This window comes from Trachinotus anak, unplaced genomic scaffold (genome assembly GCF_046630095.1).
Source record: "Trachinotus anak isolate AG129_WGS33_773 ecotype Australia unplaced genomic scaffold, CSIRO_AGI_Tana_v1 ptg000014l, whole genome shotgun sequence".
NCBI lineage: Eukaryota > Metazoa > Chordata > Actinopteri > Carangiformes > Carangidae > Trachinotus > Trachinotus anak.
In genome coordinates this window covers 11,957,454-12,179,956 of record NW_027273865.1, presented here as the reverse complement: position 1 = coordinate 12,179,956, position 222,503 = coordinate 11,957,454, and the positions used below count along the sequence as shown (strand labels likewise).

Genomic DNA, 222,503 nt, shown 5'->3' with positions numbered 1-222,503 from the left:
GTTCATGACTAGCGTGAGCGACATAACAGACAGAGTGGGGAGAAGATGTTCAACTGGTCTGGAAAATTTCAGTTTGACTCATCCTCACAGCCACAAATGTCACTCTACACACATCATTTTCTCCCAGATTGTAGGTAAATTTGTGTTCTTTCACACAATATGATTACCAAAGCACAGGAACTCGCTAAATTATAACTATAAGCTTGAAAGTGGCAGGAGTACCATCTAACTGCCTCATTCAGTCCAGTGACGACAGCAGAAAATACAGAGTGAAACAGGAAGTGGGCCATTTTTTTAATCGCTGTACAATTGATCACACCACAGACAAATATTTGGTATGACTGTGTTCTTTAACTGACAAAGAAGAGTTTACAGGTGTGTCTCACTGTAATCCTTAATTTTAACCAGGTCCAGGTACACACACACACATACTTGTACTTCCATCTTTGTGAGGACACTCATTGACATAATGCATTCCCTAGCCCCTTACCCTAACCTTAACCATCACAACTGAGTGCCTAACCCCAACCCTGACCCTGACCTTAACCTAAACCTAATTCTAACCATAACTCTAAAACCAAGTCTTAACCCTCAAAATGTGATTTGAAGGTGTCTCAAAAAGTGAGGACCGGCCAAAATGTCCTCACTTTCCCAAAATGTCCTCACTCTGTTAGTAAAATACTTTTTTTGGTCCTTACTGTGTAACAAGTACACACACACACACACCCAGAAGCACATACGTAAAAACAACCTGGTACCAGCATACCTATAGCCTAGAGCACCAGTCATCCATTAATCATTGTAGCTTAGCTCCAGCTGTTCCTGAAACAATGTAGTTTAGCTATGAGAGAAGTTACTAAGACAGAAACTTTCACTCACAGTCTATTGAGCCTCCCTCTACACATTCTTACTATCCTGTTAAAAATCTCATTCAAACTTTAAACAGGTCACGAAAGCAATCATTTTTACAAATTAATTCAGCCTTTTCACAATCTTCATAAAGCAAGGCAGAAATAACATTGATCTCTATGTGCAGCCGTGTAAGTGCTTGATATCTGCCTTGGTCTTTATCCTGCTGCAGCTGCACACAACACACATTTCTTTTTTTGTCTTCTCTTAAAACCAAAATTTTTGTTACAATACAACTCAAATATTTAATATTAAAATGGCATATATTGTTAAGCTCAACTGACAGCATAGGAAGTTAATGTTTAATGCACACAAGTTTGGTAAAAGAAAAAAGTTTAAACAACTTAAAATATATAGTTCATATATACAATTACAAATGTGTCACTATATTAAAGATTTTTGTTAAATGCACTAAAAATAATGGTTGGATAGTTAATATACAGTATATTCACAACAAGGAGTATAGTGCTGTTTGTTTAAGTACCGGAGCGCACCTATGACATGTAAGTTTCAGATTTTTCAAGGTTATGTAACAACTGCTTAATCAGTGATATGCATCATTCTATTTTTAGTGAACCAGAAATTTAAAAATTAATTTGCAAAAACCAAAACTGGACTGGAAAATCTGGTTGTCTCGCAATGAGTTTGGAAACTAAAAATGAATAGATCAAGTGATTTCTTTTTTTGTTTTTGTTTTAGAATCAAAAATCACATGAAACCTTGTGAATCCCGTTTTTGGTTTCAAACAAAATTATGGTAACAGGAATTGCCAAAAACCAAAAATGGACCATTTTTGTTTTTTGTTCTTTGATTCTGACACAAAAACGTTTTTTCTATTTTTGGTTTTGAAACAAATAACACATTTCAGGCTTTTTTATTTTTAAATTACAAATGAATTATGGATTACCCGATGATACTCAGACCAGACAGATAAAGAGACAAGTGACAAAGAAATAAATTTTACTTTGCTTTATTTTGTATTGCAAATCTACAAAACATTTATGTGAAATGGCAAACATGAATGCACCTTGGTATATGTATGTACACAATATTCATTGGCGTGTGTCTGTGTGCATGCATGTTCATCCACAAAGCAGCTGACATAGATGTGAATAAGCTCCTAACTTTCTCTCTGAGTGATCATTTACAAGTAGTGAGTCACTTCACCCAGCAGCTAGCTTGCTGGCTGGATGCGTGGCCCTCTGGGGACTAGCTGCCTCCCCTGGCAGCTGCTAGCCACTAACTAGCCCCTTTTTGTTTTTTGTTTTTGTTTTTTACCTGTAACCCAAATTTTTATATTTTTGAGGTGAGATCCTGTATTGTACATGGCTCTTCAAAGTCCTATTATGTATAAGTATTGATGCTAAAAAGGCTCCATCATTTGAATTTGAAAGTAAGTCTGGTCGAGTGGATGAGTGTGGCACATTGAATTATTGTTTTGCTATTTTCTGTTACACCACTCATCCGCTCCATCAAACTTTCCAGACTTTCCAGTTCACAGTAGAGGTGTGTCTCACCATAATCCCTGTTTTAACCAGGTGTAACTACACAGTCACCATCACCATGGCAACCATTTACTGCAACTGGCCACACACAGTTGATTCAGATCAGCTGATTGGACTTGCACACACACACATATAAGCACACAGATATAGTTTGATATTTTCATCCCTTTTTTTTCCCAACTCTTGATACTGCCTCAACTGTTTCTTTGGACATTTTCAAGCCAGCAACGCAGTTTGGCTTCACCTTGTATGGAAGCAGCAATCCCACTGCAATTTTTCAGGAATTGCAGTTAACTCCTAATATTCCTTAAGGAAACCTGTTCAGTTCATTCACAACTGCTTAATCTAAGACTACTCTGATTTTTGTTGATGTTGTTGAAAGGGACATTTTCGTCAACTGTAGAACACGTCTTAATTCCTGATCTAACCCAACATATTTCCAAAAAAAGTTACATCAAATCATGAAATTACATTAAGAAACAATACTGTAACCATTGATTCCCTACATTTTTTTCCGAAAATTGTTGTGACATGATCAAAAAAATAATCATTTAGAGAATAGTGTGTTCCACGATCATGAAATATTGCAGTTTTGATGGAATTAAAAAATGTGTGGAGTGAGTGGAAAATATATTGTGACCATTTGAGCGTAAACAAGACTGTCGAGATTCAAATCCTCTATCAAGAAACAAAAATAAAAATGTAATAGCCACAACAAATGTGTATGAAATCATTTAAGCTTTTCTTTCTATGTCACTTAAACAAATGGCAAATGGGACAGGAGAGATATCAGAGGGCATGCAGGATTGAGCAGTAACATCAGATAATCATTTTAATCTATCTATTGGATCTTTCTTTATGTTGTGAGTGTTACGATGATCAGGTTGATGTCCCAGCTGGTTCTAATCTACGTGTGGATCAGTTTAGGAATGTGTCATCTACAACTTCCCCATTTGTTTCGCACGCCAGTGACTTCACACCAGCCATATGTTTAAAACGTGATCATAGTGTTATCACAAACCTGTTAACAAGATCGTAGATAGTAGGCTACTGTGTGGGGATGTTCATTTGACAGGTTTCAATGGTGGTGAATGTCAACAGACAACATTTGTGGTGCTGTTAAACAGTATTTTATGAGTTGTTTCTGTTTCCTGTTGTTCAGCCTACCCTCATTGATGAAAATGGGATGAAAAAAGTAATAGACACACCTATCCAAATCATGCAATACTATTCAACAGCACCACAAACTACAGCCTCCAAAAATTAGCGCAAATTTGAAAATTCTAACTAATACCTCAGTAAAACAGTTTCAACACGACCTGAACATTGTAAGCATCATGACAGATGAATTTCAGCTGCATTAGACTGCACTGGTTTTGTCAAGGTGCATCCAATAAACTTCCAGCTGAGTATATGTCTGCAACATTAAGCAGTGACTAGAGAACTGAATAGGCTTAATATCCTATTATTAACTCTTTTCTAGGCAAAAAGCAGTAAATACAGAAACGAAGAAGTTGATAAAAAAGCAACTTAACTACACTGAGACATATAAATTCTATTATAGTCAAAAGCTAAGATGGCAGTTTCTGCTATACTCTGCTAGGCTAGTTAACTTTTACATTAACTGTTTTTTTTTATGTCATTATAAGATACTGTTCCATTAATTATGTGCCAACAAACTAATTACTAAGATGTCTATTCACCAAATGTGTTCATTTTCAATTAGAAAGAGAGCTCAGGGAGAATTTCATTTCAGCTTTTGCTTTGGTTTCTTGCTTAAGCATTCTTTCTATGGCAGAGCTGTGGTTTATCTCACAGTACTGTATGCTGTTTTCACAGAAATTGTACATTTCCAATTATTTTATTCTGGCAAACAGAATTGTCCTCATTCAGTTTGACCAAATATGTATTTACTGTATTTTGGTTTTGTTGGTTGTGACACTGGTGATGTTTTTAAACGGAAAAACAGAAATAAATAAAATTATAAAGGTATTCTACATTTTTTTTCAAGCTAAACAAAGTTCTGGGTTTAAATTAAATATATCCTCACATCTTCCAAGTTATAATCAAAGCCTATTGTGTAGCTAGTTCCACCTTATGTTGAGTAAAGAAAAAAAAAAACATCTAATAGATTTTTCCCAGATTCTTTGGCCACAGGATGGCAGCAGATGCTCATTTTGGTTGGGATGCAGCCCATATGCCAATGCTGAGAGTTCTTATTGAACACTTTAATTTAGAGATTGGCCATACTGACACAGCTACCAACCAGCTAATTAGAAGTCGTTGAAGAAAATGGCTACTCATATGCACTGACGATCATTGCCACAAGGTCAAGGGATTGAACATACTAGTGACCTGTAAATGACCTTGCATTTCCTATAATTATCAAACAAATAATGTATTTAAGATTGTGTAAAAAAAAGTAAATTCATGCTTCCAGTTGAGACAGAAAATGTTTTTTAATTAAATATTCAGGATATCTTTAAGTAACTGGCCTGGGCCATGTCCTTCGGCCTTCATGGCTCAAAATGCAGAACCAGTCAGATCCGACATTCTGTCCATGTATATGCTCACAGGGCATTTCTGCTCCAGTGTTTTCATCATGTTGTTGATGTTGATGACATAATGTTAAAGAAGGAGATGCATCATATGTTATGTGTTGATCGCATATTTTTGTGTTTGAAAACTAAAGCTGTGAAATGAATGTAGTGGAGCACAACATTTTCCTCTTCAGTGTAGTGGAATTGAAGGATATAGTAGCAGAAAATGGAAAGTAAAGCATAAGTACCTAATGTACCGACCTCTCCACTACTGGTTAATGGTAAACAGATTTAAACAGTTTGAAATATGTTATTATCACAAGCAGCTTATGGACATCTCTCTCTGTTTTTTAGTTGTTTGTGGTCATTCTGGCAGCAGAACCAAGACTATTTATGTTGCTATTTCCTGACACAACAACTCCCTTAAAATGTGACATCTAACCTAATAGTTTAATGCAGTCAGGCTTGTAGGTTTCATGTCTAAGAACCAATTTGTACAGACAAAAGCATGTGTTGAAGCTATAATGTCTTTTTAGGTTCTGCCTTTGGCATAATCTCAGATCAACTCTGATATGAATTTAGGATTAAATTAGTTTTGTGCCCAGAGATAATAACTTTGACATAATCTTCATAATAAGGATATATAGTATGTTTAAGTAGGTGGCAAGAATTGAATATATTCACAACATATTTTATGTACTGGAAAGATTTTTGACTATTTGACTTTTTCTGCTCTGCTGTGGTTTATTCTCTACAATATTCATTGTTTTGCAAAATATGTACAATGTTACAACAAGTTCTCAGCACATATAAAAGTGGGGAAAAAAAAATTCTGGACCGTGTTGCTCTTTATTTCAAAAGATTCTCAGATGGAAGATGAAAGGCATGAAAACTGTAACAACATAATTAATATTCAGTGGACATAACTTTTCCAAATGTACACTTTATTTTAAACAAAAGTACAAAAACAAACATCAGATATTTACAATACTTGCATGGCAACGTTCACTTTCTTTGGTCATTCTTCCAATTTGATGGTTTTACATAAGGTAGACAGCAGCTTGGAGGTCTGAGATTACAACATGCTGAATCTATTATTCAACCAGATGCTGAACAACCCACTGATGACTCAGAACTTAATTACATTTTTGTTAAGTCTGCAAGCAATTTATCAATGGTTTAAATCCAAGATGTAAATTATGTGTCAATTATTGAATTTACCTATCAGGACATTAATTCTTGTTCAGTATAAATAGCAAAAAGAAAATTAAAACCACATACATTACATCCTGGTCTTGATGCATTTTCAGATTCAGTAAATGCTCTTAAAAGACCAAAATTGTGACTTATAGCTGCGCATATACCGTCGTATTCTACACAAATTTGACATGAAAAAAATGAACCCTAGTGCACATCACAAACTGAAGCAATTACAGGTAGATTTGCAATAGAAGGCAAACATATCATAACAGCTACTTTGAAACGAATGTCCTGTCCACTCTGTGTCCTCGATTACAAAATTCTGCCATAGCTACATGATAAACAAGCATACCTCAACACTGATGGAGCACAAATTCAGAATTCAATTACAACCCTGACTGGTAAACTAAAGTATCCTTTCATTACTACAGGCTCAATGACATTTTCTTGGGAAAAGCATGAAAACAAACAACGGCTTTACGTAGAACAATCTGTGCAGCCAAACTAAAGCCAGTAAAATGAGTTGAATTATGCTCATACATTCTCTCAATAATGTACCTGCTTGTGTAATACAGTGGTTATGTCAAATGTACAGTACATAAAAAAAAAAATAAAAAAAAAACGCAAAAACGTTTTTGTCTTCAGGAGGTACACACAATCAAAGAACAAGAAAAGCATGTAACACCAAAGAACTCACAGCACCTACTTCCTGCAATGCAACATGTAAATCATATTTCCATCTACAACTAATGCCGAGTATAACAATATACCCTTAGCCCTTTTAGGAATTTCATCTCAATTTCAAATATTTTATCCACAGCTCAACGAACAAACTAAAACAAATGCACAAATAAACAGATTTAGAACATCGATGTTGAAGGCAGAGGTTGTTTGACTGTGATGACGTGAAACTAAGAAGCGTTGGTGATGATGTCCCTCGGCTCCTGCTCCGTCTCTGAGGGACAACGACTCAAAGATATACTAATGCAGGCCTACACATCCTTAACAGCAAAGGCAAACTGGTCTAGTAGTAATTTTACTTGCATCAACTAACAAAACCAAAAACATTTGAATTCTCTCAGTTTCCCACAATCCATTCTAATGAACATGAATCCTAATAGTAGACAAGTTTACACATGTATCAGTAGTGCAGACAAGTTATGTATATCACATACAGTATCCATTCTTTTTTTTTTTTTTTTTTTTTTTCTTTTTAGGACTGGCAGGGTGAGAGGTTGAGGGGCTCGGGGGGTGTTTGGATATGCTTTTTAGTAAAATTCTCCCTGAAACCAAATCCAAACCATCTTCATCCCAATGTACACGCATTTGTTTTTCCCAAAGACAGAGGTGAAGAGAAATGTGCAAAAGTTCCATGTTCTCACTGGAAAGAAAAGAAGAAATTTAAACAATGCCATTTGAAAGACAATGACTTTGGTGATGTTGATTTAAGCACATGGTGGGAATTTTTTCTTGTCTACCTTTCACATTCCCAAAGGATGTTTGCCGTTTCTTTACACCTCAGCTTTTTGGCTGTTCTCCTCAACTTTCTCCTCCAGTTTTTTCTCCTCCTCAGAAGACCCGTTCTCCTTTTCACCGGTCTTCCAGCTGCCTTGCCTGTGTAGAAATAACAGCTCATTTTAGCTCACAGGGCCACATTGCAGGGCCCCTTGCAAAAGCGAATTTGTGAATTCAATAATTTTATGAAGATGAGCATCATTATCATATAACAGAATTAACATTTGCAGAAAGGTTCACTGTTAACGTCTTACTTGGACTTCTTCATGTACACCCAGTATGCCAGGCCTATAATCATAGTGGCGATGAGGAGACCGACCACAACTCCAACCACCAACTTGGTTTGGTCACTATCCTCTGACTGGTCTGTAACAAAGGTAAAACAGAAACATCAAACCGGGAAGACACATCTCAGCATGAAACTCCAGCTTGGCTGCATATGAATACAGGGAAGAAAAAAGTCATGATGCGCAATAAGTGCGTTGATGAATGGACACATCGGCATGGTACATGGTTATGACTCACTGAGTTAAATGTTAATGACACATATTCTTAGTTTATGACTCATTTCATCATCAGCCAGTGGGATTATGGACAATGTTGACAGTTTGTCAGGATGCTGGTAGCTCCATTCCTCTTACTCCTTCATAACTGTATTTTATCTACAGAATCACACTGTCCAAACATTGTTTTTTTCCGTAGCACACTCCAAGGTGATGTTGAAGGTAAATATTTGATAAAAATCCTTCTTTCAGTGAGCAACATTCGATTCCCCCCTAGTCTTTACTCACCCCACCCCTCCCACCGTTTCTTACAAGCAAGAAGACTGCTACAACTTACCTTGTTTATCCATTCTCACCTCCACAAATACTGAAATCAGATATAAAATAAAATTAACGTCCAACCAAAAGAAAAAAAAAAACAAAATCAAGATTGTTGTCCAGGAAAATTACTACTCTACTTCTATTCTACTTTTGCATGCAAGTAGTCCAAAGAGGGAACAGATTAAACCCAGCATCCCAACATACACACACCGAGCGAGGTGTGTGAGTGTCCCAAACACGCAGGAATGAGTAAGCAAGAGAGCAGAGGATGATTTTAACACTGCATGCTTTTGGACAACAGTGCATGCATCAGTTACATTTTGACAGTGACACATGTGATAATAAAAAGGCAGATGTTCACTCAGTGATCACCAAAAGGCAAACCACCACCAATATACTATACGCAAGGCAAAAATAAGTTCATACCCCAGAGGCAGCATTTATTTTTGCTTCTAATTTATCCATCATGTATTTAATTATGTTTTTCATCTCATCTTTTCTAATTTATAATAACCTAATTTGTTGATTATTCAAAGTGTATGTCAGAAGGACCTACATGGTGTTTAAAGTCTCAGTCCACAGATAAGAAATCCTTTATTAGGTGGGTTTACCCGTAAGTACATTGTAGTAGTTTTATTATTATTGTAGCTTTATTAAAGCATTTCAACATTATGTCAAGTCAGCATGCAGACAGAAAGAGTTGTGAACAGAGTAGGAAAAACATTTACAAAGACAGATTACAGAGTTAGGCTTTAGTGGAGACAGATCACAGGACCATATTACCACTGTGTACTTACAGGATGACACATTTATAGCTCTGGTATCCATGCCAAACTCATTGGTCACTGTGCAAGAGACAGTTAGATTTGCAGAAGGCACAACTGTTATCTTGTGTGTAATCCTTCCATTGACGAAGGGACTCTCATCAGGCTGAATAATAAGAGAGAAAAAAACAAAACAAAAACACAAATGTTAGGACTGTATATACCACCAGGAGGCGATGTTGGTCTGATCAATGACTCAGGCTTTTCTTGACAAAGACACAGCATGTGTGCCTCTGGGATATAGACACTTCAGTCTCAGAGGAAAACCCCAGACACAAAGACAAAGTGCCAACACCCTTTTCACATCCTCTACATATACAAAGGGATGAGGCAATTTTGTAAATGCCCATTCATTACTGAGTCTGTATTCAAATCTTAAATTATTCTCTCACTAAAAAGGCTTTAAAGGATACGCTGAAAGTAGAGAAAATAAACTTGGACTGAAATGTAGAAATGTGTGTTATCTACTAAATGCATTGTCCCTCAGTGAAAGAGCCCTGTTCACCTTTGGAACTGATTAATTATTACACACAGGTTCAGGTTTTTCAGGTCATTTCTGAAGTGAGACAGCGACTGAATGGGCTGAAAAGAATTCTAACCATCCCACACAAGCCCACAAGGGTTCATACGTAATTCACACTGTGTCTGTGAGGGGCTCTGCTATCAGTGTGCAAGCAGGTATACCACAGAAACAAAGGAGAAAAAAAAAGGTCCATTTAAGATATAGACAATTTTTGTCTTCATGACAGTCTGGTGCAAAATACTGTGCTTGAACCTGAGTGAAAATGAAGAAATTTACTCTTCCATAACACTGAGCACAACCACCTAGAAATGTTTGGACCAGATAAGTTCAAAATTGTGACAACTGGGGAAAAAAATACGAACAGCGCAAACCGCCATGCTCATAACAGAGGGTATTCAGTCACTCTGCAGTACAGGGAGAGCGACAAAAGCAAAGCACAAACTATCTCAGGACCAAGACTGGCAAACCTTGAATTATTTTTGCACCCCCACAGCATCCAGAGGGAGGAGGCTTAAAGAGACTGTCTGTGTTGAGTCACATCACATCTGTGCGCATGTTATTCATAGGTTTGTTCTGAGGAAAAGAATACCATTACGTTTAAACAACCACATGATCATGTCGGTGGTTTGTCTTCGCTGCCTCTGGAACTGTTTATAGTGTCTGCACATTCAGTGAGGGAACAAGTGTATTTTAAGAAGATGCTTGATGAACCAGACACCTAAATAGCTCAAAATATAACCACAATCTGTATCGCATTGTTCCAGATGAAGGCGAAACCATTCACCTGCTGCTGATAGATATCATCTTCAATATGTCTGGGCTACTTCAGATGCTATTGTTCAAAGATGAGATGTCACAGCAGTTGTTAAAACAGGACAAACCTGCTGACAGTTTACATTTGAATTTGAATCACCCAACCCAACCGGTTGAGGCACACACTATGAGTTGTGTTCTGTTCAAGGTTTCAACCTGTTAAAAAGGAGTTTTTCTTTTCACCATTTCCAAGTGCTTGCTCATGTTGGGTCTCTTTAAATAATATTATGAAGAGTACAGTCTAGACTTGTTCAATATAAACCTCTGTTATGATTCAGCGCTATACATATAAAATTGTATTTAATTTTGATGACAACCGGTATTGATTCATCAGAAAAACAGTGGCAACCTTAAAATGAAAAAGGACAGAAACATTTTCAGTAATGTGATAATTTGAAAACTTGTTCCAGCTTTAAGTGTATTCCTGGGTGGTCAGATAATAGCCAGGACGTGCAGCCACTTGTTAAAGCTGATATCCATCTTGTTTGTTTTTAATCAATAAATTGTTGCATTCAACTTTTAACAAGCTCATGGGGGAAACCCTTTCTCTGCAATCTGCGATTTAAAAAATCAACTTGTCATGGCTTGTTGTGTTGCAATTGTCTTAGATGACAGCAACGGTAAATTCTGCGGCTTAGTTATTTAGCGGTGTCAAACTTCACATTTTCCAGGTTTTGCAGCAGCTGGTTCAAACAAAGGGCAGGCTTCTACAGCCAAGACAATATTTCACAGCAGCTCTTCCACACTTGCTGCAGTGGGTGTCAGCAAGTGAAAAGATACAGCTGATTTCAGCTTTAAAGTTATAATCCTTGACATTTTGATTAAATTGAACCCTGTTTTTTAAACGATTTATCGTCGAGATTTTTTCTACGGTAGCCCTTCATTGTAATTACATTAATTCATTCATTACTTCTCTATACAGTATTCTTCATTGTTAGTGGAGTCTGCCATTCAAACAGCCTAACTGTGCACAAGGGATTCAGCAGAAACGGTGCTGGATGTTAATTCAGCTTTGCTGTTGGTAATATTACTTGAAAACTGCTCCTCATTATCAAAACAACACGAGTTCGCTTGGCTGAGCTGTAAACAGATGCACCAGTTGTTCTTCTGTTGTATGTCTGATAAAGCAGCAGCTCAACAACTGTTCACTATAGTATTAAACCATAATTACTGTTACTATGGTAACTGTGGCTGTTGCCAAATGAACCAGGAATGACATTTTAAGGATTACAACTTTTAACTGTGCTTGTAAACAATATGTCGTTGAAAAAGTAGGGATGATATGGCAGTCCACACCAAAAACACTCAAACTTGGCAAAATTTGAAAACAAGCATTACATCTGCAATACAAAGCGCTCTGTCTATACATAAGCGCTGTATGAGTGTGTGTCTGAACGGGTGAATGTGGCTTCCATTGTAAAGCGTTTTGAGTGGTCAATAAGACTAGAAAAGCACTATATAAGTGCAGTCCATTTACTATACTTGAAGTGTTCTTTTTGTGTACTTTTTTACAGTTATAGTTACAGAATCTCTCCACTTCCTTCAACTCTTCTGAGTCCATTTCATTTGCCAAAAAAGAGGCAAAAAAACACTAAACAAAGTTAAAGATTAATTTGATTGATAACATTATTATTATTGTTGTTATTATTGTTATTATTGTCACATTTTCCATTGATATCGTGATAATATCATTTTCATGGGTTGTTTTCGCCACGATAATTGTGTAGTGAAAATCTCATATCGTTACAGCCCTTGCTTGGACACCATACATAAACTTGCCTTGAACAGAAGCAAAAATACTGGGGTTTTGCATTAATCATTATGGTACATTTGATTTTTTTTTTTTTTAACTGTGTCTATCTCTTCAAAATCCTGCACATAACTGTGCTGGGAATCTCACAGAGTTTTTTGAAGCCCCAACGTGTGAGATAAATGTGTGTGGAGTTTTATTAAACTGACGGATATGACCTTCTGAAATTGTAACAGTTATCAGTGCAAGAATTTCATGTAGTTATGATTAAGGGGTAATGCTGTAGGAGTGTGAGTGTGCGTACCGAGGTGCCATTGATGCTCCAGGAAACAGCTGGTTTTGGGGAACCTTCAGCTTCACAAATCAAGACTTTATGTTGGCCATCTTCACCGCGCTGTTTGGACAGCTGTCTGATGACTGGTGCACCTGCAATAGGACGTAACTCTTCAGATTCATCTGAATGAGAAAACGATTGGCCATTCATGGACACAACCAGAATGATGGAGGAAAGTCTTTAATTAAATGAGTTATTTGATATTTTAGGAAATGTGCTTATTTGCTTTCTTGCCTAGAGTTTTGATGAGGAGATGATGACTGAGTGCAACTTCGTATTTGCTGTACCGATACGTGAGTGGTATCAATATTCTCATCTAGCTCTTAGCAACAAAGAAGCAAACAAATAAGCCTATTTACCAAAATCTCTAAGTTTCCTTTAAACCCTTACCTTCAACAAGCAGCTCAAAAGAAGCTTTTCGGCTGAGGAGCTCTGTTGTCACCTTGCAGTCATACCGACCAGAGTCCGAGTAAGTCAGCTTTCTGAACTTGGGCTCTTTATCCAGTTTGACATTATCCTGAATTGAATGAAAATAATATCAGCACTGACAATAAAAAGCACAAACCTTTCTTCAGTCATTTACTTACTCTGCTGTTGAAACAATTGCTTTTTTACCTTTGTCCAGGAGACCTTTGACTCGCCAGAAGCATCAATCTGGAGAGTTAGATTTAAGGCCTCGCCAGCAGTCTTCACAATGTTCCCAGAGGGGCTTAAATTGATGTCTAGGTCTAAAAAGAGAGAGAAGGGTGGTGAAAACATGGTTCAGAGGCCTGATAAGGGTTGAAACATTCCTGCTGCTAACCATATAGCCCTGCACTTGGCTCACAGCCCTGCAGAATCAGCTTATTAGAGGGAGCGCGATTGACACAACACTTTTCTCTCCAAAGCACAGGAAGTCAGGTAGGCTGGCAAAGAGCTATATGACGACTTTCTTTTCTCTGACAAAACACTTCCTGCATTCAAAGTAATAGGTATAGGTAGAAAATAAATCATACTGACAATAATGCTGGTGGGTGGCACGAATGCAGTAATTTTAATTTCTCAGTTATACAACATACAAATGTCTTGGTTTCTTACAGTTGACTTTGATGTCCTGAGAAGCTTCCAACATGGGGTTGTCAATGAGGGAGCACTTGTATTGACCAGTTGTGTCACGTGAGACATTCACGATGGTGTAAGTATTTGCGTTTTCCACTTTCACCATTTCTTCCTTCAAAGACACACAATCAAACAAGTGGTAATTAGTTTAGGATGCCTTATCAAAGAAAAGGAGGCAGCATCATAAATTTATAGATGCTAAGCCGTACTAGCAGGAAAAAGAACAGGAATTTCTGTTTTTGATGAGATCTTGATGAGTATGTGTACCTTAAGGTAGAAGTTAAAGCTGGTAGGAGCAGGGTTACCATCTGCAACGCACTTCAGAGTCACATTGTCTCCTTCTACGAGTGGGCCCTGAGCAATGACCTGAAGGACGATGTTTTCTGTGGAGTCTGTGCAGAAAATAGAAAGTCAGAGAGGGGATGTACGTGAGTGTGGCAGGAGTAACAAGTGGATCGTGCAGCCCCAATGGCTGGGACTGCAGGTAGCAACTGTGGAAGAACACTACAGAGAGAAGAGTAACTTTGTGCATCAGTATTGGTCATGACCAACTTCAAAATCCAGCTGAGGAGATGGTTGAGCTGAAGTCATATTCTGAGGCACTAGACCAAACAATCTTTTCAAAGCTCAATGTTTCAGCTCCATCTGAGACAAACTCTTCACATTCTTTCTAAGAAAGTGTTCCAGCATTGATAAGTTCTACTTTATAGGCCAGGTTTTCCAGGTAACTTCAATATTTAATGCTTGCGTTTGGTATAAATCCAACTACAGAGTTACAGAATCCACACCTCATTTCAAAAGTGCCAGCATTAACTGTGCTGTCAGAGATGCTTGTCTTAGCTACAATCAAAAGAATTACAAAAATGTTATTGTAAACTGAAAAATAACGCAGGTGGCAGTCTTAGTCAGTTTTTCTTGGACTTTTTTGAGAGCTTGTGGGTCAGGAGCCACTGCTGAAAACAATCCTGAAACGACCGGCGAGTAACTGCATGTGATGTTGAAAAAATGTGACTTTAATTAAATTATCATGCTGGTGTTACTTTTGACTGTATTTCTAAATATATTTCATGTCATATTAAATAAAATTTAGCATTTGCCAAAAATATAACAAAATCTTATTACAGTCACACGAAACACTTTTATAACTGAAGCTCAGACTTGAAAACAGCACCACTGTTTAACAGTGGTGCTGTTTTCAAGTTTTCAATACTTAAAGACACATTATAAAGTGTTAAAGGCCCAGTGTTTTATTTGAGGTTTTGATATCCATAATAGGATATACTTGTGGTTTTAAGAACCAAAAACCATCTCAATGTAGTGTCTGGAGCTCTAGCAACAACAGGTTGGTAAACCAATCAGATGAGAGGCTAAGGCTATAGGAGATTTCAGGTAAACACTCAGAAAAACCAAATCCTGCAAGGCTGAGCAGTGGATCCTGGTGGGCCAGGCTTCTGGCATGGCTGAAGGTGGTGAATGCTTTGTTGTGACATCACAAATTTATGGAAGTCCTGATGGCTCGTTTTAAAACACAGTTTTTGAATACAGGCTGTGTGCATTTCCCTGTGGACTGAGGGATTTGATGCTTTCATTGTATTAATAAAGAACCTGTATCTGTTTGAAAATAAAAAATAAAAATAAAAAACACAAGGAAATTTCACTTTACACCATATGGAACCTTTAAGAATTCTCACAGGGAAAAAAGTCACAGATACTTGTAACATATTCTTAATTAGATCAACCTGGTATAAAACTATATGGTCAGGGTGATTTCTAAAAGAAGAAAACCCCACTGCTGCGGTGTTGGTTTTGAACTTTTCATATTTTCAACAAAACTGGAACATACTCAAAGAGAATCTACTCTCTTCAATTCTGCACGACTGTCTGTTTTTTCCTAGAAATTTCTGAGTCTGCAGCTGAATTTGGATCCGTACCAAAATACCCAAGGTGATGGACAATCTTGAGATACATGTGCCAAGTTTTTGTTGTTTTCATTTATGGATATAGCAAGTTGGAACAGTTTGATATTTTTAGTTCAAATATTTTCCACTTCCTTGGTAAAAGTTAGATGAGAAGCAAATGAAGCAAATAAGTGATGATAGAACTGGAAAAAAAAGCCATTATCAATCAACATTTTAGTCTCTGAATCTGTGCTGGAGTTACTTGTCTGCAAAAAGAAAGTGTGTTCAGTTAATGTTGTTGACAGAGTTTTGTGACTCACAGGTGATAGTGAAGGTCACTGGAGAGGACACCAACTCTGCGCCCCCAGTCTGCTGAGTGCTGCAGGTGAACTGAGCGTCCGTGTCTTCCTTCTCGGCCGAGTACTCCAGTACAGAGGAAGTGGTCGAGAGGCCAGTAGCAGGGTCTACTTGCACTGAGGCTTGGATGGAAATCCCTGGACAGAAAACAAACAACTATGTCTGAAAACCCCAACAAGAAAACAGTGATGTAATGACCACAATGCTGCACAAGACACTGTCGACGAGTGCAGCAAAATTCATCACTGAAGAAAGATTTAGAGTGACTCTCCCAGTCAGAGAGAATAAAATCATCTGTCTATGTGCTATTTATAAATGTCAAACCTACCCAAACCAGCCCAAAGAGCTGTTTTGATATGTCGGACATGCAACAGGATGAGGAATACACACCTTTCCCATCAGCCACCAGAGGTTTATTGTTCTTTAACCACGTGATGTTTGCAGCTGGATTGGCATCTTGTGCAACACATGTTCCTAGCTGTGGGAGAAAAAAAAAAAGATGACAACTTAAGAAAAAAACCTACACTCAAAGACAAAAAAAAATCATAATTTCATGAATCTTTATAAATGACCAAACATCTGAGTAAATTAGCTTTTTAGTGCCTTGCCACCATTTGAAGACTTAGGAGTTTTCTGCGCAATAGACCATGAAATGCCCGAAGCATTTCTAAAGCCCCTCAGATCCTTTGGGTATTTTAATTGCAGTAGGGGGATTCTGCTCTTTACTAATTCATGAGAATCACTTCAAAGAACTCATTACTGTAGTAACGTGGTCTCTGCTATGCCTCAAGATGCCTTCGCTCAAGCGAGGGATTTCCCTTGATTATTTACTGCTTAAAATAATGTAGGTATAAGCAATGTTTATCATTAAAAACCCCACCTTAGTAAGTTTGCCAATCTCTAGTTCCTGCACTTTGTCAGAAATCTCCAGGCCTGCTGGCGTCTCTGAAACACATTAAAAAACAAAGTGTTGAAGAGCAGGATGTTATTGTAAGTGATTTGTGTGCTGCACGTTGCTCTTGTCAGTCACAGAAGCACATTGACTAAAGCAAACCAAAAAGAAAAGGTTATTTTGGCCTTGTGCCAGGTTGTACTCACTGTAGATCACCACATTAACTGGGTGTTCTTTGATGTCTGAACTAGCCACCACCATGCAGGTGAAAGTCCGCTGGTCAGTCAGCCTGGCTGCAGAAAGCAGCAGGCTGGAGTTTTCAGCCAAGCTCACTCGGCCCTTGTATTCATCAGTGGCGCTGATTGAGACACTCTGGTTTTTCTGCTTGACCAGCAGGTCTCCTGAAAGGCCTTCTCCTTTGTCCTGGAAAGCAGAGCAGAGTTCATTTGTGACATGTCTGTGACATATGGCATTGGCTTCCAGTTCAAATAAAAGCACAGTGTTTTGTTCCCCACCCACAAGCTCATGCAGTGTCATATGGAGGGACAGATGCATGGTCTAATGCACTTCATATGCACTCAGACTGGGTGTGGCTCAGACATGATAAGTGGGTGTCAGACAACCTTCACCATTTTGAATCCATTGACCTCTGCTGTGACTTACATATTTCCATTTAGTGATGAGGATGTCTTCTGCTTTCACGCTTCCACTGTTGCACGGGATCTCGAGTGTTTCCCCATACAGGCCGATGACGGTCTCCAAACCGCTGACTGCGAGAGAGAAAAGCAAAGCCACATTCACCAGATACTTTTTCAAAGGGGCTAATCTGGTCAGCTCCAACACAGCATGAAAGTTTTTGACTGAAAATTGAAATCCGTTATTATTCTGAATGATTGAAAAGTCCCACCTTTCTGTGTATAATTGACTGTCATTTATCAATACCACTTATTCTTCACTTAAACACACCATGAACAGCAGTTTTTAGAGAGTTGTGCTAATTTTACAGCTCCATTGGTAAAGAAAACAACCTTTCCTGCCTGAAATTTCATTGAAAACATCGCCATGGAGACAAAGTGCTTGAGAGGGGGATGGGAGGAGGGTGCCAGCAGAAGCCTCTCAATGGGCTGCCATGAGGGGTTAGAGGGCTGCAGGGAAGAAGAGACCGCCACGGCCGGACTGAAAATGAGGTGTTGCTCAGTTTTTTTGTATTCACATTCACATTTCAGACCTCTCAGGGTTCAGGCTGAGGTAAACGCACAAGTGGTTGTGTGCAAACGAACATCTGACAGCTAAAATCCAAAACAGCTCATCAAGCGGCTCAGTAAAGTGCATGAGAACAAAGCAGTGGCCGGAGCAGTTTCTATCGGCTGAATCACTGACAAATAATGTTTGTGTCTTTACAGGAAAAGTGCCAAACAATTAAGATGCTCCAATATTCTGTGTGCATTCAACCCTGAAATTGTCTGATTATATTCATGCACAAAGAACCAGCTGCAAACTATAATGCCATTTCTGCACGGAAACAAAAGTTTTACTCTCTCTTTCCCTCATCAGACTTTTAAAGATTTCCTCAGAGCAGTGCGAAGATGGCACAGTCAATTCATTTGCTTTGTGCGTGATGCTCATTTGAATCCTGTTTGAATGAAGGTAAATACTTTTACTATGGTTACCATTGTCTACATTAGGACAGAGTAACAACTGGGACCCTGAGGCATATTTACTCAGTGGAATGTAAGCAGGCAAGTTCTGAGGCGCACAAAGGTCTGCTTCCTACTCTGTCTGTTTTGTATCCCTCATGTTAAACCCCCTGTGGTCGAGTGCCATTTTCACGTGAAGACAATTAAAGAAGTTCATAAAATAATCATGTAATGTATCACATTACTAAAGTTACAAACATAACAAACAGTTTGCCTCAAGTCAACAAACAGTCTGCTGTTGCTGCCATCCTCCTGACTCTCAGCTGAGCGACTTCACGCTTTTCATCTTGACGAGATCTCAGCTCTGAAACAACATCGACTCTGATGCTGAACTAACCACCATCTGTAAAGCCTCTACAGCAAGGAGACGACAAACAACAGACAAAATGATTAGAAACAGGGCGGGACTGCCTCATGCTCCAAGATGTTTTCAGCCATTACTATTACAGATATGACTTCCCTGCCCTGAGGCCACTATTCTCACTCTGACATTCTGGAAAATACACTTATTTCTCTTGCAGAGAGTAAGACAAGAAGATTGAAATATGAGGCTACAGCCCAGCATAAAAACTGACCCTGGCTCTGTCCAAATTTGCCTGCCTCTAAAGCACCTCTAAAGCCTACGAATCAACGCTCGTTATGTTGTGTGTTTGTTGTCTGTACAAAAACTGTGAGTGTTAAAACAACAGGTTGTGATTTTCTGTCGGCCTGAACCAAGTTGGCAGTTTCTCTGTTTTCAGTCTTTGTGCTGCAGCAATAGATACGAGAGTGGTATTGATTGTTTCATCTAACTCTCTGGAAAATAAAAAAAGTGAAAAGCTACATTTCTCAAACTTTCAATACCTCAACATAGCACTGGCTTATCTATGTGACAAACACATTTTAGCCAAATAACAACCTACATGCAACTGAAATGCCAATGTGGATAGACTGATAGTATGATTCCTCTTTTTTTTCTCTCCAATATATTGCTGACTTTGAAAGATCTGTATTTCTGCCTCATGGTAGTGTATGCACGTTATCTTATCTTATCTTTCATTCACTCAGCACTCATTCACCCCCCCCATTCACGACCTTTCCATGTACACTCTGAATCAAAACATGATAATACACTGGAGGAAGGATTGCTTTCGGCTTTTTACTAGCAAAGCTGGCAGTCAGTATCGACTGCTAGTGCAAGTGGATAGTGATAATGTTAATTCTTTAACCCTGACCAGTCTGGACCAAAGGTATTAGCAAAACAGTGCACCTGGAAACCTAAGAACACACATGTGGGAAATCTGAGCGGTTCAACCACTGTGATTAACTATCCATTTAATTGGTTTAGTATATTTCCAGGCTACAACCAGAGCTGCTGCGGCAGCTGTGGCAGCGAGAGAGGGTTAGGAAGGGGTAGCTGTAGCTAATGAAGAGAGAGATGTAGGAGAGGAGGAGGAGGAGGAGGAGGAGGAGGTGGAGGACAGAAGCCAACATGCTGCTATGGGAGAGGGCAGAGGCAACAAGTGCGAGCAAACACACACACGCAGAGCTGTATATCCTGTTATTTCTTATTCGTGACAAAATATCTGGCAATTAAATGTTGGCAGTGGCCCACCTTATACCTTACATACAGTATTATTCAATAATACTGTATGTAAGGTATTATACAGTATTATACATGATATAATACCCAACCAAAAAATCATATTCTGTGGGAAGCACTCTTATAACTGTAACTCAGTAAATCACGTGCCTTTGGGAGCATCGATTCAGTGTGCAGGGTTTCTTTGTTCTGTGGAGTCTTTTTTTATTTACAAAAAAATAAAAATTAAATGAAAAACATTGGCTGTTGCTGGGTAGACTGGGGTCTATAATTCATTATGACATCTGTATCAAATGAGCTAGCTTGCTGGGTGTTTTTACAGGTACAGAGACAGGCAGCTAAATATACAGAGGGGAGAACAAAGGGGATTTAAAAAAGCTGTGAGTTATATCTGTGTTGATGACTATTATCAGCTCCATCCCTGACGCAGGAACTACTTATGTGAGCATCAAAGTAGTGAAACCCACCTCATAAAAGCTGGCGGTGGTGCTATGAGAAACCCATAGACACTACCACAGCATTTCACCCACATAGATATACCGACCCTGCATTTAAAATAAGGCTCGGTGACATTTAACACTGACAGCACGGGATAAAACAAACGTCACTACATTTCAGCTGCTGACAGTTTTAACAGGAATTCTTCAAAAAACACAGGGATTAGCTCTGTCACTAGTCAACTGAAGTGCAATTATAACTATTTCCTGTAGTGATCCCTCTCATTGTCCATGATTTGCCACACCCAAAATCAGTTGCTCTAGTATTATAAAGTGAATTAAAAGGCTTAAAAGCTCAGTAAGTTATTTCTTCTTTGTCAAAATGTCAGCCCTGGTGTCTCTCGCACAACGGCTATTCGCACTTTTTCTGATGTATTCATGAATAATTATTTTCTCAAGCATATGATGACGTTAGATTTGATTGTCATGCAGCTGAAACGCAGGCATACTGTACGCTCCAACAAAGACTACGAGTGGCAAATGGGCAGTTTGTTGGACCGTAAATTCGTGCCTGCACTTCACAGTCTTGCTCACATACAGATTTTGGCGAACCGGTGTACATCAGCCCGATCCACCTGAAACTGTAATGCAGATTGCTGGTGCGCACACAGCAGTCTGATGTAGCCACGGCACGCTGCCTTGTTTTGCCTTCCTAATGTAAATCTAATGAAACTGACTCTCATGCTTGAATGGGCTTCATTTGGATGTGGAGGTCTACGGTCCGGGCAGGAAAGGACTGAACACGCCGGGCAGAAAAAGGAAAATGGAGACATTGTGAATCTATTAAGAGGAGGCAGTTTAAGAGTTCTCTGTGCAAGACATGGGCATATGGTTTTGCATATGTGTCACATCTGATGTTATACTCCCACACTTCATTTTAGGAGTTATTTAGGGTGTCAAAAATAATCTGTCCGTACCTTGATTATGTGCTACACCTGGGTGCACCTGTTGGTGCCAGAGAATTCGGAAACATCCAAGTGATTTTCAGAGCCTAGCTGCCAACCAGGTCCACATATGTTGTGTCTTAGTGTTGAGACTTCTCAGGAGAGAGTGCTGCACAACCTGCTCTGGTGAATCTTGCAGTGGTTAAATAATAAGAGTCAGTTATATTCAGGTTACACTGCATGCACTGCAGTGTTGGAAAGGTTATCGCTCTTCCTGTATAATGGACTCCTTACATTTCAAATTCAAACAGGCATTTTTGAATATTCAAATAAAGCTGTGTTCTGTCTCTCTGAGAACTTTAAAAGAGTGTGTATTAAGGAGAAGGCTTTATCTGCACAGATTACACTGCTACACAATGAGAACTAAGCACACATGTTGAGTTACAGAAGACAAAGCTCCTGCTGCTTACTGAGATAAGGTAATCCTTTGCAACTAAAGTAGGTGAACAGTGTGACTTCAACATTGACAAACACATGCACGCACACAAAGTGTTCAAAAAATGACTTCTTCTAACAGCTGTCTATATGATGGCAATGAAAAGTGGTAACTGACAGTTTAAACCTTGTGTTTTGCTGTGATGGGATAATTTCTCATTGTTTGGGTTCCCCCCTGCTGTGTGTGTACAAAGCTTTGTCATTACACACATTAAGGAAAACTTGACACAGACACATACTTCTTCTGCTGGCCAGCGAGTCATTCATGGGCAAAGTAATGTAGTGTATATCATCATATTTAGGGAAGTCACTCATGTTTTGGGTCAGTTTAACCACTGAGATGAAAACTTTTAAAAACTCCAAAAACAGAAATCCAAATAGACTTGTTTGGCATTTGGGAGGTACAGTATAGTGCTGTGAAAAAACTACTGTCAACACCAATTACGGATATAACACATCTGAAAAACCATCGCATTTATCCATATTTTAAAGCTGTGGTTTCTTAGACTCCAAAGAGAAGTAATGTGCCACTTTTTAAAAAAATCGGACTTCTAAAACATGTCATCACTTCCAAACCTTGTTTATAAGCAATTTTCATTAAATTAGTTATAGCCAGGAAATATCAAGCTGATAAAACCATATTAAATATGTTTTTTAAGCTGGTAAATACAGCTCAGAGTGTCCAGGACCTCAAGCTGAAGATTTGGGTCTGTGTCATTTAGAAATCATTCATTGGCACTTCAGTCCCCTAAGCGCAAAATAACTTGACGGGCCAGGTTTTCTGTGAATTCCCCTGCATTTATAAAAGCATAGTGCTCATACTGGACACAAAAAATTAGCAAATACTCTGGCGATGGTAAATCAAGTAATAGACAGGCGAGAGACAGTGACAGGAGGCAGCACCACAGGAGATACTTTCATGTTCCTGATTAAGGCGCCTCTATCCCCGAGAAGAGACAGGTGACGACAGCTCCGATATAAGCTCACCAGGGAAATCAGCCACCTCCCCACACTAGTCTCTATATCCCTGTTTTGCTACCTTATGCCCTCCCATTTCTATTTGTGTGTGTGTGTGTCTTGTGGGTGTGTGCACGTCTTACAGCTGCAACATCCAGAGGAAAACGAAGGCCCAAACTTATTAACCGCTGAAAATGAGGATTGTGCAGTGAATGGAGATCCCATGGCGCATGTCCACAAAGACTTGATGGCAAATAGCCTTGCTTCAGAAGCGGTTCAGCAGTGAGGGGGCAGACAGAGCCACTTCAGCTAGATCAATAACACTTGAAGAAAGGCTAGATTCTTACAGTGAATGGTGCTTGCCTAAGAAGCGAGAAATCAAAGACAACCTAACCTTCCGTGACATTCTGCCTCTCGTCCTTGTCTTTCCTTTAATAATTGAACAAGTGCTGAATTTTGATTAGCCATATCAAGTAAGTGTAACGAGAAGAGCGATTTAATAAGCTAAATCTCTCATTACTTGCTGTCAAGAAAAATAGAGGGACTTCTGTCATTTGGAGAGGTGTGGGAGGGTTTCGCAAAATTACCCAGTTTCCTACCAGGGGCCCCAAAACATCCTTGTAGCTATTCAGTAATATATGAGCTCTATAGGCTGCTGTTTTGTCATCTCTTTCACTCCATGCTACTGACTATGACAAGCATACGACTATATTTAAATTCTGTTACAGTATCAGTTCATGCCGAGGAAGTGTTCCAGACCAGCTAGCTGGAGAGGGATTTTTTTTTTTCCTAAATACACAGCTACATCCCCACTATCTGCATCTGTCTCTCTCAAGGGAAGGGAGGTAATCATGTCAATGACGGATAAGTGACAGCGAGCTTGCACAACATCCCTTTCACACAGTTTCTCTTTTTGTTGCAGGCTGAACCACAGAAGCACCATTCCAAACGTCGACATTGTTGGCTCTATAATTTAGCTTTTTCCTGCCTACTGTAATTGCCTGTCAGTGTCTTTATAGCATAAAACTACGGGCATCGGCTTGGATAGTTTTTCCGGACTGTCAACAGCTGGCTACAAATAAATGCTAAATTCCACGACTGAGTGTCTGACTCTGACTGACGGACGCACGACAAATTATCCTGAATGCGCTGTTGTGTATGTCACAGTGAAAGGAGGGTGGTGTAACTATTTCTCCAATACCTCAAGTCTCTCTCAATACAAACTTTTCTTTTGCCCATGTGCTTATGTTGGTAAGTTAGTTTGTTCACCTCTTTGGCACAGACTAAAGTATTTTAACAGCTATTGAATTGATTTCTCTGACATTCATGGTTTCCAGATGTATCCTAAAAACTTCGGCGAGTCTCTGACTTTCCTCTCGTGCTTCCATGAGGTAAACATTTGTGATCATGGTGAGTTGGCTTATAAGCAGGGTTGTCCTTTATTTGGGCCAATACAATATTTTCATTATTCATCATTCAAATCGTTATTTACCAGTTTCGTGTTTACCAGTATCTTCTGTCTCTGTATTTTATGGAATCAATTATCTTTACTATCAAATGTGACAAAGAAAGGCAACAAATCATATCTGAAGCTACAACCACAGTATGTTTGACATTTTTGCTTGATAAATGAGTGAAATGATTCAGTTATCAAAATAATTGCTGAATAATTGCTGAAAATCAGTTCAAGCTGCCTTAATTAATCTATTTTGCAGAAGTGAGCAGCAGGTATGATCTTGTTCAAGTACTTCAGCATTGACAAAAGCCATATTATGTGAAAGGAACTGCACAGAGCCTGTGACGTGTAGAGTTAGAGCCATTTTCCAAGCCTCATTTTATGCCACACCATCTGTTTCGAGGCACAAAAAGCTACCCAACACCCTAAAGAGGTTGCCCTGGGTCTGTTTGACCTTCAGATGGGAGTGAGAGTCTTTTGGAGGGAACCAATGTGAAAAGAAGGTCCATTTATGGACAGACTTGGGACAAAGGTTTCATTTTCTGACAATGTTGCCCATAGGCTTCATCTATGGTACAGCTGGACTAGGCCCGCAGGTCTGTTTTTGCTTTTAAGAAGTGATTTACTCTCTACAGATTCTTTCATAAGAGTGGAGGTTCAAAGTCTAATATATTTATTACTTTTAAGATGGAAAAGAGCATATGATATTGTGTGATATTAATAAAACACTGAAATGATTCTCAGCCATGCAAAGAAAAAATACTGGTGTCAAGACCAGCAGCCCAATTTATTTTCGAACTTATGAGACATTTTCTTGTGCAACACTTTATGAAGGAATTTATCCACTCCTAACATTCAGATAAATGAAAATCTCTTTAGTCATAGCCCTCCATAAAATATCACAAGATCATTTTTGGATCTACTCAAGACTGAAACAATTATTGTTGTTGTCAGAAAATGAATCTGCAATTATTTGATAATCATTCTATTCATTCATTTTTGTGGCAACAATGCCAAACACTCAAATGCGATGATTTCACTCTTTGTTTTATGTCACCATAAAGTGAATGTTTTGGTGTTTTCAACTGTTGCTAGTCCAAAAATCATCTTGGGCTCCATGTTATGACAAGCCTTTTTTTTCTAACATTTTATCAACACACAAGGACAAATTGATTAAGTGAGAAAAAACATGTAACTGCATATGTTGTTTCAAACACAGTTCCCAAAGATTTAACCCTAAACTAATCAATAAAACTATGATTGTACAAAGTTTTGGTCCAAAACTAGTCCAGCCTGATGCTCTACACATCTCTGCGGCATGACTGCACCACCTAAAAGCATGCAGCTTTGTTACTGACGAGGGCTACAACCACTGATCTCATTCTGAAATGACTCATCTGTGGATCATATTCTTGAGTCATCATTTATTCAAAAAAACAATTCACAAATATTTCCCATTCACAGTTTCATCCAACAACAGTCCAAAACCCAAATATCTTCAGTTTATAATGATATAAGACCCAGTATATGGCTGGACCTAGACGTTGCGTCTAGTGTCTGGTTTCAGCTCTTTATCTGTTTGCTTCTCTACTACTCTCTGTGCTCAAATATACAATATTTTAATACAGAATTGTTGCTAAGTGCTTGTTTGAAAAACAGTCGCTAAAGAGGCCTAAAAGGTTTATGTAGCAACAAAGGTGCTAAGTTGCAACACCGCTTGTAAGTAACAATGTAACAATTGCCCTATTATTAAAACAGTTGCAATTTATTTTGTTGAATGACTGATCAAAACATGACAACCTTAGAAGTGAAGCAAAGGGAATGAAAAACCCTCACATTTTCACAGCCTGAGTCATGTTTGTCACCTCAGGAAAAAAAACAAAAACACAAGCCACTAAGGATGAGGGTGGACAGCAACTGGAGAATTGTGTGGTGGATACAATACACAGTATTATAAGTCTTTGTCTATTAAGCATAATGACTCACCTCCTTCACCCTATGGTGAAGGAGAGGAGTCATTATGCTTAATAGACTATAGCAGCATGGACACATTTTTAGACCACCGTGCTTCCAAACCAACAATAGCTTTCATGCTTGGCAAACAAAATACCCAATCACAGAACCATTTTAATCTTGCATGTTCATGACAAACAGGCAAAAAGTGGTCTATGTATCTAAGAGGCTTTACAAAATATAAGAACGCAAAGGCACAGAGGAGTAAAGCTCTAGGAAATAATGCATCTTTACACTTCGGTGTACCTGAACACTGAATAGCCCAACCTGCCTTACACTTCCCTCTCCCTAGATATAAAATGCAGTTTCCTGTATGAAATAAATAACTTATCTTCTAGAGAGACATATAGACATGTTCTCTCCCCCTCAGGCAAGGAAAACAATGTTCATTTGCTGCATCATGTGTGGTCACCACACACCTACAGACAACAGCAGGTGGGAACAGGGCTAATGCATTGCCTGTAGTCCCACCTGTCGGGATCCCATTGTTGCCTTGTGACTGAAAATGCTGGCTCCATTTTCTCTGATTTCAGACGCGTCCTGAGGAGCCCTCAGTACATGTGCAGACCTGCTGCTGAGGGATCATGTTGCTGATTCCGCCTCTCGTCAGGGATTGAGATGAGAGGACAAAGAAATAGAGGAGGGACCAAGACGGAAAAGATTTTTTTTTTTTTTTTTTTTTTGCCTTCAGGTCTTTTAAGCCACGTGGGTAATTAAAAGCTGATTCCTTAAAGAAACATAATGGTGTGATGTTAAATGCAAGTTTTAAAGGCTCCTAAAATATATTTTTGAATTACTTACTGTGACCCAATGGGGTCTTTCATTTGCTGCCAGAGATGGAACAGTTTCATTTTACCAGAAATATCTCTCCATTTATGTTTCTTTTCTCTTCACTGATTTGAAGTGGGTGGGACTTAGTTGGAGGAAACAGAGTTTAACAACATTTACAGAACCAGTCAAAGGTTTGGACACACTTTCCCATTCACTTGAATGAGACGGTGGTGGTTGGGTTGTTGTTTATGTTCACAACCACACACTCCTGGTGAAGCAAATAAGCTGAGTTATGAGGAAAGTGTGTGATTCTGAAGGAATTGATATGTCCTGTTAGTTTATTAGATAGTGAAGTTTTTTAATAAATTTCACTGAGGCTGAAGTGGAACTATCTCCACATGATGCCACATTGTGTCTGAACTATTGCTGAAAAACACAGCACCAGACAACAAAATAGACCTCAGACTGCAAGGTAGATTGCCAAAACCTTCCCCCATTAGAGTTAATTTCTCATACATCTGAATTTCTGCATCATTACTAATTGACTATCATTCAAGCTTTGAAGCTGGATAATAAGAGACGTAATCTAAAGATTTACAGAATACAAAAAAAAAAAAAAAACTGCAACAGAATCAAAAACCTCTTGCATTTTTCCCTTTGATTAGCAAGCAAGTTTAAAATGAGCTTTTGAAAGAGAACCATTGTCAAGCGTTTTTAATAAATGATGTTCAAGTTTCTTCAAATGACTGTCTCGCTCTAAAGATGCTGACAGTGCAATCAAAGCAGACAATTCCGCTTTGATTTTGCTCAAATTGTTCAGCTGAGCTTCAGCAAAGCACTTTTAGAAAACTAATATCTTCTGGAGGGGATTTTTGTTGGTTTTGAAGTTAAGGGAAGAATAAATACATGTTATCATAAGGCTTAAGAACACATGTCTACACTATTAGTAAGGAAAATATGTGGAAATGTACTCGCCACATCACTGGCAGTATCACAGAGGCATTTTGTCATGGTTTTTTTTTTTTAAACAGATGGGAAGGATAATGGCTCATTGTAAGAAGGGTGATTATCACTCTAAATGACTTGCCATAAGGTTTCCTAGAAATTGATCTTATGGCATGATCATTAATCTTTGAAATGCTCTCCTGTATACACTTGACCACACAAGTGTCCATAAAAACCTCTTAAAGATGTCATAAATTGCATCAGCAGATGAGCTCCATGGGCGCAGGGGCTGCTTTTAAGACAGCAGCCTGCCGGAGTGATCGGGTGGTAAGTGCACTCAGACATCATGTCCATTATGTTGTGAATTATGTATTTGAGGGGCACAGGACAGGCGACCTGAGGGGAGACGTGGTTGTGAGATGCCTGTGGGTAGACTTGGGGCAGATCATCGGAAACCTCACAGTCCTGACTCAAAACATCCACCAACAACTTCCATTAACGATGTGCCATTAAAGGCAACATTATGCCATTAACAAAGCACAGCCACACCGCTTCCTACTTATCCATTAACCTATCCTAATGCAACTAATTGCCTAACGTTTAGGCAGTCACTTCCTTCTTCTCTTTCCAGAAGGGCTGACATTACCTCACTCAAGTCTCTGGGTTATGAATGAACAAGACAGACTTTTTAAATTCCCAGTCAGTAGCAGACACTATTGGAAGCTAATGGATCTGCACGTCTCCCCTGTGTCATGATAATCATGTTTATCAGGTAAGAATTTGAAAACCTCCATCACTACAAAGGTATAAAAGCCCCCCCCTCCCTCCGTTCAAAGTAATTTCCTAAAAACAGACACGGCCTGCGTGCAAATCACTTGTTTACGTGGAAATGGGATTATCAAATAGTTTCTAGCTATTAAAAGGGAAAAACTGGGCATTACCAAATTGAATACCTCTTCTCCACAGATAAAGCTAATTTTAATTAGGGATGAGACATGTGCAAGTAGCTGTACAACGTCATTCTGAGTGGCTTCTCTCTCAAAGGGCTTCTATAGGCTTTAAACCTTTTCAGCATTTTAAAGAAACCCACAGAAATGGACAAATTTTGTACAAAGACAAGTAACCTTCAATCCTAACAGAATAAGTACACACCGTATCTTTAATTTAATATAAATAAACCATAACAAATAAAGTCTGCACCCTTTTACTTATACACCTAAAAGCACCAAAGAAAGGATTCCTATTAAATTTGCTTCTTCTCCTCTGCTTAAATGTTGCTTTTGTGTCAAGGACAGCAAGGCTGAGGCCTATTAACTCTCAATGTGATTAGAAACCATTCATTCATTCTTAATTATTTCAGAGTAATTTAAATGTGATAATTTTCTCCATATGCCAAGGAGCCCACAAACTTTATTAATCTGGAGGATCCTACGAGCATTATTGAATTTGTGCGGCTTGCTCGTGCCTAATGATGAGCCTGCATCCACATGCAACAACCCTGCCTCTAATCACACAAGCTTTAAATTTAAGGCAGTCAATCTTTCAGTCGCTGAAAGATTTCCAAGAGTAATATTTGGAGGCTAAAGTTGAGCTGAATCTCAAATCCAAAAGATCTTTACCTCTGGTCGGTCTTCGCTTGTCGTCTCAGGAGCACGGATAAAGCCCATTTTTACATGAGAGAAAGACACATGATAAAGAACAAAGAACATCACATGAAGAACCACAGCTTGGGTGAGTGTGATAGAAAAGCAGAAGCAATGCATGTGCTGAAATCACCATCTACAGCTCTATGTTTGTGATTTCAGCGTAAGGCTCACAACATTTCAGCTGCATGCATCCCAGTTCAGCAGAGACCCAATAACAGGTGTATCTGCTCAAATGGTTCCCTGGTGTTTCTACTGGGTTTAAGATTATGAGGCACAGATAAAAGCTCACAGTTCCTCAGAGGGTAGGGCTTGCTTTTTGAAAACTCTTTTTTTTTCGGCCTATGTAATTAAAATTACAGACCCTTTACCTTGCAGCAATCACTGAGAAGTATAATTAACCCAATTTAGGCTTGAGAATGCAATCAAACTGATCATAAAATAAATGTTTACGGTCTAACACAATAAATGAAAGGGTTAAAGAGGTGCAGCAGATGGTGCAATACTCCAGATTGAGCCTGTCTCGCTGTGATGTGTCTAATGAATATAGTGCCCTTTGAATGACTGAGGAGTTTGAAGTGATATCTATAAATCTGAAGGCAAGAGATAAATCCTCAACTTCTTAAAACCTTCTTTTTTCTCACCCTGTTCTGCCAGATGTGTTAATAGGCCGCTTTAAAATATTCCTGACACATTCAAAACAACCTCCTTGACATCAAAGTGCTCCTCGTTTCACCAGGTCTCTTCAAGAGGTATCACATCAGACAGGGGGTATCAGTTTTTTGCATACAGGCCATAAACCTGCCAGCTTCGCTTGCCTGGAGCAGCCAAGCCAACTAGAGCAGGACTGACTTCCAGTGTAAGTGTCTGCTCTCCGGATTAGATATTGAACATCATTTGTAATCAATTTTACTATTAGCCTAAAGGGTCCTCAGCAGTATTGTCATGCAGCAAAAGAAATCGGATGAGAGACAGTCTGGTACTGGAACAATTAGTCGATTAACCAGTGAACTGATCAAGCATTTGTTGCTTTTTTCTCTGTTTTATATAAATGTAAATGAAGATTTTTAACTTTTTCTGACACTTTACGGATGACAACATTAATCACTTCACTGAAAAAGGGAACAGATGTGGACAGATAATTTTATAATGAAATGAAATGTTATTGCTGCAGCCCTTGCCAAGACCCATTACAAACCCTCATACACAACATCCCATCAGTGCTGCACCTAATGAACTGATCAAATTATTCTTTTGTTTTGGTTCAATTTTTTTTTATTTCGAATAATAGCAAAACAATGCCCATCGGAATTTCCCTGTGGCCGCACTGATGTCTTCAAATCTCTGCTCAGCAGTCATAACGATATTTATTTTACTGGGATATAAAAGAGAGAAAATCCCCATGAGAAGCTTGAACTAGAGACTGGTTGGCATTTTTGCTTGAAATACTGAAATTCAGTATCAATTATCAATGCAGTGACTCATTTTCTGTTGATCTGTTAATCAGCTAATCTTTTCAGCTCTCAATTGATTACTGAAGTCATACATCAAGTACAAATGTCAAACTCCTTTTTCCTGTTTTATATCATTGCAAATTAAATATCTGTGGGGGGTTTGGACTGTTTGCCAGATAAAAAAAGCAATTGGCACATCACTTTAGGCTCCGGGGGACATGTGATGGGCATTTCCCCCTTATTTTCTGACAGAAATGTGACAGTAGAATTGGTAATGAAAATAATTGTTAGTTGCAGCCTTGGCCAAGATGCATGACAAACATTCATGCTCAGTGTATTATGTGTACAAACAGACAGAGCCCTACAGGAGGATCAAGATGGAAATATGCAGCACACCATCAGACTAAAAGCATCTTCCTACCGGTGGAAAACTCAGTGAATTCGATTATTTTTTTATTTTGAAATATTAGCCCAGCTGGCAGCTACAGATTCCACTATTTACTCAACTGAAGCCAGCTTTTTGTACAAGTCCCTGCCTGTCTGTCTGTGTGTGTGTACCTCAAGAGCTCTCTCCTGTAAAAAATGGCCCCGCCCTGTCCCTGCCCCCACCCCAAACTCCCTCAAAAAAAAAAAAAAAAAAATTCCTTTGAACATCTGTTGCCCATTGGTCCTGAGGGAGCAGTTGTGTTTACTATTATACTATCTGTATAACCATATTATAGTTGCAGGTGGTGCCTGAGGATACCAATCAAACCTGCTGCCACAACACACCCCTGTTCAAGGTAAACGGATCCTTGTCTGCACAGCAGAGCTGGCAGCAAACCCACACACAGCTAACCCTGACCAGAGCAGTGAAGAAAAGAGGGAGATGAATCAACCCAGGGCCCATCACTTTTCTACATGGGTAAACAAGAAAGCATCCACTTATCGATCTTAAAGTGCTTCATTAGACACTGCATGAGGCATGATTAATGGAAATATGTGGAACAGCTTTATTATTGTCTGGATGTAATGCACAGTGGCTACATACCTTCCCATATCAATAATGTATGCCTTGTTAGGCTGTAAACAACAGAAAATATTAACAGGTAGATACTTTCATTTGTTCAGCAGACGTCTTATGTAGCTGTCATCTCTGGTAATTGCCATGGCGAGGCTGATACTTTCACATTAGTTGACCAAAGAGTCGTGTATGCTGTTATGCACTCATAATGACAGACCTGACCTTCTAACCCTTCACTGTGAAACAGAGCAGGCAATGCTTCCCATTCCAATAAGCCAAACAGCCTGGTTGGTATTAAGAGGGCATGACGGTTTCAAATTCTGTCCTGCCTCAGCTTCTGGCTCTGGGGGGGTCCTAAAGCCTCGGCTGGCTAAACAGAGCAGAGAGCAGTGGGAGGAATACATGGAATGCAGATAATACATACAAAGGATTATGTACCTGCTTGCACATCAGATCTGTGTGGTTTCACATTTAATACGCATGGACCAATGTCTGCTTTGATGGCGTAGTTTGAAAGGTTGGAGATTAACATGCACTGTCACACCACAGAGTCTTCCTACAACTTCAGGACTTTCAGACATACGTGGCAGGATAACTGCTAACATCATTTGGCTGGAAGGGTTTACAATGGCGCCAAGCTGGTATTTTGTGTACGATGAAGGTATTCTTTAAAGTGATAAGTGTTTATTTATGTGAAATAAATTCACTAACATCCAAAAGCCAATTTATCTTTTGTTGAAGTACGGTCACAAATAGTGTTATCCTGCTTTTTCTGAAAGACACAACAGATAAAACTGTCACAACAAACCCAATCTTACTCTTTTATTTGTGTCTTTTGTTTCCGCAAGATGAGACAACCACTCTCAGTTTATGTAATTCAGCATATGTCACCGTCATCCCGGGTGCATGAGCCCTCTAAGGCATAATAAATTCATTAGTAGTGGCTATTACATTTTCTTCTTCCATCATGACATGGGGAGAAGCCATACATCAAGGTAAGTGCTTTTAACCATCCGCCCTTGCATTGCACATCTTTAACTGCTCCTCCCCCTCTGCTTCTTGTCCTGTGTGGTACATCCAGAACAAGAGCAGAAGAAGCCCTGAAGATCTAAAAGGCAGTGAGCAGCAGACGAACAACCCACTTTACACAAAAACTGTCAATAAGGAAAATTTGCCAACACCTCTTCTACCACTGAAAAATATCTACAAAATATAAAAATATCTACAATGTGGACCAAAGAGCTCAAGGGTAAAAGTCTCCATGGGAATGTTTCACACCGACTTCCCCCCTTCAAGCAAACTGAGTCAACACATTGTTCAGAAAGTCTTCTGGAGCTATGAGCTGCTTCTACTGCAGGGTCAGACGAAAAAACACAGGGGCTTGAGGGCAAAAGCTATAAATTGTTACAGAACAAAAACATCCCTGATAATTAGCAGTGCCTTCACTGTGATATACAAAAAACGAAAAAGCTAAGTCTTGTGGTTGATACACCACTTTGGTTCAGAGTGAAATATCTCAACAACTACTGGATGGATTGACATGAATTTTTCTACAGACATGAATCCTGCTTGTGTTAGTTATCCCCTGATGTTTCCTCCAGCGCCACCATATTGTCACAAGCGAATTTGTCTTCAGGCAGTAGCTAAAGAAATTGAAAGCTATCATTGGTTTCAGCCCTAGCACAGACATTCATGTTCCCCTTGAGATGAATTTTAAAATCTAATTTCCATTTAGCTCTATTATCAGGTTGAAATTTTACTTGCATAGTATTTTTACATTTATGACCAAAGTCTGCAAAATTTTTATCAGCCAAACTTTTTTTTTGTAATGAAATACTGATTGGCAAATGTTAGCATGCTAACACACTAATATGGTGACATGAAGATGGTTAACATGGAAAACATACCTGCTAAACATCAGTATGTTAGCATTATCACTGTGAGCACGTTTGTATGCTATAACATTTTACCTCAAGGTACTTCTTGCCTAGGTAGGGCATCACAGAATAAACTCTTAGTCTTTCATAAAAAATGTAAAAAAAGAACTTCTCAGCAACATGTCGAACGGATGTTGACTATAAATAGAGCGAGAAAGGAAAAACATTACATTTGAAACACCTGTCTCCACTGTCCTCAGTTTTTAATATGAAGGCCATGCATATTTGCAGATGTAATGACCTGAGATGTGAAAATGCAGTAAACACAAAACTATAATGAGGAGAATAAGAAATATATTTACTCAAGCATGATATCTGAAGAAACACCGCCCTGAGCAGGAAGGTAACAAAGCTGTCCAATTACACAAACCCACTGGGAGACATTATTATCTAAACAAATATTCTCATAATGACAAAGTGTGGCAGTGATATTGTCTTGGTTTGGTGTATTGGTTTGTGTTGGCTCTGTTTATAGATGAGCATGCTGTGGCAAGCCCTTCAATTTAAGCCATTTAATCCTGAGATTTCCTCAGAAAAAGAGTTAAAAATCCGGGTTGCTTTACCCTAAATGTCCCGACCTTACACTCACTAAAAAAAAAAAAAGAAATGGCGTTCATTTTTCACTGTCAAATTTTTTGCTGTGTGACCCTGTGCATTCAAATGAAATCACTTCCATTATATGAGGAAATGATGTGTCATCTCCTCTGCAGCTACTACTTGTGTGGGGGGGGGAAATGAATGGTAGCATAATGGGTTATGGCATCTTCATTACTCAAAATTAAACACTGCAAAGTTCATTTAACAACGTCCTCACTCTATAGACTTGCCAGGCATCGTAATAATGCAAGTTTTATGTGACAAGGGCATCAGGTAGACAGCCTGCTTGTGAGTTTACTATTTAACAGTTCTGCTTTTTTATTTGCCGACCACCTTGTAGTCGAGCCAGAGTAAAATTAAGACTCCTACGTGTTGAATTTCTTTGTACTAAGAGCATAAGTCAGAACAAAAGTCGGTATTTAAATTGCACCAGTGGGATGTGTAATGCTTAGAATTCTCCCCAGGAACACAAGGCTGCTTGACCTCTTAAGATGTCCCATTAGAAAATTAAGTATTGCATCCAATTACCAGACAAGCATCTCTTCACCTTCCGCGTAAGGTCTGGCAGAGAAACAGCTTAATACTTAACAGCAACGCAGAGCATCTTATCATGAAACATCTACCACATCCACAAGTCGTGCATCACACAAAGCATCGCAAGTGGGGTAATTGCCATGCGAAAAGCCACCACTTGACTTCTTTGATAAAGACTGAGGTTAAATCGAAGGAAACAGTTCTGGTATTGCTGATGCGTTTAGCTTGTAAGACAGTTTTGAGTTTCTGCTGCAGGATTACATTTCTTCTCAATTAATCATGTGTTTGCACATTTGGAAGTACATGCCCCGAGGTTAGAAATTGGATGGAAATCCTGACTGCCAATGCTGGAATGGTAATATACAGTATGCTGCCTTCAAAGAGGAAGGGGACATAAAGATTTAAGTACATATCAAGAAGTATTTACATGTATAGCAACGAACATTGACAGAAGAGTGAAATAATAACTGAGATCTCATTGGTAAATACAGTTAACATGCTCTCTGAATCATCAAGTTATAAATAACAAATAAGTAAGTAAACATTATTTATAGAGCACCTGTTGAAACCTCAATAGGAGTCTGACATATCCCCACATCCCCACCAGCCATACCATAAGCTCAAGTACTTGTAACACTAATGTTTTGTATACAACTGAATTGTCAGTGTTTAGGTTGGTTTTGTCAAATATGCATTCGTGCTACCAAAAACTAATAATAACCAATATTAATTTATCTATTTTAAATATTTACTTTTAGCCAAATATTTCAGTCTACTTTTATCACAATATTTCAACAGTATGCATTGCTTTTAGCTAATTATTTCAGCTGTCTGTCGATTTTAAGTTCATTATTTCAGCTGTTTATTTATGACTTTAAAGGTAAATATTTCAACAGCTTATCCATTACTTTTGGCTTTATCCCCTGTGCAGTAAATTTAGGTTAATATTTCACATGTTTATCTTCTCTTGGCTAACTATATAAACCATATATCCATTAGTACTTTTATTATTTTTAACACGTCACTTGGGTGTTAATAAGAGACCCTTTTACACAGTGATCCTGCTACATTTCTGTTAAGAAAACCCCTCATTATGCCGGAACCAAACAAAGCAGACATAATGCTGCCCCCCTGTATGATATTAGATCACATCCCAGTGTTTGGGAATCAGAGGCGTGACGTGTGACACAGCAGCCTCTGCGTTTGCCCCACCAAGCCATCGATCCGGCTCTGCGACTACCTCCACTGCTGTCTTACAGGCAGAACAACAATGCCGCCCTATTCCATGTTCATACCTTTCATACAGCAGGGTAAGGTGGAATAAAGGCACAGCAATCCTGCTGTGCACAGACTGCACAGCTGCTGACTCAGGTTCATGTGTACTGTGCCATTAACTTGTTGTTGTAGCTGGTAGCTCGCTGTTTATTGTGACAATGAATTTACTCTGAGCTACATCAAACTAATTTGTAATCCTATTTGAATGGTTATTTTCCTCCTAACCACAAATATGTGAATATTTATATTGAATTAAATTGTAATTGCTTCCTTTTTCAAATGAGCTGGGCCACAGTCTCTCCACGTACTCCCTGGAAACTTTAGAAGTTATTCCAGGCCGGGATCTCATATTTACAGTGGCAAGTAAAAGTAAGTGAACCCTTAGGAATGATCTTAATTTACGTATGAATTTGAAGGTGTGGTTTAGAACTACTTTAATTACTAAGTTTATCGAGGTGTCTTATAGGATGATGTCAGGCTGGCTGTCCACCTGCTGAAGCTCAGTAGAAGTTGGGTGATACAGCAGGACAATGATGAATTCATGTAAATCTATTACAGGACCTTAACCCAGTAGAGATACTGTGGATTGGCCTGAAGAGTGCTGCTCACACTAGACATCCTAAGAACATGACTGAGCTGAAGCAGTTCTGTAGGAAGAATGGTCCAAAGTTCCTCCTGAACATTTTGCAGGTCTGATCAGCAGCTACAGAAAACACTTGTTTGAGGTTCTTGGTGCCAAAGGAGGTTCAGCCAGTTCTTTTCCACCAGCACTGTGAAATTTTTAATGGTTGTGTTCCATAAAGACACGAAAACTTTAATTGTTTATGTGATATTTGGTTAAGGACAAAGATCAGACCACATTTTATCGCTATTCAATTTGCAGACTTAGTTCACATACTTTTCCTTGCCACTGTGGAGCACCTTGAAATCTTGTAAATGAAAAGATAACAGAATTATATGAAAGGCCATTTGAAAATCTATCATGATTTGAAATTTAAAGACTCCATCCAGGAGATTGAGACATCTGTAAGAGTTCAAGGGTAGTCTCGAGTGTATTGATACATTGATAATCCAGAGAGATGGGCCATCCATTTAATCTTCTATCTTGTTTCATACACAAGCACTAACTGAATGACAGGCTTTTAATTCCAATCAGAGATACACTCTTGCTATTCCCTGTGAAAGAGTGTCTCCCTGAATGAAAACTCCTGTCTCCTGCAAGTTCAACTGAAGCAGCATGTAATCAAAGATAGCTTCAGGCACTGCAGGCTGCTGCTGCACTCCATGAAGGAAAGATGGTGGACATTGGCACAGCACAAAGAAACAGCTTTTAAAATGGCAAGAATGTGAATACTGAGGTCAAATGCAGACACAAGACCATTCTGTTGGGTCCCAAAGGCAGGACGTAACAGGGAGCAGTGTGATGTTTCATGAATGATAAAAAACTGTCAAACGGCAACTGAATGAATAGAGCGACTCCTCAGTACTGCAAAAGAGCTTTGGACCCAACAGAGGCTGATTCAGAAATGAATGGAAAGAAATAACTCCATGTCATGTTGTTAGTTAGCCGCAGGCTTGAAATTAATGTTTCACCTTTTGCACAAAAGCTGTGTCAACCTGACTGACTTCCATGAGCGTCAGACAAAGTCAAAACAAAGGTTTAATACAATAGCCACCTCCTGTCTTGCCACTTGACGATCGTAAATAGGCAGAAATAATGACTTAATGGGAGTGCAGGCAGAAATATCAGAGGTTCACCACTGACCCTCCTCTTGGGTCAGTGGAGCCCCTGCTGCTGGTACTCATGTGGTGACACTCTGCTGTCAGTGGTGGGAACAGTGTTGCTCCTTTGTCTTTGTTTTATCTTTAAGATAAATTTTAATGAGAAAAAAAACTTCATTAAATGTAATTTACATGAACAAAGGCCACATAAGCACCCCTGGATTTCCATACACATGTGCCCCTTTATGGTATTCCTTAAATATTCTCCGGGGTTGAACGATTACCATCACAGTTAATGGAGGCCTCTCAAAGAATTCATTAAAATAGAGCAACGACTCTAATGGAGAATTCGAACAAAGATCCAGGCCTTGTTAAAGATGGGTGTGGCCACAGGCTTTTCATACGAAGGAGCGATGCCCTCCCTACCACCACCCCCACCGCCCCAGTCAGGTTGCACATGTGAAGCGCGGGGACAGGCAGCATCTACTCTGTGCCCTCTCCGAGGGGTGTGTGCTGTTCCATCTTAATGACAAAGAGAGGAGCGGGAGCAAGAAGTCGCTATCATACACTCATTTGTTTAAAAAGAGCCGGCCTCACAATACAGTCGGCGGGAGTCCACAGGAATCCAGTGAAAGCTGGGGGCTCCGTCAATGACAAAAGACAGAAACAACCTCACTTTTTGTCCCTGAAACAAGGGCTGCCCAATTTCAGAGTGCCGTTGCTCTTTCACCAAAACCAAGGATACCTTCATGCATTTCAATGGGGGTATTCCTGCATAAAGAAAGAAGCGCTACTGCATAGCACAGTCATCACCCTCCTGTTGTTAAGCCTTTCTTTATAGCTGAAACAATAGCACTTTGGTCCCTCCCCTTGGATAACAAATAAACCATTATTTTGCACGGCAGAGCGGGGAACCTGTGTGCAAAATGAGGAAAGTGTTGAACGCAGATGTGACGTCTGTTTGGTTAAATATTACAAGCGATCTCTCTCTTTTAAATGATCTCACCTCAGCCTAAACATGTGAGCTGTAAAGCAGCATGTGTACACAGTCAATAAAGTGCTAAATTCAAACTTCCTTTCTCAACCTGGCCAAATTAAAGCAAAAGCTACAAACAAAATTAAGAAAATGGACAGCTGTAGAAGCCATTTTAGCTGAGATTATAAAAATTGAATATACCTCACACTCAGGCTGTAAAAGTGGGACAAGCCAATCACCAAACTGTAATTAAGATTCACTTGCTGCTATTTTACTGATAATTCTGTGTGTAAAACTGTCAGGGGCGAACAAAAGACCTTTTCCTTATTGAGTCATTGCCTGAGAGTGATTACTTTTGCCACACAAGTCCTTTCATTTGCTCAAGGCAAAGCCACTCGTACATCTTCTTGCTGAGTGAGTCCAGCAGAGAAAGAATTGCATACAGGAAACTCAGCATGGTCATGAGGCCCCTTATATTTCTTTGCTGCTGCCTAACTACATCTCATCTAGAGGTGAAGTTTGGCTTAGTGCTGACAAATGGAAAGGAATCCAAAACTATATACAATATATACACAAGCACAGGAGTTAAAGTAACCATTTTGATCAACGTGAGTGATGGCGACACACTGCTACTTCTTTCAACAACTGCACACGCAAACAGGAATCATAAAGAGACACTCGCCCCCCTTCACGGCCCTCAAAACCAACACGCCTCCACCTGTTCAGTGTCCTGCTGGGGGTGGAGAGTGGTGAGAAACTAGAGTGTGTGTGAGTGTGTGTGTGTGTGTGTCTGTGTGTGTGTGTGGGTGTGCACCACTCTAGCCGACAGTGTGATGAGTGCAGGGCGGACAAAGAGCAGAAAAAAATAATGTAATGCATGTCTACATTGAACTGTTACATCAGAATAACAGTTTTACACAACAGTGCTGCTGCACTCTTATTCGCACGGTCTCGTACTATTGATTGATCTACATTTCATTTGAGCTCTACTGTATGTGAGTCACTGTAGCATAGAGCAAGCTGCTGCACTGCCCTTTTCTCCCCTCACAGAAGCAAAGCAGGTTAATGATAATCTGAAATTTCCCAATTTTATATCTGCACTAAAACCTCTTTTTGTGCTGCAAAGATAATGTAACAGTCACGTTTTAATTTCATCACAACTTCAAGCATATTTTTAGCCTTTCTGTGGCTTTACATCAGCCAAATTTTCATCTTTATTTTTAGTTACTTGTAATTCAAAGCTAAAGTTTCCATGTCAGTAGTTAATTAAGCTTGACGCTCTCATCCAGGCTGTAAAGTGCTGCTGCCAGGGGCGCTGGTAGGAATTCTGCACTCCCCGATGGGGGGTGACACTTGGCCCCTCTTCCTAATGCAGCTGTAAATTAACAGTACGACCTGGCCTGTCTGAATGGCCCCTCTCTTGTCTGAGGAGCCCATGAAAGTGTCCACCTTTTCTCGCTTACAGCAGCACCTCTGCCTTCTGCTCACATTTCCACAAATTTCTTATTCTGATCAAGGCCTGAGGAGCACATAATGCATACAAACGAGCGCACACAAACTTGATTCTCCTCGCTGAACATCTGTTTCTCTCTCACATCTCACTAGTTTTGTGATACTTGGGTGACTGATGGCATCTGTCTCACTTTCTACTCAGTACTGAGGTTATTTCTCAATCAAAAAGAGGAGTATGCAAACTGTGTAATTCGAGAAAGAATCCACTTCACAGCTTCACTCCAAACACAGGACTGAGAGTCCTACAGAGCCTTTTGAGAGACATAATGAGCTGCCAAATTTGGGTTAAGCACTCCAGCAGGAAAATGACTTGTATAGCTATCACATTTGAGGCCATTTTAACTATTTCTGTTGTAATAAGCGAGAGGAACTATGGATTAATAGGGGGGTTGTTCCATTTGTGAGTCTAAGACCTTGTTGGTCAGATTACATATGTTTTGCTGCTGAATTCAATTCTGCAGATTCTAGCATTTCCTCATGGTTTTTATTCAGTTACTCATAAATTGATTGTGTTGCGTCGCTCACCAGCTAGCCATTTGCCAAATTTGATCAACGAAAAAATAAAGTACTCTAAGAGAGAAAGTATTAAAGTGGAGAACAGATGCAGCATTTTTATTCAAAGCCATCATTCGGTTGAGTTGCCATACTTCTCATGAATGCATCTGAATTTTGCATGAAGGGATACAATACTTTGCAAGTCACAAAGAAATCTCTTTTCAAAGAAGAAACAACCACAAGCAGTATTCAAACATCAAGAAGAAACCAGCTATAAGCAAGACGGGACGTGCACAAGCACGCAAATACACACTTGTACAAAATCTTAGATGTAACCCAAACATACAATTAAAGCCGTCCCTTCCTTCTCCAGTACATTAATAACACAACAGTCATGAGACACGCACGCATATAACCTAGTTAAAGATGATAGAAAGGATGGTGAATTTAGCTCAGGTGAAATTGGGTGACCCCTGTGAGAGATTAGTCCATTAGCAAAAGGGAGAGCCCCACTTGCTTGACAAGTAATACCAGCTGTGACACAGAGCGCTGCCTGTCTGTTCAGGAGAGGAGGTGGGGTGGTGAGGGTGGTGGTGGGGGAAGGGTGGAGACAAGGGAGTGAACAAAAAAACAGATGCATCTTTCTAGACTGTTTGTTCTGGGACTAATTCAGGGCTCTGTTTTTCTGTTCTATCTGGTTGTGGCTGTGGCTCTCCCTTTAGCGAAGTCCCTGGAGCTGTTGGTTTTCATCTGTTCAAATATAATAAACACAGGCCTGTTTTTTTATTACAAGTATCGATGCAGTTTTTATTGCAAAAATCCTTTGCAATTATCCCCTTCAGTCAGATTTTGCCCATATTGAGCACACTGGCAAAGAAGGTGAAGAATATTTCTGCTTTTTTTTTATTTTTTATAACTCTACAGAAACCTTCCAAGGTTCACCTCTTGCACTTTTCTGACCATCTGTAGTCAGCAAACACTCACACATGTTTAGGCAATCACCTAGGGCGGCATGTCTGCTGAACACACAGCAGTGTGGACAACCATAAAGTCAAACCTCATTACCAACTCAGTGCACTCTCCTCCAGTCTCAAGCACACGGCACTGCAGCGTCAAGACACCTTAAAAAGGGCCATTCGTTTCCCCTCAAATAAACCACCTGAGCCTGACTGATAGGTGCTGCATGGTGTTAATTTACAACAACAGGCGCCACCGAAGTGTGATGAGGTGGAAGGGAATACAGCGAGATCAACCTCTCCGCCCCTCTGCTATCCAAGGGAGTGCTCTGAGCTCCTGTGCAGCTTTGCCTAATGGCCTGGCTGAGTGATCTGAGCACATGGTGCTGCTACCTGTTGGCCTGAGGGAGCAGACAACAAGGAAACCTGCAGAACAGCTTTGACGTCCTCTGCACATTAAATCCCGGGCACAAAATTCAGACTAAGAGGTGTATTCTCAAAATCATGCCTTGTCCGTGTTTTGTCTTCTTTTCAGAGAACCACCGTGGGCAACATAATCTATTTTTCAAAGCATATTTCCAAATCACCGCTTAATGCCAAGTTGTTGCATTGCCACCAAAGCACAAAGCATATACCACCACAAGTCTTTGCTAAAACTGGGAAGCATTCACTTGCACAAACCATTACAACTGCCCACATCCAAAATGAGCCCTATCCTATGTGTAATTACTAGAAGGAGCCTGTGAGGAGCGCTTTTCCCCACGCAACAGGCAGCCCATAATTATAATAAACCAGACAGGATGTGCACGCAGCATCATTCTGCTCAACAGCCTGAGTTAACAAGGGAGAAAACACTTTAAAAAATGAGGAGCATCATGATGACATCATGGCATGAGCACATGTGAAGACTGGGTGATGCTGACTACCTCACTGCCTCTCCCATGATGTGGGGGGGTTAAAAAAAAAAAAAGGGTGGGGAGGGGGGAGTACAATGGGCATGATTTCATGTCACATAAGCAGTTTATACACAGAAAAGTCACTTTTTTACAGGTATGAGCAGGAATTTATAACAGCAGATGGACTGATAAACCTTTTATTGACAAGAGGGGAGTTATAAGAAACTATCTCATCACAGGTGATCTTTAAAGAATAAATGATAGATTTCGATTTTTTTTTTTTTTTTTTTTCATAATTTAACACAAGAAAAAGTAACCGCTGCCAAACATGTGGTTTTATAGGGTGCCAAAAATAACAAAGGACGAATTTTGCACGATTTTGTAATTTCAGGAAGAGAGGGACATTTCTGTGCAATGAAAATAACCACATAAAAAGAGCAGCCCAGACTAAATACTGACTCAAACTATACTGCAGCTCACTAACTTTGAGCTAAAAAACCCCTGCTTCACTTCTCCCCAGTCATGTAGTCGATAACGCGGGATCAAGTTTTCACGCCACCTGCGTGCGACAGCCGGGACTCTCCGCTCATACCTGCGGCTGTAGGTGCAGGGGCGCACTCCGCACCACCACCTCCTCCACCTCCACCTCCACCTCCTCCACCACCACCGGCCGGTCAGTGAGACAATGACTTACCTCGACTGAGCAGCGCCGTGAAGAGGAGGGCGCACACGCAGCTGGCGGACAACAAGTGCATCCTTGCGAGTCTCTCGGGTCCTCAGTCGGCTCTGTTTGTTAAAAAAAAAAACCCACCTGGTTGAGTTTTTTCCTTCTTTTTTTTTTTTTTTTTTTTTTTTTTTTTGGAGGTGGATTAAATGAAAACGGTCCTGGGGAACCCGGAAAGGTAGTTCAGCTCAGTTGTGGCTCTTCTCCCAACGTGGCATGTGTTCGCTAACCAGCGCTCACATCAGTTCTGGTGGAACAGGTAATTGCGAGGGGCGCAGACGAGCGGGAGGGCGGGGGACACTGTCTGCAGCTCCGCCCCTGACCCCCTCCCTCCTCCCCCACCATCCTTACACACACACACACACACACACACACACACACACACACACGTAACCCCCCCCCCCACCCCCCACCCCATCCCGCCCATTTTCTTAAGACTCGACTCAACCCACCCCCCCCATGTCTCCCCACCTTCTCCTCTGTCTCAACCCCTTCACTCTCACCCCCCAACCCTCCACAGACACACACCCACACTCTCAGCAGCCTCCAGCCATTTCATACAACCTGCATGCACACACACGTAGACACAAAGTCGAGCACACACACAGACACACACACACACACCGGGGGAAACCTTGAATGAGGCAGCGCCTCAGTCTTGTTTCATTCAGGATACCCAGAGGTGGAGCAAGCACCCAAAATCCTTAACCGGCATTTAAAACTCAGCTCCACATTAGCAAGTATTAGCAGTAAACTGTACTCAAATAGTAATCTGGCAATGGCACTCACTTGGTCGATGAAACATCATATGAAAAATAGTGGAAAATGAAAATTACAATTTCAAGGCTTTTCACTCCAAATCCAAAACCTGAAGGTATTTGGGTTGATTCGGGGGGGGAGCAAAGCCTCATATCTGAGAAGCTGGGGCCAGAGAATATTCTGTCAATTCTACACAACCAATCCAACATCAAAATATTTCCATCAAATATTCTGTCCATCATCTAATCGATCAATCGACTAATTGTTTCAGCTGTCAAGTATCAACAGATGGTCTGCCTGCCAGAGGGTTTAATGCATGAGTAATGAAAACCTCCCATGACAGGAAATGTATTCTGAATTTTTGCAATTTGGGGGGATTTTCATTTTTCCGTATTAGCTGATCTATTGCTCTGAAAAGCTGACATTTAGATTTTTTAATTTATTTTTAACTGACAACAGTGACATTTCATGAGCTTTTCGCAGTGGGAAATCTGTATCTGCAAAGGAACTTATAAATACAGCCGCCATCTAAACTGCAGCGAAGGAGAAAGTACTATACTGTAAGAAGCAGACGTCTCCTACGACGGAAGGAGCCAGAACCTCAAAATATTACTTAAGCATGGTGCTTGAGAAACTTGCACTTTCTACCTCTGCTCCCTCCATCATGTCCTCTCAAACACACACGTACAGATACATGCACTCACACAAACACACATGCATACACACTCATACTTTCAATCAGCCCCTGCCTTAGACTTGTTTCATGCAGTCTCGCACTGTGTTGTGCCTCGCAGGCGGAGGACAGAAGATTCATGGTGAAACAGGCAGCTATAGGATGTAGGTCCAAGGTTAATTATAATGAAGAAATTTCCACATAAATAATTTAAGCTTATTTAATTATTAAAATCCTTGCACATATCGCCTTACTTTTCACTTATTTCACTAAGCACATTCAAGAGACAATATTAATATCCATATAATGACTATGCTAATAATGAGAATTAATGTGAGTGCTTTGGCACCGAGACAGCTTTTACTTCTCTTCACTTGTACCCATTTTTGACTCCACGTAATGTCAGTGAATGAGTACTTGTGTAGCATGTTGTGGTTTTAAGTCAGGTTTCCTTGTGATGACAAATAGATTGTGACTATAGATGAGGCTGTTTCCTGTAGAAGCACCAGGGTCCAAAACAGGCATAGCAGTGACAGTTTCAGTGAGTCCATTTCTGAAGTTGGTAAAAAAAAAAAAAACAACATCAGAGCATGTAAAATGTTATTAAAACCGCACTTGCTGCAAATAAAATGGTTTACCACTGTGCTGTAACTGCATGATCATGCTTGTCTGATCACAAAATGTGTGTCTGCATGTGCGCACAGTGTGTGTTGGGCTGGGGGAGAAATCTATTGGGGTGAAGAAGTAAGTATTCCTCACCCTGGGTGTGAAATTCATGTAGGTCTGTGATGGTTTGTGCAAATGGAGTGAGGGCACAGGCTGTGAAAACCTAATGCAATTTGATTAGAAGTTAACCGCAAAGCAATATTTTTCCTGCCTCAGTGCGCAGAGAGAAAAAAAAAAAAAGAACTATTTGCTTTTTTTCCGTGTGGGTGAAAGTGAATGAGACTGACTGATGACCAAGCCTGGAGCGTGGTGTTCAATTACCAAACAATAACATCTTGGTCATAATTGGGATTTCAGGTGGGACTGGTCAAGGACGAAATATTGAACAAACAACAAAAACAGAACAACTTTAAATTTATGTAACTGGAAAATCTACAATAATCCTGTGAGTTTAGTTGTCCTAAAACTTCATGTCATGCTGTTGTTTTACACTGGAATGAATGCAGCTGAAGCTCAGGCTGATTTTATATTCACATGAGAGCATTTTCAGTCAGTCCCCATGACTGGAGAAAGAGATTACACACAGAATAATGAATCACAATATACGGTGTCATAGTGAGGAACTGTACCAGATTCGGCTGTCTTTTATTTGATGAAAGAATGAGCACTCCTATTTTGACATCTTGTGAGACATCTTGTGACACTGCTCCCGCTATGAGCATGGAAACAAACAACCTTGTGTTGCCATGGACTCAGGCAATAAAAGTACATATTTTTGACATTCAGGGATACTGCAGACAGGAAATGTTTTTTTTCTCTCTCTCTTCCCTCACTGGGTTGTGTTGTAGACCTACACTAATTATCATATGTGTATTTCATTTATAAAAATAATTCAGCTTCGTCAGAATGAATGCAACAACAGCAGTAACCACCACTGGCAGTGCAGCATGGCATGCTCATTTGCACTCCTGCAGTCATCTGTTCTCTTTTGCGCTCCTTCATTTTCGCCCGATTGAAGCAGCAAATATGGCACAGGTTAATTTGGCTCACTACCAGGTTTTGTGAAAATCAGATTTCTCCCCAATTCTGTGGAGGTGTTGGCCCCTTCAGTACTGCTCCAGGGAGGCAGACGAGTGATTAGTCCTCTACAGATTGAGCTTCGGTAAACTGTGTCAAGCAGCGAGCAGAGTGACCCTGACATTTTCAGCAAGGCCGAGGGAGGGGAAGATCCACTTAATGGCAATTCCTGTGCCGGCCAGCAGCCCCACTTTGGATCAATAATTGCTTCATTAGTTAATCTGATTGAGTGTGTGAGCAGCCTGTAGTCGATGTGGAGTTACCTCTCTTTCTGTGAGGAGTCTGTGTTTTATTGATTTTATTGTTCTCTGTGGAGCCTAACTTTTCCCCCAAACTAATCCTCACATTTACACAAAGAAAAGGAGAATAGATCTCTTTGTTTGAACTCCTCATGCCATCTATAGGCCTACCTCACTTATATTAAGGCCGACCAATTAAAACCGCTTCTTGATTGCAACAGATATCTAATGAGGAGACTAAATGGCATGTCTAATGCTGTGAGGTAGTGATGTGTCTGACAGTTTGAAAGGGCAACTGTGCAAAACATATTTAGCATGTCCACGATTGTACATGTTCTGTAGGTCTTTTGTCCATATGCTGTATGTAAACAGTTGTGTTCAGCACAATAGCTACTAACAGACGCTGTGTGTGAGTTTCTTTACAAACTGATGCCACTCAGATTACTCATCACGAGCCAAAGAGAAAAATCGATCGATTTCTGACATCGAGTCACTGTAGCATCCAGTCTGCCCTGAAGAGGTGGTGCTGCTCAGAGGGTGTATTATAACCTCTTGTGTTGTAAACGTAACAATGGCTGAAGCTCTTTTTGAGACTGGTAGGCTACATGAACAGATGTTAATGCTAACACTGGCTATATAGCAATAGCTAATCTTACAAATAGCTCCGTTAAACTTGAATGAATTGATATTTTTGGACACTTTGGGAGAACAAGCTATAATCAGGCTGTAATTACAACACTGACATATTATGACCTATTAAGTTGATGTGGCGAACTTGTTAGCAAACTATTGCTTATGTACACATTGAGCTGTTATGGAGTGATGTTATCATTAATTTAAATAAAGTCAACTTTATTTGTAAAATGTATTTGTATCGTGAATTTATCTCAAGGCACAAATAGAGGAGCTTTAGACCTACTATGTACTGTATTATTTAAAAAGATCCAACAATTCCCACCAAGATCAAGCCCTTGGCGACAGCAGCAAGGAAAAAACTTCCTTTTCAGAGGCAGAATCTCAAGAAACTTTGAGCAGAACCAGAATTTACAGTCTCCTTTAGCTGCTACATGCTGTATTATGTTCCCCAGCTAGTCGCTAACTTTGTCTGATTTAGAGTTTTTGCTATAAAATGGTTTTGGGCTGGAAATACAAAACACCCTGAGGGGAAACTGCAGTCAGGTGATTCATAGTTAATATCTAAATATTGACTATAGCAGCTTTAACTTTTCCCACACCAAATTGTGCCTCTAAACAGGTTAAAATCTGCTGTCCTAAGAAGTTGAAAGCATGTAGATACATTGAGCTTTGATGTGTCATCACAACAATATTGACTGATGCTTCACTGTCACCGTCTGGCAGCGGCTTTTATATCATGTATTCTTTCTCTCTCATGGTTCTTTATTATTCTGTTTTCAAATCTATGAATAGTAGAACAGTGGCAGTGTGAATAGAGAAAGAAAGAGTGGTTGGCAGTAATGAAGTGCTATGATATTTCATGAAAATACTATCATTAAAAAAATAACTGCTTTTGCCGTACTTGTCTCCTCCTAATTTAAAGGAAAAGTGTTTCTGAACTCATTATGGTGAAAATGAATGTGTGAACAGACTTTTAACATTTTTAAAATGCCAGAATTTGACCTGTTAATTAAATAAAAAAAAATGTGTACAAATATGTAAAAATGTTTAATTAACACATGTGAGAATCAACAGTATTTTGGCCGCCTGTTTTGCAATACTTCTTCAATAAATGGTCTAAAGCATTGTATTGTATTTGCCCTCCTTTCATTGGTGCACCTTTTACCTCCGTTTTGAACATCTAATTGCACTTTCTATGGTCTAATGTCATAACGTATGTCCTGTCATCACATGTGAGGTTTTTTTCTTGCTTGTAGTCAGTTAATCCTATATTGTGGAACTGTTTTTTGCATGTCGGCGCAAAATTACCGAGACAAATTCCTTGTGAAACCATTGTGCTTGGTGAAAGGAAGCGAGTCCTATTGGCCTGTGACATGCTGGAAGGATGCTACAGGGAAGCTACTGCAGTTTTCATAAGTATTAGCAGGGTGAAGGGTGAATTCCTCAAAAAGAGAGATGAATCTATTTAATAATCATAAAACATATTATATAGGAGGAAATAACACACATTATGCTTACATAATGGGTTAAACAAGGCACTTTTCTAGCATGAAAAGTGCCTTGTAAGTAAGAGACATTTGCTTTATCCTGACATTTAGATGAAGGCACACAGGCTGTTTTAATATTTATATCGAGGCTTCAAAGAAAGTCTTGATCAACAGTGATGATTTTGATAAAAGCATATTTGTCATGCTGTGAACAGATACTTTCCTACCGAAAAGGGAGACCGAGTTTTAAAACTGAGAACATTAAATGAAGAAACAAAAATTGTTTGTGGAATTCATATAAAAATGAAGGAAACAAACCCAGTTGATTGTGGATAAAAACCTGTGAGGGAGAATCAATTACACCAGGGGCTGATGATGGAAAAAATGGAGTTCAGATGTATCACAAGTAAAATGTTCACAGTCTTTCTCTGCCTGGGCTCTGAGTTGGATGCAGCTGTTGGTGTGTGATGTATTTGACCCAGTCTGGCAAGCTTGGCTGCTGGTTGTGTCTGTTTTTCCCAAATTACCTGGTTGTGAATGCATACATGTAATTCACTGGCAACATCAAAGGCAGAGAAATTATTCAGGAAGATGTAGACCGGTCTGCTACAACTCTGGCATCTGTCAGCTGTCAGTATTGTTTATTTCTCACCTACGCCTCAAACTATTTGTTGGTTTGTCAGTTAATGGCGGCTCGTTGTCAGTGGAATCGGCAGTACTTAAACGCAGCCTGCTGCAGGCTGATGCTTTGAACAACAAGCCAGAGTAAACACACATGGCAGATTCTTGTTATTTCTCTTTAATGTAGCAGTGAATATTTCAGGAATTCGTCTTTAGCCCCTCTCTCATATAGTGACGCAAAATGCCCAAATGTTCCATGAAATTAACTCTTAAACAAAAGATAAGTCATGTTATGGCAATTCTGTTATTAGAATTCAAAAGTTTTAACTACTCGGCGTATAGGGATTTCAAAGCCAAAGTTGTAGGAATAATTTGTCTGTGCTGTGCTATCACATGCTACAGATTTATATTTTCTCTCTCTCTCTCTCTCTCTTTCTCTCTCTTATTTTTTTATTTTATTTTTATTTTTTTACAAAGCAGTGGTGAAAGCAGGTTGACATTCTGCTTTCCAGTTAATCTTTAAAGCAGGAGAAGTGGATACCAGCTGAAGTGAGATACAATCTCTTGATATATTGGAGTGAAAAGGGTATGTCAAGAATATCAAACAGACGACAAAGTAATCAAATATAAAAGATGAACATTTTTTTTCCTCTCACAAAAACTGAATCAGCTGGTGCCATTTATGGTCCAGGACTAAAGACTGACTGAGATTTCATCAAAAATGTGGCTTTGCACTGTGTTGAAGAGGAAAAAATGTCGTTTTTCAGTCACTGAGGCCTTTATGTTCTGTTTCTGAGCTTTACATACATTACAATAATCCTGCTCTCATTTGGCTGTTTGAAAATGTGTGTTTGAGGTTGAGGTTTTGAGAGTTTGGGAGGTGATTTGTCAATGTAATAAAAGTAGCTAAATTAATTATTTCTGTTAGAAATATATTTAAAGGAAAGCTCTATGTCTTGTCTGTCTTGTCTATGACAACATTTGATCCAGATACACTGGTTCAACTGAAGTTTTAACATTCATAAGAGGTACGGAGATCCACATATCGATCCCATGAACAGAGAAAAACATTTTGCAAGGTGGCACCTTACAATTCCCCACAGATGCCCCCAAGTGACATGCAGGAAACCCTGAGAGGTTTCCTGCATGTCACTGAGTGCCTGAGGAGCCTGGTTATGTTGGTTTTGACAGAGGAGTTTAATGTTCTTGTGGCTGAAATGATAATGTAAAAGTTTTAAATACACAATTAGCCTTAACCTTAAGAAGCTTCATGTGCAAGTTGCGTAATAGCTTATTATTCCCTGGCTCTGGAGCTTTTTTTTACTAAGAACAGTTACTAAGAGCAGTTGCACAAAATCAGACCAGTAAAAAAAAAATTGTGATGAACAGTTTAAAAAATTGCTAGTGGTAGATAGCAGTAGAAATTTTTATGTGTCTTGACCACTGACCAGACATATTGTACCTTGACGGAGCCATTACAACCTTCTGGGTGCTTGTTCTTGTTAGTTCACTTTGTTGGTTTAAATGCCTACCTGAAAGCAGAGGGTTCATGCTTTGATCTTTTTATGGCTTCTGATGACCGAGCCCCCTCTTGATTTATTTCAGTTTAGTATGAAATAAAAATAAGTATCCGAACTAGTCTGCATTTATCCCCAATTATGCTAGTTTGCAGCGAAGGAAATAAACATCTGAAGCTCTCTGACCTTCTCTGAATTTAGATGAGCATAAATTCTGAGCTGTCTTTTGTTCTGAGACAGTGTCAGATTTCTGAATGCACTGCTGCTCACGAGCCTTGAACAGATCCCAGTTGGTGACAGTCGCTCACAAATAAACATGCTGCATGCATTGGTGAAACTCTTGCATTTATTTGCTGAATTCACTGATTACATCACGTTGCTCAGAGGTCAAACTGTCTCACTGCTCATTGTTTTTGCCTTTAATTTTAGGTTGCAGTCAGCTACTTAATCAGATTTCTGTGATTCCAAAACATTTCCACCATCAGACACTGGTTGATTTCTCCTCAGACTTTTTCTGATTACTACAAGTTTGCTGGATGTCTTCAGTCAGTCCCCAGATGAAACATCTTCCACATCCTGCAGTGATCAAATCAGTCACTTTGAAATACCACTAACAGAAACCAAACAACCAGCCAATCATGTTGCAGACAGAGCTGAATTACAGCATTTTGCATTTCCTGAGGATTGAAACAACAAATTAAACAAATTAAACTTAATGAGAGATTACTTAGAGCTAAACGATTTCAAATTAAAAACAGCATTTTATTGTAATCACTTTAGCTTTATACTGTGATAATACCTTAGCTTTCTCTGGCATTAATGCTTCTACTTTTTGGCATATTGTCAATCTTCATGTCCTTTATTTGGCCTCTGTCTGGAGAGTTCTTTTTTGCTCCTGTTTTGAAAAGCGTCACATAAATAAAGTTTGCTTACTTACTGACTTCCTAAACCCTTGTTTGCATTGTGTCAAAGGGGCACCTTACAGGTGTCACCCCACACCGCAGCCATAAAGCCGGTCATTGTTTAAGGCAACAATGCGGATCCAGCCCTGCCCTCAACAGTCCAGCACATAGATCTGATTAAGACTGTTTAAACACAGGCGGTTGCACTGCAGAGGTGGGTCAACTAAAGCCCCCTGACTCTGGAATGCGGAGGGATTGGAGCATCTTTGCCCTGAAGGTTTATTCTGGTCTGGGGCAGGAGCAGTTGTCTGATCGTTGGCCAAAGCCGGGCTGACATTATCTCTTCAGTGCCTTCAGGCTCTGAATAACAAGCTCTAGAGTTTATGCTCGCTGCTGGTGACCTAAACAGTACATAGCACAATTAGCCACACCTACATTTACACCACACCTCCAAACAAACAGATGTTACCATAACAATCAGCTCCGTTTCTAACCAGTTTTCCCTCCACCTCATGCTGTGTCCATGACAATGCAACTTCAGCTGCAGAGCGAGGCAGCTGAGTTCTGCAGAGCTGGCTGCTGTCGTAGCTCGCTGAAGGAGGAGGGCATTGTGGTTGGCATTTTATCGCAGTAGGACTGTTTGAAAGGATGCAAATGACCCTGAAACCTGCCTGAGGCCATGTCACGGATTACAAAAAAGCACATATCTAAAATCTATCCTTGTATACATTGGCTCTGTTTAGTCTACATGTTTTATTCTGTTGTTCATGTTTACACTTAAATAACCGTGACATGCCTCAGGTAACCGTCTTGCGTTGGCTTTCGGGTGTATTTATAATGATATTGTGCTGTTTTGGTTAATCTCGTCATGAATTTTTGTGAATTTATTTATTGCCATGTGATGAAAATATTAAGATCAAATGATTCCCATAGCAAAGGACTGCTTATGGCATTAAGTGGTAAAAAAAAAAAAAAAAAAAAAAAAAAAAAAAGATAGATGAGAACAGCTTAAATCAGATTTTTCATTAAAAATTCTCCAGGCTTCAGGTTTGTTTCTGCATGTTCAATGCCTCATTCTGATCCTATTTAGGAAATCAACATGGAATTTATCTTGCAGGCACTGACTGTTTTTTCTATATTGCTATGGGCAAAAACAGCTTGGGTGTGTGAACTCCTGGGACGTTTACAGGGTAGTTCATTACTAAGGCTGGCATGTCCCTGCTCTGCTGCCTTCATTCTCCTGTGCTTGCTTTCTCCATGCCTCATTCTAAACAATTACCCTTTGCAGCTAATTTTCCCCTTTGTTGTATGCATTTCATATGGAGATTAGCTAGCTGCGCCATTCAACCCAAACCTGCTCTGGCGAGACAGCTCTGAATTTCATGACCTCTTATTACTGAGGCTGATTGGCTCTAAATAACCTTTTAAAAAGTAAAGCAAGAGGCAGCAAAACCTCGTAATTCTAGACACAGGTGATGTGTATTAGAAATACTTTGATGGCTTTTATGAATGCCCGTAATTTCTAAACAGTTTATTTAGACAGTTGTCACGTCTTAAATGTCAAAATATTATATTTGATCAACAGGCAGTGATTTGATTCTCTTTCACACTGAATTAAATAAGTCACAAATGTGTTTGTGGGTGAACTTTTTGATGAATGTACTGTCACCACCTAAAACTGACATCCAGAACCCTTAATTTTAATTGAAATGGTTATGGTTAGAGTTTGACGAATTTGTGTTTCTGTTGTATGAATGGCAAATCCATTTCTTTTAATCAAAAAGTTCAACTCATACTGGAAAAATATACCATGCATTAGACAGAGTTATTCTCTATCTCTGTCTTCAAAGGATGGTAAAATGTTTCTAAGCAGCATTGGCTGATTTTTGTTGTTGATATGAGTGAACATGTTACTAAACAGTTACCTCTTTACACCTCAAGCAGACACAGAGGAATATTAGTATTTGTTAGGAGTCGTTTTTCTGGCCTCCTGACCAATGAAAGGCCAATAATCCGTCTCTGCTTTCGGCTAACTTTGCCTGCTGTTTTGTGGTGGGCAGGCGTACAGTAGGTTCTTAGAGCTTCTTTACTGAAAACAACTACCTGCTGCGGCTGGAACAGGATTGAAGAGACTAAACAAAAAATGTGTGGGTTGGAAAACCAAAATAATTACCTGTTGTGGTTGCTAAAACACTGTGGAACTGAGGGGAACTGAGGGTGATAAATCTTTGTGGACTGGTCACTTGGGTGACACCTTTCACAGTCAACATAATTTTCTGATCCATTATTGATATAAAAATATCGATTAGTGCAGCTTCAAGTCTAACTAAAAGTATTTTGATATATTCGTGCGAGGTCCATGGTGAAAAAACAATATCATATGAACATTTCAGTCAACCTGATGCGTTCTGCCGTTCAAAAACAAGCCTTATGTTACTGAAATGGAAAACATTTAGAGAAACGTGAATGCCTGTGTGAACCATTATTAGCTTGTCAGGCTGCTGTCAGGCTGAATCAGGAGGTGCAGCTTTTCATGCACTGCAGAGAAAGTTTCTGCAGCGTCTGGGTCAACAATGCAAATATCAGCAATTGTAAGCAAATCATTTGGTCTTAAAAAAAAAAAACACCCAACAGTCCAATTTTTAAAAATCCTTCGTGTGAAGGATAATATTTTGAGACATCCATCAAAAAGGTCTGCATGCCTTTGCTCTGCCCGGAACAGCTCTTAAATGAAAACCATCTTCTGCTTTGTCCCTGACTTGCATCAGTGGTGTTTCTGTGATAACCAAATTTTCATAATTGAATTTATTTGGCAGTAATTTAACCAGATTAACCCCAACATTCATGAAGGGTCAAAAGAAACCGAAACAATCGCTCAAATTTGTATTTCCATCCACTCAGAGACAGCTCGCTGCTGCAATTAAGCGCAAGCAAATGCATTTGCAAAGTAAAATAAGATTAGCTGTCGCGAGGCTGGGCTTCTCTTATGGTTAATGGGTTGTGTACACCTCCTGTGAAACTGCCACACCTCCAAGCATGCATACTGCAAAGTATTTAACATCTGGGCTAATATTACTGATGCTGAATGAGTTTCCACTGCATTTTCCATATTACAATAGAGGCCTTTAAAGGATCATAATGGCAGTTTTGCATCTTCCATTCCACTAGCTGCAGATCGTGCATACTTTGCATTACTGGCTATTTTCCAGGGCAAACCATAAGATTATAGACTGATTTCCTATCTTCTTGACAGCCATTACATTCATTCATTTCAGTGCACTATTAAAAAAGATAGCAGACATTTGAAACTTTGATAGGATTGGTAATCCGTCGCTGTGAACGCTTTTGTGAAAGATACATTAGCATCAGTTGCTGACTGTCCATTGGTGCATTCAAGGACCCTCTGATATCACTTCACTAGCACTATCATGTCTCTTGGTGAACAACAACCTAAACAGAGGTTGATTAATTGATTAGTAGATCAACAGAAAATCAGTCAGTCACTATTGAGTCATTTTTCAAGCAGAGAAGCCAAAGACTCACCGGTTCCGGCTTTCTCAGTGTGAGGATTTGATGCTTTTAGCCGTGTTGTGTGAAATCATTTAACAACTACTAGATGAATTTTGATGAAATTTTGTACAGACACTCATCATCACCAGAGCAGACATCCTACTGACTCTGATGATCCTCTGATTCATGAAAATGATATTTATGGTTATGAAAAAAAAGTCTTCACAACTGCTGGGTGAATTGCAATTAAAATGTGATATTATTATATGTATATTCAGATATTCATGCCCCCCGCAAGTTGAACTGTAATGAACCTGAATTAATTGTTTAATGGCCAAATACCTGCAAAACATTAGCCTCAAGTGTATTTTTTGTTTAGAGCTAATTAGCAAATGTTAGCATGCTAACATGCTAAACTGAAACTGTGACATGGGTAAATATTATATCAGCATTTTAGCATTATCATTGTGAAAACAGCATTTGGCTCGAACCACCATTTTGCCTAAGCACATACAGTACACCGCTGTTAGCATGGCTGTAGCATATGGTCATGTTATTTGAGAGTAAATGGCATCGAAAGGGCTGAAAAATATTAGTCTTATTCTGATTTTATTTTATATGGATTCACCTTTCAGAAATATAGCCAAACTTAGATCTGTGGTGTCACAAAAGGAAATGGAGATGTTAATCCATGCTTTTATCTCATCACAACTGGATTATTGTAACTCCCTTTTTACCTGTCTGAACAAATCTTCCCTACAGCATCTACAAACTATCCAAAATGCTGCTGCCAGGCTTTTAACCAAATCAAACAGATGGTCACATATAACACCTATTTTAACTTTTCTGCATTGGCTTCCCATTTCTTTTAGAATCCATTTAAAAATTTTAGTTCTCACTTTTAGAGCAAGGCCTCAAAATACATTGCACTCCTCCTTCAAGCTCCTTGGTCCTCCACCCTGGGTCTTCTAAGCATACCACGAACACGCTTAAAGACCCAGGGTGATTGTGTCTTCCAGTTAACAGCTCCTAAGCTCTGGAACAGTCTTCCGCTAAGTTTGAGATCCCTGGACTCTGTGGACTCTTTTAAAAAGAAGCTGAAAACCCACCTCTCCAGACAGAATTTTAGGTAGCATGTGGTATTTTATGCTTTAACCAGTGTCTTGTATCTGTTTTCCTCTTGTATATTCATCTGGTGTTTTTACTTTTGCTTTTGATTCATTTGATTTTTATTATTTTGTGACTAGTGTCTCTGAAAATTGCAATATGAATAAACTTTGCTTTGCTTGCTTGTTTTGATTTTATACTATTTCATACAGCAGACATCAAATATCAAACCATCAGTTCCTATTAGGTAATAAATGGAGATCAAACATTGCCTAAAAATGTATAAAAACACTTTCAAATATTCAGAAATTTGACGGCTAAACTATATGTTACTCTAAGTGGTCTATAATATCAAAAACAACCAAAAAAAAAAAAAAAAAAACACCAGTATTTTCGTTTAAATAAGTGCTTGTCACATTGTAATAGTCTTTCTTACCTTCTGCTCGTGTAGTGAAATGACACTCCTACTGCATACTGCGTAGGAGAGATAGAGGTGAGGAGTAATGCAATTACTCACTAACGTCAAACCCTGTTTTCACATTGGGAGTCTGTATGGATTGATAATAAGAAGGACTGCCTATTGCTATCTCTAATTAGACAATCTCTTTAAGTCTCCTTCTTTGTGTATCTTGGTGTCCATTTTCTGCAGAAACAAGTCACATTTCATTCATCTTCCAGCAGCCTTGGCAACTGCCACGAAGACAACAAACCATTAATCTGGTCTAATACGTGGACAGCATAATGGTCTGTTCACACCTGCCAGTGCCTCTGCTCTCAGTAATGTCTAATGTGTGATATTAACCAGAATAACAAAGGTCTGTATTTGTCATGGAATACGGGGGGAATAGAGTGTGAGGTGTTTGATATATTTATGTATACTACAATTCCTCTGTATGCAGCACCTGTCACAGGCTTAAACATCTTTAAAAAGATTCTGCTGACAGGAAAAATCTGCTTTGAACTTTCTTGCTCAGTATCTTATATGAGTGTAATAAAAAATTTAAAGGTACAGTTTGACATTTTGGGAAATTTGCTTATTTATCTCTTGAGTGTTAGATGAGAAGATCTCATGGTATGTCTGTAAAGGACAACATGAAAATGGATAGACACAAATCAGTCTTCTCCTCTATAGAGAACAAATAAATGCATTTCCCAAAATGTCAAACTATTGCCTTAAAACACTGAGTCCTCTTTTGGCCGTGATTAATGTTGGTTATGAAACATTTCACTCTTCGGCTTCATTGCTGATCTGAGGGATCTGGGGGAATGACATGCAGGAAGAAATCTGGCCGGCCAGGAGTCAAACTGGAGACTCACTGCTCAGAAAATAGCATGAATCCTACCCACTCAGCTATGATGTTATTGCTAGATAACTGATTAATGCCGCCATGTGATTGTCACAATGAGCAATGTTTTTCAGTGTATTTATATTTTCATATTTATGTACTTTTGTCATATGTTTTCATTTTCATATGTATTGTTATACGAACAGTATTGATAGACCACTGCTCACTTCCGTTGTGGCTTAACTTGTGTTGTGGCTTAAATTTGCATTCGTGCTGTTGCTTTTGTTTTTGTGTTGTGGCTTCTGCATTGTGTTGACCTGTCTGGGCCACCATAGACATTTCACCAATTTAACGCCTCAGGATCAGTTTATTTTACATGGGAGTCCTTGGTGGTATTGGATGGCTGATAAAAGATGTTAACGTTTCATCATGACAGGTGATCCACTGTTTCTGGAGCCTGACCAAATAGACTGTGTATAAAAATGGATGTAGACTCCGGGTCTGAAAAGTGAAGCCGATGTGGAAGTGCCTTAAACCTGCATTCTATCTAATGACCATCAGGGGCAACTCCACTGGTCGCAAAAAGAAGTCAGATTGTATTGAAGTCTAGGGGAAAATGGCCCTACTTCTCACTTGATTTATTACCTCAGTAAATCTTTCCCTAATGAGTTTATAGTCTCCATCACTAGTTTCAATGGTTTTTCAATACAACATGATGTTTATTCTTTAAATTATCGTCCCATTTAGAGGAAATTAGATGATAAAGTAGGCCATGCATTAGGGCAGGGCTACTGTGTGATCCACACAGGCCTGCCTGACAATCAGGAGAGTGTACAGAGCAGGTCAGATCCAGCCTTCTCTCCTCCTCAGCTCCACCTTCGTGTGCAAATATGGTTTCTTGTGGTTTCAAAAACCAAGATGCAGTCAAATTACAAACTCGAGGCCTCAGAACAGCAAATCACAAACCAGTGGGTGACGTCATGGTGGGTTGCCACTTGAGATGAACCCTGATCTTCAGCAACAACCATCCATCCCAACGATAACTCTACTATACACTTCTTTGCCTGGAAAAAACATGTTGCATGTGAAAAACATCCAAATATTTTTATCCTCAAAACATATCAGGCAAAGCTAAATAGAAGCATGTAAATGTAGTCTCCCTCCACTCAAACCTATTTTGCTTATTGTTACATTACTTGGATGTTTTACTTTCATCATTTGTGGAATTATGTATGTGCAGAGTTTGACACTCGAAAGGTCTTTTTGAATTCGTCAGCTGAAGGGGGAAAGTTTCTCTGTGCTCACCTTAAATCTCAATTTTGGATGCCCTTTTCTGTTATAATAGACTGTAATATTACTTTAGTTAACTGTGTGAAACTGGGGGTTTGTCTAGTAAGTAAAATGTTGTAATAACCCTGTATAAATCTTGGCCAAAACTACAAAAATAAGACAGGTTGTAACCAAACACAATCTCCTTGAATGTCACATTATATTATCTCCAGTAAACGATCCCCAGGGTGACATCTCTGCTATTAACTACTGACGCTCCCACATGGCCTTCTGGCACGTTTTCTCCCTACAAACAAGTCACCCTCACCGACACCGGCCACATTCCTCTTACAGGGATCAGAGGTCGACTCCCCAGCCGTCCCCTGAATCCTGACAGCCAGCACCCTCTCTAATTCAAAGAGGAGACCTCTATTTCCAGAGGCCTCCGAGCAACAATGATGTGCCTGTGAGCCAGTCCATCAAGTTTCCTGAGTAATGAATCACCATCCACCACTTCCACATTCATCGCTCACTTACTCACTTTGTGATGAGTCAACTGCAGACAATACATCTTCCAAAAAATGAAGTACTCTAAACCGCAGGTTAATCCTGGAGCCTGCTGAAACAACTGCATTTAATATTTCATCGCATATTTCTTTATATCACACTTTGTGGAGATGATCTTATGGCTCTGTGTTGCTCGTTGAGGAAATATTGATGAACAAGAGCTTATTCATTCAACCTGATCCCTGACATTGCTCAACATAACATCAGCAAAACCAATTTTACATCTAATAAGGAAATGTTGGCATGACATACACATCCTGTGCTTGCTCATTTACATCTTATGACTTTATAAGAAAGTGGAACTTCTTAAAGCTTTTACTCCTGCAAACCAGTGGAGAATTAAAGGGCTGAGAGCAGGCTTTGCATTTTGATTCTCTGACAGAGAGACCAATTAAAAGTCACTGGTGTTGTCCAAGGCTGCAGGGCATAGACAGACTGACACCCTCAGTAGAAAACAACCCACTCAGGTGCATACGAACCAACAGCCTTTAAAGCAAAATTACTCCTCTCATATATCATTAGTCTGTGGTGTTTAATGCTTTCTAATAGGTGTTTTGTGATCCACAGCTGTGATTTATGCTTACTGTTATCTCTCAACTCAACCTGCGTCTGTTTCTTTTACCTCAGTTAATGTTTAGTCACAGAATTTCGCCCTGACTTGTTTCATGTGTTCTTATACGTAAATTTAGAGCGGGAACAATAGGGACAGCTGTAGAGAAATCAACAACAAGAGAGCTAGTATTTCCATTTGAGAGATGTCAGCCCCCTGTTTTCAAAACAAATCATGGCTTGTGCCTGCCTTGTATCCAGTAACACAGTATTACAGCCAGTAAATGACGGCGTAATTATGGAGACCTTTTCCAGGACATACCTGTGTATGTAAGTACAAGAGAAGATGGTAGGTTAGGGAATAAAGGGATAATAATTGTGTGTTTAAGAGGAACATAATAAATTAATAATACACATAAAGTATTTAAAATATTATATTTATATTATAAAGCTCTATAATTACAGTGCACAGCAATTTTACTTGAGGACAGAAACAAGACTACAGGGTATACATGGTTATTTGGCAATTTTCTGCTGCATTTTTTTTCATTTATTTCATACACACCATATTTACAACATATTTACAGTGTAAATCACAGGCTCTAATTTCAAGTGTTAATGTGTATCCTAGTTTCTTGAAGCAATTTCTCTTAAACTGTGCAGGACACACTAAAACATTTGACATTTACCATGTTGTGTCATTAAACTGTATCACAGAATTACCTGGATTACCGTCAGCCAGCCTTTCTTTGGTCTGTTATTTAAGGTAATCAGAGGAATGAACAGCAGAAAGCAGCGAGGAATGCAAGGTGCATCCTCAAATGTTTCTGTTTTGGATTTCGCTTGTTAAGGGTCATATTATTCACATTTCATCAATTTGTTTTCAAATGCACTGCCATCTCCCAAAATGTAATATTGTGCTTTGGGGTGTTTTTTCCACATAAATATGGCTGGATTAAAAGTGTATGTTTATTAAATGAATTTGAGGGGGAAAAATCCACAAGTACAACAACCACAATAGTGGACTATAATTTACAGACTGTGCACAGCCATCCCCGATTCAAATGCAAATCTGCTGAATGGAGGCGTTCAAACATTTGTTTAGAGTAGAGGGTGAATGAAGTTCAACTCCGGTCCAGTCATGCATTAACTGGAGATAATCCAATACCGAAAATCAATAGAATTTTAAAAATGTAATGATTTTTGCTCTGTTTCAATATGAGAAAATGTCAATACCTCCAATATCACCCCATTACATCTGTTATTATTGCATATTTAACTCAAACTGAATAAGTTTATTAAAAATCCACACCTCTGTTGTTTGGGATTCTAGATGCTGAAAAACTGTAGCAAAACAATTGAGACAGGAGCCACTCCCTCACCTTAAACAGCTCTCAGCAAAATGCAGAAGATAAGGTTTGCTAAAAATGAGAGAAAACATGTCTGAAAGGGTATAAATCTTTAATCAAATGGTGGTGATGTGCCTTGCCTCCAGCACTCACAGTGCCAAGCTGGAGAGCAGATGCTGAGATCTCAGATCTTGCTTCCCCCAAAACAGGATAAATCCCCTTCTCCAGTACAAATGTGTCATGGGAGCAGCTCTCTGTGAACTGAAGCTGCCGTGTTTTGGGTTCCCTCCTCAGAAACTCCCACAGGGACACTGCACTATTTCAGCATTTTAAAAGGGTAAGGAACAGGAGGTAGTGAAGCACATACTTAGTCATTTTGCCTCCAGTTAAATCTAAAACAGTACTCGTATAAACATGCAAAAGTGAGATTGTTTATTAAGTTTACAGCAGATTGAGCATGACCTGAATGAGAAAATGACACTATAAATTGTAGGATTCATGAAATATAGATTTTTTTTTTTTTTTTTTAACTGAGTCAGGTTTTGCAAATATACCCTGGTCCTATTTTATACAGATTTGCTTTTTTAAAATGACACTTTTATTGTAATAAATCTAAGTTGCTTGTGCTTACTGATTACTTTCTGGAGTGCTAACCACAAGAGTGTCTCTCTTTTTCAGTAGTTTACATTACAGCCGTCTTGACAGCATATAGATTTTATGATAAGTGCTGCTTTACGGTTGTAGTAAAAAGAGGAAGTTATTATTTATGAATGAAACAGATTAATGACAGCAAGAGATGGACATTTCAGCAAGATAACCATGTAGTGCATTAGACTGTAGACATGGTTTCATACAGTATGGCTGTAACCATCAGTAAGTGCTATTTGTATTACCGTATTCACGCAAAGTGTTATAATACACTGACGATGCATTCATCACGGGAAAGTATTTTAGCAAAGCAGAGGCACTTAGTCACATTATGCAGGTTTCATGTGGCTCTGGATCAAGAAAGATCATAAACTACACGCAGAGAAAATCTGAAAATGTTCCCATTGATGTAACTGCTGCTGCCATTCAAACACTGAACTTACTAGTACGAAATCTTTGCAAATGTTATGCCACATGCTCATACACACAAACACACAAATCAACATGCTATAATTTCACACAGTGACTTCAAAGAGGTCATGTTCAACTCACTTTGGCTGTTTACTTTTCCAAAATCAAATGCACATGCACCCACAGGAGCAGACACGTACTGTACATATAGTGTAAGAGAGATGAAAAGAGAAACTGAATAGCAAACAAAGGAAGTTGGATTTTTCCTAATTATATAAACATGAATATGTGCATAATTACAATGCACACATACAATATGAAAGGGGGGGGGGGGGGTCACAATGTTGTATACGTGGCCCAATCAGCATGGGAGGATAGAACAACAAAGAGAAGATGCATCAGTATCAGAATGTGTAATTAATTCCTTGTTAAATGTCTCAAACTAAACAGAAACTTTACAAAACTAAACAGAAAGAGTTCATCAGAGTGGGACAAAGGGAGCCAGCTTCAGGAGGAAGAGTAAGAACAAGACAAAGGAAAGTCAGTGAGTGCTTGCACCTTAAAATGAGAAATCACTTTTTCACACTCTATCAGAGAGAAAAATGAGACAATATTTTAAAAAATGCTGATGAAGACAGTCGAGACAAATGAAGAGCATGGAATGCAGTTCATCATTCTGCTAGGCTAAAGGTGTAAAAAATATTTTAACGCGTGAGATAGTTCTGCATTCTGTCTTTGATGGAGACTCAAACATTCTTCCATAATCGAAATGTGATGTTAGCCATTATGTCTGCTGTTCATGACTTCATTGTTGTCAAGGATAGATACAGTATATTAATAGCTTAATTGTATCAGCCCTTATTAATATATTATAAAGATCTTTCTCAAGATTTCAAGTGATGAATCAATCAGCTTAGAGGAATTGTCGACCGGGTGCATGCAGCTTTACATTACATTAAATTATTTAAAGCAGCCTAATAATGATGTGATTGTCAGCACCAGAGTGGGGCATTCAGCGCTGGCACAGTCAGTGTCTTGCTCAAGGGCACTCCTACAGGGTGGAATCCAAAAATGAGGCCTTGTGGTTGGGAGGCTGAGCTCCGCAGAGGTCTGCACAAGCCCTCCACTATGTTCACCAGCTAGTTGCTAACTGTGTCTGTCAACCGTTTTGTGCTGGGTAGGGAGTGTACAGAGGGTTTTAAAAGCTTGATAGCAGAAAACAGCTGCCTGCAGTGACTGAAAACACTGCTGGATAGAGACAAAGACTAACGAGTAAAGCTACAGGCATGTAGGACCAAAATAATGAGCAAAAAGGTACTAAATCATGGCATAGAGCTGAGGGGAACTGGTGATAATAACTCTCTGTGAGTTCCTGACAGTGAGTGACCTCTTTCACAGTAGTCATTTGGTTAATATAAAAATATTGATCGTAGCAGCGTTAAAAGCCAACCCAACTGAACAGAGCTCAAATGCAAACTGCAAGCAGAAGCTAAATTTTGCCCTAATTTTGTCCATAGCTGACCATTAGCTCACAAGGCTAACACAACATGTTGGCTACACTTAGTTTCTTTTCCTGTTCCTACTGGGAACATGTGGTGACCTGGCACATTAAGTGACAGATAGAGAGAATTTTATTAATGACGTTACCAAATATCAACACTCAAAGGTTTATGCAATAAGATTGCCTTAAACAAAAAAGAGACTACATTTCATGCCTGCACCCGTCAGGTTCTGGTTGGTTTGCAGAGTCCTGGACATCTCCTGTTATGCTATTATACCAACCAATCTGTACTGTCTGGGTGGAGAAAGAAAATGCATTACAATTTAATCCAACTCGGTCCACTGTAAAGGAAGTGTGTATTTTACTGAAATTCCACGGTATTAAACTTCGCAAAATCATGACATGGGAAATTAGAGACAACAACACCATATAAAACAATAATAACCTTATCTAAGACATGTCTTTAGTGGAAATAGAGAAATTTAATTCTGGCTCCGGCATCCTATTAGCATTTGTCATCACTCTTAACTCTTGAGAATGCAGCTCTGCAGGATTTAACTGAGAAGTGGGAGTCTGACTTCACAAGAGTATTTATCAAAACCTTTAGTTCAATTGTGTTTGTCATTGCTTTACATCCCAGGAGTTCTCCAGCTCATCCAGCTTAATCTCTGACCTATGCAAACACCAAGTGGAGTCTACTTCACGTAGGAATTCATGCAATTATTGTATATTCAGTATATTCTTCCAGCCTAGAGAGTGTCACAGTGTGTGCACATCTGACTAAGCTAATAACCCAAATCACAGATCCTAGGTTTGCTTTCACAGTCTTGGAGTCAGAGATCCAATGCATAATGAAAAGGGTTGGTTCACTCTTGCAACCCCACCCCCCTTTCAGCCTGGGGTTGTCTCTCTCTGGATGTCTGGCTTCTTCTATGAATTATGAACCATGATCCCCACAGGCTCCCCAGGGGCCACAGATGGATTGGGGGAAAAGCTGCCTATCTCAGCCAGCGGTGTCGAAGGGCATTTGTATTGTATGAGGGGATGCAGTTGTTTGTGTAAGTGCTCCCTGTCCCCTTGCTCTCTGAGTACCATGTTGGTGTCAGGTTAAATGGGCTAAAGGGGTGATAGATTCCTATGTGTGAACAGGTGTGAGGGGTGTTTGCTTCTAACTGACTAGAATAAAAAGTTTCGAGGACCTATATAAATCATTTTAAGGCTTTTTAATAGCAAAGCAGAAAATATGGGGAGAGAAATGCTTGAGTGACATTCAACAGAGATGTCCACCAGGATGCCTATTATACGGTTTATTCCAGGTCAATACTCAAGCATCTGCTAAGTTTGAAGGTCTTCATCTAGTATTTAGGGAGACAGAGCCAACTTAATTTATGGTCCTTGAAAAGTTAATTGCTAATCAGCTGATTTCATTCAGGAATAGAAATAATCTTTTGAGAAGTTTCAGACCAGCTTTTAAACTCACTAAAGCACTAAATTGCTGTCTTTAAGAAGCTGATGGAAGAAAAACATCTGTTTTGATCCCTCCAGACCTTACTGTGGCTTTTGACACCACTGATCATGTGATTCTCCCTGATGCTGCAGCGGCATCAAACAGCTTTAAAGCAGTTTAACTAACTAAGCCTCTGCAGGGTTCCCCTTTAGGTCCATTTCCTGTAATGTTACCCTTGAGCCACTTGACTCAAAGTCATAACCTCACCATAAACTCCTACACGGAAAATACAGCTGTATCTTTTGATCCAAGTAAAGAAAACACAGATGAAACTCTCCTTCACTGTCATCATGACCTTTGAATATATGTTGCAGTTTAATATAGACAAATGTAAGCTCCTTATTGAAGGTAACAATAATATCATTGCCACAAATGCCAGGCCACTTGGACCAGTGACACATTATGCTGTCTCTCATCTTTAGCCACACTAGTGATGGGGCTCTAGGAATGGCAAATGCAGTTGGTTGCTTTGGTCCAAACTGAAATATCTCAATAACTTTTGAATGGATTGCCACACAATTTGCCACACAGACATTCAAGTTCTGCAGAGGATGTAGCTCACTGACTTTCCTCTTGTGCCACCATGATGTTGACATTTGTGCTTCAGATTGAAATATCTCAACAACTGTTGGCTGGATTCCCTAGATGTTTGGTAGGCCACTGATATCCAATGCTCAGAGGATTCATTGTAACAATACTGGTGATCCCCTCTTGCAGCTTGAGACCAACTACCTGAAAAACTAGCTAACTAGCTAATAGTCATCTAGCTATCTAATAATTAGCTAATATGCTAAACTATGATGTTGAACATGGAAAACGTTATAACTGCTAAACACAACTGCTAGCATCGCTATAGATGCTTGCTCTTGCTAAAATCTATGACAGCTTTTCTCTGCATGTTTAAACCTATGACTGTATATAAAGATGCACGACACGTCTCACACTTCCTCCCACTGTACAAAAATGAAGCAGAAATATCCCATAAATGGACGCTGCATCTTGTGCCAGTAGTTATTGAGGGGGCGTCAAGGTCCTGCACAACCCAATCAATCAATCACAGCTGTCTGTCATGACATCACACCCCCTTTTTATAGCATCAAATAACCAATTAAAAGCAAATTTATCAGAAAAGTGAACACTTGAACATACAGCAATGTGATAAGAACTACCTAAAATAATCAAAACAATTTATTTGACATGTACTCTAATTTTAAGTTTGGCCCATGTTCCGTCTGCTAACATGGAGGGAGTGGGGTTTATGACCTATAGGCTACTGCAGCCAGCCACCAGGGGGTGATCAAGATGTTTTGGCTTCACTTTTGGTGGGCTGTCATGTCTTCCATCTTCATGTACATTCATATATCTGCAGTGAACCAACGACAGTCTCATAGAAATGGATTCAGACAGCCAGGGATCCATATGTCCAATACTTAATACCTGTGCAATACCTGTGCAAGTGCCAGGACGGGGATGGGTAAAAAAACCCCAAAACCTTGTCATTACATAAACAAATAAAAGACGCTAACTGTGCTAACCGTTTGTCTGCTCGTTGATTTTGGTGCACAAGACTCCTTAACTGAGCCTGGGTCTGACTCAAATGTGTACCAATATTCTGATTAGTTGATTTATAGCTCTATTCTGATTGTTGGATATGTAGCCTATTCTGACTGGTTAGTTGGTTTGTTACTAACCAATCACAATAGAGCTATAAATCAACCAATTAGAAAACGGCTTCAAATCAACCAATTAGAATATAACTACAAACCAACTAACCAATCAGAATATGGCTACAAATCAACTGATCAGAATAGATCTATTTTTTTTTTTCACTTTTTACAAACCATGTTAAACAAAATATTAATCATAGCAGAGTATCAACATGTCTGAAGAGGAACTTTAAAGAATTTTTATCTGAAAACTTAGAATATGTTTCCTGCTTCCATCACTTCCCCTTTACATCACAGCAGATTTCTCTTCTCTTTCTGTTTGTGCCATCACTGGTACAAAACAGATAACATCATGTCTGACAAGTGCCTCATTGGTGCTCTTTCTCTTTCCATTTTAGGATAAATATTGATTACTTTTAAAGCACATCTGAGTTTATCCCCGAGCTATGGTCCTGACCTTTAAACTACACATTAGATGAGAAGTATGGCCCGAGATCCTGACATGGGGCATTTCTGGTCATGGCAAGGTCTGGGATAAAGGCTGAAGTTGGTTTTGCCTTTATTCCTTAAATCTGTAAAGACCAGATCAATGATTGTATCTTTGTTTGTAACGTCTAAGGCTTATTTTGATAACTGTGTGTTTCAGTGAACTTATTTTACTATTACTCGACAGTTTATTGATTTTTGCATTTCCTTTTTCTTTGTCTAATTGTATATTTCTCTCTTTTTGTTATGGTGTTTTCCTTTAGGTGTTTTTATATAAAAACAAAAACAAACCAAAAACTCTCAAAATGTCAGATTTTATACACCCTCCTGCTTCAGTCTGGCTTCTATTTAATGCAAACATTTCATTTTTATAGACGGTGTGTGCAAATACATGACATGGGTGATAAATCAAAAACTATGGCATTCGTCTTATCTTCCTTTTGACATATTCTCCTGCGCCTGGGCTGCAGCCTCCAGAGAAACAAAGCAGCTCAAGGGGCTCTCAGACATCACATTGATGCTGCCATGCAACAATAAATAAAATGATGATACCATACATGACTCAGTGTACCGATCCAGATAATAATAAACCAGTCAAAATCATTGCTTCACCACAACAATGCCCTGGCTTTTACAGGGCTCCTTGAGCAAAAGGCCTCCTCAGCTGTACATTATTGATGGGGCTTAAATTGAATGTGCCTTTGTTCCTCCAATGATGGACACAGGGCATGTGTCTCCCTTACATGGAGGGTATGGTGAGTGGTGGGGGAAGGGTGGGGGTGGGTGACTCACCCCTATCCCATCATGCAGCAGGCGATTCATCCATCACATTAAGAGGTGCCGCATCAATCATTAACAAGTAGTCCCCTGTTGAAAGGATGATAGACAGCTTGACAAATAAGTTAAGATGAAGTGGGACAAGGTGATGCTGGTCTTTTTCACTTTTCAGGCAATTTATTCAAGATGCAACAATGGAATATCCAAATTCAGGCAATGAAAAGATCCCAAATAGAAATTGCCATGATTGTAAAAGGAGGAAAATAATGGATATTGGGTTCCCTCTCAGAGAATTTTAATCTCGACTAAATTGAACTTGCAGAGTGAGTTTTCAGATGCTTTTAAGGAGTCTGAAGTGGTCAAGCACAGATGGCACTTTTCTCTTGGGTGAGCAGCTCTTCTTAGAGAAATTCCAGTGTTTTTGGGGGGGGTTTTTTCCCTCACCCAGGTGTAAGAGGTGCATACTCTGATAATCTAACCTTTGAGAGGATTCTAACTGCAGGTTTGGAGAACAACTGAAGCTGTTCAACCAGAATAGGATTATTCAGCCTTTTTGGGGGGATTTGACATTTTAGCTGTCTCCGTTCTGACTAAAGTTTGCATGAAGACCAAAATCTCTAATCTCTTTGTCCTCAGTTGGCAGACCTGCACCTACTTGTAATTCTACCTGATGAGTTGTGTAACTAAGTGCTGAGGACATAAACAACAGTATTAAAAGTTCAGTGGATCATATGACTCTAATGTGAAAGGGATCAGGGAAATCATGACCCAACTCTGCAGTTTCCTTCAGCTCTATGTAACATTTTGACATGATTTAGCCTTTTTTTGTTTGTTTTTACAGCATAAAGCCTAGTTTTCATTTGTAGTAGGCAGCTGTTTTCAACAAATAAAATAAAAAATAAAAAAAAACCCAAAAAATGCTGCACACTACCAGTGCAGTACAAAAAACCAGGCAGAAAAACTTTGCAATTAGATGGTGAACATAGTGGAGCATTTAACAGCTAATGAGCCAGATGTTTCCCTCAGGAGTTGGTGAAGGGCAGAATAGTGCTAAATGGAAAGTGAATATTGGACTTTTTTTTTAAATGATGGACAATTTAAAATGAATGCAAATGTTGTCCAAGATCTACTGCATGTACAAGTAAGCTGTAATTTTGAATTAATTCTATAATAAGCAATAATAATCATAATAATAATGTCAATATTGTTTTTACAGTTCATTGTGACCAACAAATACTGAATTCAGATTTAAATATAAAAGGATAATACTGGTAATAATCTATTTTCTTTGTAAGTGTCAACAAATCTCTTGAAAAGTAAAAAACAACGGCAAGTTAGTCCATCTGTCAATGCTTTCCAACTTCTAGTTCCTATGGAAGACGGAATCTTTGTAAATAAGCCGATCAATATATACTTTTATTTTGAAAAAATACAAAGTAAGATAGCTGGGTAGTGTAGCTTTTAACAAATGTTCGCTGAACAGAAGTAAACAGTGCATTTCTTCAGGTCACTGTGGATTAATACACATTTGGGGCGATAGTGAGTATTTACAGAAACAGGACAGTGTGTGTTTATATATATTATCTAACCTTTGTTAAACCAGGAAAAGAGTCATTGAGATTAAAAATCTTTACAGCAGTGCCCTGGCTAAGACAGTCAACAACACAATTAACAGGGTTGCAGACGCATGTAACAATTTACAGTGAAAATAAAAAATAATCTACAGAATCATAAAATATTACAAAATATTATATAATAACATTAATATCAGGGATCAAACAGGGGAAACATGAGTCAAAACATCTACAGCCAGATGTACCATCCCTCCAAGCCATTTAAAATTACTTTAAATGCATCCAGTGAGACCAGCTGTCTGAGATTCAGGTAATTTCGCAACTGATTCCAAGCAGAGGGAGCAGCATATTTAAATGCCCTTTTTCCCAAATCAGTACAGGCTTCAGAGACAGATAGTAGAAAAAGTCCTGGAAGCAATGACTGTAACTTCCCATACTTTTTTGAAGGATGTATCTGTGGATAAGATGGAAGCAAACCAAGAATAGCTCTATAAATACAAAAATGCCAGTGGTTAAGTCTACGGGGGGACAAGGCAGACCATCCAATCCGAGCATAAAAATGAGTAATGGTGAGTAAGGGCTTTAAATTTTGTAATAAACCTCAGTGCTCCATGGTAGACAGTAGCCAGTGTATGTAAGCATCGCAAAGATGCATATAATGTACAACATTATATGCATCTTTGCAATGCTTACTTATAACATCATCATAATTCAGCACAGGTGGTGGCAAAAAGTCTCTTTAGCACAGAGGCATAAACTACATCAGGCCGCATAGAAAATACTTATCTCTTCATGGAATGGGATAACAATAAGAAAAAATACAGAATGTCAGTAGGCGGCACGGCGGTGCAGTGCGGATAGCGCTGTCGCCTCACAGCAAGAAGGTTCTGGGTTCGAACCCTGGGCCTGGGGCCTTTCTGTGTGGAGTTTGCATGTTGTCCCCATGTCTGCGTGGGTTCCCTTCTCCCACAGTCCAAAGACGTGCAGGTTAATTGGTAACTCTAAATTACCCATAGATGTGTGACCCGGTTTCAGATAAGCTGTATGGAAAATGAATGAATGAATGGATGAATAGAATGTCAGCATAATAAGTCCTTTCTGTGTATTATGTAAAATGGCTCTATTCCACAATATACTTCACTGTATAGCCAATATTTCTCATCAGAAAAAGGACCTTAACTTTAGTCTCGCAGGATAAAATATCTTACAAATGTTTTTGAACAGCATCAAAGATAGACAAACAATCATCAAACATGTAGGCACCAAGCTCATTTATCAGAGGCTTTTTAATTTTTGCAAAGCAGTTTGCCTTGGTATTTTTTTTAATTTTTTTTTGGTTATGACTTATTTATTATATAGGTCACAAAGCAAAGTACATGTCTAACCTCTCTCTCCTTTTTTTTTTTTTTTTTAGTTTCATTAGCACTTTGTGTCATGACCTTTTTTTCTGTTGACTGATTTTCCTGCTCGTTTTGGTGGCAATCAGGGTTCTTGATTTGACTCAATTATAGCCGAGGAGCTTGTCAAATCCACAAAATGTACACATTTCGAGAAAGTATCTTGGTGCTTATTTTATTAAAAGTGATTCACACTTTTGTTGCTTTCATTGGAGTGTGTTATTACAACTAATTTTATTGTTGGCATTAAAGAGAGCTGAACTCAGTGGAATCTGATTGGCTCTAAGTTTACGCTCGATCCCTGAAATCATACCAGTCACATTTTTCCTTTCTATAGTTTAAAGTCTGACTCTGAATCTCCATGGCAACTGATTTACTTTAGAAAATCAATGCTTCATCACACATTATGCTTCAGGTGACATGCCAATCAAACAATGTTTTTATGCGAGGGTCAAACTGTGTCTTCTTCCTTTGGTTTGTCTTTTGTCTTACACTTTGCAGTGATCAATGATTGGAAATAATCTTCCCTTGTAAGACATTTACAGTCAAGTGAGCACCAGCACAGAGCGTTTGTTCAAACAGTCTCAGAAGGCTCAACAGAGTGTCCTGGTGTCCTACCTTGTCCAGTCCCACCCTCAATACTAATTGGACCAACACTAACACAGTCCCTTCACATACACTGCACTGATACTGTACCTGCACATGAGTAAATGCTGCATTCATACTGTATCACATAAACACCAGGTGCTGACTGAGAAAACCATGTCAAGTCCTTGTGGAAGTAACAAGTAGGATATTTTTTCTGTAAGCTCACATATCCTCCACTTTGATGGCAGCAAAGTAGGAACAGTAAACATATTGGGAAAGACAGTGTGACGATTTCTTGCCAAGAGTTAGGAGACAGTTGGTTTATCTTGGGAAATAGCAAGCTTGGCTCCTGCTACATTCATTCGTGTGGGAATGAATGGATATTCCCATGGATAAAAGGCTTGTGAACGTTCACATCATCAAATAACTCTACAGTTGTTAGGTTTTACATTGTCTGGTGGACAGTTTAAAAAGTATCAAAATTGATTCAGCAGAACCAGAGATATCATCTTTCAAAACCTGGTACCCACATTGCCCACAATTCGACTTGACCGCTGATAATTCAGTTGGAGATTTCAATGTGCTGTGCCAGTCGTGGCTAGTGTAGCCTTGAGCCTTTAGCCTCAAGCAAAGATGAGGAGCAGGCTACAGGGTTAAGTCTGGTAAACGCACCTCCTCGTAATTTCACAACCCAAGATATTTTTAATTTTTAAACCTGTAGTTTTCAGACCGAGTGAATGCTGACTCAAATGACACCACTTAAGACAGTTTGCGAGACAAGGTTTTAGACATTTTTTTACATATACAGTAATACTCACCAAGGCCTGTAAACAGACTGATATAAGACATCCATGTTTGCTTGCATTTCCAAATCGTACAGTTTTAACACAGTTCTCAGAAAGGTCTGACTTTCCTTGTCCTAATTACAGCTTGAATGGATACACTTATTCACTTCCTTGTTAAGATGAAAAGATCAGCACAACTCTCATACCTGTTCATTAGCAGAAGCTAGGAATGGGTGAACTATGAGCTTAGCACAACGGAAATGGAGACAGGGGGAGAAAACGAGCATAGCCTTGTTAAGCTCAGCATAAAGCATGGAAAAGGGGAAACAGCTAGCCTGGCAAAGGTAGCGAAATGTGACACCAGCACCTTAACTAATTCACTCACGAACAGACTCTGTCTCATTTGTTTTGGCGTTTTACAGGGGCTTTGTGCTGGTCTGTTTCAAGAAAATAGTCAAACAAGATAGGGCCTGTGACGTGATAATCCGTGAGCTCTAGAGGTGCTGGTGTCGAAATTTTGTTCCCTTCAGACAGAGCCAGGCCAGATGTTTCCAGTGTTGATGCTATGCTAAGATAAGCTAACAGTGTTTAACAGCAGTTTAGCGGTCAGTTCAGCTTGCAGACAGATATGACAGTAGTGTAGAGCTTCTCATTCATATAATTTTTGGCAGGAGAATAAATATTAATTTTTTTCTTTTAATTTTGAACCACTCTGTGAAACAGAAGCAGGATGTAGCAAAGAAATGCTGCCCTGGTCTCTCATCCTCCTGCTTTCTCTGATATGACGTGAACATGACATTACACTTTGCTCACAGTTCCCAAGCTTCACTCATTACAAAAGGTTAATGGAACAGCTGGACCTTCCAGCAGAGCACCTTTGTTAAGTTTTTCACATGTACCTGCCTTAAACCCATCCCAGAATTTTTCTTTCTTTTTTTTTTCTTTTTTCTTTTTTTCTTTTTAGCACATTAGCACATCACATCAGCCCATTAGTACAACTGTCACACACTGTCACAGTTTACTCAAAGTTGTCATATTCCAGGAGTCTTCTTGTTCATATGCTTGCCCTAAATTACAGCTGGTCCATCAATTTTTCATGATTTTGCTGTCTACTAAACCTAATGTATAGCCCACAGAGAGACTCATATGCATATTAATTAGAATGGAAATGACAGGACAATTATTCTTTCAGCTGAGGACAAAACCGACCAAAACGTTAAGGCTGATAATAAAAAAAAAAAAAAAGCAGCCACTTTCATCCTCATATACAGAGATTTCATGCTTTTTGCAGAAAATAGTCTGAAATAAACAGTTTTAATGGAAGCAATACAAATGCTGCGCAAAAAGATGTTCACAACATGAGCTGACTTTAAATATGATAAGATACAATAAATATGCACTGTCAGGAGCAACGTAAGTAGCAACTGCAATACAAATTTCAAGCTGCTCTTCACTCTGTTTCCCCAACGGCTATTAACATTTTAGAGGGCAAAGCAGCTGGATCCAAAGGTTAATGTCCACACCATTAGAGAGCAACAGAGCATGCGTTTATCCCTGTTTTTTTAATTAAATTACAGAGAACTCACAAAGGGTGATTTGTCCTCAACATACAGTTACTGCAGTCTGAATGGAGCACTAGCTCAGCTGATTTATCCCCCTTATTTTTCAAAGTGGGTCGTCTTGTCATGGAGTTTGTCATGGCCTACTTAACAAGACAGGAACTTGTAATTAGATCATTTGTCAAGTCAGCTGATTGCATTGCTTGTTTCTTTTCAGTGTGTAGACGACACCTCGCTTTTCACTGGGTCACTTGGAAAATCATCAATCTTACCTTCCCATGACCACGTAAACCAGAAATACAGGCAGCTCGTGAACTTTCCAGCCCTTCAGACAGTTGACACAATTTAGCCTTGAAAAGAAGTTAAAAAAAATCTACCCCTGATATCTTGATTCTCATGCACTACATTTCTAGAGGCTGACCTATCCACAATATTAATTAATTAATGGCACTGTGGGCAGGTACACAGTTGAGAAAGTGCTGAAAATATGAGATTAAAAAAAAATGGTGATTAGACACCCTCTAGTGGAGGATCATTACAAAAACATCACTCCACAAAGCTCAACAAACTTTCTCAGGTCCTCTGTGCCTCCACAGCAATGCACACCAAACCTCAAAGTGAAGGAATCTCCAGGAGGTATGAATTTGAAACACTGATATTCATATTGAACAGCTCCACTTTTTTTTTTACAATCTACATTCTTTCAGTTATACAACAACACAGAAGTGTGTGTTCCAGTTATAGTCAGACTGATGAATTAATCCTTTTCATTTCCTTTAAATTCCCAGATTGAACTCAAGATAACCAAAGCCTTCTTTTAAGTCAGGAATTGTTTCATGTGGACTGTGAAATGCTCTCTAACATGTAGGGTTGTAGCATGCAGCATGTGGAGTGTCTGCTGTTGGAAGACACAACCTCTTGTTTCATATCCTGCAAGTTTTAATAGTAATAATGCGCCAATGACAAGAAAAAATGGCACAAATATACACAACAGCATACAAACTTTCTCAGAAAAGTTGCCACAGTAGACAATATTACAAGCAATACAACTAATTAAACTCCCCTGATATAATGCAGGCTTGAATACCTCATACATAACAAGTAAATTCTGTAAATAAATAATTAAATTTACTTGCTCTTTCTCTCGGCATCATTGCATTTAATGTGATACCTTTGAATTGCGTAGTTTTTGGGGGTTTTTTTACATTAAGCCATGACGTCCATATGACCAGCAGAATGCAGAGCAATGCCACACTCATGTTACATCTAAAATTTAATTAATTACACAGGTTTCTACATACATCATGCATCATGTCACAAAATAAAGTATGTTGCTTGTAAAGCCATCAAAAGTAGAAACTGTTACAAGGTGTGCTATCCACTGTCTGTGTCATTCAGGTTCATGACTCATGCACAGGTGTAGATGTTCATTCATGTCAAATAAACAAGAAGTCTGAGTATGTCAATCACAGAATATTTACATCCTGACAATAAATCAAATTTAATGTGAGACAAAAAGGTAAAAATTCGAATTTATTATCTTTTGTTTTGCTTTGACCCCATCTGTACTTACTAGGAATAGTTCAACATTTTGGAAAATATGCTTATTTGCTTTCAGAGTCATATGAGAAGATTGATGCCACTGTCATGCTTGTTGCTCTTGTCTGTTTCTTTGGACTGAGCCTCTGAAGCTCACTAATCAATATCCTGCATCTTGTTTTCGTAACTCATTCGCAAAATGTGAAACTATTCCCCAAAGATGACAACTGAATTTCTTTCTTTCTTTCTTTCTTTCTTTCTTTCTTTCTTTCTTTCTTACTCTCAATCATCACAACGGGTGCATTATTCAGACTTCACCTTCCATAACTTCTAACAGTCTGTGAAGGATTGGAAAGAAACATTAAGTGCTCCAATCAATAGTTTGATTCAGTACTACATACATACATAATGCACCTCCACCAGTATGTGAATGTCACCCTGTCAAACTCATTATGTCATTTAGCCTGTGCTGACCTCTGTTTATCAACTTTATGGGCTGCTGCTAGCTTAGCCGCTTCAGTTTTCGATAAAAAGATGCCGCCATCAAAATGGCTGCCACCCCTATCACAATGAGGATGGCCACAGCAATCCCCAGGCCAACAGACGCGCCCTTGCCATCAGACTGGCCACCAGACAGCGCTGCGCACAAATGAGAGTGACACCGTTACGGGATGCTTTAATTCAGCAGACAAAACAGAAGATGTTATGACTTGCTGTAGATAAGAAATGTTTTTCATTTCTGGAGGAATCGAATTAGTAGTAACTCTGTGAATGGGTGTTCTGTGGTCATGTCAATAAATAACATACTTACCCTCTTCTTTGGAGAGAATCGCTGCAAGGAAGACAGATAGTCAGTATTACATTATGAGGGATATTTTCATTTCATATTTTAGATGTGAGCCAAATATAAGGCTATATTTTCCAAAAAATATTGAAAAATTAAATGAACTACAGTGAGAAAGAGATTACAAGCAGAAGAGAAAAGTCAGAAATTTGTTATGAGTCCTGTAAAACTACACATTGGCTGAAACTATTAGAGTTGTTGGATCATTAAGAAAATGATTAAAGGCGGGAGTCAGACAATTTTTCTGTTTATTATGATAAATAGTCATGTCTGCGTGTTAAATATGAAGCTACAGCAAGGAGACAGTTAGCTTAGCTTAGCATAAATACTGGGAACAAAAACTTTGTTGTGGTTACACTTTAATCCTCCTATTCAACATTTATAGTTTGGTTTTTGTATAGATGAATCAAACAAGATTACAATGTACTGATCACGGGCTTCAGAGGAGGATGTTTGGACAGAGCCAGTTTTGCTGTTTCCTCCTCTTTTTACTGAGCCAAGCTTTTCCAAAATGTCAAACTTTAATTTTGCAGATGGCTGCCACCTGAGTGATGTTTGTCAGGGAAACACAAAGTAAAGCACGCCTTATATGGAGAGACACAATGTCATGTCATTCAGGGAGATCTCAGCTAGAATGACATTGCTTTGTTAAAGCTACAGGGAGTTATCACTACAGTGTGTGAATATTTGTCTGACTCCTTTAACATTTCCTTTGCACAAAAAGAAAAACACATAGGGGACATACGGTTCTCTGTCTTGGCCTTTATAGCCACTGTGAGCACAGAGGGCTCGGTGATGCTCTCCTGGACGACAGTGGTCTCCACACTCCTCCTCTTCCTGTTGCATTGCTGTTGGTCAGACAAAGACAGAGAGACATGAGTTGAGAAGGATCTGTCTGGAGCCGGAGATTTCAGTTTGAAATATATGCGGGCGCCTTCCTACCTTGAAGATGCTGCAGGTGCTGCGCTCACAGAGCCGGGTAATGCAGTGTAGATAGTAGGTGGAGACGGTCTCATTTTGCTGCTCAATGAAGCGGAATGCCGGGAAGTGGAAGCGGGCCTTTTGGCTATCCCCGTTCTCCAGCATGGTGGTCAGCTGATCTATGGAGCACCTTTCAATAGAAGGCGAACCTCACAACTGCCCCATTTGCACATCACACGGATACATACAGGGAGCGTATTAATGATAGAAAGACAGGGAGATGAGATCAAGACTAGGGCTCCCCTTGGATTTCGAGGTAGCTGTGGTTTACTTATTACATGGAAGAGAGGAAAACCTGCAGATATCTGTAAAGATTTAAGTTTAAAGCTGGACTGCTGGACCGAGACACAGACCTCACTATCAGGCCTTGATGGACCGGAAGAAACTCACAAGTTACAAAAAGTTGGAAGCTCCCATTTTTTCCCACAATAAGTTTTGACTTACGAGACAAACAGGTTAAAGGAGGTGGAGTTGGAGGGCTGCGGAGACACTGAGGCGTAGCACCGGTCCAGAAGAACAAAGTACCTGTGGAGAAAGAATGAGGTCCCCAGCACCGAGTCAGAGACTCCAGGTCACAGGTGGAATCCTCAAATTTACAATCTATCAAGACACAGTCATGTAGTTGGAGACTAGGAGATGGAAAAGGTTTTTTTTTATTCATCCAACTCATTCGATCAGGTTTCTATGCAAAACCAACATCCAGCACCTGTATTTATCAAACTGCCAAAAGTGAAATTTTAGACTTCAGTGAAAGATAAAGGTAAAAATCCTTTATGTCTACTCCTCCTCACAGACTTCAGAATAAAAGACATTTATCAAATTTGCGATGGCTCAAAAATACTTGAGGCTGGAGGAGGTGGAGGCTCCAGAGGTTTCTTAAGTTCGTAAGGAGTAGACAGAAACAGAGGTGATCACACACCAACCAAGACATGCCTTGGAGTGAATGTACACATATCAGGATGATGAATAATAGATTATCTGTAGTGAAGAACAAGAAGAACAAGAACAAGAACAAAGCTTCCCCTTTTCATTTTTCGTGCTTCCATTGTCTGCACTTATCAGCGTGGTACCTAACTGCTCATACTATAATTTTTTTTTTCCTGCTTTAATTTGGTTTTCTTTTTGTTTCCATTTTAGCCAATCTCCCATCATTTTGTCCTTCTTTATATATACTAAAAGAGGAAGAAAAGATTAAATTCATGTTAATCACTACTGCTGTGATTAAAGATTTCACACAAATAAAAAAATGTAAATCACTTTGTTGCAGAATAGCATATCGATGAGCAGCTCGTGAAGGTTAAACTTATACTCTGCTCTAAGTGAGTCACTTAAAAATGTGTCTTATTCTTCACACTAAGCAAAGAACTATTTTACTCCTGAATTGGCTTTTTAGCAGTGGTGAAAGAAAGTATTCAGATCCTTTAGGTTTGTAAACATGTGAATACATCAATGTAAAAATACATCACCATAAGTTAAAGTGTTGGATACAAAATCCTACTCAAGTAAAAGAACATGTCTTATCAACAAAATGTTCTTCAAATATCAAAGTAAAAGAACTTGTTCTGCAGAGAAAGGTCCTTTGTGAGTGATTTATCATTATATATTAATTACCAGGTTACTAAAACCAATACATTAATGTGTAAGAATCGTTTACTGACATGGTGCATTTGTGAAATATTATTTTGTCTTTGCTCTTTTTTTGTGAAACATTGAATAATTTGAACTATTTGGACCTCAAACTGTTACTGGCATGAAAGGAGAAATGTCTCTTTTGTAGAACAGCTGACAACTCAAAAATATCTGAAACACGACGCAAGGTCACAACTCTGTTTTTTTCCCAACTTCTGGTTTATTATTAAATAACACATTTCATTTCATAAGCTGATTTCTTTTTGTTGGGTTTTTTTTTTTTTTAACTCTTACTCAAGATGTATCTATAGTTCATAATATGTGGAGGAAAAAGTACAATTTCCCAATGAAATGGAGTAGAGCAGTTGCATAATTTGTACTTAAGTACAGTACTTGGGTTAAATGTACATAATGTAATACTTAAAAGTTTGATAAATACAGGTCCAGGTCAGAAGCAGACAGAAAAGGCTGTAGATGGGATATAATGTTAATGGTTCTTACTGTGATGTCAAGTTGGATGCAACCACCTGCACGTAGATGTTTGTTCTCAGTTCGACACCCAGGGGTGGCATAACGAGGGGCGTGGTATAATTTTGATCCTGGCAGAGGAAGAGAAGGATAGCAGTTCAGATCAAAAATGATACAGTCTGTTACATGAGACAAATCTCCTAGAGTTACAGTTTTCATTGGCTCCGGGTGGAAATGAGGGTATAGTAGGAGAGGAAGGTGTAAGGTGGCACCTGGTACAATGCCATGCTGAGAGTGCTGATGAAGCTCCCATTGTTGTCCTTCAAAGCAATAGAGGAGGATGACCTGTGAGGAGAAAAGGAATCAGATCACACTTCCCGTGCAGGTGAAATGCAAGAAGTGTTAATGTATATTTTCAACCCACATATTTTAAGTGTGCACTTACACATCCACCTGGGTGTTGTTAATGAGGTACTCCAGTGGATAAGCACATGAGTAGTAATACTTGAGTTCTGCGTTGTAGGTGATTGTCCCGGTGGTGGGGTCAAAGGATCGTACCACCCCACTGACATTGACGGTCTGGATGTTGGAGAAGTCAGAGAATATTCCCGTCCCTGGTGCACTTGTGGTCTGAGGAATTATTTAGAAGAAACATGATTATTTAAGAAGTGGTTAAAAATAAATGGTGGACAACGTCTCTCAGCACAGCAGGCAGCAGTGATGAAATCACATCAGGAAAGTGGAACAACTCTCTTAACTTTTTCATTCTCCTCAGCAAAGAGGCTGGTGGGAGTGCGTCTGTCTGTGTTACATCAAGTCAAGAGCAGAGTGATTCATCTCATGTGCTGAAATCCTCTTATTTCTGCCCTGAATGTTCTCTTTTCCACCTCCAGCACCTCTTGCCCAAAACACAGTACTGAGACACTCTTTCAGTTCCCTAAATCTGCTCTAACTTTCCTCATTTAAAGGTTAACAAGCTCCATCACAGACCCTCAAGACTTGAAATTAGGATACTTTGTTGATGCAATACCCACCAAGAAATTACTCCCACAGGCGTTTCCTTCTCTGATGGGGAAGCTGAATCTCACCACAGGAGGTGCCACTGAGGTGTCCAGCGTCCCCTGACAGTCCACATTGTCGCGAATGCGGTTCAGGATCAGTAAGCTCTCGTTGTATCCGGTGTAGATAGCCGGGCAGATTTGAATAGCCAGGTCGATGGCAGATGTGCCACACACCACGGCAATATCAGTGTATTCTGATGACGATGAAGATGGCATTATCATCATTTGAATAGAATTTAGCCAGAACCAAAGGTCACCACACAAATTACTCAGATGGAGGAAAGTAAAATGCATACATGGGCATATATCACAGACAAGCCAAAGACATAATGAAAAATGACAAAAATAAATGTAAGAACCAGAACTTAATTTGTTAGGCCTGTTTAAACATCTACATTTCTGCTGTAAATTGGCCTTCCTAAAGGTCCACATCTGAACTAAAATCAATACGACTGCTCCAGCCTGAATCCAGAGTGTGAGAGTGAAGGTCATGGCCATTTCACCTGGTCGTCTGGAAAACACTCCGCAGTCAGATAAGCTGAGGGCCTCTCGGCCCGCAATACACAAGGAGGTCAGGATAAGGCAGCTGAATAAAGCCATCTCCCCACTCTGGCCTCTGTGAAAAAGCTGAGGAAAACACAACAGATGTCAAACACAACAAATCCTAAAAAAAGTCCAGCACAATGTAGAAGTCCACTGAGGTGATTTTAATGAAAAAAAAGTAGATGTTTAATCCAGAGCTGTCAATCAAGGAAACTATTGTTTAGATGACTATTGTTATCTCAGCCAGGATCTTACCTCCTCAGTCGCTTTTCTGGTTTAGGATAAGACAGCAGTGAGCTCTTTTATATATGGTGAACACGACCGTCGTGTGGTCACATCACTGTTTTAGGATTGGATGGAAACAGGGTCAATGCCACTTTGGTGTGGCTGTCTCAGTTTGTGTGAACAATTCAGTTTTTGTGGCTGATGTACAGTGGTCCTTTCCTGGAGGCAAATGATGAAACCGAACACAGCTCCCTTTAAAGTTACATGCTTAAACAATGTCCATAAGGCTTTGTGACTTTGTGTGTGAAATGCAGCCCCTTTGCCTACTAATATGAAACTTAATAAAGTAAGGGTATGTATGGTGTCTGTTCACATGGGACCTCACACACAATAGAGGAAAGAGGACCTGTTGTCTTCTGAGGTGTTTGTCGGTTTAATGTAACCTAGGTGATCCTTAATTTGACAAATTGGCACAAAAGAACTTTTGATGCTCATCATTTAGTCACATGTTATGAGCACCAAACATATTAGTCCCACTGACAACGTGACTGACATTTATCACATTTAAGCTTTGTGTAACCAGCACAAGATTTATATGAGAATATTTGTGCTTTATAGTGAAAGTGGAAATTCCCATTTATTTAGAGCATCATTTAAAGTTATGTTAATGTTGAAGTTTAACGAAAGAAGATGAGTGAAGGACGTTTAGAAACCTGATCTTGTCAGGTGAGCCACCTGGGAAGACACAGCTCTGATTGGGGTCAAGTTGGAGGATGGGCGTCTCCGTCAATCTTTTGTCAAACGTATGAAACTGCACTGTCTAATGCGGGACCATTGTTATAATGTTTGCTCTTTAATATGCTTTCTGACCTCTCGCCTAAACACACCCACATATATGTGTTCCTCAAGGTCTTTACAAAATACATTTTTCTTTGGTCTTGACTCACCTGAGCTTGGCTTCAACTTTCAAAGCCAAATCCCAGTGTCATTACCATCATGGGAGGAGAGTTTAATCAATTATCGCTGATAGTAAACTCAGAGGGGGGATGAGAGCATTTATTCCTCTCATTTCAGGTATCTGTGGTCATTGTGGATGCTGAATACATAACAAAATGGCTGTTGAAATGAGGGATTAGGGTGATAAAGAGCAGTGAATGCAGCAGAGCAGCGTGGGTCACAAAAACAGCCTCAGAGACAGACACGTGATACACAGCTGCCGCCAACAGACATTTATATAGGTCATCGGAAAAGAAAATCAATATGGCAAAAATTGAAAGATTAATTCTGGCAGTCATCAAATGAGCCCTGGCACAGCCTGGTATTTTGTTCATTTTCCTGGAGACTGGACACCCACGAGGCCACGACATTTGGAAAACTTTAACAGATGTCCCAATATTATTATATATCATATTATATACATCATTATAAAGAAGAATAATAAAACTTTACTGATCCATCATAAATCATGGAGGAAATGCCATGAAACCTATCTAAATATTTATTTATACCCACAATACAAATACATGTCATTAGACAGCCAGACATCAGGAGATTGTACGTTGTGTTTATGGATATTGAAGATTTGCAAAGGCCAGGTTGCACATACAAATTATTTACATGAGCTACATTTGTGAATTTGCATTTTTCAGACAATCTTTGTTTTTCAGTGGTATATTTAGCTTAAGAGTAGAATTCTTTCCACCTATAAAGGTACAACTAATACTCTCAAACATATAGCATTGTCTTCAAATCTTTGAAGCTCTCACACAAAAGTTTTTATTTTTTTTTATTTTTATTTTTTTTACTGATCTTAATTCATTTTAAAAATAACTGATTTAAAACATTTGCTTCCTGTTGAGAGACAGATGGAAGGATTGATGCCACTCCTGTGTCTGTGTGGTAAATATGGCGCTACAGCTAAGAGAGTGTTAGTTCAGCTTAGCACATAGACTGGAGAAAGAGAGAAATGCCTACGATGGCTCTGTCCAGAAGGAAACTAAAATCTGCCTACCAACACATCTAGAGCTCACTGATTAGCATGTTAGCATGGTAGCATGTTATACCTTTTATAACCCTCTGTAGACCCACAACTTAGTGTTTTTACACTTTGGAGAGGCATAGCTGCCATACAGACACCAGAGTGGTATCAATCATCTAATCAAACTCTCAGCAAGAAACTGAATAAGTGTATTTCTTAACATGTTCAAATATTCTTTAATAAAGTGTACAAGTTTTACAAAGTAGTTTAGAGCCAGATAAAAAAAAAATTTTAAAAAACATATTTTACATCCCAATATATTTTTCAAACTTGATAAAGCAACAGAAAGCTTGAAACTAAACTAAACTGATGTTTATGGTATACAGTACATTTTAACAGGAAAAGAAACAAGACATATAATGTTGTTTGTAGTTGTTTTTGACAAAACAACAAAAGACAATGAATCATCAAAGTAATGAGGTATTGAAGGCAATAAATACACAAGACCTAAAACAATACAATATGAATTTAATAATGTGTGTATAGAGTAAAGCACACATACACACTGGAGCAGCCACATAATAGAAACATATTTAAAGTACATGTAAAGTATTGGTGTGTTTAAGTATATGTACTCAAGATACTGTCAGTACAAAGATGGGTAAGATTTTATAATATAGTGCATGATGTACAGTATAATGTCATTGTATGAATCAGGTAAAAAAAAACAAAAAAGGAAAAAAAGAAAACAAAGGAGGAATACTGACTAGTTGCTACTGATTTTTAAATAAATTGCCATTTAAGTATAATCAACGTGTAATAAAAAGTGAATAGTTACACTTTATACTGCAGCCCATTCCTTATTTTTACTCTGTGATAGAAAATACAAATTGTAGTGTCACTAACAATCAATATTGCAACGTGTATCTGTATCCTGCTAATTTATTTCTCCTTTCCTCTACAATCTCCAATCATTACTACTCAGTGCAATATTATTTTATAAATCACTTCTCTTATTTCATTTGTATATCTAACTTTTTCCTATCCTTATTTCCAAATTTTCATCTTTTTTATTGTTGTAATTCTTTTAAATATGTTCTGCCACTTGTTTTTATCATCTAGGAATAGTGTCTACTTTGTGTAGTTGGAGCACAATCATGCATTTGTGAACTGTGCCTCCTCTGTGTCATGGAGATTATGATCCAAATTGTATCTAGTATGTATGCAGCTGTGCAGTACTTGTACTTGTGACCAACACAAATTCACAAAAATCACAGACAATAAAGTATAGTTTATCTTATCTTACCTTACCTTACCTTACCTTACCTTACCTTACCTTACCTTACCTTACTCCCTTGTTTCCCATGTTTTCTTCTACCTATTTTACAGTACAAGTAGGGACTCATAAGTATTTATAATACCTGATCCATACAATTAAATAACCCTGTAAATCATGGGCTGTAACAGAAACTATCACTCAAAGATGTTATTATATATAGACGTTTATTCATTTAAAGCTGGGATTCCAAACACCTGAGACTGTGGTCACTGGTAGGCGGGACTTCTGCAGGAGATGAAGCGACAGCAGGATGAAGCCCACGCTGACCCCACCCAGGATGACCACGCCTGAGATCAGAGCACTGGTCACTGGGTTCATTGGTTGGGAGGAGTCTCCAGATGCTGGTGGGAGTAGAGATGAACAAAAGCAGAAGCTTAAAACAGACATGTTCTTTGACGTGGGTTCAACCTGAACCTGAGCTCTTTATTTTATTTTTTTGCAGAAAAAGAAATAACACCTTTTTGTCGCTGCCTTAAATCATCCATAGCATACACATCTGCTGTCTTTAGTCACAGAAGATATTTAAAAACCTCTTTATGTTTCGTAACATTGCATACGGAAACTTACCAAGTTGGGAGTTGTTGACAGGAGTTTCATCTGAAAGATGATTTTAACAATGTTAATTAGAGTCATTTTTGCAGCTACTTCAATCTTTAGCAGCTCGGTGGATTCACTGAACTATCTACCTAAATTTAAAGGAATGGTTTGACAGTCTGTTAAATATGAAGCTGCAGCGAGCAGCCGGTGACACTGGGGAACAGCTAGTGTGACTGTGTCCAAAACTAACAGAATCAGGTTACCAGCACCTGTAACGCTCACTTGTTAACATATTATAGCTCATTTGATAAATCCGCTCAAAGAATTATAGGAATTATGTGTAAGTTTTGCTATCGCTACATATGCAGCATTAGCATTAACAGCTGTTTACTTACTAGTAAAGAATCATTGCAAATTCAGCATCAAGCTTCATTCCTTCATTCCACTCGCCAAGAGCTGTCGTCAGCAGTGGAAAGCAACACCAATGTTAACTCTTGTTTTGCTTCTTTTTCTACGACTGCTTTTCTTCTACTGAAGTTCGTATGCTAACCAGCTAGCCACAACCCAGTCAGACTGTCTCTTTACTTCCCGATACCGAGTCACTGTAGCATCCTGTCTGCCCTGAAGAAGCAGCTGCTCAAAGGCCGTATTATGACCTCTTGTATTGTAAACACAAAGATGGCTGAAGATCTTGGCAACACTGGTAAGTAAACAGCTGTTAGTGCTAACATTGGCTATGTAGCAATAGCAAACTGACTGACAATTAGCAATTTTGTTTTGTTTTGTTTTTTGTTTTTGTACATATTAAACAAGCAAAGCAGCTGCTGGCTGTAACTTCACATTTTACAGACAAATGTGAGTGGTATTGATCTTCATGGCTGTTAGCAAGAGCGTGAATAATTGTATCTCTAAAATGTGTATCCTTCATACCACTCCTGGTGATGATTGGTCCTGCGGTGATGACGGCGTTCCCAGACGCTGCTGGTCGGAAATCAAGGCTATCCTCTCCATCCCGCCTGCGCCGTCGCCCACAGATCTGCCAATGACGTCATCAGATTTCAGCTCTTATTGAAGTCAGGAGAGTAGGAATTTAAAAAAAAGTGAGATTCATGATTTTTACTCTTACTGGCATGAGCATGATGCAGTCGTCTGCCCGGCAAAGCTTGGTGACGCAGTGCAAAAACACGGTCGACATCTTCTGGTGTCTGTGTTTAACAAAACGGAAAACCTCGAAGGAAAAACGCCCCATCTGACTTTTCCCATTCTCGAAAACTGTTGTCTGCGGGTCTTTATAGCAGCTGCGTCAAAAGAGACACACATACATGAACATGTGTACCGTACATGCACACTCTGAGATCGACAGACTTAATGTCTACATGTATGCTTAAGCACTCACTGATTGGAAAAAAAAAGTAGCATTCATGAGGATAAGCCATTTGGAGGACCTGAATGGGTAATGACCCCCTTTTGTGATTTATCTACTTATCATCTTGAGGGGAGAAAAAGCAAGATTACCCAAAGAAAAGGTCATAGCGGAGTTCATCATTAGGATTCCCTGAGGGGGTTGTGTAACAGTAGTCCATCAAGATGTTCCACCTGCAAAGGAGCAAAACTGTATGAAGGGATGAAGGAAGAGATTTAACTGCACATGGGAAAATACAGGCTTTTTCTGACACAAGCTGGCGCCTTCACTTAGAATAATAACATAATTGCATGATGTAGGCAAAGCATAGAAAAAGGACTAATTCTTCAAGAATGATGATGGGAAAGATGCTGAGATTGATCAAAACAACATCACTACATTGCTGAAGTTGTTGTTGTAATGGCAAAATATCTGTTACATGAGTCAAATTTCTGTACGGATGTCTGACATATGAAAGTTAGGAGAAAATCAAAGTTCTGTAGTGAATGATCAGATGTTATCTGGTACCGTTTGTCTAAGTTTGTGGCTTTCACGGCAGCAAATACTCTGGTTTTCAGAGCCAGTCCAGCCATGGGAATAGAGAGAGGTTGATTGTATGTCGAATCCTGTAGAGAAAGAAATAGAAAAAGCTTACTTTTTCATCAAAAGATGAAGTTGGGAGCTTAAAAGGGGCACACTCCTGACATAATGAGCTTTTAAAGTATAGGGCTGGTGATATTCTATATTTATGCTATTGTCAATCCAATTAAAGGAACTAAACCTGCCTGCAGCCACAAACATATGCATTAATAAAAAAAAAACTAAGAATATCCTATTATAGCTGGGTAATGTAGTTTTTACCAAACTATACTCAAACAGGAGTAGTAGTGCCTTTGTTGTTTTTTCATGGCGTATTAATACATATTTGGTGCTCAAGTGAGTTTTAATGGCAGCAGGTTAGAACAGTGTATGTGGACTTGGGTCAAATAAATGGCAGTACCCATGTTCATTCAGTTCATTGTCCTTTTTGGTCTTTTCAGGGGATTTGTTAACAAAAAAATATGAACTATCACCAGACTTATAACAATAAATCTGGTCAAAAAGTTGACAGATTCATTAACAGGAAACACAAACATGATTCAGAGATCATGAACTCAATTTCCAACTCAATTTTCATTAATTTTTCATGAGACTTGTTGACAATAAGAAAAAATATGAATGAAACAAGACTTATAAGGATACTTCTGGTGAAATGATGATCCAAAGATCATGAACTCAATTCTCAAGTTTGATAGTTTATGAATTACAATGAAAATGATTGTATATAATAAGATGACTATGGCGGTGAACTCACATTATACAGGATCATACTCAACGTGCTCACAAATGTACCGTTGCTGTCCTTGACAGATACAGCAACGGAGGAGCTGTGAAGATAAACACATTCATTTCAATGCTGTTTTTCATCTTTTGTTGTGGTTTGCTGTACTTAAGAACAACATTTTGAAAGCAGAGGTTATGATGTTACACAGGTATAAAGTTATAGTATCAGACACAGATGAAAAACAGCAGATGAAAAACAAATTAGCATCCGAGTCCTTAGAAATCTGTATATCCGAAATGGTTCTCAGAATATTAAAACATACAAACACACTCAGGCTTTTAAACTAGGTCTTGTATTTTCAGTACAGTTTCAGAACACAATGGACAAAGCTCCTAGTTAAATAAATATAACTTAATATCAAATCCACTGAGCAACTCTTGGAAGGTCAAGCTCTCTTTTGGACACTGAGGGATTTTTTGGCAGCAACTTACGATGCCAGCTGTGAATTATTGACCAGGTACTCCAGTGGGTAGCTGCAGCTGAATTTATACAACAAACCGGGAAGGTAGCTGATTATAGTTGGTGGGTCAGGGGTGTCGATGTAGCCTGAGACATTCCCAATTTGCACCAGAGACATGTTCCCATAGGCATTGGCCCCGTAGGCTGTGCTGACCTGCAGAGAGAAATATTTCAGACAGCCACTTTGCTTTCCCACAAGTCAATAAACAACATGACGAAGTTGCCCAGCAAACATATTAACGGCATGTTCTAGTGTTTTTGTATTCTTTACCACCAGGCTGTTACCACAGGCCTCCAGAGTGCTGAGGCTGATGCTGAACAGGACCGCTGTGGGGAAGGTGTTGTTGTTAACGAAGCCTCGGCACTGGGCGTCACCGTGGCGACCATTCAGGGCCAAATCTGCGTCAGTGTAGCCGGAGAAAAGCACCGGGCAGAAGTTGATCTTTAAGGTGATGGTCTGAACCCCACAATACACACTGATGTCCCGCTCACCTGCAGGAACAGAGAGGATGGGAGGTCAGCTTCCGGTTTGGACCCTGGCCCTGGCTTGTTCACCATCACACCTGCCATTCAGCTATCAAATAGTGCCTGATTAGATGGTGGGAATGAAATCCCAAGGCCTATATTTATCAAGCTCAGTTCTCCACTGCAAGTGAACAATAAGGCCCACTTACCAAGCAACTTACTCCTCTTCACACTTTTAACATTTAAGAGCAAGTCTCAAGTGATAACATGATCACAGGTAGGCTCAGAGCACAAATAGCTAATCAGAGACAACAACTTACCTTACTTCTACCATATTGTTCATTCTTTCAATAAATCCTTACATGTACTTCTGGGAGATATGCTTTTATTTAAAAATAAAGTAAAATTTTATTGTGTAAAATCCTTAATATCCCCTAAAAATGTCTCAAATGGAAACAAAAGAAATTCAGACTGGAGCAGGAATTAACGTTTGCAGCTGGTTTTCGTCATGAAAGGACAATTTAGTAACACACTGAAAAGTACAGACATTGAAGGTGCATGTGAAGTCACCAATAAAACTAATACCAGATTTATTTATTTGTGCTGCAGCCATCTGGGATCTACTCCAACCCAACTTAACAGACCTAAATCTAACACTATTTTTAAGTAATGAAAAAAAAAAAGATAAATTGCATTTATTCTTAAGTTTGGGAGTAGGGGTAAAAGAGAAGCATTCTTAATACTTTTAGCAGCTTGATAAATACAGGCCCAGGACTCTTTGCTTTGGAGGAGCAGACTGACAAATTAAAACAAGACTTTAAATCTGTAGTAATAAGGTAGTATTGAAAATATAAAGCAATATAAGACGACAATCAGAGGTAAGGGAGGCCAAATTGCACATGATCAAATGGCAGATGCACCCATCAAAAACAACAACACTACAAAAAAGTAGTTTTCAACCCATATAATCCATTTTTGCAGCAGCTGTCTTCAGTATTACACTGCATGCTCAGCTGCCAGTTTATTAGGTATATTTAGCTATAGCTACTTAGCTATAATGCTGTTTAATTCAGCAAATTTGCAATAAATCCTGACTTTATGAAGGTAATGGAAAGTAGTGGAAGATGTTTCCACTACTTTGCCAATCACTGAGAACTGACAAAATATTAGAAACACCTCTCAGTATAACAGAGTTTATATTAAATGAGTAGTGGAAGAGTGGTGGCAAAAGCACTCAGAATCTTTACTTAAAGATATATTTTATTTTATAAAGTATAAATGCCGCAATGTAGAAATCCATTAGAAATAAAAGCTGTCCATTCAAATTTTACTTAAAGATATTATCAGAAAAATGTATTAAGTAACAAAAATAGTACTCAACATACAAAATAGCCCTTTAGTGTTTCAATATTAAGCATAATTTTAAAGGAGCCAATTTGAAATATTAAATGATAAATGTAAAACAAGTCATGACATTTTGTGATTTTAATGTGAATTGCTACATGCATCACGAACACAGGGAGGTAATGTGACAATATTTCAACTGTGCAGCATGTGTAAAAATATAAGGCAGAAGTACCTAACAATTGTAAAATAAAAATACCAGAGTAAGCTGTTTGCAACACTTTCCACTACTGACAGAGGCGTTATGATCAATATCTGCAGTCAGAATGTAAGAACAGTGTAAAGGTCTGAAAACGGTTATCTGTAGTCTTCTCACCAGGAAACCTGCTGTGGTAGTTGGCGTCACAGTTGTATCCATTAAACTGTGAGGAGACTGAAGAAGCGTTACTCATCAGCAGGAGGATAAAGACCATTCGTGTCATTTCAGCACCTGAGAGAGTGTTGTCCACTGTCATCTTCAGAAGGTCAGCATTGCATTAACCACATTCCTCAGGTATGTGTTAGAAAACGGCACTTATCTCAAAATTAGATGTTTGAAAACAGTGCTCCCCTGCCTCACCCGTTTCCTTGACTGCTGCACGCTCTGACCTCTATCAAAGTAGTACAACCTTCTTTCCCCAGGTCCCCTAATCCTTCTTATTCTGCTCCCTCTGCACCCTTATACCTCAGTCGCTCATGTTGTCCCAAAACCTCTATTAGCCAACCTCTTTTAAACCGAGGTCACCCCCTTTCCAGCTCATTTCATCCCACTCCCCTCTCTCTACCTTCACTTCTATTTTTTCTACACTTGTTTACCTGTTTCCTGCCTTTTCGAAAGTAATTGTTTGGAACTCCTCTTACCCTGGTTTGTGATGACAGAAAAGTTCAGCATTGTGGCATGAAGTTTTGGTGGCATCAAGGGCCTAAACTAGACACAATGTCAGCCTTACGTTTATCTGTTGTGGGCGCACAGATGAAAAAGATAGAGGATCTCTTTATCTAAACCTTTAACAAAACCCGCTGCAGTGCAGAACATGGGAAACTCTGTCAGATCTGAATGGCCTGGACAAATCTTTTCACATTGCCCAGAAACCTGAGCATACTCGGAGGGTTCCCACTCATCTCCCCTCAGTCTGATCTCTGTCTGTCAGCTTGCACAAACGGTGGGCCTCAGCAGGGGGGGCCCAGCCCGGGAATTAAGCTGTCATCGGCTGCCGCTGCAGCCCACATTCACATGAACATAAAAGTCAACTCACGGTTTGATGCAGGGCTGTGTGTGGGTAATTGTGATGCACAAGGCATCACTTAGAGTAAAGGTATTCAGTGGTGTGTACAGCTACAGCGTAGTGTGTTCAGTGTTACAGACGGTAAAAGTGAAATCTTGAGTCTGTTTGTACAGTTTGAACCTTTGATGTCACTGCAGTCCATCCAATGAAACAAGATATGTTCAACTTGTATCCAAAGGCAGAACTTCTTCCTCCCCAACAGATTTAAAGTTCTTTGACCTTTAAACTGACTAAAGTTGAAGAGGTGTAAAGTGTGTTGCTGAAGCCTTAAAGGATGTTTTTCTCACTGTCAATACCGCAGCCTCCAACATGACCATAAAGTTGAGTCAACACCTCGTTAAAACAGTTTGAACACAAACTGAACATTATAACATCCATAAAGGTAGGGTTTATTATAGAGCTGTTGTATAGACTGCATTAGTTTTAGCTTCGTGTCCCTAATAAACTGCCAACTGAGTGTAAATCACATAAAAAGACTGTCTGTCCTACTACTTTCCAACTTCACTGTCCTATCAGCCCACTGTTCATCACTGAAGACATAAATCTCTAAAAACAGGTCACAAATATAAAATTGTTTTTTTAAAAAAGGCGTAAATAATTCCTAAAACAGCTGGGTCTGTAGTTTTTAGCAAACATTACTCAAACAGGTGTAAATAGAGCATATGTTGGGCACTATTTCCAGTCTTACCATAGACTGTATTTTAAAATGGTCGTAGACTCTGGGTCTGGAAAGTGAAACCAGTGTGGAAGTGTCTTAAACTCCATCCATCTAAAGACCGTCAGGGGGCGACTCCACGGGTTGCAAAAAGAAGTCTGATTGTATTGAAGTTTAGGGGAAAATGGCCATACTTCTCAATTGATTTATTACCTCGGTAAAGGTTTTCCTAATGAGTTTATGGTCTGAATCGCTAGTTTCAAGCCTTCTTCAATACAACATGATGCTCGTTCTTCAAATTATGGTTGCATTTACAGAAAAATAGACAATAAAGCAGGGTATGCATTACGGTGCCTGAGTACAGAGCCGGTCAGATCCAGCCCTCACTCCTCCTCAAATGTGGTTTCTTCTGGTTTCAAAAAAACAAGATGGAAACAGCCAAATTATAAACTCAATGCTTCAAACCTGCAGTTCACAAACCAATGGGTGATGTTACGGTGGGTTTCTACTTGATTGGGATCGACTAAAATAAACAACAATGTCCATGCTCATCACATGGATTGAACGTGTCGCCCAGTGCAACAGTGCAGCTCATTGATGTGTGTTTAAACAGTGAATCACACAGAGTGATTGGCTACAGATGCAATACTTTACTGTGGGATCAATTCATCTTGATGTTTTCATGGCATTTGATAATGAGATGAAAAATATAGATCAGTGGCAGATTTTTCCTTTAAAGTAAAACCTACTGTTAGAAAATAATGAGATGATCAGAGCCCCAAGAAGAAATTAATCCAATTTCTGTGTCATTTGACTGGTGGTGTCAATCAATAAAAGTCTAGTTTGCAGCTCTTACAATGATGACATAACCACCAACTTATGTTCTATGTTTTGTATTTATCTTTCCATGGGTGGCCTTCCTTCAGCAGAAAGTCACAATACCCAGAAGCAAATACAAACAAAGCCTGTCTTTACTGGGTTCATTCAACAATTTCTACACAAGGTCCATTTAATAGCTGTTCAGGAACTTTCTGTTATATCACATAATATTCCTCAGCAGATAGAGACACAGAGATAGCTAGATAGATAGATGCCTAGTTGTTATGAAATTTTAGATGTTTGGATCATTCTGTGCTCTACTGTCTCTATGTATTCAAAGCTTCATTATTTCCTTTGGCACCAAGAAAATGAGCAGTACTCTAGAGCTGAAACGATAAGTTGATGCAGCTTACTGACTTGTTGACTGGCAGAAAAATGACATAAGTTGATGATAGATTATTTGACTTTTTCCAGCCCCTCAAATGTAAATACAGTTTTCCATGATAGTAAAATCAATATCTTTGAGTTTGTGACTCAACCAAAGCCATGGTAACTTGGGCCTCAGGGAAGAATCAACTTTTTGATATTTTTTAATAGATAAATAAATAAATTAATTAATTCCTTTTTTAAATTATAATTTTCAGAAATATTGATAATGAAAATCATTCTGGTTGCAGCCTTACAGTACAGTCCAGTAGGAGTTACAGGGAGGTACTCTGGGGTAACTGGTGTAATGACAATGCTTTATGGCAGTGGATCTTGAACTTTTGCAAATCACAGACCCCTAAACTGACACAAATTGGACCATGGACCCCCATTTGATACAATTTTTTCCCAGGGTCCCTCATCCGAGAAGATTTATGTCTTTAGATGTTTTATTACAAAAGGCGTTTGAAACCCATGACCTAAAAAGTCATACATTCTGTCACTGTGTAACTTATAGGTGGAATTATAGTGAAAGTAAAATTATTCCCCTTTTTGCTGGTAAGATCCAGGAACTCTCTCAAGGACCCCTGGGGGTCCTGCGGACCCTACTTTGAGAACCACTGCTTTATGGTCATTACTGTATTTTCTAGCTTTCATCAAATGTGCAGACCCAGGTAGGTTGAGTTTACAGTTATTATTATTTTATACATACAGTGATGATCGCAGGAGGATCGCCCAAACCATGGGTAAATAATGTAAACAAAACAAAAAGGTTAAAAATCTCACATTTAATTAGTGAAACCAAAACATATCAATGTTTTAAGATGGATATACACGTTGTTGTCTTTCAGGGGGGAAAAAATCTGTAACATTTTACACTTTCAGAGATATTTGTGTGTGAGCACATCGGAACATTATATGTTCCCTCCCCACCCATGACACAGTTGCCCTCATCCAACACATCTCCAGTGTGTCACTCTGTTCAGACTCATCCTGGCCTATGGCCTCACGTGTCAGTCTCAGATCCGCACTTGAGGCCTCACAGACACCTCCTGGCCCTGCAGAGCCCTGGGAAACACAGCTGACTGCAGGTATTTGTTATTCATTCCTGCTCACCTGCCCCTCTGATGAGGTAGGGCTGAAATCAAATATGAAGCTCTTACAAGCAGACAAGTGCCATTCAGCGCAAATGGGATCAGATGGTCGTATATACATGAAATGAATACATATGCTGAACCCATTGCCATCCTACTTATTTTACAAATCCCACCCAGCAAATGACCTATTTAGCCAATGTATAGCAATGTGCTCCACTTCTGTGCTTGTGTTTCAGTCACATGACTTTCTTTAAGATGTAAGGTTACACTGGAAATCACACACACTCACACATGTATCCAGACAATGTTCAGTGTGTTGTGTATCCTGTTACTTTTCCTCATGATAATTTTCATTATACATACATACATACTTACACTATACTGCCATTAAAATTTTAATTTTAATTTGGCATTAAAATAAAAGGAAAAAGGCACAAGAAGCCACCTTCTTTCACCTTATGTTGGACCTTATCTACTAACTGTTATGTTTAAAGAAAACTTTCTTTATCTTAAGCCATTATACCACGAGTCAACTCTCTGGAGCTTTGTGAATGTTTCCTGCAGGTCGTCAGCTTTTAATAGTGCAGGACGAACCGCCACACTCAGATCTGCCTGATATAACCGTCTCTATCTGATCAACCTGAAACATCCAGACTCAACAAACAGACATCTAAATCACACAATCTGGGCTGCATCACAAAACCCGTGAGAGTGCGGCTGTAATCTGACGCTCCAGTTTTAACACAGGCAGGAAAATGAAGCCCTCATCAAAGGCCCTGCTGCGATTTGATCCTCAGTGAGTAATGTTTAGAAAAGCCAGAAAACACTTTTTTTTCCACAGTAGAAGGGCAAATTTACAATGTATGTGGATGAAATTATTGTTTATTTCTTGCCACAAATGATATTAGTAATTCAGACTTAAGTTAAAATTAGGAAAACAGTTTACCAAATTTAATTCATAGTATACTACTGATCCAGATTAATAAAAGAAAAGAGTTTCTCAAGGTGATCTCTTCCTAAATCAAAAACAAATGTTGTGTTTTTGAAGTGTGTGTATGTTTTCAGAGGCGTCTGTCTGCGCCTTTTGTTGGGCTGAAAACCTGTGAAAATTCCCAAGGTGAAAAGGGAAAACAACAGGCTCACTTATTGTTTATGTATGAAACCCAACCCTGTCTTAAGAGAACAACATGTGAGGAGCACTGCGATTCAACACCATGACCTTGTCAAACAGGAACTAGTTATTAAATCTAGCCACATGTATATAGCAGGGCTCAAGAATCCGAGAGAATAAATCAAATTTCTTTGTCTCTAGACTAAGAAAAAATGTTTAAAAATAAATACATTTAAATGAACACATTACTTTTTACTGTTTATAAGACTGAAAACAAAAGACCAAGACCTGACATGTTGCTGCTTGAAAATAATAGATTAGGTGACTGGGATTACAGTAAATATACTGGCAGCTGTGATTTAAAACTGAGCTGGGTGTAAATCAGTAGTGAGGCAGCAAAATAAAGCCTGAGATGCACGAAATGACACGAAGAACTAAATGCTATTACTTCAGATTTAATATATTTGTGGAGGATGATCACAGTAGAAAGTCAGAAACTGAGGTTCAGCCTCAGTAAAAGCTGAGTATGCACAAGTAAGGATTGTGGTAGACTTCATGTTCGGAGATAGTCATGGCATTGTGCTGCCCCCCTGTGGTCTTTGTCTTTCTCTGAAATTTGAATGCTTGACATTTTCATGACATTACCAGGTGAACCAATGAACTGTTTTGCTTTAACTCGACGGGTCAGCATTTACAAACCCATGTTGTGCAGCTTTATTTTACATTCAGAACCAGTCAAAATCCTCAAGTTTTAAGTTTCAAGCACACATTTGATGTACAGGTACTGTACTTATATTGTACTAAAGAATTTGCATTTTATGCTACTTTTTACTTCTACTCCATCCACATTTCACAGGGAAATATTGCACTTTTTACTTTACTACCATACTTTACACCTTGGCCTATAGTTACCAGTTACTTTACAAATTAAAATTTTACATTCAAAATCTGTGATTATATCACTCACAGGAACTATTTTTCTGCATTGAGTCGCTCACTTTTGATAATAATACTTTATCAAAGTAAGATTTTAAATGAATGACTTTTTCTTATAATTAAGTATTTTTGCAGCGTGGTACCATTATTATTATTTTTACTTAAGTAAATTACTTGAATAGTTGACAGCATGTCTCAAAATACCTACTGAATTTTCCAGTTAGAACTAAAAGCTACAAGCTACTTATTTAATTTTCTACATTTTTCATCCCAGTAGACTGAAGTGTGAAGTTTTAAAGACAGTTGTTGGCCATTATTTAGGCATCCACTGAATTATTTTTGGGGAATCTCGAGACAAATTATCCCCTCAACAATAGGACCAATTAGCTGCTAAAAGGAATCAATAACCTTTATCGTACAGCACGTTTCAAAACAAAGACTCAAATGATCCAAGAACCAAATTATTGTAATGAAAAAAACAAAACCTCTGCTTTGACTGTCAGTCTGAAGTAAAGTCAGGCTGACATTTGTGAATATTAGTCACCATCAGTGAAATTCTATCATAGTTGGAATATCATCAAACTTCTCCTTTTGATATTTGCTCTCTACTGACAGATTTTATCCTATTCCTGAAGACAAAATGTCTTAGAATCAACAGGAGAGTTGTTTCAAAGAGTTATATCAGACTCTGTTTAAGCCTCTACTAAATCACTTTTGGGAATTTTATGGTTTGTCTGAAGTTTCTCTTTAATATTGTCATATAGTAAGGAAAAAAACCATGGGCATATAAATGGACATCTGGTTTATAAAAAAAATTCACATAAGTTTAATCAGGTCTGCAAATGGCTTTACAGCAATAATATATCACATTGTAATTACACAACAAACTCCTGATATCTCCTGCATTTTATACATTTTGGAAGGATATTATACTACAGTGAAGATTATTTTAATATTTCTATATTGATCAACATGTTAAGGACTTATGTATTAAGTCTCATCAAACTGTATCCCAACAACCTTTGTCATTTTTTACATTTTTCCATCCACACACACTAGAGAGTTTAGGTTTATTTGTTAAGAAGAGGGATGGTGTCAGTCTCTATTATATCATTTCTGAACATTTTTCTGTCACGGTCAATTCGTTGTTCAAACATGCTCAAACCAAGACGTTCTCCCCCCAAAAAATCAGGCCTTAAACATGTAAAATCTCTGGTTTATAAACATTTTCAACTCAGTCTGGTATATCACCCTGACTGGGAAAATGACTTACATTTGGAAGGATACTGTATTATGATTACGGTTAGTGCCTATATTTCTACATCTTATCATAAAACGATATAAAATCATGACAGACTGTGAGATTTGTCTCCAAATGAACAGACTCCATCTGTTGAAGAAGACTGTGAGATAATAGTTTAAAGCTTGGGGGAAAAAACTTGTAATAAGTGGACTCTGAGTTGGGATTGTTTCATCAAGCCAAACTAATTAAGGTCTTAAAAGTAGATTTTAATATTGTCCCTGCGGCATTTGGGTTTTGGGTCTTAGGCCTTATAGATATTTACTTTATTTTTTTATATTAAAAGATGTCATTATGTCTGTATACATTTAGGAGAGCCTTAGTACCAAAACTCTTTATTACAGTGGAGTAACATAAGGTATAAATTCACTTAAAACTTCACCATAGACATTGCTGCCCCTGAAGAAATGTGGCACTGGCCATCCAAGCGACAGTCTGGTTGATTCTTCAGTCCGTCAGGCCTGTTGCTGCTCTTCACTTTGCATATCTCACTGTGTGCACTGTGTCAGCACAGGCTTCATCCTCACACCCAGGCCTCCCGTGAGTTTGCATTTGTGCGTTTCTCTCCCCACCCCCCAGCTGGACTGCGGACCGCGCGGCTACACCTGCACCGCGGCGGCGCCAACAGGAAGTCGGCCGTGTGTTGTCTGAGCAAAGGTTCCGCAGGGCGCTGTTTTAAGCCCTTTTCGACTGGGAGCTGAGCAAAGCAGGGCCCACCATTTCCCGTCTTTTTCTTTCATAGCGAACAGCGGCGGCAGGAGGAGGAGGAGGAGGAAAAGGAGGAGGAGGAGGAGGAGGAGGAGCGGCGGCGGCGGCGGCGGCGGCGACTGGAGGAGCGGCGGCGGCAGGCAGGAGAGGAGACGCAGGGATCCGGAGTGGCACATCGGGATGAGAGCAACACAGAGACCCGGGTCGGATGAGTCAGCGAGCGGACCCTGCATCCCTGAAATCTGAAATCTGAGACGGAAGCGAGAAAGAAACAAACATTTCGTTGTTGTTGATTCCGCTTCTCTTTATTCCGCCCTCCTCCGGTCCGCGTCTGCCATAGCCTAGTTTTGATTTTTTTTTTTTTTTTTTTTTTTTTTTTAATTTCCACCAAGGTGGGAGAAAAAGGTGGGGGTCCGGCAAGGCTGCGGAGGAGGTGGAGGTTTTCTTTTATTTTTATTTTGAAGCGCATATCCGAAGACAAACCGAGGCGAAAGTCGCATTTTGAAAGTCTTTTGTTGCGCTGAGGGAGCGAAGATGTCGGGGCAGAGCATTACGGACAGGATAACTGCAGCCCAGCACAGTGTGACCGGGTCCGCCGTGTCCAAAACCGTGTGCAAGGCCACCACGCACGAAATAATGGGCCCGAAAAAGAAACATTTGGATTGTGAGTATCTCAAAAAAAAAAAAAAGCACACAAGCGTTCAGGTGAAATCACGGCGGGCTCCCCCTCAGTCACGGGCTGAGTTATGGCGATGGTGGAGCTACAAGGCCTCAAAGCCTCAGGACAGGCTATATGCTACTGCTGTTTCCTGTCAGGGAGGTTACATTGTTTTAACATCGAGGACAGGCCTTGTTGACACAATGTTATACATAATGAAGGAGGTTTGGAAGCTGCGGCAGCCTTTATAAAAGCCTATACACAATTCTGTGTTTATTTTTTATGCCTTTAGTTGCTGCCAAACTAGCTTGTCTAGCTGTTCAGTTCTGTCCAATCCGCTCTCTTATCTGTCTGTGTCTCATATTTATTTACCTGCTGAGCTATAGCTGCAGTGTCCAGTCTGCCTAGCAGCAAGTCAGGATCATGTATTCGACAGGTAAGACTTAAAAACCCCAGTGTGAGCAGGTGGGCCCCCTGCACTTGCAGGCCCCAGATCAACATTTACAGGAATGCTTGCAATCCAATTTCATTTCTCCCATCTTGGTGGTGCACCTGCAGCCGGACAAGCGTCTGTCTCTGCTCAGTTCCTGCGCTGTAGTGAAGTGATTGAGTAATGTGATACCTGGTGCTGTGACTCCAGGTGGGGTCATGATGCTTCAGGACACAATGTACGGGCGAAAATCACAAGTTAGTGGCTGAGGAGTACCCGGGGCATGAGAACAGGCTGCTGCATCTACACCCTGACATAAGCATTAGAGCTTAAATCCTTGTCTGATGCACTCATAGGCAGAGGAGTCGGTGTCTGTCTATACTTGGAGATGCAGTGGTAGATTTTAGACATATTGATCAGCACTTTGAAATGCACGATGGCAGCAATGGAAGTGGTTTTATGAAGGTCCTGCATCGTCAGAAGAGTTCAGTATCGTTCCAGGAAAACGGTGGATACTGCATCTTCTGGCTCCAGACTCAATTAAAATGGTCTGTGGGATGAAATATAGCAAATGTAGGGATTCCTCAACGGGTCAGTTTTGGTGAATTGTTGTGGCTTGATGTTAAAAGTTGCAGGCTCCACACCTGTTGTGCCACTCCGGTGACTCCCCTGAGGTGAGATGAGTGGAAGTTGGCAGAGTGACACCCTGTTGGCTCATCACAATCCAGCCAGGAATCCAACGTGACTGAGATGTCTCACTGCACACAGAACAGACAGCCTACAAGCTCACAGATAATCACATGGTGTCCTCTCGCTGTATGTTTTAACATAAGGGAGGCTTTTCCGGTTGGAGTGATAGCCAAGAGGAAGCAAACTCAGCAGCAAGTTTGTTTTAAAGGTGCCAGTGGATTCTTTCTGTTGGCTTAATGTTTTCTCTTATCTCCATGTCCCATTCAGACACAGTAGAAGCAATTATTTTTTATTTTATTTGGTATGTTTTTGGGGGATTATATGCATTTTATTAGAGAGATGATAATAAAGGGGATGAAGAGAAGCAGAAGGGGAACGACCGGGACCAGGGTGCCCCAATTTCATAAAAAGAATTGGGGCAGCAGCTAAAGATTTTTCATTATTGATTAATCTTCCAATAATTTTCTTGATTAATCGTTAAGTTTATAAAGTACCCACAGACACAGGTAATGTCTTCAAAGGCTTCTGTCCCACTAACAGTCCCAAAGCCAAACATTATACATAGTTTATTGTCATGTATGACTAAGAAAGCATCAAATCGTCACTTTTGAAAAGCTGGAAACTACAACTATTTGAATTTTCTGCTTTACAAAATGACAACCAATATGGTAACCAATAAATCCTCTGTCAGTCGACTAATCGATGCAGCTGTACTAAAGCTTTTCTGTTTACCATCATATATTGCAAATGCATGATGGCTATAGTAAAAGTGGTTTTATGAAGGGACTGCATCATCGTAAGAGTTCAGCAATTATCCAGATGGATACTGAATCTGTGTGTAATGTTTCAGGCTCCAGACACGTCATGATACATTGTGGCAGAAACACTACAAAAATCAAATGTCATCACCTGCAGTTGGGGATATTTGTGGTGAATATTTTGGATCCCAACAGAGAAGAAAATTTAAATGCAAGAGATTGATCTTTTGATTAAATTGAGTAATTTAAAAAAAAAAAAAAAAAAAAAGCCTGTTAGAAAGTCCCAAGGTGATGTCTCCAAAACACCTGTTTAGTCCAACTAACAGTGTAAAACCCAAAAATATTCAGTTCACTCTCAAATAAGACAAATAAAAGCAAAACATCCTCGCATCCAAGAAGCTTAAAGGGAATGTTTGGCATTGTTACTTGAAAAGTTACTTATTGATTGTCAAAATAGTAGCTGAATGAGTCGTCTGTTGTTTGATTGACTAAATGCATTAGTTATTTATACTAGTGCCAATGTGATTCCTGAGTTTTTATACCAATACTGAAACAAAGCTTACCTTGTTAACTTACTTTGAAAAAAAAAAACACACACATTTTCTACAAAACCCTTTTTTTGTATATTTAACAAATGAAACTCAAGTCCTGAAGTGTTAAAGTTGGTCTGAATCCCAGCAGTTGTACAAGAGTTGGTCTAAAAATGCTCTAATTTTGGCAAAACCTTGAGTAAATTGAGAAACTATGAAAAAATTAAGCAAACAAGATTATGACTTTAATGTCTGCTTCAGGTTCTTGACAGTTTTTGATAATCAGTGACTTCTGCTGCAGGGTGATACATCAATGTTGTAATGATACTATCAGTAACTAAGTAATTCCTGTAGTGTCTTTGTGTCTTGAAAGAACAACATAAAAAATAAGTACATAGTACATAATATAAAAAGGTCCTAAAATTGTCTAAACAAGCAGGTTTTGAAAAGTATTTTAAGATGTAGCTATGACTCAGCTGATCTAGTACTGAGGGGGATTTTGTGTCACAACGATGGAGCTGAAGCAGTAAAAGCATGATTGCCCTTCGTCTTAAACCTGGGCTGTAGAGCTTTAAACAGCATCTGGTTCTCAGATCTGAGGGTTCCTGCTGCAGAATAAGGGGTTAAAACTTCTGAAATATACATCAAGCACCATTAGGCAGTGTGACAGTATGATGAAACTACAGTATGTTATTTCACATTAGTTTGACATTTATTTGACATCTGTGAAGAATTTTGTTTTATGTATTACATCATATGAAACACAGTTCATTATTTTAGTTTGGATATCAGAAAAACTTTTTTTGAGAACATATTCTTAAAAAACAAATAAGCAAACAAATACTCTTCATATTATCCTGAATGAAGTCACTGTGGTTTGGCATTTTGAAGTAAAGGAGACAGATGTACACACAGTCAAGTGGTTGACACACATAGAAGAAATACTCTAAAAATACAAACGTTACAGTGTTAGAAAGAGTTGTACAATGCACGAGGATCAATGGCAGTGGCCAGTCCTTGGCTTTCCAACAATATCCAACACTGCAAAGGTTCATATCATGTCAAACAAGGTCCAAAAAATCAAAACTAAATTTTGCAACATACAGCATCAGGCACTGTCATGGCTGTTACACAAACTGATTCGTGAATTATGAATTGATTCAATAAGAAACCACGGACGTCAGCCTGTGTGAATATTTAGCAGGCTGACTGTAATATGACAGTGCCTGTCAGTTCATCCTCCTCCCCCACATTCCTCCTCTTCCTCCTCCTCCTCCTCCTCCCTGATCGTGTCCTCTCCGTCGTCGTCTTCTCTGGGCAGTTCAGCCACCCATGCTAACTGCTGCTGCTGCTTCTCTGGAAGGTTACCCTGTCCTACTTAGAGTCCCCCTGCCTTTTGAAAAGTCAAATATAGGACAGAAGGAGAGGCCCAGTTTACCCCGTCAGTGTGATCACTGCTGTGAATGGCAGGGTCATTAGTACTGATGGGCTCGGCTGCTTTGACGAACATCATTCAGCCAGCACATGGATGTAAGAGAAGCTTATGAGCAGAGGAAGTGGGACAGAGCATGTGTGGTTAACATCTTGATGCTCTGCACTGTTTGTCAGTCTGTTGCAAGGATGTTATGCTGCAAATTATTTATTACAATGAAGAGTATCAGTTTCGACTTCTGCTGCTGAGATCCCTGTCTGCTTTGGCTCCACAAGATGAAGATTTTACTGTTTATTATGTTTGTTTATCCAGACATCACCGTCATTTGACAAAAAAAAATTGCTATCACAAGTTTCATAGCCAGGGATGTAGCTGCTTTGAGGTCATGCCTGTAGTAATATTTTTGCAAATTTTGATGTAACATTCTACAATTACATGAATATTACACACATCACAGGACATACTCATATTTTTGGAGAAATGGGATGTTCTTTAGACGATATTAGATTTTAATATCGATTTTTTTGGAGCATTTGAAACTATTTTTCATTCAGCATTTTCAATTTTGTCTTGACTCAACACCTCTTTGAAAAACATCCACTTAAATATAGTAATGAAGAGTCGTCTGTTGACGCGGCTTACAGGTTAACAAACTGCACAAAAGCATGAGTCACATCAGAGACTGTTTTTCTTCTAAAAACTAGTAGTAGGCAGCAGCAGGTGTTTGTCTGCTCACCAGCTCAACATGAGGCCTGTTTGACAATAAATCCACAGTACATGGGGTTCTCTGTGACTAACTCTGTCCTTATGGATGAAAAGCGGTTCCTAAAAATTTAAAAATGTTTGTTGGCATAGAAAATACAGCCAAAAAATCTGAATGCTCTGGCAGTAAATCGGAAACCAGCACAGTCTGACACTCAGGGAACCTTATGGACAATGTTGTGTTGTTCATAGAATCAGACATCAGCAGACTTTTGACCCAACACCTCAGTATCCTTTATGTGATGAGATTCTTTGTGCTTCACACGGTATTTGATCTGAACTATGTGATTTAATTTAATCTCAGGGAGAAATAAATCAGTAATGTGTATATTCACTCCAGATAATTGTGAATTTAACTTCAGTTGAGCCTTGGAGAACAGGATGCAGCTTTCAAGCTACAGTATATCAAATCTATATTTAGGGCTGCAACTAGTGATTATTTTTGTTATCCATTAATTTGCAGATTATTTCCTTGACCGATGGATTAAGTGTTTGGTTTATAAAATGATAGAAAATAGTACAAAATGTTTTTTTAGATTATCAGATTAATTGCTTGGTTAATTTTGTCAATGTACTAAATGATTGACTGACTAATTTCTTCAGCTATACCCTAATAAGTATATGTTGACACATTGTTTTTGCAGCTTTAAAAATTTGAAATAATTATATCACACACAGTATATAACATATTTACATAACATTTAAATATTAACATTTATATAACAGTAAATCATGGTATGTTGGAGAAGAGTTGTGCAGCTTGTTCGATATTGGTGTAGTGTAGTGCTGTAGTGCAACCCTCGCTAATAACACATAGCAGCAGGTTATTTTTACAAAGCCACTGGCTGATGATGATCAGCTGAACCCTGTGGTCTCATGAACCTGTTGTCTCATTTCAGATTTGATCCACTGCACCAACGAGATGAACGTCAACATTCCCCAACTGGCTGACTCGCTGTTTGAGAGGACCACCAACACCAGCTGGGTGGTTGTGTTTAAGTCACTCATCACCACACACCACCTCATGGTCTATGGCAATGAGGTGAGATGCTTCAGCAGACACCATGCACTTTCACAATACAGCAAAGGGGTTCCGCCATATGAGTGATTACAAAAAAAGTGAAATATCCTCACAGCTGATTATTTGAGATTAAATGTATTATTTATTAAGACCTTGTTGTTAATGTCTTTGATGATTTTCTCTCTCATACAGCGTTTTGTCCAGTACTTGGCTTCAAGGAATACACTTTTCAACCTCAGTAATTTTTTGGACAAGAGTGGGTTACAAGGTAACAATTTGATTGTGGCTGTTGTTGATTTCACTTCCAAGCCATTCTGAATTCATGCAAATTTGAAATAGAAATTATTTCAAATTGTCCATTTTCCCCCATTTTCCCCCAGGTTACGACATGTCGACGTTTATCAGGAGGTATAGTCGATACCTTAATGAGAAAGCTGTTTCATACAGACAGGTTGCCTTTGACTTCACTAAAGTGAAACGAGGGTAAGGACTTAGAATGATTTTTTTGATTTTACGAAACCAAAACTGTGAAAAAAAAAATATTCCTTTTTTATGTATGTGGAAAAAGAAAGCCTTATGTTTAGATCTGCAACATACTATTATTTTTCAAATTTGTATTATTAATAATTGAATCATTTAGTCTGAAAAAAATGCCAAGTTAAAGAAAAATGCCCATCACAGTTTCCCAGAGCTGAAGTCTTGAAATAACTTTTTTTTAACCACAGTCCAAAACCCAAAAGATAGAAAACAGAAAATGCATCAAGTCATAACAAACGATTATTTGATATTTGATTATTAAAATTCTTGACTAATAACACAACTAGGACACAGCAAATCAAAATAAAATAATGACAAGAGTCACGTAAAACTTAAGATAATAAAGTTAAGCTAAAGTTGGGATCTCTAAGATTTAAATGCAAAACAAAATAAATTGGTGAATTAGACCTGCAACAATTAGTAAATTAATTGATCAGTTTGAAGGCAATTATTGAATATGAAATAATAATTTTCGCCACTTTTAAGCTTAAAGGCCAAACCTCTGCTGGCTCCAGCTCCACTCCTGTGGGGATTTAATCCTTTACTTGCTCAGACATGATCGGAAACTTTGAGTTTTGGACTTGTAGTCTGACACAAGACATGTGAAGATGTGACTTTGGGCTGTGGGAAACTAGAAAGGCTACCTTTTACAAACATAACAGTTAATTGAGAAAATAATTGGCACATTAAACGGCAATGAAAATATTTGTTAGTTGCTGCCCTACAATCGGTGTAAACCAAGAGTGGGTTTGATGTCGTGTTGAGAGCTCCACTTTTTGCTTACCCTGTCTTACCCCTCTCTTCTGTGCCCTCTCCTGCTGCAACCCTCCGTGTGTCCACACAGAGTGGATGGCGTAATGAGGACCATGAATACAGAGAAGCTGCTCAAGACTATCCCCATTATTCAGAACCAGATGGACGCCCTTCTCGATTTCAATGTGAGTTTAAGATGAAGCCTCCTGTAGCTCGGCAGCTCGAGTGTGCAGACTGTGCTGAGGCTGCTGCAAACAAAGTCAGATGCATTATCTGAGTCCACATACACAGGCTTTTTGTCTTTGTATGGCAACAAATCAGTGTGGAAAAGCTGCGAGGTAAATGTCTAGTCATCTTGATTGCTTTCCCTCAGGTCAACGCCAATGAGCTGACTAATGGAGTCATCAACGCAGCCTTCATGCTCCTCTTCAAAGACTCCATCCGGCTCTTTGCTGCTTACAATGAAGGCATCATCAACCTGCTTGGTAAGACCTTAAAGGAACACTTTCAGTTTCCAGGTTAATATTTTGTGGTTTTCCATTGGAAATTAATCCTTTGTGTTTGTCACCAAACAGAGAAATACTTTGACATGAAGAAGACTCAGTGTAAAGAGGGTTTGGACATTTACAAGAAGTTTCTCACCCGAATGACTCGGATATCAGAGTTCCTCAAAGTAGCAGAGGTAACAGACACGAAAACACTTCTTTTTTTCATCAATGCTGCTGTGAATGAGTTTGTTTAGCTGGTCAGTGGAGTGAGGTGTGTGTCGAAACGCATCAGAGACATGATTGTAACTCTGGTTTTCTCCCCAACAGCAGGTGGGAATTGATCGAGGCGACATTCCAGACCTTTCACAGGTAAGCAAAGCGATCTGAAGACGCAGGGTTTCTGCTCTCAATAGGAAGCCTTTCCTTGCTTTCTTCCTCTTATTTCCAACTCTAACTGCTCTTTTTTCCCCATCAGTGTTGTCTTTGTCCAACTACAGTATAGTACATCCAACACAAATGTTTTTTAAAACAAGACACACTGCATGATTTCCTTCTCAAGCGCATGTTTGCCAAAGGAGGTGGTCTTCTTCTCCTGTTTCTTGTTTCTTCTTCTGTCTCTTCTTCTCCTTACCTTCTTCTTCCTCTCCTTCTTTCTACAGTAAATAAAGGTGCAAAGTCCACACTAAGTGTTTTACAACTGCAAACCACTGAGTAAATCTGCACAGTGACAGTTACACGTGTCCTAATTTAAAATAAGCTGCACGTACAGTTGTGGTGTTGGGACCAATTTTATATCAGTGTTTTTAAGCCCAGAGAGCTGCAGCTAAAATACGTTCCCCTCTGACTGTCACCACCTTTATATTCTGTATTTTCCCCTTATCTTTCCACTTTAGTTCACAGTTTGTGTAAGTACTATCATTTCACTCTTCTTCTATGTCCGTGACTTGCCTCAGTGTTGTCTTTTTGCATGCCTCTGCTCTGACTCTGTCTCCTACATCGTGGTGAAAAACAGTTGAAGGAAAAAACACTCGCTGTGGTAAAACTCTGTTCACTTTGGTCTCATTATTGAGGTGTAAATCCAGTGTAGTTCATCTACTGTAAAATGGCTGCCCCGTTGTGCTTAGACACGACCAATTCAACAACGCCCGGGTTGTTGAAAGTGCCGTGGTGCAGTTCGTCATCCCACACAGATGTTACTCTCATCCAAAGTAGCTTTTCGGCTGGAATGTGGTCATCGATCAGTGGTGGGTAACTAATAGCCCAAAGCTTGTAGTTCACCTTTTATGGAGCAAAATTAAACCTCTTGATCAAAGACATAAATTGGCTGTCTACACACTCCTAGGATTTAATGGTGTGGTGTGTTTGATGGTGTAGTGTTTTCTGCTCTATCTTGGTTGCCCACCACTGTCATTATGGTCTTGATGTCCATATAGACTACGTTTTCTGCATCTCAGGAACTTGCTGACTGTGTGCTTTCTATCACTACAGGCTCCCAGTAGCCTTCTGGAAGCTCTGGAGCAGCACTTGGCCTCTTTAGAGGGCAAGAAAGTCAAAGACTCCACTGCAGCCAGCAGGTAGGATAATCCTCCCATCACCTTTTCTGAATTCCTCTCATCTTTTCCTTGAGTCTTAGAATCTGCCCTTCTTTCCATCTATATTGCTCGAAGATTATGAAGCGTTATTAGATCAGTAATAGCTTCCTCTGTGCTGCATCTAGTGTGAATTTGTGTTTTTTTCCCTGCAGGGCCAGTACTCTGTCAAATGCAGTCTCATCACTGGCCAGCACGGGGATGTCTTTCACTAAAGTGGATGAGCGGGAGAAGCAGGCAGCTCTCGAAGAGGAACAGGCCCGACTCAAGGCACTGAAGGTTGTTGTTTGTTTGCTGTTTGAAAACAAAAAAAACAAAAAAAAAAAAAACCTTAACATTTAACATACATTCAATAAAAATGTCAGCAGTGTTTTTGTTACCTGTATATTTGATCTGGACTTCCTGAATTATTCAGGAACAGAGGCTTAAGGAGCTCTCCAAGAGGCCCTCCTTTGCCACCACTGATACATCACCTATCTCCACCACCGGAGGCACGATCAGCACAGCACCAGCCATCGACCTCTTCTCTACACCCAGCTGCTCCAATGGGTACTGCCTGGATTTACAGTATATTCCTTGTTTACTTTGGAAGAGATCCTCAAATAAGGCTTTTCCTTTTTATATATTATGTTTTTTAATTTAAGTCTTCGACTATTTATTAGTCTCCTATTGTCCAGTTTTGCACAATTATTTCCATTTAAGTAGGTTTAGGGTTAGAAAAATCATATTTTCCACACTATTTCCATATTTTGTGTCGGCTTGTTCAAGCACTTCGTTGAGGATATTAGAGCACAACGTTTATTAGTTGCTTAAACTTTAATTGGCAATAATTTTGATAATCAGTTTTTTCAGTAATTTTCAAATCAATGGTTCCACCTTCTCAAATGTTGATACTAAACTGAATGTCTTTGGGTTTGGGACTGATACACGATTTATTCAAATTTTTTGTTCTATTCGAAAACCCAAATGTATTTATAGCTGACATTTTAACACAATAACATTTTGACATTTTAGGATAAAAAAAAAAAAGCTGTAAAATCTTAGTTTGTAATGAGAGTGCCTGTAAAACACTGATAAAAAATATAACAATACAAAGTTTAAAAACAGCTGAAAATAGGCAAGAAAACCCTACATTTTAACCATGTTTGTGTGTCTGTAAATTCAGTTTAGTGTCTTTTTGATGGTTTTTGATTCGAGGTGGTGCACAGAAACGGGGTGCTTCCAAAGGGGTTAAAAATTAGTTGTTTTCTGTTTTCCCTCCCTGCAGTGCAGTGAAGATGGAGAGTGACCTTTTTGACCTGCAGTCAACTTTCCAGCCCTCCATGCAATCAGGCTCAACAGGGCTTCCAGTGGCAACAGCGTGGGCAGGTAAGCAGCTGCCTCTTCAACACCTCCAACCCAACATCTGTGTTTTCTGGATATGGGTGAACTGTTCTGCATGCTCTCCTTCTCTTGTTTTTGTCTGACTCTGATGCCCACTTCTTCCTCTCCACTCTCCTCTGTCTTCTTCTGTTCTGTCTCTCTTTCCTCTGCCTGCCTAGATCCTTTCACCTCTGCTGAAGCTGGAGATGATTCCATGCCAAACCTCAACCCTTTCCTCTCAAAACTCGTTGTTGATGCCACTCACTTACCTGTCGTGTCTTCAGACGGTGTTAGCTTTTCCTCTAGGACATCTGGTCATGAAATGTTTGGTGGTAACAACTCATTTTGTTTCTTCTCCAAAAGTCTTGTCGCTGTTCATCTCTCTGTAGTCGCGTACATGCATTTGCATGTTTCTGTGCTGCTGTAGTTTGAATGTTGATTATCTGTCTGTGCAGATATCTAAATTGTCTTCTTGTGTTTTTCTGTAAAATGCACATCATTGCAGTTCATACGAAGCTTGAATTATGTTGTTTGTATCGTGAAAGCAAACCTTATCTCCTCTTCTGCATTAACCAGGACCCTCCAGGTCCCACTGTAGAGGCCATACGCACATGTTGCTTTCCAGTTACCTTCCATCCTCCCTTTTACTGAATAGTTTAGTGTTGTATTGTAATTCAAACATGCCATAGAGCTTTAAGATGAAACCTGTTCTTCTTTTACCAACACTATTTTTGATTCTCCAGATCGTTACAATCCCTTTATTGACACAAACTCATCCGTTTCAACCAATTACAAACGCACAGTGCGGATAGAACACTCCATCTCAGGTACTACGATGGCTCACCATCTCAGCCTATGTTTCCTGAGCCCTGGCAAACATAGGATCCCATGAAATACCCCCAGGGCCATTGATTTGATGTTTATGATAGAACTGTGGACATGATCTCATATAAAAGGAAAAGTTTGACATTTTAGGAAATACCCGTAATGATGTGATGAGAAGATTGACACCATTATAGTGTCTGTACGGTAAATATGAAGCTGCAGCCAGCAGCTGGTTAGCTTAGCTTAGCAGTAAGACTGGAAACTGGGAGAATCCTTTGGTTCTGTCCAAAGGTAAAGAGAAAAAATTATATCTGCCTACCAGTACTGATTGTAACTTGTTTGTTTTAATCTGCACAAAAACTGAAGTGTAAAATAACATGCTGCAGTGGTACAAGGGGCTGTGCACCAGACTCCAGTATATCTTGCTTACAGTACCGAGGCAATAAGCACCAATGTTGCTGATTGGTTGCCTGTGTTTTCTGCAGCATCGTTATACACCAGGCATTTTTAAAAACCTATAATTACAAACAAGTTGTTTTGCTTGTAGTTTGTGGCCGACCATAATCAGACTGGAGCTGCCCAAGGGATTTTGCAACTGATGGACAAACAGTGAAGTCAGGGCTTTGTTATGCTCTAATGTACAAATGACATGAAAGTTGACCGTTGTGCTTTTGGTACATCAGCAAATTAACTGGTTTAATTTTCCCAGGGCTTTGGTCTCTCTGTTGAAACTGCAAGTCTGAGTGCAGTAGAGGAATTTTTACTCCAGGGAAAAGCACCTTCAGTGCAACTCCACCGATGCAGCTCATACATTGTTTTAACACAGGGCTGTGTTTTGTCTTAATGCTTGCTTCAGCTGGCTTCATGTTTACCGTACAGACAGGAGATTGGTATCAAGTGGCTCATTTAGAAAGTAAGCGAATAAGCATATTCCCCAAAATATCAAATTATTCCTTCAGAAGTTTCAGGGTTGTTCAGGGTTGCTCTGCACTTTTTTATCCTTCTACAAATTGTTTCAAACACTACTGTTTCAACAGTATTTCACAATTAGAAAAGAGTTGTACATGTTGGCTGTCTTCTTCCTGCCTGTATTGCTGTCATTTCCCACCTGTCTCTCTGGCCTGGTCTTGAAATGTCTTTTCCTTTTGCTCTCTTTCTTTTTCTCTTTCTCTTCTTTGTCGTCCTCTTCCTGCTTCCTGTGGCGTGTCAGACTCCTTCTGTGGTCCAGTGTCCATTGCCCAGCACATCCCACACCAGGCTCCCTTCCCCTCTGAGCCCTCTACTGTAGCAGGTCTATTCAGAGGTAGAGTACTGAACCACATTCAGCAGTAGATGAGTTCTAGTTTTCTATTTTGTAGGGAAGCGTGTGGTATTCAGCAGAAGTATCCAGTGATTGATATATGCTTACATAGGCTAGTGCAGAGACCAAAAGTCCAAGCAGTGGTCAGTTTTCAGTAATTCACATCATGTAACTCTGTAACTGCATCTGTCTTGTTTCACATCTTTTTATGAAGGATACTCAACGCCACAGGGCCCTCCACAGCAGTCATCAGCAGGGGGACTCCAAGTGGACTTTGAGTCTGTTTTTGGAGCCAAAGCCATAGGCAGCAACAGCGTCAGTTCTGATGGTGAGGATTTCACATCACATATAAGTAAACATGCAATACCTGTGCAATAGGTTTCCGTGCTTTTAGAAAGCCTAATTGTTGTTTGCGGATGGTGAATTAAAGGCTGTTATCGCACAAAGCTGTTCTCTGTGTTTCGGCACAAAACGAGATCAAACAAAAGTCACTCAGCTGAAAAAAGGAGTCGCGCAGAAAACAAGACAAACATGGAATGTTTAAAGAAAAGGAGATGGCAGTATCTAAAAGGCCTTTTTATGACAGTTTATTGATTTTTGAACCAGCATTTGATGGATCACCTCTAGCTATGGCTGACTGAAACAATACCAGGGAAATCGTGATAGCAGTAATTTGTTCGAGAGAGCTTAGTCTGGTCCTGACATCAGAAACACCTGCAACGACTCAACCCAGTCTTGCAAGTCACTAGTGCAAGAACATGAGGTTGCCTTCTCTGCACCATTTTTACTACACACAGAGTCTGCAAGCAGCCTTAAAGTACGGAATACCACTATGATCTTGTCTTTGACCAGCACTGACAGAAAATGAACCTTAAACCAGAAAAATCTTTATAAATGTACTTTAGGGTATTATTAGATCAAAAAAGGAGAGAAAAAGAAACCCACCATTAAGAGTACTGCACCTCAACACCCCATACTTTTTGTCTTGTTCCCATGGAGTATAAATGCCCTTATTGTTAGTTGCTTTGGACAGAAGCATTGCCAGCTGAATGTAATGTAATGCACTGACATCAACCTTTTTTTTTTTTTTTTTTTTGTTACAATCTGTCTTTTAAAATATTAACTAATTAAAAAAAATAAATAAAATTTTCAAACAAGGGAAATTACATTGGAGTTTAATTTTCTTACTCCACTAACAGAATTTTTTTCTGACAATAGTGACAAAAGTTTATCTGTTATGTAGGGCGGCAAAAAGTGATTATTTTCCTTATGGATTAATCTGTATTTTCTTGATTTATTTATAATTGCGAAATGTCTTTTCATGTCTTGTCTTCTCCAATCAAATGTGAATTTGATTATTAAAAAATGACTGTAAGCATTATTCAGAAATGAAAATAGTTGACGATACATTTTATGTCAGCCGACGAATCAATGTGGTTGTCTGTCTTGTCAGATATTACTGGGGGCATCCTGAAACCGACTCTTGCTGGCTCCAACCAGCCGTCCAGTCAGCAGCCAGAGAAGCTGGTGTCAGATGACCTTGACTCCTCCCTGGCTAACCTTGTCGGCAGTGAGTATGCTGCTCTGCATTAAGCTGCACTAATTAAAGCACATGTTCATAAAGGTATAAAATGACATCCAACGCCTCCTATCTGAATTTCCTTTTTAGATCTTGGCATTGGAAACGGCACCATGAAAAAGTAAGTGGTGAATCATTGTTCAGTGTTACAGAAACAGCAGCAGCTCTGTGCTTTCAGGGCACTTACAGGCTGGTGCTAACATCAACTGTCTTAATCTACAGTGACATCCACTGGAGCCAGCCGGGGGAGAAGAGGATGACCGGCGGCACCAACTGGCAGCCCAAGGCGGCGCCGACCACGACCTGGAACCCTGTCTCCATGGTGATGCAGACAGACCTTTCACTGTAGTGCTCACAATAACCTTTTTCTGCTTTATCCCTGTCTTATTCTACTGCCAAATGACTGCGGTTGTTGTAATTGTAATGTAGCGTTGTCATGTTTTCTATACATTTGTTATTGTTTTTGAGGTCATTTGTGCTATAAATTCTCACTGGCCTATTTGTATCTCTCCTCAGCCACCGTCAATCATGGCCTTCCCTGCTACCACACCCACAGGCATGATGGGATATGGCATGGTCAGTATTACACCAGATATACAGCATATGTAACACATTTTAGCTTCTGTTGATGCCTCCTCTTTTTTGAAGATATTATATACCATGATGTTATATTTAATGTTGTTCAAACAGTTCATACTTGGCTGAATTACCTTTTCCTCAGCTTTCAACCGTTATCGTACAGTCGTCATCAGCTCACAGACTGTCTGCCCGGTTGTCATGGAGACGGATCTGTTGAAATGTGAAATGTGTCAAGATTTCATATCATTTTATTTCATAACTCAATTCACTGACGAAGGCCAGTGTTATGCAGTTGAAAGCATAGGAGGTGCTAGTAAGTGGACCTAGAGTTGGGATTGTTTTGAACTAAATTCTTAAGGTCAAGAATGATCTTTCATGCTGATTTAAAATTCATTTAGTTTATATTGTGCTCATGTGGTTCATGTTCCTAAATGAATCTGGTGCGTGGGGTCTGTAGGGGCACCAGCAAATATTTGCCCCGGGTCCCCCTGATAATTAATTAATGGCCGCCATGGTTCATGTAAAGTAAATGCCTCTGTTATTTACCTGCTCCTTATCATTTAGAGAATTTATTAAATGTAGTTAAACTGGGTCAAGTGGGTCAAGTAAGCTTTTTCCGTGATTGTTTTGCCGTCATGAATATTCTCTTAATAATATTAAAGTTAAAATTAATAAAATGAGCACTGAAGGATCGTCAATAGTTTTTTATTCAACCACCCTGAGCTTATAAATATTTCATTATAGTGGCAGGCACAAGGTTGTCATTCTTCTTCCTATTATTATTCTTTTATTCATTTATTTAAAAATTAAAATAAGAAATTGCTGTTTTTAAATTTCAAATAACAGACACTAAAGTGATGATATACCACTGTTATTAAAATTTTGTTTGTGTAAAACTGGGAATTGTTTGAGTTTGGTGCCCCCCCGTGGTCGTACAAAAACCATTTTAAGATGCTAAACACTGCACATACAGTAATGCTTTGAAGCTGTCTTTGACCCTGGAAACAGCAGTCTAGGCGAGTACAGTCTCCCTTCAAGGTCCATGTAGCAGCTGTAGCAACTTTTGATCACAACAAATTATCTTCATCAGCAGATGGAGTTTACACATTTGTCATGAAATGCCAACATAGACGAAAAAAACAAAAACTGAACGCCTACAATTCCTTAGCGACCGGGTAAACTGATAAAGATCATGTGACGTGACTGAAAGCTTCAGAACAAGTACGAAATGAAGCTCAAGGTGCGTTTGCTTCGTCAAAAGCGTTTTTGAATCTGTAAAGCAAACAACTGAACTACTGTATAACTGAAGCAACTTCTCTGATCTGTATGCAACACACTCCAGCCTCCACAGATGGGATCTATGGGGATGATGAATCCACCAACTATGATGTACACTCAGCCTGTGATGAGGCCACCCAACCCTTTTGGCTCTGTGTCTAGTGCTCAGGTGGGTGCACGGCAGTCTGACTACTGCACTGAGCTGATGCACAATGAAGTCAGTATCTATTTGCACAGTTATCAGGTTAAGTAAATAGGTGTATCCATTGTGCTGTGACGTGTACCATAGTTAGTCACTGTGTAAGCCTTGTTGTCAGTGTGAATACTGCTGAAGATGATGACAGTTTGAACAATGGACCCTTCACTCCGTTGAGCTGAAAGGGACAAAACTGTGCATCATCTCCATCGTTCTGACTCCCTGTTTTCCCCCAACATTTACCTTTTATTAACCCTTCTTTCATATATCACAGCTTCTCCAAACTAATTTCATCCCTCCTACAGTCTCTGTGCTGATCTCTGACTTGTCCTCTGGTCCTCCTACTTCCTGTATTTCTTCCTGAAATAGCCCTCTGCAGCCTCTAGTCCTTCCAGCCAGAGTCCTCTCCGAGCCCCTGGACAGGACCCGTTTGCACACCTCTCTCTCAAGGATTTCTTGTAGAGCATCTCTTTAGGTACAGCATGCTCTTTGCTTGTGGATGCACCTGCATGCATTGCATGCCTAGTGCTAATACCCTTTTGTTTCTTATTTTTAATCTTTGCATACTTGATGTCTTATCCATCAGATTAGGTGCTACTTGTATTTTTCTCATTTACTGTGTTTTATCTTGGCCTTTGTTGCTTGGATTTCTGGCTTGATTTGATGGCTTTACCACATCTTTAACATAGCCAGACTCACTCTGACCCTTTGTTCTTCCATTGTCATCATATACTGCTCAAACCTATTTTCTCTTGTGGCCATTGCTGAATTTAACTAATTGACCGTTCGCTAAGCTCTGGTTCCCTAAGTTTCCGTTTTAACTACCAACTGTCCGGCTGAAATGATTTTATCATCTGTAGCTAACATAACTTCTGTGAATTTATTTATGTTTTCAGCTCCCTTTAAACAAGCAAACAAAGTGGCTTTAAGTATGATATCATGTCTAAAGACTGAGGCTAAAGCCACCATGCAAAAAGTCATCATCCTGACCTGGTGATTTATGCAGAAAACAATGAAATAAAAACATCTTTGTTCTTATAAGAAGCCTTTTTTAAGCTTTGGTCTATTTATTTGTTTTGGAAAATTAGGTACACTGAATTTGCCGCTACAGGTCCTGTGTAATAGGTACCATTGAATGTACCGTCAACTATCCGTGAATGACTTTGATACTGAAAAAAAAATCTGCACCTTTTTTTTTCTGTGATTTCTAAGGATTTTTTATTTGTACTGGACATCAGAGATAATGACATCCCACACACACTGAATCTATAAAAATATAGTATCACATCTATAAGCTCTAACTGGACAATGCTGGTCTGAGGAGGGTTTTAGTAAACGGTCAGTTGACTGGACAATTATTTCTGTTCACATTGTATCTTTGCACTAACATTGCCTGTTGCTCTTCTTGCAGATGCAGTTCATGTAATTTGAAGACAAGTGTCTCTCGGAAGATGAAGCACTTAGCAGCAAAGCTTTGTCCTCGTTGCAGTCTAACTCTTCAGAGAAACATTTACACACCCCCAAATACAGACATGTCAAGAACACAATGGTGCAACGACTGTCAGAAACCATGGTAACCATGTCCAAATGACGTTTGGCGATAGCTCACACCCATTATTCTGTAACTTGTCCGAGACGTCGAGTGATGCTGCTGTCTAACCCCCCTTAAGAGGATTCCTTATCCGTTTTACAGTGTAATCTGTAAAGATAGTTATGGGTGCTGAGAAACTTTGATGTTATGTATTTGGAAATACTGTGGTTGGATGCAAAGGCTTGATGAGGTGGCTGTGAGGTGGTGGAAGAAAAAGGAGAGCAGTCCTTCCCTTTCTTGATCCGATCATCAGTCATCCATTCCCTACAGTTCTTTAACTGTCACTAAGTAGTGATGCTAATGACGTTTACACCTGTTTAGTTTTTGTCTTTTTTACCGTGTTTACAGTAGTCATTCCTTGTGTGTTGTTTGTATTTATTTATGATTATTGGTTTAAGATTGGGGAAAATAATAATGTAAAATCTACAGTACATTGAACACCTGTGGGAGTGCTTCAGCATTAAACAAGGATCTCTGACTATCATTGAGAGGTAGAGTTACAAATAGCTGTTATATAAATTACACCTATTAAGCGGAATGATAGAGCACTAAATATTCTGAGTTTTGTGTTAAGAAATTTTTTACTAGATGAAAGATTTCACAATCTCCATTGTACTTAAAGTGCAGGGGTTAGAGTATGAGTCAGTAAACAGTATATAGTCAATTCTGTGCCTAGGGTTTTTTGCAATGGATCAGTTTCCTGTCTTGTTGAGAAACACTTCATCCACGAATCTGAATCGTCGCACTGGGTGGTGGGCTCCATTTGCTTTAAGCTTGGCATGCCATTGACTCACTGACCGTATTCAAGGCTGCCGTTACTCTGAATGTGAAAGAGTTGTCTTCATGTTGCACACATCTTTCCACACTATAGTTCCTCAGCGGGAGTTGGGGGAGGGGAGGGAGGGTGGGGGGGGGTGGGTGGGTATGAGAGGATGGAGTGTGTCTGCTTGCTGGTTAGCTAGTCGCTATGCTAACGGGAGAAGGGTCAGAGAATTGATGTAAATTAATTGTATAAAAGATCCAGAGGACCGGGGTGGAGTGGAGGAGCGCTGTTGATCGGTGCTCTGTGTATATAAAAACTGACTGTTCTTTGAGTGCAAAAGTGAAAGATGTATGAAATATGAAAGCAATTCAATCAAATTTGACTCTACCTAAGTTTGATTCAGGATACTCTCTGCGTTTGTCTCCGCAGATATTTTCTTTATGTAATTAGAACGTGTAGCAGACAATGACTGAAGTCTTTTCTTTCTTTTACAAATAAAGAGCAGCTTCCACAAACTGTTGTATATTTTTTTTGTCAAGATGAATGTAATAATGTATTTAACTGGAGGCAAAGAGACAGATTCAATGCATCATACAAACCTGAAGGTTAACTTTGGTTCCGCATTGAACCTCATGAACATCTTATAACTCAATCAGGTTTACACTTGTGCTTGTTGTTTCTTAAACAGCGATGATGATGATGAAGAAGGAAGCTCCGCTGACACCATCTTGCTTGTATATAAAGAGGTTCATTACAAAGAAGTCCAGCATCAAATCAAGCACCATGGATTGCCTGAGAGAGGAGTCAGAGCCAATGTGAATCTCTTCTGAATAACTGCTCCAACTCCCCACTTATATAGGTTAGTTGTTCTCATGAACCTAAGGTAAACATATGATTTCCTATAAAAACAGGAAAAGGACTTCATCGCATAAGATGAGGAAGTCATCCATCTCCCAATGGCACCTAGAACTTTTGACCTAAACCTCTTAGCTAAAGCCCTTAAGTCTTTTTGACCAGGGGACACCTAGCTAAACATAACAAACCCATAAATTCACATAACATATAGAACTTCAGATACTACATGCTGCCTGTAAATTTGAATTTAAACTTGCAGAAATTTCAAAACAACCCCAACAAGTGACTGTTGAGACTGTAGACAATTACTGAACGAAAATACCTAAATCCACCTGCATAAGATGTGCCACTGTGTGTAGTGCAGTGGGTTTGCAGTTCTCCCTAATGGGTCCTGTACACTGAACATTTGTTCTGAAATAGTACATGTTTCCTGGTCTTTCACATGGTACAAATTAAATGATTAAATACAAATTAATTTAAGAATATGAACCTTTTAAACCAAATATCTGAAAAAAGCAGGACAGGACACACCTACAGGACTTTACCACCTGGGGTCATAGTATGATACATGAATAATAAATCAAGATTGTTTTTCCTGTCAAATACTGGATACTTTCAACCACGTTTGCAACCAAAGAGCTGCCAATTATTTTCTTGACCACTCAGTGAATCATGTGGTGTACATAACGTCAGGAAATGGTTAAAATGCCATTTCCAAGGTAGAGGTCAAGGTCATGTTTAGTTATGGATCAGCGACAAACCAGGTGAGATGATCAGCTGTTAAATCGATGGAGGTGCCCAGAAAAATCATGCAATCACACCAGGGTTGCAGTGGGAATATTTCCCATCTATTCCAGTTTAAAGCCCTGGAAAGTGCAGAAGAGATGGGGAAAGTGCCGTATTGTGAACCTCTAATTGGTCTTTGCATGGATGGATTACTGAATGGGTCTACTGAACACAGGCCCAGGGGACTGATGGGCCATGGGGCCCCAGGGCCAGAGCCTCTGTATAAAAATCTAAATTCATATTTTTACATTGGAAGTCATAGACCTTACCTAAAGTACAAAATAACCACAAAAAGATGAGAAGAGATACAAAACAACCATAAGGAGACACAAACTTTCAGGCTGGGGGTCCTACGTGGGGGGGGGCTTTTACCTGTCTGTGGCCTGGGGAACATTTTCTCATTATCTGCCCCCGACTGTTAGAAATAACCGGGTTTTATTCTGCCCTTGTCTGCCAGAGGGGGATGTTCACACCATAGACTGTGGCTCACACCCTTTTGTCAAACAGACAATATCAACATGTGGGAACAGAGGACACCTGCTGGACGCGCCCTGCTATTACAGCACTGACGGATCAACACGCCCTATCTTTCAATTCCCCCCCCACCAGCCTCACATCAAACTATGGATAAACAGTAAAGCAGTGAGAGCTGCTGTGGCCAGGTCCTCCCATAGACTGTATCCGCACTGAGTCCGCCTCCGGTCCTGTCCGGGCACTCCAGCGCATCCAGCAGCAGCTGCAGACCTGTGGAGGAGGTGAGCGCTGTCTTTAGGCTGGCGCATTTTATAAAGATGGGAGTTACTGGAGCGGTTTGATACGACCTGTAAGGTAGGTGTAAGGTAGGTGTAAGGTAGGTGTAAGGTAGGCCACTCAAGAAACACTCGTAGTCAGAAAGTAAACGACACCTTGAGACAAGGAAAGTGGTCTCCAAGGAAGGAACTGTTGAACTTGTGTCACTTTTCTGAAAGTCTGCTTACATTATGAACAGGACCATAGACACTGTGGAGTGTAGGACGAAAAGGAAACCAGAAAATACCTTCAGTTACATGGTTTAATAATTACCAGCCTTAACTTTTGACTTAACTAATGGCTGCAAAGACAAATCTTCTATTCTCATGATTTAAGGTAGAGATTTGAAATAGTTAGTTCTAGACACTGGTAAAAACTGCAATGTGTGCTTCCTCTAAAGTCCTGTGTCCTTAAATTGATTCACTTTTATCTCTGTAGCTGTACAATAACATGCATGACTACACTACATTTTATCTTAAACATAGAAATAAAACGCTCAAACTAGGAGTGTCGCGTAAACCAGCACTGATGGTGACCATGATGTTTAAAAAATGAAATATTCATATTGTGTTAATAATGCAGATATGATAACATCATGATGGCAGATGTTAGGCCTTGTGGTTCCTTTGTTTATCTGTTCATCTGGTTGCCTTTTCACTATCCATTACGATCAGTTGTTCTTCTTGTAAACTTTTGTACAGTTGTGGTTACAGACTTTATCCACCTCGCTACATTTGTATTTGAGTCGAATCCATTTGACAAAATAAAAAAAAAAAACACAATTAACAAAGTTAAAGATAAACGTGACTGATTTTTTTCCCATTTTCTATAGAAAACTGCAATGATATTGTTGTCTCAGACAGTCATTGAGTGTGGCTATAGAGCTGTCTTTTAGCCAGAGTTCTTACCTGTTGTGTGAATAATAAGTGTGAATAACCAGTTTCCTGAATAAACATGCAAAAGGAACACACACGACACGTTTCAATACTTCATGGGTTGGAGAAGTATTCAGATCTGTTACATTGGTTTAAGTAGCTATGGAACATTGTAAAAACTGTCTATTACAACTACAGGTCTGCATATATAAGCAAGTGTATGCAGGTATAGGTCATGTGCCTGAAGTATCAAAAGTAAACGTTCTGCAGTAAAATGTCCCCAGTGGCTGATACATTATTATTCATGACATTAGATTTTTAATAAAGGTAGCATTTTACTGGTGTAGCTGCTCGAAGTGGAGCTAGTTTTAACTACATTATATACAGTTAATTAGTTTAGGCCAGTGACTTCAAACCTAAGGGTCAGGCCCCTCCTAATTATCACAAGATAAATATGAAGGGTCGTGAGAAAAGTTTTTATATATATATATATAAAATGTCTTATAATGTTACCTCTTTCAGATATAGTTCTTTAAATGAAACCGTGTAAGAAGTTCTGAATGGAAATATCTCTTTGGTGGATATGACTGTGATAAAAGGCCCCAACTAGACTATTTATTTAGAAGGTGTCACAGGTGTTTGATTTATAATAATGGATTGTATTTTATTTTTTATGTATAACCTTAATCTACATTGTTACATGTAACCACAGTGTAACGTAGAAGTTTAAAGAATAAAACTAAATTCCCTCAGTGCAGTAGAAGAATGCAGCAACCTGAAAATATTCCATTTAAGTATCTAAAGTAGAGCAATTGAGTAAATCTACTCAGTTACTTGATGGTCACAGCTCATTTGGTGGAATTGCTGGCTCTGCTTCAAGTATTGCAGATGTTTCGGGTGTGAGTGGAGCTAATGGGTGCCTTCATTATCCACAATCAGAACTATGTTGTATGAAAGAAGCTGCAGTTCAGTGGTCATGTAAGAATTGCATGTCGTGCTTTGGTCAGTTATTTTGAGACACCACTCACCAAACAACGGTTTATGACTGTTAAAATTTACTGTGCACATTTTCAGACAGGAAAGTTTTCAAAAAAGGCTATAGCTATAAAATATGGGGACGTGGGAGCAAAAACATGTTTCAACATGTTTTTTTTTAGGATGAAACCGTGAATTTGTTTCCACATGTCTTGTCTGACAGTGGCAGACCCAGCTGGTGGTTGTTCCCTGCTGCCGAAGGTTTCCACATCTGCCCGCTGAGAGACGCAGGAGGAGGAACCATGATCGACCTGAGCCACCTGACGGAGGAGGAGCAGGGGGTGATAATGACGGTGCTGAGGAGGGATGCTGAACTGAAAAAGGCTGAGGATGAAAGAATCAGGTAGAAACATGTTTTTCTTTCAGGGCGGCTTCGGTCAAACAGAAGAATCCGTTTCTGAAAACCTTGAGTGATTGTTTCTGTTCTACTCAAGTTATTTTACATGAGCTGAAATGATATGGGCCAGCATTTAAGCTAATGTCATGTTATTCATCTAATGTCATTTTAATGATTTAATAAGAACTCCCATGCCCGTCCTGTGACACGAGGCCTTTGTGGGGCAGTACACATGCCATTGACGGTGAATCTTGTCTGGCCATAATAGAATAACACAATAACAGCTTGGACGGATACACAAGTTGCCCCCATCGCTTAGAAGCCTCAATGTGAGATGAGCAATTAGATTACAGCCAAGTTCAAGTCGGCACAGAGGAGGGGATCATGCTGCTCTGACAGACAGGAATAGAAACCCTTAAAGGCAAGATGGTGAGGAACACCTCACCTGTGAAGAGCTTGATGACCGCACAGTTGAATTTAACAGCCAGAAAATCCTGATCTGCCTCCTCCCAGCCTGGAGTTAAAGATAAATGTTTGATATTGCCGTTTAAACTTACCATCAGCTGTTCCCGAGCTCTGCGTTGACCCTTTGGGAGGGCTCAGACATTGCTCACATTGTGTGTTCAGGGCAAACAACAGACCAAGACGTCTGTTTTGACTTCTTCCAAAAAAGGAGAAACTTCTTAATTCCCGGTCACAATGCATGTAAACTGACAACAACAAAAACAGATGCACCGTCTTAGAGGATGTGCTTCATTTCAATTTCAAGAGTCAAGAATGTCAGGAAACAATGCGCTTTTCTTTGTGAGTTTAATGGAATTGGCCGGCTGGCTTTTTTATCAGCGGGAGGCTGAATGCTCGCTGTGTCTTGACCAGTCTAGTGTAAAAGGATTAAGCCAACAGCCTGTAATAATGTGCTACCCTTTTTTCACATGACTGTTGTGGTTCAGTATTAAGATGCGTTTGAGTGGTGATTTAAAGAAGCAGGAATTTCTTTTTTTTTTTTTTTTCTCTCTCTCTTTAACTCAATTTTAACTTGATGGAAAGTTCTTTTCCTTTGAGGCATCATGTGCACATGTTATATTAGGCTGATGATAAAGCAGTGAAAAGTAGAAGTAATGAAGCAGAAGAAAAATAAAAGAGAAGAGAATTAAGTTTAAAGTAAAATAAATCAATGAGAGAATTGAGATGATAATAACAAAAATCATAGAACAGAATGACACCTAATCTTCTAAGCCTACTTCTTCAGTCCCTCCTCCAACATAAATCTTAAACAAAACTGTGTCCAGTTGAACAGAAACTCATTTGTGCATGTGGTGTGAACAACTTCAAAACACCCTGCGGTGGTTTGTCTCTTCTTTGTCTGACACTGGCTTTATATTTCACCTCATATTAGTGCTGCTCAAACTGAATATAAATGGTGTCAGATTCTCCATTCAGTGCAGCTCAGAGCAAATGTTGTCTTGTGTTTGTTCATTGACAATAGAGTGTCTTCTCCTGTCTCTGCAGCCACCATGCTGGAGAGGCACAATATCATGTCTACTTTTTTTTTTTTAAATAACTTCCATTCAAAATGAAATGGCACTCAGGTAGGATTAACATAGTGCATGAAAGAACTATAAATGACTCTAGAGAAAAACCTCTTCACTTCTCTCTTTTGTGTCTTCCCAACAGGAAACTGGAGAAAATACTGAACAGCAGCTCACAGTCAGACAGCAAGCTGAAGTACCTGACCGGAGAGTGGTTTTATGAGGCCAAGTCTCGCAGGCACGAGGACAAAATCCACGGCTCGGAAATCATCCTGGCCTCCATGAAACAGAGGAAAGCTGCTGGTCTAGGTGTGTTTATTCTCCACTGTTGACAAAGAGATTTCTTTAGAGCACATTTATGAGTCAGCTCTCATGGTTCAGTTTTTTTCACCTGGTATTTTTATTAGAGATATTTTCATGATGCTTTCTGCCCAGAAGGTTAAAATGTTGGCCAGGGCAAATCTAAAGTTTGAATCCAACCCCCCTCTGAGACTATACCAGCCATTGTGCATGCCTGCACTGTGGACTTTGCGTATGTCGCAGCAATGAAGAAGGCTGCAGTAAAGTTTCACAGTTTGTGAAAATATTGGATATAAATATTGGTTTCACCCCAGGCGAACATTTTATCCTGTTGCGACAGATTGTTGCCAACTGTGGAAATCTAAAAACAAACCCACTGCTGGACAACAGGTGAAAAAAAAAACCCAACTAGATTAGCTCAGCTCAGCTTTCCTCTTTCTCCAGCAGATGGGTCTCTCAGAATCGAAAGGTCCAAAACACCCGGCAGTCGAGGTTCGGAAGTCGTCGCTCCACCAAAGCCTTCTAGATGTTTGGACGCCCTACAGCCAAAGGAGATAAAGTACAAAATGATTTCTTATTCATAGATTTACCCATCGGTCTGTCTCAAACCTCTTCATTGTCTTCATATTCTTGTTTAGCTTTGCCACAGTGCTGGCTTCGTTCAGCGTGGTCTGAGAAATGATGTGTCAACCTGTTAACAAGGTTTGGGGACTTGAAGCAGAGAGTCACATCTCCATGTAAACATTTCATTGAATTCACTTGAACGAACACATAACTCATCACACTTACTTAAGTCCTGTATGGGTGTTTTCTTAAATCTATCAGAGTGAAGACGTAGTTCACAAAACTCCCCTAGCAGCTCCTCTCTCCCTCTCTCCCTCTCTCTCTCTCTCTCTCTCTCTCAGTCTGTTAGTGTGTATTTGCATGTGCAGTATTTGTGGTGTCTTGTGACTCAGCCTGTGTAAACATAGGTGGTGCTCACTGGGAATATGTCTGTGTCATAGCCCAGCAGCAGCTACTCTTCTTTGCGGTTCAGGATGTGGTCTGACATGTGAAGGGAAACAGATCAAGAGTTTAGCAAAGTGTTTAACTCAATCGAGCCCTCAGCTAATTACTCTGAATGAGAAGTGACTGTTGTTATCAGTGTTGATGTTATTTCTGGAATGAAATTCTACCAGAGCCTCAGTATATTACTGTCCTGTGGTACTGATTTGGGTAATAACAGTCGTTATTTCGCCTCTGATGATATATTTATACTTTGTTTTTTTTTTGTTTTTTTAGAGTAACTTCATTATTGCAGAATTCTTTACTTCGTCATAGTGCACAGCTTCCTCCAGTGGAGAATGCGTTCTGTGACTAAAACCTACCAAACAACACAAAATGTATGTGTAGTGACGTAACTTTGTGCCATGGCAAGGACACGTTTAATAGCCTTATATAACAGTATAGTCAATATTTGGCTTGGCCAAGCTTCTGTTCTCTGTGCAGAGGGTTGCAAGTTTCCTAAACACACAAAAGAACCAAGAATGTAATTGCCTAAACTCTATTTGCAGTGTGATAATTGTTTAACAGTGTAATTCCTGTGTTTTATTACTGCATGAAATATATTTTAAATCCAATAAATTAATTAAAGATTTGATTTCCTTTATTCAGCCACAAAATACCAGTTATTGTGCATTGATCTTACTGAGTGTTCGCTCATACTTTTGAAGTTCTTTGATATTTTGGTCGCTTTGCTCAGGTAAATATTTTCGTCTTGATATCAGCGTTATTTACGAGCCAGCAAGCCCCAGTCATGCACACAAGTAGGCTATACTTTTGAGCTGCACACACATCTTGTTAAAATGTTATTCACCTGTGTAACCTCTTCTGATGATGTCTAGTGTTTGTATTTCTTTTGAATTGACTTTTCCCGACTAAACATTTCAATTTTTATCTCTAGTGACACTGAAAAAGAGAATCTAAATTCAGCAGTCCGCTCTCCAAGAACGGTAGGTATCTGTGTTAGAAAACAGATTGGCCTTTTTTTGATAATTTTTTTTCCTTTCTTTGGTGCAAACTTGTATATTGCAGCCATTGTTATGTAAAACATAAAATTTATTCATCTTCCTACAAGCCAAGGCACAACCCTTTCAACCGTGCATCCCTTATTGTTGTTGAGCCACCTGAGAATAATAATGACACGTCGACCAGTCGGGACCATGAGTCATCTGAGACAGGTTTGAATCCAAATTTAAAACACACACATTTGTAAGGCAGCTAAATGGGGAATAACTACAAAAACTAAATGTGTGAAGTAATAGCAGTGCAGAAATGGATCTGTGATGGCAAAATGACCATGTTATCTTTCTTCTGTGTTTCCCTCAGAGCCCATATCTCCACTGAAGAATCGCTCAGCAGGAGATGCCAGTCAGACTTCAGGGGGCTCCATCACATCAGAGGGCTCCTCTGTCGGGTTCAAACCAGTGCCAAAGAAGAGGACGTTTCTCTCAAGACGTCGCAGCAGCCAGTCAGAAACCAACGGCCTGGGGTTAGACGCTCAAGTAGGGTTGATGGGGATTGTTCCTGCCCCAAGACGAAGCCTCCAGCGTGGCTCCAGTGGGAGCTCTACCCAGTCCTGCCTGAAGAGCCAAGATGAAATGCCTCAGAAAAGTGCAGTGCCAGTGTCGAACCAGGCATCTAAGCCTGCTCAGCCTTCTGGTTCTGCAAATGAAACCTCCCAGCAGCCACTGTCTGGTGTGTCTCAGGTTTCCTCTAATTCCAGTCTGGAGAAAGAGAGGAACCCACCTACCATAACAAGAGACAGGTCAGTGGAAAATTCCTTGTGAGTCTTTTCCCCAAATCTTCAATAAAACCTAATTAAAACTACCTGTGCAATTTCAGACCAGCCACATGCATCAGAGGTGATGTGTCAACTGAGAGAGAAACCCCACAGAGGAGCGATGAAAGAGACGACCAGACCCGAAGAGAACACGCAGGGGTGAATACAGTCATCCTGCACACCAGCAGCATTCAGGACTCAGACAGAGAACACAGCAGCAGTATGGGAACTGCAGTGAGGCAGGAGGAGCTGAGTTTGACCCTAAGCACCGTGGGTAAGTCCAGGAACAGACTTCAAGTACTCTTGTTAAAGTTATGTTTGAACTACTTATTTCGTGTCAAATAAAGCAGTGGTTCCAAACTTTTCTGTCAAGTGGGCCCTTAAGATGAGGCTATTTGTGAGAAGAGCTGTGAGCAGTTCAACCTGAAGATGTGACATTTTCTTCTCAGACTGTTGAGGTCTGATTGGAGAAAGTGTGCAGAAATTTACAAGAGAAAATCAAAAACTAGAGGAAAAATGAAAAGAAAGTTTGGCATAATTCTGTGTAGTGCGTTTGTTTTGTTTGTTTTTATCAAGTGACCCCTGATTTTTCTTGGGACCCCGGCCCTCAAGGGGGGAACCCTTGAGTTTTTTTATTTTTATTTCTTCATTGATATCCATTAAGATCTCCTTTCATACATTTCTTTTCAGATCCAGATCCTCCTGTATCTTATGATCTCAACTTTATTGATAAGTCTGATCAACAAACACAGAAGAAATCAAATCAGAAACACGTGTTCAAGTTAACCACTCAGGCAACCAGTCCCACTGGTGAAGAGGAGGACTCCATTGCGAAGGTGCTGGACTGGTTCAGCCGCAGCACAGACAGCAATGATTGGCTGAATACAGAAGACGGGCCAGAGGCCACAAAGAGCTCTGATAAACACGTAGAAATCAGCAAGTTAAGAAGTGAAGATTCAGTTAGAAAAGATGCTGAGGATTTTATCAGTGATAAAAAGAAGGACACTCTTGAAATGAAGAGAAGCCACTTCCAAAGACAGACTAATGAGGGTAGAGAGGTCAGAGCAACAGACAAAACAGGCAACAAGGAACTGACTGAAACACAAGAAGAGGTGCAGAAGGATACCAGAGAAAGAATTCGGTTACAGGAAGTGAAAGATAATGACGATGAAAGCCAACCACCCAAAATCTCTCACCTGAAGTCATTCTGGGAGAAAAGCAACGTGGGCCCTAAAATACTTATCAGCAAATCAATCACACCCTGCGACGAAGGACAAAAACTTATGTACCGCCCCGCAGAGAAAGATGAGGAGAACATGAATAAACCCCACACAGTGTCCGATATGCCATCTGGAATATGCAGTGGGAGAGGGATTTATGATAAGTATGCCTCAAATCATGGAGATGAAAGAGAGCAACAGCTGGTAATCAGTCCACAGAAAGATATTGCAGACAATGTTCACTTAAGTAATAACCAACAGGTAGACTGTCTGGTGAAGAACACTTTATCTCACAAGAACAATAATGACCCACCAAACAACTCAGATTATTTCAAGTTGCTATCCAGCCCCCAAGTGGCTGACAGAAAAGGCTCAGAACCTGAGATTTTATGTGTAACCAGACTCAGTCCGCAGCCAAAGGTGGCCATCCAGTCCAGACTGAGTCCAGAGTCAGAGAGCGTCCCTTCAGTCAAATCAAATTTAGGACCTGACAGTATTTCCCAAACAAGAGAAAGCCCTCTCCAGGAAGAGCTGTCAAAAACTGTGCCTGTGTCTCAGCTGGATACATGTGTCCAAGCAAGGGACACTCCGGACTCTGAGAAGCTCTATTACTCCAGAAACAGCCCGTATATGGACTACAAGCAAAGTGGGAATGATGTTTCAACCTCCTCTAAAGCGCAACTTCGCAGAGGTTCAAGTGAAGACGTAAAGAGGAGAAACAGCGAAGACCAAAGTATCCAATCAAGCATGTCTCCCAAAAGAAAAGATGACGTGTCTAATAAAGATAGAACTAATAATTCTCAATCAAATAGACCAAGTTTACCACATCAGGAAAGTACAGCAGAGAGGATCAAGCAGCTCAAATCTTTCTGGGAGCAGGATAGGAACAAGCCCATGTTTTACACCGGCAAACCTAAAACTCTTGGGGAAGGTAAAGTCGCTCGTGGTGCAAATCAGGCAAAACTGAACAAAAGATTTACAAAGTCAGAGTTTGATCTAAGGTCAATTGGAAATGATTCAGGCAGCGATGAGGAAAACTCAGATAGAAATCATCATAACTTTACTGTTCTTCCTTTGAATCAGAGAATAGATAAGTCATCCCCGAGCCTCAGTACAAGCCGAACACAGTTCAACACCCTCCGCGAGTTCTGGGACGAGGCCACATCAGATACCAAGGGAACATTTTCCTTTGACAAACCCAAAAGCCCTAAAAGGAAAGAGTCAATAAGTGCCCAGCTTCCATCTCTGGAGTTAAAGAGTGTTGACCCAGAGATTTACCGCTTGTCCTCCACTGTTGAGAGAACAAGACCAGCTGCCGTGAAATCATCTGCGTCTCCACAGAGCAGATCCAAGTCGCCACATGATAGACAGATGGGGTCAGGGTCCAGAGCAATGCACGAAGGCAAAAACAACCTGTCCAATTATACAACAGGTGAGTCCAGAAGGAGCTCGAAAGACTCTGGTCGAGAGGAGAAATCCACGAAACCACAAAGCAGCTCAGGAAAAGAGACTCGTTCTCCTAAGAGCAGAAAAGACAGCTTTAGCAATTCAAGCAGTCGTGGAAATTCTTTGCGTCGTGCCACGAGCATGTTCTCGCTGACTGTTTCTGATGAAAAAGATCAAGGCGAGCTTAAAATGGATGTGAGCCCTGTCCACTCCCACAGCAGGAAGCAAAGGCAAAACACTGAAGACACTGAGACTCTGGCCCCACGTGCACGAGCGTTTGTTCCAAGAGACTACCGCCATTACCTGGGCATGACGGATAAGACCAGCGTCCACACCTCGCTCGCCCCCGCTGTGAAGGACGAGGGGTCAGAAGGCAAGTCCGGGTATGAATTTGACCTGAGCGGGCCAGTTAGAGCCAGCACCCCAGTGAGCTCGGAGGAACGTTACAGCAGGAAGGTCAACAAGTCAAGTCAGCGCCCCCCGTGGGCAAACTACAGCAGTTCGGACACTGGCCAGGAGTCATCTGTGAGCAGCACGTCAGAAACCTGGTCCATCTCGAGGAATAGTTCAAACCGTGAGCACCAACCTCTGTTTTTGCTTTCTTTTACAGTGTAATACAAAAAACGGAAGCAGTTTTTATGTAAAAGAAAAAAAGAATTTACGTGTCAACATGCTGTTCCTGCTACCTTAACCATATTACTAATGTCAACTAATATTTGAATACAAGCTGTTCTTGAAACCGCCATTTTTATCTAATGAAGTCAGTCGTTGGCTGAAACAGGAAGTTTAAAGTTGGCATTTACACAACAGGAACATTTAAATTTAATCTTTTGCAAAGATCTTTTGAAGTAGATGAACATGTTTCTAATCAGTGAAGCTGTTTCATTTATCTCGAAAGATTAAGATACTGAATATTAAAACACAAGCAGCTGTTTTTAGTCATTTCAGTGAAGAGTGATAATAAATTTGATTAAAAATCAAACCAGGAGTAAATATTGAGAACAGAACAAGTTAAGGTCAAGCTTTAAAGAACATGTTGATCTCCTATACAGTCAACATTACCGTTACCCTGTAAGGAAAACAACCGTTTTGGTTTGGTTTCTTTTCAGTTTTCTTTTCAGTTTTATAAAATTTCATATTTACATAATTCTCTCAATGAACTGAAAATAAAGCAGCTTTTAACCCGTTTTGAAGTTGACACACTCCTGCTGTTTGCATAGTCATGGACAGTTTAGTATGACTTTGTGTTGCATCCAACAGTATCCTTGAGATCATGTCCGCATTGGATTATCTGAGTTGGCATTAGCAAATCTATGTAAACAGAGTGTGTACCTATGGTCAGCTGCCCATGTTTAATTTGTGGGCTTGGTGATACATATCTCTAACTTTACAGGCACCTCACAGAAAAAGAAATGTTTTACAGAACTCCAACTTCAGTGACATGACAGCTTTATTTCCCATTTGTTTTAATGGTTTCAAAGCAAGGGCTATACCTGCATATCCCTCAAACTCAGTATTTACATTATAACGTGCAGCATTTTATGTTAGCAAATGTAGACAGATCAATGAAAAATAATCTTCAGTCATCTGTTAAACATACTGTCTGTTCAGTGTCATTGTTTTTTGTCATGTCAATGGCTGCATCATCTAATTTGAGCATGGCAAACTGTCTAACAAACAAACTCAGTAAATCAGAGCTTTTGTTCCTCCGCTATGAGCTGTAGGTGAAAATGATGATGACGGCCAAAACCCTGTAAGGAAAGCGTTGAGGCGAGCAGAGGCTCGGCCTAAAAATCTGGCCAAAAGCATGGAGGACATCACAGCATCCTTATCACCACGTGAGCATGTCATCAACTTCCAAGTCAAAAATATTCCCAAAGTCACTGATAATTTTGGGTGACAGAGATTCCTTTGATTGTTTCTCACAGGCCAAGAAAGAAGACAGGACCCAACTTCTGACATCAGACGCATGAGTGACGGTAAAAATTGCCACATCCTTTTCGTTATGGATATTTTTGCTACTGGCAGTCTAGTAAAGACTATATTCTAAGTAATTTTGTTTTCCAATCAACCTCTTTTTAGTCTCGTCCATCCCATCACCCTCCTCATCCTTATTTTCGGATCCAGACCACCTGAAGAAGATGAGCAAATCAGTTCCTTCGTTCTTACAGAAGGAGGTAAAACCACCCCTACATCTTTTAGTCCAGTAGGTCAAAGCCTGCCCTGCCTCCTTGTGCACAGAGCTTTCTGTGCCTGCTGTCTGTGTTGCAGGATGCCGGCAGGGACACTGACTCCACCTGCGAGGACAGTTACCACAGAGGAAGACTAATGACAGGCAACTCGATGACTAACCTCACCAGCTCCTCTGGCATGGCGTCTGTGTCTTCTGTATGTTCACACACAGCAGCAGGCCTCGCTCACACATGAGCATGCTTCATGTTCACACACTTGTTGGCCGAAATTGTGACTGACATTAACCTGTAATTCATTTTATTGTTAAGAGTAATATCACTGTTTCAGTCCACAAGACACATAATGCCCCCCTCAGTTTATAAGAGTTTAAACAATATTTCCATCACCATTAGACTCATTGTAGGGACTAACCAGTCACTCCTGGAGAACCCCATGGAAAAGCTGTGGTTAGTGGCTGTGTGCTGGGAGGTTAACAAGATGCATTTACAAAAAACATCTGCAAAATCAGCCAGTTTGTCCTCATCCTTAAGGTCTTTTCTCTCGCAACACCAAAAATATTGCTTGAAAAAAACACTGCAGATAAAGCATGAATCTTGTCTTTGTTGTTGTTCAAGTGTGTTTTCAAGTGTGAAATAGGCTCATTGTTGCCCCTTGTGGCCATTGGGTCAAAAACAGGCACTAAAGTTGCCGTTCTCTTTTTTTCTCCTCATACCTCGTGGGGCAGTAATGAGTCCGTTAGCGCCACAATGAGTCAAAGAGGACGCTGCACTCGAAAACTTGCGCCTCCTTTGAGGTGCGGGACCTGTCCACTTACTGGAGCTTTTCTATGTGAAATACAGGGCACCAACAGTTCAATCAGGGGTACAGGTGTATACAGTTAGTGTAGACGCAAGACACCAGTCTCAAGCAGAGATTATGTCTCAATCCAGACTCCCAGATTTTTTTCGTCTTTAAACCTGAAGTCTTCAGTCCCAACCAGCCATTTACCAAATTTTACACAGCTCTCCCTGGTGCCACAAAGGGTTTTATACACCTTTTTCCACATTCAGCATGCAGTAGTACTCTCTACAACCTGTAAACAGACTTTGATAATGTGTAAAATCAGTGGAGATCCCCTTTGAAATGGTAAAAAAAAGCTGTCCTTGACGTCTATTTTTGAGAGACAGATGAGATTTTTAGAAAACACAAATCACAAATTGGCCAAAAAAACAATTTTGTTATAATTGCAGTTTTCATTGCTAATGTAAAATGATGGGTTGCTTGTTTGTGTTTGTTTTTCTAGCTAAGTGGAAGTGTAATGACCATGTACAGCGGGGACTTTGGGAATGTGGAGGTTCAGGGAAATATCCAGTTTTCCATCAACTACGTTCAGAGGCTCAGGGAGTTTCACATTTTTGTGGCTGAGTGCCGAGACTTGGCTGCAGTCGACCCTAAGAGGGGTCGCTCGGATCCGTGAGTACTGTACCTTAAATCCATCTCACATAAATGATTTCATACTGTATGTAGCATTCATTCACTGATAACTGATGACCTGAAGAAAAAAACAAAAAAACTATTCTAGAGAGGTGTTGGCCTGTGAGAAGACGTCAAACACAGGAGGGCAAAGCCGCACACCCATAACTCCATTGCAGTCTTTTTTATTTTAAAGGCTCTGAAAACAGATTTTCACAATTAGTTTCTAAATGCAGTATTGGCAATGGTGATTTACATGGACATGAAGTTACAACAGTTTTCATCATTTCACCAGCAAAGTTGATGTATTTTTATGCCACAGTTTATGCAACAGTTGGGGCATTATGTTTTCAGGTTGTTTGTCAGTCCGACACATTGTTGCGATGAGACACTTAGTAACGCTGTGAGGATCTTCAGATTTGGCACAAGCATTCACTTGGACCGAAGCGTGAACTGATAAGATTGTGGTCAAAGGTCAAGGTCAGGGTGACCTCACAAAACTCGGTTTTGGCCTGGTGAACATGATAATCTTAGTAGCACCTTGAGGGAATTTCAACAAATTTGGTACAAATGTTCACCTGGAATATTCCAATATAATATATATTCCATATAATATTCCAATTGGAATAGAGCTGCAAAGCGACTAACCAATCAGAACGGAACTACAAATATCGACATATCGACCAATTAGAATGCAATTACAAATCATCCAATCAGAACAGGGCTACAAACTGGCCAATCAGAACATGGCTATAAATCGCCCAACCAGAATAAGGCTACAAGTGGGCCAGACTTGGGATTTACAAACATTTGAGTTGAGATTTGATGATACTTGATCAGTTGTTTGGTCACTCCTACACAGCACCAATGAAGCATGTGAGTTTTTTAAGGTCAAAGTCTCAATAAATTAAAATTGTATTATTGTATTAATAAATAATTATTATTTATTGTTACAGAGAACTAATTTGTTTTCAAGGGCTTTAAGTTACTGTAGGAGTGTAAGAAGGTGAAGAGAGCAGTGTGCCAAAATGTTAGTTTGAGTGTGCAGCTTTCCATTCCTTATTTTCTAAATAACACTGAACGTTTGCAGGGGATAGATCAATAAATACATCTGCACAATTGTAAATAACATTTTCAGAAGATACTCTAATGATGTATGACTTAGTCATAACATATTGTCTATAAATATTGCCCTTTAAATTACAAAATAGACACTCTAATTTAGTTAGTGTAATTTGTAATTTATTTTAGTTTATCAGTTGTTGGCATGTGAGTCAAAAGTAAATTTTGGCTTCTAACTGTGTTTTTTTGTTATTAAGTTATGTCAAAAGCTACCTGGTACCTGACAAAGCTAATCTGGGAAAGAGGAAAACATCTGTAAAAAAGAAGACACTAAATCCAACTTTCAATGAGATCCTCAGAGTAAGTATCCACAGATACACACAACAGCTGTATATATAACCAGCTGTACAAAACACACACAGTTACTTTCTCACACTGCCATGCCACAAACAAAAGCAGCTCCCTCTTCTCTGTCCTCACAGTATCGTGTTCGCATGGAGTACCTCAGAACTCAGACGCTCATTCTCTCCGTTTGGCATCATGACACCTTTGGCAGGAACAGTTTCCTGGGCGAGGTAGACGTGGACCTCTCCAAGTGGGACTTTGACCACACCCAGATGAACGACTTAGCCCTGAAAGCAAGGGTAAGAATTCAAACACACACACACACACACACACACACACACACACACACACACACACACACAGGCTGCCTTATCCACAGTTTATCTAAGAATGTGGTCAGCCCGCTCACTTCCCTGGAGTCTATTTGAGCTGGTTATATCACATGCACTGTAGTTATTGTGTAACCTGTGTACAAAGGAATCTTGGAGCTTCATGATGGATTTTTGGATGGACTGTTTATGTAATGTATCCTCTGTAAAACGTTTCAGACAACACCCACTCCAGTGCCATCAAATGGGCGAGGAGAGATGAGGCTAGCCATACGTTTCCTGCCACAGATCACCCACAGTGAAGGTCTGTGCACAGTCTTACTCTACAATTTAAAATAATTTAGCTACCTTTTTTTTTTTTGGGTTGGGCAGGTAAAAATGGATTTGGATGGGATGTTGTAATTTGAGCTATTGTTTGTAGCATTATGTCAGTTTCCATCTACAAAGAGTGAGGTTATATTCCGGAGGTTTAAATTGTAGGGGAGGTGGGGGAGATATGCGGGGGGAGACACAGAAGAAGAGACACAAGACAAAGATACTGCATGAGGTGAAAGGGACAGGTACATTCAGATGTTCTAAAAACTATATTATTATCTCTGGTGTCCCTCGCAAATAATAATTTCCAAAAACAAGCTTAGAAATGACTCACTCAGAAATGATGCTCTTTAGAACTGCAGAACTTCTCAGAGAATTTTCAAATTTTTTAGCTTTCTTCAGTATCAAAGTAATCCAGTGATAATTACCTTATTACATATATACTAATATCAATTATTATATATATATATATATATATATATATATATATATATTTATATTTTGTAGGAAATAAATGTATCTGTTTTGCTGGGTGTCTGCTTGTCCATCTACAATTAATATTTATATTGAAATCATAAAACATAATTAATTAACAACTCACACACGTGTTTTAAAGCTAGACCAACTTAACTACACTCACTGCAATCGCAGTAAGGAACCAAAAACATAGTTTTCTTAATTTTTCTGGATTTAGATAAATTATTTAGAGATAAAATGATAAAATGAATGTCAGAAGTTCAGATTCACATCTTAACTTGGTTTTGATCAAGCAAAAATATAGTTACTGATTTTTGGGGCAGCATAATCACAGGTTCATGAACATTTTGTGTGTCATTTACTCCTTTATAGGTGTAGCTAAAGATGGTCCCAACACTGGAGAAATTCACATTTGGGTGAAAGAATGCAAGAACCTGCCTCTAATCAGGGCCACCATTGACCCATATGTGAAGTGGTATGCTCAGAATTGACACAAATAAGAACCAGTTGATGTTTTCTGCTGTATGAGTCAGCATGTTTCCTTTTTTCCCTTGTCATCGCAAGCTTTGTGCTGCCAGACACAAGCAGGAAGAGTCGGCAGAAGACACGCGTGCTCCGGAGGACAGTGGACCCAGTGTTTAACCACACGATGGTGTACGACGGCATCAGAGAGGCAGATCTAACAGAAGCATGTGTGGAGCTCACTGTCTGGGACCGAGACAGGCTAGCAAGCAACTTGCTGGGGGGCCTGAGGCTTGGAGCTGGAACAGGTATTGGTGGGAGAGGTCCATCCAGTTCTTGAACATCACATTGGTTTATATGTAAAATAGAAAATTGCATTTTCTCGTGAAAATTTGTCAGGCAGCCATAGTGGGGTGTGATACTAAGGCTTGTCTTTGTGCAGCATCAGTGACTGACCCATCAAATCATTCACATAATCTGCATTCACTGACTACTATACAGAGATTTTTATCCAGCATATTGTGTGTCAGTTGGTAAAATTGATTTAAATTCATAGAGTATGCACAAGAGTATGAATAAATCAGAAACCTGAGCTTGAGCTTAGCTAGGCTGTGACCTGTTCAAGGCTTGATTAACATTTCTAGATCAATGTATGTAGAAGAGAAACAAGTTCATATATCAGTAAATCTAAGCATTCTTCCCATTCACTTCTATTATGAAATGCTAAATATTATAAAACAGAATAAAAGCTATGAAAGTGAAAATGAATGGCAATAATGTATGAACTGAGTTTCAAGCTAAACATATTGGTCCACAAGTAGTAAATTTCCAAGATCTGTATTAATGGCCAAGTAATAAAAAACACAGGTTATAAGTAAATAGAGATGTTTTTAATGCTTTTATTTCTCTCTGTAGGCAAAAGTTATGGAGCAGTGGTGGATTGGATGGACTCCACTCCCTATGAGGTGGCCCTGTGGGAGCGCATGATTGCTTCCCCTAATGAATGGGTGGAGGACGTACTCCCGTTGCGTATGGTGAACTCTGCAAAAAATGCTTTCAAATAAGCAAGTAGCAAGTAAAACACCTGCCAAGTGCAAAGGCAACATATGTTTGAAAGGTAAAAGCACATTAAATGAATAGCTTCAAAGATCTGATTGAAATTCAGATTTCATAAATCCTATGAAAAATAAAGTGAAGATACTCGAGTGAAAAACTGGGAATCAATCCTTTGGCTGTAATTTTACAACAACCTGTGGCACCGCCTGACAGAGTGATTTCTGAAATGGGGGCAGCATTGTGAACTCTTTCAGATCTTTGCTGGAACTCCACCGGTGTTTCAGGAAAAGGGGAAATAATACTACACAAGAAACGAACTCCTTTGGAGAGAGACACACAACTGTGACAAACAAGGTAAATAGAAATTAAAGACCCCTACGAGTATATGTTTTGGCCTTTTAAAGGGTGTTCAAGCAAGAATATCACTGGACAAAAAATGGCAAAGAGGCAAACAGGGAAATGTCATCAAGAAACCATACATCAATAAAAAACATTTAAAAACTGACCTATCTGTAACAAAGGTAAAAAAAGAAATACAAGAAGCCCAGGTAATTCTGGCAGAGCATCTGTTCATAGGACAGTATAACTATAATTAATATCCACACTAAGCGTCTTTATGCCTCCATGTTGAGGCGGAGGCATTATGTGTCACATCTGTACGTCCTTCCAGCACATTCTCGGGAACATATCTCAGAAACGCCTGAGGGGAAGATCTTCAAATTCGATACAAACATTCACTTGGACTCATGAATGAACTGATTTGGTTTTGGTGGTCAAAGGTCAAGGTCACTGTGACCTCACAAAAGCATGTTTTCGGCCATGACGTACATTGCCCTATATACTACATTCCTGCTCTTTGTCTAGTGGCATTTATGTTTGAAAACCTTGAAAAAGGTGAAGTTAAACCATTATAGTGTTTAAATTACATATTGCCCTCTTGTGTAAAGGCTTATTTTGCAACAGAATCTGGATACACACTCTTGGCTCTCCAGAGTCTTAAGTATCTACTGTTTCATTTTCTAAAGTTGCTCCTAGTTTGCAGCACACCTCCTCACTACCTGAATACCTTAAAAGCCAAATTATCAAGACATAGAGTGATCGCAGCTTGCTTTGCTAATATTATCAAATATCAGCAGTAAGAAATGTGATAGCAAACAGTGGTAACAATAAAAAATGGGCTGCTGCACTGAAAAATTTTTGATGTTTATTTATTATATTTTCTCAAGGGATGTCACTCAAATGTCCACAATAATGACAGTTAAAATGTTCAGGGTGATGTCATTTTGAAATAGAAAAACAACATTTCTGCACACTTAAACTAAATCAGTCTATCATTTCAGAATTTAGCATTTCTTTTCCCAAGTACGTCTGTTTTTTGTTTTTTTTTATCCCAGCACCATTATAGCTCTTGTCTAGTGAGCTGTAGATCTCCCTGAGGTTACACTGGCATGTCCTTTGTTAAGTAATACTAAATACTTGGTAATGTATTTTTATTGCACTGGACCTTTAAGAAACCGACCCCTGTCCCCTCAAACCGTTCATACAGCCTTTTATTTACTAAAGCATCTGTATCTTCTGAAAGTCTTATTTCTTTGACTAACACATGTTTTGACAGTATTGTAATAAGTGTAGTTTGAACTTGACAGCACATTTGACATATGATGAACTATGGCACTTAAATGTATTAACCACAAGTGGGATTAAAGGAATTAAATACAGAACATCTTTAACAAGTCTGTTTTTTAATTATTCTGCAAATTCTGATATTAGTGTTTGTAACCCAGAGATGTGTAAAAAACATCCTAGTTTTTGACTGGAAAGTGGCTACTCCAGGTTAAAATTTTTCAATCATGCCACATAATTTGGATGGATTGATGGTTCATAGAAATGAATCTTAACCTTTAGCTCAAAGCACCACTGTGCCTAAATATAGCCAGTAAAGTTGCAGAGTGGGGCATTTCAGTAAATGTAATACATTTTTCATAACTTATACAGCAAAAGTAATTACATTACTTATTTTGGTGAACCAACCCTGTAAACTGTAAGCTAAGAAAAGTGCTGACAACTTTCTGTTATTGTGAAATGGAAAAGTTTATCTTGTTTTCTACAGTATGACAATATTCCTGAACATTTTTCTTTAACACACTGTAGTGGGAATAATCTACAGATGATGGAGAGGGTGTTGGTGATATATATATATATATATATATATATATACCTCTGGGGATTTTACTGAATGGCTGGTGTTCAGATGGAAAAACAAATAGTTAAGATGACACTGCGGATGATTATAGCCTCCACAGTGCTGCTGAAGCAGTTCACAGATGATAAACCTGCGTGAGAAAGAAGAGGATGGTTGAGGATGGCAGGCAAGGTGACTGTAGCACTGTCTGCACAGGAAAGATCCACAGTCATGTTCAATGACACACACGCACACAAAGAAAAAAAAGCTCTGTATTATTTACCTGATGTACAGTATGTCTGTGATCATTCCAAATGGTCTTCCTCTTAACAGCTCAAAACCAGTACATGAAACATCAACAAAGAATAAAAATTGTCATTGTCATTGACCCCCCAAGAAATCAAGATACAATATTGTTGCAACAGTAATTATAGTATTTTCGTTTAGGTATATTAGTTGCTATTTACACTGCCTACTGCATAGGCCGACTGCATGGAAAAATACAGTTGTTATTCAAGAGACTCACCTCTAAGTCTTCATTTTGTGTCTGGCTATCTGTTTTCCAATCTCTCCTTTATAAAAGCCACAATATAACAGAAAGGTAAGAACGGAAACTTGTCCAATAATAGAGTAACATTAGCTGGGCGTCAACATCAAATGTGCATGATTCCTCAACAAAAAGTGTAAATAGTACATGCTCATTAATTTTTTTTAGTAATGTGTGAACATACATCAGCTATTTGAATATTGGATGTAGCATCCCCAGTGGGGATCGGATTTTTGAAATGTAAACTATTGTGGTGTGGTGTTGTGGTGATGAAAGGACAGCGTTGTAGTAAGAATCTTCACACAGGGTTCATTAATTTAATGCTATGAACCAGCTCTGATCCTTTTGGTTTTTCTCTAAAATGCTTAGGGACAGTACAACTTCTGACTGTCACTTGTAGTACAAATAGGTTTTTTTTGACTAAATGGCGTAAACTTAGCTGCAATGCTAAAGTTCTTCACTACGTTTGTCACCAACCGGGTAGCTGCAGCTGTATCCGATATCTTGCAAAAAGTAAATAGCTTTTTGGCCTGGTTTTGGTTTGAGGCCGATTTGTCATTGGGAAGTTCTTAATATTCAGACACTAAAGAAAATGATTTTTTTTAAATCCATCCTCCAGTTTAAGAAGTGGTTTACAGTTCTTTGCCATGCCAACAAATGTCAGCACAGCTCAGTCAAAGTCCAACAAATTTTAATTTCAGGACACCCCCACTCTCTTGGGCTCACCGCAAACATCCACTCAGACCCCACCCAGCTCACCACATACACAGTAATGCAAGAGGAAACTGTTTTTCTACAATAATATAACTATACCTGATGTGACCTTTGAGGCTGTACTTAGGCACAGTGGAGCTTTAAACTGAATGCTAATGCCAGCATCCTAACATGTTGATGTTTAGCAGGTATAATGCCACGTATTAGTTTGTTAGCATGGTAACATGTAAATTAGCAAAATGTCCAGCTGAGGCTGATGGAAATGTCATCAGATTTGTGGATATTCAACCATAAACCAAAGGATTTGACAAGTTAAAACTTATAATGATGATGCTAGATGAATGAAGGATCATCAAATGAGTACAAAAGTTTCCATTAAATGTCTTATTGGGGGCATTTTTTGCCTTTAACAGATAGTGATAGTGTAGAGATGACAGCATGTGAAAGAGAGAGAGACGCAATTAGGATCCTGCAGGACGCTGCAGTTCATGGTCTGTATCTTAACTCAAGTATCTGTACCAAATTTTATGACAGTCATGCAATAGTTGTGAAATATTTCACTCAAAACCACAAATGTGAACTTCATAGTGCCATTACAAGAAAAGTCAGCGGAATACATCGTCTGGAAACCACTAAATCTCCAATCCATCCAACAGTTGTTGATATGTTTCAGTCATCTGACCAAAGTAGTGGGCCAACTGACCAACACTGCCATCCCCCAACATGTTGAAGGTTCTTGGACCAGATTAGTGACTGTGGACCTTTTCTTGGCTGATTCAACTCTTTGTTGTCCCCAACGAATGACTGTCAGCATTATATATTGACACCATTTCTGTAAAACCTCACAGTAATTGCAATACTAAGAGTCTTTAAACTAAAATTTGACACAGGGCTTCCCTGTGAGACTGAGTGTAGGAGCTGTTCAAATTTCTATTTCACTTTGCTTCAATGATGAATATTACCAAATAAATAACTAATCAAGTAAATGACACACAGATAACCTGGGGCTTTTGGGACCAACTCTGGCTTTCCAACACATCTTTGTCTGTACAGTGCAGTATATTAAAGTTATCAGTCTTCTGTATTGATTATATATTTTAATGTAATTTAAAGTTATTGATTAAAACTAAAAATAGAGTACAGCAGAAACAGTTATACATATGCAACTTGACTGATATTATCCAGTTATTCATCATTTCCACCAACCTGTTTGCTCTCTCTGATTCAGTTTGTTCAGACATAAGAGACAAAGTTAAAACTGAGAGTTTAATGGTGTGTTTTGTCAAAGAATAAAGCACGAGCACTTTCTTCATCATTGTCATTGAAAACGTTTTAAAAGTAAGCCATTTCTAGCTGATTACAAAAGGTGCCACCAATAGTTAAATACTTCAATATGACTGACAGCATGATTAAAGCTAAAGTTTAATCATAATACACAATTATTATGCAGATTCTGTGCCCTCATCTCCACATTAATGAACTATGTGATTCGAAACGATTATGAAGTAGCATGCATAGATAATCGCTGACCGCTGTTTTATGATGCTTTGTATGTGAAATGGAAAAAATGCAGTATGGGAAATAAGTGAAGGGGCTCCACTCTCAGTCAGTGGATGTTACTGGATGATTGGCTTTCTCCGCCTGATGTATAATGCAAAGTATGCAGCCATGGCGACGAGGAGAATAGTTAGGATGATGATGCATACAATTACAGCCACCACAGGGCTGCTGTAGTTACCCTCAGATGCCAAACCTGCAGGGAAGAAAAAAAGCATTAACATATCACACAATAGTGTAATTAATTATGTTGCTGGTTACTAAATGAGGATGAACCTAAAAAGTAGTCCATCATAGACAATTTTACCCAGGTCATTACAATGTGTTTATACAGATAGACAGTCACACTCAGTGACAGACACATCACATTCGTATAATGCTGATTCTTACCGTGGGAAGCCATGAAAGTCTGAGAATCTCCTGAAAGATTTAGTCAAAACCATGGTCAGTATTTGACATGATGATTTCTTGTGTCATTTTTGATACAATTAACTGATCAAAGAAAAATTAACATTTTGGGAAATGCATTTGATACAACTCTCATTTTCATCCGTTTAATGTGAAGCTATGGCTGGTTAACTTAGCTTAGCATAAAGACTGGAAACAGGGAAACAGCTAGCCTGGCTCTGTCCAAAGATTTAAAAATAAAAATCCTGCTCTCAAGGGAATTTTAAATCGAAAGCAACTGGACTTGGTTATTTGTCTAGGAAGACGTTTCACCTCTCATCCAAGAGGCTTCATCAGTTCTTTCTCGCACCCGACCAGGCTGGGACTGGTCCAACTATCTGGTGTGGAGACCCAGGTATTTTTAACCTTAAAATTAAAAATATCTGGGTCTCCACACCAGATAGTTGGAATTTAAAATTCCTTTGAGATACTATGACCTGGACAAATGAGAATATTCACAAAAATCCTGCTACAAGCACCTGCAAAGCTCACTGATTAACATGTCATATTTCCTTTGTTGAATTCATGCAAGTGAATAAATTACATGTGGTGCTTTTGCTCTAACCAGTTTTTATGCCAAGCTAAGTTAACCACCCTCTGGCTCGAATGTACATGCATTAGAGAGGTATCGATCCTTTCATCTGACTCAGCAAGAATGTAGAACCTAAAAACCAGAATGCAATACTCTTCATATAAAAGTATAAAGATATTGTAAGGCAAATAAAAATGGTCTAAAAGTGGCCTTGGTTTGAGATAAAAGGTTATTTTTGTTGTATTTTGTATCTAAAGACGCACCACTGCTCTGTTTGCCCACAAATATGGCAGGTGAGGTGACTGTAGTGTTGGCTGACACAGGCTGGGTCTCCCTCTTTCTCCTGCTTGGGGAATCACAGTTCTGTTGAATTTAATAAAGACAAACGGAACTCAGTACGATTTACCTACACGATGTACCGATTTGTAATATCTTGGAATTGTGTTCGGACTCACAGGCAGTAATGTGCTACAGGAAGACACCTCACAGAGTCTGGTGACGCAGTGCAGGTAGAAAGTGGAAATTGTCAGATTTTTGTGCTCCACAAATCTGAAGGCCTCAAAGGAGAATTGTGCCATCTGAGACGCCCCATTGAGCTCCACCTTAGTTTGCGCGTCACGTGTACACCTTGGGTAAAAAAGAGACAGGTAGTGTTACTGCACATGAGGAAAGTACAAAGCTCTAGTTTGGAGTTCAGTGTCAGAGTAAGTGGAAGGTATTATGTACTGTGCTTCATCAGTGAGCCTCACCCCACAAAAAGATCATAATAGGTGTTAAGGTAGGGATATGGGTTTGTTGTTGCGTAGCATCTGTCCAACAGCACGTTGAACCTTCGAGAACAGACAGGTGGATTTTAAGTATTTTTTCTTACTAACAGAACTTGTGGTTTCCTGTAAACTGGCAAAACCTACATACCTGTCTGTTAAATTGGTAGCTGTTACTGCAACATAAATCTTGGTCTTCAGGTTGAGTCCTGTTTGTGGGATATTTAGGATATTTTGGTAGAGTTGATCCTGTTCCACAGGAAAGTAAGAACAAAATCAAGTTATAAAATGTTCAAAAATACTGTCCATTTCTAAAAGCTGGAGCAGGTCTTACCTCATAGAGCTGCATACTCAGTGTGCTGATGAAGCTACCATTGTTGTCTCGTATGGCAAAATTCACACCTGACCTGTATTGAAGGAAACAGAATTCATATTATGCCTTACAAAGTCGAATGAGTAAAAATGTAGTTCAGTCCTGCTTAATCCACATGCACTGCTGGTGTTATTTAGAGTGTCACGTAGCATACTCACACGCCCAGTTCAGTATTGTTCAGGAGATACTGCATTGGGTAACGACAGGAGAATTTATACAGGATCTGCGGCCGATAGGTGATCATACCCGCAGAGGGGTCTATAGAGGTAACAATGCCAGAAATGTTGACAAACTGGACATTTGAGAAGTCGGAAAACTCTCCACTCCCAACCTCATTGGTTATCTATTGAAAAAGAAACATACATTTCAGTGAAAACAGTTATTCATTCATGATTCATAGTTTGATGCAATGCAAAAATTTCAATGTAGTATCCTTGATTTTAATTCCAAACACAGACTTTTACCACATTTCACACTACCCACTGTACTATTCTAATATTCTTATGTGCTGGAAAATTTTCTTAACTGTCATAGCATGAGGCCTTACAGTAAATCTGAGGATAAAAATGCCCCAATTCCACACTGTCTCCTACGAAATACTAGGAAAATAATAGGTAGGGCTATTGTGAAGAATACCTTAAAGTCACTATTGCAGGCGGAGATGGCAGTCTGACTTATGGGGATTTTGAATTTTAAGACTGGTGGGTCAACGCTCCAGTCAGCAGTTCCAAAACACTCGGGTTTGTTTAACTCATTATTGAGGACCATCAGAGACTCGTTGTAAAGAGCTTGGTACACTGGGCAAATGTAGATGCTCAGGTCCATATGCTCAGTGCCACAGACCACAGTTATGTCAGAGTTTTCTGGGAGAAATATAAAAAGGGAGGATATAAATCAAACTGCAATAAAAGTGTGAAAATAACAATAAATAAACAACATATCAAAGAAAATGTCACAAACCTGGAGGTCTGTTTGTGGTACTAGTAATGCAAATTTCTGGTGTCTGGGCCTCAGTCCTCAGAATTAGGCCAAGCTGGCACACAAGGATGACCAGCCTCATTGTCCTGAATGTGGACCTGTGAGAAAGCAGCAAGACAATGGGAACCAATGCATTCACTGTCTTCTTTCAAAGGAAAGTGCTTTGAAAGAAAACTTTTCAAAAATGGCCAAATTTTTTATATACCCTTGTGAACATGAGGGAAAAGCTTACAAAGGTAATGGAGTTACTTAAACCTCATTATGCATCATACAGAAAGCTGTCACTCCATAGAAAAACAAAAGACATGCAGTGTCAGGTGTTATGCACAGTTATTTACAAGAAAAATAGTTCTTTGACATGAAATAATTGATATCCTTACATTCAGTTACACAGGTTTGCACAGGACACAAACACATACTGCATTTCACAAGAAAGTTAGAAATAAACATTACTGATCAGATGAAGATCTTCAAATGATATCTTATATGTCAACTTTCATTTAAAATGAATCCAGAAACAAAATTACATTATTTGTAAAATGCATTTTTCTCCATTGTTGATATGGTAATAAAAATCTAAATATTTTCAGTTAGGTGTCATCTCTTTCATACAGTATGTAATAAATAAATATAACCAAAAGCATTAAGCTACTTGGAAAAAGAGTTGATAAAGTTATTCCAGGGACTCACCTGTAAGTCTTCATTTTGTGTCTTGCTATTCGCTCCCAGATCTCTCCATTTATACTGTTGTCCCCCCAGGGGGGCGTGTAAGGGAACATCTCAGACAATAGTGTAACATGAGTTGGGCTTTTTATATTTTCATATTTTATGTACTGTACATTTAGAATTCTAATAACAAATAATAAACAATAAACTTAATGTGGTTCAACATAACATGTGGCACCAGCTCACCTTATGTTGATGTAACTGTTTTTAGAAGTTTCTTTTAAAACACTGCCAGCTATCTGCCTCAAGACTTTGTTTTTTTTTTCTGGTGTTAAGTAATGGTGTGTGGGATAATAACACCAGGTTATGAACTGTCTGTTTCTATACATATATGTGCAAATATGAATCTATCTTGGGTAAAACTATTATCAGCTAAATGTATTTAAAGTGTCAAAAGTAAAAGAAAAAATTAGATATAAAAAAATGATAAAATTGATCAAAATCAATCAATCAATATGTAAGCAGGATATTACTATTGTATCTGGTTTTAACAAATCAGGCATTTGAAATGTGACAACAGGCACCAACTACATGCAATTTTAAGAGATCACAAGCCAAACAAGTTGGAAGGTTGGGGATTGTACATTTTAATCTGCAAAGTAACTACTTTTGTCAAATAAACGTAGTGGAGTAGAAGTACGAAGCACTCAAGTAAAATGTACTTAATTACTTTCCACTAATAGGTGAAGATTTCTTTATCAATATGTATCGTTATTTCAATCTGCATTGCCGTTTAATTGAAGATATTCATCAAATGAGTTCAATAAAAGAAATCTAAAATCATTTCATTTGTTTCTGGATTTAAATTTTGAAAATCAAGCTATCCAGCAATGATAATTTGTCACAAAAAAGTCTTCACAATTCCACTGATACTTGTTCATTCCAGACTGTTTTGGCGTTATTTGTTAGTTTGAAATGATTGGTCCTAATGCCTTATGTCTGCAGCTTAGTTTTATTATTAATGTGATGTTAATGACCTAAACAGAGAGATTTTAGCTTGTTCCAGTGCTCAGTGACGTCAGACAGAAAACTGCACCTCAGGAGCTGCAGCTACAGCATGTTATTTAAAGATGGTGGGTCACCTTTTGGGTTATCAGTGCTTTTAGGCTCAAATTTCAAAGACAAAATTGTGAGATTGTGTGGTCTATAATTTGCTGTCATGTATAATTGGAATAGGGATGTTTAGCAGCAGAGCATCAGATTCTGATTCTCTCTCCTCTTGATGCTACATTTACAACAGTCAGCTTTAAACTAATGCAGTAATCCAATAACAATCATCTCACATTTGGTCTGGCAGAAGATAAAACTTTATATGCAGGATAATGCAAACTTAATGGCCGAGCATAATGTTGTGCAGTGGAGGAACACTTGATTGCTGTCCTGGGTGTTGGCAGGAAGAGTGTTGCGTAGCAAACATAATGTATACACACAAACAAGTTTCAAGTAACAAATTTTCATCGGCCTGTGAAAGACCATGATCAGTTCTCTGATCACAAGTTTTATCATTTGAGATCTTTTAATGAGATGAAAGTCTTGTTTTGTAATGGATCAGTTTTTGTTATGGCCTCAGGCTGTAAAGTGTAAATAGAAAATTTCACTGCTATTTTGTACAGTCTGCAAAGAAAAGACACACCTATCTGAGAGAAATCCAGAGTCTTTTGTGAAGCATCATGACACGAAAGGGACTCCTGAGTAACTGGTCCCTAAAGAACACCATCACAATACACCATGAGGGTACAGCCTGAAAAAGGTGCCTGTTGGATTACTTTAGACATATCCGATGTCAAATGCCAGTTTTAATCTCTCCTTTGTTCTCTAAATAGACATTTGTCTGCAAGCCATGCCATCAGTGTAACTGAAGGCACATTTCTTCAAAACTTGGACCCACAAGCAGTAAATGTGGTCACCCTGGGGGAATCACTAACACATTTAGGTCAGGACCCAAGATCAAAAACACAAATGTTCTGTATTAAAAGGGAGTGGATACAGTTAGTGTTTGCTGCAGGTCTTTTAAATACTCAGTTCACACAAATGTAGTTCTTTGAAGAATCCAGATCCTTGTGGCTCACCTTGAACGTGAAAACTGAGGATGACCTGAACCTCAATTTGTACCTGATCATCAAGAGGGTTAAAAACTCGGCTGAAATATAGGCATGGATCGTTAAATATTTTTATCAGAAGCCAACTGAATTTCAGGAATTATATTATGCTGTAGTATACTGTATAGGCTACTATACATAACTATTTAAACATGAGAGGGATCACACACTGAAATACTTTGGTGTCTTGTTTTGCGATTATTAAATATACATTTAACCCATTAACTCAACTCTTAAATCCTTTCTTGCTGCTGCTTCAGTTCTCTGCTGGTGCTCTCTACGGTGGCAGCAAACAGCCCTCTGGAATTGCGAATGTAGATGCATTCACTGACATTTTTCTGACATTGGAGTTTCAATCAATCAGATCCGGGGTGGCCAAAAGGGCAGCCAATGACATTTCAGGGGTGGCCGTGGCCCTCCCTTGCCCCCAATTGATGCCGGTAATGCAGAACTTGGATTTAAATGAGCTATAGGTACATTTTTGCTACTGCCACTTAGCCGACATTGGTGTCAACAGCTGTTTGTTTACCAGCCTACTAGAAACATTCTTACTTCATTCCTTTACTTTCCAAGAGCTCTCACCAGCAGTGGCTGCCCTGAAAAAGAAGTGCTGCTCAGAGGGCGTACTATAACCTCTTGTATTGTAAACACAACAGTGATGTTACTGGCCCTCACCACCACCACTGTTCCCAGAATGAAACCACATTTGGTGGCAGAGAATTACATATAGCCCCTTTGAACCCAGAGAATTTTGTATGTGTAACCAAAATAATCTTAGCTTAGTCTACGCACAAGCTTTCTAAGCTTTCAGCTCCATCTCATGGTCATGGTCTCAGTGAATGGAGTTGGCTCAGGAGTTATGACATCAAAAACAAATGGTCACATGCGTCAGACCATTTTGTGCGTGGGGGTTCATTCTCGACCTTTGGAACACATATACCGCACACGCTTGTAAATGCACAAAATGTTAACGACCTCCTTCAATGAAATGTTTTTCACCTTGTGAATATGTCCATATGATGTTTTTTGTATACTACAAGACATATCATGATTGAAATAAGCAGTCAACACCATGGCTGCGCATTTTCACCTTAGAACTGCCGTGAAGTAATGACAAAGATTCAGACATCCATACATAATATAACTAAAGAACCTATCCTGTCAACCATTGGGGATGAGGGGAGGGCAAAATAAACTCCAAAGCTTGTCAGCACAGCGAGCTAAAGTTTGCACTATGCCCACTAACACTGTGTCAGTCACTGCCAGTTGCAAGCTAACAAACCTATAGCAAATAAAAGATGCAAACTATGCTAACTGTTCTGATTTGTCTGCTAGTTGCCAGTTCTGGTGCACAACAGACTCCTCATCAGAGTCTGGGTCTGACAGAGACTCAAACATGTAGCTGAGTCTCTCCAATGTTTCCTCTAACACTGACCATCTTAGCACAGCCACTAACACTCTGTCAGCCACTGCTAGTTGCACGCTAACAAACAACAATGCAATTAACTACACTTACCATTCTAATACGGTTTCTAGTTGCCAATTTTGGTGCACAATGAACTTCTCAAAAGCTCTCTGGTTCTGGTCTGACTGAGGCTCAAACATGTGGCTGAGTCTCTCTGACATTTCCTCCGCCAATCATATTGATATGCACTGCTGTTTCACCTGTCAACCTAGTGCAAGCAGCGGTGGTGGGTGGGGCATAAGGCCTGATCCAGATTTTCCAATGAGGAAGTACGTGCAGATGTGCTTACCATCCCAGTTTTTTATTTATTTATTTTTTCACTTTTTATGTGGGAAAATAAACAAAACAGTTAGATAATGTAAATGTCCAGTTTATGACTGAGCTTTACTTTATTGACAGGCATCCTGGTCACAGTGCCAGACATGCCTTTACATAACACTCTCATGTGCCAAGGAATGTGATTCACAGAAATGTGAGGAATAATAGACTTCATACACTCTCAGTGGGAACAAAGGTGTGCGGGGATGTTTACAGTGAAACAAGAATAGCAGTCTGTAAGTCTCAAGGGACAAAACAAGTGTCTTCTCTATAGGACTGTGACAGTAAAGGCAGTTCAGCAGCCACTTAAGGGACTCTTGGGAACACTAGTGAAAAATACAGATCATTCACAGCTGAAATTACATAACTTATTGGTCATGGTGAACAGCCAGTGTGTTCATAAAATCTTTAATCAAGTTTTTTATTGTCACTCTAAATTAACAAAAGAGAGTTGTCAGCTTTTGATTTCAGCATTAGCTGTGTGCAGACATGTAAAAACCTGAGAATTCAAAAGTTGACAAGCAAGCATAGCTGGTAACTTGAAAGCCAAAATAAATTATGATGTTCAGCAGTATGTCACCATACTGCAAATTAATATTTTAATCCCACAACATGTTAAAAGTAAATTTTAGGGGGCAGTTTGTTTTATATTATGTAACGAGTCTTTGTTGCTAATGTTATTTTCTATATATTTTACTTTTTATATCAGTATGTACAAACATTTTTTGTGTATACATTGTATAATACTTGTTAGAGCTGTCTTATCTGATCCTCTTTTTCTTCCTTTTTTCCTCTGTTGCACCTTTACAGGGTCAAATTAACCGGAAAGCATTGAATTGTTTAGTTTAACCTTACAAAAGATGTCTTTTCAAAGCCTGTTGACTGTAATTAGATCATGCTGTTTGCTGAGTCACACTCTCAAACACATGCAACACCTGAGCTGTATGTAGTGACAGTAACATAGGAGAGGCCTCTTTTATTAAGGTCACATCAGGACACAGCTCCTGTATGTACTGTACTTTAAATGATAAATCAATTCCCATGTTTGTTAGAAAACTTGATTATCAGTGACCCACTTTTTTCTCCACACCCTGATCTCAATTTCTATTCTCACATACATATTTGGCATTGCTCAACAGATTTCTTCTCATTCTTCTAAAATGACTCACTGGATTTTAATCTGGCATTTATAGGTGTGGTTTAATCTGCTTCTTTCTTTCCAAGTCTTCTAGTACTTTCACTGACTGCAAACAGTTACCAACATTTAAATTCTCTGTCATGCATTCAAAATCTTAAGTACTTTAGAAGTACTCCCTCGTCTAAGTGCTATGAATCCAGTATTATGGGATTATTATAACTGATTAATATGTAAGCAGCATTTTAATTTTGTAGTTGGTCGAGGTAAAGCTAATTCTCGCTGCTTGGATACTGTAAAATAATAACAAATAAACTCATCTTTTTTTTTTTCTTTTTTTTTACGTAAAATCCTAATCTGCAAAGTAGCTTCAGCTGTCAGATAAATATATTGGAATAAAAAGAAATTGAATATTTATCTCAGTGTCAAGTAGTTGAAAATAGCAATAAATAATAAGAACTAAGTGAAGTAACGCAGAACCCTTTTAAAGTGCAGTACCTGAGAAAATGTATTGCTGCCTGTTTGCTTTGTGCAATAAACTCAACTATGAACACTTCAGTTATACAGCATTGTTGTACTGTGGCACTGCAACAAATGGTTATAATGATCATTATCCATTGTTTATTCAGTTAATTAATCATTTAGTGCATAAAACTCTCATCACAGTTTCAAGAAGTCTTGAACAACTCAAACTCAAAGATATGTCATTTATTAATATACAGTGGGGTCCAAAAGGGAAAGTGGTCTAAGATAAACTCAACTAGTTACACAGCAGTGTTGTCCAAATGTTGTACCAATAATAAATGAAAATGAAGTTGAAAAAATTGCAAAAAATTGGAGCGGAAGCCAATCCCAACTGACATAGGGCGAGGGCGGGGTACACCCTGGGCGGGTTGCCAGTCTATCACAGGGCTGACGTATAGAGACAAACAGGAAGCCAGAGTACTCGGAGGGAACCCACACAGACACGGGGAGAACATGCAAACTCCACACAGAAAGGGACCAGAATCCCAGGCCAGAACCTACTTCCTGCGTGGCGACAGCACTAAACACTGCACGACTGTACTTGCACATAATTGATATGAATTTATGGAAATGAAAAACACTGATACCATCCAGTGGTTCCCAGTTAACTCTTGTTGGCAGATAATAAGCCGTCAAACAGAGGTCTCCCTAATGAATTAAGGCCTTTTCAGCTTGTGACAAGTTGTGTACAAATGGTTATGACCCCTCAGCATTTTATGGCATTATTGTGGACATGTTGTGAACAATCCAAACAAAGACTAATTATGCCTTCTTGGCATTTCACAACAAAAAGATAAAAAAATAATAGAAAAGTACAGATACAGTTTTGAGTAACATATACATTCTTTTCTTATCTCGTAATTCATGTGGTGACTTTTTTATTTATATTGAAAAAGACGCATGTTTGTGTATCAACTGGTTTGTGCTAATCTAATTTAATATTCGTCAAAATATCTCCACTAACGCACAATGTTAACTGACAGGATAGATATAAGGCAGATCAGATTTTATTACTTGACCCTGTCTTGGGGAAGGTTTCTGTGTAGAAATATGTGTTGCATAGTCTCAAATTAATGCGTTTAGTTAAAATCTCATACAGCAAATCTGGGTGTAATGTAGTGTTCAACAAAGGAAAAACATTACACACTGAACAGAGAGCCACAGGAAAATGAGATCATTAGGACCCAACAGCTCATTTTTGCCTGCTGCCAAACAGCAGATTATTCCAGCAATGAGACTTTGGGACTCCTTAAGGGGTTTCCCATGTTGGGAACCACTGGCATTGCTTTTCTCTGATTTATATAAAAAAAAAAAATCAGTATCATCCAGTGTCTTCCAGTCGTTGCTAGAAGCCACACTTTAATCAAACTTATCTCATTTTCCAATGGATGGATTATAAAACAGGTTACAGGGTCCCTGACCTCTAGGGCCTACCAGGCACAAGCACAGGGGCCCGAGAGGTCAAGAAGCCCCTCAAAAGGCACAACATGATTACAAAGAGATTCAAAGACACACAAAAAATGAATATAAAGAGATGCAAAACGACTACAGAGCTATGCAAAACAACCAAAAATGAGACATAAACAACGACAAAATGACGCCAAAAAAAAAAAAAAAGACTAAATATTTTTCTCTTAATCCGTTCATGCATATTCCTGGTAGCAACTGCTGCGCAAATCTGCAGACAGGGTTTTTAATTGGACCACGGGGAGCGGCAGCGGCAGTGATGGGACGGGATTGGCCGCCGTCGCTCCTCCCGGGTTCTGGAGAGTTCTGAGGCGGAATGTTGCCGAGGGGGCGCGGCCGCTCCCTCACAGCGGCCGACAGCGGGGAGCCGGCACCCGTCGCACGGACAGAGGGGGACAGACGCAGAAGCGGTCGCTCCGGCAGAAGCCAGCCCGCAGAGTTAGGAGCAGCCATTGTAGTTTTAAGCCGATAAAGCGACAGATTGTGAATTTAACGGAGGTGAGTGTGGCTAGGTGGATGATGTATTACAACTTTTAATGCACAACTGCTTGGACGTTACATTAACTGTCGCTGTTTAACCCTGATTAACGTTACACGTTAAAGTGTTAACGGCTGCTCCAGATACGTTTCTTAAACTTAAGCTAGTTAACGCTCATATTTTCCGTTTAGTTTAGTTTGTTTCCTGTTACTCATTTAATTCACACCAACCTCTCGAACAATTTGATGCTATGAACTATCTCACTGTAACATGACTGTGCATGTTAAACAGTTTGGCATTTCAGTGACATGAAAGTTAAAAAAGAGAGCACGGCTAACAACAGGTATGAAATGACGCTGGTTCCTCTCTGCTAAGTCAGACTGCGGCTTGCACTTGATGATTTGCTTCTCAAAGTTGCTTGTGTGCCATATGAAGTGATGCACGTCTGCAGGGGAGACTTTATGGCGTCTTGAAAAATTGTGCGACAGCTACAAGGAAGTGAAAGGAAAGGTCCAGAAAGTTCCCAGGCTCCTGAAATCAGGGGTGACACGCCCTCCTGTTGACAGCTAAAGCTAATGATGCAGGATGCACTCCCCTGCTCTCCAAGCCAAATTAGTTTTAACACACACCGACATAACTGGGGAAGAAAAACTGTCATAGAAAAATAGAAAAACTATCATAGTCTGGATAATGTTAACACAGTCTTGCAAAATTCTATTCTTGCAAAATAGAAATGTAAGATTTTACACAAACCTACACACAATGATTTCTATATTTTGTCCTGTGCAGTGATGAAAGTAACAGTGCATTTACTCAAGTACTATAGTTACTTAAATGCATTTTTGAGGTAGCTGTACTTCATTTTTGAGTATTTCCAGTATGCTACTTTATATAATCCACTGTGTTTAATAGGCAAATATTGTAGTTTTTACTGCACCACATGTATTTGACAGGTGTAGTTACTAGTTACCTCTCAGATATTTTTTTTACAAAAACAAATCCTATGATAATCTTATAAAATAAATTTAGTTTAAAAAGTAAAGGTAAAGTTTAAAAAGTTAAGGTTTGCTGGAAATTGGGACTGAGTGGGAATGATTATTTATATACACTCACCGGCCACTTTATTAGGTACACCTGTTCAACTGCTTGTCAATGCACATATGTCAAGACAGCCTGCTGAAGTTCAAACCAAGCATCAGAATGGGGAAGAAAGGTGATTTAAGTGACTAATGTGGCATAGGTGTTGGTGCCAGACGGGCTGGTCTGAGTATTTCAAAAACTGCTGATCTACTGGGATTTTCCCGCACAACCATCTCTAGGGTTGACAGAGAATGGTCCAAAGAAGAGAAAATATCCAGTGAGTGGCAGTTCTCTGGGCGAAAACGCCTTGTTGATGCCAGAGGTCAGAGGAGAATGGCCAGGCTGCTTCGAGCTGACACTTACTCAGATAACCCCTCGTTATAACCGAGGTATGCAGAAGGGCATCTCTGAACGCATAACATGTTGAACCTTGAAGCAGATGGGCTACAGCAGCAGAGACCACACCGGGTGCCACTCCTGTCAGCTAAGAACAGGAAACTGAGGCTACAATTCACATGGGCTCACCAATATTTGACAATAGAAGATTGGAAAAATGTTGCCTGGTCTGATGAGTCTGCATTTCTGCTGCGACATTCGCATGGCAGGGTCAGAATTTGGCATCAACAACATGAAAGCATGGATCCATCCTGCCTTGTATCAACGGTTCAGGCTGCTGGTGGTGGTGTAATGGTGTGGGGGATATTTTCTTGGAACACTTTGGGCCCCTGAGTACAAACTGAGCATTGTTTAAACACCACAGCCTACCTGAGTATTGTTGCTGACCATGTCCATACCTTTATGACCACAGTGTACCCAAAGCTCAAATCATCTCAAACAGGTTTCTTGAACATGATAATGTGTTCACTGTACTCAAATGGCCTCCACAGTCACCAGATCTCAATCTAATAGAGCATCTTCGGGATGTGGTGGAACAGGAGATTCGCATCATGGATGTGCAGCCGACAAATCTGCAGCAACTGCGTGATGCTATCATTTTAATATGGACCAAAATCTCTGGGGAATGTTTCCAGCACCTTGTTGAATCTATGCCATGAAAAATTTTGGCAGTTCTGAAGGCAAAAGAGGTCCAACTTGGTACTAGCAAGGTGTACCTAATAAAGTGGCCAAGTGTATATTGCATAGTGTTATGTGTCATGATTGAAATTTGTCTGTATGCTTAGATCTCTTATTTAATTTAGTATTTACTGTGTTTTGAACTTCAGTTATATTAGTGGGTTTTTTTTTACCTACTCAGGGGCTGCCTACTGAAATGAGCTGAGTCTGGTACAATACATCTCTTTTCTTTGTATGCATTCTTTGCACATGGACTTTGACAAATAAATGTAATGTAAAAAAAATGATCATGTACTTGAGAGCAAGGTCAGTTTCCTTATATGTCTGATTTGACTAACATTTTTGAGGAACATCACCTGTTTTCCCCCCTTTCAAAAATGAATATTTTCATTATCTATTAATTAAATAAAAACATTTAGACTATAAAATGTTAGATGGTTAAAAAAACAGCTCATCCCAAGTTCGGAGAAACTCACATTTGAGAAACCAGGAAACTTAAAAACATTTGATTAATAAAATGATTCTCAAATAAATGAAAATGGCGATTTCTAAAACGATTGCTGATTCATTTCCTGCCAATCTCTTCGGACTGACTAATTGATTATATGACTAATTGTTTCACTCTGATCTGCATTTTATTTCATGAATCCAAGTACAGTATTCCAAACTTTTCACCTCCTATCATGTGCACCCCCTTACAATGGCTGTGTTCCCTGAAAGAAAGGCCCACCACACCAATATGAGAACGATTCCCTAGTTTAGGCGTACTCCCATGTGGCATAACATTAGGCTAAGATTACAGTATATTGATCATCTGCTACTGTAGCAACAGTAGAAACAGTTCCAAGAAGTTACTGCTCAGTGAGTCATCTAGGTAATTTTGTTGCTGAGTCAAACTAGGAACAAATCATCAGCTCCTTTTCCAGAGTTAATCTGGTTTTTACCAGCAAATTATCCAGACAACTAATTTTAATCAAGTGACAATTCTACCTCTGAAGAGTATTTCATATAAATATTACATAATAGAATAGTAACTAGCATGATCCTATGGCCTGAATTGCCATATCATAGTTGCTTTTTTTTCTCAAACCCAAAGATATTCAGTTTACTGTCGCAAACGACAAAGAAAGCCGATGCGTACACTGGAGGAGCATGAATCAGACGAGTTTGGTATTTTTTTTCATGACTCAAAGAATGAATTAATGATCAGAACACAAGGTGATCAGCTTCTGGAGTGGTTATCAGGCTGCTGTAAACCTGCTTTCTAGAAAAGGCCCTTGCCTCCCTGTTTTCTGTTGTTGCTATAATAAAGGCAGCCGTTGCCAAGCTGTCAAAAGTGGGGAGGCTTGAAAACAGGTGCCGTGGACCTTCACTTCACTGAGACAGTTTGTTTCCACTTCTGTTTGAGCAGCTCAGACTCTGATAATAGCCTCATTACCCCATACTACAAATGTGCAACATGGTAGCCACCCATAGTGGTCAGGGTGATCTTAAGTTGCTTGTGTTATATTTTCAGATTTTCAGTTAAGTGCCAGTGTATGATTAACTACTGATTACTTTCATATTCTCAGGAACCATGTCTAAGGGACCAGCAGTTGGTATTGACCTGGGCACCACCTACTCCTGTGTAGGAGTGTTCCAGCATGGCAAAGTGGAAATCATTGCCAACGACCAGGGAAACAGGACCACGCCCAGTTATGTGGCCTTTACCGATACTGAGAGGCTGATTGGCGATGCAGCCAAGAATCAGGTGGCACTGAACCCCAACAACACAGTATTTGGTATGATTTATTTTTCTTTCTACACAAATCAAGTATGATTAGATGTTCCTGATTATTAATTGCATCTTTTTTGCTTCTCAGATGCAAAGCGTCTTATTGGACGCCGGTTTGATGACAGCGTTGTCCAGTCAGACATGAAGCACTGGCCCTTTACAGTCATTAATGATGCTTCACGCCCCAAAGTAAAAGTGGAGTATAAGGGTGAGACCAAGACCTTCTACCCAGAGGAGATCTCCTCAATGGTGCTGCTGAAAATGAAAGAGATTGCAGAGGCTTATCTTGGCAAGGTACACCTGTGTGCTTTATTTCTTTTACGAAATAGATTCTTGCAATCTTTTGTGTACTGATTAAACACAGAGGTCTGCATGAGCAATACACATGTTAACAGCTAACTCCAGTTCCATTATTATGCCTGCAAACTCTATTTGTGTCCTGTTCACCAGTTCTGCTGTTTATATAAACTAGAGATCTTTTAAATCTAATTTAACTTAATATGATGAAAACATTTCTAATTACTGATCAAAATGTTATTCATGTCCCATTAAATGTTGTTACATGCAACTATTTCCTTTTTGCAGACTTTAACAAATGCTGTAGTGACTGTGCCTGCCTACTTCAATGACTCTCAGCGCCAGGCTACCAAAGATGCTGGGACCATTTCTGGGCTTAATGTGCTTCGTATCATCAACGAGCCTACTGCTGCTGCTATTGCTTATGGACTGGACAAAAAGGTAAAATGATTCTTAGGGTACAACTTTCTTTCAACAAGATAAGGTTTTTTCATTTTTAAGGATTTTTGTCAGAGTTAATTGTGGTGAATTGCATGTTATGATGTTCTGACAGGTTTGTGTGGAGTTTCCAGGCTGTAATACTTGCTAAACTATAATCACTGAAGTAATGTAGACTTTTAACGTGAAGTTTAAGAAGTGGATATATCCAATACTCTTGACAAACAAACTACAGTTAAATTATTTCAAATTACAGGTTGGATCTGAAAGAAATGTACTTATCTTTGACTTGGGCGGCGGCACATTTGATGTTTCCATCTTGACCATTGAAGACGGCATCTTTGAGGTGAAGTCTACAGCAGGAGACACACACTTGGGTGGAGAAGACTTTGATAACCGCATGGTCAACCATTTCATCTCTGAGTTCAAACGCAAATACAAGAAAGACATCAGCGATAACAAGAGGGCGGTGCGTCGTCTGCGCACAGCTTGTGAGAGGGCAAAGCGCACCTTGTCCTCTAGCACCCAGGCCAGTATTGAAATTGACTCTCTGTATGAGGGCATCGACTTCTACACATCAATCACCAGAGCCCGCTTTGAGGAGCTGAACGCAGACCTGTTTCGAGGAACCCTGGAGCCCGTAGAAAAGGCTCTTCGTGACGCCAAGATAGACAAGGCTCAAATCAATGACATTGTCTTGGTAGGAGGCTCCACTCGTATTCCCAAGATCCAGAAGCTTCTGCAGGACTTTTTCAATGGGAAGGAACTCAATAAGAGCATTAACCCAGATGAAGCAGTGGCCTATGGTGCAGGTGTGGTCCCTGTTTGGCCATAAATATAATGGTATCTAACTAATAAAAAGCTACACACTTAAACCTCAAATCCACACATTTGTTTTGCAGCTGTGCAGGCAGCCATCCTTTCAGGGGACAAATCTGAAAATGTGCAGGACCTGCTGCTGCTTGATGTGACCCCCTTGTCTCTGGGCATTGAGACTGCTGGAGGGGTCATGACTGTTCTCATCAAGAGGAATACCACCATCCCCACAAAGCAGACCCAGACCTTTACCACCTATTCAGACAACCAGCCTGGTGTGCTCATTCAGGTATGACCACCATTGTTTTTTTCCTGAATTTAGGTAATAAGAACACTTCATTATTTTGGAGAAGGTCTTAAATTTTAAACAAATCTTCATTGATGGGTTGACCTTATATTAACAGGTGTTTGAGGGTGAAAGGGCCATGACCAAAGACAACAACCTTTTGGGGAAATTTGAGCTGACTGGAATCCCCCCTGCTCCCCGAGGGGTTCCTCAGATTGAGGTGACTTTTGATATTGACGCCAACGGCATTATGAACGTGTCTGCAGTTGACAAGAGCACTGGGAAGGAGAACAAGATCACAATCACTAATGACAAAGGTTACATATCATCATCACTGTATCTTATACGTAAAATTAGATGTACAGTATTAAATTAATTCTTTGCTCTTCTGCTGCTCAGGTCGCCTGAGCAAGGAGGACATTGAGCGTATGGTCCAGGAAGCAGAGAAGTACAAGGCTGAGGATGATGTGCAGAGAGACAAGGTGGCTGCCAAGAACAGTCTAGAGTCTTATGCCTTCAACATGAAATCTACTGTGGAGGACGAGAAGCTGAAAGACAAGATCAGCGAGGAGGACAAACAGAAGATTCTAGACAAGTGTAATGAGGTCATCAGCTGGCTAGATAGAAACCAGGTATGGGTCAAAAGATAGTTCAGATTTGGCAGATAAGGTGTTGAAATATTTGTCAGACTGGCATCAGATTGATACTGAAATTCCCCTTCTTTCTCTCTTTTCTCAGACTGCAGAAAAGGAGGAGTTTGAGCACCAGCAGAAAGAGCTGGAGAAGGTGTGTAACCCCATCATGACCAAGCTGTACCAGAGTGCAGGGGGGATGCCAGGAGGGATGCCAGGTGGCTTTCCCGGAGCTGGTGGAGGAGGCGCGTCCTCCGGCCCCACCATCGAGGAGGTTGACTAAACTAGAGGTTGACCAGACTTGCATGAGCTTGTTCTCTTTCCTCTTTTGAGGTTAGTGTGAAGGGTGATCATGTTCACAATATCACAGTTATATAAATTGCTGTCCTCAGAATCATTAACCACGCCTCTTTTGGGATCTAGCTAATCATATTTTTATGCCAGGTGTATGGCAGCACTTCCACTGTGGCTTCTTTGGTTGGCAGTTTTCCACACTTCTATGTTGCTTTAGTTAAACCAGTTCATGTTTTGCATTACCACAGCGTGTTTTATTTTCCTAGGGAGCTGGTTTTGTGGCTGAAATTATTGATGTTAGGCAATACTTTGAAATTAAAGACTAAATAAATATGTTTTGCAATTTGGACTTGTACCTTATCTTTTCATCACCTTATGGCAGCTCCCATGACAATTCACACTGCTGTTGATTTTAGGTGTTGACAGAGGAAGATAGATGAGAGGATATGCGAGTTAATACACTCATCTGAGCCTCCCTCAGTGCAGTGCAGTGGACTTTGGAGTAAAAACAATGTTATCTGTCAGAAAGTACAATACTGGCTCTCTATAAAGAGAACTGAAATGATTTTCCATAAAGTTACAATACAGAGGTTTAAATGCATAATCATTTTTTTTTCACTTCCTTGTGTCCTCAGCAACTTCCAAAACCAAACCTTGTCTATAACATCTGCTGCACTATTCCCCGAACAGTGATAGATTTTAAGCACTTCATCAAGTGGATTGTCTGATGTTAAGGTCTGGTTCACTTAGTTTTTAAATTGGACATTGATGCTGTTGTTGGTAGTGCACCATGAAATTCAGCAATCACATTATGTGTGTGTCATGTAGCTGTTCACTCATAACTTTGTAAAAACACCATCAGTTTTACTGATACATATGTAAATCTTCCACAGACATTTTCCCTCAAAGTGGAGGATGCGCCACTCTACAATGTAACTTGCTGATCTCAAGTACAGCCTCATGAGGCCCAATACTGTTGTCAAAGATAGTATTTTACACTTCTACATCCATGTTTTAGTCTTATTAATGCAGAGAGACAAAGTAGACAACAAAGGCATTGTTTTTCTTATTTATTTTGCTTTATCAAGAATATTTTAACAGGAAATGGTTGTAAAGTTCATTGGGATATTGGTTCCTCTTCGTCATATAGTATGGACCAGTTCTGGTGTGTATGTTTGTGTTCAAGTCTTTGGCAGGTCAGCGTGAGTTTGAGTTTCTTGGGCATTCATGCATCCGGTAGGCACACATGTAGAAGATACCTAAAAGAAAAGTAATATGATTATTAAGAAAAAAGGGTACAATATGTAATGTGAACAACATTACAACAAGTCTTCACAGTTGTTCATGTAGTAGAATGAATACCTGAGAAGAATGTGAGCACCACTGCCACCCAGCCCATTATATAAGACCAGGAGAATCGCCAGCTGCCATAGCGTTTACCATAGTAGTTCACTGTCACTCCCGTGTAGACAGCCATCGCCAGCAGCACAAAGAAGCCTGCAAAAAGTAAAATAAAATCATGAGATTTAAGTGATAACAATCTTTACTGTAGTCTTACATGTGATTATGAGGTGAGACGCTCACAGGATATGAAGAAGAGGATGCCGGCTGCGAATGTCTTGTCAAACCCGTCGAAGGAGGAGTAATGGATGAAGGCCATGACACCGATCACAATGCCGATGAAACAAGCCAGCAAGGAAAGAATCATGAAGGCACGGGTGGCATCCCAGTAGGCTGTGGGTAAGAGGAGATAAGGAAGGTCTGAGACTTGAGAGAGCAGACTCAAAAGCAGGCCCAGTACTAAAAGAAAAATTCTGAATCTTATGAGTATTTTTTGTCATACACCCAACTCATGCAATGTTTATTCATGCTTTTCCTCATCTAGGAGACAGCTCTAGCTTGCCATCTAGTGTTTAGAAATAGCTCAGTGCCCCCTTTGTTAAATTAAACAAAGGATAAATGACTGAAAATGAAACAGTTTGTTCCTAACATAGAAATAAAATAGGGATAAACTTCAAAAAGTACATACTCCACTCCTGTGGTCAATTTCTGTGTAAAACCTGCATAATTTAATGCAGCATTTTTGCAAAAAAAGAAACATTTAGTTTTTTTTAAATATTTCTTGCTAATGTGTACATGACAGTAACATAAATTTCCAACTTCTTTACACATGAGTTTGCACTTGAAACAGCCTTAAAATTCACCAAAGGGAAGTAACCCAAGTGCAGATCTGGGTTTGTGCCGAGGTCACGGGCTGATTGTCAGGGAAGTAATAAATATATATGAGGATCTGCCTGCCTGCTCACATGTAGTTGAAGACACAAATGAGTCTTACCAATGCTGTCTGTGTGCGTCATGCATTTCCCGGGCACGCAGTACCGCCACAGGCCCTGGTGCATATAATTACTGGAGTGACGGTACTGCATCCAGTAGTCGGTTGCCGTGGAGACAATGAGAAGTATGTTCCCAACTCCGGCACAGAACAACCCACCTCCCATGAAGCTGTACATCCTGACAAAAAAACACTGACTGACAGAGAGAGAAAGAGAGAGAAAACAGTGCAGGTCAGGGCCCTGTCACATTTGGCCCCAGCTGAACCAATTACAGTGGGTACTTCCTGTTACAGAGCACAGCACCATACATGAATAAAACAATACCTAAAATCATTCAGCAGGATGCCGCAAATGCTATGCAGGAGCTAGACAGATCTGTTTATAGAAAGATTTCTTATTAGCAGCCAAATCAGTCTGACAAGTAATTAACCTCTGACACTATGTTGTGCTGACAAACATTTTTCAAACCCACAGATATTTGTGTTAAAATCTAACCAAGAATGCAAGGTATCTAAAAATACCACACATGACATGCTCAAGAATGGGAAAATGTGTATACAATGATGCACCTGACTTGAGAAATATTTTTTCCTACTAGAGTCAGTTGTGGAAAGACGTGGTTGACATTGTTTTAATATTGGGGTTTTCACCCTTATTTTGAAGCTAATTTAAGGAAAATCAGAGTTCAAGAGGTTAACTACCAAATGCAGAAAATAATCTATTTCCATCTCTATAAAATACACTGTGTCATACAGGTATGCACATGACATTTCACACATTATGTTTTCATATTGATTACATACCTTTATACTTTTTCCCCTTCAGAAAAAGTCAGAGATTCCAATATTTCGGGTTGTCAAAGCACAGAGGAGCCCAATATTGCCCAGGGTAGCAGGAAAGTTTTGTTTGTGCGTAGGAAACCAAGCGAACAAACGGGCTGATGGAACAATGGGGCATGCTGAGCCACAACCAATCACAGAGGATGAGTTTTGTGTTTTAGGGAATCTGCTGAAAATACAAAACTGTTAAAGCGCTGTGCACATCTCAGTAATACTGATGACACAGGGCTTTTAATTCAAAATGCTGCACAACCACCCACAGTAAACGCACAGCCTGAATTAGGCTTACCCATAGTAGTGTGGAAAAATTCATTCAACAAAGATTATTTTAAATGGTAAAAATGTAAAAACATTTTCTTATGTTATAATTATATTTCAGTTGATATGTTTCTGGTAAATCCTGATTGTTATGTTGATAGTAAAGCAACACTATTTTCAGTAAATATCAGATCATTCCTTTAAATACAAATCTCTGTGCCAGCTTGTAAACATATTTCTGTAAGCCAAATTGCTTAATTGTGCTCATCTGCATAGTGTAAATACATTTCTTTTTTTCCAGGCATTTGGTAGAAATGATGAAGGATCGGCACTCAATTCAATGTGCCTTTAATGTCTTTCCATCCCTCATAATAACTGTGAAAAGACAAATTGTGGGTTCATCCATCAATTTTACATTTAGTCTTAATACTTTTTACGTACCCATCATTTAATTGGCATAACCAGAAGAATTCATTTAATAACATATGGAAGACTGCTCAGACATTTATAGAATAAAACACATTTAACAGTGAGCTTGAACACAGCCAACACCATGAATTCACAGGACACAGTGCATATGGTTATGTTGGCAGAGCAGAGTATGATGAGCTGGTAGGTGGGTGGCTAATAGAGTTTGGATTTATACAGTTTTGGTGAACAAGCTGCAGTGAAAGTGGTTTATCTTTGTTGTAACACTTTGTAGAGAGAGCAGGAGTTGAAAGAGAGAGTTATGAGTATTCCTATTAAAAGAGTGATGGTGAAAAGTGCATGATCAAAGCCACTGATATATTTAGTTATGAAGAGCTGAGAATAAATCAGAAAGAGCACTAGACCTGATTTACATTCAAGAGCAGAGTTATCAAAGAAAATGTCTGGAATATTTGCTTTCAAGCTTTCAGTTTTACTTAAAAACCATCATTAGCTCACAAATAGCAGTCCGCTGATTACTCAGTTACATCAATCACAACTTTATTGGCTGAATATGTCGACACATGCAAGGACCCCATTTCTCAGTAATTCTCAGTATACTTGAACAGGGCAGACAAAGTTACAGGACAATATAGATACGCACAAAACTAAACTAGGACATGAAGCCAAACCAATATAAACAAACGTAGAGCAATTATATACAGGGCAAACTTCCTGCAGTTTTACAATTTCAGTTCCTTTGAGGCTTTTAGACCACTTATATCTGCGAATTACTTTCACTTAGGTTTCCTTGTTCAGACCATTTGGTGTTGATATGTGTTGATGTTTAATAACCTTTCTCACACCACAGGTTTAATTTCACAGAATTCCATGTAGCCGCTTTAGTTTCAGGGTCTTTATATATCATACAGGCTGGTTCACTGTCACACTGTCAAGGCTAACTGCAGCAATTATTACTGGTGTTTTAGTTTTATTGTGCATATTGTTATCTAGAGGATAAACAAGATTTATGACAAACCATGCAAAAATTTTGATTAAAACTACGAAAGTGAAACTTCAACTGTCCTCAGAGGCCAATTTTTTTATTTGGAGAGCTTAATTTGTTTACCACTGGCACAACAGAATCGTTCATGTTATTAGTAACACCTGTGTTTTTCCCACTATGACCAGTGAAAATGTTTGCTGTGACGTTATTAGCCCAATAAATGCAACTCACCAATCATCTGACACACGCTATTTATTCTCTGTTATTTCCTGTTGTCTTTTCCTGCTGTTCTAAAAGTGATGGTTTTAAAGCGAAACAGCCAATAGTCTCTGTCCCCTTTGTGAAGTAACTCTACTCTTTTTTTTATTATAGAGATCAGTCAGTGGCTCTCCTGCTAATTTACATTAAATTCCACATAAACTGCAGCACCTTTGAGTTGTAGGGCATTTACTGAAAGCCACAAAATATAGTCAGTGCCGTCACTGGGCATCACAACTATCAAACTCATCTCAATTATGACCACTAGGTGGTGCCTTTTATTTAGTTTTGCAACAATGATTGAACTATTTAGGTTGTCTCTCATGAATAGGCTTGTTGCCATGGATGGGATAGAGGAACAACTATTTTAACTCATTTATTCATGTTCTGTAAATGATGATTATTGATTTTACCTGCTCAGTGAGACAAACATATGATAGTTATCTATATTCACTCCAAATAACATTTTCCTTTCTAGTCATCCTTTACTGATGCAGAATTCAGTATTTAAATTGAGGCTTAAAACTATTTTACTTTCAGCTGCATTTGACGAAATTATATGTCTCTTTGCAGGAAATGTCTTAGGAGATTGTTTGGAAATAAATTTTAATTTACAGACCTGTAAATTAAGCATTACCCATAATTTCATCTTTTTTTAAAAATTAGTTTAGCTACTCAACCAACTTTCCATGGGCCCCTGAGGTACACACACTGTAACCCTGGGTGGAAGTCCCTATTCTAGATGATGTCTGTCATTTAGTTCATCCTGTAATGCAGATCTGGAGGTCCCCTCTACCCAAAACTGTGCTTTGCTTTTTGTTACCTTGCGTAGACATTTGAGCTTCGCTGTGCAGGAAGATGTACTGTATGTGCAGAGTTTGACACTAGAAGGCTGACTTCACATTCATCTGCTGGAGGGGGAAGTTTCTCTGTGCTCACCTTAAATTTGAGTTCATGATGTGTAAGAACAAAATGTTTTTTTTTTTCACATCTCAACTAGCTCTGGAGCCAACTGTGGTCTAATATGCAAAATATAGTTTGATGTAGATAACTCCCGTGCTTTTACATATTTTGCCTTGACACATTTGCACATTGATAATGATTATTGATTTTTTTAATGATGAAAAGGCAGTAGATGCAATTTCAAGATTTTTTTTAATGAGGTAAAACCATGTCAGACAAATTATTATTCAAAGCTGAGTTCTTTTACATATTTTAAAACATGTCTAAAGGGAAACTTTTTAAGTAATATAAAATTTAAGTAAACTTTGCACAACACATGAGACTTCCTGTTGATTCGATGGAGTGCATTTGCAGACACCTGTGAAGTGGCCTTAGTAACTCACTGTGGCTGGTCGAGCTGAGCCTTCTGCGGGCCGGGTGGGGGTGGGGGGGTGGGAGAGTGGGGGGGGGGGTAAACCTCAGAGACCCAAATCCACACTGCAGACCTAAAAGCATAAAATTGTAGAAACCCTCTAAATTGCACTGGATTACCATTATCCTCCTAGCATGGTGAGACCCAGTGGGTATTTGCCAGTGGCAGTGGAGTCCAACTCACTTTCCACGCCAGGCACACACAGCAGATGAAGATGCGGACATGAAAACAGCCTTTCAAATCCCATAGCTGCCACACTTCAGGAGTCATACAATAAAATGAAGGTTACCTCCTCTCCTCAAGTCCTATTCACAAACATGCCTTCTCACAATACTGCTATCTGAAGAAAGCATCAAATCATGCTCAGTATCTTGTATCAGAGAAGTCATTTTACTGGAAACATGAGACAACAAACTCTGACTTCATTCAGACCACAGGGACGTTTGGCTCCAATGGAAAAATTTGAGATCACTCCTCTGTCCTCTTTGTCTTTGTCTTCTATTGATACTACTGTCCTGGGGAGGCATCTGAATTATCCAACACACATACACAGAAGATGTTGTTTCCTTTGCTCTCATCACAAATGCAGTTCAAAAATATTGTAAAATTAAAAAAAAATAATAAAAATAAGATTGAGATAAATTAACAACACTAAGGCTGTCTGACTAATGCTATCAGCAGGTACTTAGACATAGCCACGCTTTATGATAAATGCTAATGTTAGCATGCTGAAAAGCTCACACTGACAATGCTGACATGCTAACGCTTAGTCGGTACAATGTTAACCATGTTCACCAAATGAATTTATTATGTTATCATGCTAACATTTGCTAATGAGCACTAAATACAACCCAGGCTCGAGGTGTTATTGAGAACAATTTGGTCTGGCATAATTTGTGTGGACTTCACTCACTATGATTTGAGTAGATTTAATATAGTTATGTTTTAAATGGAATAGGTGGATACAGATTCTGGTGGGTAAATACAACACGTTAGTTTTGAGAGCCATGAAGTGTATTTTACTAGATCACAGGCTGTCTCACCATGAGAACTAACGGCGGCTGTCATCTAGTTTGTAAAAACTCATCCTCGGGGTTTTACTTACTTCTAACTTTTGGCTGACTGAATATCCCATGGCAAAGGCATTTGTTGCCCTCAACAAAAGGTTAGGATGCAAAAATATAAATCTATCTAAATCAAGAGAATAATTTGGTAAAATATGTGCAAAAATGATTAATTAGAGAGCAAGAAATATTGAATTGTGTGCACAAATTCTTTTTTTTCACCTCAGTGAAACCTCCCAGGCTCTGCCACCTGATGATGGCAGTAGATTAAAAAGTCAGATTATTACAGATCATTTTGATTACGATACAGTGTGTATACTAAATGTCATTGATATTCAACGAATGACTCTTGAGATATTTCACTTGAAAGCAGTAGAATGACCTATAGACAAACTGAGAGACAGACACTGCCATGGCTAAAAATGCTTTGGCTCTCCTCCTGTAATATTCATATATATATTTTCACACATGGACAGAAGTGTTTTTTATAGCAAATGTTTTATTGGCCAGTTTAAAAAGCTTGACAACACACTGGTGATCTACAGAGATACCACAGTACACAGTCACACAGAGATGAGAGATAAAAACAGTAACACACACAAACACTACACACATGCACTGACACACACGCACACACACAAACACACCCAGACCAACATGATGGGTTATTGACAAATTTCCAACGCGTATTGTTTCCAGTCTGTCATCAAACACACACACCATTGTGGTTTCATGGTCAGGAGTAAACAGAAGATACATTCAATAATCTGCTGTACAATAATGTAATAGTTACATTTACTTTCCATTGCCTAAAAATACAATACTTTCCCCCCCAGGTTTTATTTTCCATTTTTAGTAATATATCTGATCACATCTTTTAAAAAATTGTAAAGATGTCTATATACATGAAGGAGGGTTGAACGGAATCACAAAAAATAAAGATTAGATCATTCAAATAAAATAAAATGAAAAATAATATAAACAGTTGGTGAAAAGGCAGATGGCAAGCCTTGGTGCTTTCCCTTTTGTCTTCAGTTTTCCATAAAATACCATGGCAACAGAGCGACGGTTTGCAAACAGAGGAAATCAGAGAGTAAGAAGGAGATCAGCTTCCGTCTACATGAGGTTCTGGAAAGAAAGCACACAACTTGTGAGTTATGGAACAGGCGCAAAGGACTGGACCGACAGTGTCATTTAAACACAGGTTAACAAAAACAGGGAGGTGGTTTAATAGTATAGAGCCTGACTGATGCTGGATTTCTTTTAGGCAGATCCCAATATCAGTATTTTTATTCATATGCACACACTGAGCAAACATTTTTGTTGACGCTTTATTTGACAGGTCCAATTTGACTCCAAATAATCCCCTTAGAAGTTTGCTGGAAAGAACCACATAATTTGTTTCTAATTATAGGTGAAATAGTGATAAGTTGCTATATTTCCAATTATTTCTAGTTTAACCCGGAGGATTTTATTCAATGAATAAGAGAACTAAATATGCAAAACGTGAAACATGTCTATAGACAAACATACAAGCATAAATGAAGAATAATGTTTCCAATAATAAATGAATGACAAATCACTGCGATTTAAATGGAGCATTTTCTATCATGGAAATTCATCTGGAAGTCAATAACTCAACACAACTAATTAAACTAACTAAAATAAACATTTTTCAAGGAAACATGAAGAAGGATTTCAAGGAAATTATTAGAAAATAATGGACCTGTAAAATAAAGAGTTATCACATTTCTGATATGGATCAATTTTTTTTTTTAGTGCATTTCCACCACCTGTTTTTATGCACATTTTCGATTTCTGCATGAAAAACCAGAGATGAAACATCAGTAATTTGAAAAAACAGTCAATATCAAAGTTGGTGTATTAATAAAAGCAAAGCATGTAAGAAAACATCCCCGACGTTTCTGCTCAACTAAAGACACGAAAACATCAGATATATCTGGAGCAATGAGGAGATTACAGCCCTCCTCAAGTGAATATATGAAACAAACAAAAATGTCACATTTCCATCATGTTTTCCACATCATTTTTGTTCATTTGACTGGTGCTCGTTTAATTATGTCATGTCTTTGTGTACTCTTCTTCTGAAATGGTTTAATGGCACCCAACTGGAGAATTAGCACCACCAGTGTTTTATCTCCACGGAGAAACTCCTAATATTAACTTACGTAGTGGGTAGGAACATGCATTAATTTGCCTTTTCCTTTGACAATTTTTTGGAAGATCAGTCAAAAAATTGTGTTAATTTGGTTAGAAACTTGACTTATGCAATGGTTCTGTTCTGCAATTTGATGTTACTTATCAGCTCATAAAAAAACTGCATGCCAAAACCGATATGCACCGGAGAAGAGTAAAAACTGTCTGATAATATTGGAGTGGTAATATTGCAGTGCTAAAATATAGGTCAGGCTCTAATGCAGTAGAGAAGTAATCCTGCTTTCCTGTGTAGCTGAGATTATACTGTAAATCTATTTTCTAAATGTGAAATATTGAAAACAAAAAAAGAAAAAGAAAAAAAATGAGGTAATGTGACAAATATTATCTCAAAAAGATGTGATGAACCATCATTTAAAAACGAGCTTTAAAGTGATAGTTGACATGTAGATGGATGCATAGCTGCATTGCTGGTTTGCAAAGTTTCTACTGATCCTTTTTTTTCAGCTGTGAAAACATTACGTCCTTGAAATCAAGCTCATTACAGTTTCCTCCTCCTGTCACCGAGCACACATACCATCTTTCAAGCATATAGGAAGTGAGTTTAATTTTTACAGACAGATTTTGGGTGTCGCACAGTTTTACTTTAATGATTTATTTCATCTTTATAAATTAAAGAATACATGCTTTTTTAAAAACCCACCCTTGTTCATGTGCATACTCTACATTTACACACACAAGAAAACTTCAGACAAACAGTAGACTGAATAATATTTCAATTCCTTATTTTGTGTCAGGAGATTCAACTTAGAGACAGCTGGAAACTTTTCTTGAGTCACTATGTTAGATAACTACTTTTTGGCCCTTGTCCAAATGCCATGGGAAACCATTCACTGTCTCAAGGAAGTTGACAAGCAGCTCAAACTGCTTTCAGTTTGCTGATGAACTGTCTGTGACCCCCACTATGCAGTCATTGTATATTCTGCTGTTCCTACTGTATGTCTAGACAAACCTCATCTCTCCTGCGGCCAGCAGTGGAGGGCTGTGGAAAGGCTCCTCCACCCAGGGACCCGTAGCCTGACATCTGGACCTTGGGCAGGAAGCTGGACTGTCCATATGGGATTACATTCTCATCTGCAGATGACAAACAATTCACTCAATGTTACAGCTGTATTTATATAGGTTAAATCCTAAGTGATGTAGCAGACTGAAAATAGACCCCCTGCTACTAAAAGCAGAGCTACTACTATGGGATAATATGTGTTCGTACACTGGTGGCAGTTGGTTCTTTCTAAGCTCAAAGGGATTTACATGAAGCATCACAATAATATTAATACACATCTATTTGGGATCCAGCTGTTGAAGCAAGATGGCATGTGTTGTGGGGAGAGAAACTGTTCTTTTTTTCACAGATTATCTTTTTTTAGTCTATTGACAGATACTGACTGATGCTGATGCTGCTGAGGTGAATATCACATGTCGTACTTACCCTGTGATAACCACTTTGTAGCTCCTCTCTTTTGGAGTGAGAAATGTTCTCCCCTCTTCTGAAGTGTAGGCGAGTCACTGCCGTCTTTGGTCTCACTGTCCATTCGGCTGCGGGTCAAAACATCTGCCCAGAGGTGCAGGGTGTCTTCTGTAGAGGGAGGGGCTGGTGGAGGAGGGAGTTCTGCATATGATTGATCATTGATGATTAATGCACCACAGAGAGGAAAGCTACTGTAAAAGAATAGTTTTGCTTAAAGTTACATGAGAGGCTGGATATCACTCTCATGCCAGTGTGTTAAACATGAAGCAACAGCCAGCAGCTGGTTAGCTTAGCTTAGCATAAACACTGGAAACAAGGAGAAACAGACAGCCTGGCTCTGTCCAAAGGTAAAACAATCAAATAGTTGTTGAGATATTTCAGTCAGGACCAACATGTTGGACTATGACATGGCACTGCCTGGTATGGTTAGAAATGTTTAAAGAGAGTCTTATGAACAATAATCCTATTTAAATTTTTTTTCACCCTAAAAATGACATTTGATGTGTTACAAACAGTGTGTCACACCTGCTTGGCTGTGTAGCTCTCGCCTGAGTTGTCCTTCCTTGGGCATTTTCTTCTTACTCCTGCATCTGTGTGCCTGGGCTGTGGGGTTGGACTCGCCAGCTGGAGCAGGAGATTGTCCTGACAAGGAAGCACACTGATGTCATCCTCAGGACACTTAGAGGAAACTAAGGAACACTGAGCTGCACTTTGAATAAATGTGACATGATTTTCACGTACAAATACTTTCTGTGAGGTAACATCATAAACTAAATTATACATGACACTGTGAGGTTCTGCGCTGCCTCTTGGGAAGTCATTTCCAAAGATGTGAGGCATTAAACTAAATTCAAACTGACCTTTTCCAAGACTTTCTCCCTTGAAACTGTCTGCCCATTGGCTGGTGTGGTACACCTCACTGGCATCCTGGGCCTTGGTGTCAGTAAACAGATCTGGGTTGGACTGGGAGACCTGGGAACCCGAATGGTGACGGGCCAAGAGGTCAAAGTGCTGTAGCCGCGGACTGTCGCCGGGCTTGTGTGTGTCTCGCTGGGGGGAAGCAATCAGTGTTGCTGCATCTGGTTTGGATGGCAGGCTGGAGAGTTCCTCCCTGGATGTGTCCATCAGGTAGGTTCTGGCAGGCAGCGGAGGACACCAGTCATCATCTTCCTCCTCAGAGCTAAAGGGCGAACAGTGAGTAACAGCAGCATGAGTGTGTGTCTCTGAGGGAAACACTGAATACATGGAATCTACTTACAAGCTTCAAACATTTGCAATACCACAGCGAGGTTAAAATAATTACACCGACAAAAATTCAAGCTAAAACCTCATTCAAGAGCCAGGCGAAGAGTCTACAGCCATGCTAACAGCTCTGCACGGCTGTGCTTTGAGTTAATGCTAACATCAGCTTGCTAACATGCTCACGATGACAATGCTAGCAAACTGATGTTTAGCAGGCGTAATGTTCACTATCTTAGCTTTGTGTGTTAGCATGCTAACATTTGCTGATTCGTACTAAACACAAACATACACCTGAATCATGATGTCATTTGTTTTGCAGGTGTTTGATCATAATCCAAAGTACTGGACAAATTTAAACGGACATTGAGGAAGGTGTTAAATATGGGTTCACCAAGGTGATTACGAATTAATCTGAGGGGGGCGTGAATGTGCGTACCAAATTTCATGGCAGTTCGTGATACAATTGTTGTGACATTTCACAAGGGGTGAAAAAAGGACACAAATGTTAACTTCCTGAAAAAGGAGAAGATCACACAGGTCAGTAAGACTCATCCTCTGGGGGGCACGAATGAACAAAATCCCAATATGACAGTAACAGATATTTCAGTCTTTCAGGTCAAAGTGTAGATAGACGAAAGAACCTGCCATCCACAGAGACATACTAAGATGGCTACAAATATTAAACAGCAGACTTTCAGAGGATGAGACCCACCTCTGCTTTCTGCTGTCACTTCAGTGCTGTCAGGGCTAATTTAATGACGGACGTGTCATTGGATATGGAAAAGTACTAATCCAGACTGTCAGATGGCGGCTAATGTTATTACAAACGACATGGCACAGTCAGTACAGCCCCCCAAACCCACTCTGTTATGTCCACAATCTAATCTGTCAGAACCAGTTAGAGAAGATGCTCCTCTCCGTAACCCCCAAGCCCAATCGACTCGATGCCTCAAGACACAACTGTTGTTAATTCAAAAACTCACCAGACTCAAAACTTCACTCAAGTTTTGTTTGACAGCCTTGGCAGAGTTACAGGGCAGGTTTGATATTCATCTTCCTTAACTCTGTCTGTCATGTAGGTGAAGTCAGAGGCCTTGATGCTAATAATAAACTCACTGAATGAAAATTAGGCAGTACAAAAGGCTCTTGGAGGAGGAGAAAAAGGTCCTTGATGTAGAGCTCAGATTGTAGTGACAAGCCTCACCTGTGCTGCTCCTCTTCTTTGTCTGTCTTTGCATGACCCTTGTCTTTGTTGGCGGGAAGAGGAAGCGACAGAACATCCACCCAGGTGAGAGGAGTTGACTTGGACGAGGACCCAGAGGATTTCTGCTTTACCAGTTTGTCTATAAAGACAAAGCACAGTGTGTCATATAGTCTGTCCACTCTGACCCTTGAGCTTGAAACTGCTGGCTGTTTAAATAATAAATGTACTCAACTTAATACAGGCTTTTAAAACCCTTCTCCTTCTTGCTCTGCCTATAGCTGATGTTTATTTTTAGTCAGTAAATAGGAACAATTTTTCATCTTCAAGAGGCACCTTAAGGTTCCCTTGAATAACTGCATGAGAAACTGCTTGGGCAGTTAGCCTTTACATTCATTTACATTGCTATTTAGTGTATTTTACCAATCATACATCCCTTTATATCAAAATGCACAGGTGAGTGCTTTACTTTATATGTATCTTCTGCTTTTATCTTATAGATATGTAATTCGTCTGTGTGCATAATGTTGGGGTTTGTGGTGTCTTAGTGTAAAGTATATACTGTATTGGTATTGAAACTGATAATAATGCACAGGTGGGAGGAAGCTGTATACATTTCTAAGAATCAGTCCTACACTTGGCAACACTGATCAAAGTACTTCACTGTATTGTCAACAACACTCATCCATACTCCAACTGTATCAGATCAGGTAAATTACATTTCCTCCCTGTCTTATGAAAACAAAATGTACTCGTAGGTAGGAAAGCCTCACCATTGCTTTTCTTGGTATACTGGAGCTTGGCATATTCAGACCCAGACTGACCAGACTGGATGGTCCACTGGTCCAGGTCCTGCTCCAGACCCACGAGTCCACTGTTTGATAGTACTGGGTTGCTGCTGTACGGGTCTGGACCCTGGTTGTAGGACGTGCTGGAGTAGGTGTCGTAGTACGCCAGCAGGTCGTCCTCAGCAGTGGTGTTTATGGTGCTGTAGATGGGACTGTCGTTGGACGCCGTGCTGTGTTTCTCCGACTGGGTGGGGTAGTTGATAATACCAACTGCTGAACATTAAAAGACTTTGTTATATTTTTCATTCATTATTCTGCTATTTCACCAAAAACTCAAAGTCAGGGAGCTCTTACTGTTATAATATCTGTCTGAGTCCAGTTTGCCAGAGCAGCAGTTGACTGAGTCTTTGCTGTTATGAGTGAGGTTCGGAGTGGGCCAAGAGTCAGCCAGCCAGGGGTAGTTACCCATATTTGATCCCAACAAGCCAGGCCTGGAAAGAGAGGTGAGATAATATCAGTACTTTTTTACATAAAACACACAGCAGCAAATATTATCTGCATCAAATCCCAATCTTCATCTTACCCTCCATTTATGATTCCAGACCCTTCACCGTGAGCAAAGCCAACTGGAAGAAGAAAAACAACAGTTATAAATCATGCTTTAGAACAGAAAAGAGGAAACTTGTGTTTATAAATATATATATATATATATATATATATATATATATATATATATATATATATATATATATATATAGAACAACTCTGATGTACATCTACATGATGTATATAGATCTCCAGATATATATATATATATATATATATATATATATATCTGGAGAGCTATACCATTTAAATTCAGATGATAACAGAATCCATATTAAAATGTGACATAATACAATCTAGTCATTAGTATGGCAGCAATCGTCAGTGTGCAATATTTATGGAAAAATCTGACTTAATATGTTTTTCTTAAGGCCTTGGGCCATCCATTGAGTATTTATGAACATGAACAAATATCTCTCAAAGTCAGTAAACAACTGATGTGTTTACGTGCTTCTGTGCCAAAGGGCATATTCTAAAATAAACTGTATGTAGTGGTTACTGTTTACATATGCTTCAGTGTTTTGCTTTATTCCTGCCATGAAAACTGCCCAGTGGGGATAAATACATTTAATTAACCGAACATGTGATGAAAGTGCAGACATTGCTTTGCAAAATATGTACTAAAATTTAAAACATTCATCACTGCTGGAGATATCCCCAGTGGTCTATAAGGTAGTTTGTCACTGTCACTTGTCGAAAATAAAATCTGATGATTTCCTCTACAATAGCTGAAGATTGTGACTTCTTTCTTTGATGAACTAAAGATACATAATGTATAAGATGTGACACAGTGCATCTGACAGTGTTTGAAAATCTTCCTGGGTCACGTCACTTGAAAATCTTTTACTTTTTACAGTTTATTCTTTAAGGAGTAACCTGTCTGACATCAGAGACAGAAAGGGGCAGATAATCTTTAAAAACAAGTCACATTTCATTTCAAACTTTCCATTAAATGCTTTTAACACCCAGCACCTGTCATGATACAAGTCATAGTGTGTTCTCCCACTCACCTGCTGGCGTGTATGCGAAGGACGTGGTGTAGTGTCCCAGCTGCTTCCTCCTGCGGTGACGACAGTACAGCCAACCACTGAAGCCCATCAGCACCAACCATGCTGCCACGCCCAGTCCTGCGATGAAGGCCGGCTGGCGGACGACCCTTGTGATCTGCTCTGATATGCTGAGATTGCCACCTGTCTTCACAGGCGTTGTAGTCTTGTCCAATGGGAGAGCTGAAAGACAAGTAGACAAGTCAGTGCAGCCACATGATACACAGAGAAATTTCAAATTGTCTTCATGCCATCCTGCATCCTTTAGATTATGCAACAACAATCTAGTGACACTTTAAAGGAATAGCTCAACATTTTGGGAAACATATCCACATTCTTGCTGAGAGTTAGATGAGAAGATCGATATCTCTGTCATGTCTGTACAATAAACATGAAGTTATCACCAGTGGCCAGTTAGCTTGGCTTAGACTGGAAATGGGAAAACAGCTAGCCGGTATTACAGGGATCCAGCCGATGCGATGTCCAGATTGTGCTCAGAGCTAATCCCCCAAACATGAACATCAATGTTAGTTAAATGACATACCACATAAAGAGGAGGTGGGGGCAGGGGAGGGAGCTGCAGCAGCAAACAGTGCGCTGGCATGTGTGTGATCATCAGAGTAACTGTGAGAAAGTGTCAGATTACATCTGAATGAGAATGATTAGCTGCACAGCTGTGAATGAGCCAATCACTGTTAAGTATATTGCAAACAGCTGGAGCGAATCAGCTAATACAGCGTGATTTGCTTAATTTTAAACTTGTTGTCTGTATGGATAAGACAAACAATATATAAAGTTTTAATTTGTGAACTTAAGAGGCGGATGATTCCGTTGGCTTTGGAGCAAGACAAGCTGTTTCCCAATGTTTCTAGTCTTGAAGCTAAGCTAACTAGCTAAATATATATAACTGCCTGCTAGCTGCGGCTTCATATTTACTGTAAAGACATGAGAGTGATATGAATCTTCTCACCTCACAAGAAAGTAAATAAATGTCATAGTTCCCAAAATGTTAAATTATTCCTTATGGAATGCAATAAATGGTAAAGTGAGAAGGAAAATATATCAGAAAAATATAACACAAAAAGCAACACACCTCCTCTAGACAACTACCTGTCTGGATAATTTTATGAGTGACAAGACCTTTTACTTTGGAATGATAAAAGCAGAGAAATAGAGGCCGGAGATCCTGCTCATCCTGCTCATCCTACTCATCCCCCAAATGCTATCTATTATCACATCGGAAAAAATGCTATTCTAATCTACAAAGTACAGTTTTAACAAACTTCTCAGCTTCACTGTGACTTCCTGACGAAAACACTTCACATTTTCACACTCAAAACATCAGCGCTGATGACGCCTAAGGCAAAAAGTCACAGCACAATCACCATTCGCATCTTGCCATATTTCTCTATCTGCAGTAGCTGTAACAGTTTGAGTGACTCACCGAGAAGCAGGCTGACAGGCGGACTTTGAGCGCCCACACCCAGGCTGGTCACAGCAGCCACCCTGACGGCGTAGTGGACGTCGGGCAGCAGGCCTGTCAGCAGGATGGACAGAACCGCTCCATCCACTGTTCGGTTTATCTGGTTCTCCTGATCCATGCCGCTGCCCAGACACCAGACCTGATTGACACCAGACGTGGTTTATGTGTGAAGTTTAAAACACGTAAACACATGAAGGCATTAATTTATCCTGCACATCATCTGATAAGATGTGGCCTGTTACTATAAAAAGACAGACTGGGCGCTTTTCATTTTTTGGCATTGAAGTTTTATCTGGTAGTACTGGTAGTTGGAGAATGACAGCAGAGATGAAAGAGAGCAGGATGTCAATGCAATGACAGTTAAAAGCCAGACACTATATAACACTGCAGTGGAAGAAATATCCTGATTTCATAATTAAAAGTAGCAACACCACAATGTTAAATTACTCAAGAATAAGTCCTCAATTTTTATTTAATTATTTAATTTTTTTCTACATTTTACATGGGCTCAAAACAAGCCCATGTAACTCACAACTGATTGTTTTTAAGGTTAAATGTTGGTAAGATGTCAAAAATAGTGACAAATGTTCATAATATCAGTCATATTTTCAAATAACTAACTTATAAGTAAATTAAAAAGCAAGGCAAGTTTATTTATATAGCACCATTCAGACACAATTCATGCTTTACAGAGGCATGGAAAAACATTAAAAATAAAACATGACATTATATTTGCAGTTAAAAACAAATCTGAATAACTAACTCGGTAAAAACAAACTTTCTCTTTAAGATGAAAAGTTTTCTTGTTCACCTCAGCGTGCACTCCTTTACTAAATGGAGCCCCGGCTCTGAGACAAACAGCACTACAGAATCTCTTTTGCCGACAGACGCAAATGCACCACAGCTTTTTGTTACACCAGGATGAGCTTCTCTCAGCTCGCCAACATTTTCCCTCTGGGTGAAATCTCACTGTGGGTTTATCTGCACCGGGCACAACCCAAAGTTGCTCCAGAAATAACCACCTTTTTCGGTGGTGCTGCAGTGATAAAATACATTAAACAAGCAAAAGCAATAAAAAGATTAAAATTACTTAAAGATAAAAAAGATACTTGAGTCTCTGCTGACTAGACTAAAAAGATGCTATGCATGCAATTTATTGGTAAACCACAGAAAATAGTTATGTTTTAAGCTCTGATTTAAATAAACTGACAGTTTCAGTTGATCTCAGTATGATTGTTATCCAGTTATATTACCAGATCAGTAGGGGCATGTAAAGAGTAGAATATTTCAATGTAAAATAGAGAAGAATCGGCACAATCTACAATGAGCAAACTTTTTTTTTTGAAATGAATCTTCCCTGACTTTTTTTTTTCTGTTTAATGAAAACACTGAGCTGTAATGGAAACATATCCTGTAATACCTTACAACAGATTCGACATTTCATTTTTCACACGTAAGCCTTGCACAAAACAGCGTGTGTAGTTCTCGAAAATTGAACGTTTAAGTGGATTAAGTGTGATCCTTGCCTTCAGCTGACGAGCCAAACATGCAGACACAGATGGGAGGAAAAATCAAAACAATAGAACTGCATGTTCAATTTCTGTGTCTTTTCTTCCTGAGAATAGCAGCCTGATGATTAGTAATCAGTGTTGTGCTCGTGCTAAGAGACAGATAATCAGAACTGAGTGTTTTTTCGCAGAGCAAACAGATGACAGAGACAGTCAGAGCTCAGCTGAGAATCTGATGACAAAATTCAGGCTCTTTTGGCGACAGCAGCGCTTGTACTGGCAGCGAATAAGAGGTAATGAGTAATTACTAATTGTTTATTAAAGTTAGTGTTTTTCATCAAAACAACTAATTTGAGCAACACAGAGTAATGACTGTGTAAAAATGCAAACATCATGGATTAAGAGAACAATTTGTTCCACTTATATTTTTGCAGTCTACGGCTGCGTCACTGGTTCTTAAGGGGGAAATAAGCATCAGAGTCTCAGGAGTGCAGTGTAGTCACCTTGTACTCTCGAATGATGCCAGTCTGAATGTTATGGGGCGGAGGCTCCCAGGACACGCTGATACTGGAGCTGTTGGTGAGCTGCACCACTGATACAGCCTGTGGAGGAGCACTTAAAACTGGAAACAGAGAAAAGAAGAGCAATTATTTTAGCATTGTTATTATCAGTGTGATGATAATGCTCTATTTTACAGGTGAGTAACCTCAGAATAATTTCCAATAAGTTTCCAGAATGAATGATGTGATTTGGTACTAATTTTAGAGAGAATGAAAATGAACATGAAAGAAAAGCTTAATTCAAACCAAAACAAATATTAATTTATTACTTTATTATTGGAAATATTATTCTCCACAGATATATTTTCTTGTTCTGCGGACCCACTGAGTAAAAGACTTAGTAAATTATGCAAGAAAATAAATTAATTTGAAGTGCACTGATTGAACATGATGGTTGTAAGTGAGTTATTATTTCGTAGTTATTTCCAGGGGACTTTTGGAAATGAATTGGAAGTTGTTTTTAATATAGACCCATAAAATTGTGACCCGCTTTTATTTCCTTTATTCTCACTAACACTTTTGGCCGATTTTATTTAACTTAATTTAACTCTACTTGAAATTATTTATTTTTTCTCATCATGATTTCAAATCTTTACATTTCTTGACAGTGATAAAATTGAATAATTCACAATCATTTAAAGGAATAGTTTGCTTGTTGAATTAAATTTAATTAAATAAATTTTACTTTATTTATACTGTAAATGTATACTTTAAATGACTATTTTATGTATATTAAATTTCAAGGAAAACAGCTGAAAAACAACAGTCAAAACAAGAGCACCAAATTTAGCTTGTTGTGGCTAAAATAAAATTTAACTTTTCTTTCACCTCGTAACTATTTCCTGTAATTGAAATACATACATTTTGATGAATTAACTTCTTGGTAATGTAGTTTGTTATTCCACATAAATGAGTTAGTACCCAAATCCAGTCAAGGAGAATAAAAACAGCTTGCTAACATCATGCTACTGCTACTCTCCTAGGCCTAGCTAAGATGGTAGTTACCATCTTAGCTCATTCATTTTTTGGTGTAGTTATACTCTTGAATCACATATTTAAATGTAGTAAATTGTGAATTTATAAATGTCGAGGTCATCATTAACTGGTGATCACTAGACAGCAGAAATAACACATTTTATATGCTAATACATTTTTTCCATCATACTCCTAAGTTTTTCCAAAAGGCAAAGGGCAGGTCTGTGTCAAAGATTTATTTGTTGTTGTTGGTGTAAAAAAAAATGGTCTAAAAAAACATAAAATGATGGCATTACATCCTATGTATCTGTTACACAGTTTACCCAGTCAGTCAAAACCTTAACCCCTTTTTCTCTTTTCAGCTTCAACTTTTTTGTACTTATTACTCTCTGATTTTTTATATTCCCAAAACGAAATTGCAGGACATTTCTGAGCTACTGACAAAGTAACTGATAAGCTTTTCTTACCCTCCTCAGGGGTACGTAGCAGAACCATTAGGCTGTCATGTCCTTGCAGCTCATTGAAGTAAGGGCGTATTTTGACTTCATACTCTGCACTGCTGTGCAGATCTACCAAGATGGTACTATGGTCAGATGTGTCCTCCACATCCTGGACCAACCAGGAGTTGCCGATAGTCCGGTAAAATATACGGTAACCTTGAACATACCGAGACTGACGGGCGACCTGAAAAATGTTGGCAAGACAGAAAAAAAAATACAAAAAACTAATTTCACATTTACATCACTAATCAAAGTGCAACTGCCTGCGTTTCTACTTCAAGTTAATCTGTTTGTGTCGATTCATGTTTGGAGGAATTTTTGAAGTAAACTTTTTCATCAGCCAAGTATCCAACTCACAGTCCAAGAAATCCTGGCACTGGTAGGAGAGAGAACCACAGGTTTCTGCAGGTAGACAGACACCTCTCCTAACTCTCTCTGCACCTGTCTGTGGTCCACACCCTGTTCTGTGGGACTCCCATCTGAAACAACAAAGACGCTCATTCAGTCATGGCCAACAGAACAGCTGAATTGAAGCTATTCAGCAAAAAAAGAAAAAACTTTATGATGAAGTTCAACATTGCTCAGGGCAGAAGAGTATCATGCTGAATAGGTTTTCGGGTTTCTAAGTCATGAAGCACATTATCTTTGCCTCAGCGCTGCGTTCAGTATCTGTAATTTCTTTGTTTAAAAATAGAGACTGAAATCAACATTGTACAGTAGAACTCATTTAATACAAAACAGAGGGATTATATTTACTTATGTAACTCACCCTGCGTCCTGACAGGCTCAGAGATCGGGCTGGGGTCGCTAAGTCCGTAAGAGTTGACTGCTCGGACAATGAAGAGATAGACAGTGTTGGGGAAGAGTCCGACAACTGTGTGCCTCTCCTGCTTCACATGGTCTGCCACAGTTTGCCAGGTGCTGCCCACTGACTGGCTGCAGGAAATAAGTGACATTTCGTTGTAAGAAACAAGAACATGAAAATATTTAATCTCAAAATGTCAATCTATGGAGTTTGATCGTGAATTAATGATTAAATATTTTAGGAGGGTGTCATGGTGTCACACTTGAAGGTCAAGATCTTTATCCGGGAGGCGTTTGCTGCCTTTAAAATGATAATTGTAATAAAACACACAGTTGGCAGGCAGTCTATAAGTGCTGTCTCAATAGGCAAATGTGCTGCCCTCCTTTCTTTCTGTGAATTCATTCAGTCCTGTTATCTTGAAAGCACAGCTTCATTACCATGTAATTTTGAGATAACAAGGTAATAGGTTTGATCACAACTCTTGGCCCACTGCTGATAAAGTGATAGCACAGACAGATGAAAGCAGAACAGACAATGTCAGAAAGAGAGATCTGAATTTTACATACTGGGTAAGACACAGGCAATATGGCAGTCATAGTCACCTTTATTAAGCCACAAAAACATTTTTTTAAACCTTGTGACTATGAGATCTCAAGCTGAGGTGATAAATAAGTTGGGGTTAGGGAACTAAATAACTAAAGGTTATTCGCACTAGTAAATAAGTATTTTTTTTTAATTAATTGATAAATTGTTTGGTCAGAAAATGGTGAAAAATGCCCTTCACAATTTCCCACTGCACATGGTCCAAGAGTCCAACAATATATTAACATCAATCGACTATTTGCCAAAGAGTTAGTAGTAGATCGATACACTTCCATGTACGCTAAATATGACACTACAAACAGTAAGCTTAGCTTATAAAGTCTGGAAGCAGAGGGAAACAGCTAGATCGGCTCCTTCCATATGTAACAAAATCTGCAAGTTACCTTAAAGATCACTGAATAATGTTCCATCTGTCTGATCTATACAAAAAATGAAGAGTGAAAATGAAAATTTGTGGTTTCCCTCAATCTTTATGCTAAGCTAACCATCTCCTGGGTCTAGCTTCACATGTAATGGACAGATGTTGATCTTCTCATCGACTTCTCAGCAAGACAAAGAACAAAAAACGTCAACCAGGACAGAGTCAGAAATGCAAGGCAATCTAAACAATCTAAACACATTGCCATGCATCTTAGCAGTCACAACTGAACGAACGAAGAAATGAATGAATAAGTATATCATTGTTTGCTTGTTGCACATGGTCAGGCTCAGCTTGCAGACAGAACAATGATGTTTTATTCCTTCTTTTTATAGCAGCAGGTTATATTGACTGCATCTGAATGAGTCCAGGGAGGATAAACGCCTGATGTTGTGCAGGAACAGGGACTATCAAACAGCATGAGCACGATTTAACATCTTCCTAAACTCCGTGGAGAAGAAAATGGTGAAGTAATTACAACAAGCAGGCCACAGCATTTTCCCATCATCAATGTTTTCCCCCCTTCGCAATCTTTCTCAGCAAATGTTCTCAGAAGAAACAGTTTTGTAAATAGTCATCCTGCTTTTTTAAAAGCTGCAAATGGAGTTTGGAGTGAAAGCTACAGTGGCTGCTTTTACATACATCCTCCATCCACATTTTCTTTTATTTAAATCAAAAAGAGAAATGTAAGTATTGTTATGTATCATATACAAGGAGGGATACCATAACAGAAAAATATTGTTTTGTATTTCTTCCTTGTCCTTGTCCCGCTGATGCCCGAAAACAAACATTTGCAAGCAATTTGTCGGTGGCGGAGCGGAGAACAGCCAGCGGATCATGATCATCAGCTGTGCATGTAAGTCTGCAACACTGAGATTTCTTTCCACATAGAGCTCACTGGAGTTTTGTTTGTTTTTGTTTCTCTGCACTTGGTCTCTACCCTCTTTCCTGCTTCTGCAGTGAGTGAACTCTCCAACTGTGCTAGCATCCCTTCCTTCCATTGCCCCAGGACAGGACAGAGCTGCCGAGCTGACCACTGCAGTAATTGTCTCCTCTCTCACTCACTGTCTGTCTCACTAAAGCCTCTGGTTGGTTGTTAGAGCTGCTGTGGCTCTCCTCTGGATCCCGCAGCTAAACACTAACGCAGCGAGTGTCACGGTTTCACTTCAGGACGTCACTTAGCAGAACTGTCTCTCCCTCAGGCGGAGATGAGTCATTCCCGAACTCTAATGACTCTAAATGAAGCAGACTTCATTATCTGGGAATAGTCTGAACTAACAAATAAAACGGAAACAGAGAGAGTGTGGATACAGTTGAAACAGATAGTGACACCTTCATCAGGCGTGGAAAATTAAATAGAGGCAGTCTGTGCTGAGCTTTATCTCAGACGGAAGTAAAATTTGGTTAAAGTTACATAAATTATACATGAAAAAAAGAATTAATGTTTATTTTATGCTACCATGATTAGCAAAGTAGCAAAACAACCAGACAGACAAATGCTGTGTCTGGATAGGTGGACTTATGACTAATCTTAAAGGGGTGTTCCACCAATTTCACATCTACAAGACAACTTACTTACTAATAAGAGCACTATACAGTATAGGCTGTAAAAATGGTAATATATTCTGCCCTACACAGTCCACTCTGGTGGCAGTTTATTAGACACACCAAGCTAAAACTGTAATACATCCTCCCTGCATGAATGTAATATTGTCCTGTTTAAAAGAGGTGTTTTAAAGAGGTGTCAATTCAACTTAATGATTTGATCATTTTGGAGGTGGCAGCTTGTGGTGCTGTTGAACTGTACTGTGTTACGTGGACAGGAGTTTCTATTGTTTTGTCCACTCTATTTATATCATTGAGGGTAAAAGCTAAATAACAGATGCACCTCACTGTCATTCCCATTTTTAAAGAAATGAAAATTTGATTTGTCCTTCTCTGGACTTTACAGATGTTGAAGTTATTATATTCTGGTCTCAGCCAAAATAGCCTACACCATCCCACTCAGTTGGCAGTTTATTAGGTACACCTAGATAAAACTAATTCAGCCTAATACAACAGATTACATTACTACTCTGTAGGATATAAAGCGATACAAAATACAGCTGCACAACAACACAGTTGCTGACTCTGTTTCTGACACTAAATAGGTCAAACAGGATACCAAATTAGAGAAATGTCAGCATTTTAGAATATGCAGTTTGACTCTCATTATATCTACAAACTAAAAATCACTGAAAATATTCTCAAATCAGATATATCTGTCTTGAAATATGATTCAAAATGGTACTCTACTTGACTGCATACCTGAAAGCTTCAATAATGTAGGAGGTGACAGCGGCCCCGCCTTCGTGTGGGTTGGACTGCCACGTGAGAGTGACAGTGTTTTTGGTCACCTCGGTCACTACAGGCTTCTGCGGGGGCCCCGGAAGCTGGATGAACTCAGACACTCTGGATACTGGAGGAACTCCATCTTCTGTTACAGAAACAGGAAAACAAAACTGTGGGACTACAACAATGGGACCAATGCTGAAACTGTTGTGGATTTTGTTCTATGCGCTGTTTTGAGGAACTTTGGCTACATGAGTGTGTAGCGTCTTGAGCACAGGAGGTGTAGTGTAAGAGTGACAGAGTGTGAAGTGTAACAGAGAGACAGAGTGTGGAGAGTTTGGGTGTAAGTACCTCTGACAGTCAACATCCCACTCCAGCTCGTCTCCCCTGTGGCGCTGGATACCATGCACGTGTACATCCCTGAGTCCGTGTCCTGTCAAAGAGCAGACAACATTTGCAAGCAGTTTTTAATTTTTGAAGGATGTTTTGGATCTATGTAAATGACTGAAAGAATGTATAGAGCAAAATCATGTTTTTACTTATTAGACTCTCGATCTGTGTGGCAGTGTTGGACAGTAAGCAGGTACATTTACTCTAAATACTATACTTAAATACAATTTTGAGGTACTCCACTACACTGCAGAGGGTAATGCTGTACATTAAACCCCTTATGTAACAGCAACAGTCACAAGTTTCTTTACATATTAAAACTGTGAATAATGTACAAAAATGCTGAAGGATATAATCATTTATAGAATAAATTACCCAGTGATATACAAGTGTAGTTAATTAGTTAAAACTAGCTTCACCTCAACCAGCTTTTTTCCTGGAGGGATGTTTGTTATTTTCTACAAATAAGTGGGAAAATGGAAATTTAAGCTCAATTTAAACCCAGTATTTATCCATTATTCATCTAATATTGGAAACTTTATTCTTCATATTTGTTTAAGTGTGTGCTTCCCTGTAGACACATTTCACATTTTGGATGTCCGGCCCACCTTCTGTAATAGTGTAATAGTGTATGCATTAGTGTACAATTACTGGCAGTTAAGGAGCAAAATCATCCTTTTAGAGTCCTGTTCCTGGCCACCTGGACAATATTTGTTTTGTTTTAGCTCTGTTTTTGGTCTCCTCCAACTCCTGAGGGAAATGTCTAGCTTTTTTGCAGCTGAGTGCTCCACAGTGTTCACCAGCTAGTCGCTAACTTCATCTGTTTGAAGTTTGGAGTGGGTTTAGAGCTTCATCACTGGAAACAGCTGCCTGCTGCATCAGGAAACAGCGCTGATGAGAGCAGTGGAACTAAACCAAAAAAGTAATGGGGCATATAACCCAAACAGACTAAAAAAGATGCTGAAACACTTCTCAGAACTGAGGGGAACCACAGTCAGGTGATAATTATCTGTAGTTTTGTCACTATGAATGACAGCATTCATATACAAAAAGTCATTTTTTCTATCATTAATATACAAATATTGAATATAGCAGCTTTAAGCAAATGATCTAAAGGCACTTTTTTGATGTCCACTGTGTGATTTGTCATTATCCTTAAAATTACATGTAATCCATGCATACCTAAATATTTCCCCTCAGTAGTCGCCACATCAGCCTCAGTAGCTCTGAGGCTTCGACAAACCAGACGGCACCGCACCACACTCTACCTACCCTCCTGTTTATGTTATCAACTGTATACACCCACATGCTTCACTGACACTCTTGGTGTTTGCTCCAGCCCTGTCCTGGCTGAGAGCCAGTCTGCTGGAACTATCATCAGACCATATGAGATCATCCACCGCAGTGTTGACCTCTGGCTGACAGACAGCACAGCGTGTGGGCAGGTGAACTTCCTTAAATGACTCCAACTACTGCTGAAATATTGATGGCGGGTAGGGGCATCAGCAGGGTAAATATTTTTAGTCCCTCACTCGTCATCTCCATTTCCTCTCTTTTTTCCCCCTTGTCATCCCCTTGATGCCACACTAATGCATGTCTTCTGTTCCATTGAGCACATTGGCATGGCAGATTTCCCCCGCCTCGGTGGTGCACTGGACCAAATCTTAATGCTCCAAGTTTGCTGAGCACCACCTCTGAGGAACAGGATGAGAGAGGAAGTGAATAAACATAGTCCGGCCAGCAGATTTAATTAAAATGCGGTTTAACAATTTATCATTTATGGCCAGTCAATTAATGAAAATGATGCTGCTTTTGCTCTGTCCTGTGTGCACCCACTGACCTCCAGGTGGGGTTATAGCACAAAGGGGCTGCTGACTGCTCTTTCATCAAAGCAGAACACATTAGCATTTACAAACAAGCACCTTCATTAACATTACAATTACACACTGCATGAGCACATAATTGTGTTGGAGAGATATGCACTACCTTGGAGAGATGAGTCTGTGAAACTCAGTCTCACCTTAATTTCACAAACAAAAACTGACTTCATAATGGAAATAAGAAAAAAATAAATCGTTGCCACATGGGCTGTAGAGAAGGTAAAAGAGGGTCAGAGATCGGACACAAGATTTACAATGGTCTCAGTTTTTCTTTCAGTTTAAGCAAACTCATCCCTTTTCATGCCCTTTCCAATAAATGACACTCACTTAACGCAAACTCCCACACACACCTTTATGTCTGTGATTTGCAAAGTGCCATTATCCATCAAGGTCAGTCGAGGTTTATTTCCCTGAAGTCTCTCGCCATCCTTCTCCCATGAGATCTTCACTGAGGGCCCCCCGATTACACGGCAGTGCAGTTGCGCCGTCGCACCCTGAGATACAGTCTGATTGGCTGGGCCTTGACGAATGATTGGCGGTACACGACCTGAAGGGCCTACCGATTAGAGAGGAGAGGAAACAGAGTATTATGTTAGGGGAGTCACCTCTCCTCGGATTAGCTATACAGTGAAGAAAAGTGCAGAAAAAGATATGTGGAGGACAAGAGGCCTGTGGAAAATGAGATTCTAAAGTTGCAAGCTATTAGAGTTCAAAGGGTGAGAATATTTAGATGCTTAGTAGGCAAACTAAGAAAACAATAGGCTGCATAAAGAGCAAAACAAGAAGAAGCTCCCTGAGTACAAAAACATTATACTTGAAATTCATTGTTCATCTAGCACAGGGTCTCTTCTTTCTTGGTCTTAATGAGCCTTATTGCTGTGCATCCACTAAGTAATTAATATATTTTCCCCTCATTAGCCGTTGGCGCAGAATCAAGAATAAACCTTTCTTTCCCAGGTTCAAACGTGACTATGTGGACTGGAGTCTCACCTCCCTCCACCTCCAGCAGCGCCTTCGTCAACACACTTCCTGCCACACTGATGGCCTGGCAGATGTAGAAACCAGAGTCCTCGGGGTGGACGTCAGTAATGGTCAGCTCTCCACTCATGGAGACAGAGTAACGACCAGACTGTGATGGCGGCTGGCCAGGGAACAACAACATCTAAACACACAAACACACACAACAGGTCATTCATATGACATCAACAATTCATTTACCAGCTGCAATATTTGTGTTTGCTGTCAATTAATCTTGTGATTATCTTCAATTATTCAGTTATTCAATTAAGTCCATAAAATGCCAGTGAAAAATTCCTTTCGCAATTTCCCATAGCTCAAAGCGCCGTCTCCAAATTGCTTGTTTTGTCCAAAACCCAAAAATATTTAATTTGCACTCATATAAAAGAGAAAAAAAATCAACCCAAAATCATGAAAGCGAAATCCTCACATTTGAGAAAATCAAAACAACAAATGCTCATCATTTTTAGACATGGTCCAGACTGAAACATCTCAACTATTGGATTGATATGGCTGTGAAGTTTGGTTCAGAAGTTCATGTTCCATTCAGGATGAACTGTAATATCCTTTGGTTAAAATTTGTCCAATACTTTGGTTTATATACAGAAAGCAAAGTTATTCTGGCCACATATTTGTGTTTCTTGTGGCTCAATATATATCCTGTTCCTCAGCCACAGTCAGGCTCACAGATGCTACTTCCACTTCTGGACCAATGCTGGCACACCCACAGAAAATCTTCCTGGCTGCCAGCCAACACTGGAGGATAACAGCCGGAATCAGTCCAGGTGTGGAAGTATAAGGGCCCGACATAGGTTGGGCCACAAGTTTAATTTTGCTACCTGGTAATTAGCAAATTTAACATCTTAACATGCCTAAAACAGTAAACATTTTACCTGCTAAACATCAGCAAGTTACCACTGTCCTCATAAACATGTTAATATGTTAACATTGAAATGTTAGGCTGTGTGTGAATACAACCTCGGGGCTTCAAAATTGCTGCCAAAATAATTTGATCTACTCCTTAAGTAATAGCCTAATTGTTCCAGCTCTATAGGACACATAACTTTATATTTTTCTGTGCCTAAGGATGCATTTTTTGTTGTTAATCTGGATATTGTTTTTTTTCTTTTTGTTAATTATTTAGTCTGTGAAATGTCAGAAATAGTACAAAATGCTTCCTAATACCCAAGCAGGTGTCTTCAAATTGTTTGTTTGTCCAAATAACAATCCAAAACCCAATAAACAAAAGCAAAATCATGACATTTAAGAAGCGAAGGCAACAACCTTTCTGCCTGTAAATGACTTGAATGTTTAATCAGTTCAATTCAATTCAATCAAACAGTTTTTTGTTGTTGGACTAATTGTTAATACTTTAGGACTAATGAATATTTTCGTTCCTGATTAATCTGAATATCAATTTCCCTGTCTCTGCATATCATTTTTTGTCAATTTTCTAGTATAGAAGACAAAGAAAACCAACAAATATTAAGATTTGAGAAGCTGGCTAATTAATAACTGATTAGCAGAATTGTTGTTGATTAATTCTGGTGATCAACTAATCTGTTAAGTTGCATGTTAATATAATTATCCAGGCCACTTCCCGTCAACCTGTAAACATATCCAAACCAGAGCCTACCGACAGCTCAGTAAGGCTGTAATGCTAACATGCTAACAGTGACAATGCTAATGCTGATGTTAGCAGGTATAATGTTTACCATGTTTACCATATTAGTTTAGCATGTTATCATGCTACTGTAACATTTGCTAGTTACAATTAAACAAAAAAAATACACCTGGACAAATAGAAACCTGAATATGTAACTAATGATACAACAATTGTCTGTACAAAAGATCGTGTGCCAATCCATAGTTGTTGAGATATTTCAGTCTGGACCTCAGAGTAGACTGACAGACCAACAGTGCCACTAGCATGGCAACAACAAAGGTCACAAATGGAAGAGATGTGTTGTTTTGGTGTTTTTGGGATGATGCACACTAACAGACATTTTATAGCTGCTCCATTCTGTTTTTCTGTAAGCTAGATGGATGTGAACAAGGGGGAAGGGATACACATCAATCCATTCAGCCATCCATTTCATTCCTCTAAGAGGCTTAGACGTCAGTGGAGGGACCAAGGTTATAAGGCTACAGATAATCCCCCAAATACAGCAAAAAGCTCCACAAACAGCCAAGGAATGAGTCAACCATCCTGCAGACTGAAGCCTATTCAAAAAATCTGCAGCTGAACTTCCTGCTGGCTCTCCGACGAGCTCCCAAAAACATCTGAAGCTTCTCCTCCAACTCAGTGATCCCAGCTGCTGCTGAGCAACAGGGTATTTATAGTAGGGTACAATGTGGAAGGAGGACAGTGTTTGTCTGCAGGTTTACCCTGAAGATGTAGTTTCCACACCTGGTGTACTTCCTGCCACCCCTCCCTTCTTCTCATCTACCTCTTCATCCCTCCCCCCCGTCCTTGTTCTCTTGCACTGCGGTCGCTAGCGGGAGAAACATGTCTCGCCAACGCACCACAATGCCTTCCAACACTTTGTCTCCACTCATATCTGTGAGCCAAATGCAAATGTGCTGCACTCTCTTGTTCGTCTCTGTCAGGTTTTCACTTGGAAAAAAAGCGTCAGAAAAAGTATGATTAAATCAGACAAAACCTGCTGATGTGAGTCATTCTCGCCTTTAAAACAAAGAATGTGTGAATCTCTACTTATTGATATGATACAGTATAAGTAAGGTTTTAAAAAAAATCACACATAAATGAGTAAGGCTAAGGCTTATTTGAGAGCAAATGTATTCAAAAACAGAAACTTATTGCACCGGATATCTCTGTTGCTGCAGTATTCTCCATTTGAGGATGTCTTGTTCCCTGCTCCAGCCTCTTACCTGGCTGCCCTCTTTCTGCCAGAAGATGGCAGGTGGAGGGTTTCCTGTGGTGCCGCATTGGAAGGTGATGCTTCTCCCTTGTGTAGTAATCTGGTCTCGGGGCTTTGAGGCAATCTGAGGTGGAACTGGAAGAAGGAAAGAAGTGACAGCACCCAGTACAAGAGTGAAAATTCCTGCTCTTTGAATATTCATTTCTTTTTCTTAAGTAAAATTAACAAAGCAACATGTAAAATACCCCATTGCAAGTAAAAGCATTTAAAAGTGCTGAGAGCGAAATGTACTTTAAGTATAGAAAGTTCTCATTCAACAGAAAAGTGTTCCCTGTGACTGATATATTATTCTATATTAAATGTTTAGATGCACTGATGCACTGATGTGAACGCACCACTTTACTGCTGTAGCTGGTTGAGATGGAGATACATTTAACTACTTCATGCACAGGAACATAATGGTCCAGTGGCTCCCAACCTAGGGGCTGGGCCCCTTCAAATGGCCACAAGATAAACCTCAGGGGTCGTTAGATGATAACTTTCTTCTTGTGTCTTTGATGAAACTATTAATAAATCAAAGACGTTTGAAATGTGACAACCAGATATTGTTTTTCTGTGAGAGGTTTTTCTGTGGGAATTACTGCTTTAATCTTTCATAATGTATTTTATAAGCGCATCATAATGTATGTTTTTTAATGTAAAAATCTACAGTAATATCCAAAGTAACCAGTGACATATGTCAGATCCATTTTTGTGATACAAAAAAAATATATATATATTTTGACTCTGAGATGTGGCATTAAAGGATAAAATGGAATAAGATTAGATACTAAAGTACAAGTACGTGAGACTTGTACTTAAGCACTTGAATAAATATGCTTAGTTACCTTCCACCACTACTGATCTGTGTCAACAACGCTCTAATTAGCTCTTAACAAGCAAGATTTAAGAGTTGTCTCTTTAACCTTTTGAGCTTTTTGATCTGTCACTACACTCACATCGCCGTCTCATCTTTAATGAGGGACATCACCTCTGTATCCCCTGAAAAAACTAATCACCACAGTACAAGGCCAGCTCCATCCTGATGACATTTACTCAGTTATTTTGGGAAAGGTCTTGGCAGAGCTGCCAATTTCCAGCTCGGGTCAGATCACAGCCTTATCCACATCATCACATCGCCTCTGTAGATTTACACTGACCACTGCCCTCTACCTCATGTCTGAATAAGTGGCTCACACTTCCCATCAGATGAGGGCCGTCCATAGCCTGGATTCATAATCTACAAATCAGTGCATAGACACAGTTACACACACATTTTTGGCTCGATGAACAAGCAAACTGAGTCATCTGTGTCATGTCTTAATGTTCTCACTGAGAGCATGTTCCCAAACACTGAAGATGTCTCACACCTTCATCATCATCAGAGTGTTTTGATGATGTTTTTTTTTTGTGAATTCTGTTTATTTTGAGAAGCTGTAATGTCATTAAACAAAGCTGTTGCGTTAGTCTCATACACTTGTTGACTTTCAGCATTTGATTTGATTATTTCAGACAGCTCCCAGTCTTTATTTATGATTTCATTTGAATTACAATGTTTGATCATGTGATAAATTCTGTGTTGATAGTTAGCTGGTGTGTAAAACAGCTGCATATGAACAAGTTACATGTAAACAATATTTACCATGTACTATGGGGTCTTGGATGTTTTCCAAGTCTCCCATAAAGAAACAATATGATAAAAATTGGTGCCTCAGGTGAAAAGGATTATCGTTCTCTATAGACTTTGTATCTGATTTACTTTTGGACATTAGCTAATCACCTTGTTCAACACCCTCCCGTACAGGGAGCAGCTGTCTGTTCATCTATGTCACTGAACAGCATCTGTAAACTCCCTTACCTTAAAAAGAAAAAAAAAAAAAAACAACAAAAAAAAAAAAAAAAAAAAGAAACACCAAGTAAGCCTACAAATCTGTGGTGGTGATCATTATAGTCAGTAACAAGGTGTTCTATAAAACTAATTCTGCACAATCTGAAATCTCAGCATATTTCAGTTTCTCAGCACACTGTAATTACTGTGTGAAGCTTTCACTGTGATCATTATTTCATTAACGCCTTTTACATCTTCATTACACCCTGAGCGTAAGACAAAGATGGAAAGCCATCTCACTCTGGTCCCTACACTTATCTATATTACTGTATTTCATAATAAAAGATATGGTACATGGTGGTCCTGTCTGCTGCAACACTGAAAAAGCATAATAAACCTTTAGAAATGTCATTTATATTTACTAAGAAGATTTTCATGCACATCTTGTCCTCTTCATTTTCTGTCAGGGAGTTAGGGTTAGGTGTTCCTTTGGTGGTTAATTTAGCTCCAGCATCCAAACTTCTGTATTACATTTAAGACACCATTTGTAATAAATGAGGCAATGGCAGTTTTCTCGTCATATTGACATTGTTGAAACAAAAATTTTTAAACTTGAAGAGACAAAGGTTGAGTAAAATAAAACAATATATGAATCCAATGATGGACAAAAATTGTAACAATATTGTAATAGTACAATTAACACAAGATTTCACCACTTTTATGACTACTACAACATCTATTACTTAAAGGGGCACTACACACATTTTATATATGAAGGTAAGTAAAGCTGTGAGCAGTAGTAACCAGACTGTATAATGTCTTCTGCAGCTCTGGATGAGCTGGGGGCGTGGAAGAAAGATGTGGTTGTTTAACATCTGTGTGGGCATTAACAAAAAATCCTAAGCAGTTGCATCATGGGAAATGAAGGATCCAGTGTTTGTGGAGTTTAACCCATACTATGGACTAAAATTCAGAATATTTCAGCTGCATCAATTGTGACTATTATTTTTATCCTCTCTGTCTATTATCCACACAAGGTTAGAGAGGAATATTGATTAGATGGATTGGATGGATTGCTACTTTAATAATAACTCTATATTATTCTTCTGCACGTGTGTATCTATCAAAATAGTAGTAATAAGAACAATAGCCCCAATAATAATAGAATTATACTTTATGGTTGAACAATCAGTAATGTAACCTGAGGTCAAACCATGTCCTTATTTAAAGGTGAAGACAAAGACTTCCACTGAGTCGTAATTAAAAGCTGCATTTTACTTCTACTGTAGCTACAAATGAGAGAGGGATTTACATGGTGTCACAATATCCTGACACACTCCCCTCGACACAGCAGATGTGCGTTAGATAGGACTCCTTAATCTGATGTACATTAAGTCACTGTCTGAGGCTTACTTAATGCCTGACTGCAGCAACAGGCATGTTGTCAACATGTCAGTACTTAATGGAAAAACTTATTTACACCATTAGGCATCGATTGTTGGTTTAAAAACCATGATAAATACCAGAGAGAAAAGAGCACTTTTTTTTTTCAAAATAACTGAGCATTACACAAATGTCTTTTTTTTTTTTTTTTACAGAAGAATTAGATGGAAAGTGAACTTACGGAACGGGCCGACTGGAATGATGATAGGGTTTGAAACATGATGGAGAGAGATGGAAAATTAATGAGATGGATGAAATGCCGAGCTACAAAACAAAACTGGTGATAGCATGAAAAATGGAAAAGAGCAAAAAAAAAAAAAAGAAAAAAAGAATAAGAAGAAGCAGAGTGAATGTAAAACTGCTCGGTTTGGATTTCATGAAGTCATCTGAGACAATTTAAACCACGACACACACACAGTGAGAGGAAAGAAGGGCAGAGAGAGCAAGGCGGCGAAGAGGAGAGAGATAAAGAGGCAGGAAGAGAGAGGGAGAGAGTCATGTCTTATTAATACTGGGACTGCTCTCTGGCAGTGAGTTAAAGCACACATCTCCCAAACATCTGTCAAATGGCGTAATCCATACGGGTTAGCATAAGCTCCTGGCAGCACCACTGGACAGGGACTCACAAAGACACACTGATATAAAAACACAGAGCACTGGACATGAAATGGGAACAGACTTTTGTATGAGGCTGTTGCCATGTGACGGTATGTTACCTTATGTATGAGAGCTTTTTATGCATGCCTAAATATGTGCGTGTGTGTGTCTGTGTGTGCGCGCTCATATACAGTATGCATGATGTGTTTCTTACCGTGGACCTGCAACATGGCTGAGGCCTCTGTCTTGCCCACACTGTTCTCAGATGTGCAGGTGTACGTCCCTTCATCCTGCTCTTTCACGCGGAACAAACGGAGGCTGTTGCCGTTGCGAATTTCAAACCTGGGAATGAGAAAAAGAGAGATAATGAAAGATCTAACACAGGAGCATAGCAAAAAATAAAGGGCAGTGCTAATCTACACAAAGTGAGGAAAATCTGCCAGTGGTACAAGATAATATCATCTTTTCTTTCCTTGTCAATCAGCCTGTTGCAAGGATTTTTTTCCAATCAGGTGACATTATCTTGAAATGAGTAGAACAATGTGTCTTGTCTGCCTTAGATATTGCCACCGGTTCCAGGAAGATTCTTGAAACAGTTGAAAATCAATTAGAAAAAAGTGAGATTATCTTGTCTCACTTGATTTTGGATAAATAACATTTTATTTCATAACTGTAGATTAAATAAATGGACTTTGCAGAGAAGAATTATTTAAATAACCAAGTACAGAGAGTTAATTTAGCTGTCTCCATCCTTGCAAGGTATAAAATGAATCAAATCGGTTTAATTCACAATCTTTCATGGACTCATAGAAGAAAAAGATAAAAGAAATAAAGGATAAGAAAAATATAGAAGACAAACATGAAAAACTTGTATGTAATTGTATAAAATTGTCATCATCTCAATTAGCTGTTCTCAAAGTGGACACATAAACTCATAAACTCACCATGACTCTGTTGTATCTTTATTTTGGGCATGTTTTGGCAAAACTGTTCAATACCTACATTTATCCATTAGGTCTCTGATCACAGATATGTGATGTGTGGGCACAGTCACACTTTGCAATCTCACTACGACAGTAAACATCTTTATCTAAGGTTTCTGCAGCATTCATCAAGATCCCTCAAAGACTTTGCATTCATTTAGTAAACATCACAGTTTGTCAGTAATTCTCAGCTGTATATAACATTAAGTGATTAGCATATGTAAGTAATTAGTTATATATGAATTTTACGTCATGTCACAGGTCTAGAACACTCTGAGCAAAATGACCTTTTTACAGTGTAGTGTTAGCACAGCGAAATCAACAAATGAGATTTAACATGCTCAGTAGTGAGCTTCAGAGATGATTGTAGGCAGATTTTGTTTCCTTTGGACAGAGCTAGTCCTAGCTGCTTCTCTTTGTTTCCAGTCTTTATGCTAAGCTAAGCTAACCAGCTGCTGGCTGTAGCTTTAAACCTCAGAACTACATCAATCCTTGTTACATTTAATTATCACCAAACTATTCTTTTAGGTATTAAATCTCATGTCTGTGTCAGCACCGTGATGGGACAATATACTCAAACACACTAAACCATCTGATTTATTATAACAAAGAGCAAATGATGGAACTTCAGCTTGATGTACAATGTATAAAAGCATTTTCTATCCCACATACATAGTATGATTATTTGCTGTAATTTATAAGCGATTAGTTCTATGCAAGTATTATTTTTGGAGTTTTACAGTTTTATATATATATTTAGAGTAATGTAATGTTGAAAAGGGAAATAATGTAATTATTTAATAGGCTTAGCTACATATACATTATATTGAGTTTAGATGGAAAAAAAACAATGAAACTGGTCACAGGAGGATTCTGCCAACTAATGAATCCTCTTTGGTTGCTTCCATTTATGAATTTATATTAGCATAGACAGACATGAATTAATGAACAATTACTCCGCACAGATTTTCTGGGTCACATTTGCTAATAATCCAACACACAACTCATCTCTGGTTTAGCTGTTTCTCATTCAGCCCCACAAGATGCTGTATGTGCATCACTAGCCTGACTCCCTGTCTGTGCTCATGTCCGTGACTCTCTCACCTCCCGCGGGGAAGCTCTCCTTCTTCTCGACGCCATCGCACAGTGGGAGCAGGATCTCCGTGGACCTCACACAGGAAGTCGACAGTCTCTTCCTCCATGACCACCTGGTTCACCGGCCTTCGTACCAACACAGGACGCTCTGCAGTAGGAGAGAGAGCTTCAAACATGTCCAGCTTATGCTCCATAAAAGATGTGACACTGCTGCGCAAACATTTACTGCATGAATATTAACTCACCGTACACCACCAGCTCTGCAGGATCGCTGTCTCTCTCTCCAACCATATTTGTGCCCACACAGACGTACATGCCAGCATCGCTCTTTCTGGTGTGAGAGATCATCAGTTTGCCCCCACGCATCTGAAAAACAGCATAGTGACGGCTTCAGTGTTCAGGGTATCCCAAATGAAGACACCTGGTAGATACAACTTTTGGATGCCATTGCACTGTTAGAAATCATTAATCCTTTAGTCAAAGCACTGTATGAGTCATTGTTGTGTACTTTTGTAAAGAGGTGGAATGTAAGGACATTTACTCAAGTATCAAGGTGTTTGCACTAAACTGGAATATTTTCATTTTATGCTAATTTATAGCCTGCGTCTACTCCACTACAGCTCAGAGGGAAATATTTTACTTTTGACTTTTATTTCACAGCTGTAATTACTAGTTACTTTGAAGATTAAGATTTTACACACAAAGTATATGATTGCCTGATATATTATTACCAATAAACTACATAAATTAGCTCCACCTACACCCAACACAGCAGTAATATGCTGTTTGTTCTTTAATGCATCAGTAACAATGAACCTATGATGTGATATTTAGTACTGTGACACTCACAGGGACCAATATTCTGCATGGAGTACTTCTTAATTATTTCATTTTTGGTGAATGCAGTATTTCTACTTGTAATGGAGTATTTGTGTAGTGTGGTGATGTTTGTTTTACTTTAAGTAAAAGAGCTAAATAATATGAAGAGTGCCAGAAACCACCAGAGACTGTGTCCATCTGTTGATTTTACACTTGACAGGAGGGAACAAATGGAGCAGCAGAATCAGAGAGATTTTACCAGTCTAGAGAAAACCAACTGCATGAATTATGGGCTATTGAAACATTGATTGATTTAAAAAAAAAAAAGCTATAACTTGGTAAAAAAACAAAAAACAAAAATGGGGCACTGTAGATTTTAGCAAATATTACTCAAATAGGAGTAAATAATGCATTTGTTGAGGACTATTTTCAGCCATGGATTCATCCAGATTTGGTGCTATAGTATTTACAGCAGCAGAACAATGTATGTGGGATCAGCTCACAGCAGTTGTGTTCATTTTAAAAAAGGAACATGTCACCCAGTGCAATAGTATAGTTCAATGATGTAATTTTAATAGTCTGTGTCTCCAGCACACAGAAAAAAAAACTATGTTTGGCTACGCAGATAATACTTGCTACTATAGGTTTAACTCATTGTTAGTTTTGGTTTTTTTCCATTGGAGTTATTAATAATGACAAAAACACAGAATATCATGAGACCTACTGTGTTAAATGTCACACTCTTTTGTTCAGTGGCACAAAAACAATGTAGTAGTTTCGTACTTCATTTCATACAGCTTTACCCAGAATGCTGCATTTAGACATATACTGTGGGTTATATTTGAAAATGTTGGGATATCAACTACAATTTAACATGAAGTTAACGACAACATGGGCTTGTAAAGCTGGGTCCAGCAAGGTTCAAAAACTCTCTTTGTATTTGCTCATTATTTTAAAAAGGACACATGAGAGCCTTTGCTCAGTGTTTTTGTTAAACTCACAGAGATGCGTTCATCCTTGGTGTTGACTCGGACGTTGTTGCGTTTCCAGGACACGGTTGGTTCGGGGTGTCCACGTGGAGGCACACACTCTAACACAGCAGGCTCACCAGCAGCCACCACCACATCGCTCGGGGCCTGCCGGAAATCATCTCTCAGGACTAGGATGAAAACACAAAGAAATCTAATTAGCTTCAGAAGCCCTGTCTGTCTGATGCATTTAAAACAAAGGCTGGAAATCAGACCCACAGGTCGGCGAGCAGCAGCACAGACAGATGACCAGCTATCATCAAAAGAAACACCAATTTGTCTTGGAAATCATCTAGGCGTGTTATTTGACTGAACCTTCTTCTTGCTGACAGTTGGATGAAAACACGCTTATTGGGAGAATAGCGATTATTGTGTTTGCATGTGCATGACTGCTCAAATCCCTGGCAACATCCTCGTTAGACTGTGCTCTTTTTTAATGTTTTCCCAGGCCTGTGTCCTATTCTGCTGTCTCTCCTGTCAGAGCAGATGAATAATGCACATCTCTCAGTCCAACACGGAGTAAACAAATAACAGTGCATTCATAATTTAGCTCATGTGTGAGTGGAAAAAATGGCCTCTGCATTAATGAAAGGATTGTCTCTTTGATTCCAAATGCTATCTTGCAAATCGGCAGCACAGCTCTGAAGCAAATGAAAACAGCACTGAACGAGCAAAGCCAATCCCTGCGTCAACCCTGAGGTTTGCACTCCCGCCACCCTGTGGATGACGACAGGATGAGAAGTTTGACACAGCAACCTTTGATATCTTCTAATCTTTTCTTCTGATTGACACATGAAAGCCTCAGCGTGAACTGTGAACTGGAGACTTCTCATGAGACCTCGTGTACAATGGAAACTCATACTCGGATGCTGACAGGCTCACATTTTCAAACACACACATACACACACGAGCAGCTTCAGTCGTCATGTCGGACCACATCCTGTTGCCTCCAGACTCTTTTTTTTTCCCAGCCAAAGTGTATCATTGCAGCATCATCAATCAACGAATCTCCTTTTACACTTTTGTTAATATTTTAGCGATCTTTCACAGATGCAAGGATAAATGATCATCTGCTTTTCTGTCAATCTATGATCCGTGGCAACAAATTAAACATTAAACCTTCTCACGCAATCCTCAGTCATCAACTGAACGATAACTAAACCCCGACCCGAAAAAGCAATTATCCAATCACAGTTTAAAAGCCATAATTAGACCCAACAGGCCTGTCAAGTCAAGAGTTTTGAGGCTAATGTCTTTTTTTATATTCTCCAAAACCAGAAATTTAAGGGAAAAAAATCTAATGGAATGGATCAAACTGCGTGTTTATCTGTTTTAATTTAAGTGGCAAATGTTAACATGCCCAGCTAACTAGCTTACTACCTGTTGTAGTAACCTTTCTGAATCTTCATCATTCTTCATCCAAAATACATGTCTTTTGTAAAAGTGTTTGAAGATACAAATACTAACACATAAACCTATTCTACTTGCATGTTTTTCTACATACCCATTTTCCTGTTTACAAAATCTAGGATGCATACACAGCAAAGGGAGAAAATAAGTCACTGTAAAGTCACAATAGCTTCATTAGGAACATCACCCATTATCTGTGATCAAGCGGTGGAGAAAAGTGCAGAGTGCAGAATTTTAATTAAACTGTAACTATTTAGCTGTAATAATGGGGCTAACAATACATGTGCTTTTCTTTATTTCTATTTCGAAAAGAATCACCAAGTGGTGGGGGTGTCTACCTAGCACACAATTTTAACCTCAGAATTAGGTTCAATTCATGTACGCAACCACTGGGGGCATATTAAAGACACTTTTCAGGTTTCTTTGTCGGCAGGAAATATTAAAAGTCAGCTAGAGACAAAGTTTTCCACAAGTTGCAGAATTACCGCCAGCTTACACTGGCTATAGTTGATCAAATTTTACTTGTGACAGTTCACTTTTTAGTCAGCAAAATGTCTGCTTTGCTTTATTTCTGTTAATGATTCTTATTTCTCTTGTTAAATCACAGACCCATAGGTTAAAATTACTACTTATTTCAAACATTATCATTTGAGCTGCACATTCACTGTGCTAGAACAGAAGCCTTGATAAGTGTAGCAAGAGTAACTAGCAAACAGTGGTGTAATCTCAGTTAGTCTCATTAGGATTTGTGACATGACTGTAATCCACCTTAAATCAATTTAACTAAGCACTTAGTTCTAAGCCAATTACTCTGAGTACATATAACTAAATCTATGCCACATTAATTATCCACCAGTTCATTGAGACAGGTCCGTGTCAACATGGCAGACCTGGCCTTTAATACATTATATTCACACCCACTAGGCTTGAATAAAATCTCATCTGAAGTGACTTTATCACAGCTATTTAAAGAAGACGGAAAATCCTTCCTCACTTTCATTTGATGGCCATGATTGTCTTGGGTAAATGGCTATGAATAATCTAAAACTTAGTGAGGTGGCAGACAGTTTTCTTCCAGGTCTGAATTGGCTATCAGTCAATTCATACATCATTTGGCCTTTTCTTTAACTCCCTCGATCACACACTTCTTGCCTTCTTAAACTAAACTTTATTGAAATGAAGTGGAAGTTTACTCTTTACCGGGGGGAGGAAAATGGGATTTTTTTCTTTTTCGTTTTTTAATGCCCTGACATTTAGGGTGAGGAGAAGTGAGAATACTCTACAAAAAGAACACTCATTCAGAACTTCTAACCTCTTTGACATTATTAAATTTCTCATTATGCTGCAGTGATATTTTAATTGTTAATCATAGTCAAACACTGTAATACATCTCAGGGAGAAGGTGATTATGTGACATTGGAGGAGCTGACCAGAGGTTTGTTGGGAGCTTCTACGCAGCGTAGACGTCTCCCACTGAGAAGTAACACACCCTAAAGATCCTCACAAAACAGGACAATTAAGAGCCTTTGCAGGAGCTATAATAAAGACATGGGTAGACGAAAACCAGTAAAGGCACTCACCCTGCTCTCAAAGGTCTGTTCACCAAATTACACCGACCCTGTTCACTTGGCTGCCTGTTTCAAATGCTTCGCAGAGCTGACGGGCTAATTGAAAGCACTGCATTATTTCTAGACCCCCGTCTGTAAGGCCTGGTTAGATGGGCGCACAGAGACCTTTGTTTCACTGCCATGGTGACTGAAGTGAAAAAGTTATGGGCAGAGAGCTAATCCCTGAAATGCACACACATACACCCACAGATACACAGACACACACACATGCACGCACACACCTTTAGCATTTGAAACCCAGAGTCCCCAGGCTCAGACTCTCAGAAAGTGGGACATTTGAGGGTTGAAACACATGCAAGAGAGCAGAATATATCCCCAAACACTGCGCAACATGAGCTCCAAAATTTACTTTGAAGTTGTGTTCGAGTTAATGTGATCCTTCCTTGCTCCGACTTTAAAGCCCGCCATGCCAAACAGAGTTTCGCACGGATGTTTGTATGTGATGGTGATCAACAAATCTCCTCAGAAACCCCAACCCCCCAGTGAGGGGCCACTGTCCCTAACTTTTTTTTCTCAGACATAACACAACCAGCTCTGCCAAATAATCTCCTAAACCAGGCTCCACGCTCTCGCTTCCATCCGTCCACACTGGGCTCAGACAGGCAGCGTGGTTACTGCAGGGCAGCTGAGGTTTGACCCCGCCTCTGTTGAGACAAATCCTCACAGCGCCCAAGGCACTTCCTGTGAGCTTAAATAATGGCAATGTAGGGCTAAATGACTTTCAGCAGTTTCATCATTATTTCTGTGGGCGCTTTTCCGAGAGTGCCCATTCATTTTCATAACTTTAATATTACAGGGATATACAGATTAGGAGATTTAAACCCCCCAACTGAGAATATTCATCACTTGATTTTTAAGTGACATTTATCTCTAGTGTTTAGTAGAGAGGAGCTGCAGAAAGGCCATCTGTTGTGTTTGTGGGAAAATGAACACAGGGTGTAAAAGAGATTAATCACCAGAAAATTGCATGTATTGTACTAGCACTTTGTATTGCATATATAGGGCTGATTAATGTTGTTCACAGTGCTTTTCTTTTTTTTTGCTAATTGATTGTGACTTAGCTGAAAATCAAGCAGCCACAGGGCAAATTACTTAACAGTTCACAGATCATTTGCATACCCAGCAAGTTGAAAGAAACATGACGGCTGAGTGTGACTGACAGGATGGGGGAAAAAAAGCTTTTGTGCTGAACTTGAGGTGACAGTGAGTGCGGGGAGCAGACAGTGTGGGCCGGACAGATGTGTTAACAGTTACCAAGCTCGGTGTTTTCACGGTTGACAGGTAGGTGGCTGGACGGGGAGGTTAAAGGACAGCGGAAGTGCTCATTTTTAGGAGACTGAGACAACCCAGAGTCTGGCTCCTATTGTTCTTTTATTTCGGAGAGCAGTAAACCCGTTAGGGAGGTGGTCTAATCCCATTGCCATGATACTGCCCTGTCACAGCTAATGGAGGCTTTGCCTACAGAGAAGAGAGATTGCTTTAATCCATCCATTGTCTGATTGTGTTGATGGAAGATGAGAAGTGACTCCAGGGCAAATGGTCTTTATGAGAAACTTTTGGCCATAAATTCCTCCACTTTCCAAAATGTGATGATGTTTCAATTACAAACAGACAATGCAAGAGGACAACACATGCATTATTAGTAAGGCTTGACAGGGCTCATATAAACCATAGCTGTGACGCTTTGCACAATTGCAGTGTGAAATTTAGGCTGACAATTATTATTCACTCAAGAAACAACTACACTAAATCATATTCATCAGGGATGATGTATATCTGCAGATTCCCTCCAGTGGAAAGAGAACATAGAGCAGAAGAAGCCAAGAAACAAGCTGGAACCAGAACTTTGATTCCTTCGTAATCCCCCATCAGGAATAAGAGGAACATCTGGCTCTAAAGCCTTTTAAGCAAGTTTTATTTTTTATTTGTCCTACTTTATTCTAATCCCGCCACACCATGTGACTGTCTCCTCACTGAGACGGGCAGACATTCACGAATTTAAAAGACAGTTCTACTGTTTTCCCCCCATCTTTGTTATCTTTAAAAGCAAAAAAAAAAAAACAGAGGAGGAATGGAGGAATAGATTTCATTCCACTCCTACTGTCTCATTATTCTGGTTTTTCAACAGCCAGGCAAGTCAGCTGATCACTGGCAGCTTGGAGTAAAGAAGGGAGAGAAAAAGACAGAATAATGATTGCTGCTGGCATATCCGAGCGAAGCAAGCTCCTAACCATGAGGTAGTCCAGAGGAAAGAGACAGCGGGTATACAAAAAACCTAACTTGTGGACCTCAGGGTGCTTGCAACGAGCATTTAACCATAAAAAACCAAATCACTTCAGTTGCGAATAGGCATTAAATCAGGACTGACTGTACTGAACTGAGAAATCTCTCTAAGTTTTTGAATCCTTTTGAGGAATCATGTTTTCACACAAACCACTATGACTCAGAGGTGAAGTCAGCATTTGTCTCAGCTATATTTTCTTCTATCATTTTAGATACAAAGACATTTCCACCTTATTCTTAATCCTATAAGGTACCGTGCCTGAATTATGGATTGCATGTCCCGTTATTCCTTTCACTTAACTGCTCTTTGCTACAGGTGTCTTCCCTTTGCTTAGAGCTTTTTGAGAAACACAACCTGTTCCACCCTGAATGGGATACCATGGCCATACCTTCCACTACAGAAGGACAGGAGGACCACCTGAAGAAGTGGCCTTGGAGAGTAGCTATGTGGCTATGTTACATATATACAAATATTCAACATGGCTATCTCAACATAATTGACCAGTGATGAATTGATAAAGAAGAAATGTAAAAATGTTTCCAGCTTCTCATATATGATGGATTGTAGTTATTCTTTGTGACTTAATATTTCTAGGTTTTGGACTGTTGTTGGACAAATAAAGCTAAATTAAAATTGGGGCTTAATCGTTGGTGTGTCGCAAATAAACCAAAAACAAAAAGGGATTGTTGTAAGCAATGGTTAAGTTTACATTGACTACCAAAATTCAATTCAATTCAATTCAATTTTATTTGTATAGCGCCAAATCATAATATACATTATCTCAAGGCACTTTACAGGGTAAGGTCAAGACCTTACTTTGTTACAGAAAAAAACCCAACAGTTCCCACAACGAGCAAGAAGACAAAAACAACTGACTCGGTGCTATGTCTGCTTTTAACTCAGACAAGGTTGTGCTTTAACATCACACGTCCAACCTTATTACGTCCTGATGAGATTGCACATTGCTTCCTCGTCAGTGGCAGCAGATTCACCGTGATGACATTAAGGTGTTACAGTTGGTGTTTCCACATCATTCATTTCCCAAAAAGCCCTAAGTGAAGGTAAGATGTGTAGCCAAACACTAAAGTTGGAACTTGTTTCTCCAGTTCTACGTGTATATTAATATGGGTGTTGACATGTAAGTTTCTTTTAGAAAGTGGCATTGTGTTTAGGAAAACACACTGTAAAGAAAATGAAATGGAAATCCATTTTGGTGTGAACAACTCACTGTGTCTGTAAAACAAAAGCGAGAATTTGCTTTTATCAAAACGACGGGATGATGACAAGGTGGACAACGATATTAAGTGCCTTGAAAGAGGAATTTATTGTCCTCTGCTGATCGTAGTGGAACTAAGCTGAAATGTACACCCAAACTCTTCCCAATAGGATGTTGGATCAACAACCCATGTCCACACTATGTTTAGATTTGGGTGGTGTGCAGATTGGCTCCTCTTTTTGTGGGACAGGCACATAATGAAACACTAGGTCCAGACAGGTGCACATTTATTTACAGAGGTTACCTGTGAAGTTTCAGCTCTGCTATCTCTTATGTAAAACATAATGTCTTGTCTGTGAACAAGCCTGGAATCACCTTAACATGCGATGTAGAGCTGTATCCTGAATCTTAGTTCACCCTGTTACCTGGTTAACTGTGAACTGGGCTGTAAAGCTGTGAGAGCAATGTGACTCACAGGCCACACAGGTTTACAGAGACGTGTATCTCCACAGATGCAATTCTAGCTTAACATGTATAGAGTGAGTGAAGAGCAAGCCTGTAGGGACACTGCAGAGAAAACTCTTAGTCATGCAGCACAGCACAATACATTATGCATCATTCACTGACAATTAATGAGTAATTAATGTGGTTAAAACCAGGTTAGTGCCTGCGTCCTACTCAGAGCTGTACTAACAGTTGAACAGATGCATTGGTATTAATTACTGCTCAGTGGGGGCTTAAAGCTCTTCCTCCTCCCACCTGTTGCCCCCCCCCCCCCCCCCCCCCCCCCCCCCACACACACACACACGCACACACACACACACACACGTTTCTGCAAGACCACCAGCTTAAAACTGCCCCTTTGCCCCCTCATTAACACTGCACAGTCCCCCACCTCCCTGCCAGAGCTAATTGGGTCACTATTCACCCCACAGTCAGCACAACCTCACACAGAGGGGAGGGGGAGTCTGAGACCATCACCATGCTGTCTTAGCATATGCCCTCACTGGCCGGAGGCAGTGAGATTAGAACAAAACAGGCACTTATTAATACTGTTAGTCACTCAGTGCCTGCAGGTGAATCATCCTTCTACCGATATGACTGTACTGTAATCTGCAACTTCATGCAAAGCACAATTTCATTATCAACAATTTCACGTGACAGTATCTTGTCCCAGCTCGGATATTTGCATTAGTTGCAGCTGCATATGGTTCCCAATATACAGTATATCTGGGGAGGCTGTCCCTATTTTTGGACATGAGCTACAGATGAGGTCAGTCAGCCATGAGCACTTACACACACTGTCAGTAAGCAAGCCTCAATATGGTGGAAGATAAGACCGTGCTCAATTTGCTGTTATGTGTTTTTTTTAACGAGGACAATTCGACCTTGCTAATCTGTAATGCTCTCCTCCTAATCAACCCACTGACTAATCCATTTCCTCATGCCAAAGTGAGCTACAGTTCAGCCCAGGGCCGAACCACACTGGCACAATTAGGAAGGAAGGAAGACAATGGCACGTGTCCTGGACCAAGGAGGGAGAATAATAGACACGGTTCCTAGTGGGAGCTTTTTACCTCAGTGCGCTCACCAGGATATGAGAAGACACATAATCCCCTGCTGTACACTTCAGCAACATGTCTATACAAAGAAAAGACAGCTATACATGCTATGCTCACTCACACGATCTTGTTGGAACATACAGAGAGGTGTGGTGGTCTCAGTCAGACACTAAATTGTAAAAATACTCATATATATATTGATAGTTTAGATTGTAAAAATTCAGAAAATAGCAGGGAAAAAGCAGGAAACCTGAAACATGTAGTATTAAATAATTATCAATCTCTTTTCCAATTATTCAATAAATCGTTTCAGATGTATTCGTATTTACTGTTAAAGTATCATATTATGCAAGATCTTCATATGTTTTGTATACAAAAATCTTCAATTGTCATTTGCCCTAATCTAATTTGCTAAAACTTTGTCTCAAGTTGATGAGTAGATTTAACTATAGCATACTCGGAGCATTACTGTATCTTGTTGTCTTAATTCAGGCATGGACATTAGCAAACATGGCTGAGAAATGTTTCAGTGTTTTAGTGAATAATCTTAATAAACAAGAAAATGTCCCCATTGTATCATTAGTAATGTGGACATGAGTGTCAAGCAGGTAGAACCTATTTGTCAACCTGGGTGTTTTTTCTTCATTAGTCATGAAATCACTTTACTCCCCACCTCCATTATAAAGATCTGAGAAACTCAGACTCTGGCAACAAAGATAGCGATTAGGACAAGAAACACAGGCCTCCTACAGCTTTCCAAAACACTTCAGTTTAATAGAAATCATCTCAAGCACTTGTTTTTGAGTCTGACTGAAAGCAAACACTGAATACAGCTGTGATGGTGAACTGCAGAGCACAGTGGATCCACTATAACACAAAGAGTGTTTCAGTTTCTTCTGTTCAGTGAAACTGAAGTTTTGGACATGATTCAGTACCAATCTATTGCTAGTCCATATGCAAGTAGATTTACCACATGTCTACCATACGTTCATCATCTTTATGAACGTTAACATGCAGTCAGGCATGATGTGGCACTGAAAACAGAGTGATTATTATTGGTAGCAGAAACATTTAATTTTATTACAACAATGACCAAAAAAAGTATTGAATGTGAATTGGTCATATCATGGCAGATACCCAATCCACTTACTATGGGGACCTGTACCTATCTGATCAGTGCATTCTTAAGTTGAATGCAGTCATGACCAATACTTACTGTATATTGGACTAAAATATAAGAACAGACACCCAGAATTTTACTTTGTTGTATGAAAACAACTTTATAGTTTACTTCATGTTGCTGCTCATACAAGCAGTAACCTCCAAGGTTTGATAAAGGGAGCCAACATTGAAGTGCCGAAAACTGCAGTTCGTCAAACAGCCACTTGAGGCTGGCTCCAAAGACCCCAATGTTAAAATGCCCAACTTTACAGCAGAAATAAACATGTTTACAGCCTGGCACAAAAAACGGTTTTGATCTCTACAGCTAATTTCCCCCTTCATCACAACTGTACGAGGGGTGAATTTTCATTTCACTCTTTAAACTTTATTAAGGCTTTTATTAAGTTACACATAATTGAGAGCCCGTTGCTTTGACTGACAGGTGGGCGCCACAAACCGGCCACAAACCGGCCACAAACCGGCGTGCACCGAAGTCTCGGCTCCACACACACCCAACCTCTTTGCCCATTTTTCAATTAGGCGGTCCCTGCCAAGATGGCAACAGCAAAGTAGCCCACTCTGAGCTTCAAAACTGCTCTTTTTCTTCAACCTATGGGTGATGTTACTGACACTACCTCCATATTTATTTACAGTCTATGATTTCATATCACACCTACACTAAACATATATTATTTCCATATTCATGACCTTTAAGGTCCTCAAAAAAGTTGTTCATGGTGACTGGGCTGACTCTTCTAAAGCTGCAATTAAAAACCTAATACAAGAAAACAAAGGACCAAAGGACAAAATCCATTCAGTTGTTGTTGCAGTAACCTGAAAGTAGGAACAAATCCACAGACCAGCACTTATTACTGAATTAATCTCCACCAACACCACTATCTTTTTTTTAGGGTTGCTTCCTACAGTTTAGTTGTTTCATGTCATTATTTTTAAGCACAGCCAACTCTCCAGTGGACCTCCATAAATCTGCTAAAAGATCTGGGACACAGGCTGAAGCATCTGTATACTGTACATGCACTGCATCAATATAATATGTATAGTGCAAAAGAATGCACACACACACACACACACATACACAAACACACACACACACACACTTTTAGAACAGTGATCAATAACAGAGATCCTTACTTGCAACTTCCAGTGAAGCATTACGACTAATGGCCTCTCCCAGGTAGTTGCGGGCCACACAGGTGTAGATTCCTTCGTCTGGTTTGCTCCGTCGTCCATGTACGATGCGCAGGAAGAAGAGGGAGCCGCTGGGCAGGAGCATGCGATGAGAACGGGGGTCATCTTTGTCGGTCTCCACCCGCTCACCATCCTTATACCACTCAATACTGGGAGTGGGTCGGCCCTCCGCCTTGCAGTTGAGGGTGGCAGGCTCCCCCTTGGAGACAATCAAATCCGAGGGGTCCTCCACTATCCGAGGCATGCTGTCCTCAAACCGTGCCCGGGACCCTGTAAGGTGGAGATGTGGACAGATGTCATCTATGATGCTGACCAGCTACCATTCATGAACACGCATAACCTCTTTGTGATAGTGCAGACAGCAAGAATAGAAAGGAAAAGAATAGAAATAGAATATTTGACAGGCAAGAATATTTTTCTCTGGGGTTGCCGGACAAAGACATGGACAGTGTGTTGGGTAAATTTGTGTTGAGTGAAGCAGTGAATCATGTGTAATCGCTCTTTGAAGGTTAACTGTGTATTCCATGCAAAACATCACATAGTCCAGCAACAATCTGTAATACCCATTTGTTTCCTTGATATCCTGCAAAAAGCAAAACACAGTGGTTGCTGTTGCTTTCTGCTGAAGAGTGCAGCAGAGTATTTTCACAAAAGACGCCACCTGTACCAAGGATGCAATCACGCATGTGATGTTGTAATGGCCAATCTCTGTGTCAATCAGGACTGTTGCAGAGGCAGAGATGATAGCTGATGGAAAGGTGGGAATAAGACAGGCAGACCTGTGCATTAAGGGGAGAGAGACCCAAGCTGAGAGAATGAGTGAGGCAGAGAGATATAGATAACTCCCATATCCTTCTCTCTGGGGATCCATTACTATCTTCCCTTGACTGTGAGGGAAAGGCACACTGCTTCAAGACCTTAAGGTAAGCTTTTAGAGCAAGACCAAATGTCTCTAACAATGTGTTACAGTTAGAAAAATGAATAATTCAAAATGCCGCGGCTTTTAGTTTGGTTCTGAGGGACAGATGGTCTCGCCTGCACTCTCTCGAAAAAAAAAAAAAAAAAGGAAAGGAAATGAAATGGTCACTGTGCCACTGATTATTATGCTGCTCTGTCTGAGGCATTATTTTCAGCACATAAGACTGCATGAAAGTCCTCCATTATCATTGGAGAGGAGCAGCCAGGAGTAACCTAATGACACACATGTTGCTGTTACATTATACTTAAATCGGAGGCATCGGGATAAACCCTCACTTTTCAGCCATAAGCAGATTTATGTCTTTTCATGAACTGATTTGATCCCCGCGGGCCAGGAGTCGCCATCATGGCATAAACCTGAAGTAAACATCTAAAGAGCAATATGAGCGCTCTCAGCTAACACCCCGGGGTCACAAACCAGGACACTAATGCAGGATGTGGATGAATACTAATCAAGCTGTTAAAATGTGCCACAGCACCTCCTGTTAGTGCTGATGTAAAAACACGCCTTGTGTACAGAAAGAGAACCACAAGTAAACTGTAAATCATTTCATGCTATGTGTCTGTGGGTTGATATCATAATGTACTGTCTTTGGATTATATTTCATCTCATCTGTGGTATCTGTGTGGAGTGCATATTGATACATCTGACTGTTCGTCCACAGGAAAATTATTTTGATTTTGAAGAAGTGTCTCTACAGTCCAGGGATGTCCTGGTGGTGAACCGTGTTTTTAAAGCACGCAAAGGATTCGCGATCCCAACTCGTGTAATGCAGTTACATCACAGTGAGCGTCCATCTTCTTCAATCATAACTGGATTTCACCACATAAACAAACACTGAGAGAGAGTTGACCTCTTAAAAGAACCACTCCAGTGGCACAGTATTGTAAGACACAAATAAAAAAACTAAATGGTCAAAATGAATGCAGCAGAGGCCAAGACATCTTGACTTTTAGTTTCTAGTCAGCTCCTGGATCACATCATATGGGACTGATGGTAGAAAGAGAAAGATGTTAAGGACTTGCGAAGATTCACATCATTATCAACGACAACTCAAGACAGTTGTGAAGGTTAAGTAACACTATGTGATACCAATATGGCCCGATGAATTTGGGTTTTATTGCTTTGAAAGATGGAACCCAACCAAGTTGTTTTTGTGCCTAAACCTTTACCATACCATTGTCACAATATGAAACTGATGTTTATTTATTCAACAGTGATTATTAACAGTCTAAATGTGGCATATCCTATAATTGAGGAATCACTCAAACTGTGGGTTGTATCAGAGGGTTGGGGCAACGACGTTGTTGGAAAACGTCCCACAGTTTTTACAACTGGAAAGTGTTTATTACAGTAAATTCAATATGTCATGAAAACACTACAGCTTAGGTTTCTAACACAGCATAATAAAGTTATAAATGTGGATATGTGATATGTGAAATGTGGTATATAAACTGAACAGGAGTGCTCCTCATGTCAGGTAGACTCTTAGTTAATTTGAACATTTTATGTTCGTGTGTGTGATGACTGTGTGCATTTGTATATTTTTCAAACTTCTAAGAATCACACTTAAATGCTCTAAATACAGATTTAAGAGTAAAAAAAGATTTTAGCTTAGTTAAAAAAAGACACATTTATGAAGTGACTTCCTCCCACTTACAGCCTATGCTTACAGTGAGTGTAAAAGGAACTTTTAAAAGCATCTCCCGTATTGTACATCCTTTAAAAGAAATCCTTCCACTTTGTTCAGTGTTATTCTGCAACAACACATATGATTCTAATTTTTTCTCTAAGTTCATTTTATTTGTGGTCATATTGCTTCAGCTAGTGTGTTATTCTTAACTTAACTCTTTAACTTTGCGCATAGGAGTAAAAGCGAAGAATGTTTTACTTTTATATTTCAAGCCTAAAGATTTTACTTACATACATAACTAATTAATATAGTATAGAACCAGTTGCAGATCTGTGTTAGGATTTTTTGTTCTTTACTAATCATTGTACATTCAAACGGCTCTGTCACGAGAGAACTGCATTCATACTACCTGCATTGTTTAAAGCAGTTCTTTCTCTCTGATAGTTATTGATTATTCTGACCAACTCCTTTCTGTGGTCCCCAAACCACAGAAGCAAATGGAAAAATAAACTTGTTATGCTAGGGACTCTTTTTCATACTGACTCACAGGAACACAGGCTGAGCTCAGAGGTTACCTCATCACTTCAACCACACAATAAAACCATCAATCTGCCATTAACAACATCATTAACAATTGACAATGAGCTATTTTATTTCTGTTATTATACACATTTGTGGAGGCTCTTTGTTTTGTAACGTTCCCTATCCAGTGTTTATGAAAAATTCAGCTACTCTATGGTCGTCACATACTCTGAGGTCGTGGCTGCTTGGAGCTGGTCTGAACAGCATAAATGTCACCATGACAATTTCCTGGGTATTCATTTTATATATTGTGTGTGAGAGATGCCTTGGTAAAAATGAAGAGTGATAATATTTAATAACTTCAACTACGCGGACACAGTTGAGAATTGGAAGTGTATTAGAAACAGTTTTGGTCACTGGGGATTATTAATGAAAATTAATGGGCACTTATTACAGCTCCAACTATCACGCGGGAGAATCGATGCGGTGCCATGCTGTTGTATTACGGAGAAAATAGTCTTGTCAAAAAACAGAAAAGCAAACAGCTTCAGGTGGCCAAAGTGACAAGCAACAACCCCTCTTCTGTGACACGTGTGCAATCAGTAAAAAGTCTTAGCCACCTTGAGCACGACAGCAACACATTTTCTTTGTGAGAAGGAATATTTTCACAATAACGTTTGCTTCATGACAGGAAGATTGTGGTGCAGCGGTTGAAAGCACCTTTCAGCAAAAAGAAACTCTGTCAGCCCCCTGTCTGTGACATGGAAAAAATAAACATCACAGGCCGTAATGGGGACCTCCAAGAAGGTATGTTTTCAGCCGCATCATAAACACAACCCATTAGAGCCCACAGTGGCTCCTCAGAGATATCCAACTGCACATGGGAATTTTGAGTGCGCCTAGATTTGTGTGAAAATTATTAATCTGGGGCATTCTGGTGTGAAATGATTTTCACATTTACAAGGGATGAACAAGCATGGGAGGACATCGGCTACTGATGTCGTAGTAGTAGAGTTTCAGAACGAATTACATGAACACAGGAAGAGATGTTCCACAAACTAGTGCTTCAGTTAATTTAAGCGGTTGTTTCGGTTCACAGGATTCACAGCTTTCTGCGATATGTTGTAACAAGTTACACAAAGAATATCTTCAATTTACTGTCCATTCAACTTTATGAAAGTGTTATTTTAGAGACTTCAGAATAATGAGATTAATGTCTAACTACTTCGAGTGGCTTCTGTGCAGCAAGTAAAACATAAAACCAGTGAATTACAATGAACAAATATAGCTAGATGTGTTAAAATATACATATATATGTCAGATATCAGCTCAACAACCTCAGCACTGCACTGTTCAACACATTTTTCAACAAATCATTGTTAAACCCCCATTAGTTACTGAGCAGACAAATAAGTTAAACCCTTTTAGACGCATCTTCTAGAAACCTCACAGACCTTCAACACAAGAGGCAAAACAGAACTGAGATAATCCATAAGCGTGAATGGCAGTCAACCTTGAGCTGTCGTCAAATATGGTGGGGACTTTGTGAATGAGAGTGTGCAGGCTGCATGCAAGGTTATCTTGCTGTAGAATACTCTCAAAGCTATCCTGTGTACAAATGAGTGTGTCTGGCCGAGAGGCAGAGGCGCTTTTCAGAGAGAAATACAGTACATTTAATTCTGCTCCACTTCTACTCATTTGATACACGTTTCCATTCTTTTCCCTCTGTTACTCGGTAGTGTTACTTTTTTGAATGTTGTTTTCCCTTCCAGTGTTTATGGATCCTTTTCTTTCATTACAAGGCCTACATGTCGATCACTGTCTAGATTTCAGGTGCTCTTGTTAAGACACAATTCTCCAGTTGATATATAAATTGATGTGTGTACATATATTTCCTTGTTTGTATAAATGAATTTGGAGTAATGTGATTATTAGACTTTTTTCCATTCTTAGACTGTCTTTAATATGTATTTTTTTTTATTTATAGTATATTTTAAAGAGCTCATTGACTCTACAGTTACTGATCTTTTGGCCACTTGGGGTGCAGTTGACACAAGTTGTAAATACAACATTGACATGACATCAAATTTTAAGTTGATATGGCAAACATGCCACCATGCAGTTGCAATCATTTATTTTGAAAATCTAAGTCCAATAAATTATTCTCTTTTAGCTCTGTTTTTGGTCTCCACCATCTCCTAAGGGAAATATCTGATTCTTCAGCTGCTAAATACTCCACTGTGGTCACCAGCCTGTTGTTGACTGTCTGTCTGCTGTTTGGTGCTGAGCAGATAGTGTCCAGTTGGTTTTTAGAGCTTTTTTGTTGAAAACAACTGCATTCTGCTGCCAAAAAGCAATTCTACGAGAGGAGTGAGAATGATCCAAACAGTAAAGTCTTGGACCTGGAAGCAAAACAATGAGCTGAAACTCAAAACTTGCTACAACTACAAGGATCCCTTTTCATGTTGTTACGTTATTGTCATTGCTGTTACAAAAATATAGATCATAGCTTCTTTAAATTGTATGCACACCAAGAAGTGCTGGTGTCTTTTTGATTGGTGTTTTTACCAGGTACAAGCCTATAATGAATGTATGGTGACATACTGTGTGTCTACAGGAACTCCGTCATTATGGTCTGAGGACTGAAACATTGTGAGAAGAGTCCGTGATGAACAGTGTGCCAGATTCTTTGTTTTCTTTTCAGTGGTATTAACAGAATTAGAGCTGCAGACTCATTATGATCTGATCATGTGTGTATGGTCGATTAGATGTGGCAATTGTCATGATTGCATCTGATCTGTGAGAATTTCTCCATTTAGTCACAACGCGAATGAAAAAAAAAATCCACAGAAAGCAAGCAACCACAGTCAAATGAAAGCCCATTAGTGCCGCACGCAGCTCTGATAGACAAGTTATTGCATTGGTACTAATTGCAAACTGACACACGCCCACATGCTTGCTCATGGCATCTCCTACATTTCTGCCTCATCTAACACACAGAGTTAGCAGGGTAAAAGCTGAAGGGGTGATGAAGATCACGTCTTGAAAAACCCTGTTGATTCAGGCTATATTTGGCGTTTCTTGGCTCCTAGCTGTTGCATTCCATGACGGGGGCCGCTTTCATTAATTAGTATTTACAAATATTAACCCTGCATCCTCCCCGGGGGCAGTAGTGTACTGCTGTCAAGCAAATGTGTGAAAACAACAAAGCCACAGAGGGGCGTCGTGTTTTGCTTCAGATCTCAGTGCCTTTTAGTGACAGCCAGACTCATACCTGGACCTGTCTGCGCTCTCACAGCTTGATATCTGCTGAGAAACACAACTATCTACCTGCTCAGAGAAAGCTCAGAGACTAGCTTGTTCCTCATGCTCTCACTTTACAAGTGAGACAGCAGCAGCAGCCGGCTGGCAGCTTGTCTGTAGGGCTGTTTGCTGAGATTTACTTGTGTCTTTTTCGATTTTAATTCATTAACATACTTAAAAAGGCCAAAAGCATCCAAGGAGCTCTTGTGACACTGCCAAGTAATCTCTGCAGGAGGGCGATAACATGCCACAGGAAACTAAATTTCAAAGCAGAGAAGTCAGGTTTTATTTTCTTTCTGGCATCAATCTGGCCTTTTGAAACCTTTGTTTGGCAACTGTCCTCCTCGCCTCTCGTCTAATTTCTAAATGATGTCATCAGCGACCGTACCAGAAGTGGGACATCATCGACATCCGGCAACATGACTCAAGCCTGCAGCACATCAGACGACTAACCAGGTTCTGAAGCGGTTTCATCATCCATGGTCATTTCATCAGGAGGGACTGCGAGAGGCTTTAGTCAGCCTTCAGCCATATTTGTCACAAAGTAATGAGCAGGAGACTGAGTGGACACAAATCACCAGCTAAAGGTTGTTTAGCATCAATTAGTTCCACAGCTGAATGCAGCTCAAGATAACTGAAATTTCAATGAGATATGTTAGGGTCTAGACTGATGGCATATTAATTGAGATTTGGTACGTGTGTGTGTGTGTGTGTGTGTGTGTGTGTGTGTGTGTGTGTGTATAAGAGAGAGAGAGAGAGAGAGAGAGAGAGAGAGAGAGGGGGCGGCTATGTTAAATTGAATGCAGCTTTTGAAGGTGACTGTTTTCTGCTACAGTCACACAGAGGTTTGACACACCACAACAAACAAAACTCTCACATTTTGTATTTTATATAAACACTACTGAATAAAATCTACAAGTGAGCATTTGTCTCCAAACAGCTCCCACGGAGGTCATGAAGCCTCTTTGAATCCTCTTCTCTCAAGTATTTTTATGAAAAGGCACATCACCCTATGGGATTGAGCGGTATAATCGAGGTGGGAATGAGAGGAAATACTCACCCCAGATAAACAGATGTAGGCAGATGCTGTGGGTGTTGAAAGTACCTTTAACATTGAGAGGTTTAGTTTAGTTTAATTTATCAACTACAGCTTTGCAGGAGCTATTTTTCCTGGGGTTCATATAAGAGACTTTACATATTGACAGGTTTAACCAGTACAACATAACACATGACATTACAAGATAAACAGGACGACGCCTAGAGCACGCACACAGACGAGACAAGCTCCTACCAATTCAATAATCAGAATATAAGAAATTGTTTCATGTCAGTGTAAAAACACATTTCAAGCCATACTACAGTTCTGTGTTCAAACATAATCAAAAGACATGAAAATTGTCCATTTCACTCCCGTTATTCCAACGCATCAAAACTAATACTACGGTCCTTCAGTTCAATTATCAAAAAACTCCAGTAATCAATACCATAATCAAACATATGAAATAGTCTATTTCACTCCAGTGTTTCCAACACATTTTAAATTATACTGTAATAAGGTCTGTATTCAAAATAATAATCCAAATACATGAAAACAGTCAGTTTCACTTCAATATTTCCAGCCCAGGGACCACGGGGCTCAGGACTTATAATGACAAATAGTTGATCATTGAAGAAGATGTACAATAGAGAGAGACCAGTGACTTGACTGGACCAGTATATTAGTTGATATTAGTTTACTGCAGATATGTTGGTATTAGTGTATATGCTGGCTCACTTACAGAAAATTGCGGCGCAGAAATGTCGAACATAAGATACATTTATTTTGCAACTGCAAAATGTCCCTCACAATATAAATCTTAATCACGACTCTTAAAGCTGGTAAAGCTCACCCTAGCTCTACCAGGTATTTTAGGATCTTTCAGCTCATTGTTTTGGTTTTCCTCCCCACTGCTTTAATGTTTTGGTTCACTCTCACTTCCCTCTAAAAACACACTCTACGCAGCCTGCCCAGCACAAACTAGCAGACAGACAAAGTCAGCATGTCAGTCGTGAACGTAGCAGAACATTTAGCAGCTAATAAGCCAGAAATTTCACCCAGGAGATGGTGGAGACCAAAAAAAAAGCTGAAAAGAGACTGAATTTTGGAATTCAATTCGCCAGATAGCAAGACACACAACTGCAAACGAATGCTAATGGTTTGCTGGATTTGTGTTTGGTGTGGACTGGTGCATTCTTGAGGAGTAACAAACACGAGTGCATTTCCTTCCTTGTAAAACATTTGAAAAGTCTTTTTTTTTTTAGAAATATTACATAACTCACACTGTGTTTACTTGCTAGTCGTCTCCTTTTTCACTGCCTTTGTTGGCGAGTTAATCCCACCAACTCTTAATCAGCGGTAGCATGAGAGGAACCACTAGTGCGACAGAAATCACACCACCACTTAGACCTACTAATGCACAATACAAACATAACCCACGATTAATAAAGAGGTTAAAAACTCTACACAGTACCTTTAACCCAAAATGTTGAGAATACTGTGTGCTTTAAATTATTTCATAGCCAATATATTGATTTTAGATTTTTAATACGCTACTAAATATTAGTATCTGCATTGCATGTTCAATTTAATGTGCTACAATGAAACATGCCATTCAGACCTTAAATGCATCAAAAACTACAATATACTGATTTTTTTTTTTTTTCACGTTAGAAATGTGTGTCAATTAATCTGAGAATGGAAACAAAAACCCATCTGCAATCTATGTATGAATTCTTTTTCTGAGCCCTGATTGTTTGGGCTCTGGATTAAGGTTTGGAAATTTAAACTGTTATTAGAGCAATGGTTAAAATCAGTAATCCTGCTCTCAATAGTAATCACAAATGAGCTTTTAAAAGCGTTTCTAATAGCATGTGTGCATCTCCACAGACATTTTTGGAGGGTGGGGGCTTGTCAGCCAACCACACTGTCCGTGAGAGTTTCTGAGCTTTAGGTGAGAGCTGAATGGTTTTACTTTTGCCCCAGTGAAGCCTCGTTTGACCTCCTCTGCTGCCTAAAGGCCTCCCTGTGTGACCACCATTAGAGCCCACTGAGATCAAAAAAAAAATGTGCATCTTCTTGGCATTCAGTGGTATTTAAACATTACAAATGAATGCATGTGTGGCATTTCCCAAATATCGTTTCTTGTTGTTTGTTTGAAGGACGCGTTCACTTTCCACAGCTGTCAGGGAAACTGTGTCTGAAATCCAGCTGAACAACACTTACACCCATCTGAAAAACACGACGAGAGCAGGGAAATACACCGGGAGGCAGCCACGCCATATGCCCTTTACGCGCGTGTGTGTGTGTGTGTGAGAGAGAGAGAGAGAGAGAGAGAGAGAGAGGAGCCACCTTTAAAAAAAAGACATTTCTCCTTATTCAAATTCATATTTTACCTGAAGCGATGGCGATGAATGAGACAGTCACAAGTAGTAAATTTCCAAAGTTCATCTCCACTCTCTCCCGGTGTCGGATCCCCTGTCGTCTGCGGTCCACTCACTGTCAGGTTATCAATTAAAATCAGACCCCCGGTCACAAAACAGCGCCCAGGTCTGGCCAGAGAGCAGGTACAAACTGCAGCCCGAGCCTCAGCTGGAATGATTCAAGCGAGCAAAATCACCCCGAAAAAACTTTGATGTCACTCCCAGAAACCCATGACAGCAGCAGGATCAGCGGCAGCACCGCCCCGGAGAAACCTAATAACAAAACTCAGCAGCATCACTTCTTCGTCCCCGCATGGTCACACACTCACACACACACACACACACACACTTCTTTCTGAGATGCCCCGCTGCTGGAGGAGACAAAAAAAAAAGAGGTTTAACTATAAATCATAAATAAAATAATTCTCCTCTCTCTGCTCCAGGTTGCAGTTTGCGCTGCCCGAGCCGAGCCGAGCCGAGCCGAGCTGCGCACTCCCTGCTATCCGCAACAAATCCTCGCCAAGCTCCAGGAGTCAGTGTTTTAAAGAGACAGACACGACATCTGCGCCCTGTGTGTGTCCTTAGTTCATCTCTGTGGGATGAGATAAAACTTAAACCGAGAGGGTTTCCTCTGGATTAGAGTTATAACGGGGTGAGAGCTGGGACAGGAGTTAAAGTGAGGCTCAGGTTTTAGTCTATGGATGTATTTACGTTTACTTTGTTAATAGATTTGATTTAGAGACGTGCTGTTGGAAAACTGAATTTCATTTTTAAGACTTTTGCTAATTGAAACAAATCAGTGCAAGTTGTTTCAACCGAAGTGATGTAATGAGTGGCTATAACTTGTACTGCTCTTTATTTATTATTCACCCCTGACGGCAAAGGACAGCACAAAATAAAGACAAAAGATGTTTTCTATGATTCAAGTTAGACTTTAAAATTAGCCCTTTGTTTTTGGTTTGGGAAATATTTCAACTTGGGGGTTGGAACACCAAAGAAGAAGAAAAACTTAAGTAATTATTCTTGACTTTCCTCTAATTTTTGTTTTTTTTTTTCTTATCAAATCCTGAAAAATAAATACAACAAATTAAAAAAAAAAAAACCTGAGAAGAAAAATCATCCCTTTGTTGAACTGCTCTCAATAGGAAGACTCCAATCTGCAATGTGGGAGTCACAAGTAGATAAGGAGCCACACCGCATGGGAACCACTGGGTTAGGTTTTAAGTTTAACTTTGTGTTTGTGAAGACTGCAGGTCGACGTGATGGGTGTTAAGACATATGATGTCTGGGTTTAGAGTTGGGAAATGTTGAGCCGTTTTTAAACCCACATA

General features: G+C 39.4%; 9 protein-coding genes across 25 annotated transcripts; 3 read left to right on the top strand and 6 right to left on the bottom strand.

Moving 5' to 3' along the window:
- Positions 1-5,784: 5,784 nt before the first annotated feature.
- On the bottom strand, positions 5,785-44,252 carry LOC139632092 (CD166 antigen homolog A-like). Of its 3 annotated transcripts, none has more exons than XM_071496841.1 (16): positions 43,974-44,252; positions 17,646-17,752; positions 17,189-17,405; positions 16,971-17,035; positions 16,481-16,568; positions 16,054-16,227; positions 14,103-14,227; positions 13,815-13,947; positions 13,353-13,465; positions 13,128-13,254; positions 12,708-12,829; positions 9,291-9,423; positions 8,510-8,539; positions 7,924-8,035; positions 7,633-7,768; positions 5,785-7,535 (listed from the first exon to the last, which is right to left on the bottom strand). In XM_071496841.1, the coding sequence occupies exons 1-15, from the start codon at positions 44,032-44,034 to the stop codon at positions 7,666-7,668; spliced, it is 1,710 nt and encodes a 569-aa protein (XP_071352942.1). In that variant the 5' UTR covers positions 44,035-44,252; the 3' UTR covers positions 5,785-7,535; positions 7,633-7,665. The 3 variants fall into 3 exon arrangements, with proteins under 3 accessions (XP_071352942.1, XP_071352944.1, XP_071352943.1); XM_071496843.1 differs by lacking the exon at positions 43,974-44,252 and adding an exon at positions 17,890-18,012; XM_071496842.1 differs by lacking the exon at positions 8,510-8,539.
- A 32,636-nt stretch (positions 44,253-76,888) lies between these two features.
- On the bottom strand, positions 76,889-82,458 carry LOC139632389 (zona pellucida-like domain-containing protein 1). Its single transcript, XM_071497311.1, has 11 exons — positions 82,438-82,458; positions 82,143-82,266; positions 81,613-81,833; positions 81,024-81,208; positions 80,851-80,923; positions 80,612-80,709; positions 78,926-79,006; positions 78,443-78,611; positions 78,246-78,348; positions 77,468-77,488; positions 76,889-77,295 (listed from the first exon to the last, which is right to left on the bottom strand). The coding sequence occupies exons 2-11, from the start codon at positions 82,237-82,239 to the stop codon at positions 77,159-77,161; spliced, it is 1,185 nt and encodes a 394-aa protein (XP_071353412.1). The 5' UTR covers positions 82,240-82,266; positions 82,438-82,458; the 3' UTR covers positions 76,889-77,158.
- Positions 82,459-84,597: 2,139 nt separating this feature from the next.
- On the bottom strand, positions 84,598-92,176 carry zpld1b (zona pellucida-like domain containing 1b). Its single transcript, XM_071497304.1, has 11 exons — positions 91,692-92,176; positions 89,778-89,998; positions 89,479-89,660; positions 89,018-89,090; positions 88,192-88,289; positions 87,777-87,857; positions 87,388-87,559; positions 87,192-87,297; positions 86,292-86,321; positions 85,919-86,065; positions 84,598-85,763 (listed from the first exon to the last, which is right to left on the bottom strand). The coding sequence occupies exons 1-11, from the start codon at positions 91,828-91,830 to the stop codon at positions 85,723-85,725; spliced, it is 1,290 nt and encodes a 429-aa protein (XP_071353405.1). The 5' UTR covers positions 91,831-92,176; the 3' UTR covers positions 84,598-85,722.
- Positions 92,177-100,043: 7,867 nt separating this feature from the next.
- picalmb (phosphatidylinositol binding clathrin assembly protein b) lies at positions 100,044-119,328 on the top strand. 10 transcript variants are annotated; one of them, XM_071496322.1, is made up of 23 exons: positions 100,044-100,356; positions 105,852-105,994; positions 106,166-106,241; positions 106,354-106,456; positions 107,355-107,448; positions 107,637-107,748; positions 107,839-107,945; positions 108,079-108,120; positions 109,240-109,325; positions 109,496-109,619; positions 109,756-109,889; positions 110,608-110,708; positions 110,882-111,034; positions 111,446-111,529; positions 112,738-112,830; positions 113,042-113,155; positions 114,281-114,397; positions 114,497-114,527; positions 114,629-114,728; positions 114,923-114,982; positions 116,328-116,432; positions 116,829-116,934; positions 117,871-118,009. In XM_071496322.1, the coding sequence occupies exons 1-22, from the start codon at positions 100,227-100,229 to the stop codon at positions 116,919-116,921; spliced, it is 2,202 nt and encodes a 733-aa protein (XP_071352423.1). In that variant the 5' UTR covers positions 100,044-100,226; the 3' UTR covers positions 116,922-116,934; positions 117,871-118,009. The 10 variants fall into 10 exon arrangements, with proteins under 10 accessions (XP_071352423.1, XP_071352425.1, XP_071352426.1 ...); XM_071496323.1 differs by having other exon boundaries at positions 100,088-100,356; positions 109,762-109,889; XM_071496324.1 differs by lacking the exon at positions 116,829-116,934 and having other exon boundaries at positions 117,871-118,035.
- Positions 119,329-121,065: 1,737 nt separating this feature from the next.
- Positions 121,066-140,218, top strand: sytl2b (synaptotagmin-like 2b). Of its 3 annotated transcripts, none has more exons than XM_071496901.1 (20): positions 121,066-121,209; positions 123,317-123,496; positions 125,165-125,328; positions 125,764-125,878; positions 127,262-127,310; positions 127,436-127,538; positions 127,687-128,125; positions 128,203-128,414; positions 128,831-131,380; positions 132,531-132,644; positions 132,735-132,785; positions 132,889-132,983; positions 133,078-133,194; positions 134,282-134,451; positions 135,771-135,873; positions 135,996-136,157; positions 136,407-136,491; positions 137,352-137,454; positions 137,544-137,749; positions 138,357-140,218. In XM_071496901.1, the coding sequence occupies exons 2-20, from the start codon at positions 123,396-123,398 to the stop codon at positions 138,503-138,505; spliced, it is 5,088 nt and encodes a 1,695-aa protein (XP_071353002.1). In that variant the 5' UTR covers positions 121,066-121,209; positions 123,317-123,395; the 3' UTR covers positions 138,506-140,218. The 3 variants fall into 3 exon arrangements, with proteins under 3 accessions (XP_071353002.1, XP_071353003.1, XP_071353001.1); XM_071496902.1 differs by having other exon boundaries at positions 121,066-121,282; positions 125,767-125,878; XM_071496900.1 differs by having other exon boundaries at positions 121,066-121,282.
- Positions 140,219-142,350: 2,132 nt separating this feature from the next.
- LOC139631967 (zona pellucida-like domain-containing protein 1) lies at positions 142,351-147,000 on the bottom strand. Its single transcript, XM_071496661.1, has 10 exons — positions 146,574-147,000; positions 146,250-146,476; positions 145,772-145,956; positions 145,575-145,647; positions 145,392-145,489; positions 145,226-145,306; positions 144,932-145,103; positions 144,740-144,839; positions 143,888-143,917; positions 142,351-143,693 (listed from the first exon to the last, which is right to left on the bottom strand). The coding sequence occupies exons 1-10, from the start codon at positions 146,671-146,673 to the stop codon at positions 143,557-143,559; spliced, it is 1,203 nt and encodes a 400-aa protein (XP_071352762.1). The 5' UTR covers positions 146,674-147,000; the 3' UTR covers positions 142,351-143,556.
- A 7,642-nt stretch (positions 147,001-154,642) lies between these two features.
- Positions 154,643-161,844, top strand: LOC139631792 (heat shock cognate 71 kDa protein). The gene is made up of 9 exons (XM_071496342.1): positions 154,643-154,824; positions 158,530-158,739; positions 158,821-159,026; positions 159,318-159,470; positions 159,724-160,279; positions 160,370-160,572; positions 160,688-160,886; positions 160,969-161,201; positions 161,308-161,844. Exons 2-9 carry the CDS (start codon positions 158,535-158,537, stop codon positions 161,482-161,484), a joined length of 1,932 nt encoding a protein of 643 aa, XP_071352443.1. The 5' UTR covers positions 154,643-154,824; positions 158,530-158,534; the 3' UTR covers positions 161,485-161,844.
- Positions 161,845-162,550: 706 nt separating this feature from the next.
- On the bottom strand, positions 162,551-164,849 carry LOC139631793 (lens fiber membrane intrinsic protein-like). Of its 2 annotated transcripts, none has more exons than XM_071496344.1 (5): positions 164,632-164,849; positions 163,831-164,020; positions 163,080-163,229; positions 162,858-162,992; positions 162,551-162,754 (listed from the first exon to the last, which is right to left on the bottom strand). In XM_071496344.1, the coding sequence occupies exons 2-5, from the start codon at positions 164,003-164,005 to the stop codon at positions 162,693-162,695; spliced, it is 522 nt and encodes a 173-aa protein (XP_071352445.1). In that variant the 5' UTR covers positions 164,006-164,020; positions 164,632-164,849; the 3' UTR covers positions 162,551-162,692. The 2 variants fall into 2 exon arrangements, with proteins under 2 accessions (XP_071352445.1, XP_071352444.1); XM_071496343.1 differs by having other exon boundaries at positions 163,831-164,024; positions 164,632-164,845.
- Positions 164,850-169,515: 4,666 nt separating this feature from the next.
- LOC139631791 (roundabout homolog 2) lies at positions 169,516-221,697 on the bottom strand. Of its 3 annotated transcripts, none has more exons than XM_071496339.1 (26): positions 221,146-221,697; positions 211,220-211,546; positions 200,780-200,937; positions 199,205-199,325; positions 198,969-199,107; positions 197,096-197,223; positions 192,985-193,109; positions 190,066-190,237; positions 189,426-189,631; positions 187,157-187,238; positions 186,782-186,950; positions 183,418-183,584; positions 183,006-183,127; positions 182,616-182,832; positions 181,117-181,235; positions 179,067-179,244; positions 177,587-177,805; positions 176,554-176,596; positions 176,325-176,461; positions 175,956-176,243; positions 175,186-175,324; positions 173,600-173,919; positions 173,265-173,381; positions 172,701-172,880; positions 172,224-172,345; positions 169,516-170,164 (listed from the first exon to the last, which is right to left on the bottom strand). In XM_071496339.1, exons 1-26 carry the CDS (start codon positions 221,198-221,200, stop codon positions 170,153-170,155), a joined length of 4,062 nt encoding a protein of 1,353 aa, XP_071352440.1. In that variant the 5' UTR covers positions 221,201-221,697; the 3' UTR covers positions 169,516-170,152. The 3 variants fall into 3 exon arrangements, with proteins under 3 accessions (XP_071352440.1, XP_071352442.1, XP_071352441.1); XM_071496341.1 differs by having other exon boundaries at positions 172,701-172,862; XM_071496340.1 differs by having other exon boundaries at positions 175,956-176,240.
- Between the last annotated feature and the right edge of the window lie 806 nt (positions 221,698-222,503).

Coding starts and splice junctions, on each gene's coding strand:
- sytl2b (XM_071496901.1), top strand. CDS start 123,396: ATGATCGACCTGAGCCACCTGACGGAGGAGGAGCAGGGGGTGATAATG. Junction 132,984..133,077: donor CTTCGTTCTTACAGAAGGAG/GTAAAACCACCC, acceptor TCTGTGTTGCAG/GATGCCGGCAGGGACACTGA. Junction 134,452..135,770: donor AAGAGGGGTCGCTCGGATCC/GTGAGTACTGTA, acceptor TTTGTTATTAAG/TTATGTCAAAAGCTACCTGG.
- LOC139631967 (XM_071496661.1), bottom strand. CDS start 146,673: ATGAGGCTGGTCATCCTTGTGTGCCAGCTTGGCCTAATTCTGAGGACT. Junction 145,957..146,249: donor CCTGCAATAGTGACTTTAAG/GTATTCTTCACA, acceptor CTTTTTCAATAG/ATAACCAATGAGGTTGGGAG. Junction 144,840..144,931: donor CCTGTAGCACATTACTGCCT/GTGAGTCCGAAC, acceptor TAAATTCAACAG/AACTGTGATTCCCCAAGCAG.
- LOC139632389 (XM_071497311.1), bottom strand. CDS start 82,239: ATGGCTTTATTCAGCTGCCTTATCCTGACCTCCTTGTGTATTGCGGGC. Junction 81,834..82,142: donor AGTGTTTTCCAGACGACCAG/GTGAAATGGCCA, acceptor CATCGTCATCAG/AATACACTGATATTGCCGTG. Junction 80,710..80,850: donor TCAGCATGGCATTGTACCAG/GTGCCACCTTAC, acceptor TTCCTCTGCCAG/GATCAAAATTATACCACGCC.
- LOC139631791 (XM_071496339.1), bottom strand. CDS start 221,200: ATGAACTTTGGAAATTTACTACTTGTGACTGTCTCATTCATCGCCATC. Junction 177,806..179,066: donor GCCTGTCAGCCTGCTTCTCG/GTGAGTCACTCA, acceptor CTTGTCTTTCAG/CTCTCCCATTGGACAAGACT. Junction 173,920..175,185: donor AAAGAAGAGGAGCAGCACAG/GTGAGGCTTGTC, acceptor TTCGCCCTTTAG/CTCTGAGGAGGAAGATGATG.
- picalmb (XM_071496322.1), top strand. CDS start 100,227: ATGTCGGGGCAGAGCATTACGGACAGGATAACTGCAGCCCAGCACAGT. Junction 112,831..113,041: donor TGTAGCAGGTCTATTCAGAG/GTAGAGTACTGA, acceptor CTTTTTATGAAG/GATACTCAACGCCACAGGGC. Junction 114,528..114,628: donor GGAAACGGCACCATGAAAAA/GTAAGTGGTGAA, acceptor CTTAATCTACAG/TGACATCCACTGGAGCCAGC.
- LOC139631793 (XM_071496344.1), bottom strand. CDS start 164,005: ATGTACAGCTTCATGGGAGGTGGGTTGTTCTGTGCCGGAGTTGGGAAC. Junction 162,993..163,079: donor CATCCTCTTCTTCATATCCT/GTGAGCGTCTCA, acceptor TACTTTTTGCAG/GCTTCTTTGTGCTGCTGGCG. Junction 162,755..162,857: donor GGTGCTCACATTCTTCTCAG/GTATTCATTCTA, acceptor CTTTTCTTTTAG/GTATCTTCTACATGTGTGCC.
- LOC139631792 (XM_071496342.1), top strand. CDS start 158,535: ATGTCTAAGGGACCAGCAGTTGGTATTGACCTGGGCACCACCTACTCC. Junction 160,887..160,968: donor CACAATCACTAATGACAAAG/GTTACATATCAT, acceptor TCTGCTGCTCAG/GTCGCCTGAGCAAGGAGGAC. Junction 161,202..161,307: donor GCTGGCTAGATAGAAACCAG/GTATGGGTCAAA, acceptor CTCTTTTCTCAG/ACTGCAGAAAAGGAGGAGTT.
- zpld1b (XM_071497304.1), bottom strand. CDS start 91,830: ATGACAGTGGACAACACTCTCTCAGGTGCTGAAATGACACGAATGGTC. Junction 89,091..89,478: donor AATAATTCACAGCTGGCATC/GTAAGTTGCTGC, acceptor TTATCTTCACAG/CTCCTCCGTTGCTGTATCTG. Junction 85,764..85,918: donor ACCAGTGACCACAGTCTCAG/GTGTTTGGAATC, acceptor ACTGTAAAATAG/GTAGAAGAAAACATGGGAAA.
- LOC139632092 (XM_071496841.1), bottom strand. CDS start 44,034: ATGCACTTGTTGTCCGCCAGCTGCGTGTGCGCCCTCCTCTTCACGGCG. Junction 17,753..43,973: donor CACGGCGCTGCTCAGTCGAG/GTAAGTCATTGT, acceptor TCTCTCTCGCAG/TCAGCGGTTTGGAGACCGTC. Junction 17,036..17,188: donor AGTTAATGTGGTGATCTACA/GTGAGTACAACC, acceptor AATGTGTTTCAG/AGACGCCAGCAGGCCTGGAG.